This window comes from Vipera berus (assembly GCF_964194415.1).
Source record: "Vipera berus genome assembly, chromosome: 3".
Lineage (NCBI taxonomy): Eukaryota > Metazoa > Chordata > Lepidosauria > Squamata > Viperidae > Vipera > Vipera berus.
This window is the reverse complement of record NC_138204.1, coordinates 25,689,047-25,922,824: the sequence shown is the minus strand read 5'-3', so window position 1 is coordinate 25,922,824 and position 233,778 is coordinate 25,689,047. Positions and strand designations below refer to the sequence as shown.

At 39.5% G+C, this 233,778-nt stretch overlaps 3 protein-coding genes across 10 annotated transcripts; 2 read left to right on the top strand and 1 right to left on the bottom strand.

Annotated features, from left to right (window-relative positions):
• Nucleotides 1-8,438: 8,438 nt before the first annotated feature.
• PLCG1 (phospholipase C gamma 1) lies at nucleotides 8,439-102,639 on the top strand. Of its 5 annotated transcripts, none has more exons than XM_081322588.1 (33): nucleotides 8,439-9,304; nucleotides 48,819-48,971; nucleotides 50,264-50,357; nucleotides 50,588-50,635; nucleotides 51,188-51,211; nucleotides 57,506-57,590; nucleotides 58,548-58,631; nucleotides 58,988-59,010; nucleotides 59,764-59,833; nucleotides 60,300-60,401; nucleotides 61,721-61,839; nucleotides 62,654-62,739; nucleotides 63,342-63,462; nucleotides 64,761-64,929; nucleotides 66,189-66,311; nucleotides 67,951-68,052; nucleotides 69,664-69,851; nucleotides 71,576-71,776; nucleotides 72,556-72,675; nucleotides 72,818-72,998; nucleotides 73,647-73,724; nucleotides 76,050-76,153; nucleotides 76,771-76,867; nucleotides 77,692-77,764; nucleotides 78,619-78,776; nucleotides 79,987-80,083; nucleotides 81,722-81,946; nucleotides 83,070-83,218; nucleotides 90,401-90,515; nucleotides 97,134-97,295; nucleotides 97,543-97,631; nucleotides 99,134-99,318; nucleotides 100,723-102,639. In XM_081322588.1, exons 1-33 carry the CDS (start codon nucleotides 9,103-9,105, stop codon nucleotides 100,763-100,765), a joined length of 3,870 nt encoding a protein of 1,289 aa, XP_081178714.1. In that variant the 5' UTR covers nucleotides 8,439-9,102; the 3' UTR covers nucleotides 100,766-102,639. The 5 variants fall into 5 exon arrangements, 4 of the variants coding, with proteins under 4 accessions (XP_081178714.1, XP_081178713.1, XP_081178716.1 ...); XM_081322587.1 differs by having other exon boundaries at nucleotides 59,761-59,833; XM_081322590.1 differs by lacking the exon at nucleotides 51,188-51,211.
• Nucleotides 102,640-104,994: 2,355 nt separating this feature from the next.
• ZHX3 (zinc fingers and homeoboxes 3) lies at nucleotides 104,995-152,231 on the bottom strand. 4 transcript variants are annotated; one of them, XM_081322592.1, is made up of 5 exons: nucleotides 151,547-151,569; nucleotides 132,650-132,747; nucleotides 128,587-128,693; nucleotides 116,673-119,565; nucleotides 104,995-113,521 (listed from the first exon to the last, which is right to left on the bottom strand). In XM_081322592.1, the coding sequence occupies exons 4-5, from the start codon at nucleotides 119,419-119,421 to the stop codon at nucleotides 113,511-113,513; spliced, it is 2,760 nt and encodes a 919-aa protein (XP_081178718.1). In that variant the 5' UTR covers nucleotides 119,422-119,565; nucleotides 128,587-128,693; nucleotides 132,650-132,747; nucleotides 151,547-151,569; the 3' UTR covers nucleotides 104,995-113,510. The 4 variants fall into 4 exon arrangements, with proteins under 4 accessions (XP_081178718.1, XP_081178717.1, XP_081178720.1 ...); XM_081322591.1 differs by lacking the exon at nucleotides 132,650-132,747 and having other exon boundaries at nucleotides 151,547-152,231; XM_081322594.1 differs by lacking the exons at nucleotides 132,650-132,747; nucleotides 151,547-151,569 and adding an exon at nucleotides 150,105-150,328.
• A 29,731-nt stretch (nucleotides 152,232-181,962) lies between these two features.
• Nucleotides 181,963-231,270, top strand: LPIN3 (lipin 3). The gene is made up of 20 exons (XM_081323128.1): nucleotides 181,963-182,050; nucleotides 199,609-199,809; nucleotides 202,777-202,872; nucleotides 203,721-203,965; nucleotides 208,442-208,549; nucleotides 209,462-209,579; nucleotides 210,438-210,897; nucleotides 212,548-212,647; nucleotides 213,639-213,817; nucleotides 214,065-214,161; nucleotides 214,913-214,982; nucleotides 216,993-217,070; nucleotides 217,430-217,494; nucleotides 219,379-219,514; nucleotides 221,074-221,222; nucleotides 222,959-223,045; nucleotides 225,350-225,502; nucleotides 225,841-225,955; nucleotides 226,056-226,159; nucleotides 229,880-231,270. The coding sequence occupies exons 2-20, from the start codon at nucleotides 199,618-199,620 to the stop codon at nucleotides 230,022-230,024; spliced, it is 2,697 nt and encodes an 898-aa protein (XP_081179254.1). The 5' UTR covers nucleotides 181,963-182,050; nucleotides 199,609-199,617; the 3' UTR covers nucleotides 230,025-231,270.
• The last annotated feature ends 2,508 nt before the right edge of the window (nucleotides 231,271-233,778 follow it).

Below are 233,778 nucleotides of genomic sequence, written 5' to 3'. Positions count from 1 at the left end.
AACCATTGTGCCACCATGGCTCCTGTAAAAATAAATAGTAAAAAGAGTGTAAATTCTAGTTCTCTGTTAGGCATAAAAGCTAGTTAGTAACTTCACTAGTCATTCTCTCAGCCCTAGAATAAGGCGGAGGGGGGGCAAGCATCTACCTATTAACCCATCCTAGATAAGTGATGTAACTGTCTCTGGACCACAATGAACACGGGATTCGGAGGGGTGTTCCAAATGTTTTTCACTTAATAATCAAAATCACAGTTCCATTTTCTGAATTGGATTGGATTGTTTTTTGTTTCTTTCATAAGGTTGAGGAGTGGTTATTGTGGCTATTATTTTGCAACAGACAAGTTAACAATTGTACACGACTGATGTCCTGTATTTGGACACACACCCTTCAATTTTCATATTGAATAAAGATCTACTCTGGTGCAAATTGGGAGTGACCGAGCTTGGTGGGAATGATTTTGAGTCGGGTATTTTAAAAGGAATGGAGACACTCAGTCTCTGAAATGTTTATATTGTCCTTCCATACAGTGCCTTTTTTCTTACAAGTTTCTTTTTGTTCTATTTCAAATGCTGTTTTGCAATTGGCTGGGCATTTTCCAATGCTACAAGAAAGGTGATGTTTAATAAAATATTTCCTCCGTCCCAAAATGCATGCTGACTTTCACATGAGCCAGAGAGGAAACTCATTTATTTTTAAATGAGGTTGTTAAAAGTTTTAAAATACCGTAGAGATAAATGAATTTCTGCTTCTTGAATGTAGGATTCCTGTCTCATACCCTTTCTCTGCCACCTATTTATTTTCTAAATTTGAAATTTTATTTCTAGCTGACAAGCAGAAAGAACTTTAAAATATTAAAATTGTGTAGGGAAAGTGGAAGGCTTAATTTGTTAATGGCTACTAGTGTATCCATTACCAATAGCTACGAAACAGCACTATGAGACTAACCACTCCTGTCATCTCTGTATACTACTTGAATGCATCTGGCTGAACTGTGTAAAAATATACACTATTCTGAACTGAGTTTTTGGCATGATCCAGTAGGAATGTTTAACAGACTTCATTGCACAGTAGTAAATATTGATATTTCATGATGGACTCATTTTAAAATCATTTATACTTTAACATAATTTTGGTTTTGACCTAAGCAGAATCTGAAATCATTTGAGGTATTTAATACAGAGCTTATGTGGCTTTGATATATCTGTAATGTACAGACAATTGTAAACTGGAAGCAGAGTCTTGAGCCATTTTGATAATTGCCACCTTAGATCATCTGTACTATAAACTGTCTTCACTGAGCAGTTTCAGTGCACTTATTGTAAAAATCATTGCACTGTACAGAAATGGAAAATAATCCTATCTCTATTATAACAGTGTAATCCCTTGGAGAGGACAAGTAACAATTTAAAAACTAATAGTTAATATATAATCTCTATTGTTATTAATGGAAAGACATTTCCAAATTTGAACGTTCATTGGAAAGCTTATATAGCATGTATTTAATTCCAGTCAAATATATTTAAGATGATCTTCATTCAAGTTATATCTTTCTCCTTCTTAATTCCAAAGACACACATTTAATTTCATTAATTCATGCTCTTTGCCATTTACTTCTCTTACCTTCCAAGTTACGGTCTTCATGTATCAGGATCATAATCTGAAATTGACCTCTCATCGTGGCTTTCATCAATCAAGTTTTTTATATATTTGTGAAAGATGGATTAGATCTTGACTATATTTTCATCCTTAGGTTATTTAGGTTATTTCCGCACTAATTATGGTTAGATGGAGTCATCTAACTATAATTGTGCAAAATAATAGTAATAAGGATAGGACTTGCACTACTTCAGCAGCAGTTTGGTAACGTTAGGAAGTCTCTTTAAGTCACTAATATGGAAATGGCTTTAACTGAACTCATGACACAAGCAGTATTTCTTGCTAACGATAAGGACCATTAGTACCTGACATTTTTTGCACATTTTGACAAGTATATTCAGAAGCTTAATAAAACCCAAACAAGCATTTTAGAGTATTTCATCCAGCATTTAGAATATTTCATCCAGGATTTATCATGCAAGCCAACATACCATTGTTTGTATCCCAACTACCAAGATATATGCAATGTACGCAAGAATAAACCATCATTTCATGTGTTCACATAACCTTAGATGTTTTACAGCATGGAAAGACAAAATAAGCACAGCAATGAAGCAGTGTTTTCAAATGTTGTATAGTCTGGAATTCCATTTTTGGGGTTTGTAATAGATTTATAGTAAGTACATTATATTAATAGAAAAGCTAATCATGCTTATTTGACAGAATTTTACTAAAAACCCTAATTATTTCACATTTTGCTCATTAAATTCAGTGGCACAATCTTGAAGGGCTTTTAAAAGCTTCACAAAAAAGGCTTGCAAGAGCCCTGTGCAGTCTGCAGTTTACTTACCTTGATAATAGAGGTTCACAGCATATCTATCACTTACGAGTATGGGAAACCTGTGGCCTTCTCACTGTTGCAGAAGTGTAACTCTTAGCATTACCATTGGGCAGGATGTAAGGTTTCTGGGCACTATTGTTCACAAATATCACATAATGGAAATAGAAGACACAAACAGAATTGTCTTCACTGGATTCATCAGAAATATATTCATTATCTTTATTTAGTTTTCATATTTCTTAACTGCCCATATTCCAGGATCTGGATGGTGAATGCCTGTGACATTCTTCTAAAATGTATTGAAATCAGTTCCTGGAAAATTATTCCTTTGATTTTTTTATTTTGATGCTAAAGTAGCAAATTTGGAACATGCTTCAGCATACTTCCAGTAATAAGCAAGCACACAAGCTGTGAAGTAAAATCTTTTCCCCTCATTAGTCATTTTTAATGTTGGCCAGGCAGAAATGGGAAATGCAGATCAAATGATGTGTGCCCAAATCAACTTGAATGACACTGAATACTAATGCTTTCTTGGACATTATGATTATTATTATTATTTGCACTCTGGTGATAGAGTGAAATATTTGTTCATCTCAGATGAATTAATTAAATTAATTAATTTGAAGTCACTTAAGCTTGAAAAACAAAAGCCTTAAATAGGGAGTGTGAAACATAGGAACTCTTCTATGCTTAAAAGTTCCCATCTATGACCTTCCCAAGCCAGAGAACATTAAGGGGACAGTGGGATACACATAAAGGTGTCTTAAATAGGAACATGAAACATGAATCACCACTGCTTCCTCTTGTCTTTCTTCCAGCTCTTATGAGTGATGCTCTTGTGACAAACCACTTCATCTTGAGCTGTTTATTCAAAAAAATGCAAGGAAGATAACGAAGTTAAAACATCACCATCCTATCTTTTTTTGTCAATAGGACTGAAATGGAAGGAATGGCTGTATTTCTTGGAATAAACTTACTCCATTCAGTATGGTGGTTGTGCTCCAATAGGATTTTGTAACTACCTGTGTAGATGAACTCGATTTTCTTTATCAACAAATATTAGACCATGAGCATATTCTTGTTACTTTCCACACATTATTTTTATGAACATGTGAAAAATACTGAGACAGAGAGAGAGAGGAGGAAAAAGTAGTCGTCGTAGAAGTGAAGTAGTAGTAGTAGTAGTAGTGGTGGTAGTAGTGTGAAGAAGCAGCTATTTGGAGCAGGGAAAGGGGCCAATACAGAATTTTCTGAACACTAAAAGCCACGTAACCTCTTCGTGGGCCTGAGGTGCGGTATGAAAACTGCTGCCTCGTAGGAATGGCTGCTGTTTCTTTCCCCCTTGTGTTCTGCCTAATTCTTATTTGTGTGTGCCTAAAAGTTGACTAAAAGGGACGCGGTGGGTTAGGACGCTGAGCTTGTCGATCAGAAGGTCGGCAGTTTGGCGGGTCGAATCCCGAGTGCCGCGTAACAGAGTGAGCGCCTGTTACTCGTCCCAGCTTCTGCCCACCTAGCAGTTCGAAAGCACGTAAAAATGCAAGTAGAAAAATAGGGACCACTATGGTGGGAAGGTAACAGCATTCCGTGCGCCTTTGGCGTCTAGTCATGCCGGCCACATGACCACGGAGACGTCCTCGGACAAACGCTGGCTCTTCGGCTATGAAACGGAGATGAGCACTGACCCCTAGAGTCGGAAACGACTAGCACACATGTGCGGGGGAACCTTTACCTTTTTAAAAGTTGACTCCTGGGAACTGAGTGGACTCATCCTTGCAGTTTTCTTGGTGAGGTTTTCAAGAGGTATGCCATTGCCTCCAGCTCTTTTTTTATTTATATAGTCACCCATCTCACACACGACTCTGGGAAGCTTACCATAGAATGTTTTATATATGAACCAAGTTTGTTGCTGTTTATTCAAACCCAGATTTATTCTTGGAATTTCTTTCCAGTTAGAGAAATAGGAGGAGTTGAGCTTTTCCTAGAAAGTACAATTCAGATTTCACAGCACTGCCTATACTACTATCCCCCTCCCCTTGAATATAGTGATAACAAAAAGATATAAAAAGTCTTGATTCTTTGCTGCCATTTAGTGGTCACCTGGGTTTTTGCAAACCTGATATGGCAACCAAAGCCAACTATAATGTGGCTTATTTGGTTTTAGCCTAGCACAAAGTACGAACCAAATGACTGTGGTTTCTAAACTAACATTTTTAGCTTGGTATTATATGAAGACAGCTAAATGGGACCTCTGTAATAAATTAATGTTGCATCATGACTTAGTGTGAACAGTCAGTACCATTTTCTTTTCCATTAACACTGCCTCTTTGTTTGTAACAAATGGCCTCTGTTCTCAATATACATGCTGGGCCAATTGAAGCTTTGTCTTGTTGCAAACATTTAATTGTTCACTTTCTGCCTGTCGTACACCTGTTAGAAGCAGACATGTTTATCTAGAAAGGAGAAAAAGTTAAGCTACTTCCCTGAGTAGATGTCATCATTAGTAAAAGGCGTCTCGGTATGTGTGCATGAGGGGAAGGTTGGGGAAAATACATCACCAAAACATGCTTGAAAGAAATGTCTGTTGTTACAGCAGCTCTCTGTAATACACCGGATATTAATCAATATCCTATCTCTTAACTATCTATGCATGTTTAATCAGCATTAAGGCTATTCTCTTTTAGTGGGATTTACTCCTAATAGAAGGGACACGGTGGCTCAGTGGGTCAGGATGCTGAGCTTGTCGATCAGAAGGTCAGCAGTTTGGCGGGTCGAATCCCTAATGCCGCGTAACAGAGTGAGCGCCTGTTACTCATCCCAGCTTCTGCCAACCTAGCAGTTCGAAAGCACGTAAAAATGCAAGTAGAAAAATAGGGACCACTATGGTGGGAAGGTAACAGCGTTCCGTGCGCCTTTGGCGTCTAGTCATGCCGGCCACATGACCACGGAGACGTCCTCGGACAAGCGCTGGCTCTTCGGCTTTGAAACGGAGATGAGCACCAGCCCCTAGAGTCGGAAACGACTAGCATGCATGTGCGGGGCAACCTTTACCTTTACCTTACTCCTAATAGATATGCATGATTGCAGGCAGACAGCTAAATCCTTTGCTTATTAGGCTGGAAGTAAAATTTCTACATTAACAATTTATACCTAAACAATAGAATATAGGAGCAAAAAATCATACTAATAATCTGAGGAATGCTTTTCTTCTTTAAGCAGAAGTACTACCCATTTTAACCAGACTTTAAGACTCATTAATTTGGAACACCATTAGTATGGCTTGCGCTGTACCTTGACAGTACTTGTTTTCCTTACAAAGAGCTCAACTTGGTTTCTCTTAAACCCAATCAATGGTGATGAAGACAATAGTAACCTCTGTATTTTCCATGACCCGTTCCTTTGATAATGCTGGTAAGGAATTATGGAAACTGATGTCTAACAATTATGGGTAAGTGAGATCTCATGATACATAGCACTTATATTTCTTCAAGACATTCAAACCATAAATCACAGTTTATAGCTCAATTATTGGAAGACAAACTAAAGAAGACTTGCACAAACTGAGGTGCTACAATACATGCTCCCCACTCAAACATTCCATCAAAGGTGCCACCCCTTTTGTTTGATATAACCCAGGGGTGTCAAACTGCTGGCCGGCTGCATCATAAGGAGGCCGTGCCCACCCCAGCTCCAGCAATGCGAAAAAAGTCACAATACATTGCAACATGTCACGTGACACGGTGAGTTTCACACCCGTGATATAACTGAAGGGAAAATTATTTAATAGATGGAAATAATCATGCTACCCATATTGAATTCATTTGTTCTTATATTAAAATATAAATAAAATATCTGCCCCACCGCTTTTTCTGCTTTTAAGTATAGTCACTGGCCTGCCACTTAAAAACACAGTGCAATCAGTGCTAAACCAAATATATCACAGTGACTGACTATAAAATACATTAAGCCACAACCTGGGCAGTTTAGTGTATTATGCAAACTAGCCAATGTACATCCTCCATAGCTCATTGTGCTGCGGGAACTCAAAAAAGAAAAAAAAATCAAAAATAGACACCCAGTGGTGTTTATATGCCCAATAAGACTTGGAAGAGTGGGCCAATGCCCAATACCTCAGGACTGAGGGCATTACATTTGACAAAAGCAGCTTTCTGTCGCCATTTCCCTTCTCTGGAACAGTACCCACCCGCTCCAAAAGTCCCAAACTTTACTAGGATCCTTAAATGACTCATAGTTTGATAGCCTTCTGCAAACATCATTGGCTATGTTAGTTGGTGATAGTCTTCCAGAAAGAAGACTGTATGTATGTAAACTATGTATGTGTATGTTCTCCAATAAAAGATAACCTTTTGAGCTGCATCACCTGCAAATCCAGAATATAAATTACAAAGGGCAGTAATCAAATATATCAAAAATAGCAAAATATATAGCACCGAGATATTTGATTCCAATCATTCATTTGGATTGGTCCCTCCTGGTGACAAATGTCCAGAGTGATTGTTATCAAATATCTCAAGTGCTTTCGAGTCATTTCAGTATATTGTGCGAATGCCGCCAGAAAAACCTTAAGAAATTACAAGCTTTTCACAGTAGCTCAAATCAACAGCTGCTGCTACCGCCGGTCACATTTTGCCCAACAGCAAAGCCGCCGCAGTGTGTAAATGCCCAGAGACGGGTACAACTCAGCTAAGATGATTAGGGGGCTGGAGGCTAAAACATATAGGGAACGGTTGCTGGAATTGGGTATGTGTAGTTTAATGAAGAGAAGGGTGAGGGGTGACATGATAGCAGTGTTCCAATATCTCAGGGGCTGCCACAAAGAAGAGGGAGTCAAGCTATTCTCCAAAGCACCTGAAAGCAGGACAAGAAGCAACGGATGGAAACTAGTCAAGGAGAGAAGCAACCTAGAACTAAGGAGAAACTTCCTGACAGTTAGAACAATTAACCAGTGGAACAACCTGCCTCCAGAGGTGGTGAATGCTCCAACACTGGAGGTTTTTAAGAAGAGACTGGACAGCCATTTGCCTGAAATGGTATAGGGCAGGGGTAGGCAACCTCGGCTCTTTTATGACTCATGGACTTCGACTCCCAGAATTCCTGAGTCAGCATAGCTGACTCAGGAATTCTGGGAGTCGAAGTCCATGAGTCATAAAAGAGCCGAGGTTGCCTACCCCTGGTATAGGGTTTCCTGCCTGAGCAGGGGGTTGGACTAGATGACCTCCAAGGTCCCTTCCGACTTTATATTATTATTATTATTATTATTATTATTAACCTGTTGGCTACCTCTGATCGCCGGGCCACGGCCGCCTTCCCATCTTAAGTCTCCCAAGAAAACAAGAAAAACCACAAGGCCCGCGGCAGGAGGGGGCGGGGACGGAACCATATATGGGTGAACTCGTATCTTTTCAAGAAGCTAATCCCGCCTCCTAGTCGTCCCCCCCACCCCCGCTTTAATGTAGTTTAACTTTAGGAGAGCGAAGTGGCGGCGGGGGGGGGGGAAAGAGAGTTAGGTGACGTTTGCTAGCATATTCCTCTAATTTTAGTTGCGTGTGTGAAAAAAGCAGGCTCGAGGTCAATTTCCGGCCTTCCGCTTGGGCTCTTTTGTCTTCCTCCGTCAGGGTCCAGACTCCACCACGACGAGCAATGGTCGATGCGCGCCGAGCTCTGCCCCTCTGGCGAGGCGGAAAGCGCTAGCCCGAGAGCGAGCGAGAGAGCAAAGACGCTCGCTTGCTTGCTTTCGTTTCACGCCGAGGCCGTGGCGAGCGTGCCATTGGCTCCGTCGCGGGAGAGCTCGGCGGGGCTTCTCGCCTCCCGAGCCGTGAAAAAGTCGCCGCCTCCCTCTCTTAACTCCGGCCGTTACTGGCCCAGCTGTGGAGCGAGAGGAGTTAAATCCGCCCGGTTCGGACCAAGAGCTCTGTTTTTTTAGGGAAAGAGAGAGCGGGAGAAGCGGGGAGGCGGGGGGGGGGGGAGTTGGAAATCAAAACGCCGCAAGAGAAGGGGAAAGGCGCGCTCTGGGTTCCGGCCTCCGAGCCTTTCCTGAGCTGGGAAGCCGCCTTCGGCTCCTTCTTTCCCACTTCCCGGCTCCTTGTTCCTCGCTTCCTTTTGCTTGAAGCTCCTTTCAGGATTGGAGGGAAAAGAAAAGAAAACGGGAAGGAGGCAAGGACGGAAAATGGTGCATGGCTGCAAAAGAGGAGGAGGGCATTTTCAGCGTTCTGAGACTGAAAAATTGAGGGGGCCCAAGGACACTCCAACCGGCCGGGACTAAAACGACCCCCGTTCTCTCTCTCTCTCTCTCTTCCCCCCCCCCCCCGGTCTGCCTCCATCCCGCGCCGCCTTCTTTTTTCTCCTCCCCGCCCCCGCTCTTCTCTCTCCTGGGAAGAAGGGGACTAAACCTTAAAACGCTGCCGCTGAGCAGAGAAAGAAGTACCCTGGGAAGGATGTTGCTACGAAGTTAAAACGACGAGAAAATTGTCCTCCCCCGTTTTCTGTCTCTTCCTCCCCCCCCCCCTTTTTTTTTTCTTTCTCGCCACCAGTTTCTTTTGGCTTTGGCTCCGGTGCCAAAGAGACAATTCTCTTTTGTTTGCGAAGTCCCCCTCCTTTTTTTTTGTTTCGCCCAGCTGGAGAAAGAGGAAAAGGCTGGGGAGTCACCATGGCGTCTCTCTTCGCCAATGGACCCTGCATCCAAAGTGAAGCCGAAGTGGGTCACCTCTACCGGAGCCTGGAAGTGGGTACGGTCATGACTCTCTTTTACTCCAAGAAGTCCCAGAGACCCGAGAGAAAAACGTTCCAAGTGAAGCTGGAAACCAGGCAGATCATTTGGAGCAGGGGGTCGGACAAAATCGAAGGCGCAAGTAAGTGGCTTGGTTTAATCCTGGTAGTACCCGAAAGACGAGTGAAGAACATTTGAGGTAATCCCTGCATGCGGACTCCCGTGATTTTGGCCCGACCAGTCTCCAACGAAGCATGTTTATGGTTGGTTGTCCTGGCTCGTTTGAATGAACTTGGAACTACGTTGAAGGTCTTCACGAGTTAATAAACGCCTTCCCTTCAATAAAGTAAACAGAAATGATGCTGAAATTAGTCCCACATCTTAGGCTACTTATATCTGTGGCATTTGTGGTGCAACACTGGCCTAAAAAAAGAAAACTGGGAATTGTAGTCTAATTACCTGGTGTAGGCAACCTGCCAGCGGCTTCGTTCTTCACACAAAACATAATTTGTAGAATTTGGAGGTGTACATTGCCTGTGGTATTCATACATTAAGCTGGCCCTAAAAGGGATCAGCCCCATTGGTGGAGGTGAGGACTATTGCTGGCTGCTATGCCCTGATAGAATTTCTACTTTTTCCATTTGATGCTAAAATGGACTGTCTAGCCTCCCTAGGAGTTTCTAAGAAGTGCATGGTTGCCTACTGTAGAAGAGTAAACTATATGGACTATCAACCAGTTCTTTCTGGTAAAATTATTTCCCCACAGTTCATTTTAGAAAACAGTTTGGTGTTTTTTTTTAAAAAAAAATGGTGTTATTTTATGTGGAACTTTTTAGTTTCAAACCTTCACTATACTCGGAATTCAAAATATTTTATATATTATCTTATGCTCCATGCAGTAGATGATGGTTTAAATATCAGTTTAAATCATTTGAGAATTCTGTATATTCTGGTTCTCCCTCTTTCTTTTCAAAACATCAAACCTATAATATGAAAAGAGAATTCTGATGTTTCTGCATATACAGAGAACTGGATATATATGTAAATGCTCAAAATGGAGAAAGCATGTCCAAATATTTTAAAAATGGAAATGGTTTCTTTACATTTGACCTAAAGGCCACAACTCATGATTTCTACAGGTAGGAAATATGTTATCTGAGCACCTATGGTATGCAAAAGTTGCTTTGAGGTTACTAGATAAACATTATTTGTTTGAATAAGCAGTATGGAAGCATCAGAGCTTATGTGTAAATTAAATAAGTTTGTATGTTAATTATCCCTTAGTAAATTTGCTTGACTTTTATGGACTTATTTTGAAAGATGAATTTCTCCATCAGTTGTATTATCTGTATGTGTCCTGATTTATACTGCTGCACTAGCCATTTTTTATTACTATGAACAAAAAGGATGATCACTATATCATTCAAATCTGAAATTGTTTTATAACTGCACTTTTTGACAAACACCGCTGTATCTGCCTTGGAAAGTAAAGACAAGCAGAGTTGAAATTCTTTAATATAATTCTTCCTCCCTTTGTCCCTGCAGTGAGGTCATCCATACAAAAAGCTCAGAAAGCTGGGTTATTGGATTCCCATGCCAAATAAAAACTGAGAATTGAGCAGCCTTTTCTCCCTTTTTGTTTTCCAACAGTTAAAAACTCATTTACAAAGCAAATAGACTTGCAATACCTTGCGATAGGCTTTAGTCCTTTGGAGGAAAGAGGTGATATAAATCTAATGAAGGAATGACTGAATACTTTCAATTCTAATAGATACATTGTAGTATAGTCTTTGTGGATTAAATTCTGCTTACAAAATGTATGAAGTATTTGGGCAAGAAATATAAATATTGGGATTAAAAGGCCATGAAATTACTTCTAGAGGTCCCAAATGCCCATTTATACATTCCCTGGTTTCTGGATGGGCTGTTTCTTTGTGCATGTGCATGCCTCTGAATGTAATAAAATACATACATTCAGACATAATATCTGTTAACAGCATTTATTGTCAGCTCTGTTTCTTTCTATAGTGGACTGATAGTGATATCCTTTGAAATCTGAGCTAAGAAATGAGGATCTCTTAAGTAGTCTATTAGCAAACAATTTATCAGCCTTGCAAGCAGATGTTTTCACAGCTAGATGATGGATTGATTAATTGTACTGGAATCCTTTTTCTATATTACGTGAGATATGTTTTTAACAGTTATAAATAATATATGTATTAAGTTTGGAGAGACCAGGGAAACTTGGGTTCTCTGAAAAAGATGTTCAATTTGAGATGAGTAACTTTAGAACTACCAGGTTTACATTGAGAATGAGGACAGTGATTGTCTCTCTCTGCAGTCTAGTCTTTCTCCTCCTTTTAGCAGTAAATGTATAGATAAAATTGTGTGAGATTTTGTGATTAGTGAGAAAATGCTGTTTAGAAACATACATAATTGAATTTGTCACTGATAGATGTTTTTCTAAAGATACCTTGAGCACACAGCAAATTAAATTCAGCCCCTTTGAAGTCCATAAAAATATGTTTCCTAATTTATGAGTAGTTGAAAAGAGTTATAATGAATTAGTTGAGAGATACTTTAAGTAGCTCATAATTTCCAAAATACAAGATACTCTAGGGCCGTATTATTTGTTCTTACTGACTCATACATCACTTTAATATTTTTAATACTATTCGCTTTTTTGTAAGTATAATGCATAAACCTTGCAAAAAGAAAACCTGGTTTATAAATTGCACTGAATATTTTGCATATCATATTAACCAAATTGCATATTATAGCTTAGTATGGTGTGATCAGAAACCTTGTACTGCAGTCTTATAGGCAAATGGTCGGTCTCTCTAGCTACATTTAACTATATGACCCAGCGCATTCATTTTTAAATTGTTTGATGGCTTCTTTTTGAAAGGGATTCCTTCTTGTTCAAGATGAGGAAGATATACAATGATGTTTTTCAAATGTGGCAATATTTAAGATGCTGGCTGGGGGAATATTGGGAGTTCATACATCTTATGGTTGCCAGGTGTGAAAAACGCTGATCTAGAAAATGGCTTGTAGGGTGGGGTTTGTTTTGGAATAAGGATGGAAGAACTTAGGAAACTAGTTTTAAAGCTAAGCTAGTTCCTTTGTGAATATATAAATTGATTCTATTAGACAGTGATGGAAGCCATAGGAAAAGATATTCTTCCTTTGCTGCTGCCACAATGTGGTATTGTGATCTGTGATGCTGCTGATTAACAGTGTGCACATCAATACTTGATGGTATCTGTGAAAGAGGAAATAGTTTTACTAACTTTATCTGGATGAAGTGTTCAAGGTAGGCAGGTAATCCTGAGATACAGTGAGACTTAGCACTGCTTCTTGAGTTTTATTCAGTGTGAGGGTATTGCTTTCTAGATCTAAATGTGTTAAAGCTTTACATTATACTTTATAAAACAAGGTCTTACCCTCAATGTCTGTCTTTCTGTACTTTAAATCAAAATGTTGCTTTTCGAACAGGTACCTTCTCTTTCCATAATTTAGATCCTGAGTTGAATAGACTTGTGGTAATAGATGGAGATATGTACTATTACTTGCTTTATGGCTGCTTCATTTTCCTAATATGAAACACATAAACATACATATCCCCCAATAAAATTTGTCAATCTTGAAATTAAAAGAGAAGAGTGTGTGCAATCTACACCCAATTAAACTAATATAATCTTGATGGCATGAATAAAATAGGTTCTCCTAGAGTCCTAGAAATAAGTATAATTTTGGTGCAGAAAAAAAATAAATAGAATCCAACTATGGAAACCAAACTTTTGAATGTGATGTGATATAGAGAACTGTATAAGATTTCATGAATTTGGTATCACCATGTTGTTCCAGGCCTTAAATTCAGGTGTATTCAGATCCGCCATTAATTATGCTTTAGAGTGTCTAAAAGGTCTAGCCTTATCAGCGTCACTGATTTTATGTGTAAATGTCTGAAGCAGAATGCAGTGCAAAAAAAAACATCTAAATGGTTCTAGATCCCAAATGCCAAGAATCAAAATTTTCCACCTTTTTCTCCAATAGGCTGTTGAAGACTATAGCTTGAGTTCTAGGTGGCTGCTTAGTTAAATCAGCTGTAATTAAATGATTATTTTTGTCCTGTGGATCTCAGAAGGAGCGTTTTTGTGAGAACCGATCCTAATTTTCTGTTTTTAATCGTTTTTTGTTTTAATCTGACTGAAAACATAACATGGCCTCTTTCCAAGATAGTTTAGGTAGGCATGGATTTTGATATATTTTTTTTGTAGGAAGTAGCCTTTGGATGAAGGGTTTGGTTTAGTTGCATCATAAAAGACAGGAGTTTTTTTGTTTGTAAAATGCTAAGATTCTCTGGAAAGTTTGGTATCCTTACGTATCTGTTTTTGTCATTTATTTTTGAAGGATAAATGTACATTCATGTCATCAGTGATTTTGCAGATCCATGAAAGCAATATAATATTTATTCCAGTACTCTATTTCTGTTTAATTGAAACTTTCTAGGATTTAAATGTGCTCAAAGGTCAATCAGACTGATTTTCTAGAGCAGGGGTGTCAAACTGCCAGCCTACAAGCCAGTTGCATCATACGGAGGCTGCACCCATCCCAGCTCCGGCAATGCAAATAAAGTCACGATACGTGACACGTCACATGATGCGGAGAGTTTGACACCCGTGTTCTAGAGCATCCAAATATAAGTTTAACGTAAGTACAAACATGCTGCAATGTGCCACAATAAGAAAACAATAAAAGTACAGTTGTTTTGTGATCACATCCAGATGACTTTAGGAAAGTCGAGCCAAACACTGAACTATGCTTCCCTCTGTCCTCAAGGATTTCACTGATGTGTAAATATCAAATATGAAAATAAAACTCTTTTCAAATTTTAGTCAGTGTATTATAGCATATTAAAAGTGAGGAGAGTCAATATCTATCATAAAGCAAACATTACTTCCATAGTGAGTGCTGCCATTTCTCTCCACTATGCTTAGTTGTATTTTGTTGGGCAATTTAGCAGTATTGTTCCAGGAATCCAGAGGCCAGTGTAGTTGAATCTATTTGAATGCCTTGGCAGATGCTCCCAGTATAGTTAAGGAAAGAATATAGCTGAGTGTTTGCATTGTTTTATTAAATACATTATGGAAAACTTTTAAAAGTGTTGCTGTGACCTTTTGGGCTGAAGGACAGTTCTGCATTTATTATTCACATCCATTGTAAATATATACATGCCCAGTGATTGCTCTTAAGAAGAGATGATCTAAATGAAAGACTTAGTCCAAGCACTTAACTTAAAAAAATGTGTACAAGCAGAGACCTAATAAATGGAGCTCCTCATCAATAAATCAATCAAAGCTTTGGTATGGATCTAGCCTCAGAGCCCACCGGTCTTGTAAAGGTTATCATGCTTGAGTACAAGATTCTTTAAAGTCCTTCCTTCCTCTGGCAAGCTCTTCATCACTATAGCAACTGATGAAGAACATTGATGTTGCCATAACAGGAACGTTATTTTTACACAGCATTGAAACCTCAGACACTGTACCTCTCTTGATCATATAGACCAGAGGCCCCCAACCTTTTGGGCACCAGGGACCGTTTCTGTGGAGAAAGATGTTTTCACGGATCAGAGGGGGCGTGGTTTCATGTGCTGCCTGCATCCAGTGGATGGGGCTTCACTTGTTTGCATGGCCCCGTTGCTGGTATGCTGAGGCCCGGTGCCGTTCACGGACCTGGAGTTGCGGATCCCTGATATAGACTTGACTAACTTATTGCATTCATATTTAAACGTTAACCAGCTCAATTGCACCTGGAACCTGGTGGGACAACTTGATATGCCCCCTACAGAATCTACTTTCCCAATCAATAATTGGGAAAGCAAACTGTATGAAGAATTGTCAGCTTCTCTTTGAAATATTCATATCAATGTTTTTTCCCTTTATGTAGCTGAACAGAGATGGTGAGCTGAGAAATGTGCAGTTGTAAAAATTGGACAACACTACTTGTGTTTTCCTTTATTGTAGTTGGGTTGGGAGTGAAAAGAATAGACATGCTTCTAACTTACAATCAAACGTGGCTGTTGTTTTGAAACTAGATTTAAGCCACAAAGAAGAGGAGGAAGGAACAAAGCTGACAATTGTTTTGTTTTTGAACAGCAAGATTTGAGATAGCTTGAGATTGGCTAATACATGTAATTGTCCAAAGACTATAAATTAAATATTCAATAGTTTATTGCCACATTATGTTCATAGCACACTATGTTTTGAATTTATAGACAAGGTTCCCTGTATAGGATTTTTTAAATCTCTCAAAATATATGCCATAATTGGAGGCCTTTAGCTTTTGCCTAGCAACTGTAATAATTGCAGTTCTGCTTCTGAATCATATTTTTCTAAATAAAAAGGAGTTTGGAGGGGAATACATTAGATTGAATCCCATTGGAAAGCATCAGATTGGATACCATAAATGTTTGGAAGTGTTCCAAAGCATTTGACTTTTTTATGACCAAACCTCTACAAGATGTCTTGACCAAGCATCTTAATTATGCATTGGATTTATCACCCAACTATCTTTGGAAAGCTTAAGGGAGCAGTTCTTTCCCCAGTTCTTCCTCCAGCAGCCTCATCAGGTCAGGTAGCCTCCAGTGAAAGATTGTCTATGGCCTGAAATCACCTAATGAGCTGATAATGGACTTAAAAACCTGACTCTTCTCAATTTTTCAGTCAAGTACCTTAACCATTATATACCATTATAAACTTTCCTTTCCGTCTCTCTCTCTCTCTCTCTTTCTTTCTTTCTTTCTTTCTTTCTTTCTTTCTTTCTTTCTTTCTTTCTTTCTTTCTTTCTTTCTCTTTCTTTAAAACTTTCTATTTGTTTTATCCTTTTACAATTTTCTTTAATAAAAATTATAAATAAAAACAAGAAGTGATGAATATTTAAAGAGATCCCTTTGGGCTCTTGTATCTCAAGGCAAAATGTTTAAAATAGAAATATTGTAAAGTAAATATTTTTCTACCAGCTATTGCCTGACATCACCCTTCGTTTTACAAATGAGCTGCAGAATATTTTGGTTGCATGACATGAAGAGGCTTGACTAGCTTCCTCCCACTATTAAACAGCTTGATATAATATTTCAGTGATTTCTTGAAAGATTGGCTTTACAGGCTCCAGTGCAACTGTCAGGCTCATGATACTTTATGAAGTAGACATAGAAGCTATTCAGTTCTTAGAAAGAATAGTCATTTTTCAAACTAATTTTATTTATTTAATTTATATGCCAACCCATCTCATCGATAAAGCAATTCTTAAGCTTCATACTATTCTTAAGCTTCAGATTTATTCACCACTGCCAAACCATTGTTGAATCCAGTTGTTGAGGTTCCTAAATATAAAGCTTAAGAAATAGTGGGTTCTATACATATAGGTAAAAGGCAAATGAAAGGAGAGACTGGCAAGCAAGTTTTCTGTGGTAATAAGCCACATGCCCATTTGACAGTTATTGATTATCTTTATAAAGCTTTAGGTTAGACTTGTTCACTAATGAAAGCATCATACCCTCCAGTGTTAATGGTGGGAGTTCAACTCTTTTCCTGCTTCCTCTGAAAGGTAGATGCTTGTAGCAGTTGTATTTAAAACAGCTCTGGAAAGCTGGATCTCATTATTTAATATGTTCCTAGCCTACAGTAACTCTAGAGCATTATGGGAAATCACAGAAATTGTTAATTCAAGTCACTTTGGAGTATTGGACCAGAAACAAAAAGTAAAAGGGAGAACAATTGATACTCTTCCAATCCATAGCAATGTGAAGTGCTATTTTTACAATTCTGCTTTGAAACACCATTTTCCTTCTGCATTTACAAATAACTCATTTAGTGACTGCCTCGTTTAGTGATGTAGTTATGATGGTGATGAAAAAAAAAACTCCATGGCCTATCCTTTGCAGGTTTGTAAAGCAAGGAAGGCTGAAGTAAGATCATAAGGACAGTTGCAGCTTCCCTTGGCAACTGCTTCACTCAGCGACAGAGTTGCTGGTCTCAACTGTGGTCACTAAGTCACGATTACCTGTATTGCTAAACCTGTATTCTCTTTTCTCCAGTGAACTGCAGATATCTTTGTATGCCCATTTTATCCTTTACAAGTTGTATGAGGTACATTAAGAAATGCTTCATGGCCCCAAGTAACCTAGAGTCATGATTGTGCATCATGGCCAAGTGGAAATTTGTTCTCATTCCCAAGACCTAATGAAAGCTCACGTAAATACTGATTTTTTTTAAAATTGGGCAATCCTACTAGGATTTCAGCCATTTTTAATTGTTACATTTATACATTGGTTGTGGGGTACTTTTTGGGAGGTCTCACAGGTTTTACATTGCCAAGATTTCTCATGAGGGGTAAATGCTGGATAACAAAATACATGTGTGGAAAAATAAGGTTATGCCATTACTTCGTTATAAGTTGCCCTAGGAAAACCTGACTTTGATGGGCACCACACCATTTTTAAAAATTAATATGGAAAACAAGTGGGGTATAATTTCTCACAAATTGATTTCAAGCAGTCACAGTTATTCTTGAAAATCGGTTGTCTAAGGAGATTCTCAAACAGGTAATGGTGGTCCCAAAGATGCATTTTCAAAAGGCAACTGAACTTTTTGTTTTTCCTTGAAGACTTCTTGCTTCTCATCCAAGAAGCTTCTTAAGTTCTTGAAAATTGATTCTTGTACAACTTTCTTCAGCCATCATCGTGTTGGAATCTTTGGCTGTGAAATGTTGACCATAAGAAATGAAAATCCAAGGACAAATGGGAAAACTCCTAGAATAAAAATGTTCTTCATTCAAGAGTTTTGATTGCAAGGAATGAATAGATAAAGGAAGTCGTGTCAAAGTGTATTATGGAAAGTGAATTATATAACCTTCAGATTATTTTCTGTAAAATATAGTTGTAAAAGTTAATGAAGTATTAATTTAGGTGACCAAATAATCTCATGCACAAGTTGCTGCTGTAGGGAACAGTCCAACATGATTGCCAGCAGAAGACCTCAAGTTGTTGGGTGGAAATGGTGCAAGGAAGAAACAAATGTTCCTGATTATAGGCCTAGCTGAAATTAGCACATGTTCAGAAATCTACACTGAGAAAATCTAACAGCCACCAAATATTTATAAAGGGAAGAATTAAGGCAAAGGGTCAGAGTGGTGGATAGCATTAACAACATCCTTTTTTCCTAGATGCTGCTTATGAAAGTCCTGTAAGAATACAATGTACCCTGTAATGCAGGGGTCCCCAACCCCTGGTCCGTGGACCAGCACCTGTCCGTAGCATGCCAGCAAGCGGGCTGCACAAACAATCAAAGCTCCATCCTCGGGATGCAGTCAGTATTCAAAACCACACCCCCTCTGGTCCATGGGAAAACCTTTCTCCATGGCACCGGTCCCTGGTGCCCAAAAGGTTGGGGATCTCTTCTGTAATGGTACTAGCTAGTAAGGCAGTTGATCCTCTTGGCTTTTCTAGTCTACCGATCCTTCAGTTAATCCAGGGGTCTTCAAACTTGGCCCTTTGGTGACTCGTGGACTTCAACTCCCAGAATTCCTCAGCCAGGCACGCTGGCTGAAGAATCCTGGGAGTTGAAGTCCACGAGTCACCAAAGGGCCAAGTTTGAAGACTCCTGAGTTAATCCATTTTAAAAATGATTAGCTCTAGAGACCAGATACAGCAGACTAGTTTTGAAAAATGACATGTCACTCTTTTCCTTCTCATATCAAGTTTTTAAATATTTATCAGCATGTTAATAACCTTTTAATGCTGTAAAGATATAGCTTCTCCCTCTACAACAGAACTTGGATATCAGAGTAATAAATGGGGAAGGAAGGTGAAGTTGAGAGAAATGGGGAAAACAATTTTCAGTCTGTTAATTTATTTTTTGATGGATAAAATTCATAGCCTCTCTTTAAAGTGAAGTTTCATAATGTTCTCTATATGATGGCCCTGGGCTAGATAGTTTAAAGTTTAGATATTAAAGCTACTGCATCATATTAAAGTTTATTTTGTGGATTTTTTCCAGATTACATAGATTTGGCTTATTGTCTTTGTGAAGACAGATGCTATTTGGCATAGTAGTGCTTTATTATAAAATAATAATACTGATACTGATAATATTGATACTTTTGATTTTTCTGTGGCTTTGTTTGCAGTAACATTCTGGTTGTGTTAAACTACAGGTCTATGTTTGTAATTAGATATTTGATGCAAAATACCTGAAGAGCACATGTTGGTGAAGGATTTCACTTCTCACCAGCATGGTCAAGTTATTTCTGAAAAGTCTTCTATTTTAACTTTGCCTTCACAGTGATTATGTTGAAATGGGGGTGGTTCATTCAGGCATGATATCCTCTGTGGAACTGCTAGTGCAGTTTAACTGTTTGAAGAATGTAAATTCTTGGCTTTTCAATATGCTGTCTATATATTAAAATATTTTTACCATGTTACATCTACTTTGTGGGAAACTTTTTTAAATTATCATTGTATCATAACACTGAAAGAATAGAAAGAAACACACCTTTATTTATGGATGGGGAATAGACTTTTTTCCTTGAAACAAATAGCAGGGATGTGTGTCCTTGACAAGAATAGAATAAGCAGTTGAGAACAAAAGAATTACCATGTTTTGTTGTAAATATAAATGCCTTTGAAAGTTAGTCTGAAGCATAACTACTGCTTGGGGTGGTCTTTTGTCTAGTGAATGTTTAATCCTTTATGATATCAAAGAAGGGGCTTTCTCTTCTTCTCCATCCATTTTTCCTTTGTCTTATCTCAATCTAGTTTTGTTCTCCCTTTCCTCTTGTTTTCTCGGCTCCATACATTTTTTTTTCTTTTCTCTTGTTTCTATTAGTAGGAGGGTGTTTATGTATCTGTAGATTGTCCGTTAATATAAATTTACTTTTTTGTCCTAGCTGAATGAGTCTTTTGAAGTATGCCATCTAGTAGAAGCATTTGCAAGTGTGTATCGTATATATATAAGAATCTCTCTCTCCATTTCTCTTCCTCTCTCCCCCCCTCTCCTTATCTCCCTTTCTGTTTCTTACTCTTGATAGAGATGTAGAAATTTGTAGGGTTGGTTGCAACTAGAGTTGACAACGTAGTGTTGACAAGATAGAAATGTTGAATACTGTACAGATTTTTTTGGTATTTCGTTTCTGCCTGCTTTTGGGGACAATCCTTTTAAATGTCTGGGTCATCTTCCTTTAAGCAAATATGATAGTAGACATTAGAGAGTTGTCTATTTAAATTGTATTTCCTTATTTGTATAATGGGTGCAGTCTGCTCTTTTAAGGGTATTATTCTCTATTTCCGACCGGTAGGAAAAGAACTCAGTCTAAGTTGAAAATTAGTTAATATTTGCCAGAATACAGTGCTTTTTAGGAGTCTTGTCACCCCATTATATTTATGTATATTTAGAAATGCACCTCACTAATTTGCAGGAGACTTCCACCCAAGTCTTATTTGCACTGAATTTACTCTTGGAACTGATGTGCAAGATTTCTTCTAAGGATTTGGATTGTTAAAACCAGAACTTGTTAGGCAGAAAAATCCCATACTTCAGGAAATGCTAATTGAAAAGCTGTGCTAGCATATGTAGTATGCTGCACCACCAAAGTTCTTTTCTAATGTTTAAATCAATCCTGCCATGATCCCACACAAAAGCATCTTCATCCATCTTGATTAGAGGTTCTTGGAAGATCATGATTGGTGATTTCTGATGCTCTTTTTCCATATCCCATTTGTCACTAATTGCCACTTTGGGCACTTATCCATCAATCTCCTTCCATTTCCCTAATGTGAGTTTAATAGAGAATGCTTTCCATAGCTTGGTAAGAATATCCCTTCAATTCCATTCCTTTCGAAGATAATCTACCATGCTCCCATAGTATGGCAGCACAGCACTTTTCTGCTTCTACCCCACACAAGTCATTCTGTTGTGCTCACAGCAGACAAATAGATTATGTGGAGAGCCAGAATAAAGCACTAGCTTCTGTTTTCTTTCTTTGGGGGCTTCTGGCTGAGCCATCTCTTCACTTCTCAAATAGTGATCTGAGGGAAGGAAGATAAAGAGCAGTGTTGATTGGTTGATTTGGGATGAGTCACAGTCTGAGGTTTGCTGGCATCCACCCACTGGTTCTACCACGATTCTGTTTTGAAGGTCAATAACTGCACAGATATCATTCCCTTTTGTGAGCCAATAACCAGACTAAGTTGTACCTTTGAGCATTTGAAACACATTTGTGGGATGAAAAACTTAAAAAGTACATTGAAAGAAGAAGAGAAGATGCCTTCTCCTGCCCTGCCTCAATTTCTTGCTAACTCTTAGGAAGTAACAAGACCCTCAGTTTAGGATTGTTATTTATTGTTCAGTAAGAGAATATGCAAGTCATGAGTGCTCTGACAAATCACATGGTTTACCTACTACTCGTTATGCATTAGATTTTTTTGAAAGTATTTTGTATTAAATACGGACATATACAGTTAAAAACCAGAAGAGAGATTGATTGCCAGTGGCAGACTGATAGAAGCTGTTTAAATTATTTTTCCCTTGTTTATGTAGTGGGATTGGTACCAGGTGGTGAACAAAAGCCCAAACTCCTTTTTGCTATTGGCTCTGTATATATACACATACGGTATATGTTTATCAGTCTGTATATAGAGAGCATATGCCAAAGATAGAGTGCCAAGCTTTGATACGTTTTCATCAAACCTGGATTTTTATTTATTGTTATCATCTTTGGCCATTGATAAAGGTTTTTAAACCAGTTGTCTTTTTGCCAGTTTCAGATATACATATTGTGCTATCACTTAAATTGCTGGATTTGGTAATTGTGTCACTCTAATGCCAGAACTTCTTCCTCCTCCTTTCAAGCATGTTGTAGAATTTATTTCTGTGAAACATTGATGCAGCAATATCATGATCATCAGTGACTGAAAATCTTTTCCTTCTTAAGTGAATTTTCTTTTGGATAGGGAACTACAAGAAAATTCTGTGCTCAGCTGAAATGTTTGAATGCTGGTTTGTATTCCTTAAATTCTTGTTTGTTTAGATGATGTCTCATCAGCCATTGACTTGGAACATGCCCTGCTTATCTGCTGGGGCACCCTCTATCCATTGTATGGTTTCTGTGTCTTGTCTCATTGATTATGCCATTTATTAATTAATTTTAAAGGGCATTTCCTTAGTTTTTAGCCAGTCTTTTTATTCAGCCAGAAAAGGGACCAAAATGACTACCTTCATCTAAATTAAGAAAATAAAACGTGACAGTGTATTTTAGATTTTATTTTATTTTATTTATTTAGTTTTTAGTTTTAATTCTCTTTTCCCTGGCAGTAGAGTTCTTCTTGGGCTATGCAGATACAGCATTTTAATTCATATGTGTTGGCTGTAATACACTAAGAACAAGCGTGATTCTTCTTGTCAGAGTATTATTTAAGATTTAAATCTTCTGTTTTGTGTACACTTACAGGTAGTCCTCAGTTTACATCTGTTTAAGTGACTGTTCAAAGTTATAATGACACTGAAAAAGTGATTTATGACCAGTCCTTGCACTTTCAATCCTTGCAGCATCCCCATAATCGCATGAGCAAAATACAGACACTTGGCACCTGGCGTGTATTTATGATGGTTGTAGCATCCTGGGTCATATGATCACCATTTTCAACCTTACCAGCTAGTGTCTGACAAGCAAGTCAAAGGGGGAAGCTGGATTCATTAAATAACTGTGTGATTCACTTAGTGCTTTGTTTAACCATGGCAAAAAGCTGTAAAATCAGGCACAATTCACTTAACCATCTTGCTTAACAACCATCTTGCTTAACAACAGAAATTCTGGTCCCAATTGTGGTTTTAAGTCTAGGACTACCTGCATACTTTCCATCTTAGTTTAATAGCCTGCTGGAACCTATTATAAAAAAAACACACCCTAGAGAGGAATATTGAAGCATTTTAATGTGTATGGCTTGGTTTTTCTGAATCTAAGCTTTTACATTTTACAAGGGTTAATTCCTCATATGACTTTCATAAGATTTCTCCATGTGTAACTATGTGCCAGATTATGTCTTTTATTACCATTCCTTCTCTCTCTCTGTGTAAAATATGATACTTTCCATTTTCTTTCATCATTTCCTGTGTATTGATTTCATAGACTATCTTAGTGGAAATCGTAAGAACTTCATAAAAGCTCTCCTGGAACAGACTGAGGGTCCATTTAGTCCGGCCTCCTGCTTTCTACTGCGATTAGCAAGATGCCCTTGGGAAGCCCACAAACAGAACATTAAAGAAATAGAGGCCTTCTGCCCTTGTCTTCAACAAGGCATTCTCATGACTATGGATATACCAACTCCTTATAATCCTTACTGTATGAAAAGTACTTTGTTTTGATTCCATTGAATCTCTTTCGAATCATTTCAGTTGCATAGCCATGAAATTTAGTCTTTTGGGAGAAATGTTTCCATGCCACACTTCATTTTATGAACTCTTATCGTATACCTGCTCTCTGATTAGAGGTATTTCTTTCATGTGTATGTTTGTGTGTGCACGTGTGCACAAAACTTTAAACATTTTTCTCACCGAGACATTCCAAATTCTCCCGTGATTTTGGTTCCCTTTTCTGCATCTTTCCCAGAGGTTTTTATGATCGGAGGAGGAGAAACCTCACAGTATTCCAAATATAGCTAAGTTCTGTAAATTTATTCAAAAGCATTCTGATCTAAGCAGGGTTTTTTTTTATTTACCCCACTTTTCCAGTTTGCATAAGATTTCTAGAATGGCATAAAGAATGAGATATTCTTTATATATGGGCTAAAAGTTAGAGTGCAAAAAGAAGAGGAATTCAGAGGCTATGAAGGGGAATGATTACCAAAAACAGATACAAAATTCAGCAGATTACTCAGCAAGTCATATGATTGAGTTTCAGCAAAATGGAAGGGTGGCAGCTGCATTCGTTGATTTCAACAATAGTGATAGCAAGAGGAGTCACCAGAAGCTCTTAAAACTGGCTTTCCAAATCTCGGGACAAAGCTTCCCCATAATAGTTTCTTATCTTTATATTTCCAACTATATAAGCTTTAAGCTAGGCTTAACATGCTGTCCCAAACCTTCTACGTCCAGAAATCCTATGCTTACATACTTCAGTAATATCACAAATTAATGCTTTGCCTACCTGATACCAAATATCACCCTAGTTGCAAAAGGCTATTTTCCTCAATCTAAGCAGTTATGGACTAGGAACATCATTGCTGCTTTATTATCCAGTCAGATCTTAACATTTATCCTATTCTATATCAAAATCCATTTTGCTCACGATTTTATTTTACAGGTTTCATGGCCTGTATCCACACTTTCTGGGCAATGAATGATTAAGTAAATACCCTGCACAATTAATAAGCTCCCCTACCTCTCCCCCGCTTTCCTATATGTCCACTGTAAACCTTTTGGCTGAAGGCTGAAAAAAAATAAGTTATTTTAATGGCTTTATGGAAAGCCAAGAGGGAGGGGATTTCATGAACCTCTGACAGAAAGGACATTTAAAGCGTGGCAGTCAGAACAGAAAAGGGCTGATGCCTTGAACATGTCCTTCTTGACCTCAAGTGGACTGGCTCTCTCAGAAGATCTTTTTTCAGTGTTCTCATTGGATGGCATTGGGCCAAGGCATTATGTGGCCTTTTCTTTAGGGAACAAATAGACAGATGTATGACTGGCCTCAGATGTGATGTGTGTGAGTTTTTTAAAAAGATTTTGGTTTGATGTTCTGTTTCTGAACTGAGCTGAAGAAGTTTCTTAGATGAGAAACGAAAAGTCTTCAAAGAAAAACAAAGTCCAGTTGCCTCGTGAAAAAGGCATCTTTGGGTATTCTGTTTCTTGTTTTAATTTGAATTTAAACACCCAGAGTTGCTTTTACGAGTTGCGTGAATATAAACTGAATCAGTCAATAAATTGGAAACCTTGGGAAGACAATACCTGACATAGTCTGGTTCTGTGTAGTAAGAGGTTATGTAGATGATAACCAGCATTCTGATCATACTGGTCAAACTGGTAATTGATCACATTTATAAGGAGTAAAATGCCATATTTTCATAACTATTTCTGATTTGTTGTACCGGTAATTTGATATTTATATAATTAATACATTAAGGTTTATATTTTTATTTACAATAATTTTAATAATGCAGTACAGTCCCTTGTTAATTAGCAGTTCAATGAGGGCTTTCTCCATCTGCCAGGCAAATAGGCTGGCAATGACATTTGGTTCCATGTCTCAGATATGGATGAAGAATAACAACTGGTGCGGTTTCTGGCATCAGTAGGATAGCATAATACACTTTGATTTTCTGCAGTCCCATCACCACGTGCCATGCCACCACCACCACCACCCCATTACATGCTTTTCACTGTGCCCTTGTTGAAAGATCCTAGGGTCCCTGTGGGTCCATATGTCTCCCGCTTGAGAACCCCTGCTCTAAAGTATTGCTTAAATTGACTATAGGAGCACAATGGTTTGATTAATAGAATTATATACATTAGGCATAAGAAATCAGGAGCCAGAGCGGTTCAAATGACACTTTGTGACAGGTTTATTGCATGCTAACACTCTCTAGAAGAATCTGAACTACTAAACTACTTAACAGTCAAAGCAAATTGGCGGTAGATAAGGGTCAACGGACCTGAAGGAACTCAGGATTGATGACGTACTTGACCCTTCCCTCAAACTCATCCTGGACATCTCCTACAACATCATATCCATATTTGAAAAATAAATATTTTTATTTTAGACCTAGAAAAAACACTTGTGATTTTTTTACATTTAATTTAATGTAAAGATTTTTAAATATTTTCATCTTAACCATACAGACTAATACTATATAACATGTCCCCTATGGCTATGCATTTTTCATCACTCCCCTCTGCCTCAGTTATGTTGCTTGTGGAAGATTGGTGTTTTCTGTGGTTATCCAGTTGTTTATTGGTATCCCAAACTTGTTGACGAAAACAACAGTTTCTATTCTTTTTATTCTATATTTTTGTATATTTTAATCCTGCATTTAATGCAAGCTTTAGTGTGATTGTTAAACCTTCAGGGTGGTAAACTTGAAAAACTGAATTGTTTTCTCACTATTCAGTTGTGTTGCCTCTGCATATCTATTTAGGAAGGTTAAGGGGCTGTGTCACTTATGGGGCTTATGGGACTATTTATCGTGGGAGTCGTTGTGAGGCCCTATGTAACTTCTTTTTTGTCTTTTCAATTCTGAAATGTTCCTTCAGTTGCTTTGTGTCTTTGTCTGATCCTGGAGGTCACTATGGGTGGTCTTAACACAGTATCATAAGGCACTTCTCTTCCTGCGGAAACATTTAAGGGCAGGGAATAGGTGGGAACTCCTGTGCACAGAATAAAATGTAACACAAAGAGAAGGACAGGAATTTAGAAACGTCTACTTTTGAATGTATTCACTTCTGTCTTAAATTTGATAAAGTTTTTCTTTTCACAATTGTCTAAGCACTTTGTGCGCATTGTTATCTGACTTTTTTCAGAGTGGCATTTCCCTTCAAAAATATTCAATTCACAAATAAAAAACTTATTGTCAGATACAAACAAACATTATAGAATTGGCTTTTCACACTGGGTACCTGTGGAGCCATCTTGGAAGGCATCCACCATCCTGTTAATTGGCAAAGGAGGGGATGCTGGGCCACCCATTGGTGGTGGGATGGGGAGCAAGCCATTTCTGCAGCGGCCTCAACCTATGGAATACATTGTTCCCTGAAATGTGTGTATCTCCTACATACCAATCATTTTAGAAGGCCACAAACTCCTCGTTCTTTAGCCATGTATTTGACATGGTTTGATTTGTTACTGTTTTTTAAAGTAATGTTTTAATACAGGTAGTCCTTGACTTAAAATAGTTGGTTTGATGATTGAAGTTACAATGGTACTGGAAAAAAGTGACTTATAATATTTTTCACACTTATGACCATTGGTCATGTGATAAAAATTCAGCAACTGACTCATATTTATGACAGTTGCAGTGTCCTGGGATCCTGTAATCACCTTTTGTGACCTTCAGACAAGCAGAGTCAATGGGGAAGCCAGATTCACTTAACAATCATGTTTCTAACTTAACTGCAGTGATTCACATAATAACTGTGGCAAGAAAGGTTGTAAAATGGAACAAAATTCATTTAACAACTGTCTCGCTTAACAACAGAAATTTGGGCTCAGTTGTGGTTATAAATTGAGAACTACCACTATTGCTTCATAGCTAATGATGTTTTGCAATTGTGTGATGACTTCTATTACTTTTTTCTGATTTTTTTATTCTTTCAGCGTAAGCTGCCCCGGGTCTTGGGAGCAGGCAAGGCTATAGATTTTAGTAAAAAAAAGGCTATGAGTTTATTTTTTTTACAGTCTGTTTTGCAAAAACAAAATACGTAAAATAAAACACTAATTGATCTAGCTTTGTTTTCCAAAAATAGTTTTTTCCCCTCTATTTTGTTACTTTTTTGAAATTAGAGCATTGTAGCAAGGATTGGTGGGTGTAGTTTCCAGGTTTTTGAAGGATCACAGTATAATTAGCAGGAAATAGTTCATGTTTATTGATATAGCTCTAAAATTAATGGCATAAAGAGGAAGCATTATGAGACCATATATTTTGTTTAGCTGATCTGTGAATAAAATAATGTTCCTAAAGCAGTGCTACCGATATGATGACAAAGCAGAGATGGGTGGGATGAAGTTTCTTTTCAGCAAATTGTTTTGACTTCACAAGCTTTCAGTGGAAGTGATTTTTCCTTTAAAATAAATGTGTTTTATTAAGCAGTTTGTTTTTAATGTGCAAGGTACATGTACATTTTTCCTGATTTTTTAGGAACTGCAAGTCTACTCTGCATCTAAATTCTATAGAGGTACAATGATCAATAGGACATATGACTAAATAGAATCACCCTGCAAATTCATTGTAAAGAAGTAATACATATTCTTATGGATGCATACATGCACTATCCACATAATTTTAAAAGATGTTATTGTGGAAATCAGAAATGGAGAAAATGGAATATTATCAGTACTCATGATTGTTCTGACTGCTGAAGACAGAGCCCTGTCATCAAAACTTCATGGTCCCCATGGAACGATAGAAGCTGGATAGAAAATGCTTTCCTCTGTCAGATTCCATAAGTCCAGCTGGGAGATGTGAAGGAAAACAGTTGTGTGAGACCAGCCACTCTTGTTTGATTCAGTAAACTATGGTTAAGCAAACCATGGCTTACTGTACATGATTCGTGAACTCAAATACATTCTTTAGATCCTACTTGAGAAAAAAATAAACTTGGTAGCAGGAATCAAAAAGGTATTGATGTCGTAATCCAAGCATATAAACCATGGTCTCCATGTTTTTTTGCTTGTTTTGGTCTGTTGTTCTGATCCTACATTATGCAGAGTAGCTAGCAAGGGATATTGGGAACTATTCTGCAACACATCAGAAAGCTTCCAAAATTAAGTTGCAATAGCTGTTCACTCTTGTCTGCTGACATTCATGCCATTGGCTGTGGAATACTGTACTGACAGATAGGTTTTGGTAATTCTGAGGCTGGATTGAGCTACTAAAAAGTGATAAAAGGCTATATAATAGGCCGCTGAGGAAATCTAGTCAATTGATCTTTTTGATTTTATACTATGGACTGTCATTGCTGATTTTCTGTCTAAAAGTATTTGAAAACAGGAAACAAAATAGATTGTTCACAGTACAACAGGTAGAATCTGGATTGAGGAAGGCGTTTGTCACAAAACCTGTGCTTGTGTTATGGCTGAGCTAAAATGCTTGTTAAATCAAGAAGCCACCAAAATCTCTTGAAGCAAAAGCCACAAGGAGTTTTATGGCATTGACAGAATAGCAAATTATTTGGTACATACTCTGTTGTGGGTTAAAACCCGCTTCCTTGGATGCCTGATATAAAGTCAGTGAGTTAAATGTGTTAGAACAAGTTTTATGTAAAACTATGTCAAATGCTAGGGTGCAAAGCAAAGTAAGCTTTTGTTGGAAGAATAAAATCATTCTGTTTGAATGGCTGTCACTGATAATGGATTAGGGATCAAATTGGGACCAGGACATGTTTGGAGTGAACCACTTGTTTAGCTGGGCTTTATTTGCATAATCTTTATATGATTTATCCTTTTAGGTTCACTCCACACTGTACTGAAAATCATTATAACCTCAGGAGTCACATGGAGGTTTATTAAACATTTAAAAGATGTCTAAGAACTTTTTGTTTTTGCTGTAACAAGCACATTCAACCGATTTTATGGAATTGAGTAAGATTTCCTCTTTTTTCTCCTTAGGGCTCAGAGGAATAGCATCACCCCCGTTTTGTGTTTGTTACCTTGGCCTCTTGTCCCTTTATCACAGCTCAGTTATGCTTTCTTAGTGTGATGGTCTCAGAAATGGACAGAAATGAAATTAACGTATTAACCACAATTAATCTCCGTATTGATGCTCATAATTCTTAGCAGGGAATATTGTTTGTTTGCCAAATACAATTGTCCCATTCAATGCTATCATAGAGTGTTAGCTTTAAAATGGATGTTCAGGTATATCAGGTCCAGCAGCCCCTTTGCCTAGAACAGCAATCCTGACAGAAGGCCATCCAGGAAGGGAAAGTCCATTCCCCAAATAAATAGAATTCTGTTTTCAAGTCCTTGAGTCAAGCTTAACATATTACAAATATACAATTTCCTTGGCAGCAGTGCAAAAGTAAAATTCCACTGCTTTCTTCCTGGATATTTTAAGCTTCTTAGCTTAGCCTACAGCCCTGTATTTGCCTCCCATCCATGTACTAACCAGGCCCAAACCTGCTTTCCTTCTAATACTATCTCAACCAGGGGCTCTTACCTGATCTGACTTTTGCTGGGATTTTTTTTGGCGGAGAAGGGTGAAGGAAATTCTCTTCAAAGGCAGACGTTAGGCACCCTACCCTCTATTGTGATAACTGACTGGATGACTGTCTGTGTCCTTAAAGATAGGTTTTCTGTCACAGATACCTGCTATTATTGAAAATTTTAGAATTGTGAGTGGAAATAGAAAAAGGGATTAAATAATAATACTTTGGCTATGTAGCTCTCTGCCAACTAAACATGCATTATGTGATAACTGAGACAACAGAGATGCGGACTCAGGAGTATCACTTGAGAGGCATTATAATGTTTGTATAATATTACAATGTGCTTTCCAGCCTTGACTGTGTGCCATTCTCTTGCTCTGTATTTCTCAACATCTGCAGCAGTCTCCTATTATGACATCTGTCTGTTGCCCTTTGGGGCTGATTTCCAGTCTCCAGGAACAAATGAGCTCCTCAGGCTATAATTTAAATAATAATAATTCTTATGCCAGCCATCTTGTTCCAGCTGCTCAAGTTTCTTTCCACCCGGCTATGATTGCCTTGACAAGGGGGAATGAATATTTGTGTAACCAAACCCCAGTGCGTGGGATTGGTAACCTCTGACCCTGGCCAAAGTAATCATTGTTTCTGAAACAAGAGAGGAGCTGTACTTGAAACAAGTGGGTGTGCTGTCATGCCTGGAGCCTCAAGAGGAGCTCTACTGAAGAGGCTTCCTGTTTATCTTCGAGAGGGTGATTGCTATTGGCTGGGCTTTTGTGTTATTTGTGACTTGGAGAAACCTGAGAATGGGGGAGGAAGAGCTAGAAAATTTGTATTGTTTTATTGCAATCTCTGCTTTTGTGTCCAGGCCACAACTAGACAGATGAAAAGGTATTCTAAAAGGAGCTCGCAATGATTTAGAGCAAGAGAAAATATGTATTTTAAATTGTGACTTTCCCCCCCAAAAAAACAATAGTAGTAAATAGCAATTATATAATGCAAAAGGAGGAGGAGTGGCTACCACTTTGAAAGAGGAAAGAAAGATTCAGAATAATGAATCTTTGAAATAGACAAAATTAAGTTTAAATGGGAGAAATAGGGAGTTTTTTTCAGGGAACCAAATAATAATAATAATAAAATAAAAACAAAATAGAAATAGAAATAGAACAAGATTTCCCATTTTTAGTATTAGTATTATTATTTCTACTGTTGTGCAATAGAAGCTGTTGTACCGGGGAGATATTCCTTGTGTGTCTAACCACACTTGCCCAAAGAAAGTATTCTATTCTTTAAAAAAAAAGGGGGTGGGGGGGGAGAAATGCACTTGATGAAGAGTTGACAGTATATTCTAAATTCTTCTAATAGATCTGGATGTTCTAATAGAGTAGAAGCAAATAGTGTATAAAGAAGGCTCACAGTTCTGTCAGTAAGCAAGATAACACTCAGAAAACAGAACTGAATGGGACCAACATTGGTGTTGCAGGAGAAGCCGGCAAAAGGAAGATCAGAGGGGTATTGGATATGGCCAGGAGCAGCAAAAAACCTCCCAGGGCCTCCTATAGGAGAAGCAGTTTGAGCAATGATTTGAAACGTCCCTCCTATCGTAAATCCCCCCCTCCTTCTATCCTCTGAATATGTGATCCAAAGCTGTGTATTTGTTGCTTGCTTTGGCTTCCTGGTGCACACAGACACATGCTACTGAGGGAGAAGGGAGGGTGTCTGGAGGAGAGCAGAAAAAACTGACATAGCATCTTACTTTGTTACCCAGAAAATGCAGATGTATCCTGTGGCTGCTGGTAAATTGATTGGGAAAAATTCCAAAAGCCATGCTCTGTATGTTTCCCTACTTTGTTTAAAGTTGAAACTGAAATCTAAATCAAAGTTGAAATGTCTTCTTTGGTTCTCATCCGAGGAAGGAGCAGTGAAAAAGGCAAACTGACAGCACATTTACCGCTGGCTACTGTAGTCTCCTAACAGGCATGTGGGTGGCAGAGCCTTGAAGGCAGCTGGAATAAAGATAATCCTATCCTATCATGCAGACTGCTGGGAAGAAGAATTGCCATCTGGATTCCTGGGAATCCCACATCTTAAAAGGGAGTCCCCCAAACTAAAAAAAAGTAAGGGGGAGAAGACATGGTTTCGGGGGGGGGAAGGGTTACCCAATTTTATTCTGGGTGCCTTTAATTTTGCTTCTATTGCTACTGCTGCTCCTCTTCCTTCTTTTCTTCCTTCTCTCCCAAATGGCAACAATTCTTCTTTTATTTAGCATCCTTTGAATAGAATTGAGTTCTATTACTCCTTCCCCAAACCCAAAATGAACAAAACTTCAACAGTTCAGTAAAATGAAAATATCCCTCCCTCCAAATATTTTCCCACTGAGATTATTCAGACACAGAATTATAAGGTAAGTGCATAAATTCTTTCAACAGAATTTGTGCTCCTTTGCTATAGTGTTGGAATTTTTTTAAAAAAAATTATATAAATGTGTTACAGTATTTGGGGATAAATGTCTGTGTTATAGTAAGATACACGATACAGAGACCATATGTATTAAACTACTAGGAGATGATAAACTTCTTTTAGTATTGACCTTTAATAACTATTCCTACATTTACTTATATCCTGCCTTTATTATTTTTATAATAATAAAGTTGGAAGGGACCTTGGAGGTCATCTAGTCCAACTTCCTGCTCTGGCAGGAAACCCTATACCATTTCAGACAAACGCCTGTTCAGTCTCTTCTTAAAAACTTCCAATGTTGGAGCATTCACAGCTTCTGGAGGCAGGTTGTTCCACTGATTAATTGTTCTAACCGTCAGAAAATTTCTGGGTTGCTTCTCTCTTTATAAATAATTTATAAATAATTCAAGGTGGCAGGAATACCTAATACTCCTTCCTCGTCCTATTTCCCCCACAACTCAACCCCATGAAGTGAGTTGGGCTGAGAAAAGTGACTGACCCCAAACCCCTCAGCCTACTTTGATGTCTAAGGCACAACTTGAATATACAAACTCCTGGTTTCTTACCTAGTAAACCAAAGTGACTTTCTAATATAGTCTTCTCAAAACTCTGGTGTTCCAGTTATAATCCACCATAACTCAAGTTATCCTAAATCAATAATTTAGCCAAAGTAACTTAGCAATTGCCATAGAAAGATAGTACTCTCACAGCTATAAGAAAAAAGGAGTATCAGCTAATACAACTGAAAACTTGAGTTTCCTATTTCATTTTTAACTGCCATTTCTCACTCTAAACTAATTGAATTTCATCCTGAGCATTGATTCAGGTTTTCTCCTTCATTTTGCAGTACACTGTTTACAGTTTGCATCTTGTACATTGAAAGAGATTTTATGAGTGTGAAGTAAGGTAATAAAGATTCCTCTGCTGACTCTTTGTTTAGTGCCTATGGTACAAAGCAGTGTTATGTCCCATAATTGTGCAGCAAGGAAGAAAGGATTAGTAAGCATCTTCCTTATTTACTGTTCTGTGCCTTTACAAATGAATTTTAAACTAATTAGAAGACAAATGGTTTTTTAAAAATAATTAAAACACCATGATTTGCTGGATTGTGGCCTAAAAGTCCCAACTTTCCAAGGATCAGGGGCCAAAGGACAAAATCTTCAGAAACTAATTTTGAACCCCCAACCACATTATCTTATATAATGTTCAATTATGTCAACCCTCATTCCTCTAAAACCTGAACATTAAAAAAGCCTTGTGTAAATGCTGAATGTATAATGCAATTGTGGCGTGAGAAAAAAGACATTTATTGAAAAGTTTTAAAATACAGTTTTCCTTTAAAAAACCCCCCTTCCCCCTCCCTCCTCCCCTCCCTACCTCCCCCCTATCTCCCCCCTCCCCCTCTCCCTCCTCCCTCCCCTGCCTCCCCCCCCTACTTCCCCTCCTCCCCCCCTCCCCCCCCCCGACTTCCCAGAGCAAAATACAAGGTATATATCTAAAAAGCAATCATAAACAATCATATACTAACAATTATAAACTCTAAAATCCATCACTCTCTAGCTTATATAGAGTAGACCAATCCTTAATAATACTAAATATGTATAAAAAACTAAAATAAAAGAAAACTAGCGTCATTCCCATCTATGTTCTTCCACAATTCACTATTTCCTAAACATATTCTCATTTACACATCACAAACACCTATCCCTATTAACCTCTCTAGCCAAAATAGGCTATAATAGATAATTCTTACACAAATTAACCCACATTAACCCACAAAACTTTCTTCCTCTTCCTCTGTAGTAAATTGTCCATTAATTCCAAATTAAAGATTCTGTTACCATACATATCATCCCAAAACTCTTAAAAACACAACTACCCCTTGACTATCAGTATGTTGTGGAAGTTCCATAGATTTCTACTAGACCTATCTTCTTTTCTTTTTTGAGCGTTTTAAGGCAGCACGCGTCACCCTCTGTTCTCTAGGATCATCCAAAAGAGTTGCAGCTTGATCTCCTCCTGTACCATTCTCGTCTATCTGTCCATCTTCATCCTCTTGATGTTCTCCTTCTCCAGATCCCTCTGCAGCTTCCAAAAGTGTTGATGGGGTTGCTTTTAAGACATTGTTGTAAAAATCATGCGCTTGCTTCACAGTACCCAAACAGTACCTTTTGCCTTCATACATAAAGCTCAACCCAGCTGGGATCTCCCATCTGCTCCAATTTCTCCAATTTCTCCTCCATCTGTGCAAATTTAACACCCATTGACTCCAAAATTAACTGGGTATGTTTTTCAAGATCCTTCGATGTCACTACATCTGGAGAATGCAACGCCTGCAGTAATGATTGTTGTTGCACCGGAGAATTTCCAGCACTCCGAAAAGTTCTAGGGGGAGGTTTAGACGCCATCTTTTACTTACAATTGTGTCGCACTTTCACTTTAAGTTTTAAGCAAAGTCCATCAAGCTCGAGAGTAAAATAAAATAATCCTTTTCATCTCTTCATCTTTCCCTCTTGTACTGCTCTGCCTGCTCTTTTCCTTTCATAGTCTCTCCTTCAAGCAGGGATGGTCGCAGACGCCTGGCTCTGCTCCATGAAATCCGGAGCAGAGACGCAAGCCAGCTGGGAGCAGCCCAGGCTGCGGGGGAGTTCGATCCTTCAGCCGCCCAAGCTCCAAGCTCAGGCGGCCCCGGAGAACTCAACCCCTACCTGGGGGCTCACCCCCTCCTCTTCTCCCGAGGAGGGGGCTTCAAATTCGCCCGAACAGCTGATCGGCGCTGTTTCGGGCGAAAAATCACACAGCTGGGCGGCGGGCAGCCCGGGAAGGCTGTCTCCGGCGCCACGGAGCCACCGGAAGTCCGAGAAAAAAGACATTTAAAATAGTCTGCATTTTAGTGCTTCATTTGTTTTTGCTTTTGAGATTGTCTTTTCTATTGTTTTTGTATATATCACAGCTGCCAGTATTTTAACCTAGTGTTGAAGGATATTGTAGTGTATCAGCATAGTATGTGTGTGGATTCTAGTATTGTGATATTTTGTAACTGACAGGTGGAAATTTTATTAATGCACAGATTACCTAAGTATTGTCCAACACTCTTTGGTATGATACCCAGTGTGCCAATAATCATTGGGACCACCACTGATTGTTCATATCATAATCTTTCCATTTCTGTTTTCAGATCTTGATCCTTTATGATCTTTGTCTTCAATTCTACTATCCCTTGGCATTGCCACATCAATTATTTGCACTTCTTGTCAACCACAGTCAAATCTGATGTGTTACGCATCAAGACTTTATCAGTTTGTATTCAGAAATCTCACAATATTTTAAATATTTTTTACTACATTTTCAATTATATGTTCCCGCCAATTTTTTTATTATTGGCACATGATATTTTTACAAGGTGTTCTAGTGAATCATCTTGGAACTGTATTATGTTCTTGATATTTAGTTTGTGTGATCTTCTTGCATGAGCTAGATATATTATTACTGTTTTTTCTGCTTTTTGTTGCACAATTTGCACTTTAAATCAGTTCTGGCCTTTGATCTTATTGGTTCAAATAGCTTACTTTTGAGCAGTCAGTTTCTTTTTGTAATGTTCCAGTTGTAATACATTGCCTCATTTTATTTTTATCCATTTTCCATGGATCTTTTGTAGAAATTAAGCATATAATGTTTTTCCTTGCCAGCATTCTGTTTCAGTTTTTATTACATTATTTTGATATTCATGTTTTGTTTCCTGCACATTCCATAAGTTCCAATTTTTAATTTGCATCAGTGCTTGTTCTTGACGGTCTTTTATGTAATCAGCCAATGCACACTTATCTTTTCCAACAGTTTGTTTGACTTGAAATAAACTTCTGTCTCCATTTCTTTGGGGCAGATATAATCTATCAATAACACTAATGATATTGTAATTCGCAGTGAACAATCATGAGAGTTTTTTGTTTTTCAGTCTAAACCAGTGATGGCGAACCTTTTAGAGTGCCCAAAGTGCAACCCAAAACCCACTTATGTATCGGGTGCCAGTTGGGTGTGGCCCATTGGGTGGATGTGGCCCATTGGGTGGGCATGGCTGTGGTAGTAATGGCAGACTGGGTGGGACTAAAAAGTTCAATCAATCAATCCCAACGTTGCAAGATCTTTTTTTCCCTGCAAGAAGTTGAAATTGATTGAACTTTTTTTTTTTTTAGCACACGGTGGCGGAAAGCAAAAAGGTTTTATAAAACCCAGCTGAAGGCCTACTAGGACTGGGGCAATGACACGCGTGCCCACAGAGAGGGCTCTGCATGCCACCTGTGGCACACGTGCCATAGGTTCGCCACCACGGGTCTAAACTGTTCAGTTCAGGTCGTAATATTATAATTGTTTCACAGAATCATACTGTATATTATAAAGACTGGACTATCTAGACCAGCCCTCAACCTAGTACAGAAAACTATTACTACAGTATCCCTGAGACTGATTCAATTGTGATAGACCAAGAAGAGCCCCAAAGTACCAATTACAAAAACAATAATTACTTGAGTTGATTTTTATTCATTCTGTTGTTCATCTGGTCTCATTGCTTGTGTCCTCCAAGCAAAGTGAAAGAGAGGAATTTTTTTGTACCCAGAAGAATAACTGATTCTACTTTTGGGACACTGACTTTATTAATGCAACATGGTAAACCTTAAACCCTTCTTAACAAAACATACTTGCTAAGTTCACATATTACAGTTTAATTGATTCATTATACTAAGATAATGGCTTGGTTTCTATAACAACTTACCCAGCCTCATTTTAGCTCAGTGTAGATCATGTGCAAACCCAGTAATTAAATCTAATTGCTGATGCTCTACCCATTAACTTCTTCCTTGATTGTGATTGATTTAGCTAAAGCAAAATGATATGATCGCTCACATTGAGGTTTTTTTTGTATGATTTATCTCAGAGGCTCAAGCAAGTGCAGTTTGGAAGGAACAGAAAAAAAGTTGGCAGTAGTGCTTATGTATTATCATTTTGTTATGACTCCCTTTATATAAGCAATAGGTGTCCCCTTCACAAAAATATATCAAGGAGAGATGACATTCTTGATGGAGAAAGCCACAGTATTGTGGTTTTAGAAATAAACAGTCTTCCATTTCTCAGGCACATGGAGCTCAGTAAGTAGATCTTCTTGCACATAAGAGAGACATAACTGATTTTGTAATTGAAATCCAAAATACTTTATTTACAGTACAGATGCTCACTTTCTGCTATGAAATGTAGAGAGGAAGTTTGAACCACACATGTGTCAACATGCAGAGCACTACGCAGTTTAGTCTCCCACAGATACGCAGTTCAGAGAAGTGTCTGATTTTCTGCCACATCTGTGTGTAGAAGCTACTTTGAGAACCAGATGGGGAAAAGTAGCATTATTATCAGATAGGAATCCTTCCCCCACTTCCTTAGCCCATCTTTCTTTTCAGACAGTCTGACTTTGTTTTGTCACATTAACTTATCCATTTGAAGTATTGTTTTGGAACAAGTTTAATTACTTGTATTTACTTTCTAAATCTTAGTTAATCTCCACATATGTTGGGTGCAATTCCTAGAATTCCCAATTGGGTCTTCTGAGTTCAGAAGCTGACAATTGTAAACTCAACAAATCTTTGGTGAAAAAAAGGAACATCTCATCAAATTTCAAGCTAGTGACTTCATGAGCACACCTATACAGTTTTCTTAGTAATAATATGGAAGTGGTTTATCATTGTCTTCTTATATGAAATGTTTTCTGTTGGTTTACCATTCAAATGTTAACCACATCAACCCTGCTTAACTTTTCAAGTTTAGCCAGAGCTGGTTAGGTGCTGCCGCTTAGTTAGGTATACTGATGGAAAGGACTAGTGCATCTGGACTGGATCAAGTTTTTTTTTTTAAGAAACCAAACAAAACCCTCATACTCTAAAGTAGAAAATAAATACTATGGTACACTCTTCTCTTTCAGGAAAAGAAGTTATATTTAAACTCCTACTTTCTGTAACATGCTAAAAACAAACACTAAACAACATTTGCATTTCCAAAATGTTTTAGTGTACTCTTATTTATAAATGTTCAGGTTAGCATGAAATATTTCAACGGAAGGTACATGAGGAGCCTAGTTCAAAGGCTTCTGTAGAGTGCTTGGGAATCCTTTGAAGCTACGTACGCAGCACTCTTAAAAATATACATGAAATACCACCAACCAGGTATTTGACAAGTGAAAACAAAGCTGAAGGGCTGAGTTTACCTTCACTTAATTCTGATCAGTCTCTTGATAGGAATTCTACTTTATTTTGTTGATGGGTCAGTAAGGAGCTTCATATACTGAATGTTTTCTGGCTTTATTTTTATTTGTCATCTTTAATTTTGCAATATAACTAGTGCAATGATTTCTTATAGATCCTGACCTTCTGTCAAAGGTCTCAGATGGGACTAGTCAGGCTTGGAGTGCCTTAATAAGCCTACAAGGACCTAACCAAATATTGGGATGTAACTGACCTCTTGTAACTCACTGCAGATCCCTTTGGAGCTTCCAAAAAGATGTGGCATCTCCTACTTTGCCCCTCAACAACCACACCAAGCGGTTGGGCGGAAAAAAGTGATTAGCCTAAAGTCACCCAATAAGCTTCTATACCTCAGAATAGACTTGAACCTGTGTTTGCCTGGTGCCAGTCTAACACTTTCATCACTACATGATTCTGTCTGTATTCATGAAAGACTGCAACTCCGAGATAAATTATTCACTTGGAAAAGATAGCAAGGAATGAGAATTGTCTTCTCAGTCACCAGAAGCAAGCTAGATTGCTTCCTAATTATTTCCTCTTGGTTAGATGGAGCCCCTGAGATTGTGAGAAATTGATGCTGAAAATTTGAGTTCCAATGAAAAGTTATAATAAGGAAAAATATGGATTCTTGAAACCTAATGAACTGTAAGATTATTTGTAATCTAACTCAGTCTTGAACGCAAGATACAAAGCAGGAGTCACTGCATACTGAACATTTTTGAATGGTCATTGAAAACAAGCAAAAGAAAAATGTTAGCTCAAGGAGATAAGAAAAACCAATTTGGATTATGGAGTGTCTTGAGGGACGACAGGAGACAGTAGGCACAGTCCAAACAATTCGTTTATTGGGCAGAGGTCCCGGGCGAGGTACCGCCGGGAATCCCCCGTATTTATAGTAAACAGGAACATCAACAACTTTGTTTAGAACCAATAAACAGGCGGGGTTCTCCTGCCTAACAACAACATCCAATAAGGAGGAGACCGGCTAAGGTAGGCGCGGCTGACAGCGGCTTGTTGCCGGGGGCCAGCTGGCAGCTTTGACAGCTCCGGCTGGACTGCGCATGCGCGGTTAGCTTAGTTTGACAGCTGTCAGTGTACTGCGCATGCGCGGCAGTTTGTCAGTGTACTGCGCATGCGCGGCAGTTTGACAGCTGTCAGAATCGGCCACTTGCCACGTCTGTGTGGGGGGGAATGCCGCGGCAGCCTTTTGACGGCTGTCAACGGCTGCCGGGGATTCCTTATAGTTGTGAGGGGAGTGTGTGTGTCTTGCTGAGTATGTAACACCCCTTCCCCCCCTGCCCCTAGAAGTTCAGCTTGGGTCGGCTTCGCTGTTTCTGCTGCCGGCCCATTCATAGTCAGCCAAGTACGAAGGGGTTTTCCGCAGTCTGGTGGAGCGTCGAAGGCTTGAGCTGGGCTGGCTTGTGCTGGGCTGGTCCTCCCTTTCCTCGGCGGGGAAAGTTTCGGGGCTTGGAGGTTGGGGGCTGTCGGCGACGTCTGGGACGTGCGGTGCTGGGCTAGGTGGCAGTGGTGGCGCCGCTGGGGGGATTAGCGTGCCCGGGTGAGTTCGGGGAATGCGGTCCTGTGGCACCCGCGGTCTCGGTCGGCGTGTCGTCTGATGAGCCTTCCGTCTCCTAAGTTGATGAGGTAGGAGACTGGGCCAGTCTGGTTCGAGATCACGCCTTGTAGCCACTTGTCGCCGGCCCCGAAGTTCTTTGCCCAGATGGGCTGGCCGGGAGGGAAGATTTTGACAGTTGGTGCGTGGATTGGTTCGGCGGCTGCCCTGTCGGGGTGCAAACGGTCCAGTTTGGTGACCAGGCGGTGCCCCCAACGGAGCTCAGCCGGAGACTTGCCGGTGGTGGAGCAAGGCGTGGAGTGTTGGGCCAGGAGGTATTTTGCCAGTCTGCAGTGCCAGTCGCCGGAGATGATTTTCTTTAGGGCTTCTTTAGTCGCCTTCACCATGGCCTCTGCGAGACCGTTCGTGGAGGGGTGAAAGGGCGCGGAGGTGGCATGCCTAATCAAGTTGGCCCTGGTGAAAATCTGGAAGTCATGAGAGGTAAATTGGGGGCCGTTGTCGGATACAATGACATCAGGCAACCCGTGGGTGGCAAATACCCTCCTCAATCCCCTGATTGTGGCTGCTGAGGTTGTGCTAGCTACAGGGATGACCTCGAGCCATTTGGAGAAACTATCCACTATTATAAGAAAATTTTGCCCTTGGAAGGGGCCGGCGTAATCAATATGAACCCTGGACCAGGGGTTCTTAGTCACCTCCCACTTATGAACGGGGGCATGTGGGGGGGGGTGGCCTGGTCTGTTGGCACATGTTGCAGGTAGCTACAAAGTTTTCGATGTCTGCATCGAGCCCCGGCCACCATAGGTAGCTGCGGGCGAGGGATTTCATTTTGACCACACCGGGGTGGCTGTCGTGGAGGGAGGTTAGAGCTTGTTGTCTGTGCGGGGTGGGTATAATGACACGGCTGCCCCAGAGGATGCAGCCGAGGTGGGCTGAAAGTTCATGGCGCCTTAGGAAGTAAGGCTGAAATTCTGGACCCGGGGAGGTGGATTGCCAGCCGGTTAAGACCCAGGTTAGAACCCTTCCCAGGAGTTTGTCCTTGCTGGTTGCAGCAGCTATTTCTTTTGCAGATACGGGGCGGTCCGGCAGTTCCTGGATAGCCAGGATTTGGCCGGCTGGTGCGGGGTCTGGGTCGAAGTTGGGCAGGGGCAGTCTGCTAAGGCCATCTGCATGACCCATTTCCTTGCCTGGTTTGTGTTCGATTTTAAAGGAGTATGCTGCTAGGAATGTGGTCCAGCGAAGCATTCTGGGGGATAAAATTTGTGGGGTCAATTTGTCCCAGGTGAAGAGCCCTAGCAGGGGTTTGTGGTCGGTAAAAATTGTGAAGTGCCGACCGTATAAGTAATTGTGAAATTTCTTCACGCTCGCCACTAATGCTAGGGCCTCCTTGTCAATTTGCGCGTAATTGCGCTCGGCTTTGGATAAGGTCCTGGAGTAGTATGCGATGGGGGATTGAGTTCCATCGCTGTGGAGGTGGCTGAGGACAGCGCCTATGCCATAGGGTGAGGCGTCGCAAGCGACGCAGAGGGGCATTTTCTCTTTGTAATGGGTGACAGTAGATTTGCTTGAAAGGAGTTGTTTCAATTTGTTAAAACTGTCATCGTGGGTTTGGGTCCAGAGCCACTAGGCTCCTTTGTCTAATAGCCTGTGGAGCGGCTCTGCTATGGAAGCTTTGTGGGGGAGGAAGGCATGATAAAAGTTTATGAGACCCAGAAAGGCTTGTAGTTCTGCCTTATTTTTGGGGGGTGGGGCTGCCCTGATGGCTTTGACTTTAGAATCCGTGGGGTGGATTCCGTTAGCGTCAATTTTGTAACCCAAAAATTCAGTAGATGGGACCCCTATAGAGCACTTTTCTTTCTTTAATTTGAGGCCGGCGGTGCGGAATCTTTGAAGCACCTCTCGCAGCCTGTCAGCCAATATTTCCTCGGATTCCCCCGCGATGAGCACGTCATCGAAGTAAGGGCAGACCCCAGGGATTCCTTTAAGGGTTCGCTCCATGGTTTCCTGGAATATTCCAGGTGCCACTGCGATTCCGAACTGCAGGCGGTTCACCCTGAACGCTCCGCGGTGGGTGACTATGGTCTGGGCATTGGCCGTTTGCTCTGAGACTGGCAGCTGCAAAAATGCATGGGCTAAGTCTAGTTTGGCGAAAATAGTGCCTGCCTGAATGGAGGAGAGCACATCCCTGACGGCTAGGACTGGGTAGGCATGGGGGTTCAAAGCACGATTAAGGGTGGCTTTATAGTCCGCGCAGAGGCGGACTTCCCCATTAGGCTTGACAGGGGTGACTATGGGGGTTTCCCAAGTGCCCCCTTCCGTGGGTTCTATGACTCCCAGTCCAATTAGCCTGTTGAGCTCCGCTTCTATTTTAGATTTGAGAGCGAAAGGGACTCTTCTTGCCTTAATCCTGATAGGCAGGACCTCTGGGTTTAGTTTTAGGTCAATGGGGGGGCCATTGAATTTCCCCAGCGACCCGTCAAACACGTCTGCGTATTGTTGGCAGACGGCTTGTAATTGGTGAGGCTGAGAGTGGTTAACGCCCATAATTTTTATCCCCAGGGGTTCGAACCAGTCAAGGCCAATGAGGCTGGCTCGTTTACCTGCTGCGATTTGGGCTGTTAGTTCTCCCTGGAATTGCTGGTAGTTAATGGAGAGCCTAGTTTCCCCTTTTAATTTGATAGGGGCGCCCTGGAAATCGGCTAGAAGAATTTTCGAGGGGGTAATAGGAAACCGGCGTCTGCACTGACGCGCGATTCCTTGTAGTGTGTCCCAGGAAAGGATGGAGACTGAGGACCCAGAGTCCACCTCCATCTCGCAGGGGATTCCCTGTATCCGGACCTGAATTTTAATTTTGGGACGGAAATAGCTGGTGGTTAAGGGCCCCTGGTCCGTGCTAGTGGTCATGACAGATGACCATAGGGTCTTCCCTGGCAATTTGGGGGAGGGAATATTACCTTCCGGGGCGGCCTCCAGGTCGTGAAGGGTCTCGCGGCTGGTGCTGCGGCAGGCGGAGCGAATGTGGCCGGTTTTGCCGCAGCCATGGCACTTGGCATTGCGAAATTTGCATGATGCCCTGGCATGGTTGCCACCGCAGCTGGCGCACTTGGAGCGTTTGGTGGTCTCCTTTGAGCCTCCGGCCGGCCGATCTGGTCTTTTGTCACCCTCACGGCGAGCCTGGGGGTTGGCGGGTCTCGGACGGATGGCGTCCACTTCGGTCTTCTGCTCGGCTGTTCCCGGGTTGGAATTTCTAGGGCAGTCATGGTGGACTGACCCTGCGAAAGGATTTCCCGCCGGCAGCGCGTCTTCCCGATGGCTATCTTCGTACGCCATGATTTCAATCGTTAACTCGGCCAGGTCCATCGTCGGCTTAGTGACGAGTTTCTTCTGAAGCTTCAGGTTCCTCAGACTGACGATGACCTGGTCCCTTATGCGGTCCTCGAGGTCCGGGAAACGGCAGCGTCGGGCCGCTTGTCGGACCGTCGCTATGAACGATTTGGCCGGCTCGCCTGGTCGTTGGTACTGGCGGGCGAAATTCAGGCGCCAGTACAACTCGGACCGTCTCGGCGAGAAGTGTCGATTGAGGCGGTCGACTAACTCGGCGTATGGCACAGTGGCCACCGGATCGGGGTCGCAGAGCCCTACGGCGACATCATAGACCGCCGGGCCGCTGAGGCAGAGGAGCGCCGCGGCTTTGGGGCGATCCTCGACGATGTTATTGACGAGGAGGTACCCCTCCACTTGCCCGAGATGTGATTCCCAGCCCTCGGGCTGGGAGACATCGAATTCTCGGACATGCCCAAGATTGGCCATACTGTCTGGTCCGCAGGTCTGCTTAGGGTGGTGTACATGGAGTGCTCTCCCGAACCAGCAAGTGACTTCAGCGGTGTCAGCTGGTGGGACGGCTTCCCTCCTTCACTTGTGGCTTCAGCTTACAAGCAGACCCGGATCCCACCCTCGTCGCCAGGTGGAGTGTCTTGAGGGACGACAGGAGACAGTAGGCACAGTCCAAACAATTCGTTTATTGGGCAGAGGTCCCGGGCGAGGTACCGCCGGGAATCCCCCGAATTTATAGTAAACAGGAACATCAACAACTTTGTTTAGAACCAATAAACAGGCGGGGTTCTCCCGCCTAACAACAACATCCAATAAGGAGGAGACCAGCTAAGGTAGGCGTGGCTGACAGCGGCTTGTTGCCAGGGGCCAGCTGGCAGCTTTGACAGCTCCGGCTGGACTGCGCATGCGCGGTTAGCTTAGTTTGACAGCTGTCAGTGTACTGCGCATGCGCGGCAGTTTGACAGCTGTCAGAATCGGCCGGTTTGACAGCTGTCAGTGTACTGCGCATGCGCGGCAGTTTGACAGCTGTCAGAATCGGCCGCTTGTCGCGTCTGTGTGGGGGGGGAATGCCGCGGCAGCCTTTTGACGGCTGTCAATGGCTGCCGGGGATTCCTTATAGTTGTGAGGGGAGTGTGTGTGTCTTGCTGAGTATGTAACAGATTAGAATAGAAAAAAGTGGTGCTTCTTAATACAGGTGGTCCAAAACTTGCAACAGTTCATTTATTGACCATTCGAAGTTAACAATGGCACTGAAAAATGCCATGATCATTTTTCACACTTGTGACCATTGCAACATTCCCACAATCACGGGATCAAAACTTAGACACTTAACAATTGACTCACATTTATGACAGTTGCAGTGTCCTGGGGTCATGTGATCACCTTTTGCGACCTAAAGGTAAAGGTAAAGGTTCCCCCGCACATGCGTGCTAGTCGTTTCCAACTCTAGGGGCCGGTGCTCATCTCCGTTTCAAAGCCGAAGAGCCAGCGCTCATCCAAGGATGTCTCCGTGGTCATGTGGCCGGCATGACTAGACGCCAAAGGCGCACGGAACACTGTTACCTTCCCACCGTAGCGGTCCCTATTTTTCTACTTGCATTTTTACGTGCTTTCGAACTGCTAGGTTGGCAGAAGCTGGGACGAGTAACAGGCGCTCACTCTGTTACGCGGCACTCGGGATTCGACCCGCCAAACTGCCGACCTTCTGATCGACAAGCTCAGCGTCCTAACCCACTGCGACCTACTTACAAGCAAAGTCAATGGGGAAGGCAGATTCACTTAACAACCATGTTACTAACTTAACATCTGCACTGATTCACTTAACAACTATGGCAATAAAGGTCATAAAATGGGGCAAAACTCACTTAACAAATGTCTCGCTTAACAACAGAAATTTTGGGCTCAATTGCGGCTGTAAGTTGAGGACTACCTGTATTCAGTTCTTGCGTTTCACTTCCCAGAAAAGATCAGTTTTCTAAATTGTTCCAGAGACAAAATGGCCAAGGTGTAAAGGTTCATTACAGTCCAGGAGATGGAGAATCTATGGATAGGTAAACATCTGGAAGGGCTGAGAGAAGTGATTCCTCTTTAGGAAGCAAAAGGTGGTTGAGCTTCTTCTATAGCAGAAAAGGACACTATGTTGTGTGTTTCATCAGCTTTGGTTCCTCTTTCCTGCCTTTCACATTTTTCCCATACTATTCGTCAACTTTCATTAAGTTTTATCATGCTGGATTTAAGTAAATCTAGAATTCATTTTATTTAATCTTCTTGTTACTTTGCTGAACGTAAATGCATGGAGTTGCTTCATGTAGCAATAAACCAAATTTTCATATTGGAATTTGGGATAGGAGGCCAAGGAAGACTATCTCTGGGCTAGAAATTGTATAGCGTATGTATATGAGTTGCAGTTACTTAAATGTGTAGATATTTAGTCTAAATAAGCAGGCATATACATAGAATGAAGGCTATTGCTAAGCTTGTAAGCCGCCCTGAGTCTTCGGAGAAGGGCGGGATATAAATGGTATTAAAATAAATAAATAAATAAATAAATGCAAACATATAATCAACAATATCCACTGCGAGGTAAAAGTGCAAACTTGCATTTGTTCATTGAACTTGCATTTGTTCATATAGCAAACAAAGAAACCAAGGTTTGACTTCTCTGTTACTTTCATAAAACTAGTCCCCTCCTCCTCCCCCCCCAGTTTTGTTCCTAGGAGACTTTTAAAAATTATCTGCTACTGATGTTTCCTTTCTTTTTTTCTAGTGAAAATAGTTGTTGCTATCAGTTTGGGATTTGCCACAGTGACCTCTAGTGGTGCCAGGATTGTTCATGTACAGTTTTTTTTTCTTAGCATTTTCCTGCAAGTGCAGGGTGTCAGAATCCATTTATATCACATTCATAAATGTATGTTTAAAACATCATCCCCCCCCCATATGGATTCTGCCATCTCCCGAGGAAGGAGGAGCATATGTGGATTCACCCTGCCTTAGGTTATTTCAAAGGCCAAGGGAACCTTTTGAACTGGGGGGATCAAAAGGGAGCGTTAGAGAAGAAGGTATCTGGCTTGTGTTTTTAATTCTGGAGAGGAAGAAGGCAATAACTATAAAGATTCGAAGTTCCTTTTTTTTCCCCACGAAAGGGATGACACGAAGTAGAAGGATGGGGGCTGACCAAATGGGGTTGAGTGAAGGGGGGTTGAACCGGGTACCCTTTATAAAATTTCAATTTGTAAAACAATACCAAGTCCTGTCTTGTATTCCCACAACCAAGCATGTCCTAGTAAAGATTCCTTTTGGACTCGAACTGACTCCAAGAGTTTTTATCTTCCTAAGACGTGGTTTGGGGTGGATCCTGACACAGGGTCTGCTTTTTTGCCAAATCCACATGAAAGCTTGCTGGGTGACTTTGGGTCAGTCACTGTCTCTCAGCCAATGATGTTAATTGCTCACTGCAGTTTATAATTACAATTACTTGGAGTGAATTATAATTCAGATAGGAATTTCAGGATAGATTTTAGATTCAAGATAGGGACCTCAGTAGAGAAAATAGTTTTGAGTTATATGAATGAATTGAATTCATCAGCACTGTAACTTTAGCCTAGATAAATTTTTGTTGTTTTGGCCCAACATTATTTACAGTTCATTCTTCTTGAGTATCCTGCTTTTTCTTACTCAGTCATATTTATTGTATGACTTACATCTGCATACTTTGCCGTGCCAGAAATTAAATATATCTTAGAAATGTTTGTTTGCAAATCCTTCCTTGATTGGTTATGTACTTGTCTAGCCATTGACTCTTAGTTGTCACATAGATAGATTTTCTCCGTCATGAGCCGTCCCTAACTTGGTCTTTCAGGCCTTCCAGTGGTATACCCATCACCACTGTAGTTGAGTTCACCCACCTTGCTTTTGGTCATCCTCTCCTTCCCTTTCCTGTTACCTTTCCCAGATTAGAGCCTTCTCCAGAAATCTAGGTCTTTGCTTAATGTGTATGAAGTAGGATAATTTAAGCCTGGTTATTTCCGCCTTGAGTGACAACTCTTAAGTTGATTTGGTGAACAATCCATTTGATTGTTTTACTTGTCTGTCCGCAGAATTCTTAGGAGTTTTTTCCATCACCAAAGTTCAAAAGAGTCAGTAGTCTTCCTGTTGTGATTCAGGGTCAGCCTGTGGGTTCGGCAGTTGGGTCGGACGACTCAGAGGAGGAGGAGGAGGGGGGTGTTGAAGAGCTTGCTGAGGGGATTGGACAGCTTGATGAGAGCCCCCAGCCAGGCCCCTCTCATCTGGTCACGACGCAGACCCAGCGGTGTGAGCCTGACAGCGTGGATGAAGATGACCCACAGCTGGCCCTGTTCAAAGACGCCCGACGCAGGAGGCAGTCAATCAGGAGTAAACAGAGGAAGGCAATGGGGCTCCTCGGAAGGAGGCAGAGAGAAGCCACGCTCTGAACTGTATTTAAGGGGGAATGCGTGGGAGGGCTGGTTTGCTGAAGGCAACCGCTTGAAAAGCTCCTGTTTCTTGGTTTGTGTCTTGTTCTATTTGTTTTTGTAGCAATAAATTTGGCAGGCGTAATTCCAGCCTCTTGCCTTCTTGTAAAAGGGGTTGTCCCTGCCTTTTCTGCAGGGCCGGTAGCAGGCTGGTACAGAACACTTCCTATCCTGCTTCTTTAAAGTCCATAGAGTGTCATGCAAGTCCTTACTACCACCCCAAAGTTCATAAAGTAATGAAATGTCTTAAATGTTGATCATAGAACTCGAATAAATATGAATCTGGGATTATACTTGAAATGCTTTAATTGGAAAGCAGCATTTAATACACATATCTTACAAAGAGGAAGGGTAATTCAGGTGGAGATCTCTCCTCCAGCAAAGAAAAAGTCCCAGTATCTAATGTTTTAGAAGTTAAGCAACAGTAAACTTAATATTGCAAATAGAAGACCATGTTTTGTAACTGCATGATATTGTCAGATAATGTTGTTTATCAGTGTTTATCAAGCTGTGGCACTTCCCATTGTGCTTTCAGCTACAAAGTACTTTTGTTCTTAATTTTGTTCCAGTTCAACCCCCTTTCCTCTTATTATTCTTTTAACAGTTGATATTCGTGAAATCCAAGAAATTCGTCAGGGAAAGAACTCCAGAGATTTTGACCGATACCAGGAAGATTCTTGTTTCCGCCCAGAACAGTCTCACTGCTTTGTCATCCTTTATGGCATGGAATTCAGATTAAAAACACTCAGTTTGCAAGGTTAGATGTCTTTTACTTTGTCACTGTGGGTAGATCAAACCGATGAAATGACACTACAGTCCAATTTTTGTTGCAGCTTTTGAATGCCAGCAACACCATTGCTATTCATCTCCTTTTTAAAACAAGACTTGGCTTAGAACAGTAGAGAGGAACAAATGAGCAAAAATGATTCTAGAATTGCTAACAGCTGCTAGGACTGAGAGCTATTGCCAGTTCTTGAACCACAGTCTTCTGAGCACATGGACATTCTCCTTTAATTCTATGACTAGCTGTGGTGCAAGTATTACTCTCTTATGGTTTCAAAAGTTAAATAGAGTCTTAAATGTTGTTTTCCCCTCTCCAAATTCTAGAAAGTATACAGATCTTCCTGTATACCTTCTAATATTTGGAAATGGGGGGGTACTTTCTAAGGTAAAGATAAAGAGAAATCTCATTGTTCAATATGGATCGTGTTCTGCTCACTTCCCTTTGTTGAGGATAATTCTTCAAAAGGCATTAATCATAGGGCAGGATTCTGGATTTGTGCAGAATCTGGGGTGCCTAACCCTCAACTCATACTATGTGCCCTATGCAGGGCTTTTTTTCTCATAGAACGCTCAGAACAGAGTTCCGGCACCTTTTTTGGATGGAACCTTGTAGGGTAGGCAAGATAGGTTGTATGGCATGTGTGAGTTCTGGCACCTTTTTCTTTTACAAAAAAAGCACTGGCCCTATGGCTACACAAGCAGTGAATAGACTGACTGGAATAGTGAATGTGGCATGAAACAATTAAGCAAACATGTTACTATATGCCATATTCTGAATAAGAGCAATCAATCTGCATCCTTATTATGCTACTGTAGGATAGTTGTTTGAACTGGCTGATAGACATATCTTTAAATGATTGTTAGCTTTTATAGCATGGCACTAGCCTGTCTGTTGACATTCGGCTATGCTAAAGTAAGTTTTGGCATGCACATTTATGGCCTGAAAAGATGAAAAAAGAACTAACTTGATTACTGAAGTTCCCTGGAGATCCTTCTTGTTTGCCATATGGGATTTGCCTCAGAAGATAACAAACATGTTTCTTCCTTACTTAGCAAGCATAATGAATTGAATGTTAAACGTTGAAATAATGTGATTGTTCCTCCTTAAACACTGGTTTTATAGCTATTATAATTTGTAAATCTCAAAATTGATGGGGTTAGTTTCCGTCTATTGGAAACCAGCTGCAAAGTGACTTCCTTCTTGGATACAGGGGTCAGTGCCTGTGTCATGTCTTGACAGGCTTGGTTTGTTCTTTATTTTCACAGCCACTTCCGAAGATGAAGTCAACATGTGGATCAAAGGGTTGAAATGGCTTGTGGCAGATACTCTAAAAGCTGCTACTCCATTGCAAATTGAAAGGTAAGAAAACAATTTGGAACAGAAGGACCATTTCAAGCACAGGGCATACTATATATTGATTTCACTGCCTCTCCTTCATTTCCAGCATCTTTCTATGTGTATTAAAACCCATGCTTCCTTTCATAACTTTTCAAACATACATAATCTGCAAGATTTGGGGGATTCTTAAAGAGGAAGATTTTGTGATTCACTGACATATTTACAAATATTTCAAAACTGTTTACTTTTAGGTGGCTTCGAAAACAGTTCTACTTTGTCGACCGCAACAGAGAGGATAGGTAAATAGAAAGCTACTGTTATACGTTATGAGATGTGATGTATTTGAGTAAGAAAAGAGAGTATACAAGTCTAAAAATTAGTTTTCTGTTTAATTTAATTGAAAAATGAATTTGGATGATTAGAACACTAGTATAATTCAAGCAGGAATAGTGCCTATTCCTAGCAGAAAGTAACATTTTAATTAAGTAAAAATATGCCTCTTGATTAATAGAGAAGTAACATTTTCCACTGTATGTGAATGTAAATTGTGTGTGTGTGTGTGTGTGCGCGCGCGCATAAATATAAGTGCTTGGGGAAAAAATGCAGACAACAATCAATAATTGTTTTTGAAAAATGCAAGAGTGCTTCAACTAAAATGATTTCTGCTACAACAGAAAACTTAGAATACTATTCTGGGAATATTTTTGTCTGCATATAAATGTATGTAAGTTAATTGATAGATGAAGAGACTAATACTTGAATTAATAATTAATTATTTTTTTAACTGTAATTCTGATGTACTCCATAATTTAATGCAAAGGTGGTTTATCTTCTTGACATCCACATATTAGGATGAATGAGCTTGGACATCAAAGGTGAATGATGGAGACCCGAACTTTTTTCTCTCTCCAAGAAAATGAAGGCAATTTGAAATAATATGTTCATTCCAATTTAATTTTAAAAATGCATTTAACTAGAAGTAACAACAGAACAAAATATCTGCACACCATGAGAAACAAAATCCCTTATCTTCTTAATAACAACAAATCTCAATGGGAATCTTATTAAGGAAGTTCAGGAGCTCCATATGAACATATGCTTCGCCATAAGCTGTCTAGAGATGGGCTATTCTGTATTACCTTTCTTCCCTCAAAAAAAAATCAACATGTATAATGTGAAGTCTTTATTGTGGTCCCTCATATGTGTTCTTTCAACTTGATGTCACATGAGCCTCCCCACGTGACAGTAGCACTTTTCTACAAAGTATTTCTAATAATTGCACAATTGCTGTCTGAGATTCAGAAACGTAGGCTTGTGTGCTGGAATTTCACTTCGGGTTCTTCCACAATAAATCCTCATATTTCTGTTTAGGGTTTTCTAAATGTAATAAGTCTTTTGATGACTGGCAAAACTAGATCCTGGAGGGACATTCATTGTGGGGAATAACAATCTCTGATGTGTTTGTGTGATGTATTCACCTCCAAATGCATATTGACTGAATATATATTAATTTGACAATTCTTGAAAAAGTAAAAGAAAGGAACTTAAACTTGGATTATTTGATTGAGTTTAAAACAGAAATGTTGTTATCTCTTCCAACCCTTAATGGACTTCTGCTGACAAGCTTTTAAGGATTTATGTATAGGTAAGAGATGGGATAAGGGAAGAAGAGATCGTTTATTGTATTTTAACAGAGGTTTAACAGAAAGAGAAAGAAAGAATTGGTGTAGTGAAATGATGTAGGAATTAGAGTAGTAAGGTTCTAGATTTGCATCTTCTTCAAGAAGTGCATATAGTTTACTATACAGTAAGTAGCCCATAATGCAACACATCTCTTAAACAGCAAAGACTAGCAGATTGCTAGCAATAAATTTCAGTATTCACTTTTTTCATTCCTTTGGACTAAACCACAGTCATTGACCAACATGAGAAATCACATTCGGGAGTACTGAGGAGATTTTAAGATGGATGTTTAAAACCTCACAGGGCAGTAGTGAAATCCAGCAGCTGATAAGTATTTTCTATGTGTTCTACATCCAGAGTCTGTTGCAGAACACGTGGCTGTGTATCTGAAAGATTGATTCATAAAAATTTAAAAGGGAGGATTCTGGGAATTGCAACATATTTCTGCATGATATGCTGGGATTATGAGCCGTTAGGTCATAGTCTTAGTGCTTAGATAGCTTTTCCAGGATGATACATCCCCAGCTCTTCAGGCCTTTCTAAGGTATACCTGTGACTGCTACAATTCTCTTTTCCTTCCAAGATTCATAGTATGATAAATAAACGGAGAAGATTCTGAGACGGAGAAAGTTGCTTAAGGTACCTTAGGGGAAGGCCAGCCTCAAGAGCAGCCTAGCAATTATGCACCTGTGGCTGAAATAGCCAAGGAACATTCAAGAAACTTGAAAGCAGCAGAAAATGAGGGGCTGGATCTAGGGCCTCTTCCCAGCCCTAGAGTGCTTGGTTCCCCCTGTTCTATTTTGTGATTTTTATTTCTACTGATTTCCTGCCCTGACAAGAGACATTAGCATGTTTGTAGAGTGTCTGGAAATCAAGACGGAGGCAGTCACAACATTAATAGAACACGGAGCTGTAACACTGATCAGAGAGGTTTTCAACACATATACTAAGCCAGCCTGGTACCTAATGAACTTTTGTCATTTTTTCTAATTTCTATGTGTTGATAAAAAAGATTCCACTGTGTTTTCCTGTTCCCACTGTTCCCAGTTTGAGAGGAAAATAACCAAGATACAATGGACTTGCAAGTTTAACAATGACCCTTTTCCAAGAAAAATTAATGGGCTGCTTTTTGTATAAGGAGAACAATTAGATTATGAACAATTTAACAATCATAGATAATTTATTATAGGCTTTTAAATTCTGAATGGCACTTATCCTCTTTATGTGAATGTATCTGCTTTTTTGTTGAAAGTTTCAGCTACAAAATCATCACTGGCCATTGAGATATCTTAGTGGTCTCCAACCTTTTTCATTATATAGGCCACAGTATGTTCAGCAAAAGTGGATGCTATTGCCTAAGTAAGCTGTTTAATAAGAAAACTAACATAGCTCATGGCTTGTAAGCCACCCAGAGTCACCTGGTTGAGTTGGTTAGCTATAGAAATTGAATGAATCAATTAATTAATCAATCAAAATGACAGTCAAAACTGTGTCTCACAAGAGTAATTTTGCAACTATTTTCAATAACATAATATGCTCACAGAAAATCAAGAGTCTGGAAGCACCTTTTCTGATTAACAAATTTTATTAAAAGCCATAAGCTTTTGTGAGCTGCAATTTACTATGCACAATTTAAATTGTGGTGAGATAAGTGGAAAGGAAAAGGAAGATAGCTTGGTTATACGGATGCAAGTTACACAAGATATATTACAAGTAATTTATCTTTTGTTATATTTTATTAAAAGTTACAATTAATATGAAAAATAATACAAAGTAAAATACAAATAAAATGCAGAAAAGAAAAAATAGAAAAGGAAGAAAAGTATATAGTACAAAAAGAGAAATATATAAAGAAATGGTTTTTCCCTTTATCACAACAAGTATAAATAATTTTAGTAAGTTATGCCTCCTTTTAAAATGCAAAAAATTCTGCCATGATCATTGGCTCCACATTCAGCAAAGTTACCTTCATTTCTTCCCCAGAAGTCCTTGATAATCAGTTAACTTATTAATTCATTGAGATTTTTTGAGATAACTGAACCCTTTTGATGTGTGTGTGTGTGTGTGTGAGAGAGAGAGAGAGAGAGAGTTCAATAATTTCTCAGTCTTTGTGAAGAGGAAGATTTCTTAAAAAAATACTAATGTTTTATTTGACAATAGAATAGCTGCATCTAGTGTACATGTGTTTCCAAGGTCATCAAACTATTGAGGGAATTCTTCTTGAGAGGGCAGCTATAGTAAAATATACTGTCCAGTTAAAATCTATGAGAGTAATATGTAACAAATTTGGCAATGAAAATTCAAAGTATGCCTCAGAACAGATTAGAATGGCTCAATTTGTCAATGTGTTTTTGCTTACGTGCAGTGCTTTCTACTGCTACCTGTTGGCGTCAGTCTCTCTTTGCTTCCAGCCAAAGAGGGGAGGGAGAAATTGTGTCCTGGGAATCAAATTAACTATTCATACATATTTGACAGTGTGTTGCTAAAGCTTCCTTGCTATATTACACCTGCGCACCAGGCTTCTTTAAGAAATACTAAAGATATTTAGCACTTGCTAATTTGTGAAATGTTGGAAATCAAAACTGGTTCAGTGACATGTGCCAGCTTTGTGACCTTGAACCAGTCATTCTCTTTCCATTCGCCTCACAGGGTTGTTGTGGGGAAGACAGGAGGAAGGGGTCTTATATTCACTGCCTTGAATTGTTTATAATTGTTTATAAAATAATAAAAAATAATGATAGAAAATAAATAAAATATTGCAGAGGTATATTACTGCACTGAGCAGCCATGCTTGGCATTTAAGTGACATTGTGGACTACCCACACCTGTTTATGGGGCAGGACCAAAAAGCAGGCAGAGCATGATGGAAAGGATTTCCATTTGTTACTGGACTTATTAAATACTGGCCTGTGTGGGTGTGGGTGTGGAGATGTGTATAAATATGTATAAAACAGAGAAGATATTTTTTTCTCACCCACTGAGATCTGGAAGTCATAAATGGGTTGTAGCCAAATTCCATTTCCTGACCTAATGACTGAGCTAATTGTTGGACTGTAAGGTTATATGTCTACAACATGCATTTCTCAGGAGTTCAGCCAAATTTGGGGGGGAGGGGTTCCCCCTCCCTAAGTGGATTAATTCCAGCTATCTTGTTTTATTGTGGAAAGAGTTTTACAGTCTCTGTTCCTGGGTGGAGGAGACCGGCATTTCTTGGATGCCAGGAATACATGAGTTATTTGCCAACAGTTCATCATCTGCAATAGATTTGTTTTGGATTTCATCAGTCATTGGTGGACTGACAAATTGCAATATATTATAAGAACTCAGCAGCAGGCTTGCTCTGGGGCAGGAATTCTGGGAGTTGAAGTCCATGAGTCATAAAAGAGCCGAGGTTGCCTACCCCTGCTCTGGGGAAAAGAGGAACCCAGCAAGTGGTTCATTGCAGACTAGCACCTCATTCTGAAGCCTCCAGGCTCCCCTGCTTCCATGTTTCACGGTCACTACAATATTTGGTGTGGTTATGGGATGTGTACTCCAAGCAGACATGAAACTTGCAATTTTTCAGAAGAGTGGTTTTGATTATTGTATTCCAGTATAACATTTGGGGAATAAATTAAGTCAGTTGATGATCAGAACATAAAAAGTTGTAGTGCTATATCGTGTAGTATAGGAGTGATAAACCTACTACTGTTATTGGATCTCAGCCAAACAATTGTGCAATTTAATTTTCAAGAAGCCTCTTATGCATTGCTTCCATAAGAGTGGCTAGAGTCAGCAAGGTATGATTTCGATCTAACATTTCATTTTGTCCCTCCTTTTTCATCCTTTCTGTAATGATTCTGTTTCACCATTTCTTCAGTATTATGTAACTTTTGTCCGGCAAATTAGCCATAGCAAATTGTCCCGTGGCAAGTTGGCTGTGGTGAGCTGGCCACAATGAGTTGTCTGTGGCATGTTGGCCATGGCAAGCTGGCCTAGGTGAGTTGGCGGTGGTGAGTTGTCTTGGACCTGCCTAGGCCTGTTTGATGACCCCTCATGAATAATATTGCAATTTAAGAGTACTTCCTTAAGTGCTGCAAATTGCAAGGGAAGATCAATCATGGAAGATAATTGGTTTTCAGGGATGTCACTCCACTGTTAATGATTTTCACGTTGATAAGCATAGATTGAACCTCAGAAGCTATTGCTAAGCACATTGATTTCTGCTTTAGATTGTAAGTCGCCCTGAGTCTTCGGAGAAGGGCGGGATATAAATGGGATTAAAAAAAAAAGAAGCACAATTAAAATCAAGAAACACATTCTTTCTTGATAAAAGTCAAGAAGCAATTTATTACAGTATAGTGATGATAATATTATCTGTTCAGTCAAGTCAGACTCTTGGTGATTTTATGGGGCAGGTCTCCCCACATCTTCCAATCTGCACTATTGAGTTTTCCTATGCTCTGGCTGATGTGAAGCTTTGATAGTGTTCAGCCACTGTGTTTTTTGACAGCCAGGTTTTCTTTTACCACTGACTCTTCCAAACGTAATTGCTTTCTCCAGTGACATGGCCAAAGTAAATGAGATGCAGTTTTGTGATTTTGCCTTCTAGTGACATGTCTGGTGTTATGCACTACAGTATTTGCTTGTCACCTTTGCTTCCTAAGGAATATGCAGGCAGGAGACTTCTCCAGCCCCACAGCTCAAATGAGTTGATTTTCTTCCTCTCTTGCTTTTTTAAAGTCCATACAGTATAGTACATTTGTATTATTTGAAGGAGACCCATTTCTCAAGTAATTTATGAATTTGAAGAAAGCAAATCTCCTTTTCTACAGCTATTGAGGAAAAGGAAGAAAAAACAAATGTTTATTTTGAAATAATTTCAATTGTTTGGAAAAGAACCACAACAATTATAGTGACTATTTCCTTTCACGTACTACAGTCTGAGACTGATGGTTTTAATAACTACACCAGTATTTGTAATTTTGGAAGTACTTCGAGATAATCTCTTCTGTTTGGCCAAGTGTTGCTGATAGTTTTGACCTGTGATTTTCTTTCCATTCACTGATTAGCTTGAAGTGTTTTTTGTCCATTTTTAAGGGGAAAAAATCATAGGATTTTAGAAAACTGAAATATAATAAACTTAAATCTGACAGTTGTCACATCAGAACATCAGGAAAATGGAAGGAAGCTTGTTTTTTAAAAAATCTAGTTTCCACAATGATCCCACAAAGCCAGAATATATGGAAGACTAACAGGCAAGGCCTCACAAGAGGCCAACACTGACCTCTTAACAGCTATTCTGAACTATGTCAGGAGGCTGACAGGTGCAGCATCTGAGGGGTGGAGTGGAGGAAATGCTTTTATCCTTTCATAATAATGCTTACCTTGTTTTATTATGTTTTCCATCTTTTAATCAATTGTGAGAATTTTAAAAGTTGCAGTGCATAACTACAGAAATATGCTCTCATTCATTTATTCTCTTTTTTCCTACCCCACTAATGTAGAATTTCTGCAAAAGACTTAAAAAATATGCTATCTCAAGTCAACTACCGTGTGCCCAACATGAGATTTCTAAGAGAGAGGTTATCAGTAAGTATTTGGTATTTTCTCCTTGTTTATATGTGCAGAGTTTTGATCTCATTGATAAACGTTGCAGCTTGATATACTATTGTATGATTTAAAAACATTTTTTAATTAATTTGTTTTGTGTGCCATCAAGTTAGGGTTGATACCTGGTGACTGCCCTGGACTAGTCTGCAGTTTTCTTGGCAAATTCCAGAAATGGTTTGCCATTGCCTGCTTCCTAGGGCTGAGAAAGTGTGACTGGCCCAAGGCAGATTGATGCCTAAAGCAGGATTAGAACTTCTGGATGTCACATTTGGATTACAGATTGCTGCACCCTATGAATTTACCCATCTATTGAGACTGTTCTTGTTCTACTCAGATTAAGAACTTTATTGTTACTGATTATTTGAATCTAGAACCTTCTGCATTTATTTTTTGACTGTTAGATTTATAGCTTTCCTTCAAAAACTCATGGTGGGGTACAAAGAGCTGTCTCCTCTCATTTATCCCACAGTTAACAATATGAAGTAGGTATTGCTGGAGGACTAACTAGCTGTAAATCACCTGGTGAACTTCCTTTGCCAAGAGTGGGATTGAATCTGAATTTCCTTAGTTGTAATCCTAGTACCTTAAATACTGTTTCTTCTTTTTATTACTGAATAAACCAGTCTTTCCCAGTCTGGAATTCTTCATGTGTATGTTATCCTGAAATCTCAAATTGCTGAGCCTACATGGCCAAAGCAAGTTAAGGAAGATTGGGGAAAAGATGGTAAAAGACCCTGAAAATGCATCTCTGCTTTGTACATTTAAGATGCATTATTAAAACACAAAAGTTCTTCCCTCCCCGTCTTTTAGAAAATGGTACAAGAAAAAAGCAGTGAGTGCTTTATTTGTCACAAGTGAGATAATTAATCACTCATATGTGACAGAATAATAGCCTATTTTAAGATTGTTGTTTGCTTGTTTTCTCTTTGCTATCAGGATGTGGAGCAGAGAAATGGGGATATCACTTATGGACAATTTGTTCAACTGTACCAGAGCTTGATGTACAATGCACAGAAAGGAGTAAGATGCTTCTGATCTTAATTCTGATGACAATTGTTAAAGAACTAATAAAAGTATTATTCCACAGACTTTATTCTTGTCTTTCAGCAATATTTTCTTAGAGGTGGGTACTGTAGTGCACATTCACTCAACTTCATACACATTTTCACGTGCATATGCAAAAATCCGTATATGCAAATTAATGATTGCACATAAGGAATCCCTGAAGGGTCTGTTCAGGACGTTTGTAAACTATACACTGGAAAATGGCTTTATTATTTCTGTGAGAAGCAGCATTGCAGTTCCTCTATTGAGGTCCGAAGTAGGATGCTTAAATTTAATAAGCACAATGACTGACTTTTGTTTCTTCTGTGTAGATGGCTGTTCCATTCTTAGAAAGGTAAACTGCTTTATTTCCTATTGGGGCTGGGATGGAAATTAAAATGGCTTGCAACTATGAGAATGTGCTAATTACTTAATTAGTCAAAGCACAGATTATGCATTCATAGTGTTCTATTAGTTCTCTACTTCACTGCACAGTATGATATGGTTGTATATTGTTGTACTGATCTGTTTTGGAAATATTGTAAAATCTCAAATTCTGGGACAAGAGCTGCTTTTTCTAATAATTTGGTGCCAGCCATTACAGAATTATGTCTGATAGCAAAATGCAACATTTATGCAAATTATTTTGCTTTTTTACCAATTGCTGTGATAACAAAGTTCAGCTTTTCTTCAGTATTCTTGAAAGTTCTGTGCTCCTTTTAATCAAATTTGCATTTGAAGTCTGTTATTTATTGATAGCAAATGTATGTCTGATACTGTCTGGCCACAATCCTTTATACTGATATGTTCTTTGTCCCAATTTTCCCTGATAGAGTCAATGTAATGAGCTCTATCAATAGCCAAGCTTTATCTATTACTTTCACTGTCATATTAATTTTTTTCATTGGCATTGTTTAAATATGACACTAATCCATAGTGTGATTTATTTTTGGCATAACTTCACATGAGAATCCACCATTGCATCTTCGTGTTATGTATGAGAGTTATATGTAAACAGTATCTCTATATATTTAAGCTTGTTTGGTTTCAAGAAGTGGCAGCTGCCTTTTAACCCACCTGTCTTATCTTGCACTTTATCTTAAAGCAGTGGGGAGAGATCCGAATACAACAGAATTTCTCTGTCAGAGTTCCAGACATTTTTGCTAGAATACCAAATGGTAAGTTCATATCGTAGAAGGAAAACACACACACACACACACACACAGAGACAGAGAGAGAGGGGGGGGGGAGTAAGAACCAAAATTTGATGCAGATAAAAGATTTGCTTAAGCTGAACTTGATTTCTGGTAATTAATGTGAATATGCCTATATTGTTTTCTTAGCAATCACTAAGAAATGGTTTACCATTGCCTCTTTCAAGTGTTGCTCAATTACTCTGTGGAGTAGGACTGGTGTTTTCTGGTAGTCTGTCATGCAACTAGTTCAACACTGTTCAAGTTTTTTGAAATTACCCAAGGTCAGCTAGATGAAGTAACTTTCTATGGACTTAACTTAGATATCAGTCATAAAATTTAAAAATATGATTGTATATACAGTATATGTATGTATGTATGTATGTATGTATTTACTTACTTTAGAATATCTGGCTTCTAAAACTCCACCTTTCTCCATCCTCATATACAGGAGCTTTGGGCTGCAGACCTTTCCTTGGTGCAAGATTTTATGTTTACTTTCTTGTCAGATCCACTGAGAGTAATTGAAGAACCTTATTTTTCTTCAGATGAGGTAAGACTCAAGAATCTCACTGGAAAAAATAGAACAGGAATGATAGAGGCAGCTGGCTTTACAATTCCCAAGTCATTGATATCAGAGTTCTCTACACTACACTGTAGTGAGTAATGCTACAAGGTACCATAAAGGTCAGTTCCATACATGGCAGGAAAGGAACACTGTAGCAAGTTATCTTTCCTCTTTTCTGTAGATCTTTTCTTGCAGTTTAAAATATTAAATAAGTTGCAACTTTGCCTTTTCTAAGAAGGGAGCTAAGACTTCTCATTGGTAATTGCTGGAATTATATTTGATTGGTTGTAATAATACTGGGCAATTATGTAGTCCTAGAAATTATAAGTAAGGATAATTAGATTGAGTTGGAACATAGATAATTATATAGAAAGCATGCAGTTGATTGCGGGTTTGTTGTTTTCTAGACCTAATACAAAGTTCTAGTGTTAGCATGGAATGTTATTTCAGAAACAATCTTTATCATTTTTAGAGTATTCTCCAGTATAGGATCTGCCTAAATAAATCAAGGATTTCTTAAGCAATTGGCCTTTGGTCAGCATACTTTTAAGTTTGAAACAAAGTAGGATTTATTTGTTCCAGACAGTTTTTAAGGCACTGGTGAATTTGTTGTCATCCTGCATGCTTACTCTCTCGTACCTCCTCTTTCTGTGGGAGATGGACTGTTTAGAAATAGGAAATATAAATAAAATAAACAGATAAATATAAAACTGCTGGGTGAGGTCATCTGCTAGTTTGAGGTTTTATCTTTCGACTTGGAACCAGCAAATAATGCTGTCAAGGTTTTGCATGGACGTTATGAGTTTGGATGGGGAGAACCTCCAACTCATTACCACCAGCACCTAGTGACTATAGGTGTTTCAACCATCCAGATTTGAGTATATTTCCTCTGACCTTGAATGGGGTTACACTTCCCCTTTCAAGGTTGGTATGCAGTTGTGGCTATGAAGGCATTTGCATAACTTCGTCCAGTGAGCCAGTTGTGTCCTTTCCTAAATTGGGAGGGTCCTTCAAATAGTCACTCATGCCCTAGTCACTTCGCAACTTGATTACTGCAGTGCTGTCTACATGGAACTGATCTTGAAAACTACCCAGAAACTTCATCTCATCTATGTCAGACTTCCTCAATCACTCCCTCCCAGTATTGTAATTTAGCATGTTTTCCAAGTTATGAGAGCAGTAATCCAATACATCTGGGGAGAATCAAATTGAGAAGGTCTGAAAAAATATCTGAGATTTGGGGGTTTAATGTTCCATCTTTCACCTCCCATCCCCACCCCCCAATTTTTCCCCTTCTTATACAGTTTCTCACCTTCCTGTTTTCCAAAGAGAACAGCATCTGGAACTCTGAGTTTGATGTCATACGCCCAGAGGACTTGAACAACCCCTTGTCCCATTATTGGATCTCATCCTCTCATAACACGTAATGGAAAAATGGGTTTCTCTTGCTAATAATTTCTCCTATTTGTAATTTGCTTTGAGAAGAGAGCATTAAACTGTATGAAAAGCACCTTCTGGGATAACAATGCAGTTCTTGGAATACACTGTCTTACATCTCTTCAAATCATAGAATAGAATAATTTTATTGTCACTTTAAATGTACACTAATTGGCTTACATTAAAATGAAATTTCGTTGCATTCAGCTCTCAAAGGGTTACCTTTTCTAATATACACTACATAAATCAATAAATACAGAATTATGCATATACCTACATATATGACAGAGAGAAACAACAGTCTAGTTCGAGTTATGCATACATGTGCATGGCAAGAAAAACAAATCTTGCGAGTTTACCAGATGGATGGCATAGGGAACAAAGCTATTACATGAGTTGCCTGTTCGAGTTTTGCTTTCCATTAATAGCAGCAGTCAACACATGACTCAGTAATTTTTGGATTTCTAGATGAAGAGAATCCTGATATGCACAATGAAATAAATACACCTTATTATGTTATTTCAAACTTTTTGAAGGAAGAGGAATTTTTGGATTGGAGCAGTGTGGGGCTAGGATGACTGTAAACATCTAATGTTACCCCAGTATACCATGGAGAGGAATCTTTGAGCAGTTGAGAGAGAGAAATCTGGGTCAGAGACTAGTGCACTCTGATTGGATAGTGTACATGAAAAAGTTGCTGATCAATTCTTTGTTGTATTTGAGCTACTGCTTTATCTTTTTGATATTGTGATAATCCAACCCAACTTGCTTTTATGTTCATAACTGCCCCTTCATCATAGATACTTGACAGGAGATCAGTTCTCAAGTGAGTCTTCCTTGGAAGCCTATGCTCGTTGCCTGCGCATGGGATGCCGCTGTATTGAACGTGAGTGCTGGTCTCTTCTCATTTTCTTTCCTTATCTGCCTAAAAGATCAGGAAAAGTTCATCTCATACTAAGCATTAAAAAATTGCACATAGATGAAGCATGGAGTGGAATGTACACTCTACACACTGAATATTCCAGTTAAAAGGATCAGATTGCAAGAGATATGAAAGTGTCTACTTGGAATTTTGTGGCAGGTTAAAATAGATTATATTGAGCCAGATGGATAGTCAAAAATAAAGGCAGTTACAAATATACATATACACCTTGCCTAGAATTCTTTGATCAGAAACCTCTGAAGGGAAGGTTTGCTTGTGACCTTGAAATAAAAGGCAGTACTTTAGTGCCATGGAACTAGGGGTATTATCAACGCATTACAGGTTACTTTCCCACCCAAATCTGTTTTGAAATGCTTCCTTTGTGGTATCACTTTCACTCCAGAAAAATAAGGAAAACATTTTCATTGAAATGTGTTCTATCTGGATTGTTAGGTGACAAGCAACTATTTATACTTGTCTTTGGATGCAGCTTAATTTTATCTAAGATAATTAATTCCAGTATTAACTTAAGTTGTATTGATGATCTTTTAATTATACTTTAAAAGTTGATTGCTGGGATGGTCCTGATGGGATGCCTGTGATTTATCATGGACACACATTAACTACAAAAATTAAGTTTTCTGATGTCCTCACCACCATCAAGGAGCATGCTTTTGTAACTTCTGAGTAAGTAAAACATCAGTTGTGAAACCATATTCTTTGGATATTTTTGCCTTTCCCTAGCTCAGATGCTTGCCCCTAAAGACTTACTTTATGGCACCTCATACAAAGTCTACAAAGTATTGTTTCAGTGCTAGGCTGGAACATATGTATGTGAAGTAAGATGTTGCACTGGCATGATAGTGGATAGTATAGTAAATTTTTGCAAATGGTTATCATATACAGTGTGTGTGTGTGTGTGTGTGTGTGTGTGTGTCAGCATCAAGAATGGAGGATTCTATAAAATTTTCAATTTGAGACACTGAATTTATTTAAGCAATAATTTACATTTTAAAAAAAATATAGCATATATACATTTTTATAATCAAGAATATAATATTAGAGTTGTGTATACTATTGAAATTATGTCTCTAGCAAATAAGTCTTTCTTCTTTAACTTCTTTGGTTTGAAATCTAATCCAATAATTTCAGGTGGCATTTCAGTTATTTTTCTCACAATCCAGAAGATTAGAAACTTGTATTTTTGAAAAAAAACATTATACTGTTGAACTGAGGGGAAATGGGTATTTTATCTATTACCACATTAAATGTATTTTCTGTATTCAAAAAGAATCATATATTAGTGCCGATATTTGGTGCCCTTTCAATTGACACCTAGTAATGGAATTCTAAAATCTCAATTTCCTCAGTATTCCAGCTATTTGTTTTCAAAATAAAGTGTTCAGTCTTATGGACCTGATCTTAAAGGGAGGATGGAGTGATAGCTAAACAAATCCTATAGGAGTCAAATGTTAATTCTTCAGGGAGTTGATCCGAAAGCCCAGTTAGGCAAACTAATAACAGAATTAAGTTTAGCACCAGTATACAGTACTTATAATCCTATTTATATTTTTAAAAACATTATTTGGCCATCAAGGTCATTCATGGTGACTGCAGTGGCTTATAGAAATAAAATCCTAAATACAAAAAAAAAACAATCAAACCACTTGATGTGTTTCTGTGTCATCCTGGCCCTAGGCCCACTGGCAACATGTCTTCAGAGCCTTTCAAAAGAGTAGAAGGTGGGGCCCAATCTCTCTGAGGGATAATGTTCCCGGGAGGGAAGGGGAGTTGCATGGAGAAGACTTTTCTGTTGGTCCCACTCGGTGGGTCTCCTTAAGAGAAGAGATTTGTAACATACCCTGCCTCTCCGCTCTGGTGGGTCGGATAAACTGGGAAATAACCTGATCCCAGACCATCAAAGACTTTAGAGGTGACAACCAGCACCTGGAATTATTCTTAATGATTTTGTGTTTTTTTTTAAGTTATCCTGTTATCCTATCCATTGAAGACCATTGCAGCATTGCCCAACAGAGGAATATGGCTCAGAACTTTAAAAAGGTCTTTGGAGACATGCTGCTAACCAAACCGGTAGATATCTCTGCTGACGGTCTGCCATCTCCAAACCAGCTGAAGAGGAAGATTCTCATAAAGGCAAGCTCTTTTTGTAGCCTTTGTGAATGGGGTCTATGTAAACGGTATCATAGGCATTGATGTTTCTTAACCTCTGCTACCCGCCACTCCCACACATTTACTGCAACTTATTTCAGAATACCTGGTCTTTAGGATCCAAACAATTATTAACCTGCAAAAGCAGGGATATTATAAATTTTAGCTTTGCACATCTTGTGATATGAGGCCTACAAAACTGCTCTATACATCAATCAGTATTGCATTTTAGTGATTAAGTAGGTGAATATGACAAATTTATAACTCTTGTCTGCAAAAAAAACCGTATGCAAAAAAAGAAGCTTTCTACAATTATGCTTCCTACATTGCAAATGAAATTAAAAAATAATGGCTCCCTTAGTTTTTATTTCTTAAGCCAGCCTTCTTTAACTTTGGGCTTTCAAGTTATTGGGACTGCTACTTAACTGAATTCCTTAAATATATGGGAGAAATTCTGCCAAGTGCATCAGAAAATCAAAAAACAGAAATTAAGTTGTGTGACTCTCAGGAAGAGGTCTCTGAAGAACAGCATTTTTATAATTGTATATGCCTTGTTGTTATACTAAAATAAAATGTAGTACCCACTCTTCAACCTGAAAGCTTGTTGCTAATTTTAGATCTTCAGCATGCCCACAGATCTTTTACTTCATAAGCCTTCCAAAGGCACTACAACTGTTTTTGTTGGAGAAATTTCATATGTAGTTGCCATAAAAAAGCAGGAAGCTCTAAGGGCATTTCCATACTGCTATTATTTCCACTGATCAGTCTTTCAAGTGCAGTTAGAAATGTTCACCACCATCACTAGCTTCAAAATGCTGAGAATAGCACAAGTCAATGAGTTCTTCCTGGTAGCTGATAGGAGAGCTCAGAAGTAACAGGGCTGCCATCTCTTCTGCATTGTGAGCATTTGCCCAGTACCTTAAAAAGAAGTAATTTGTAAAAGGGAAATGTGAAGCTACCTTGCTATGAAGGGGTAAAATGCAAAGTTACCACAGTGGCTGAATGGAGAGATTGACTTTGAGACCAGAAAAAATAAAAGTCTTCTGTCTCTCCCTCTTGGTATTTCCAGAAGTGCTGCACCAAATCAGAAAGAGTTTGGCTCTTCTGGGAAATACAAATGACTGTGTAGGATCACAAAAGATAGTATAGTTAATTTTGCAGTGGATTACATGCCCTCTCCTAATTCCAGTCTAGATTTTTATTATTTTATGAAAATAACTTGACACGTATATTTCTTGCTGTAGCACAAGAAACTGGCTGAGGGTAGTGCTTATGAAGAAGTACCATCATCTGCAGTGTATTCGGAGAATGACATCAGCAATTCAATAAAGAATGGAATTCTCTATCTGGAAGACCCCATCAACCACGTAGGTTTCTTTGTATTGCTTTCATTTGTACAATCTTACATAAGCTGCCATTCTAGAGCCATATACACACCCCTCCTAGTCTGGGGCACAGTTCCCCAGAAATTTCCAAATCTGGCTTTATAATTTTAATACAGTCAATGACTTTGAAATATTATATCCTCTGAAATCCTTGAGTATAGTTCCCAGAGTCACCAGTGTTACAAAATTGTAATTGTAATTTTTTTTAATGGCAGACAGATCTGCATGTAACTTTTGGACAGTGGATCAGTAGCATGCTGTTCCATATCTCTGGCCTGGGGAAAATATATTCACTCTTGCTTTAATTTGACAGAAGGAGAAAAATATTAAATACATTGGATTTTTAAAATTATTTATAATATTATTGTGCCTTCAAATCAGTTTTGATTTCTTGACAGCCTTTCTCTGAAATGGGTTGCCAACTCCTTCCTCCTAGGCTGTGAGTCACTGGCCAAAGTCATCCAGTTGGCCTTATGCCTAAGGCAGGACTAAAACTCACACTCCTAGTTTCTACTCCAGTGCCTTTAACCACTACACTGAATCGATTCTCAGTAATCGTGTTAATATATTTAATTACATTAATATTCTTGTGGCCCTATTTCTTTGATTCAGCTCCACCCATTTTGATCCAGCTTGCAGTGCTTACTGTATTTGAAAGCCCAGAGTGGTTCTTGGCCTGATAAAGTTGTGTGCCCTGGTCAACTGACTCAACTTGACAGGGATGCTGAAAATGTCTGCTTCTTTCACGCAAAGCTTTTCCTGCCACTTTCAGTACAGCATCCAGATTGTGGCATTATAATATGTCTTGCCACACTGAAAAAACACAGAAGAGACAAGTTTACTTCTCTTTGTCAATACTCTTGAATGTTGCCATATGATGTGGGCAGGTTGCTTCAATAATAACACGTGTCTGGCATTAAAATGCGCATGAGTTGTGAGAATGATATAAAGCTATTACAAAAGGTAGTACTTGCCCCAGATGAAGCAATACTTCTTTACTTCAACAGTAAACAGTTGTGACTACTGCCTGTCGATGGCCTTCGGTTAGGCCGAAACAGGAAATAAAGATTTGTCCCATGTTTGGGGCCTAGCAAGGTAATCTAAATAGTTAACAAGCAAGGTAATCTAAATAGTTAACAAGTATTTGACACATATCTTCCATATATATATATATATATATATATTATATATATATATATATATATATATATATACACACACACACACACACACACACACACACACACACACACACAAACACTTGGCGGCACTTGGGATTCGACCCGCCAAACTGCCAACCTTCTGATCGACAAGCTCAGCGTCCTAACCCACTGAGCCACCGCGTCCCTAGTTAAACAATTAAACAGTAGCTGCAGACTTGAAAAATTTATTTGAGGAAAGCGTCAAGACAACTCTTGGTTTAATATCAGCAAATCATTCTTTGAATTGAACATTTCATTTTTAACAACCAGTGTTTAGAAGTTAATTCATGAGAGTCTCAGCTTAATGTTTTTTTCTCTACGGCGTTGTCTTTAGTCCAAATTAGTGAATTTTATAAGGCTGTTGGCCTTTAAGGAAACTATTCCAGGATCAACTTAATTACTGTTGTATGTTTCTACAGGACTGGAATCCTCATTATTTTGTCTTGACCAGCAGTAAAATCTATTACTCTGGAGAGACAACCAGTGATTTAGGAAATGAAGAGGAAGAGGAGCAAAGAGAGGTATGTGAAAGAACATATCCCGGAAGCTCCTAGGTGCTTCCGACATGAGAGTGAGCGAAGATGGCTAAATTGTAGAATTTTCTGATGGGAAGAACAGTTAAATAGTGAGTCATTCTGCCTAGGCCACGGGTAGGCAACCTTGGCTCTTTTATGACTCATGGACTTCAACTCCCAGAATTCCTGGCTCAGGAATTCTGGGAGTTGAAGTCCATGAGTCATAAAAGAGCCAAGGTTGCCTACCCCTGGCCTAGACCATTGGTAGATTCACCCTCTTTAAAGATTTTCAAGCAGAGGCAGGATGGTTTTGTGCATTTCTGCACTTAGCAAGGGGTTGGATTAAATTACCCATAAGGTCCCTTCCATTACGTGTGTTCTGCATTTGTACTATTTTATGACATATTGGGAAGGGGTTGGATATCTTCATCCTTCTTAGTCTTTGATGGGAAGAAATCTGGAAGAAACTACTTGTTCTTGAATTGGAAGGAGCTGTGTGTTCAGTTTTACCCATTTCCTGTGGGAAGAATGTAGCTTTGTAATTATATTCCTACTTAACACGGATGGAAATTGAAAGCTAGAAGTAAGGTCGGTCTGGAAAGGGTTAGAACAGGCATGTCAAACTGCCGGCCCGCAGGTCAGATGCGTCACACCAAAACCGCACCCACCCCATTGCCAGCAATGGGGGAAAAGTCCCGATACGGCGTGCGATGTCACGTGACATTGCGAGTTTCACATGCCTGGTTTAGAAGAAGGGCATATTAATACTTTCTGCTTGCAGTCATGAAAGGACTAGAAGAGGGCTGGAGAAGATTGGCATACATGTGCTTTGTAGAACACTATGAGACTTCAGATTTGATTTGATTTGATTTGATTTGAAGTAATTGTTCAGAACGTGTAGAACAAAGGCAGCACTTGTCTGAGACTCATTAAAGCAGCTTAGCCCTTGTCCCTAGCACGCAGAAGACTTTCCATGGCAGTTATGCAATCCTAGAAACAAATGAGACATTAAATGCTGCATTCTCAATTCTGAATGTGAACCAGTTCTTCCCAATTGAATCCAAACTTTTGCCCAGTCCCAATACTTTGGATTTTGCTGGCTGACACTCCTACCACTCAGGTTTGGAAATCTCATTCTCCTTTTTCTGGCAAGTTTATTAGAGGGGCTAAGAAAGGAGAGCTTCAGAGGAATGTCCTCTGTTTCTGCTTTTGAAGAATGAAAGGAAAGAACTCTGAGTACAGCATACAGCCAGAAACAATTATGAGTTATAAACATAAAAGGCTACTTTATACAACTTCCTAAAATGGTTTGTTGTTTGCTTTAAGTGGATTATTTTCAGAAATGTTAGCATCTCATGTTGCCTGGAGGCAAGAGATACATGACTTGAGCCCTATCTGTTTATGCTGTGGTGCAATAACAGAATGAAGAGATTTGGGGAAACTCGGGACATAATGGTTTCCTGTTGTGGTAAATGTTGGGTTTGGATGTCTAAAACTTGGAAAAGAGAAATTGCTCTCCTTCCAAACTAATATAATTGTGTCTTTCTACCTTCTCATTCAGCCACTCTTGGTCTGTAGGGTACTAAATCAAGTGCTTGCTTTTCATTTACATGGCAGACAAGCAACAGCACTGAACTCCATTCCACTGAAAAGTGGTTCCATGGCAAACTGGGAGCAGGGCGTGATGGCCGCCACATAGCAGAGAGGCTGTTAATGGAATATTGTGTAGACACTGGAGCCCCTGATGGCTCATTTCTGGTGCGAGAAAGTGAGACCTTTGTTGGTGATTACACTCTTTCCTTCTGGTAAGAACCCTTTGGGCATGGAATTGTTATCTAAAATGTTCACATTCAATAGGGGAATAATACAATCATTAGTTCTACATCTATGAGATCCAAAGAGTATGTCTGTTAAGAAAATAATACATTTGCATATTTGTCCAGGTTTAGGTAAGAATTCCAAATAGAAGGATATTTGCAAGCATATCCTGTTTTATTATTATTCTTTTACCGGTCTACTATAGAGAGCATCCTCTCATACTGTATTGTGGTCTGGTATGCTGGTCTGATAGCCGCGGATAGGAAAGCATTACAGAGGGTGGTGAGCACAGCACAAGACATTGTGGGCTGTCCCCTGACACCACTGGATGACATTGCCAGGGCTCGCTGCCTTGGAAGAGTGAGGAAAATTCTCAGGGATGACTCACACCCTGGACGGTATCTCTACTCTCCTACCATTGGGTAGGAGATATAGGAGTATAGCCAGCCGTACCAACAGGCTGAAGAACAGCTTTTATCCATGGGCTGTTAGGCTTTTGAATGGGAAATAATTTTATAAACTTTATCCATAATTGACTTGTGAGGCCGGTGTGTTGTGCAATTAGCTCACATGGTGTAATAAGATGGAGGGTTTGTATCACTGTGAGTTGGGGGTGGGGGCACGAAGGGAGGCTCAGCCAATCTCAATGTATACATGGTTGTACTTTGACAATAAAGGTTCATTCATTCTTTCTTGTCCATTATCTGTAGTTTATGCAGTAATCTAATCTTATACATTATCCAATAAATAATGGCAGAGTCAACTACAGTAGTAATTGTCAAACTTTTACATTACAACATTGTTACTGAAAGCTTTTGCAAACTACCATGAAATCAGCCATTTCAAACTAAAAGGTTTTATTCATAGAGAAAAGTAGAGGTGGTTGTTTTATTTTGCAAAAGAGTAAAGAATTTGGTCGTACAGTATCTGTTTTTGTAGGGTTTTTTAAAAAAAATCTTACTACACGCTCACTTATAGCAGGGCTAGAATAGGGAAAGCCCACTAAGATCCATGGGTGGAAGAAGGAGATTTAAGATTTAAGCCTTTGGACTAATATCCTATAATTCGCTGTTGTTGGTTTCCGGTATATTGGTTGTTTCTAATATTGGCAGTAAAACTAGCTTGTCAAGAATTGTGTTCTTGAATCTCTGCCTGCAAGTTTTCTGAGTCAACAATTGATCTGGGTAGAGCTTGACAAAACAATAGAAGCTACAGATTTATGTAAGGATGGGCAAGGTTTTCTGGTTTTCTCCTTTTTAATGATTAGGTTGGGCACTGCAGATTCGGCTGTAATGCATATGGCTACTGTATCCTCTTTGTTTGAGTTATATGAAATAGGTTTTCAGCATTGCACAAACACCTAAGGATGCCTTGAACAAGGAGAGAATTCATTGCAAGCAAGCAGAATAGTTCTGTTCCTCCCACCCCCTCCCCACTAAGTTAAAGAAAGTAAGGTATTGGATTACCAAATATGCAGCCCACAGTCATTACCTGACTCATTCTCTCATATTTATTTTCTGGCAGTATAATTAGTGTTGTTGGGCAAACATAATCCACAATGAGACACTAAAAAAAACAAAACCAAACTTAAGCTGCCACTCTAAATATATCCACTGGAAAGTAATGTGCACTGAATATGATGAGTTTATCTTTGGATAACCATGTCTAGGATAACACAATCAATCTTTGTTTTGTTGTTTCTCCTACACAGGCGCAATGGAAAAGTGCAGCACTGCCGGATCCATTCCCGGCAAGATGCTGGCAGCCCCAAATTCTTCCTCACTGATAACCTGGTATTCAATAGCCTCTATGATCTCATTACTCATTACCAGCAAGTGCCACTCAGATGCAATGAATTTGAAATGAGGTTGACAGAACCCGTGCCCCAGACAAATGCACATGAGAGCAAAGAGTAAGCCAACGAAGGAGTCACTTTCTAGTTCTCTCCTTGGTCTCCCTCCCTTCCTCCCTCGGTGACTTTATGGTTGGTGCCAGTCAGATTTCTCTAAGAAAGAGATGCTGTGAGAGGGGTCTCACAATTGAGAATGCCTTTTTTCTTGTCTTATTCCATTATTCTAGGACACAGACACATTTTCAAAGTTTTATCAATATAGAGACTGAAATAAATGTTTTAATCCTTCAATTCTGATAGAATTCTGTCTGCAAATGTCAGCTATCCTTGGCCTGGTGCAGATATAACTCTTGTTACTTATCTACAATTAAGAATAAGCCATAGAATCGTGTTTGTTTTCCTCCTTTTTGGTTTCTTAATTATTACCTCCTGACAGCCCACACAATCACCAAGTCTACACTTGTGGTAACTAGGCATGCCAAGTTGGAATACTGGTTAACATTTAGACTGTATTTAATGTTGGCACAAATGTAACATTTTAGGATGTCTTTGTTGAAGTGGAGTCATAACTGATAATCCAGAGCTTGCAGGAGAATCCATCTGTGACTTGTTTCTGACTTTTCTACCAGGGCTGAGAAAGAAAAAAAGCCTTGGCTTGTAATATTGAATCCAATAATTTTGGGGATAAATCATATCTCAAAACCTACAGGGAAACAGCCTAGTATCTACTTTTTTCTTTCTTTTTTTCCCTTCTTGAAGCAAAATTAATCTTAGCATCCAAGTACCTTTCAGGAATTGCTGCCAGGAAATAACCTAAATTATTTTATTTTTATTTCCAGATGGTACCATGCTAATCTCACTCGGAATTCAGCTGAGCGCATGCTGATGAGGGTGCCCCGGGATGGAGCCTTTTTGGTGCGCAAGAGGAGTGAGTCAAATTCCTATGCAATCTCTTTTCGGTGAGTACATTTGCCAAGTGCTGTGGATTAATTTTTATATCTGCACAAACTGAAATGTTCCCTGCCTATGTGCAGTATTCTTCAACCACTATCTCATGGTTATTTAGAAAATTAGTTGCTGGGCTGGTCTTTTATCTTCTAGAGCTGAAGGAAAGATTAAGCACTGCCGTGTGCAGCAAGATGGTCAGACAATCATCTTGGGCAATTCAGAATTTGACAGCCTGGTGGATTTAATCAGCTATTATGAGAAACACCCATTGTATCGCAAGATGAAGTTGAGATATCCTATTAATGAAGAAACACTGGAGAAGATTGGGACAGCAGTAAGTATGGCACTAGGTCTCCACTGTTTGGAAGCCAGGATCTTCCTTCTGTTTTATAGTTAGGACCATACTTGGTGTTTTTAAGAGTTTCACTTCCTGGAAAAGATCATCTTAATTGGAGATTTTGTGGTACGGCTGGGTACCTAAAAAACCTTATTTTTTTTCTCGTTGTCTGATAACTGACCTTGTTCTTCTTTCTTCAGAGAGATTTTTAAAAGGTATTTTATTTTATTTTATTTTATTTATTTTATTTTATTATTTTATTTTATTTTTATTTTATTATTTTATTTTATTATTTTATTATTTTATTTTATTTTATTTTATATTATTATTATTTTATTTTATTTTATTTTGGTATTTATTTATACCCCACTTTTGTTACTCTTACAAATAACTGAAACTGGAGAACACAGACAATATTCTTTCTTTCTCCTACAACTATTACTCTGAGGTGAATTGGCCTGAGAGAGAGTGACTGGCCCAAAGTTACCCAGCCAACTTTCATGCCATGGATTTATTCCTCCTGTATTTTGTTTTATCTCATTAAATGATTCTATTACATTTTAAAACAATTTTGGATGAAGCCTTACCTAAATAATTAGCAAATGAGAAGCATACAAAGGATTGTATTGCATTTGTGTTTGTTAGGAACCAGATTATGGTGCTCTATATGAAGGACGGAATCCGGGATTTTATGTGGAGGCCAATCCTATGCCAACGTTTAAGGTATTTTCCCTAACTTCTTGGTTTATATCTTGATTAGGCTAACAAAAATTTTCCTACCATGCTTGGAAGTCTTTTTGAGATCTTGTGCAGAAACTATAAAACAGTTTTGCTTTAGATACCTGTCAGAACTAATAATAGCAATAGATAGTTTGTTTTAAGAAGTTGCAGGGGGGTATATTAATCTCCCATTTTCAACACTATAGTTTTAATTTTCTATGAACATTGTTTTTTATAATTTTAAGAAACATGGTAGCCTAGTTCTAATCAGAATGATATGATATTCTAATTCTAATTAGCACAGGAAACTTACCAGCTGGCAGAAGCAAGAATGAATTTGAATTATGTGCTGTAATTTCCATATTCTTGCACATATTTTTGTAAGGAAGATTTTAAAAGGGATCAGCATGTTATTTTTCTAAATGTTTCCTTTCTGCAAATGTTAGTTTACTATATTATACATATGCACTCACACTTTTCTACTCCAGAGACACTAGCAAAACTATCTGGTTTGTGTATATAATGAGGGTGGAGGAACCTCAGTAGCAAACATTAAACCTGAGATGCAATCAGTTGCCAAAAATCAGTGAGGTAGGAAGTACATATATGAAAACTGTGGTAAAAGTTATTTTACAGGTAATAATTTTACCATAATCAACAAAAATACCTACCCCTCCCCCAAATACAAGAAAAAAAAGTAAGATAGGTAGCTTGTCCATATTTGTATATGTCGTAATCATGTAGCAGAGCACGTTGCATATAGTCTTCAATTCATGACTCTAATTAAGCTACCCATAATAATAATAATAAAGTTGGAAGGGACCTTGAAGGTCATCTAGTCCAACCCCCTGCTCAGGCAGGAAATCCTATAACATTTCAGACAAATGGCTGTCCAGTCTCTTCTTAAAAACTACCAGTGTTGGAGCATTCACCGCTTCTGGAGACAGGTTGTTCCATTGGTTAATTGTTCTAACTGTCAGGAAGTTTCTCCTTAGTTCTAGGTTGCTTCTCTCCTTGATTAAGTTTTCATCCGTTGCTTCTTGTCCTGCCTTCAGGTGCTTTGGAGAATAGCTTGACTCCCTCTTCTTTGTGGCAGCCCCTGAGATATTGGAATAATGCTATCATGTCACCCCTCGTCCTTCTCTTCATTAAACTAGACATACCCAATTCCAATAAGGGACGCAGTGGCTCAGGACGCTGAGCTTGTTGATCACAAGGTCGGCAGTTTGGCGGGTCGAATCCCGAGCGCCGCGTAACAGAGTGAGCACCTGTTACTCGTCCCAGCTTCTGCCAACCTAGCAGTTCGAAAGCACGTAAAAATGCAAGTAGAAAAATAGGGACCACTACGGTGGGAAGGTAACAGCGTTCCGTGCACCTCTGGCGTCTAGTCATGCCGGCCACATGACCACAGAGACATCCTCGGACAAGCGCTGGCTCTTCGGCTTTGAAACGGAGATGAGCACCGGCCCCTAGAGTCGGAAACGACTAGCACACATGTGCGGGGGAACCTTTTTACCCAATTCCAGCAACTGTTCCTTATATGTTTTAGCCTCCAGTCCCCTAACCATCTTTGTTGCTCTTCTCTGTACTCTTTCTAGAGTCTCAACATCTTCTTTACATCTTGGTGACCAAAACTGGATGCAGTATTCCAAGTGTGGCCTTACCAAGGCATTGTAAAGTGGTATTAACACTTCAAGTGGTCTTCATTCTATCCCTCTGTTAATGCAGCCTAGCATTGTGTTGGCTTTTTTTGGTCATAAGTAGTGATGATTGTAAAGTGAGTCATCACATAACCATCCTGATTTTACAACCTTTTTTGCACTCATGGTCGTGAATCACAGTTGTTAAGCTCGTGGGCATTTTTGCCGAAAATGGATAGCAAATGCCACTTTTCAGCAAAAACATTGTAAATCATGGTAATGTGAGTGCAGGAGGCTGCAAACACCTATAAAGGCAGGCTAATTGCCAAGCATCAAAATGTGGTCATGTAATAGGGAACAGTTGTTGGAACTTCAGGATTGGGTTGAACGCTACCTTCTGGTGGTCTATCATAAGTTTGTAAGTTGAGGACTGCCTACAATACAGCTTTGTTGGCTTATTACAGATCGTGACACATCCCTTTACAAATGTTCTCTCTCTTTCTCTCTCTCTCTCACACACGCACACACACACACACACTCATCCTGTCAAAAGTAGGTAGAAAAAGATATCTGGACAAACAGATTCTTCTATAACTCCTTAGCAGAATTGCTTCACCTTCACAGATATGTACAGCCATCCCAAGTATTGCCATAGTTACCTGGCCTAATTCTTGTGCGTTTCTTTTAGTGTGCTGTCAAAGCTCTGTTTGACTACAAAGCACAGCGAGAAGATGAGCTCACCTTCACAAAAAATGCAATCATCCAAAATGTAGAAAAACAAGAAGGAGGCTGGTGGGTATATCTATCATTCTGAAGATAATGAAATATTTCTTATGCTCCCCCAGGAAAGATTTGATGATTTCTCCATTTCTGATATTAGTTTAATGGCACTTTGTTTCATTATGTGATTGAAGCATGTAAAATGAGTTTATATAATTTGTATGCATAGAGTTAAAGAAATGTTTATCAACAGGTTCACATGTGTCCACCTGCTAGAGCTAGACTGTTGACATATTATTAAAAAGTAGCTAGGAAAGAGTTAAATTCAGGAGAAGAAATTGATGGACTTAGTTATTTCTTCTCCCCTATTATTTTCTCTGCTGTGCACTGCATATTCTTTCCTAATTATATCTTAATATTTATCCTGATTCTGTTTTGAATTAAGCCTCCCGTTCAGGGTTACTTTAACTTGAATTCAAACTATTTTGATAGATTAATGGTTTTTCCTACACACAATAGGGAGTTTCGGATTTCATTTCCTTTAGTTTGAGCAATATATTCTTCAGAGAGGATGCTGTCTCTCCTCTGCTCAATTAGTTTAGTAAGCTGCAATTAAGGTTAATTTGGTGTGTAATGTAACATTGCTGTAGAATGTGTACATGTTTGCGTGAGCTTTGAATTTTTCTCAGGTGGAGAGGAGATTATGGGGGTAAGAAGCAACTGTGGTTTCCCTCTAATTATGTAGAAGAAATAACTAGTCCAACTGGCCTGGAGCCTGAGAGAGAGGTGAGTCCTTGTTTTGGGGAAAGGGACAGAGAACTATAACATTTCAAAGTTTCTTCCAAAAAAATCCAGTCTCCAGTCTGAATATTACCTTGAAAAAAGGCTATCTGAAGACCCCATCCTTTTGTCTAAGGTTGCCCACCCAATCTTATATGAGCAAATGTACCATCAGTAACGGAGCAGTATCTAGCTCATCTCCTTGTCTGCTCTCAGTTGGTCTCCCCTCTCCTTTCCTTCCCTCCCTTCTCATTCTAAAGCATTTTATGTGCAACATTATGTGCTAGGTTATAACCCCTACTGCAGATGGATGCTTGCTGTGGCAAACAGTAAAGACGCCTTTAGGAATGAATAATGCATGTGTAGATCATCTGCATGAATCATGTGCACAAATCAGAGGAGGATTTAAGCTAGAAGTGTTTTGCCCCTGTTGTTTGTTTATCTTCATGTACCATCATTTAGAAACATAGTTTTGTTTTGTTTTTTGCAAATGAAGGGCAGCTGTAGCTAAATTGTTTTCCCTCCGAACATCATAAAGGCAATGCTCAAATTTATTTTACTGGCTTTCAGCATTTATTATCCACTTGATCCTTGCTACCCAGAAATTGCAGAGGTGTGGGAAGATGCAGAAGCAGAAAAGGGATAGAGTGTCAGGGAGTAAATACAGTGGTAGCTAAGGCAAAGCAAAGCATTTTGATAGTTTTGTAATATGTATGCTTTTTTAAAAACAAAATGCATTAATATGAATAATGGATTGTCTTGAAATTTATATGACAGAGCAAACTATGAAATGTAAAATCTTTACGGATATACTATGATTTTGCTTCCAGCAACAGCTAGATGAAAACAGTCCTCTGGGAGATCTACTCAGAGGGGTACTGGATGTACCATCATGTCAGATTGGTAAGCTATGGAGGGAAAAAAATCCATTTTATGCCATTTCTCTTGAACTTCCTTCGTTGTTAGTGAGCCCTGCAGATAGAAAACCAGTTTGGTTTTTAAATAAGCAATTGTAAATGCATCAGTGACACAGTTTAGCCTTCTCTGCATCCAGTTAAAATATTGTACAAAAATAGAGTGATAGATTTAGAGCTACAAGGTAGAGACAGTGAGAAAAAGATAACAGTATATAGAATTTTAAAAAGGGCATTTAAATTAAGGGCTAGATACTGAAAAATATAGAGCCTTGGTGGAGCAGTGGGCTAATGCCTCCTTAAGTAACACCAGCTGCCTGCAGTTAGTGCAGGTTCGAGTCCCACCAGGCTCAAGGTTGACTCAGCCTTCCATCCTTCTGAGGTAGGTAAAATGAGGACCCAGATTGTTGGGGGCAATAAGCTGACTTTGTAATAATGCCACTTGGGGGGGGGGGGCGAAAGCCCTAATAAGCAGGCATATACATAGAATGAAGGCTATTGCGAAGCACATTTGATTTGTGCTTCTTAGATTGTAAGCCACCCTGAGTCTTCGGAGAAGGGCGGGATATAAATGGGATTTTAAAAAAAAATAAAAAAAATTCAAGACTCATTTTGAAAATGGCCCATTGTGATATGGATAACAAGAAATTAGGACAAAATTTATATATCTAATTTTCTGTTTTTTGTTTCAACTTCTAAAATTTTTCTAATGGGTGATGCTATTGAGACATTTTTTTGGCCAAAACCCAGATTTTAGTCATTTGCTCATCCTGGACAGGTTGATGATTATGACGATCTAATGACAATCTCCCATGTTTTTGTTCCTTGCTCATCTTGACGTAGCTATCCGCCCTGAGGGGAAGAATAGCCGGATGTTTGTGTTCTCCATTAGTATGGCATCTGTCTCACGGTGGTCACTGGATGTTGCAGCTGACACCCATGAAGATCTGTTGGATTGGGTGAAGAAGATCCGAGAGGCAGCCCAAACTGCTGATGCCAGGGTAAAGGATGCTCGCTCTTAACACCTTTTCAGAGTCAAAAAAAAGTCCTCGTATATAGTTCATTCAGGCCACAGTATGATGAGTGTAAAACTCCTTAGATATTTTCCTTGAAAAAATTAACTGATTCCATGGGCTGGACATATCTTGGGAGAATTGCTTTATCAGTTAGAAGCTCCACTTTTTACACAGAAGACCATATGGCATATTTAGCAAATCAGGACTAAGAATCCTATGCTGAAATATCTATAGGAGCAGCTCAATCTCCATTTCTGCTCTTGGTTATGAATCTATTGTTATTCCAGCAGAAATTTCCAAATGGGGTTTGCAATGACAAATGGAAAGAAGATGGTTTGATGGGATGAGAAATGAAATGGTTTTGCTCCTCCCTGGCTGACATTTTCCCCTTGACCTGCACCTCTGCTTTGCAGCACAGAAATATCTGTTCAGGCTTATAATTCTCTGTTTTGGTCTAACTCCATACTTGTCAGACTGTTGGAAACTGACACTCTGGGTTGTGTGTTCAGGTGTCTATGTGGCTAGCTTTTTTTTCCTCGTGATGAGCTATATTCAGAACTAAGAAAAGGGGATAGTTATGATTCAGAATTGCCCCAAATATTGTGATTATTCTCTTTATTGCAATAATACATTAGAACGTCTTATTCTTGCAGGTGTCTTTCCTCAGTTTTGTAACCTGACAGGACATTGCTTCCCTCCTTTTTCTCAGTTAAAAATATACTGCTCAAAAAAAAATAAAGGGAACACTTAAACAACACAATGTACTGTATTTAATAGTAGGATGTCTTATCTTGTGTTCCCTTTACTTTTTTGAGCAGTATAGTTCAAAGATATACAGGACTCACACTAGATATTGTAGGAGTTGAAGTCCAAGACTTCTTCAGTGGACCAAGTTAAGGACTGTTGATTATGGGAGTAGAAACATGGATCAGAAAAGCAAAATTTCATTTTCATATTTACTGTCCTTGTCATTGACATTCTCTGTTGTTTCTGTCAAGGACTCTCTCAGTAAACTTCACAGGGAGACAATATAAAGAGAAAATAAATGGACAAAGAACTCGGGAAAACTAAAATATTGTATATAATTGATGAATGTTGCTGTTTCTCATTACTTATAATTGGACATTGTACTAGTTCCAAAGCTACTTATCTTTGTCATGAGCCCTGAAATCTGTTTTAACAATTATTTTGGAAGCTCTCTGAAGGAAAGATGATGGAACGGAGGAAAAAGATAGCTTTGGAGCTTTCAGAGCTTGTAATCTACTGTCGTCCTGTTCCCTTTGATGAAGATAGTAAGTATTCATGACTCTGGACATACTTATCTATTTATTAAATTTATATCGTACCCATTTTGCTATCCAGAGCATATAAATAAAAATAAATGTACTATATTTATTTATTTATAATGAGACTTGTATGCCGCCCTATCTCCCAAAGGACTCAGGGTGGCTAACAACAATAAAATACAAATGAATACAGATATTAAAAAAGAATTAAATTATGTCAAAGTCCCACTAAAACCAATAAAAGCATTTAAAATCATAATTAAAAACCCCAAGTGGCCTTGGTGGAGCAGTGGGCTAATGCCTCCTTAAGTAACACCAGCTGCCTGCAATTAGTGCAGGTTCGAGTCCCACCAGGCTCAAGGTTGACTCAGCCTTCCATCCTTCCAAGGTAGGTAAAATGAGGACCCAGATTGTTGGGGGAAATGAGCTGACTTTGTAATAATGCCGTTTGGGGGGGGGGGCGAAAGTCCTAATAAGCAGGCATATACATAGAATGAAGGCTATTGCTAAGCACATTGATTTGTGCTTAGATTGTAAGCCGCCCTGAGTCTTCGGAGAAGGGCGGGATATAAATGGGATTAATTTTTTTAAAAAAAATTCTTCTCATCAGTCCAGGTCAGCCTGTTGGAAAAGATATGTCTTAAGGTCACGGCGAAAGGACCAAAGGTCTGGGGCCATCCGGAGCTCCCAGGGGAATTGATTCCACCAAGCAGGTGCCCCAACAGAGAAGGCCCTCCCCCTGGGGGTCGCCAGCCGACATTGTCTGGCCGACTGCACCCTGAGGAGGCCCTCTCTGTGTGAGCACACAGGGCGATGGGAAAATGTTCCTGGCAACAGACGGTCCTTCAAATACCCCGGGCCTAAGCCATGTAGGACTTTATAGGTAAGAACCAGCACCTTGAATCTCAACCGGAGGGCAACCGGTAGCCAATGCAGCTCACGCAGGTGGGGTGTAATATGGGAGTATCGGGATGCTCCCATCACAACCCGCGTGGCCGCATTCTGCACCAGCTGAAGCCTCCGGGTGGTCTTCAAGGGCAGCCCCATGTAGAGAGCATTGCAGTAATCTACCCGGGAGGTGACGAGCGCATGAGTGACCGTACGTAAAGCATCTCGGTCCAGATAGGGGCGCAACTGGCGAACCTATATAAAAGCAATTATAAATATAGTTAAAATTACAAAAATTAAATAGATTAAAAATATACATTATCCCAAAATTAGATTTTTAGATTAGATTATTATCCCCAAATTAGGTTATCCCAAAAATCTAATGATTGGTGAACATTGTGATTTAAAAATTACTTGTATCAGCAGGTTGATATTTTTGTCCCAATATGACTTCCAAAACTCGTGTGTTTTACTGCTATTGTGGAAAAATACAAAAAAAAATTGTTCTGGAACTAAAATGAATGGGCTCTTTCAAGTTTATTTGTTTTGAGATATTGTATCAAAATCTTAGAAACATTATAAAATTGCATCATTTATTCAATATTTTATACTTGTTTTCATTACTCTAATTTTCCTGACTATCCTGACTTAAAAAAAATATACATCTCATTCAAACTTTTTTTTAAAAAAAATTCTCATTTATTTTGTGAGGAATTAAGATTATTGCAGATTGGCATCTCCCTGTTGTTTCTACAGAAATCGGCACCGAAAGAGCCTGCTATAGAGATATGTCATCTTTTCCTGAAACCAAAGCAGAAAAGTATGTCAACAAGATCAAAGGGAAGAAATTTCTACAGTACAACCGATTACAGCTTTCCCGCATATACCCCAAAGGACAGCGCCTTGACTCTTCCAATTATGATCCCCTCCCTATGTGGATCTGTGGTAGCCAGTTGGTGGCGCTCAACTTTCAGACACCAGGTGAGGCCAACTCTTTACTGAATATTTTATTGTGACTGGCTTATGGCAGGAATGAGCAATATGTGTCCCTCCAGATGTTGTTGAATTGGCATCCTGGTAGACTTCATGCTCATCGATGATGGATGCCAGGGGCTACAGTTTGGCCATATTTGGAAGGCCACACTTTGACCATCTTGGCAAATGTTATTGCATGAAGATGTTATTGCTGCTTGATACAACACAGATTTTTATGTTCTGAATCCCAATCCTTTAAGACTGTTACTATCACAGACCTTCTCCATTGGTGCCCACGTTTTCTGGAATTGCTTTTCCTCTTGAGTTCAAACAGTCCCCACTATGCTTTGTTTTGCTATAGCCATTATTATGGCATTTGAGAACAATTTTAATCTTTGTGCCACTTGCATATTGTTCGCTGTTAATTATGTACCTGTCTAAGTTTGTTGTGCATGATTGTATTGTATTTTTTCTGTCTCTTTAAAAACCTTTTATTGTATTTGGAGTTGTTAGCCACCCAGTCATTTTCAGTTGGGCCAACATATAAACTTCAGTAAGTACATCAAATAAACAATACTACTGCCAGCAACATGAGCCTTTCTTTCCTGGGACTAAGCTGAATCAATAAGAAAGTCAAAGTAAATAAGTTGTGCATCTTAAACTGCCAATAGCCTTAAAGAGTATAAATGTTGGCTTCTTAAAAGTATTTTTTCCAGTTAAGATGAACATATTTTGAATAAAATGACAACTGCAGAGAAATATTGTGGTTAGATATCTTTCACATGCTAAAAAATTAATACTTTAGTGCATGGAGAATTGCATTCAGGATTTATGAACTAAGCAGCAAACATTAAATTTTAGGAAGAGATTTATTCAAATATTATTATTATCTTATCTATTATCTTATCTATTCCAACAAGCCGGCCTGGCCTGATGGATTTGGGTTTTAAAATTTTCTCACTTTATTGCTTTGTATTCTTACTTTATTGCTCTGTACACCGCCCTGAGTCCTCCGGGAGAAGGGCGGTATATAAAACAAATAAATAAATAAATAAATTATTTTACCAAACTGCAATATTATTTTACTGATGTTGGGGTGTTTGTCATCGAAATGCCTATGTTTTTGCAGATAAGCCAATGCAGATGAATCAGGCTTTATTCATGTCTGGAGGCCAAAGTGGCTTTGTGTTGCAACCAGCCAACATGCGGGATGATATCTTTGATCCCTTTGACAAGAACAGTCTGCGTGGCATGATACCACTTTCCATCTCCATTGAGGTGTGTATTTTATGATTATCACTAGAATGAATTCTAGTATTGACTTTATTATGGTTGAATGTGTCTCTTTTCTCTGTTTTCCCTTCGTTGCTTGGAGCTTCAAAAGATTCTTACATTATACCATGAAAAGATAAGACATGTATGGTTCGTATATGTCTGCAGACATTTTTCTGTTGTAATTTATCCAGTGCTTTTTTTGTAAAAGAAAAAGGTGCCGGAACTCACACATGTCACACAACCCGCCTTGCCTACCCTACAAGGTTCAATCCAAAAAAGGTGCCGGAACTCCGTTCTGAGCGTTCAATTAGAAAAAAAAGCCCTGAATTTATCTAACTTTCACTTTTTAAAATCACATATTCAGGATGAAAAGATGTATATGCTGCTAAATTTGTAATATCATTTTGAAATAGTAAGCCAAATGTTATCATAAGGAAGAGATGGTGACATCCACTTCCTGGTTTAAACTACCAGGTGTTTCTTACTATGCATAGATTCTGAATTTGGTTTAAACTGATTTATTGAAACATGCTACAACACCTGAAGCCATGATTTGTTTTTTACTTGTTTTTATAAATAATACTAATTTCCATCTGCCCTTACCAAGGTGTAGCAATTTACCATAGTTTAAAAATAGATGCAAATGCTTTTGATCTCCACAATTATGCTGGAGGTGGAGATTTGCAAAATGAAGATGTTATTGACTAAGCTCAAGATTTACATAGATTCATTTTTGTTACCCTAAACATAGCATTACATCAGAAATAGCATCAGCTTCCAATTGTTTTCAGGCACATGTGTTTACAGGGTATTCATTGGCTTAAGCTAAACCTTATTTAAAACTACTTAAACGCTTAAGGACTTTAGAGTCACATGCCTATTGAAAAAGAAAACTCAAGTTTTTCTTCTAGGATTATTTCCTAAGAGTACTTGGAAGAGTCTAAAACAGTGTTTCTCAATTGTGGCAACTTTAAGATGTTTGCTCTTCAACTTCCAGAATTCTTGCTGGCTGGGAAATTCTGGGAGTTGAAGTCCACACATCTAGTTTCCATGGTTTAGAAACACTGGCCTAAAACCAGTCCTAGAACACATGGCATTGCTACTGTAACCTTAGTGGAGCAGTGGGCTGATGCCTCCTTAAGTAACACCAGCTGCCTGCAATTAGTGCAGGTTCGCATCCCACCAGGCTCAAGGTTGACTCAGCCTTCCATCCTTCCGAGGTAGGTAAAATGAGGACCCAGATTGTTGGGGGCAATTAAGCTGACTTTGTAATAATGCCGCTTAGGGGGGGTGTGAAAGCCCTAACAAGCAGGCATATACATAGAATGAAGGCTACTGCTAAGCTTGTAAGCCGCCCTGAGTCTTCGGAGAAGGGCGGGATATAAATGTAATAAAAATAAAATAAATAAAAATAACAAGCAAAAGTAAGTTCTGCTTACTAAATACCTTACTAACTGGAGCTGATTTTAATCAACAGCCAATGCTGATGGAGACATCACATGAACAAACCTAGGCAGGCCAATAACTAGATGCAGTAAGAGAAGATTTCTCTGTCACTTTTACCATCATGATATTGGCTGATGCCATGTTCAATATAAGCTCAGTGCTACCACCAACAGCTTGTAGTTCTAATTGAGTCAAGACCTTCTAGGCCAAATTTCTTGCCCAGAAAGCCTATCCTGATCTTCCTCTATCCCCCTCTCCTCTCTACCAGCCAACTCTGAATTCTCTCAGCTAAGACTGCTACTAAATTCTTTCCTTGCCCACATTTCCATCATCCAGGCAGTCACCAGCTCCCTTTGTTGTCTCTTTCTCTCTCAGTGTTCACCTTCCCCCCACCCACTTTTCTGTCTCCTCACTTCTTTAACATTCAATTACACAACTCTTTTCCTTAAAAATCAAACATTCCCAACTATAGGAACGTGGGGATCAACAAACAAACTCTATCAGTTCTTCCCCTGATTTCCTTCAGTTCACCTATACACAAACTAAGCTTCCCATTAGTTGAATGATGTTTTATTGTAGTTTATTGCTTTTAAAAAAGTTAGTCTAAAGGGACTCAGCTTTGTGATGTACAATGTTTTATGTTTAAGATTAAAAATATCCCAGGTTCAAGCATAAAATATCAGTCATTCAGCTGGAAGGGTTTACTTTTACTCCATAATAAAAAGGTAAAGGTTCCCCCGCACAGGAAATCAGACTTCTCAAAGACAGACTAAAAGTGAACATGTTGTACTACTTTCATGTTGTTGCTGTTATTGTTACCATTATTAATAATCATTTTATTTTTAGACTGCTCTTTATTTTAGATGAGCTATTTACAAGAGAACAAGTAATGCTTTGAAACAAATCAACAAATAAAATGAACAATCTTCTAAAGAATAAATGAAAATAAATTTCTTTTTGAAAGGCAAGCAGTTTCTTGTAGCTTAGGACCTGGGTGAACGAGTGCATCTAAAATTCGTTCCTGGCGAGAGATAGTCTGCTAGGCTAGCTGAACTTCATTTAAGAGGAAAAATCCATAGATGGCATTCTTTGGTTTTGTCAGCTTTGTTTACTTCATCTCAAATAGACATGTGTTTAACAATAAGTCATGCAAAAAAAACCCCTGAATATATGTTCTACTTTGAAACAAACTCTCACATTCTGGAAGTTCTGCTAAACTATTTCAGGACAAGTGTGCTCTAGCAGAAATCAAACTCATAACCTTTAAATGTTACATTGTTCTAGTCAAAATAAAGTCTTCTCTCCAACTCTTCCTTCAAATAGCTTTGAATTGGCCCATCTCCCATAATTTTCCTAGTGCCTTCACTCCCATGTCCCCCACAATTGCCATGGATATCTCATTTGACATGACTTACTAGGCAACATACATCACATATATCTCAATCTTATGCCCCACATGACTCATTCCAACTCCTTCCTTTTGTCTATTGCCTCCTCTTCACTACTGCATTATCCACATTCACAGTTGTCAAGGCTAATCTTGTTTTTTTCTGCTCTTATATCCACACCCATATTTCTATCAAGAACTAACTTATTTTGTTCTATGTGGATCAAAATCCCTGAAAATACATGTTTTGGATTAGGCCCACAACCATCTGTTCTCTGTATAGAGTATTGCGGCTCTTTGGTACAGGTATTGATCTTCGATCAGTGTATTGAGCAATCCTGTAGCCACAGAGAACCAAAATAGTAGTTGCTACTTGGCCAATGCTTCTCTAACAAAAAACTACTTGAGACAAATGTTAAATGAACCAAACCATCACTGGGCCTGCTAGTAAAAAAATCATTCTCTGAGGGAGACAGTTGACAGACATACAAATTTCCTACCCGTAGGTGGCTCCCTTTGTTTAGAAATCCATTTTGATTTTATGTAGGGACTTATTTAATTATGTGTATATGTGTGTTTCCCCTTTACTGCCTTGTCGCGGAAAAGGGGCTTGTGTAACTCAATGAAACTATGAGCTGTGCCATGCAGGGCACCCAAGACGGGCAGGTCATAGCAGAGAGTTCTGACAAAATGTGATCCACTGGAGAAGGAAATGACAACCCACTCCAGTATCTTTGCCATGAAAACCCATGGACAGTACCAAAAGACAAAAGATAAGACGCTGGAAGATGAGCCCCTCAGGTCAGAAGGTGTCCAATATGCTACTGGGGAAGAGCAGAGGGCTAGTACTAGTAGCACTAGAAAGAATGAAGCGACTGGGCCAAAGCTGAAAGGACGCTCAGCTGTGGATGCATCTGGTGGTGAAAGGAAAGTCTGATGCTGTAAAGATTTATTCTCCATAGGAACCTGGAATGTAAGATCCATGAATCAAGGCAAGCTGGACGTTGTCAAACAAGAGATGACAAGACTGAACATCGACATCTTAGGAATCAGTGAACTAAAATGGACAGGAATGGGTGAATTTAATTCAGATGACCATCAGGTATACTACTGCGGGCAAGAATCCCTCAGAAGAAATGGAGTAGTCTTCATAGTCAATAAAAGAGTAGGAAAAGCAATACTGGGATACAACCCCCAAAATGACAGAATGATCTCAGTGCAAATCCAAGGCAAACCGTTCAGTATCACAGTAGTCCAAGTCTATGCCCCAACCACCAGTGCTGAAGAGGATGAAATTGACTGGTTCTATGAAGCCCTACAGCACCTTATAGAACTAATACCAAAAAATGATGTCCTTATCACCATGCGCGATTGGAATGCTAAAGTAGGAAGCTGAAAGATAACGGAATAACAGGCAAGTTTGGCCTTGGAGTACAAAATGAAGCAGGGCAAAGGCTGATAGAATTTTGTCAAGAGAATACGATGGTCATAGCAAACACACTGTTCCAACATCCCAAGAGACAGCTCTACACATGGACATCACCAGACGGCCAACACAGAAATCAGATTGACTACGTGCTCTGCAGCCAAAGATGGAGAAGCTCTATACAGTCAGTAAAAACAAGACCAGGAGCTGACTGTGGCTGAGATCATGAGCTTCTCATTGCAAAATTTAGGCTTCAATTAAAGAAAGTAGGGAAAAGCACTAGGCCACTCAGAAATGAACTAAGTCATATCCCTGATGAATACACAGTAGAGGTGACAAATAGATTTAAGGAATTAGATCTAATAGACAGAGTGCCTGAAGAATTATGGACGGAGGTTTGCAACATTGTAGAACAGGTAGCAACCAAAACCATCCCAAAGAAAAAGAAATGGAAGAAAGCAAAATGGCTGTCTGAGGAAGCTTTGCAAATAGCTGAGGAAAGGAAGGAAGCAAAAGGCTTAACATCCCAGATAACCACGATTGGGTGGTCACTGACCCCGAGCCATACATCCTAGAATGTGAAGTGAAATGGGCCTTAGGAAATCTGAGCAATAACAAAGCTAGTGGAGGTGACAATATTCCAGCTGAGCTATTCAAAATCTTAAAAGACGATGCAGTAAAAGTGCTACACTCAATTTGCCAGCAAATTTGAAAACTAGTGGCCACAGGATTGGAAAAGGTCAGTTTACATTCCAATTCCAAAGAAAGGCAATGCCAAAGAATGTTCAAACTATCACACCATTGCTCTCATTTCACATGCTAGTAAAGTTATGCTTAAAATCCTACAAGCTAGACTCCAGCAGTATGTGGATTGAGAACTACCAGAAGTACAGGCATGATTTTGAAGAGGCAGAGGAACTAGAGATCAAATTACCAACATATGCTGGATCTTGGAGAAAGCTAGGGAGTTCCAGAAAAAATATCTACTTCTGTTTCATTGACTATGCTAAAGTCTTTGATTGTGTGGATCACAACAAATTGTGGCAAGTCATTAAAGAGATGGGAGTACCAGACCATCTTATTTGTCTCTTGAGAAACCTATATGCAGGTCAAGAAGCAACAGTGAGAACTGGACACGGAACCACTGATTGGTTCAAAATTGGGAAAGGAGTCCGGCAAGGCTGTATACTGTCGCCCTGCCTATTTAACTTATATGCAGAGCACATCATGAGAAAGGCAGGGCTAGATGAATCAAAAGGTGGAATTAAGATTGCCGGGAGAAATATCAACAACCTAAGATATGCAGATGATACCACTCTAATGGCAGAAAGTGACGAGGAACTAAAGAGCCTCTTGATGTGGGTGAAGAAGAAGAGTGCAAAAGTGGGGTTGAAACTTAACATTAAGAAAACCAAGATCATGGCATCCGGCCCTCTCAATTCCTGGCAAATAGATGGGGAAGAAATGGAGATAGTGGCAGATTTTATTTTCCTGGGCTCCAAGATTACTGCACATGGGTACTGCAGCCAAGAAAATAAAAGACGCTTGCTCCTGGGGAGGAAAGCTATGGCAAATCTAGACAGCACACTAAAAAGCAGAGACATCACCCTGCCAACAAAAGTGCATATAGTCAAGGCCATGGTATTCTCAGTTACAATGTATGGCTGTGAAAGTTGGACCATAAGAAAGGCTGAGTGCCAAAGAATTGAGGCCTTTGAACTATGGTGCTGGAGAAGACTTCTGTGAGTCCCTTGGACTGCAAGGCTATCAAACCGGTCAGTCCTAGAGGAGATCAACCCTGACTGCTCTTTAGAAGGCCAGATCCTGAAGTTGAAACTCAAATACTTTGGCCACCTAATGAGAAGGAAGGACTCACTGGAGAAGAGCCTAATGTTGGGAAAGATTGAGGGCAAGAGAAGAAAGGGACGACAGAGAATGATGTGGCTGGATGGAGTCACTGAAGCAGTAGGCATGAGCTTAAATGGACTCCAGAAGATGGTGGAGGACAGGAAGGCCTGGAGGAACATCGTCCATGGGGTCGCGATGAGTCGGATACGACTTCACAACTAACAACAACACATGTGTGTTTCACCTACACCATGGATTCTACCATCTTGGAATGTAGAAGATGCAATCACTAAACACCCCTCAGACTATGTTTTTGTTTTTGTTGGCAATTGCACCATTTATTGCAGCAGACAACAACGTATGGCTCTTGAGATGTTTCTTGCCCCTTGTATTGGCCCTGTTGGCTAAAGCTTGTAAGCCGCCCTGAGTCTTCGGAGAAGGGCGGGATATAAATGGAATTAAAATAAAAATAAAAATAAATAAGATGATGGGAAATGAAGACCAAACAGATGCCTGCAATTCTATGATTATTAAGGAAAAAAAATAGGAGTGGATATCAATATAGATAAAGGACTTATGAATCCTATCCAGTGTGACTGATACAGCACAGTAGGGAATGAGAGCTAATTGTAAGAGGGCCAGGTGTATTAAGGCTCATTTCCATTCTGGAACCTAAGTCAATAATAGCTAATTTGCTCCAGTTATTTCAGTCTGGCAGTGCAACCTTAATTATGTTTACTTAGAACTCTAACCATGATACTAGTTAATGTGTTTCCTGGATTCCTATGACACATTGAGCCATTAACTAACCACACTAGTTGGGCTTCCATTGGATCACTATCGCCATAGGATTTTTAAAACTTGTCCTTAAAAAGATTTTTAATTGTAGCATTTCAACATTTTTGAACACCACTAACTTAATCCCTGCACAGATTCTAATTGTTTTTTTTCTACTGGAATGTTATTGGTATTAAAGAGCCTTAGGAAGTAGATAACTGAAGTCTGTGTAACCATTTGGCTCAATATACCAGAAATATATCTAACAGTATGATTTTTCTCCCTTCTGTGTCTTGTCCAGATTTTGGGGGCACGACATCTTCCCAAAAACGGAAGGGGAATTGTTTGCCCATTTGTAGAGGTTGAGGTATCTGGAGCAGATTATGATAATGCAAAACAGAAGACCGAGATGGTGGGTGAGTACCTACCTGATCCTGCTATTTCAATTTCAGATTCCATTGCCAAAGATGTCAGTGTTATTTCTTATATCTCAGATTCCATTGCCAAAGATGTCAGTGTTATTTCTTCTCAGATTCCATTTCCAAAGGTGTCAGTGTTATTTCTTATCTCCTATATAAAGATAGCAATTGAAAACATCCCCTCTTCTCCTATCACTTTTAAAAACCAGCTTTTTCATCATCAGACAGGTGCAGAGTTTATCTCACACCTGTACATATGTCATACTGCTGCCCCTTGTCTGTTTTTTTCATATTTTCTGGTTGAAAAGCTTGCAAATGCTTGTGGAATCTGTGGGCAGTTAATTTCAAATTTACTATGGGGCCTTAATGTGGCAAGAAGTGTAGAAATGTTTCCTGTTCACTGAATATTTGCAAATTCTTCTGGGCGGATGATAGGGTGCTACTTTCTATTTTGATACTAACTCTGGAAGTGTAGGCCACCACAGTGATAAACCTGTACAACTATAGATTACCTAACATGCATTACATTAGAAAGAGAGAGAGTGGACGTAATATCTTTTTTTGTTTTGAATTGTGCACTGTACAATTGGAAAAAGCTATTTAAACTGGAGCAGATGTTTGAACTAAATTAAAATTTATATAAAAAGTTTTTAGAGCGTAAATTATTTGTATGCAGAAAAATGCCAACTTTGGATCGTATTCAAGCAAGTGTCAGCTTTTCTGTAGTCAACATTCTCTCCACTGCCAACCTTAGAACAATTTTTTTATGTGTAAATATTATTTAGTAACTGTAGTTACTGAAATTGCAACAAATGGAACTTGTTTGCATTTAGGTTTTACGAGTTTGGATTCTTTATCTCTTAGGCTAGTTTTTTTTTAAAAAAAAATATCAAATCCTGTTCTTCATTAATCCTGTCCTTCTTTGTCTAATCAACAATTGAACTTTTCAGATTTGTAAAAAAGTCCAATCATGAAGTGACTAAAAGTATATATGCTATTGTTGGTGTTATTGTTGTTGTTAAGTAGCACTTGTTCTGGTTATGTGTGTTCCTTTATAAAGATTCCGCCTTCAGGAATCATCTGTTGCCAGGATATTGGCTTGCAATTACTAATTAGACTATGTAATAAAGGAATCTAAAAATCTGCAGAGATTTTGCAATATAAGCAAAAGAAACTTAGTACGATGAGACACAAAAGTAAAGAAGACTAACAATTCATTTCAATAGTGGTCAACCACTCGTTATGGGAATTCCAGAAGCAGGATATTATGTATTATTTTATTTTATTTGTTTTTCATATTTCCAAACCACCCATCTCCTTCAAAGAGGTCTTACAGTATTACAACAGTGCTGTAGTTTTTTCCTGCTTCTTTATCATAGTGAATGACACTTGCGTGTATCCAGCCTTCAATAATAATGGTAATATGTATTGACTAGCAAGCTTTTACCCTTTGTTAATTTGTCTAAAACTTTTTAGACGTTTCTGTGTTTTGTAGCCACCACAACTTTTTGTGTTTCCAAATATAAAATGTAGTATTTTCATTTATGCAGTATGCAGTAAAAAGCTGAAATATTTTCTTAGAATGAATTAAATTTTAAGATATCTTTTTTTGGGGGAAAATAACCTAATACGTTAAAGATAATATATAACTTTTCTATTAGCTTATGTTTCTTGCCATTTTTAGAATTGTTGTTTTTAAATTTCTAATGCCATATAAATCTGATTTCCTTAAAAGTGTGAATGCTTACCTCCATTTAAATCAGTGTACATCAGGTATGAACCATTTTAACTGCAGCCTGGTTTTTTTATTCCAGAGGTGGATGTTTTTAAACAGTTATTTCCCTTTAGTTAACCAAGATGTTTATGCTAATTCAAATTTAGATTGTATATTGTGAAAGAAATCCACAAATTTAAGGAATAAGTTTATATAGCCCTAGCCAACAAATAAAGAAAGTAAATCTTTGTAACTGGTGTGTTTCTTTGTAATAAGACAGTGGAGTCTTTCATTCTATCCTCTGAGAATGAGAAATGAGAAAAGCAGCTGGTGAAGTATGTTGACAATAGCTGCAGTAAATGTATCAACTCCTGCCTTTTCTACTTAACTACATTTGAGAGACGGTGTGCCATAGTTGGGTCACATGGGATTTGGGCCTGAAAGATCAAAATTAGGGTTCCTGCTCAGCCATGAACACAACTGGTAATCTTAACTTCACTAATCTACATTTTGTGGTATATGAAGAAGATATGTTCAACCACCAGAACTTCTTAGTTCGTAACTTCTTAGGCAGTTACATTGCTTTCCCCCCAATAAAAAAAGCAGTTTTAGTGAGGGATAGAAACTTAACTTTAAAACTGTCTCAGTCTGAAACACATCCAGGGACAGGCTTGGAGTCTTCGCTCATCAGGAATTCTTATGCTCTAGAGCAGGGGTAGGCAACCACGGCTCTTTTATGACTCATGGACTTCAACTCCCAGAATTCCTGAGTCAGCATAGCTCAGCTTGGAAACCTCTCCCTTTAGACTCATAGTCCATGAATCATAAAAGAGCCGAGGTTGCCTACCCCTGCTCTAGACAATAAGACCCAGCTGCACGTTTTCAGTCATTGTAATCCTCTCACCTCTAATGGAAACTAGTGCAGTGATTTCTCCCATTGTCTTGAATAATATAAGATAAATAGAAAGATTGCCTAGGCTCATGGAAGAAGAACCAAACCAAAGGAAGGTCCTACTCAAAGTGGTTTTGTCCCTGTCCAGTTCTGCCTGTAGTAATTTCTCATGGTATCCTTTTGGAAAGATTATCATCATTTTAGAAGGGATGTCCATTTGTTTTTACCCTTTCACATAATCAACCTATTGCTTCAATTATACTTTGAATAATACTGACTGAATTCATCCAGATTTACTTCAAAATACTATTAATCTTTGTCTCTTAAATATAATATCAATAACTTATATACCGCTTCACAGTGCTTTACAGCCCTCTCTAAGCCTTTTACAGAGTCAGCATATTGCCCCCAATAATCTGGGTCCTCGTTTTTTAAAAAAGATTTTATTAGTTTTTCTCTTACATACATATATTCATATTAATCCTTTCTTCTAACATAGTTTTAAATGTCTCTGGAATTTTTGGAAGATTATTTTCTTCCGGATATTTAACAATTCTCTCTCTTGGAAGTTTCCTCTTTATTGTACAGTTCCTTGTAGTATTCCTTGATTATCTTTTTTATTTCTTCATTTTTAAATTGTAAATGGCCTTTCCCATCTAGTAAGTTATGTATCATTTTCTTCTCTCTCTGTTGTTTAAGTTTATAAGCTAACCATCTTCCTGGTTTATTGGCATTTTCAAAAAAATTCTGTTTTGCTCTCTTTATCTGTTCTGCCAGTTTTTCTGAGTCCAATAGATTTAATTTATGTTTTATTATGTCCATTTCTCTTCTCAAAGTCTTTTTTGTGGATTTTTTTGCAGTTCTGATTCTTACTTTCCAAATTTTTCTTTCAGTAGTACATATTGCTGTCTTCTCTGTTTATTTTTCTTTGCCATATATGTTATAGCTATGCCTCTAAAGTACACTTTAGCTGTATCCCATACATTTTTTAATGTTGTATCTTCTTTTTTATTTTCTTTGGGGAAAAAATCCATTTCTTTTTTTACTAGCTCTAAAAATTCTCTTTTTTTAATATAGATTGATTTAAAGTCCATCTTCATCTTTTTTGTATTCCTTTCCAAGTCACTTTCAGGGGATTATGGTCTGCCCACGTGCCTATTTCTATCTCAATATCCTGTATATTCATCCTCACATCAGCGGTGATCCAAATCATATCGATTCTTGACCAAGATTTTTGGCTGTTTGAATAAAAGGTGTATTGTAGTTTTTGTGGGTTGCTTTCCCTCCAGACATCTTGGATTCCAATTTCCTCTGCCATATCAAAAAATGTCCTGGGTAATTTTCCTCTTCCAGTTTTTCCTGTTTTATTGTTTTTATAGTCAATTTTTCCATCTACTATTGCATTAAAATCTCCTACTAAACAAATATTTTGGTACTCCATTTCTATTATTTTTCTGTGTAGGTTTTTATAAATTTTTTCTTGATTGTTGTTTGGTGCATAAATTGCCACAAGCAGTGTTTGCTTTTGATGCAGATATATTTCTATCATTAAGATTCTTCCTTCTTTATCCGAATATACCAATTTAGAATCTATTGTCTCTTTAATGTATACAGCGACCCTTCTTTTTTTCTGATGTGCTGAAGTGTGATAAAGTTTCCCAATTTTGGGATATTCCAATAATTTATGGTGCTATTCTTTTATATGTGTTTCTTGCAGACAAATTATATCTATATTCAATTTCTGTAATTTCCTGAAAACTTTGTTTCTTTTTGATGGGGAGTTTAGTCCATTTATATTCACTGAAAAAAATCCATTTTCTTTCTCCATTTCCATTTCCATTATTTATATTTAGGTCTAGTCGATCTAGTAATCCTCTGTTCTCAGGCAGGTCCTTCACTTTCGCCCTCTTGATCGTCTTTCTCTTTCTGTTCTCCTATTTGTTCAGTTGCTCCTTGAGTCATCTCTTCCATTTGCTTCTGCTCCTTACTGTCCCCTTGTCTTTGTTTCACTCCTTCATCTAGAATTGCTCTATTCCTTACTTCAAAATTTTCTGCTTTCCTGACTGAATCCAATCGATATCTTGTATTATTCCAATTTATTAAAATGCCTTCTGGCATCAGCCATCTGACGTTTATGCCTTTGACAATCAGCTTTGTAGTTAAGAAATGGTAGTGTCTTCGAGTATCTCTTACTCTCTTAGGTATATGCTTTAAAACCACGATTTCTTTATTTTTATATTGTATTGGCTCATCTCTGACTTTTCCTCAGTACTTCATTTCTTGTTGTTTCTTTTATGAACCTTACATTCTCTTGGCAGTTTGTTTCTTCTTGCATAGCTTGAGTTCAGGCAAAATATTTCATCAACCTCCATTTGAATTTCTCCTCTATCTGCCTTTAGAGCCTCTGCCAGGATGTCAATAATCACCACTGCTATGTTTTCTCCACTGTCCTCAGGGGTATTTTGAAATCTCAAATAGCGTTCCGCTTTTTCCATTTCTAGGATCTTAATTGTCCCCTCTAGGTCTTGATTTGCTTCTAATAATTTTTCATTTTCTTGTAATAACATTTCCATCTTTTTATCAATGTCCTCTGATTTATCTTCCACTTTCTGAATTCTTTGTTCATTTTTAATTATCATTTGATTTTGAGCTTCAAATTTTGCTTTTATATCCAGGATTTCTTGACTTACTGTCTTAAGTTTACTTTGTGTCTCTTCGTGGTTTTTTTGTGTCTCTTCATGATTTCTTTTCTCTTGATTTCTTTGCATCATCTCTTGAATCAATTTTAATGAGGTCTGTGTTTCGCTTTGGGCAGTGCTTATTTTCTCACGTTGCAACATTGCTTCAATAGATCCCTGTGTGGTTGGACTAGATTGTCCTACATAGGGTGCAGAAGAGTCTAGTAATGTTTGATGAACTCATTCTACAGGTCAAAGTCTAAAACCAAAATAGTATCTGTTTGGGTTTAGTCAAAGTCAACAGAAGTAACTATAAAAAGTCTTTTCCCTTGCAATCTCACAACACCTGTTATTTGCAGGTGTCTCTTCAAGGTCATTGTTACGAAAACATTTTTTTTCCATTTCCTTCTTTTTTTCTATTTATTAGTTCTGTCATTTCTTCTTTCACCACTAGATGTCCTCCTCAGCTTATTTATCAATGTCCGATACTCTTAAAAAACACTCTCCCCTTTTGTAATTGCCCGCCACTTTTAAATTACCGGTAATCCTTCTGAGGGTCTTTACTTTTCAGCTCTTTCCCATCAGGGGCTCAACGTTTTATAATCCACAAGAAGGAAAGAAAATTCTGGCTCACCCAGCCTCAGCACGCAGTTAACAGTCAGCTGTTTTGTGGTGCTTCCCTTCCAGCTGGAAACGACTTGGGCTGCCTCGGCTCACCCGGCAGCCTTTCTTCTGCCTTTTCAGAGGGGTTCTTCAGTCCGCTCTGATCGGCCACCGCCTGATCTGAGCTCCTGGAGTGTCCCTCCTTCTTCGTTGTCCCTCCAGGGCAACTTTCCAACCCTTTAAGGGCCGCTGGGCGAAGCGAAACCAGACTGGAAAGCCGGAGCGCTGGCTTCTTCCAGTTGTCTTGTCGGCGACCAAACCAGAAGTCCAATCTGGGCCCTCATTTTACTAACCTTGGAAGGATGGAAGGCTGAGTCAACCTTGAGCTGGTGAGAATTAAACTGCCGAACTGCTGGCAGTTGGCAGACAGCAGAATTAGCCTGCAATACTGCATTCTAACAACTGCACCACCATGGCTCTTGTTGCAGTGGTTAGAATGCAGTATTCCAGGCTAAGTATAAGGGAGAAGGACTATGATGTACTTATCAGGTTCAGAAATGGTGCTTTAGAAGTTAAATTCTGAAACACAATTTTGTGCTTAGCAGAGAAGATAAATAATCATAAAACATCTTGGTTATAATTTAAGTTCACTGCTGTTTAAAGTATTATATTTCTGTTTTTTCAAATAAAATCCATATATATCTGATGGTGTCTTTTGTTTACTATAGTGGACAATGGTCTGAATCCTGCTTGGACCCTAAAGACTTTTCAGTTCCATGTCAGTAATCCTGATTTTGCTTTTCTGCGTTTTGTGGTATATGAAGAAGATATGTTCAGTGACCAGAACTTCTTAGCTCAGGCCACTTTCTTGGTTAAAGGCCTAAAGACAGGTAAATGAGAAGAAAGTACTAGGTCTTCGGTCAAGGATAATTGTGTTGATACAGATAGAAATAGACTTTGGGGAAAAAAATTATAAATGGTCCTAAAACATACAGCTGTCATTGTGTATATGACCAGCTCAATAAGGGGGGGGGGAGCTCAACATAGCATTAGATTAAAAAAAGGCTTAATAAAGATTATAAATGTTCAACACTACTTACTTGCTCCCTGCTAATAATTCATTTTGTTATCTTTGAGGATATCGGGCTGTGCCTCTGAAGAACAACTACAGTGAGGATCTGGAATTGGCCTCCTTGCTTGTTAAGATAGATATAATTCCTCTCATGGTAAGTTGTTATTTTACAAAGGAATTTTGAATACCACTATTTTGTGGTAACTGGATAGAACAGGACAAAGGTTATTTTAGCTTTAAGAAGAAACTCATTAATCAATCTACACTTAACCAAGAATGGCTAAGATTTTTTTGGGGGGGAGGAACCTATGTGCCAACAATAGCCTTACAATATAGTGTCTCTTTGGAACATTGCATGTTTATACTTTCTGGTATACTTTAGACAATGTGCTTTCTGCTTCAGATCTGCTTTATCAAGGATATGCAATCTGATGTGTTAGGGCCACATATATCCTTCACAATTGCTGCTGAACTGTAATTATGATAAGAGCAGGAAGTTATTAAATATATATGAAATGTGTTTCATTAAATGTATTTAAAGTAAACTAGTCAAACTTAATTTTTGTCTTTGCCTGCTCTTTAGAGTTCAGCCCACTTGGGACAAAAGGATAGCAATAGCAATAGTTTATTATATACCACTTCACAGTGCTTTACAGCCCTCTCTAAGCAGTTTACAGAGTCAGCATATTGCCCCCAAAGATCTGGGTCCTCATTTTACCGAACTCAGAAGAATGGAAGGCTGAGTCAACCTTGAGTTGGTGAGAATCAAACTGCCGAACTGCTGGCAGTAGAATTAGACTGCAGTACTGCATTCTAACCATTGTGCCCCCATGGCTCTTGATGCAGTGGTTAGAATTGCAGTCCAAGTATAAAAGAGAAGGACTATGATGTACTTGTCAGGTTCTATAGGCTGATTTAGACCAAGATTTAATAAAACAGGAATTTAAGAACTTTTAGTTCTTTTGCCCCTAGGATCTCCAAGCTAATTTACCAGCAGAGACTATAGTGGAATGGCTTTTTCATGTAAGAGTAAACATGCAAGCCAAATAAATTTGCTTATGCATGGTAACAAACACTTATATTGATTTTTTTTAAAGAACTGTAGCTACTGCATTTCCTTCGGATAGGGGGAAATGGGTGTTTTCAGTGATCTTGTAATTTACTCGATGCTTTGGGTCTCATTTTTTAAAAAAAAAAGTTCTCGAAACTTCCTGTTAACTTGGCCACCAAAATGAAACTGGCTTTCAAACCTTAGTAAGAAGTTAACCTAGCTTGTTGATTGGTATTTTAATGAAATGATTGTGAATAACTGTGTTTCTTTTCATTTTAGGACTATGGGGATTAAAAAAAACCTTTAACTGTAATATCATTTCTTAGTATATTCATATTTAACTTTATTTTGTCCTATTACACAAAATTCCACAAATTTCTTCAATGATAATCTGTGTGTGTGTGTGTGTGTGTGTGTGTGTGTGTGTGTGTGTGTGTGTGTGTGTGTGTACACATGTAATATCAAATTCTTTAAGTATTTCCATGGCATTGAAAGGAGAGATCTCAGGAAAATCCAATGAATTCCTGGCTGAATGGAATTTTCTTTCTCTCTGTAGAAATGAGATCATAGGTTCCTTAATTGTTGTTCTTTCTATTCTGGAACAGGAAAATGGTGAAATTAATCCCTTTGCAACATCGCCTTTCCGAGAGAGGTCTGCTGATTCCCCAAATCAGCTCTTGACAGGCAGAGCCAGAGAAGTTTCCTTGGAAGCACGATATCAGCAACCATTTGAAGATTTCAGGACATCACAGGAGCAGCTATCAGAGCATTTTGACAATCGAGATAGAAGGCAAGTATGTAGAAATTAAATGTTCATATTTGGATGCTCTGCATAATACACAAATTCTAATAAAGTAAAGATAAAGGTTTCCCTGTCCAGTCACATCCAACTCTATGGCCGATGCTTATCTCCATTTTTGAGCCAAGAGAGCCAGCATTGTCCAAAGACATTTCCATGGTCATATGGAACATGGAATGCTGTTACTTTCCCACCAAAGTGGTATCTATTGTAATCTACTTGCATTTGCATCCTTTCAAAATGCTAGGGTGGGCAGGTAACGGAGCTCACCCCGTCGCATGGTGCTTGAGTCTCAAACTTGGGCTGTTCAGCTTTCCAACTGACAAGCTCAGCATCTTTACTGAGCCATCACACCCCCACAATGAAGTAATTAAGGTTTCCATATTTGTTTTCAAAGTTGGTTATTTTGACCTTATATGGTACCAGGTTTGTGTTGGCTGACTGACTGTGCTTGGCCCAAGATACCTTATTATATTTTCTATATTATTCCATGATTGTTGCCTTATATTTTTTCCAGCAAAGATTTGCAATGTGGTCACATAAGAGAAGGGAAAAAACTAAACTTTTATAAAGTTATCATTGCAAAGAATCCAAATAAACATTAATCCAGATGGCTGAGATGGAATTTTCCTTTTTTTTATTTTTTGAAGGAAGAACATTATGTTATGGAATCAGCCTTCCATGTACCTCCTACCCACTTGTCTTTTAATACTCCAAATGTCCCAAATGATGTTGCCTCTCTTTTCAGTAGAAAATGTTACATTTCAAAGCCCTCCATCACCTCTAGTGCCAAAGGCGGTCAGTTCTATCAGAATGGGAGAACAATGTAACGAACTATTAATATTGAATGCAAAAGCATCCTGCCTTTACGAGTATGAGGCCATAAAAGTTTATTGATTTTGGAAGAGGAACTTCTAAGCCAGGGGTAGGCAACCTTGGCTCTTTTACGACTCATGGACTTCAACTCCCAGAATTCCTGAGCCAGCATGGCTCAGCTTGGAAACCTCTCCCTTTCCCCTCAGCGTGGCTGGCTCAGGAAATCTGGGAGTTGAAGTCCATGAGTCATAAAAGAGCCAAGATTGCCTACCCCTGGTCTAAGCTATCATTCGGGACTTAGATGTTCCACTGAAACTGCTGGTTTCTTTTTTTTCTTCCTCCTAGCATATAATTATTTTTCATTTGATTTCACTTTTGTATTTAGCCCTCACCATTTTATCTTCACAACAACTTAGTTGGATAGGCAATGAGGAAGTTTCTACGTCTCGGGGTAAACTTACCCAATCAGCAGTTTCATTGCTGTTGCACGGATACCCCAACAGAATTCTAACCAATATTTGACTATTTTTAAAGTGGGCCATCTAGCTGAATTTGCAATTCCTGTTTCTTTCCCTGCAGGTTCCTGCGAAAGACGAGGGTGAATGGGGATAACCGCCTCTAGCTCGTTTCCCTGCTGGAAAGCACTCCTCCAGTGCTTGTGATTCTCACGGATTGCTGTGAACTGGTTTCTATGGAAACGTCACATCCTTTGGCCTACTTTCAGGCAGCTTTTCCAGTTTCTGTTCTGAAGGATGTACAAGTGGAGAACTTTTTTTAGGAAAAAAAAACATCAAACCACATGTCAATCACTTCATTGTTGAGGAGAAAAAAGACCTTCAGAACTAAAACAGAGGGGAAAAAGTACTGAATGTGTGTATCTTATCAGTAGCTAAGGCTCAACACAAAATCTAGTCAACAGTTTCCTTCTTCTGTGTCACTGTAGTTCCAGAGAGGATAATACCTCAGAGCTGCCAGCAAAGCAGCTTTCCTTTACTCAGCTGAGAGGAGCTGATTTTTAAAAATTATTATTAATAATTTTATTAAAGTTCTTAATCATTGATGATGCACAGAAAAAGATATTTCCATTTCAAGAGAAAGTACAATTATTCTCACGGTATTAGAGCACAAGCCCAATAGGGCATACCAGGCCCAGTCTTCGGGACCATGTCAAGCTATGCAAGGTTTTAAATCTGTCAGTATTGAATAGAGCTGCCAGGTTCCTTACTTTGGCAGATCTTGGGCTTCATTAGCTGGAGTTTAAGTGCAGAAGACCATCAGCAAAGCTGTCAAATAGCCTCCTTTTTACGTGACCTCTTTTAATGACTAGTCTGAAGCAGAAATGTGCAGCCCTGTATAGAACGGGTGACTTGAGATTTCAAGAGGCAACTTTGAAGAGGTAGGAGCAGATGGAATACGTGAGCTAAGCCTGCTCTGCAAGAGGTAGAGCTCTTGCCACTAACAAACCTCTTTCCTGTCACTGCTTCTATAATGCAGTTTCAGCCACTAGTGCTGGAGCAGAATAGTAACCTGGGGCCATGTGCCCTGCTGTAATAGTTCTCATGACCAGTATTGCTGAAGAGGGGCCCCACAGATCTTTGTAGAGTTAACAAGCTAAGGAAGCATGTTTAGCCTCTTTCAGTTTTCACCATTGTACCTCTTATTTTGGAGATGGGTTTTTTTGTATAGGATTAAGCCATCTCCTCTTTTTTAACGGAAGCTTTTCTCCATGTTCTTTAGGTCAGGCCATGCGAAGGCAGTTGTCATTGTCATGATGTGCCAGTTGCCTAGCGTGTCATACCATGTCTGTTGCTACAGAAACAGTGAAAATTACGTGCTGCTGTCTTTTGCCTACTAGAAAGGTGATAAAAATCCAAGAACAGTATTCAGTGTTTTTATTTAATTTGCTGGATAAAGGGAGAGCAGATATATCCCAGTGTCCAAAGGCAAGCTTTATCATACACGGTCTGTGAAGAATGCATTGTTTGACTTTCTGAAGAGATCTCCACCAGATGTAGAGATCTAATGTTTGTTGGGATGAATCAGGCTGCACAATAAAAGTTCTGAATTAATATACTGAGATCCAGCTGTGAATTTTGTAAGAAGAAAATAAATTGGGATTCAAATTAAGCCATGTATGTTGTAGCACTGCTTGAAACAACAAAGGATTTCTTCAAGGTGTAAAATTAATCACTGAAGGTATTCTAGGCCCTTATAAATTTCATCCTAAGACAGCATGCTTAAAAATATGCACCATCACAACAAATGTGCGTTGTTAGCTTTTGATACTAGGCATACACACCGGCAGAATAATGTCGTGAAACCAGGTTATCTCAAAAGCACAAATTGGCTGCCTTTAGATTGACAATTGGGTTTACAAAATCCAACTAATTTAAGCTAATGATGCTTTGTTGTTGTTGTTGTTAGCTGCGAAGTCGTGTCCGACCCATCGCGACCCTATAGACAATATTCCTCCAGGCCTTCCTGTCCTCTACCAAGCCAGGAAATTTATGTCATTTACTGAATGCACAGGTCTCTTCCATTCAGTGCTTTTTTTGAAAAAGAAACAGGTGCCGGAACTCACACATGCCATACAACCCGCCTTGCCTACCCTACAAGGTTCCATCCAAAAAGGTGCCGGAACTCCGTTCTGAGCGTTCTATGAGAAAAAAAGCCCTGCTTCCATTCATTGTGCTGACTATACAGTGTTTATTTCTACCAAATACAAGATGAATTAGTTGAAAAGCATGGGGGTGGAATACTAGATTTATTTGTTACTGAGTCTGAATTTAAAGTATGTGCACAAAGTGTCTTGCTAAGCAAAGCAGCAGCTAATAAGGACACAGGAATGCTATGTGCCCATATAATTTACTTGTGTACATTTTGTACAAGTCTTATCCATTCCGGAGGCCAGACTCTGTGCATCTCAAAGTCATTATCCCACCTGCTCTACTTCCCTACAACAAGCTGAGGCTTAAGACATTTTCAGCCTGGGCTACCATACCTGGCTGAAAGTTTGTCTTTCTTGTGTTTGGCACAGAATCCCAAATAAATAGATGATATAAAAACACGTTTTGGTTAATACATTTTTTAAATTTCTCTTGTTAAAAATTAAATGATACCCTTGAAATACTCTTTTAGAAAGTGTAACTTTCTAAGCGATTTAAGTGTAACAAAAAACCCAGGAAGCTGGAACATGTCTACTTTAAATAAGAGGAGATCCTGCAGATTGTATCTAAAGCATGTTCTAATTATTTTTGTCTAGCACTATAATGTTAAAACAGTTGATCGGATATTTGATGAGGATAATTGAAGTTCCCTTTTTGTTTTCTTTGTTTCTATCTAGATTATCTCTTCCACTTTGTTCTTAATTTTGTTGTTTCCTGTTTTCAATCATTTATAAACTGTCCAGAGTTGTTTGGCATTGGGTGGCATATAAACATAAATTATTATTGTTGGTCACATAGTCAGCCAGATGTTTACCCTAATTTAGCATTTTTATCTTACCTACTGAGTCCTTCACAAGGACTAGGATAGGCATTTGTGGTGGTGGTGATTATTTTCCAAAAGCACTTTCATGAATTACAATAAGTGTAGGCTAACACCATAATTGACAAGATGTTTTTGAAAAATTGTAAGAGAAGAAAGACCAATTTGAATGTAGTTTACACTGGTTACAAAAAGGCATTTGACTCCCTGCCACATAACTGGATAGCAAATTCCTAGAACTAAAAGACGTCAGTGGAAACATCGGAAGCTTTGTGCAAAAATTGATGGCACAATAGAAGACACCGTGGCTAGTCAGTGGTAATAAACTGGAGAAGTTAACATCAAGAGAGGGATCTTGGACTCCTAGTGAACAATCACTTAAATATGAGCCAGCAGTGTGCTGCAGCTGCCAAAAAGCCAACACAGGCTGCATTAACAGGGATAGAATCAAGATCACATGAAATGTTAATATCACTTTATAACACCCTGGTAAGGCCACACTTGGAATACTGCATCCAGCTTTGGTCACTATGATGTAAAAAAATATATTCAAAGAGTGCAGAAAAAAGCAACAAAGATAATCAGGGGACTGGAGGCTACAACATATAAAGAACAGTTGCTGGAATTGGGTATGACTAGTTTAATGAAAAGGACTAGGGGTGACATGATAGCAGTGTTCCAAGATCTCGGGCTGCCACAAAGAGGGAGTCAAGCTTTCTCCAAAGCACCTGAAGGCAGGACAAGAAGCAATGGATAGAGACTAATCAAGGAAAGAAGCAACTAGAACTTAGATTAGATTTAGATTTTAGATTTATTAAATTTATACGCTGCCCTCCAAGGTCCCTTCAAACTCTGTTATTCATTCCATTCCATTCTTTCAAGCACACTCACTAGAGTTGACAGACTCAATTTACCAAGGACCATAGGTGGATGTTGCAAGTACACCAAAAAGAAGAGCACTGGAAGAATATCTGAAGAACAGTAAAAAGATGTACTGAAGTTAATATACCATGAAGGTCCATTGAGTAGCAAACTGATCTATAAGAAAGATGCATTTAAATGCTATCAACCCTTTATTCCTTCAGTAAGAATACTAAAATCCCACGCCTACCAACTCTGCATTCAGTATGTTGCAATGAGAACTAGACAGACTCTGATTATATCAGTCTAATTTGGCTCTCTCCTAGAGTTTGGAAAGCTGTGTATAGCAGACAGAGGTCCCCATTTTTCAAATCCACTTGTAAATACACTGATGGTGATTTTGTGACAGGCAGCTCAAGGTAACCAACTGCCGTATTCAAAATGATTACTACTCAGACCTCCCCCCTCCAAAAATCCCATTTCATCAAGAAATTCAGAAAGCTGTTTATTTCTCAATTGTTTATTTAAGACAAAACCAGTAAGGTCTCATTTCATCAAAACGTATAAGCAAGCCGTTCCCACCCTCACAGCCACATATACAAAATGAAGGGAAACTTGCCGCAGTTCACTTCGCAGAAGTGGCATCGTTGCTGAAAAAGAGCCAGCGCCATATTTGCCAGGCGCCGGTTATTTCTTGCAGGAGAAATACATTAGCATTACTCACATTAACAGCTTCAGTCTTTTCTTCAAAAAAGTTTTACCAAAAGTACAAAAATTAGTTGATTTTTGTCATAAGTTTGTAAATTAATCCTAATCCTATATAAACAGAAGTTTGTACTAGCCCAGCCCTACTTACAATAGTTTTCCTATCATCAGCCTGGGAAGCTAAAGAGCTTAGCCAGTCTGCTTAGTGAGATAATTTTACAAAGGATGAAAAAAGCTTTATCCATCTTTCTTCAGAAAGCATCCTAAAAACAGATGGTATCTACAAAGCTCTCCAAAAGCACCTGTAAGTGATATTTATCCCAGTTTATCCTAAACAGATAACATTGTTGGGGAAAGCGAGGGGGATCTGTGTAAGATTGGGTGTAGGGGGATGGGGGTGGGGGAGAGAGATAATTCAGTATTCTGCAATTTTGCTTTGGGATACTTTTCACTTACAGTATTTGTAGCCTAAGAATAGAGCTTTCCTGATGATTAACAACATTAGGGCACCTGGTTTTAAAAAGGAAAATAAGTTTTGAAAAGTATTCAGTAAAACTGATCCTGGGCACATATCTAGAGTTTTGGGGATTTTTGTTTCGAAAAGGCATGTTGCAACTTTAGGGGAATCCAAGAGTACTTATGCAATATCTAAAGAACAAATGCAAATCTAGGCGGACATATTGCATATAGATCCAGTTCTTGGCACGTCTAAGCAATGATGGTTTGGTAGACCTGTCCAAGGTTTATAATTCCAGTTGACTAAACTTGTTCTATTTAAAGGCAGCACATACAGTATACCTAAACCAATCAGCTCTTATGAGATGGAGAACTACTGTAGAATAGGTTCGACCATGTCCATCTGGCCCAGATGTTCTGCTCAGACTGTCTTTTGTAGCACATACCTATACTATTTTGACCTTTTAATGGAGAGGCTGGGACCAAATGGTGACTAATTGAAAATTTGTGTGCTCCCTCATTCCTCCTCCTATATCTAAATCTTATCTAGTGTTGGGAAAACCACCTAGCACTTTCTGAGGCTAGATTCTTTGCAAACAAAATAAACAGATGCCCTTGTGGACAGAACTTAACTCTGTAAATCTCATGCACACCAGCTTGTGATTAACCATTTTACAATGTGCTATTTCTATCCCAAAAGGGTGGATGAACTGAGTCTAAATTTAAAGCAAAACAAAATAAAAACAGTCTCAGGAACAGATGAAATTAATGATAAAAGTATGACTATAATAAATACCACATGAAGAGACAATGTGTGCCGACTGAACAAATTCCAATCCCCTTCTAAAACATTTTGCATTCTGGTTCAGAATTTCCCCACAGCCTCACATTTCATCTATCCCTGTGCCTGTTTTATTTGGAAAAGAAAATCACAAGGAGTGAAAAGAAGCCCCTTCGAGGTTTCAAATGATGGCAAAGTCACATCTGGAACACTGCATATGTGTGTGATCAGCCTGATATCAGAAATGGCCCACAATGACTCTGGGTGTAACACGAGACTGTCATGTTTGAAACATTTAAAAAGAGAGACATATGGAATGTCACACTTGAGCCAATTTATATTGTGTATTGCCTCACCTCACAGCTTGAGAAAAAGGCTGGGCAGGCCAGAAAGCAAGTCCTATTTTATAGAAAACACTGAAGAAAATCCATCCAGTGATTTTAATGTAGTCTAAACTTTAAGCAACACCACCAGGTTTTGCTGTCTCTGTTGTATTCTCAAGTAGCAACCTAATAGAACTGTTCCAAATGTTGATGAAATAATTGCTTACTTCGGTCCTGGTGAAAACGACACTAGAATTCTTGGAGTTACTGAGGCAGGTTTGTTTGGTCCAAAGTATGTCCCTGACTACACTCGGCTGTGTTTTGTTCTGATACATGACTCTTAACCTGTATGTGCTCCCTAACAATTTGCACTGCATATTGTATGCAAAATATTGCCATCGCTCAACGAAGGTGGGGTTTTCTCCCCATTTAAAATTAAATAATCAAAATCATGATGTAAAAGTCTATATGAACCTGGCAGCTTCCATATAACTTTTTGGACCCACCTAAAATTAGGAGCAATAGGCCAACCACTGCCATATCTCTAAAATTCTAACTCTTCTAACCAAAACATTTTAATAGTCTTACAAAAATGAAAATGGAAAAAAAATAATTTAAAAATTTGGTTCTTGAAAAAGTATCTGACTTTTCCATTTACTGTATTTATTTGATTTATAGGCCGTTTGACTTCTCAGTGACTCTGGGTAGTTAATTTTTTTTAAAAAAAAATCTGACATATTAAAATACAACCAACTGGAGAAGCAAAAACTCCAGAACAAAACCCAAAACAGACGAGACCAAAAGAAAACGAAACCGAGATGCACCAGACCAAAAGACAACCACTCTGATCCCAAGTATTGGGAAAATAAGTAGATTTTTAGTGATTTTTTGAACAACAAAAAAGATAATAGTGACCAAATATCTGAAGGAAGCATCATTCCAAAAAATAGGAATTGCAACAGATGAGGTGTGCTTCCTTGTTTCCCAAGGTGATATTCTTTAAATGATGAAACACAGAACATCCCCATCTTGAGGGACCATAGTGGGTGGATGAGACAATTGTAGATAAGAGGCCTCAGCCAGGACTATCCCTTAAAGGCCTTTAAAGTTGATAACCAGCATCTTAAATTTAACCCAGAAGCCAAGTGTTAACCATGAAGCATCTGGATCACATGCATATAAGATAGCACCTCTGTCACTGTTTGGGCTGCTGCATTCTGGATCACCTGTAGCTTCCATATGGTCTTCAAAGGCAGTTCCATGTAAAGTGTGCTACATTAATCCAATCATGAGGTAAGTAGGGCATGAGTGAGTGACTGAAGAAATGTACCAGTGCAAAGGCCCTTTTGACCACAACTTCTATTTACTCTGATTTATTTATTCAATTTAATGAATCAAATGCAATACAAAAATTGTTATTAATTGGATGTTAATATTAATTAGCACCAAGGATTCAGGTTATTTCATAATTAACTTTTGTTTGATTGGGTAGATCTACCATGTCCATATTCCAGCCAAAATCATGTTTCCTTTAACCGGGATATAATTACTTACAGTAATTTAAATACACACCAATTTAGCTCATTATTCTCTAAAAATATTCCTGCAACATGTCGTCCAGTTCTGTTGGCTCAGGAACATAAGAATTGTACTCTAACCTGTAGGAAGGGCACAAGGCTGAGAGAGGCAGGCCAATGTCGCTAGCAGTACTGTTCCTATATTCTTTGAATTACAAGCACAATTTTGGTCGTAAGTCATTGTGGCTGTTAAACAAGATGCATGGGGCACTTGCAGCATGGGGCCCTTGGAGCCAACCTGGCTGCAAATGCCCCTTACTGCAAACACCCTGTGCCAAAATCCCACTTGGCTTTCAGCACAAACTTTTTCAGCTAGTATCTTTCAGAGCGACAGGGTTGCTTAGCAAACAGACTCCACCCTGCATGGGGTGAAATCAATCTGGCAGGCAGCCCTTCCACTTTCAAAGAGGCTGGCTAAAAAAAAGTCTGTCTCCAAAATGGTTCTCGATGGACCTTTTCTTCAGCCAATCCCCAGGATCCAGAGGAAGTGATATCAACAGCCGGCAGCAGCTTGCAACTTTCCCTGCTGGCTTTTACATTGACTTTTGGCAGGGAAGATTTTAAGTGCCAATCACAATTGTGGAGCTCTCGGAATAAGTTAAACCCAGATCACAATCATATGACTGCAGGGTGCTGCAATAGCTATACTTTTGGGCACTGGACATAAGTCCCTTTGTTCAGTGCTGTTGTAATTTTGAACAGTTGCTGAATGATTCTGAAGCAAGGGCTATCTATAGTTATCCAGTTTCTGGCTTGGGTCTTTCAACCCTTCTTAGAATGCAAGGGACTGACCTAGAATATTCAAAATGCGAGCAATGTAATCTACCACTGTACCAATTTCTTTATATACTTAAATCTAACTCAGTACTTGATCTTGTCATGTAAAGCCTTATGTATTGTTGTGTGGCTTCCTGTGACAAGAAATGCTGCTGCAAAACCACTGAGAAGAGATCAAAATCTACCCTTAAAATTCTGCTTCAAAACTGCACTTTTTGCTAGACAAAGAAACCAAGATAATGCATTTACCATAGATAATTTCCTATTAAGTAATACTGTCTTGCACATCCAAAGCCTGGATGTTAAATGAATTTGAGCTGCATAGATTCTGCCAGGTCATGGTTGTACAACCTCCCTGGATGTAAGACAGATAGATATATTGATTGATAGATAGATATGCAGTAAGGGCTCACTGGAATATACATGTAAGAAATAAGTTATTGGTTCAAGTAAATGTATCCTATCCATCATAATCTGTACATTTGTTTATTCAGTGAATCCAAGTTATCAGACTGCATTTCAACCTAGGTCAGTGCCACTGTTGGACTCTGCACTGTTTTAGGATCAAAACTAGTTGTTACATGTAAGCAAGTGTCTGTACTACTGATTTATTACTTCCATTGTGTAGCAACTTTATCACAAGCAAGCACATGACACACTTCCCTATGCCAGAAATACTTTGATACTTCTGTAAGACAGATGTCCATTTAATTATGTTTGCTATCTTCACTCTGATCTCTTCTGCCCAAAGTTAGGGCAGAAATTTATGTCCTGCAATTCATGCACATGGTTTTAAATTTGCCACAAAGCCTGGCCGCTTTGATCCAACCAACATGAGATATTGAGTTGCTCCAATATCAATGGCTCTTGTTTTCCAAATAAACCAGGTTGAGCACCATGCTGCCTTCCTTGAATAAAAATGCTGCCTTCCTTGAATAAAATCTGGAGATAGCTAATTTGAACATGCTTGCAATGCTTTAAATGCATCCCAAATGCATCCTCAAAGAGTTGAGTGGATTTCCCAATTACACAGTCATCTGTGTATGTATGATTTTTATATGGATGCTATGAATAAACTAACTGAACATATGTACTTTGTATATATTGAAAACAAACCAGCATGTTTGGAGAGAAAAGAGAGAACTGCTCCTCTATCAATTCCACTGAACTGACCAACATTGCTTTTTCATTTGGAAACTGCAGGTCTGTTGTCATTCCAGTGGAAATAGCTCATAAATGTCTGTAGTTGTTCTCTGATGGTTTTCCTGTAAAAACAAATTGGGTCCCACCTCCTACTATTCCAGCTCCTATCCATTAGCAAGGGTAACTTGCTCTGAGCAAAGTCGTTTTCAATTTCTACAAGTAACACATATTTTGAAAAAAGCCAATAGAAGTAACAGGTAGATAGATCTTGGCACTCCTGCAATACAAGAAATCTTCTGGAGACTTCCCACACTTAGAAGCCAAATTCTTTGTTCTCAAAGACGTGCATGCTAGTTTGGTTCCCTCAAGAATAAATATCAGATAACAAGTCGCCTTTGTAGAAAGACATCTGTGAGCCATGGATAGCTTTTAAACATGGTAAGGAGGAGAGCTACAATTATATTCTTCTTTCAGCATATGGATTTATCTGTGCAATTAAAGAAAGCCAAATTAAAATGCATTTGAACAAAACATTTTTTTTCCTTGAAGAAAGACAGATTAGGAGAAGTGACATCAAACATGAAAGAATATAAAGTTTTTATACCTGAAACAGTGTATGTGCATACATGTACACTTTCTGGTTTTGCAGCATCAATGGTGGCATTTTAAATTTTTTAAATAAGTTTTAGCATACTTATTTCCATCCTGACAGTCCCTTGCTAAACTGAACTCAGTGGCAAATAATATATTGTACACATGTAGGTTTGCATAACACATCCTAAGGCTTCTTGAGAAAAAAAACTAAAAAAGACAAATACAAGAACCTTTCCCCATCTGATGCCTCCCAAATAGGTTGCATTAGAACTCACCTCTTCTACAACCTATAGTACCAAACTGGGAAAAACTACCCTAGACTCAAATAAGTGGATTACAACTCCCAGAATTCTCAGCAATGGTCACGCTGGCCAGGGAAATCTGGAATTTGAACATATATTTAGAATGTTTCCAGGGTTTGTAGAAGCTGATTTAAGGCAAGTTAACCTTTTTGGGAAAAAAGACCATCAGGAGATGGATCTGACCGAAACCAGGCTCTACCCACCAGAACTCTGGGAAACTGTAACGCCACCAAATGAACCATCTAAAACATTTCTTATCAACAGTAATTAGCCCTATCATGTTATATTCTAACTTTCCACATTATTAAAATAATTTAGTAGTATTTTTTCCAAAATAATGAATAGTGAAGACAAAAATGCATGCCTATTACAAGTATATATGTTTAAGTGTATTATGAACTTAGCAAAGCTTGAAGCTTTTCAGGTTTTTTTCTAGCTTATGAATAGCCAGAGAAAGCAGTAAAGGTTAAAAATACAGACAGTGCACTTTCGTGATGCAAGTGCTGGAATCCAATACAATTCTGATCTATATGTAAAAAAAAGAAATTGTGTAAACTGCAAACTGAATGCTTTCCTGATCACAGCTATTTGAGAGGGTTATATTTTCCTGTTACAGTATTGATAAAATTAGCAAATGTATTTGCAATTAATAATAAAACAGGCAGAGTTTAGCATTTACAATCCTGAAAACTCAGCAAAGTTAATAACTAAATTTGGGGACTAAGGGGTACCTTTTCAAATCAGAAAATGTTACAGGGCTCATGCTTAATGAACATCTGCTAATAGATGACATCCACGAGGGTGTTTTTATTTTTATGATGTGTTGTTTTCTCTCTCACACACACAAAAGACCTAAATTTCAACCCTTTTGGTTTCTGGAATGCATTAAAAGAAACATTCATTTGCTTCTATGCACATGAAATTTGATTAAGATTGTTATAGTACCCAATTTCATTTTGTAATTTTATGCACGAAATTAGAAATACTATTCACCAGAGCCTTCCCTATCTGTACACTATTAAAATTCTCATTGCATTTATCTGTTTGTTTGTACACTCAAGTTAGCCCAAATCGTGCATTATGCAAGTTTTTAAATCAAGGTACACATTAAAGAATATGTAAAATAATGCAGAAGCCATTACTCCTGTGGAACTGAAATGTCCACGATTTCAGACCATTTTTTTCACAAAGTTGTGTTATTGCAGAATCCTTGCATCATGTGATCATGATTTCTGACTTTCTGCCAGCTTCCCACAAGCAAAGTCTATGAGGAAGATGGCAGGAAATCAAAAGTTGTTCCTGAGATCCCTGGTTTTTTTGCCTTCCTGTGGTCATTATGACTATCTGTTTAGGTAAATAAATATTGATCTATTGAAGTTCATTTGAAACTACAATTATTTTACCATCTTCTCCTTAAATGATCATGTAGACATCTAGCACTGGGGTAAAAAATATATGGTCAACCTAAAATTTAATGCTTATTCTGTCACACAAGGCTGTACCACCTTTCTTGTAAAGGATGACACAATAGGTCACAGATTGTCTAGTGACATAACACCACTGTATGTAAGGAAGCTGCATTGATTTTTTGGGATTTACTCTTGGAGAAGTGAACATAGACTGCAACCTCTATAGCAAATCCTCAGTTCAATGGCTCTCAGTTTGATAGATTTTACACACAACAGAAAATGGTTTCAATCCTTCAGAATGGTGATTTTGCTGCAAATGATTGCATTTACATCATTTCCAATATTGCAGATTACCTAAATGACAAATTAGGTACCAACCACCACCACGAATGACATCAATTCAGGTATCAACAGCCTCTGTTTATGCTCAAAAGGCCTGTTAGATCAAGGTTTTTACTGTATTTTTAAAATCTGCAAAATCTAGAGATTAAAATGTAAAGAGAATACAGTAAATGCAAAGATGGAGCATTCAGAGAACAAACACCGAAAATATTTAGAATATGTTGTACAAATGATAGCTCATTTCTATAAAAAAAAGAGAATGTTTAACACAATTTTTCAGATGCATGATTCAATGCAGTGAGGCTGGTTGCTGGCATTAACAAGCTGGTTCCATATGAATATGAAGTTCAAAAGACAGTGTCCACTAATTGAAGCCTGAAGGCAAATATCTGGTGAACACTCTCCTAAATTATAAAACAGAATACTAGACTTCCCACAACCCAAACCTTACAGTTTTCTTTATTGATGTCTTCCCTGCGACCTCCAAATTCAAATTGTGCTTCATGAAAAGAACATCTTGGCATTACAATCTTCAACAAAGATTCAGAGTGACCCACAGCTGCTAGGTTTTTACAATGTTGGCCGACTGTTCAAGCGAAGGCAGTGGTGGTTCAGTCCATTTCTGAAAGCAACATATACATGTGTCACAATGTGTTCTACAGTATTGGATGAATTAGCAAGCAAAGGGGCCAAGAGAGACAACTGGGGGGTGGGGGAAGTCACCATGACCTCAACTGCTCTGAGAAAAAGGAGAGAGTTTATGGAAAATTGTGCTTTAAAACCAAGGCCTCATATTATGGAGGGGGTGGTTATTTTTTTTTCCTCAGCTGCGTTTCCAAACTTGTAATCCCTGCTTGATTTTTGCTTCTTACTTTTCCATCTTCAAACCCTAAAAATTTGCAGTTCTCTTAACTAGTGGATCATTTCTACTTTATTTCAAATTCAGATCCTAAATCCTATACAATTCTAATTCCATAATTCAGTACTGAATTATATATGCATTCCTCTTTCTATCCAACAAGATTTACCTTAAAACCCATCTTTGTTATTATATCTCTAGCTGAATTCTCTAACGATTCAACCACTCATATTCATGTCACCCCAGATTCTCTCTTTTTCTTCTCTTTTTATTGTCTCCCTGTAGTTGAAACTTCAATTGTTGTTAGAATGTGCTATTACAAATTGTAATATACAAATTAAGGATTAAAGATCAAATGATTTACAGACAGTATTTATATAGTCTCTATTCAGACACTCCTGTCACATGAACAATCATATGGAAAGCAGCAACTAAACCCCAGATTCTTCCCGACCCTCCCAAATAACCATTCAAGGAGAGAGATACAGAAGAGGATTCTCCATGCTACTGGGGGCCAGTAGACACATTTCACACGTTGAAAGCATAACATGGACTCAAAGTGCTCGTCACTGTGGACCTGATCAGTTAAAGACATTTTTTCAGAAGACAAAGTGATAATTTTGTTGCCTGACATCCATTCTTCCCTTCCTGAAGATGCTCAAAGTTTGCTTTTGTCGTTTTGGAGGAGAAGTTGGCACATTTCCAGGTTCTGTGCTGTTCTCACCAAACTTTTTTTATTTTCCAAGAAAGTAATGGGCATTCTTGGAAATAAAAATCACTAGAGGCAGATGATTTGCTTTGCAGCATGCCAGTTTTCTCTTGTTTTCTTCAAAATAATAATAATAATAATAAAATAATGTTATTTTAGAGGGTCTAATGAGTGTTGAAAGGAAATGAGTATAACACAAAGGCACTAATGTAAAGCTCTTCTTTTCCCTGTGTTGAAGCCTCATTGTTCACATGTTCACATCACTGGGAGAATTTGGATATACATAACAGAAGCCTACAAATATTGCCTTACCAAACACACTTTTAGCAAGGATGAAGAGATGGCTGAACCAGTGCAATTGTTAAATATGAAAAGGGAATGCCCACACGGAACTTTAGCCTTGGTGGAGCAGTGGGCTAATGCCTCCTTAAGTAACACCAGCTGCCTGCAATTAGTGCAGGTTCGCATCCCACCAGGCTCAAGGTTGACTCAGCCTTCCATCCTTCTGAGGTAGGTAAAATGAGGACCCAGATTGTTGGGGGCAATAAGCTGACTTTGTAATAAATTGTTGGGGGCAATAAGCTGACTTTGTATATGCCTGCTTATTAGGGCGAAAGCCCTAATAAGCAGGCATATACATAGAATTATTATTATTATTATTTATTGCATTTATATACCGCCCTTTCCCTGAGGACTCAGGACGGTTTACAGGGAGTTAAAAATCAAACATACAAAAGTTAAAAAACCAATTTAAAAAAGATTAAACCAACCCTGTACAATTAAAAACCCCAATTAAAATAAATTTCTCCTCAGCCTGGGCCCGAGAGCTCAAAGAGCCAGGTCTTCAGGCCCCGGCGGAATGATCGGAGGTCGGGGGCAGTCCTCAGCTCCACTGGCAGCTGGTTCCAGAGGGCAGGCGCCCCCACTGAGAAGGCCCTATCCCTGGGTGTCACCCGCCGGCAATCTCTTACCGGCGGGACCCTGAGCAGACCCTCCCTGTGGGAGCGCACTGGGTGAAGGGCATTTGATGCCGGCAGCAGGTGTTCCCTCAAATACCCCGGACCCAGGCCATGTAGGGCTTTATAGGTGATAACCAGCACCTTGAATTTCACCCGGAGGGCAACCGGAAGCTAATGCAGCTCGCGGAGTAGAGGTGTTACATGGGAGTATCGGGAAACCCCCATTACAAAGCCGCTGGGCGAGATCATTCGTGGCTTCGGGGTGGGGTATCATCAGTACGCTGATGATACCCAACTTTTTCTTTCCACCCCGAACCAACCCAGTGATGCCCTCGCCGTGATGTCCCGGTGCCTGGAGGCGGTTCAGGTCTGGATGGGGAGAAACAGGCTTCGTCTCAATCCCGCCAAGACTGAGTGGCTGTGCATATCGCCATCTCGGGCTAACCAGGTTATTCCACCTCTAACGATGGGGGGTGAGGTGTTACCCCCCGTTGATAGGGCTCGCAACTTGGGCGTCCTCCTGGATTCACGACTCAATTTTGAAGACCACATAGGAGCCGTGATCAGGGGGGCTTTTGCACAGGTTCGCCTGGTGCGCCAGTTGCGTCCCTATCTGGACCGAGACGCCCTACGCCCTACGCACAGTTACTCATGCGCTTGTGACCTCCCGTTTGGACTACTGTAACGCTCTCTACATGGGGCTGCCCTTGAAGACCACTCGGAGGCTTCAACTGGTGCAGAATGCGGCCGCATTCAATGTGCTAAGCACATTGATTTGTGCTTTAAATTGTAAGCCGCCCTGAGTCTTCGGAGAAGGGCGGGATATAAATGGGATTAAATAAATAAATAAATCTATCAAGAAAACAAAGGTAAACAAACAAATTGCTGTTTAGATTTCCATCCAAACTACAATTATCCCAAAATTAGGACTTCAGACAACCTCAATGGAACACAAATGACTTTGTTACTCTTATAGGAATGGGGTAACTTTTATTGCCCTCCACTCAGCATAACAGAAAATAATCATAAAGCATATAAAGAAAGCAATGTCTTAAGATAGCTTAGGATCCTGTTTTCATTCCTCTTTCCTATTAATCCTTTTTTTAAAAAAAGAGCAGCAAATTATCTCATAATAGTTTTGTTCATTTCCCCACTGTTTTGTTTAAATGCATTTCTTATGTAGTAGTTTAACAAAAATAAGGCCAAGTTAACAAAAACATTAATGAAAAAATGCAAAACCACTCACCAGAATGTATTGCAGGCAGATGACTATCGGTATCTCCAAATTCTGAGCTTCCATCTTGACCTCCAGGTTCCCAAGATTCACTGTTCTCAGAAACTTCAGAAAAAGTATCGTAAGTTTCCTTTTGACTATGGGCTGGATCACCAAGACTTGGGGACCGACTATCACTTCCTGCATCAGATCCTGCTTTGCTTTCTTCCCCTAGCCTTTCAGCAAACCACAATTTAACCTGCGAGGTGGTCATCTGAGTCCTTTCACAGAGATCTTGGAGATCATCTTCATATAGAACCTTGTTCTTTTGAAAATAGTCTTGGAGGACTTCCTGGCTGACCTCGGTGGAAATTGATAGGCCTTTGGGGAAAATACCTTTTTTGTAGTTTTCATACCACCTCAGATTTCCATTTTTTAAACCATAGCGGCTGTCTCCAAACCAGCGAATTACTTCAACCCTGGGAAGTCCAGTCTGACAACATATTTGGTCATACTGTTCATTAGTAGGACGTTGTGTCTTTACAAACAATTGCTTAAGCAAATGCCTCTGCTGAGCAGTCTTTTTAAAGCTGAGCCTGGGTTTCTGTGCCCTGCTAGGAGAATTCTCTCTTGTTGCTTGGGCACCCGAAGCTGCCAACTCACTTTTCCCTTCTGATTCTGTCACCTTAAAGTTTCTAAGGTTGATTTTTATTGGGTTCACTTTACGTTCACCTGGTATTTGAGAACTCCCAGCTTCATCCAGGGAACCATTTTCACTTGATGCTCTGCAGTCATCCAAATCCTCCTCCTCTTCTATGGACTCTTCCTCAGCATCCTCATCTGCTGGTCGTTTTCTTTCTTTGTCTGCTTGTCTTTTTCTTTGCTCTGAGAACCAGCTGTCAATCTCTCTCCTTGTCATTTTAGTTTCGCTTCTCAGACGGTCTACTTCCTCCTCTAAAGGGAAGGGATTTTGTGCAAAGCTGCTTTCCAAAGCTCTGAGTTGTTCTGGGGCCCTTTCCTTATATTTTGCAGTGGTGAAATCAGGGGTCTGGTGCCAGGATTGCCGACGTGCTGGTGTGTGAACAGGTGTTGCTGCTGATGTGGAAGTTAACCCTGTGGTTGTTTTTGGTGAAGTGGTAAAGGTAATTTCAGGTACAGAGTCTATTATTATTGTGCTATCCCCACCAAGCACATATTTGTTGCCTCTTATATTTCTATAGTGATACCTCCTATCACTAAACCACTTTCGAACATCCCTGATGCTAAGTCCTGTGATTTTTGTTAGACGCTCAACTTCAGTTTGGCCAGGGAACTGATTCTTACAGAAACTCTCTTTCAGTGCAGACAACTGTTCATAAGACTTCTTATTTTTTAATAAGTTAGGATCTAAGAATGCTTGTGAAGAGATGTTTGGGCAAGCAGAAAATTTTGATTGAGCAGCACTACCTACCTTCACAGTTGACGCAATACTGGAAGCTGACACAGTGGTTGGAGGCTTAGCTATCTGGGTCTTTGGAATGGAGTTTACAGCTATTGCATGAGATGAAGTTGTTCCCTGAAGTCCATTAGTTATTATTGGTTCAGTGACTAGCATACCACTTGCTCCTTCAGGCTTTCCAACTGAATGACCAGGCAAACTGGCCTGAATGAGATGATGAACACTACTAGGACTTGCAACTAAAGGTGTATTCAACACTGTAATAGTGGATTGGGGAACAGACTGAATCACAGTGTTAAACATTTTTTTCCGTGCATCTTCTATCTCCTCAGGTGACCAGCTAATACCCTGTTTCAACCTCTGGGCTGTAAACCAGATTTTCAGCTGCTCCTCTGGATACTTGGTCACAACAGTCAAGTAGCAAAGTTCAGCTTTGGTAGGGTAAGGAAACTTATGAAAAGAGTTTTTAAGAAAACTGTTAGAATCCATTGCTGCATTGTAAGTTGGAATACTACTCAAGGGAATCATTACCTTAGGGAGGGATTTTGATGTTGGCAAATGCTGGTGAACTTGTGCTTGCTGTTGCAGTTGCACAAGTTGGGTTATGCCTGCTTGTAAAACAGGTATATTTCCAACTACTGACCCATTTACAACAGAGGTTGATTTGATAGATTGGCTAACCGGCATTGATCCATTGGTAAATGACAGCTCACCTTTTGTCTCTACATCCCTGATTGATTTACTAGATATATTTTCTTTCAGTGTGTGGATTTTTTTTTCTGGTTTTGTTTTCATTATCTTCATAATAGGCGTTTTGGTAATAATAATTTCAGCTTGACTATCCTGACTTTCCTCAGGAATCTCCCCCAAGTGGTCCTGACTAGCACTGATGATATTTCCAGTAGTCTGTTCCACAATCATGTGGTTAGCTTGTTTCACTACATTCCAGATTAAGTTTGTTTCTCCATTATGGTGCTCTGCATTGTGATGAGAAAGATCATCATGGCTCTTTACCAAGAAATTGCATTTCACACACAAAAAGGAAAGATCTTTACTAAAGTCTATGTGGTCAGAATCAAGGTGACTAAGGAACTGATTAATTTCTTGAGTAGCGAAATTGCAACCTGTACATCTATAAGAAGTGCTGTCTATAATTCCATTGTGTCCATTGGACAAGGTCCCACAACCGTGATTAATAACAGTGGTATCACAATTAGGTAGAGTACTGGGAATAAATGTTTGATGAGTTCCTTCATCATTTACTCCAACTGAAGTTGATTTCTGTGGTGCCAACATTTTTGCCGGTATCATGCAAGGTGTTGTAGATTTCCTTTTGCTGGCCATTATTGCAACCAGTGAATACAATCAAAGCTTAGTAGGCAAATATTATTTTGTGAATAAAGTTTGCAGAGTAAATTTAAGCAAATCCATGATCCCAGATATAGGTATGTCAAGAACTGGAACAACCACTTGGGTCTGCCATTGAATCTAAAAAACAAAGGAACAGTATGTTAATCAAAGACTATGAAATCCTTACACAAGTATAATCATACAGCTTTTATTTCTCAATCATATAAGCATACTGAATCAAGTTGCTTTTCTAGAATTCAAATCAGAACCAAATACAAAACAGATTGCCAAACTAAATGCAAACGATGATGCCTTAGGATTTTCCACGAGCAACACTCTAGTTTGTAGGCACTATTTCTACGTCAGCATTCAGTAACCTTTTAGACTGTGTTGACCTTCTGTCCTCAACAGCCCCAGCCAGCATTATCAGTGGTAATCTTAACATCTAAAGGGAAACTGATTTGTACCCCATGCCACACTTTAGTAAAAGAAGTATGGACCCAATATGTTATCTTTAGAACATTATACTGTTGGCTCTTCTATGTGGAGCCCTGTTGTGCAGAAGTAAGCCAGACCATCAGATGCATGTCCCATAGACCACAGACTTCCTCAAAGCACATTCCTCTGCCTCCAATAGGAACCTCTTTGTCAGATAGATCCCTATCGGGACCCTACCATTCTGGAGGGAAGGATGCTTACCTTGGCACACAGCAAAAAGAGATTCCTTCCCATCCCTTCTGTAGAGAAAAAACCTTTACCTTTAAAATCCAAGAAAGAAGCCATGTACCAGAGCTAGGAATGGAACTAAGAAATATTACACTAATTAAGTTTCAATCTACACGAATCTGAAAGATCCAGAAAAGCAAGCAAGAAATGTTTACTTCAAGAATCTGTTTATTTCCAAGGAATATGTATTACGATGGAGCTAGAAATATTGCATAAGATTAATTTTAATTGGGAACACATATGAGTAGGTTTTATGTCTCCATTATCCCTGATATATATTTCCCTGATGGATCCTTAGCAATCGTCTTAGGTAACTGTCCAATATCGTTTCATAGTCTACTTAGAATTAGAGTTTTTTTCCATTGGCAATTCTCTTGTCTATGACCTTGTCTATGCCCTGTTTTTATTTCCTCCATGCGATTGTTCTGCATGTGGCTAAAGTTTTTTTTTTTAAAAAAAAAGAACGTTTACTTTTCCGTTTCCCCCTTTTCCCCAGTTAATTTTGTCTATATTTTATGAGATTGTTCATAAAAGAAAGGAAGGCTGATTTCCTCGTGCCACAAGACGGCACTATGAAAATTATTTTATTTTTTGTTGTTTTTTTCTTCCTTTGCCAATAAGGCAAAGGTAAAGTATAATAGGCTGCTAGTGCCCAGTCTATTTCAGATACCAGGGGAATGGTGCCAGGTTAAAGCATCCCCACATAAGATATGTGGTTGCAACAATTAACTCTACTAAAAGGCACAAGTAGAACCAATGTGGGGGTTTCTGGCAGGGGAGGCTTAAAATAATTTAGTGATGCGCAATTAGGAAGGGGGAGATTGTAGACTGCATGAAACGAACCACACAGTGTATAAAAATGAGTGGGAGCAGGAGAAAGGAAAAAAGTCACAGAATAATGAAGTTGGAAGGGACGCTGGAGGTCTTCTAGTCCAACCCCTTGCTCGAGCAGCAAACCTTATTCTACTCTGGACAAACGGTTGTCCAATCTCTTCTTGAAAAACCCCAGTGATGGAGCATCCACAACTTCTGGTGGCCAGCTGTTCCACTGATTAATTATTCTGTCTGAAAATTTATACACTGGATCTCTCTTCGATAATCTTCTACCCATTGCTTTGGGTAGAGGTCAACCCCCTCCTCTTTGTGGCAGTTGCTATTGGAAGACTGCTATCATGTCACCTCTGGCCCTTCTCTTTGCTAGACTAGACATACCTAGTTCCATTCATCATGCTGTTTAGCCTCCAGACCCCTAATCATCTTTGTTGCTCTTCTTTGCACTGTTTCTAGAATCTCAATCTCTTTTTTTGCATTGGTGTGACCAGAACTGGATGTAGTATTCTAAGTTATTGGTGCAATACAGGTAGTAACTGTTCAAAGTGACAATGGCACTGGAAAAAGTGACTTATGACCATTTTTCACACTTACAACCATTACAGCATCCCCATGGTCATATGATAAGCTCCATTAACTTGAAATGAACCCAAAAATCAAATACCCTATGACTAAACTTATAGCTGGCAGACCATTTATTTATTTAATTTATTGGTCATCCACTTCCCAAACAACTTTGGAAAGCTTCCGACAAACAACCAATCCCTCCTTTCCCCCTCCCTCCTCTTCCTCCTACCTTCCCTATCCAATGCCTCTATTGATATAAAAGATATAATTTCTCAGTGGAACAGTGTAATGTCCCATTCTAAAAAGACCTCAAATGCAATCAGGGTGTTTTGTGTTTTTTTTTAAAAAAAGGAAGTTAAATTTAACTAGACAATGGCATGTTTAATCTGAAATTTTTCAACAGCCCAACCTTATTCCCTCAGAGTTAATATTTGCTAGGCCCTTGCATCTAAAGTTAGCTTGAACTAAAGCACAGTGACAACGCATTAAAGTGTAATCGAAAGGACTGTTTGTACATTTCTGTTTCCCCTGGAACAGTTATATAATCACAGTCAAAAACCTGGCGCAGCCTCACTTCTGCAACTTGAGTTGTGTCCTAATCAGACCAATCATCACTGAATGCTTTTGATTAATAGGCTAATGGAGCTTCTGAATTTGCATAGTTGTAAGAGAACTACACAACTGAAAACAATATTACAGTTTCACAGCACAACAGACTACAGTTACTAAAACGTAGGATTGATTCACTCTAACATGACAATATGAAGTTGCTCTACAACAGAGATGTCAAACACAAGGCCCGGGGGCCGGATCCGGCCCGCGAAGTGGTTTCATGTGGCCCGCGAAGCCATCCTGGAAACAGTGAGGGAACGGCCCCCACTGCCTTGGCCCCGGCCCAGAGACCCTCCTTCTGCCAGAGACCCTCAGATCTGTCCCACTCCTGCCCAGGCCCCCATAGGCACCCTTGATGCGAACGAGGTAGAGCTGGCCACACCCACCCAGTAGGCCATATGCACTCTAGCCACGCCCACCCAGTAGGCCACGCCCACCCTGGCCATACCCACCTGGCCCCTTGAGGGCAACCGCAATGCTGATGCGGCCCTCAGTGAAATTGAGTTTGACACCCCTGCTCTACAACAAAGGAGACTACTGGTTTATCTAACTTTAGTGCGATGAATCTGAGAAACACGGGACTGGAAGAGACCACAACATTGCCTATCCTCTTAGTATAGAGATTAGAGAGCTGGACAAGAATTGCTTAAATCCCACGTTCAAATCCAGCTCAGTTATGAAGCTCGGTAGGTGGCTTTGGTTGCATGTACACTGTTTCTTATTAAATTATTTTTATTTCCTTGCCTTGGCAGTTAAAAAAAGTTTTAAATGTTTTAAATAAAACCATTGACTGGGCTCTTTAATCTTTCAATATATACATCTGTGCCAGATACATACAACGATGGACAATGCCTCCTTACCCTATTTGTGCCATTTTGCAAGCCAGGCAATGTACCCATGTAAGACACACTATTGTTTAGCCTTATTTCAAGCAATGCAATATTGAAACTGAAAGTTACAGTAAAAGTTCCATTTAATGGTACTTCTTTTTAGCAAACATCAGGGATAGTATTCATGTTTTAGTATTCAAGTTTCAGTGCTTCTATTTCTATTTCTGTTATAGAGAGGCTTAAGCCCTTTCTCCAAGCACAGAGTAACCAAACCGATAAAAATAGGAATTAATATCAAATCAAATCAACAGATTTATTCAAGGGAATACCACATTCCATGTGTTACATTCATTAGGAGGTCAATAGTACAAAGATTAAGCTGTTGGTTTTGATTTCACTTAAAAAATTAATTAGCATGTCTTCTAAGCTCCAGAAAATATTTCACATAACTCTTATTGAGATTTGTGATTTATTAATTGCTCTTCATCTTCTTCCTTTGTCTTTCATATAGGGAACAAATTTAGAGAAGTATAGCTTTCTTGCACACCCACTCAAAAAAAAGAATTAGGAACTATATAATTATACTCTATATCAGGGGTCCCCAACCCAACCCCTGGTCTGTGGACTGGCACCGGTCTGAGGCACACCAGAAACTGGGCTGTGCAGGCAGCATAAGAAAGCACGCCCCCTCCGGTCCATGGAAAAACCTCTCTCCATGGAACTAGTCCCTGGTGCCCAATACTCTATATCATTATATATGACATTTCAGGAGAGAGACTGCATATTTTATTATGCTGATATCTTATTGCAGACATCATTGGCTGTGTTGACTGGCAAGTCCACATAGGGGAGGCTACAGCTTTGTTAGCCTCCGATTTTATTTGTAATATGTGGTGGTAATAGGACTATTTCTTAAAGTAGCCATCCTGAACTTCAATGAACTTGAATATTTGGAAATGGAATTGAATACTGTTACCTCTGGCCTCTAATCTAACAAATATGACTGATATCATAAAGACACTATAAACCAGAATGCCTTCTAAATATAATTAAAATGAGTGGAAATAGTTTATAGCAACAAAGAAAAATCCTATTAAATTTCTCTGAAATCTAACTTAAAATTAGGGCATCCATCCTAATGACCAAATGAACCATTAGAAAAGAAGAAAAATGTGTTTGCATGTGACGGCATTGTGCAAACTCTGGCTCTGAATTAATTTCAAATTAACATTGGTATCAGTAAATATCCAGTTGTGCTTTGTAGACGGCATCCAGTTTTAAAAATGTCTAATTGGCTTATACTAAAAGAGAAGCTTAATGAATACAGTATTCACATTTATTTTTCAAATCAATGTAGATTATTTTATTCTTTATTTATTCCTTCAAGTCAATGTTGACGTCCGGTGACTAACTGGACAAGCCCCTCAACAAGATGTCAGAAGTGGCTTACTTGTTTCTAGGACTGAAAGAGAAGAATTGGCCCAGGAACATCCAGTTGGCTTTGTGCCTAAGATGAAACTAGAACTCACAGTCTCCTGGTTTATAGTCTGGTGCACCTTAACAATACACCAAACTTGCTTTCAAATTATCATTTTGATTAAATCCATTTAACAGAATTCTTTAGCAGTGTATTTTTGTCTCTAAAACTTAGTGGTATCAGGCCTCAAGTCTCCCGACTATTCAAAAGTCGTTCCCCTGCAGTAACTTTTGCAAACATTTTTGGTTGAGCCAGTTCTAGATCTTTCTCTGCAATATAATCTGAGAGGTTATTTCAGCTTGGCTTATCCCATCCAAGAAGGCGTACATATCAAACTGTGGAAAACATCCAATTTGTAAGTTTAGTTGGTGACCTATTAATGTACTTTGAATTTGATTTTGAATATATGCACGATTTGCAGTTCCTCTATGCCATAGAGAGTTGTAAATGTATCAAACCCAACATAAGAAAAACATTGAGCTTTCAAATTTTCCTCTTTATTTTCCTTAGAGCCTTTTATCACGTTTCCCCACCCTCTTCACAACTTGCAGGTTTACAGCTATGTGTTCATTGAATCACTGAACTGGCTCATTCTTATAACAGAACAAACTGTACCACACTGAGAACGGAGCTGGCAGGGCTTTAACAAAAGATTCTCTTTCTACTTTTGGCAATATTTCTAGAGGCAAGATATAAAATGTCAAGGGAGGTCAAGTCAAGCAGCAGGTGTAAACTTCACAAAGGTAGTGAGCAGAGGTAAATGACAGTCCCCATTTTGTTTTTTTAAGAATAAAGCTGGAAGGAAATCTATCGTTTGTAGGCCTGATGCTTCCTGGTTTGTGAATGTAAGCTGGTTGTAGAAATCACAGTTTTCTTCAAATATTGGCAGGAATGGAGGAAAAAATTATTTCTGCCAAGAAAATAACATGAAAACATATTGAGGTAGTCACAAAGACTTCAAATTTTAACATTTTCTGACAGAATGATTCAGATCTTCAGCAGGATCAGAAAACTCTTTCCAATGCTGTTATAATGTTCCTAGAACTTATACACTGTGGCAGATGGGTAATTTCAAGTCTTCCTAACCCAGACTCTAGATATTACAAAATTACAGGTAGTCTTGACTTACAACAATTCATTTAGTGACTATTCAACATTACAATGGCACTGAAAAAAGTGACTTATGACCGTTTTTCACAGTTACAACCTTTGTAACATCCCCAAGATCATGTGATCAAAATTCAGATGCTTGGCAACTGATTCATATTTATGAATTCTGTGTCCCAAGGTCATGTGATCACCTTTTGAGACCTTCTGACAAGCAAAGTCAATGGGAAAGCCAGATTCACTTAACAACTGAGTAACTAACTAATCAGCTGTAGAGATACACTTAACAACTGTGGGGCAAAACTCATTTAATGAATGTCTCACTTAACAACAGAAATTTTGGGCTTAATTGTGGTCATAAGTTGAGGACTATCTGTGCATCTTTCAAGATCCTCAGGAAGCTTAGAAAGAACCAAATTAGGGAAAGCTGGGTTCTTCTGTGTTACTATCAGCAAGGAAAAGGCCATGCAGTGCCAATGTTTATAAGAAAGTTACTTAACTTTTATTTACTGAAATCTAAGAAAAAGAAAGTTGATCAGGACTAGGCTATTTTTCTCCAGCACGTAAAAGTCAGAAGAAACTCATTAGCTTCTTGATTTGTTCAAGATCTTAAAAATTAGTCTTTTATTAATTTGATTTTTCTAACTTCCTCCCACCGATCTCCTGTAATGTTAGAATGCATCTACATGAGGTTCTCAGAACGGTAAAAACACCCAGAAGGTATACCTAAACAAATGTGCAAGTGAGGAAGCTGGAAAAGAATCAGAACCTGCTCATCTAAAGTATTATTTCTCAAAGTGAAACTTACAGTTCAGCAATGAGTCCCTATGGAGACTGGCTGTATACAAATAAGAAAATAAATAGTTAAACAACAAACTTTACCAAATGCTTCATTTCTTGCTTTGCAGCTATCACTTTCCATGCTGTTTCACATATTGTGCTATGACATGGTTCATTGAATAAGCCAAAGCTGGCTGAGTTCAGATAACTTATTACACAAACAACAATAAAAGACAACATAATAGAAAACTAAAGTTGCCAATGAGGGACGGTTCATCAGGGGAAGGCAAATATATCCAAGCATGTGAATAATCTTAATCTAGGTGTCACTGTTTTAAAAGACAGGAAATCTAATTTTTGCTGAAAAATCTAAGGGAAATGGATGCTTACTAATTTTAAGCAAAAAGTTATTTCAATATCACATTTTATTGTAAAGGTTTAAGTCTCCCTAATGTTAAATTCATTGCTGATAATTAAGGACACGTAATTTTCTTGGGAATAACAGAGAAGTATTTTGCTTTTGGCAGGTCAGTGAAAGTCAAATTAAGTGCTACTAACATCTTTAACAAAGGTTTGCTGCATCTGCAAATATTTAAAAACAAATCCCTCCAAAACAGAAAAAAGGGCTAAAATTCTTCCACTTCCTTCCATCACATTATTGTTCCATCTTACTACAGCTAAATTACCCATCCCTATCTCAAATTGTAACAAGAGCAATGACAAAGCAAAGCATCTCTCAGAATCTTGAGTTCAGATCAATGCACAAGGAGTACTATACAGGCAATTAGCATTACAGGCTAATGAATGAATGGAGCACATTTTTTCTAGAACTGTGTTGCTCAATGCTCACAACTCACTGCTTAAAGTTGCCATGGTTGAGAAATATACTCTTCTAGAAGAAGCTCTCCCCTCTGTCATCCAATGCTTAAAGACATTTGAGTTCAACTGCTTAACTCACAGAGTTTTGAAACAGGTACTATTGCTATTTCTTAAGAATCATTTTCCCTAAATAGGAAGCTGCTTTACTAAGTCAAACCATTATATCAACATAACGCTCTGCACTGTGCACACTAATAATGACTTTCTAGAGATTTAGGCAAGGACTTAAGCAGGCCTGCCAATGATGGAACCTATGAACGTTTGTGTGCAAACATTCCATTGCGACTTAGTGATGGAGACTTTTCTTCTCTCAAAAAAGATATTGTGCTTATTCAACTAGCAAAATCTCAGTTTAGAGCAAAGTAGCAAGAAAACTAAAGTGAATAATTTCAGTCACAGTTATAGCAGTTTGTGGGCAAAGCACTAAACAATGCCAAGATTGGGATTTTTATGGAACATAAGAATAACAGGCATGAAGACAGAGGCATCATAGTGTTCAGCAATACACATGATGAGCAAGAGCGACACAGGCCTACCTGAATAGATATTAGGCTACTCAAGTGCCTACCCAGAGACAGTGGCCAGGTGCCCTATTATTTCAGTCCTATTTACTCTTAGCCTACAATAGGTCCCCTGAGTATCACTGCTGCTCACTGGTTTTAACTGCTGCTTTTGATTTTGTCATTATCTTTATTACATTTTGTGATTTAAGGCTTTTCACATATCATCTTGCTTTACTCTTAAAAATATGCTTTGGATAACTTAAAGTCAACTAGCAATGAAAAGTTTATAGGCTAAGAAGAATTGATTGTCCCTTCCAAAACAGAGAGCAGCAAGGATGCAGCATCTTGTGATCCAGAAATATTTTATTGAGTTCAAAGCAATATTCTCTCCAATGAATATGTGCGGAGATATAGCCTTATTGCTAAGACTCCTACTGATGTTGAAAGAAAAGTGTTTGTAGTTGCTATCTTAAGAAAAGAATAATGTTGGAGTTTATCAGAAAGATGAAGACTAAAACTGTGGTTGTACCACTGACAAAAGCCAGTTTGGCTTTAAAAGGAGAGAAAGTGCTAACTTTGCTAAGGAGAAAAAAACTGTTTAAATGTATCTTCCCCTTATAGTCATGATAGTGACTAAACTGACATCAAGAATATCAGTGTAATAATGTTTCTTAAATATATACATATAATGAAATATAACTACATTTTTAAAAATCCACAAATAAAAGCTAAAATGCATTGTATTAATTATATACTACATACATGTTTCTATCACAAAATTATGATGATCATTTTAAACAGAGAACAAAGCATCAAATAAAAAACAATAAAAAGAAAAATGTGATACCTGAAAAATAAATAACTTCTCAGTCTAACACTTTTCAAATTCTCTTTTTTTCCTTTTAGGCATCATAAGATCTTTTGTGTCTTGTCAGCTGCATTCCAAATTCAGTCCTGAAAACATTAAGAAACTTCATTTTAATATAAAAAGTATTATTACTATTTCAAAGACAAATAACAATTTCTTTATTTTTAAAGTTAAACACCAGAGATTATTGTAAATGTATATGTTATATACCAGAGTTTGTTGTATATGTATATGTAATTATCAATTTAAAATTAATTTAGTTTTCCTCCCATTTTGACAAATTTCACTGTATTTCTGTATCAGTTTTTTTTTAAAATGGCAAATCTGTGCAAAGAACCAAACATTTCTCCTCATACTCACATTTGTGTTAATCATTTTATATCATACATATTGATTCAAGCTTTCTTTGTACTTTTTCTACACACTTCCTTAATATACATTTTTCTGAAATATATATAGAATGTATATATATTCTTTGCTCTGTAAAAATCATCTTAAAATTCAGAAAGGTCAGAATATCACGTTATTTATATTTTGGTTCACAAATTGACTGAGGTGGTAATAGCTAGATAAATCTATGAAATGTGAACCAAATTATTTTCTTTTCCATTTCTATTTGAAATCGGCCCTTACCCTTGACACTAGCATTGTTATGTCTCCTTGATGAAGGATAATTTATCTGCAGGATAATTTAAAACAGGGGTCCCCAACCCCCGGTCTGTGGACTGGTACCGGGCCGCAGCATGCCAACAACTGATCCGCACAAACAAGCAAAGCCCCATCCATGGGATGCAGGCAGCACACAAAATCATGAACTCTGTGGAAAAACCTTTCTCCGTGGAACTGGTCCTTGGTGCCCAAAAGGTTGGGGACCTCTGATTTAAAACACACAAATAATTTTTCTAGAAATATTACAGAGCATTTCTTCTCAACTCAGAATTCATGAGGAGAGAGAAATGAACCATCAGAGGGGAAAAATACTTGATTCAAGCATAAACATAAGTTTTAAATAGTAATCCAGTCATGTGCTTATCTTTTACTTTTCTCTTTTTTGTATTGCTTACCTAGATGCCACTTTCCTTTTTATCTTTATCTACTTCCCTCCTTTTTTCTATTTTCTGCATCAGTTTGCTATCAGGCTTTTCCTCCCTACTCTATTCCCAAACTATGGGAATTGGAGATTAACCTCCAAAGCATATGAAGTATGGGGGGAAAAAACCTGCAAAGTGACAAGTAACAATAGATTAAACAGCAACTAATACAAAATCAATTGAATTCCTATCATTTTTGTACTTTGTACACTTTTTGTCATGCACATAAGCATCTTGCTCTTCTCCTGTGACTGCACAAATTTTACTCAATGGGTTAGGATGCTGAGCTTGTCGATCAGAAGGTTGGCAGTCTGGCGGGTCGAATCCCGAGTGCCACGTAAACAGAGTGAGCGCCTGTTACTCGCCCCAGCTTCTGCCAACCTAGCAGTTCAAAAGCACGTAAAAATGCAAGTAGAAAAATAGGGACCACTACAGTGGGAAGGTAACAGCGTTCCGTGCGCCTTTGGCGTCTAGTCATGACCACGGAGATGTCCTAGGACAAGCGCTGGCTCTTCGGCTCTGAAATGGAGATGAGCACCGGCCCCTAGAGTTGGAAACAACTAGCACGCATGTGCGGGGGAACCTTTACCTTTTTTAAACAGAGAGAAGACGAAATGTCTGAGCATTTTCTTCCAGCCTAATTGGATGGGTTTGGGTTTTTTTGGTGATCTATGGCTATCAGGTGAGTTAAAAATAAGCTGAAGCAGCTGTTATTTATTTAGCATATGGCATATCATACATGGATTAGCGATGTATATTAACATTTCACCTAGATTAGTAAAACACAATAAAATATAAATGCTAAAAAGATCTATGCTCAAATTCCAATGTCTATGCCATCCAACGATTGAAGCGCAGCATCATTTATATTTTTTCAAAAATCAGATACAGGACTGGTATATACCCTCAGCTTACAGCTGGTCACTATATGATCTACAGATTGATGTGGGACCTCACAGCCAGACTATTCTGTAGACTTTCCTGGCTCTCAAAATGCATGGCAACGAAGCAGCTCATTTTGACCATTCAGACCAAGATCAAATACATTCTAATTCCAACAGATGTAATTTCTCTTGGAGGGTTCCACTCAGGATACAAAAGTGTCAGTCTTTCTTTCTCACTCCACTGAAGTGTGAAAATCAGAAACAGTAGCAATGAATGCTTTTGCTTAATTTCAGTACGGTGACTAGATATTAGAGAGCACTGGGGTGAAGGGGGGACAGACTAAACTGGACAAGCATCAATTATTTAAATGCTACAAGCCAGCTGCTGCCCATGTCATTTGCTTACTGAAATTCCAAATCCAACAATTAAGAAGCCAAGAAATTGTTTAAACTCATACACCAAAAAATAAAATTAAAATTAAAAAAAATTATAAGCCTTTATCTATAAATCTGCAGCTTCATTTTTATTTTGTACTGTTTGCTTCTTTTCTCCTTTTAAAATAGCAAATTAATGCTTTTTGTGCTCTGAACAATATTTTGGTTTCTTTACATATCAGTTTCTTGAGGCTTCAGGCTAAATATTACAAGAGTAGCTATGAAAGAAAAACATTTTCTCATTATGAAAATGCAGAGGACTCAGATCACAATGATTTCATTCCTTGTAATATTCATACGTTGCATTTCACAATGTAGATCATTGAGCAATATGAATTCACGGAGAGTCCTTCCTAAAGATTACAACTACAATTTCTAACTGTAACAATTTTAAAACTAAAGTCCAGAGCACTAGGGGGAAAAATGCACAGAAAATAAGGGTGAAGATACCATACCAGTTCCTAAAATTAGGAATTAGAAAAACTGCAAGTAGCAAGACAAGTTATTACAGATGATCTGGGAACCCCAAGAGAAACTCTATGGGCTAATAACAGTTTTCGACTTAGACAAAGACTAGTCCACCATTTGTGAGCCATCCATTGACATACATTCTGGCAAACTCTCACAAGATAGAATACTGTTTTGAGATCATACCTAAGCCTGTTTTTGACTATGGCAAGGAGAGGCGAGGAGATATCTTCCACATCCTAACCCCTCAAACAGAGACTCACTTCATAGCCCTTGTCCTATCTATAATTTCCTAATTAAAGAGTAAGGAAGACATTATTGCTTCCTCCCAAATACAATTATTGCTCTCTCATCAATATTCAAAGCTATGCTGTTTCTGATCACGGATGCATGGTTAGCCTTCTCCATGAATGCAACTGAAACGTCTTTAAAACATCTAAGGAAGGTATTTGGTTAGGGCAGTGAACGCTTTATGATAATTACAGCCTGTGTAAGCACATGCTTTTCAAGGCTGTACTTTTCAAGGCTGTCTTACCAATCAGCTCACTGGAATATTTCAACTTCCATTAGTAGGAGATAACAGACAGCTGTGATTTTGGAGAGTATAAGAAAGGGAAGGGGAGGGGACAATGTTGCTGATGTTTTTTACCCTTTTATAAACTGCTACACATATTTATTCAGTTAGCTTTTTATATTTGCTGCTTTTCTATAGCAAGCTCTACACAAAGGCTTAGCATTAACTTGCTGGTTAGATGATACTTGAATTTGGGTTGAAAGGGGAAAGGGATTTTATTATAAAGCATGTGAACAAACAAAACAAGTGAACTAGCATGTATTGCAGTGTAATATAACAGGAATAATAAATCAGAAGATTGACCCAGCTTGATTCAATGCAATTCAAATGCCCTGTCCATTTCTTTGCAGAAAAGGATGGCAGCAGTAAAAGGAAAATGCAAACAACATGTGAAAGAGGAACAAAGATATTGAAACCTCTGTCACAATATTAATGTTCCAGCTCAGTGATTCTCAAGCTTGGCAGCTCTAAGATCTATGGACATGCTGGTAGAGGAATTCTGGGAGTTGAAGTCCACACAACTTCAATGGGGAAGTTTTAGCAAACTTTATGTTAATGGTAATTTTATTTTTCAGTCCCGTGGAATTTACCTTTCCCCATATCTTGGATATACAATGAAGTTTTCCATCTTGGCTCCATCAACCAAGAAAATAAAAGTTTTCTTGGTTGGTCACCAACAGCTCAGCTTCTAGGCAAAATTAGAAGAAAATATTCCAATGCTCATCTCTTTACATTTATTCATGTTAATTATACCTGGTATAATTATCATCCAGTGACTCAGTTCTTAAATACTTAAATATGTTAAGTCTATATAATTTGCTGTCATTTGAAAACTTGATTCTCTTTAATCTTACTCTCAAATCCAGAGCAATTATAAACATATTTAAAGAAACAAGAATACCAATATAGAGCCTTACAAATTGTCATCCTGCACAGTTTGTAAACTATACATTTATTTCTATTCTAGGTTAATTGCAAGCAATTAGGAAAGCTATGGGAAATCAAGTATTAGCAGGATCAATGACATCCACTGCAACCTAAAGTTTGCTTCCATCATGATTTTTTTAAACAGAGGTATGGTGAGATTTTAAAGTTCTCAACTAAATGTTGCAACATATGGCCACATAGCCTCTCAGTGAGATTAATAAAACTTGTGCAATATTTGGAAACTACTTGAAATTGAAGTCACTTTTAAAATAATTGGTAGACAATGCCCAAAGGCTAAACATTTTGTCAGTTCCTTATTCCAGATTCTGTTGTCTTGAGTCACAACTATGTTTACAGATGCTTTTAATGAAGAAGTTTGTCAAATATTTTTCACCAATTCAAAATAAAACTGCTACATATTAAAGGACAATTTCCAAGAAAATTAACCCAAGGTGTACTGCAGAATAAGTCTATTACTTAAATGTACAATAGTCCATGAGTTAGTGCCTATCATTTGGGTAATCTATTGGAAGTAAGCAACACAAGTTAAAAGAAAAATATGCCACTTTTGGAAGGAGAAAATATCTAACACTAGGAAAGGCTTTATACATTACTGACTCTTGCCCACAGAAATAAAACAGTGAAAAAGATAAGGTAAGATTTATAACAAACTCTCTTTTGTTTATTCTAATGCTGATAACACACTGTTTACACATCAGATAAGAGTTTGTTCTCATTTCTCTATATTTCCTTGCAATATTGCAACAACCAAGTAGGGAAAAATTCAAGGAAATGGAAAGTAACAGATCCCTCATTAGGTGAGTGGTCTATAGTGTTATATCCTGAAATAAAACTTGATCTTCAATACAAATTGCATGTCTACCATGAAAGATACCTCAATTATGCTATGGCTGTATACTTGGAAAAATAGGGCAAAAAATGAAATGGTCTATAGAAAACAATTAAAACTTTTAGTTTACATTGTGTACGTTTATAGAAATATATGTACAAAGTTTGAACATTCAGAAAAGTCTTACATAAATGCAAGATGATCACAGTAAAATGATATTGTAATTTAAGCAGTATTTCAACAGCTTTTGATGCTTCAATATCATTAAACCTGATTTGGCCTAAATATATTTCTGACCAAATCCACCAGCTTACTAGATATCTAGTACATTATATCTACAAACACAGCGTTATGTACTGTATATAAAATGTGTTTTCAGCTTTGAGTCTCCCGGGGTGTTCATGGCATCAACTCGGGCTATATTGTAAATGTGTCTGAAGTCTTTGACATAATCACACACCAACATTGACATTTTTCCAGCCAACTGGTAAACCAACTGGTACATCATGTTGTGGGGAACAATCCAGAAATCCATGACTTCAGATTATGAACAAAAGCAATCAGCCAAATGCTCAACTGATTCCTCTCCAGAGATAATTATCATTCACCTTGCCCCAGTCTTCCAATTTAATTTAACCAAACTTACTTTCCCCAAATCAAGCCTAAATAACTATTTGTGAGTGACAGCTCAGTACTTGATTTGGAGCTGCCATCAACCCCAATTTTCAGTTCTGTTCTGTTAAAATTCTGTCCTAGAGCCTGTAAAGTTTCTTTCAAACACTCGACAATCTCAAAGAGTGAATTTAATACATTTTGTGCAAATAATGAAGAAAAGTTTTTCACAAATATAAAATGTCTAACCAAAAAGGTAGAGTACAAAATTCAAATTAAATTGTATTATTTAGAAAATGAACCTCTAATTACAATAATGATTAGAAGGCAAATTTAATCATATAGTATCTTATGTGCATGCTTTTGCTATTATATATATACAGGATACACACAGATCAGAATTTTATCTATAAACTGGTAAGGATACATTGATTTCAAGAAGAAAAGAAGCAAAATTTTAACGTAGCATTTTACTCCATCATACTTGAGAATCACCTGAGGCACGGACTTTTAGAAAACTAATCCAAGCATCTTATGATTTTTTATCAGTTTTTTCAAAGAATGCGTATAAGCATATATATGTGTATAAGCATACATGTACACAGAGAGGGTGTATGTATCTATTGCAAATATTTCACAATTAAATCTATGTTTGAGAATACACATACTAAATTCAGTATTTATAGTTGAAAGAACTATTCAGTAACTCATGAAAATTTTTTCACCTGGGGAATCTTTTAATTCAATGCTTTAAGATCCAGCAGCAAGATAAAAGAAGAGGAGGGAAGTGAGACAGGGTTAAAAGAATCCTGAATATTTTGAACAAATGTAAATGTTAACAGCAAATTTCACAGATAACAATATATAAATTAATGGCCAATTTGTAAAGTTTGCATTACTAATCTATTGTATTTTGTACTCTACATACAGGTAGTCCGAAACGTATGATCAGTCATTTAATGACTATTGCAAGTCACAGTGCTTAACATCTGAGCAACCATATGATTCACTTAATGACCATGGTGATTTGCTTTATGGCTGACATTAAAATGATCATAAAATCGAGTGTAGCCATGTAGTGCCTCTACTTACAACCACAATGACTTTCAGTTTCAGCTTAATTTCCAGGTTCCATTGTTATCGTACGTCAAGGACTATCTGTATTTCCTATTGTTATACTCCAGCCACAAAATTTTCTTCTTCAAAATCTGTCTCTTTTTAAAGGTTTTTTTTTTACTCTTTTCTGTGTGGTAAGTTAGTAGAAAAATAAAGCAGCAGAATAATATATTCCATACAGGTCTTGCATTTAGAAATGACAGATTTGCTGCTTTTTAGATCCTAAAAAGCTTGCAAGTATGTATCCGAACTATCAACCTAAATGCTGGAGATGTGGTGGCGAAGATGCAACGCATTTTCATATATGGTGGACCTGTAAAAAGGTTAAAGCTTTTTGGATTAAAATATGGTGGAATATGCAGAAGATATTTAAACAAAGGATAAAGTTTTGTCCGCAATTGTTTTTATTGGGCATAATTACGGATACTACTGTTGTGGACACTAAGTTGATGTTGAACTTAATTACGGAAGCAAGACTTTTAGTAGGTCAATATTGGAAGAAGGAGGAACTGCCGACTATAGAAGAATAGACTTTAAAAGTTTCTGACCTGGTGGAAATGGCAAAGATTTCTGCTTATTTGAAAGACCATTCGCAACAACGTTATATTATGGAGTGGAAAAAGTGGATTGATTATATCCAGAACAAATATGGGACTAAAAAGTTTCATTTAGCATTTGTATAAGTTTTTTATGTGATATTAGTACTGCTTGTAGTCATTTTATATGAGCTAGAGTGCGATAGACTTAATAGTTTATTGTTGTTAACATATGGTTGTTTATGATTGTTTTTACCTTTATACCTTGTATTTAGCTCTGGGAAGTCGGGGAGGGGGGAGGGGGGAAGGGGTGGGGGGAGGGTTAGGGAGGGTTAGGAGGGGTTGGGTGGAGGGAGGGGGGGAGGGATTGTTAAAGATAAAATGTATTGTAAAACTTTTCAATAAAAAAAAAGAAATGACAGATTTGAGAGGAAAGGCTATCTTCCTTTGGTGTGGCTTTTTGAGAATTAAATGATTTAGGAATTAAGTGAAAAAATGAATTAATATGAACAGAAATAGATGTATACATGCGTTTCGGTATGTGTATTTTGATTTTCCTTGGTTGGCAGAGATCAGGCTCATGTATTACATTCATCATTCTTTCTTTAGTCATGAATTACATATTCACAGCTTTCCTAGTGCTTCAGTTTTATTATTAGGCTTATATTTTGACTTCAATTTCTTTGAAGAATTTAAGTAATGACATTTATTATGGCTAAACATGGTACAACCAGGAGATGTTAATTTTTTGTCTTATTATATCCCATCTTGGATGACTCTATGAAATAAAAGAAATAAGCCCTAAACATTAGTGCTGTTTCTTTTCTCAAGCTCCCTTTATGTATCAGTAGAACCCCCATGAAGCTTTGATAACATTCAGTAATGAAAGTATGTGAAGTCTCAGAAAATCTGAAAGGGGTCAATACTTTTTCATGGGACTCCCTTCCAGTGATCAAGCACAAACTGTAGTCATCTTAAAACACCCTGCTCTCAAGACTTCCTTTTTGCATAGACTGTGAAATTCAAGAAAACTTAAATCACACTGAACAACACATACAAAAAAACTTTGCAATAGTTATTTAGTGATCTCATTAACAGCACACATCCAGACAATGCTGCTGACTAACTACTGAAGTGCATAATTGTAGGATTAATTCTTAGAAAGAGCAGTGTGTGCAAAACAGTCATTGTACATATGTTCTTTTTCTTGGAAAAATCCATACAGTTAAGCTTAAGAATTAAACCTAGGGCACTAGGCAGGTTCTTAGTATATCTTGCCCTACATGGAAGAGCATTAACTAGTCTAACATCAACTGCAGATAGCAAGAGGTAACCAAAAAAATAAATCTCCTGTTTGGACCTGCTCTCTAGTCAATGTTCATTCTGATCCCTCTACAAACAAAGCCCTCAACTTACAACTATTTATTTAGTACTTGTGCGAAATTAAAACAGATTGAAAAGAGTTACTTACAACCAGTCCTTGCACTTATGACCATTGCAGCACCCTCATGATAACATGATCAAAGTTAGGGCACTTGGAAACCAGCATGTATTTACAATGGTTTCAAGTATCCCAGGTTTATCATCATTTGCAACCTTCCCAGCTGGCTTCAACAAGCAAAGTCAACAGAGGAAAGCCAGATTTACTAAGGATTGCACGACTCCTTTAACAACTGCAGTGAATTGCTGAACAACCATGGAAAACTCATTGAACACCCATTTTGCCTAATAATATCTAGGGAGATTCTCAATCATCCAGGTCATGGTTGTTCCAAAGGTACTTTTCCAAAAGGAAAATTTTCCAACATTTTTTTGGATTTTGGATCCAGGTCATCCAAAAATCAATGAACTGGATCAGCATTCTCCAACCTTTCCAATTTGGTGGCCTGGCGCGTGCACCAGCCTACCACTCATGCAGCCCAGTTGCGAGTAGGCGGCCCGGTAATGGGCTGCAGCCCACAGGTTGAGGACTCCAACCTGGATGATTGAGAATCTCCTGAGTGACCTTGGGTCAGTCACTCTCAGCCCAACTCAACTCACAGATTGCTGTTGTGGGGAAAATAGGAGGAGGAGGAACATGCATTGGATATGTTCAACCCTTAGTTATTTATAAAAATAATATAGGGCGGGATATAAATAATCAAATAAATAAATGACTATTCTACTTAAAGATGTGTATACTTGCAATATCCCCTCATGCACACAATGCATTCACATCAAACGGCTGTCCAGCTACTGTAAAATTTGGTGCAATTCTCATAAAGTTTAGATTTCCCAGTTATTCAAAAATAATCACACAAATTTTTGTTATTATTCTGAACATGTAAATATTAAAATAGTGCTTTGTGTTTATATTCTAATATGTTACATTAAAGAAATAATAAGAGGCAGGGAATGTGAGCAGAAAAGCTAAAAAACAAGAATATGCAGGGGTTTTTTTTGCAAATAATGAATAAAAATACTGTAAAACACCAGTGAAATATTTCAGGGAAAAAAAGTGGATTCTGTATCACACCACAGACAGCTTAAATGTTTGTTAGAATATTTATAACACACACATTATTTGTTCCATAATATAAATTGTAGGAAAAAGAAAGTTTTTCTCTCTTCCTCACTTTTATATGCACACAAAGAATAAGCTCAATTCCGAATTTCACTGTTTTACTTCCTCTGCAGACTTACTGTGAAACCCAATAAAATGGAGATAACAGAAAGATCAAAAGTTAAATCCCAGTTCAATAATCGCAACATGTAGGGACTGTCTAAACAGTTATTCAGAATTTCTTTGGACCTAAATCTAGCAAATATTGCAGTTACAAAAAATACTATATAACAATTAATATAGCATGGAGAACGTAGATCTTTCAGTTCTGCAAAGTATATTACAATATGTTACTCAGTCAGTTTCACCTGATCAGTGTTATCTTCTCTAGTACTTTAAAAGCAAAAATGCTCCCTTACTTTAGACCTCTGTAAAAACAGCAATAGCATTATTCCCGTATCTTCTAACTAAACTCAGACTTCTATAGTCACTTCTACAATATTTATGCAGGGTTCCAATGTTATTTGGTAACTATAACAGCAGAATCAGGTTTGTGATGTCACAGCAAACCCTACATACTGTAGGTCAGGGGTGCTGGCCTGTGAGCCGGTTGCATCATGAGAAGGCCATGCCCACCCCAACTCCGGCAATGCGAAAAAAGTCACGATACATCGCAAAACATCACGTGACGTGGTGAGTTTGACACCCATGTTGTAGGTAGTCCCAGAAGTGCTTTTTCAAGAGGCAACTGGACTTCCTTGTTTTTCTTTGAAGACGTTTCACTTCTCATCCAAGAAGCTTCTTCAGTTCTGATTGGATGGTGGGGAATGGAAGGATTTATATTCTTTGCAGACAAATGACAAGGAATATAAATCTTTCCATTCCCCACCATCCAGTCAGAGCTGAATAAGCTTTTTGGATGAGAAACAAAACGTCTTCAAAGAAAAACAAGAGAGTCCAGTTGCCTCTTGACAAGGCACCTTTGGGCCAACCATGACCTGGGTGACTGAGAATCTCTATAGACATACTGTAGGTAGGTTTTCTGGACTCACTCAGACACTCCTAGTCAGATTGTTGGTCAATCTAGATGGAGATTCTGGAAGATGAAATTCAGCACATCTGAAAGCCATAATGATGGACGGGAGATTATAAGTGGTGACTTATTCAGAAAGTACTCATACTTTCCATACTAAGTGAAAAATAAAGATAGGAAACAAGAAGGCAGCCAAACTATTTTAAACTTCCAACTAAAGTTCAATTTTACAAAATACCCCAAAAGGATTTTACTCTTTGGTGATTAAGATTTCAACAAACTTTGGAAGGAACCCAGCTTTGAACAACAAAGACCTTGACCTACAAAGTTACCAAGAAGTTGCCAGGAAAAAAAAAGCGTAATAAAAGAGTAAGCTATGAAAAATGCTGAGCAGGTGAGTCTTACTGTAAAAGCCTCTATAAAAATTCTTCCACAGCATATAATGTTCTAAACATTCTTCGAATCTAGGTGCTTATTATTATATCTCACTCTGCAAATGGAATAGAACAGTTAGAGCAGACAACAGGCCTGAGGTCAAAGATCTTGCTGATTTTCAAATCAACATAAATTCTGCATTTCTTCTTTCATGTCCATTTCCTCTGCCTATTATCCTTTTTGAACATTTCTCTCTCTCAGTTTCCACCTTTGTTCTCTTGCACCTCATAATGAGAAGTTACCCTTGGCTACTGCTGCCCAAGTTTCATACACACCGTTCTATTCCTCTCCTAGATGAAGAGGATTCTCAATTCCTCTCTATTCTCTGTTGGATAGATCACACTTAGTAGATAGGCCACACTCAGTATTGCATCCAGTTCTGAGCCCAATGTTTTAAGAAGGCTATTGAGAAAAAGGAACATGTCAAATGACATCAACGAAGAAGATAAGGGGTGTAGAAAGAAAAAAAAGTGAGGAATGGTTGAAGGCTCTGCATTTTTTAATCTGAAGAAAAGGAAGGTGTCGACAAGCATCTGAAGAGCTGTCATGTTGGGTAGAAACGTTTTGCATTGTTAGAGAAGATGGCACCAGAAACAATATGCATAAATTCATAAAAGAAGATTTTGGTTGAGAATCAGGATTTTTTTTCCAAATAGAACGTATAGTCAGACCACTATGGGAGGGTCATAGAATCTCATTTTTCAGATGTCTAAACAGAGGAACAATGGCCATCTGGCAGGGATACCATAATGGTGGATTTCTGCAGTTAACAGGAGGTTAAATTCTATGATTTTACAATCCTGCTTGTTTGGCCTCTCTTGGATTGAAGTACACAGAACTTAAGCTTCAAGTACCATTTCAAAATTTTTGTCCAATTTTTTTGTCCAAATTCCTTCCAGTATTACACCCTAACAGATTTCTACAAGAATAAGGATCTGCTACCTGAAACTCCCTTAGAAAAGAAGCTCACAGGATTTAGAAGTTATAAGACACCAGGTGATAAAGGGAAAATTTAGGGGAAATTGGAGAATTCTGAATATTTCCATTTTCCCAGTCTTCCACATCCCCAACTGGGGCTCTTCTCTTTAAATAATTGTCAAATGTTTAAATAATATACTTGATAGCTTACTGCTGCTTCAAGAACTAGAAGTCGCTATGCTTGCCTATGTTATTTTTTTAGTTGTTATTCCTTCATTTTGCAAGTCACATCGTAAGTCTGGCACCCACATTAAAACACAACAGACTAATTGGTTCAGCTGGGAAACGGCAATTTCCAAATATAAATCAGTTTGGGTAGAAGGTACCCCTGAAAGGTTTTAAGTACATCTGGACAATAAGCATTGCTTTTTAGTTTCCCTACTTTTTATTTTATTTTATTTTAATTCCATTTATATCCCGCCCTTCTCCGAAGACTCAGGGCGGCTTACAAGCTTAGCAGTAGCCTTCATTCTATGTATATGCCTGCTTATTAGGGCTTTCATACACCCCCCAAGCGGCATTATTACAAAGTCAGCTTAATTGCCCCCAACAATCTGGGTCCTCATTTTACCTACCTCGGAAGGATGGAAGGCTGAGTCAACCTTGAGCCTGGTGGGATGCGAACCTGCACTAATTGCAGGCAGCTGGTGTTACTTAAGGAGGCATTAGCCCACTGCTCCACCAAGGCTCCTGATACTTCTTGATACATCTTGGAGTCTTCTTCTAACCCTGACCCTAGCCTGAATTTTCATCAACCATCTAGCTTCAGATCAGGTTTCTTAAAATTAATATCATATATTTTGGCTACGCATAGAGGTGTTTTATTACATTTGGAACCCTAGGCAACTGTAGATAATTACAGCCTTACTAAAGGTGTTTGGATTACACGCAAGAGTAGGTTTATAGAAAAAAGCAATTCATAACAAGCTCTTAAACAGCTGACTTTTTATTTTCTTAATAAGACATAGACACCCTGTTTACTCTCTTCAGTTGATCGTCCTTGGCATTAGTACAGAAGTGTTTTTTATCACTCCTTCTCTTGACTTTTACTCATCTCAAAGAGAATAGATTTAGTCACCTGCTGTTTTGATATTGGAGTCAATCAACCTTCCTTATGCATGACCAGACAGGCATAGCAGAACACTGTCCATATTATTCGACTGGGCATATACAGTATCCATAGCTATTACTGCTTATTCACATCTCTTATTTATCCCTCTTTGTGACCAAATCTATTACCTGAATTTCACAGCCATACCAGGCTACCAAAATCTTAAGTGTAATTTGCAGAAACTTTTGCAACGAAACGAAAAATTATGAAATACATGAGGAGCTATTATATCCAATGTATTTAATAAATTAATAAATACATTGAAATTTATTTTTTTTCTTGGTCCCATCCACTTCTTTATACTGCCCTAATTTACTTTCTGGAGTACCATACAGTCCAAAGTTATTGCACCTCTTGCCTAAGAATAAAATGTAGATTGAACCTTTATTCAGGTTCAATAAGTTTCTTATACTACATTATGCTCTTTTACTGTTTTCAAAGCCCCCCATACAGACAGTAAGGTTGTTATTTGTGGCTATTTGTTTGAATGGGTGGTGGTTAACTTTAAGGGGCATACAAGAAATTGGGCCAGTTTTCTCATCTTATTTATTTATTTATTTATTTATTTATTTATTTATTTATTTATTTATTTATTTATTGAACTTATATACCGCCCTTCTCCCGTAGGACCCAGGGCGGTTCACAAGGCAATTAAAACATTACAATACAAAAAGTTAATAACAATTAAAATAGATTAAATTATCCTTGATTAAAAAATCTAAAACCCCTATAACTCTGATTTAAAAAACCCAATTACAATAAGTTAAAAATTAAAAATTCTCAGTCCTGGCTGGAAAGCTCAAAGAGCCAGGTCTTCAGGTCCCGGTGGAACGAACAAAAATCAGGGGCAGTCCTGAGCTCTACGGGTAACTGTAACTGTTCCAAAGGGCAGGCGCGCCCACAGAGAAGGCCCTCCCCCTGGGTGTTGCCCACCGGCAATCCTTTGCCGGCGGCACCCTGAGAAGGCCCTCCCTGTGGGAGCGCACAGGACGAAGGGAACTTGATGCCGGCAGCAGGTGTTCCCTCAGATATCCCGGACCCAAGCCATTTAGGGCTTTATAGGTCATCACCAGCACCTTGAATCTCACCCAGAGGGCAACCGGAAGCCAATGCAGCTCACGGAGCAGAGGTGTTACATGGGAGTATCGGGAAGCCCCCATCACAACTCGCGCAGCTGCATTCTGCACCAGCTGAAGCCTCCAAGTGGTCCTCAAGGGCAGCCCCATGTAGAGAGCATTGCAGTAGTCTAACCAGGAGGTCACGAGCGCATGAGTGACTGTGCGCAAGGCATCTCGGTCCAGATAGGTGCACCAGGCGGACCTGGGCAAAAGCCCTCCTGGTCACGACACCTATATGATCTTCAAGACTGAGCCGCGAGTCCAGGAGGACACCCAAGTTGCGAGCCCTATCGACGGGGGGTAACACCTCACCCCCCATCATTAAAGATGGAATAGAATGATTCTTGATAAGAGTTTAATATCAACCTGATTTTCCGAAGTCCAACTCCAAAAATGGATCTTGTTATAGCTATAACCTTGAAGCATTCAAGCCTTTCTTTGGGCCATAAATATAAATATATAAATATACCATGTATTTATAACTAATATTTAATGGCCATAGGTTTCACCATGTTCATTCTGAGCATATGGTTTTACACGTGCATAGCAGAAGCTCCCCATCAAACTAACTTAATATTTATTTTAAAATCTAACACTGGTAATAGATATCCAAATATCTATTTGAAATCCTGTAAATATTCATACTTTCTGAACACCAGAATGCCTGCAAGATGAGGATCCTAAAACTACGAAAACGGAAAAAAATGAAAGCAACAAGGAATTAAATAACTTTACTACTGACAAGTCTATTATCATAAAAGAATGAAAAAAAATCTGTAAGTGGTTAATATCTTAGTTATGAATTTAAGAACCAGATGGTTCAATATTAGCAGACCAAGGCTGCAGCACACACAGCTAGAACATCTGACTCATTACTGATTCAGAAGATAATAAACCACTCCATGTAGTCTCTATGTTTTCTGGTGATGATTTGCTTTTCTTGAGAATTCTTCAGTCCTAATGCTCAACTCACACCTCCTTACTCTTAGGAGACAAGCTACAAGTTATTGGTGGTTTTTTTCATAACAAATCAAAACTGTGCTCAGAACAATTCATGAGCAGTGTTATTGTTAATGCGTAAAGATTTTGATGCTTGATTTTGAATACTGAAATATGTTCAAAATGTATATCAAACTAGCATGTAGAAAGATAAAATATTACATCACTATAGAAACAGTTAATTTAATGATCAAAGAGGAAAAATAAATCAGAATCTCTAAATTTAAGATTAATAGTATCTGTTCCGCTATAAATGCCCCAAACACTGAGATTAAAAGTGAATATTAATATGCTACTATATGTTCAGGAACAAAGGAAAAAAATAAAGAGGGCACTGCTTAATAAACTATTCAAACACTTCAAATCTGCACAAGGGTTCATGACTTCATTCAAAACATCAAAAACAATGTACACTTTGATTTTTACAACTGTCTCTAAACTAGGGTTATCTTCTCTCCAAAAACTTCACAACTCTTCAGATTTTCAGGCCTGATCTTTTTCAGTCCTGCCTGAAGATCATCTTTGCTCAAAACACCTGTGCCATCAATAACAATCCTCCAAAAATGGCTTGGCTACCTTGTTAACCATGTTGCAAGAATGCTACAAAACTCTATGAAACAGAAGGGGCTAAATTAACACTTTAAATATTAGTTTATATTTTTGAAAGATGACTCTCATGAAGTAGCCACAATCCACCAATAACTATGTTAGTGTTAAAGGTCAGAAGTAATTTTTGGTGGTAAGACTAGAATTTTTAATACCAAAAGCAAGAGACAAATGTCCAATTTAACGCTGCAGGGGAAAAAATAGCCAAAAAAGTATTTCTTCAACATGAAATATTTTAAAAATATTTCTATAAAAATATGCATCTGCCTCCATGCAACATGTTTTAAATTAGTATGAATTATAAGAACACATAGATACCATATATTATGCATCAAGGTTCAATATTGTGGTTTTTTTTACTTCAGAGTAAGATACTGGCCACAGAAGCATCATTTCTCTTGTTTATAAAAGAGAAGTGTTATTTTTAAAATAGTACAATATCTAGGTTACAATATCAAAATATCATTTTCCAGCCAAATTAACAGTCAAACTAAACAGAGATTAAGTGAAATAAAGATGTTTTTAATGCATTAAAAGCTCTGTTAAATACAATTTCTTTTGCCCCTCACTGCCTTAGAATATTTTTGCTGTTTGTTCATCTCTCTCTGATATTGAAAAGAACTTGTATTTATATATATATATTCATTCTAAGAAGTTCCAATTCATGAGGAAACCGTTGGCTTCTCTATACCCATGGAGAATTCAATTTTCTTAGGACACCATGATCCTAAGTTAGGGACTAACAAAATACAAATGATGACATGGAAAGAACACTGAATAAATCAATTTGAAATTAAAACTGCAGATGGAAAAGAATCAAGTCTCAAAAAATAAAGAGTCACCCATATTTATTCCCAACATCTGTAATTAGAAATTTGGGAGTAGATAAAGAAGACTTTTAGAGGAAAAATGGACAAGATCAGGAAGAACCCAAGGCATTCAATTCTTAAATAAAAATCTTTTCCCTTCCTAAAACCTGGAGTGTTTAAAGAACATGATAATCCCAGACCAGTCATTTCCCAGAAATGTTAACCTTCCAAGTGAAAGTGACGCAAGATCCCAACACATGTTCCTTCCATCTGGCTTTGGCATCCCACTCAAACATTTCCAATTCCCAAAGCCCTCTGAAGCTAACTACACACAAATCCAACAGAATCTTGACTAACTTATGTTATAAATGCAAGGCTTTACAAAACTTGATTACAGCACTTTTATATGTAAAATATTAACCCCAGATTTAAGATTAGAATGAAAATCCTAGGGACTGTTTGTGATTCCTGCTGATGATGATTGTTGGATGACTGCACCAATCTATTTCTCATCATTCTTGTCATGGGGATAAAAGTAAGAAAAGAACTCATGTAGGATCTAAATACAATAAATAAATAAATAAATACAGTAAATTAGCAAATAAAACTACACCAGGCTTGTGCAATATATGGCCGGAGGGTTGGAAGCTAGTAATACGGCCCCACAAGATTGTAAACTTTTAACATTATTATGTGATTTATATACACTAAGTATATTATATATTTTATATGAGGCCCAAGACAATTCCCCTTCATTCAATGCAAGCCAAAAGGCTGGACACTCATGAGCTACATTGCTGACATTTTAAAGTGAGAGCGTGACAATTAAGAAGATTAAAAGGGCAGATCCAAATTTTATCTTATCCACACCAACTATTTTCCCAACTCAAAATTATTTCCAGTTGCTTTTAACTGCTGTAGGGGAAAACATACCTCATTTTTCAAGTATGCTACCTATGATTGAGGAAATAACACACAACCATCAAAACTAGAAGCCAATCCTCTTTTAAATAAGCTAAATTAATGATCATCACATCACAATGCAACTGAATCAATAAAATGCCTTTACCTATCACTCTGTGTTTTTCAATCTTGGCAACTTTAAGATCCATGGACATCAACTCCCAGAATTCAGCATGCTAGCTGGAAAATGCTGGGAGTTGAAATCCTCGCATCTTAAAGTTGTTACAGTTGAGAAAGATTGCCCTTAAGTTAAAAAGACACAACTGTATAGTCTCCCTCGTGAGAGCGGAAGAATAATCATCCCGATTGCTCTTCTTTCTCTATTTCTCTATTTCTCTATTTCTATATTTTTGAGGTAAACCTTTTTATGAAGAAAACTGTATCTGGTATTCCAAGTGTGATCTTAATATATATTTTAAAGATATTAGAGAAATCTACATGTAAGAGTATGCACTGTGTTTGTGGCCTGAAGTCATAGGAAGTCAGTCATATTGGCTGGAATGTGAACCCTAATATTTCAGTCTGCAAGGTTACTCTGAAAAAACAAACAGTCACGTTAGTAAAATCTTTAATACTCATCCGAGGTAGGTAAAATGAGGACCCAGATTGTTGGGGGCAATAAGCTGACTTTGTAAAATTGCCGCTTGGGGCCCCCCGAAAGCACTAATAAGCAGGCATATACATAGAATGAAGGCTATTGCTAAGCACATTGATTTGTGCTTTAGATTGTAAGCCGCCATGAGTCTTCAGAGAAGGGCGGGATATAAATGGGATTAAAAAATAAAATAAAAAAAATAAATTCAGTATGCAAGGCTACTCTGAAAAAACAATCACGTTAGTAAAATCTTTAATACTCATCACAGCTTAAAAAAAGCTTCTACTAGTTGAATTTTAAAACAACAAAAACAAAAGGTATTGAGGCATGAATTATTCCAATCTAACAGTACTGAGAGAAAACAAATCATGTTATTTTTATGCATCTAGATTAAACAAAGTGAGATAAACCACTAGTGTTTACTTTAATATACCCAACACAGTTGTCATGCTAGAACTCAGTGGAATGACACATACAGATTAGATTGTGTTCTCAGCTTTTGATCAAGACATAGAATTGTAAGTGGCACAATTCAGATGGTTCACTATAAGACGGCACCCACGTGCCAGTTCGACCATTTGAAACACACTGTCCTCTACATGAGGCTGCCTCTGAAGACTATTCGGGAAGTTCAGCTGATGTAAAATGCAGCAGTATGAACAGTTACAAGGGTTTCTGTATCCGTTACCCCTTTCCTACGCAAGCTGCATTGATTATCAGTTTGTTTCCTGGTCCTATTTAAGGTGCCGTTTTTGACCTTTAAAGCGGTACATGGCATGGGACCAGGTTAACTGAGAGATTATTTCTTCCTGATTTCATCTGCCTGCCCCACAAGATCCAACAGAATAGGCACGTTATGGGTTCAATTGTGTAGCAAGCTACATTTGATGAGTCCTGGGAGATGGGCCTTTTCTGCTGTGGCCCCTGTATTTTGGAATCTCCACACCAGAGATGAGATTGGCCTCATCACTCCTGAGTTTTTGAAGGTCCCTCAAGGCCACGTTATGCCTGCAGACCCTGGGCACCCCAAGAGACTTTTTCTTTTTTCTACATAGTGTTCAGGACACTCTTTGATCTGTGACTGTACAGTACTTTTTAATGTATCCTATATGCTAGTTACAAGTTTAGTCATTCCACTTGTTTTTTTTCTGCCAGAATGTAAGGAAACAATATTGAAAAGTATCAACATGCTTCAGGCACTCAGACAATTCTAACTGCTGTTTGTTCATGAAATATGTACATCAACTCTAGGCAGCCTGTTCAAGCTTCCAATATTTTAACCCCAAAAAGTCAAATAAAAGAACACAAGTTTCTGGTCTTTGTGGCAAAAAAGGAGAGTAGTATAGGGGAAGTAGCATGGTGTTTTACAGGAGGTAGACCCACACTTTATATAAAAACTGAAACTCAAATAATTCGTAAAATGTGTTTCAAACAAACTACTAGCCATGCTTTGTACAACAAAATAAATATTTTTTAGAAAATTGATGCAGCCCTGCCAATGCAGATTGATATGAAAACAGCCCAAAAGTTTTCCTGCCTACAGTTTCTTCTCAGTGGGATTTCAAAATGTACAACCTTAATTTAGCAATAGTTCAAAGTTACAAGGGCCTTGGAAAAAGTGACTTGCAGACCATTGTCAAAGTTAAATCTATTGTACTACCCCCGCAATCACGATTGCAATTTTGGCTCTTGGCAATTGCCCACATTTATGACAGTTGCAGTGTCTTGCAGCTTTACAATTGTGATTTACGACCTTCCCAGCCAGTTTCTGACAAAGTCAATTAGCCACAGCAATAGCACTTAGACGTATATACCACTCCATAGTGCTTTACAACACTCTGAGCAATTTACAATGTCAGTACGTTGCCCCCAACAATCTGGGTTCTCATTTTATCTTGGAAAGATGGAAGGCTGAGTCATTCTCAAGCCCCATCAGGATCGAAATCCTGGCAGTGGGCAGAGTTAGCCTGCAATACTGCATTCTAACCACTACGATACCATGGATCTTCCTTCCTCCTTGGAGAAGCTGGATTCGCTTAACATTGTGTGATACAGTTAACAACCACATGATTAGCTTAATGATTGTAGCAAAATTTGTAATAAAATCAAGTCCAATCATGTGATGACTCATTTAGTGACTAAAATTCTGGTCTCAATTATGTTGTAAGTTATATATAAACCAAGTGAACCTTGTGACAAGTTAAGATAAAAACAGATTATGGCATATATTTCATGGATTGTAATCCATTTCATCAGACGAACAATATTTATTCTACATTATATGCATGCATTATGTATAGAGTATAAATTAAAATTTGTTGTATTCTTTGTTTCACATTTCATAACCACTTCATTTCATGCTTAACCATTTCTACATCACTCTTACCTGCCTGTCATTTCATGCCTTTGATCTTATGAATTCTACACCACTTAAATTTATTTACCTGTTACAGATGTTTCACTGGTTTCACTACTACATTTTAATACAGTTCCCCCTATAGAAAAGATTCTCTTTTACCACAACAGGCAAATTGAATTGCTTGCAAAGCTTTCTAATAATTTGCTAGGCAAAACTATGGACAAGAGTTAAATTCTGATTTGAATCATCAAGTCAATTCAATTTAAGCACTTCAGTGTAACTGTTAAAAAGTTTCAATTCAGATTTCCAAATCAACAGCTGTTTCTGTATATATAAAAAGGTCCAAATGAATTCAGAGGCATTAAATAAAATGTTCTAGTTCAAGTAGAAAAGTCAATTTAATTCAATAATTCATTCAAGTATATTTCAAATCAAATTTGTAAATTGAATATTTACACTATCTTACAAAATACTATAGAAAAGCTGCCAGATGTAGGGGATAAAAGATGGAGACAGCAACCAAACAAGTTGAAAATCAGGAGGCAGGAAGAGAAAAGTAAGATGACACTTTCAATGCTTTTGGCAGTTCCAACTGCTTTCCATGTACTGATCAGCTGAAATCTTTACAACAACCTGGTATGACCACTCCGTATTATTTTTCCCCACATAACATATATCCGGGCATTAAAAACAACGAGAGTAAAGATAAGGAGACCAGGGCTAAAATAAGAAATGTAGGTCTGTATGTGAATGAATCAAAAGTGAAAAAAGAAACATAGAATAGTAATGTTGGGATCTGAAGAACTTTCCTAAGGGCCATTCAAGTATAAAAACTTATGCCAATTCTTTCAGTTAAAGAGGCTGGAGAACCTGTGGCTTTCAGAGACTGCTGAAGGACAATACAACTTCGAGCAGACCCAGCCAGCCAGCCAAATCCTGTGATGTAGGATAGGGGACAGGCTATACTGATGTCAAAACCATTTCCAGGGAATTGAGGCGGAAAAAGAAAGCCTTTGGGATTAGAAGTTGTGGAGTGGTGGTGGTGGTGGTGGTGAATTAAGAAAAAAAATAATAAGAAAAGTTATGAAAAGTCAAGGGATAAGGAACGTATCCAAAGCCGGAAAAGGAGGGATGGCTTGGAAGGGGAGAGGTCATAGATAGAAAGAGGGGGCAGTCACAAACCGCCAGAGAAACAAGAGTTGTGGGAAACACAAGAGCAGCAGTGGAGGGAATTGCAAGTCAGTTGAACAGTGGGAGGGAGGCAGGGAGGAAGAGGAAAACCAGAGAGGAATTATGATCGCGGTGTGGCTGAGAAAGAAGCCTTCTGGTGCTGGGGAGGACAGTGTGGCCGGAAGACAAAGGGAGATGGATGCGATGGGGGGAGTCAGCCTGGAATAAAGGGGTGGGGAGAAAAGATGGGAAACCCATAGGGTGGGGGGAGGGGGGAGGGGGGGAAAAGAATGGAACTGGGTCAAGAGAAAGAGCACAACTCACGGGAGTGGGAAAGAGGTTCAAGCCGGGGTGGCCTCCGGGGGAAACCACAACCAGACCAGAAAGGGGGCGCTTCCCAGGAAGACCATACGTTGGAGGGGAGCTGGAAAGCAAGGAGGGGGCATGGAAGGAATGACAGGGGGTCTAGGGCAGCGTTTCCCAACCTTAGGAACTTGAAGATGCGTGGATTTCAACTCCCAGAATTCCCCAGCCAGCTATGCTGGCTGGGGAATTCTGGGAGTTGAAGTCCACGCATCTTCAAGTTCCTAAGGTTGGGAAACGCTGGTCTAGGGGAGGGGCTGCCGGGTGGGAGTCACGCCGCGGGACCCACCTGGAGCAGGTCCAAGTACGAGATCCGGAACTGGGACACCTCCAGCCCACTAAACTCTCAAATTCCCACTACTCACCTCCTCCAGCGAGACTTCCCAGGCAGCTCCCGGTCGCAGAATCAGAGACACACGTCCGGCCACTCAGCTGCCCAGGCCCGGACTGTGTGGCTCGGTTCTTCGTGGAGGCGGCCGGGGAAGAGAAGGCGGCGGGGTGGGGGGGGCTGCCGAACCGACGCCACAGCACCGACGTAAGCCGAGGGGTGGGCTCAGTCACTAAGGCTCGCCGTGCCGGGAAGGGGGGGAGAGAAAAATCCCGCACGGGCAAGCGCAGCAAACAAGGAAATCAACACCGGCTTGCAACCCGGAATGACGAAGTGACGGGAGAATCGAAGCCTAAGTGGGAGTGACGTAATCAGACCCGCACGCATGCGCTCGGGTATCGGTACGGACTTGGGAAGAGTTGTTTCTTTCGGCTGACGCTGACGGGGGATTTTTTTTTTTAATGTTCCCCTTTTGATAAGTTTTTGTTTGTTTGTTTCTCTTTCTTTTCTAGGGCTGGTTTTTTCTTTTATTGGCTCACCCGGCTTTCCTCATCAGTTTTTTTGGCGTTTATTCTCGCCACCTCTTTGTTCAGCTCTCAATTCCTTATCATTAACAGAGCACAAATATTAAACGGAGGGGTCCTCTTAAGACAGGGGTCTTCAAACTTGGCCCTTTTATGACTTGTGGACTTCAACTCCCAGAATTCCTCAGCCAGCAAAGCTGGCTGAGGAATTCTGGGAGTTGAAGTCCACAAGTCATAAAAGGGCCAAGTTTGAAGACCCCTGTCTTAAGACTTAAGGGATCCACTCCCAGGCGTGACCGGAAGGGACAGAAATCATAGAAGCAGCCCGGCAAGTATCGTACAAGTCGCCGTGGAGAAGGGCAGCGCTATCCAGGCAGGATTTTGGAGCTCCCTTGGCAAAATAATTCCGATTAAATGACCCCGGACACTCACGACCCCAAGATTTTCAAAGCAAAGCCTGTTTGCGCCGCTTAGATTAATAACCATTTACTGAATGAGTTGAACAGCCGGGTTTGTACAAGGCATAAGGCCATAACCAGCCAAATTCTACTTTCGTTCTGTGTTGCGCAAACCCTTTTTTCTTAGCTGATGTAACCAGTAAGGCATATCGGTTCAATACTTTATAACAGCGGCTCCCAACCTTTTCCATACCCCGCACCCCTAGAGCGCTTCTGGTTTTTCCTTGCACCCCTTAACAAAAGTTCGAAATAATTTTTATTTTTTATTTTATTTATTTGATTTGATTTGATTTATATACCGCCCTTCTCCCGAAGGACTCAGGGCGGTGTACAGGGCAATAAATATTAAAAATACAATATACAAAAGTTAAAAAAAAATTAAATATTGTGCCCGTTACAATAAAATTAATTAAAACCAATATTAAAAACCCCAAACCCATCAGACCAGGCCAGCTTGTTCAAATAAATAAGTTTTTAGATCACGGCGGAAGGAGTGAAGGTCAGGAGCCATCCGGAGCTCAACCAGTAAGCGGTTCCAAAGGTCTGGCGCGCCCACAGAGAACGCCCTCCCCCTGGGGGTCGCCAGTCGACACTCTTTGACCGACGGCACCCTGAGGAGGCCCTCTCTGTGGGAGCACACTGGACGAAGGGAAGTTGACGCCGGCAGCAGGTGCTCCCGTAGGTAATCCGGACCCATGCCATGTAGGGCTTTATAGGTCATCACCAGCACCTTGAATCTCACCCGGAGGGCAACTGGAAGCCAATGCAGCTCACGGAGCAGAGGTGTAACATGGGAGTATCAGGAGACCCCCCAACACAACTCGCGCGGCTGCATTCTGCACCAGCTGAAGCCAGTGGTCTTCAAGGGCAACCCCATGTAGAGAGCAATAATGGCAACGAATTATGCATATACACTATAATTTCGAAAAGCCAAGTTTTCGCACACCCTGGAATATCATCTCCCCCCCCCCCATTTGGGAACCCCTGCTTTATAAAATACCCATTTCGGACCTGAGGTACCAAACGTGGACGACCACGAGATGACAGCAAAGAGACTTTTGTATAGCTCTTCACCGCCACCCAGAGGTCATCTGCATTCTTGCCAACCCAAATTGATGACATCCAGATACTAAATTCTCCCGTTTCTTTTTTATATGGGATTGCTCATAATGATTGGTTTTTAAGCACAGATGTCCATGAACATTCTGAATCAAAACTACTACATAAGTAATGTAAAGTGAGAGAAGGTATAACATAGTGCTCAACTTACGACCACAATGAAGCCCAAAATTTCTGTTGCTAATTGAGACATTTGTCAAGTGAGTTTTGCCCCATTTTACGACCTTTCTTGACACAGTGGTCACATGACCCCAGGACACTGCAAATGTCATAAATACGAGTCAATTGCCAAGTCTCTGAATTTTGATCATGTGACCGTGGGATGCTGCAATGGCCACGTGTGAAAAACAGTCATAAGTCATTTCATAAGTCACTTTTTTCAATGCTGCTGTAACTTCAAATGGTCACAAAGCAAACTGTTGTACGTTGAGGACTACCTGTTCCCTCCACCAACTGTTCTAGAAGATGTTCACTGTGGATTTCCTAAGTGCCATCATAAAAAGCCTTGGTGGAGCAGTGGGCTAATGCCTCCTTAAGTAACACCAGCTGCCTGCAATTAGTGCAGGTTCGCATCCCACCAGGCTCAAGGTTGACTCAGCCTTCCATCCTTCTGAGGTAGGTAAAATGAGGACCCAGATTGTTGGGGGCAATTAAGCTGACTTTGTAATAATGCCGCTTTGGGGGGGGGGAAATTCCTAATAAGCAGGCATATACATAGAATGAAAGCTATTGCTAAGCACATTGGTTTGTGCTTAAATTGTAAGCCGCCCTGAGTCTTCGGAGAAGGGCGGGATATAAATGGGATTAAAATAAAATAAAAAAAAATATTTTAGAATTCCAACTCCCAGAATTTCTACCGAGCAAGAAAAAGCTTTTGTCAGTGTATCCAGAGGTTCCTTGTTAGAGAAAGATGTGCTATTGATCAAAAGATACTGTACAACATAAGATCTTAAGTAATTCCCTGCTGGATTGGAACCCTGGCCTTTCAAATCCAACAGTCTTTTCTCACAGTGGCCAGCCAACAGTACAAGGAAGCCCACTAGTCTGCCAGGAGACATTCACATTTCCATTAAAGTTAGCAGCCATTGTTTCCCATGATTTCCACAAATTGGTCCATGCTGACTGGGTTGGAAATTGAAATCCATATATCTCACCAAGAATCGCCTTGGTGAGGTAAACAGCATAGAAGTTTAACAATGGAAAAATAAATATCTTAAAGTTGTCAAGGTTAGAAAACACTGCCCCAGAAAAACAAATATTGAAAGGTGTGTTGGGAGGGAAGAGAGATGGAGAAGGGTTAAAATCTGCTACATCATCTGCAAGAGATTGCCGGCGGACAACACCCAGGGATAGGGCCTTCTCAGTGGGTGCGCCCGCCCTTTGGAACCAGCTGCCAGTGGAGCTTAGGACTGCCCCCGACCTCCGTTCATTCTGCCGGGACCTGAAGACCTGGCTCTTCGAGCTCTCTGGCCCAGGCTGAGAATTTTAATTTTAACTGGGGTGCCCTGAGTCCTTCGGGAAAGGGCGGTATATAAATATAATAAAAATAAATAAATAAATCTCTTCATAATGTTTAGGAAACAGGGCAGTTGCCTTGCTTGCAAGTCCTTCCATCAAAAATAGAGAGGAATGATTTGACTCTGGGTAAATTCTGCAGTGTGTAATGATGCTTACTCTCCGATACATATGCATAAATCTGCAAACTACATTGGTATTTGTCATTGTGTTATGCTACATTAAGTAAATGAATTGCCAGCAATACAAAGAAACTACCCATCCTGTTATTTATCTTGGGAACACTTTGGGGAAAAAATCAATACATGTAGTCCTTTGAATACAATTTGGACTGGCAACTTCTTCGTTAACAATGCAGTCAGATAGTGAAATGTTACATGACTGTGCTGGACTTATGACAGCAGCTCCACTGTAATCATTAAGGAAATCACCTGTAGTTAAGCAAAACATCACATGACCATGACTTGCAGCTTCCTCCTGGCTTCCCCATTGTCTTTGCTTGTTGGAAGCTGTCAAGAGCACAAATTGTGATCATATGACTGTGAGGCACTTCCACCATCACAATGCATCACGCCAAGTGGTAATCACATAACTGTGGGGATGCTGCAATGGTCTTTAATTTGAAGACTGGTTGTAAAGCTAGTTTTCAGTTCCATCATAACTTTGAATAATCACTAAACAGGGCAATCATTAACTGAGGACTACCTGTAGTTTCAGAAAACAGACAAATGATTAAAACTAGTAACATTGCCAGTTAACGATGAAAGAAACCTATGCATTTATATGTATTTCTGAAGAGGATTCATTGTAAGAGGTTTTCAGAATACCATCACTCCTATAGTCCTTCAGAGTTTAGACCAAAACAACCTAAAGTTGCTTTATGCACGAGGGTGGAACTTTGTAAATAAATGCATGTGGGCCAATATGCTTCCTATATCCCTGCTATTTCATTTCAGGGTAACTTCCAAGTGCAACCTGTTTAGTTAATGATATGTTTCTGCACACCCAGCTTTGGTCTTCTTCACCTTGCCTGACTCATTGGAAAGGGTGTCACTGATAGAATGACAGTGTTTTACTGCTCCATCCTGAAGATCTGCTTTAGATGATGGTGCATACAGTGGCACACGGTGCCGTACCCAAGTGGCAGCCACCTCCTGATAAACAGAGCAAAGGTGTCTATTTACTCCCTGTATTTAGGAAGACCTTTTCTTTGCCTTTTTAACATAAATTGGTCTAATTTACACTTGTCAAAATTATATGTATAGAAAGCTTTTTCTTTGGGTTTTGCAATACATTTCACGCGTTTAAAAGAAAAGTAACCATTAGGGGGAATGCCTTTCAAATGGTATTTGTTACAGAGCACTTTTACACAGGAAAGCCTGTAGAAAAATATTTATTAAAATAAAATGGCATGAAAGGTTTAATTTAATTTAATTTAATTTAATTTAATTTAATTTAATTTAATTTAATTTAATTTAATTTAATTTAATTTAATTTAAACAAATGAAGACTGATACTGAAGGAGAATATTGAAAGTTAAATAAACAAGATTTGGTCTTTTCTATTAGAAATCTCCCTGACTTCTTAATGATTGCTATGTTGAATGGTAGTCAGGTGATATGATGTACACATTTAATCTTGGGTTTTACACCAGGAAGCCAATACTCTTGTAAAGTACACCAAACACCTAGACACCACACAGTAAGTCATGCTTGATCACTGTTTATATGTCCATGAAGCATCAGATAAAATACAAATGTCTGGGTTTAGGCAAAACTGAATGTCAAAACTACACAAAGAGTATGATAGCCTACCATTTAATTTTAAGCTGTAATAATGGCAAGTGGAAATATAATAAGAAATATAAATGAGTGAGATACATTACACAGATTATTATAATTTAAAAATAGTGTCTAATCTGGAGTAGCCCTTTGAGTCTGAGGCCCAGAGAAAATAGCCCTTCCTTTGATCCTACATACAGATGGATCATATAAGTAGGAATCCCACATGTAGCCAATGCACAGGTTCGGTTAGGTGCATGTCAAGCCTACACAAGTACAAACAATGCATAGAGCTGTAATGTATCAAAGTACATACTAATATAAATTAGCGAAGGCTACATTTGTTGTTGCTATCTAGTGGTGGTGTTATCTCAGTTTTGTTGCCCAGATGGGATAACTTTTTAATATGGGAATTAATTTCTTCTAGATCTTCTCAACTTTACCTCTCCAGATGTGCTTGAATTATATATCCAAGAGTTTTTTCTCTGTGTCCATGTCATCTGGAGTTGATATGTTTAGAACAACATCATCTAGAGATCCAAAGACCACTTTGATACAATTCTTAACTTACTTTATTTTCCCCTGGGATGGGAAAATATTGGCTCAATGTTGCCTGTGGCAGTTCCTCACCTGGGCTTAAAGCACTTTGCTTAGCCTTACCCAGGCTTTATCAAGACCCTCATCTTTCTCTGGTAGGGAAAGTTCTTATTTCTAATCAAATTCCCTCCCCAAAACTTCGTAGAAAGCTATCAACAAAAAGTAATTTTTCAGACAATCTTCAGAGAAGATTCTATGAGAAAACTGTATGCAACCAAGAACAAGCATGCATGCAAGCAAAGATCTTTAGCTTTCTGAAATTAATCTCACTTGTATGAAAAAGTAATAAATAAATAAACACACCCAGTTTGATTTGGGCTTTGTTTTCCTACATGAGAATTTACCTTCTTGGGAAAAAATGACTTGGTGCTTCCGTTTTGTTTTCTCTTTTGCCAGATCACCTCTTTAAAAAAAAAACCTCTTTGTTGATTTCCTAAAAATATGAGAGCCCTTTTCAAAGAGCCAGCTGAGCACCCAAGATATGAAAGAGTCCAGTTTGTTTAGCTCCTTACTCTGGCTTTTCTCCTGAGTTTAAAACAGTTCTTAATTACACCTCCTAAAAGAAGGGACTTTCAAGGATCTTTCCCTTTTTTGCATGGGGCTTTGCTAAACCTGGGAAGAGGGGTGGGGTATTGGCGAATCTGGAACAGTTGCTGTAAGGTTATCCTTGCTTAATTATCATTAGTTCGGTGGCTGTTAAAATTTATGACGGTGTTGAACAAGTGGGACTTATGACTGATTCCCATAGTTCTGGCTGTCACCGGCCTCTGTGGTCATGTGATTATGACTTGGATGCTTAATGACTTGTCCACATTTCCAAGAGTTGCAGTGTCCCATAGTCACAATTTGCAAACGTCCCTTCTGGTTTCCCACAAGGAAAGTCAGTAGGGAAGCAGGAAGGAAGTTTTAAGTGATGGTTATGAAAGGTCTTTGCAAAACAATTGCATGTGATTTGCTTAATGACAGAAATTGGGAGTATTGGAACTGCTGTTGCTAAGTGGCATGGTCACAGGATGTTTTGCTACTATTTTTCCTTCATTTTTTTTCTTTTTTGCATTTTTTTCTTTTCTGCAACTTTCTACTTTTTAATTTTTTTCTTCTTTTTTAGATTGTATTTTTTTATCTTTTTAATTGTAACTTTTAATAAAATTGCTATAAAATGTTGGTCATCAAAACTAATTGAACTGAAGTATTTGTTGGTGAAATAAAGGAAGAAAATAAAGATCAACCTTCAGCATTGAAATGACACTAAAATAGTGGGTCTGCCTGCCTGCCTGCTAATGTAATCGTTTTGGAGTAAAAGTCAAAATGTAGTTCTTTCATATGTTTCTGGGTGCACATATACATGCAAGACAGGTGTATTTATATTCTACACGTGTGCTTGTGTACCATCTGCCTGTGGAAAATTTATGAACATTTTATATTTTGCACATGCACATTTCTGCCTCTGTATAACATCTCTTTTTTCGTAAGAAGTAAGAATTATCTGAAGGTTTTCCCTCTGTGGCTTTTTGTCCCTTTTTGTTGTAAGCAGGCTATATTAGTATTAATATTAGCTGTATGACTACCCAGCTGAACAGCCATTCCTTAAAAAGAACTAAGATTTTAAATCATATTAAGTGCAGTATTTCTTAACTTGGAGCTTCACAGATACATGTGACTATAACTATCATGTTGATTGTGTGAGTGTAAAAAGTATATTCTGGTATATAACATAGGATAGGATATGGTGGGACTCTACTGGGCAGACACAGATGTGAAAAGGAGTCTTGGTGGAATACAACCTAACAGTATGATGGAGCTACAAAAAAAATGCAATTCTATTCTGTAACAACAAAAATGCACTTATCAAAGCTCAGTGTTCCTGTCTGTTCTCTACTCTAGAATAGTGCATCTATTCTGAGCATTGTATTTTAGAAAATGCATTGGGAAAATGGGGCATGTCCAAAACACTTGGAGTCTCTGGGTATGATTAGCCCAGAGAAGAGTAAACCATGTTGTAGTTTCAGAAGAGTATCAAGTAGAAGACATGTTCAGAATTATTCCAGAAAACAGCACAAGAAAGAATAGGTTTAGACTTCAAGAATATCAATTGTTATTAAATGCCAGGAGAAATTTTCTAATGATAAAAGCTGTTCAAATTTGAAACAGTCTTCTGTACAATGAAACAGTCATTGTTTCACTATAGTGGAAAAAGGAATGGCCTTGAGAGAAAGGAGGAAGAGTTGCTGCCAAAACAACAGACAGATAAAAGAGGGCTGAGTCCAGGGCAGAAGTGAAACCTGAGAAAATGCTTCAGGTCCTCCGTTCTCACAAAGATAAAAAAAGAAAGGGGAGGTGTGCATTTATTATTATTATTAATAATAATTTTATTTGTATACCGCCCTTCTCCCGAAGGACTCAGGGTGGTGAACAGGGCAATACATATTAAAAAAAACAAGATACAAAAATTAAAAACGATTAAACAAAATGCCCACGAATAAGTTAAAACACATTAAAAAGTAGGTTAAAACAGATTAATAAAAGCCAACCCCATCCCATCAGGCCAGGCCAGCTTGTTCGAAAAGGTAGGTTTTGAGATCGCGCCGGAAGGAGCGGAGGTCAGGCGCCATCCGGAGCTCGACCGGAAGATGGTTCCATAAATCCGGCACGCCCACAGAGAACGCCCTCCCCCTGGGGGCCACCAGTCGACATTCTTTGACCGGTGGCACCCTGAGGAGGCCCTCTCTGTGGGAGCATACTGGGCGGAGGGAAGTTGACGCCGGCCGCAGGTGCTCCCCAAGGTATTCCGGACCCATGCCATGTAGGGCTTTGTAGGTCATTACCAACACTTTAGACTTCTAGATTTTTAAATATATGTTTATAATAAGCATACTGCTATTCTACATGATTTTGGTTTCCTACCAGTGACAACCACTGAAGGATTTTTCACTTTTGACTGAGTTTACTAATGAATACCTGAAACCTTATATTAACAAGATGTTTCTCTTCCCAGAATATTCTGTAATCTGGTTTAAAAGGGCATTAGGGAGATCATTTCCTGGCCTGGTGATCTATAGGATATCCCCGCAACAATATTTTGTTCTTCCATCTTCCATGCATTCATAGTCAAATACTTTGGACTGGTCTTTTGAGCTTATATTTCAGGATCTCAATATATGTGTACATTTCATTCACATATGTCATTTATAATATCACTCTCCTCTCCTTTTATCTGATTTATTTCTTTTCAATGCATTATACTTTCAACATTCACACTCCACCCTTGAATTTCATCCCACTAGGTTTCAGTAATATCTACTAAATCATATTGGCCTTCATGTTTTAAGACTTCCAGTTCTTCCTGTTGTTCCCCATAATCTTTGTACTTATATACAGTTGCTGAAATCCCTGGGTCATGCAATCTGACCTGTTTCTTCTGGCAATTACATGGTAATTGTTGGGTCACTCTTCCTCATCCTACCTAGTACAATATTTGATTTTCCATTATCATTTGGATTGTCTTCTTTCTCCCTACCAGATTTAGTTGAAAGCTCAACATATCAGATTTGCAAGGTGCCTTCCAAACATATTCTTACATTCTTGCTAATTCTTGTGAGACACAGCCCATCTCTTGCCACAAGTCTTTCACTGTGAAAATGCATCCATTATCAAAAAATTCAAATAATTCTTGTGGGTATCTACATAGTTACTCATTTCCAATTTTCTTTTCTCTGTTCCTGCGTGGTGTTCTTTGACAGGAGGAGGGAATAAAACAATAACTGGATCTATAGCCTCTTCACCCTCCTATTCTGGGCTTCATAACTGAAATGTCTTCAAGTCTCTGTCTGGCTGTATCATTTTTTTCTCAATGGGTTCTCATATATCCATGAAAGTGATATTTGTCAGCAACTTTAAAGAGTCTCAGGATCTTTCCAGCACATCCTGAATGTGTACTCTGAAAAGGCCACAGACCACTATACTGTATGGTGGCAGTCCACCAACAGATTGGTCTTTCAACCCATCTCATTGGAAGTTTCCAATCATCACAACTTCCACAACTACCACAAATCTTCTTATGTTTGATCCAAGAAATTCCCAACTTTCCTGATGAGCTAGGAAGTTGACACTTTCCCCTTAGTTCCTTCACTTTCTCTTCCAATAAGGCAGTCACCTTACACTTGAAACATGTCTAGTCTGGAATCCTCAAGGAGAAAAACAAACATGGCATGTCCTCTGCAAGTCAAGAGATCAATTCCCTCTACCACAATAGAGGGAATTTGTCTTTTGATGAACAAACAATTGCCTCCCCACTGAAGACTTGTTTGTTTTTCCTGTTAGTCCATTTTCTGGGAAACAAATTTATGTCTCCTGAAGTTGATTCAACTAGGTCAGCAATCACACACAATGGGTAATCAGCATCTTTCAGGAAGCAACCAGCAGCAAGCAGTCAGCAATTTTTATCCTCTTTCTTTTTCCTTCTTTCTCTTATGCATCTTCCCTGTCCTTAGTTGAACTCCGTCAAATTCCTGTTCACTCTAGTTTTTAATGTTGGAAGCAGAACTGCATGATGACATTGTATCTCTCCCTCCATAAAAATAATAGCATTAAAAATTACACTTCACATGATGTTCAATTTTTTTGTATTTACACAGAGTAGTTGGGAAAAATTAGTAAGATATTTATTATTTTGTCATGTATCATGTATCATCAATGTTACTAAGTTTTAGTTTACATGCTTTGCCTATAGGTTACAAATAAGATCACTGGTTTAATGTTCAACGTTTGTACCTTTCTTGTCTGTTTTTGTTGTTGATAAAAGGAATGAAAATATATATTTAATTAAAAAGCATGGAATTGAAAAAAATTAATTTCATTTTTATTCTTTGTGAGATTTAAAAAAAACATTTGCATGGGTCTTAGGCATTGTTTCTATAATAGTGGATAGATTGATCTAGGCTTAAAGCAGAAAAATATTATATAGTTTGGGAATTAATATCTGAGAGTTGAGCATAATTCTTGATGTTTACATAGACACAACAATATTGCTTTCTTGGCAACAGTACAGAATGATGTGCTATTAATAGGATATCCGTAGCTCAGAGTTGAATTGTGGAGATAGTGGTGGTCTCTGAGCTTCATTGTTTTCTTGTAGATGTTTCATTACCCAAGTAGATAACAACTTCAGTTCACCAAAGTTCAACAACGAAGCTCAGAGAGCACCAAGGACTTCTCAGATGTACTATTGCTCCCCCCATTCTCTTTTGTTTACTTCCCAGACTGTAAATGTTCTTTTCCTAGTAGCTGTACAGTATTTGATTCATGTTATTTCTGCCCATTTTTAAAATTCCGTCACCATTTCCATTTTGGCATGTGCTCCTAGCAGATCACTCAAAAGCATATTTTTATGCATATGCTGTGTTACAAACGTGTATATTTTTGGTTTAACTGGGATCCAATGTTGTGGGTAGTTAATGCATTGGACTAAGATTGTGAAGACCGAGGTTTAAGCCCAATGTTAGCCATAAAACTCAGTGGTAGACTTTAGACGAATCACTGTCTCAGTCCAACTTTCTCACAAGGAGAATGTAGTTAAAAAAAGGTAGAAGGTATAGTAACAGCTACCTTAAGTTTCTGGCAGAAAGGTGCAATATAAATCTAACAAATGATAAATCACCTTTCTCTAATCTGTCTTGATGGTCTGAAATTATGGGAATTCAAGTTCAGACTTGAGGAAGGCTAGTACAGTATTCATTGTTTGTTCTGAAAATGTGAGGATAACTCAGATGATTAATCGTTAAGACATACCTCATCAGTCATTTTAAATCCATCACCACCAAATATGGTATTGCACTTGTTCAGAAACAAGGAGTGGATGTACGGAATGAGTTGCTTTATGCATCTACCTTGTTGTGTGACATTTTTTTGTATTACATTTATATCCCGCCCTTCTCCGAAGACTCAGGGCAGCTTACAAGCTTATGGTTGGCTCATATAGTACGGTAATTCACTTTGAATGTTCTCTTTAAGATACCAGTAATAGGCATTATTCCATGGTCATCCAGTTCCAATCCTTTATTTATACATATACATTTAATTTTGGGGATTTGCAAATAGACGGGGGAATGTTGTAAAACAGGAACCTGAAAACTAAGAACAGATTTGTCAATTAACACTAGAGAAGGCCTCTGTCCTTTTAGGGCACAGGTGTCAAACTCACCGTTTCACGTGACGTGTCGTGACAAATTATGACTTTTTTTGCATTGCCAGAGCTGGGATGGGTGCAGCCTCCGTATTATGCAACCGGCCCATGGGCCGGAAGTTTGACACCCCTGTTTTAGGGCAATGTACTAGAGATGACATGGAGTGATTACTCAGACAGATGCACTTCCATCCTCATATTATATTTAGGAAAAAGTGGAGTAAATTTAAAGGGATCAAAGATATTGGGGAAAAATTATGGATCTTTGAATTCTGAAAATATTCATAAGCAGAAAATCAGTAATATGTATTTTGAAATCTTATCACAATAAGATATTAACTAGGATTGGCTATAAATGCTATTTGAAAGAACAAAGTCCATGGTAAGCTTTCTGTTCAGCTAGAAATTCATCATTGATTACATTTACATCAGACAAACTACAATCCTCTGCTCCTTTCCTTGAGAGTAAATAGAACTGAACTCACTTGGATCTCTGAGCAATATTGTAATAAATTAGGATAGGTATAGAAAAAATGTTTACTTTTGTCTAATTTTATACTTGGATTGAGCTCCGGATGGCACCCGACCTTTGCTCCTTCCGGCGGGATCTAAAGACCTACTTGTTTGAACAAGCCGGCCTGGCCTGATGGGTTTGGGTTTTATTATTGTTTTAACGTATTTTAACTTATTGTTGTAATGTTTTGGGCACGTTGTTTAATCTTTTCTTAATTTTTGTATCTTTGTATTTTAGTATTTATTGCCCTGTTCACCGCCCTGAGTCCTTCGGAAGAAGGGCGGTATACAAATAAAACAACAACAACAACAACAATAATAATAATAATAATAATAATAATAATAATGATAATGATAATAATAATAATAATAATAATAATAATAATAATAATAATAATAATAATTATTCTTCATTTGATGATTACTTCCCATTTAAGTAATGGAACAGGGACATCCTTATGAGGGAGAAATTTGAAAACTAATTCAGTGTATAAATATGTTGCTTTGGGGAATTCCTCATATTATTAGCCCCATAACTAAAAAAAGCGTAAGAAATCTACATTTTGTCTATTTTACCTATTGCTGTTTAAATGCAGTATGGTTTGTAAAACATAGTTTGCAGTTTAGAATCAGTTAATCACATTTTATTCAATAAACTATGGTTAAGCAGTTACAATTTTAATTTATTCTATGAATATACTCTTAATATTTTTCTGTTTGATTTATCATGTGGTAAACATGTAAAAAATATAATCATAGTTAAGTTCACACAAATGCTAAGCCACACACAATTCATATTATGGCATAGCAAGAACTCACCTATGTCTGCCTGTAGCATATTTGTTTTATATTGAATCCATTTATCTGAGCATGGAGAAAGAAAACTTGGAACAAATGTGATTAACAAATGGAGCCAACGAGCTAAATACAGATGAGTGATTGCCATCTTGTGGTGAAATTCTTTCTTTGGGGGGGGGGGGTTAAAATATTTAGTAGCAACAGCAGTTGCTTTTTACTGCTGCAACTTAAACCTTAAACTATCCTTGGCTCCATTTGTTGTAAAAAGTATAGTTTTTTTAGATGTCAAGTGCATTGCAGTAGTGCATAGTAAAAACTGAGAATCGTGTGCCCAAATCCCTAAATTCAACTTTTCCCTCTCTTAGCTGCCTCCCATCGGTGCCCCCCCCCCCACAACCAGGTTCAAGCAAGATGTTTTGAGAATGGACACTTCAAGCATAAGCAGCTGTGTTCTTCTCCCAGCCTGGTGACCTTGAGACAGCGTTCTTGGGAGATACAGCAAGTGAGGGGGGGGAGGGTAATAAAGCAGTTCCTCTTGCTTTCCCCAAGCAGCAGTCACTTTCGCTTTCCCCCAAACAATCCCCCTTCCATCTATCCTCCCCATAGTTTATGGCAGACTGTCACTGCATGGTAGAACAGATCCCAGCAAGATACAACGGTAGTCAAGCTGCATTTTGCTTCTGCTAAACCCAGATATATATTTTTCTCCTTGCAGCAAGAATTTTTTTTTGGAAGAAACAGATTTTTCAGCATATAAAGGCACAAAATACAACTGAGTAGGGATAGGAAGTCTGACTAGAAAAGATCAATAAATACCCAGAGATGCTTCTTGTTGTGTAGTGGGTTTTGGAGAGCAGGAAGGACGCTGAGACGCTGAGTACAGCATAGCAGCTTTTTTATTAGGTGAAGGAACTGTACTGGGGAATAGGGGCTACCTGCACTCTTATATATACCTGGCCAGTACCTGGCCAGGTACTCAACCAACCAATCGGTTTGAACCTCTGTTTCCCACCGAAATGCTTCCCGCCAAAACAGTTACAGTTCAGCGCCTCCTGGTGGTGACTCTTATATACAGCTTTAGGTGTTGCAATAAAGCTTAATACATAACACCCCTTCCCCCTTAAGGATGGAACTGTATACACAAACAATGAACGTACATTCATGACAACCAACTTCCCAATGGACCCAGCCACCCGGCGTCCCTTATTTGTGCACATAGTCCATGAGGTACGCGGGTGGCCTATGGGACCGAGAGGAATGTCTTAGGGTTTCTTCCCCCTTGTGGTCTGGCGCCTTACTCAACGTATCCTGGATGTCCAAGTTCTCCTGAACTAGAGGGTCAGCAGGTAAGCTCTGGCTGGTTGTTTCTGATGGACCCACCCCATAGTCAGACCCTGTGGCAGGGTTAGGCCCGCAGTCCTGGGAGGGTTGCTGCCCAGGTTTATAGTTTAGTTTATAGTTTATTATATTTGTATACCGCCCTTCTCCCGAAGGACTTAGGGCGGTGAACAGGGCACATATAAAATACAAGGTACAAAAGTTAAAAAGAGAATTAAATACAAAGCCCAAGCTAAAACAATAAATAATAATGTAAAAAACCACAATAAAAACCCCCAACACATCCCCCATCAGGCCAGGCCGGCTTGTTCAAATAAATAGGTCTTCAGATCGCGTCGGAAGGAGCGAAGGTCGGGCACCGTCCGGAGCTCAACCGGCAACCGATTCCATAAGTCTGGGGCACCCACAGAGAAGGCCCTCCCCCTGGGGGCCACCAGATGACATTCTCTGACCGGTGGCACCCTGAGGAGGCCCTCTCTGTGGGAACGCACAGGGCGGAGGGACATTGACGCCGGCAGCAGGTGATCCCCGAGGTACTCCGGACCCATGCCATGTAGGGCCTTGAAAACCATTACCAAGACCTTGAATCTCACTCGGAAGACAACTGGCAGCCAATGCAGCTCGCGGAGCAGAGGTGTAACATGGGAGTATCGGGAGACTCCCAACACAACTCTCGTGGCTGCATTCTGTACCAGTTGGAGCCTCCGAGTGGTCCTCAAGGGAAGCCCCATGTAGAGAGCGTTGCAGTAGTCCAAACGAGAGGTCACGAGCGCATGAGTGACCATACACAGGGCATCCCGGTCTAGATAGGGCCGCAACTGGCGCACCAGGCGAACCTGGGCGAAGGCCCCCCTAGTCACAGCCACTATATGGTCTTCCAAAGTAAGCCGCGAATCTAGGAGGACTCCCAAGTTGCGAGCCCTATCTACGGGGGGTAATAGCTCACCCCCCATGGAAAGAGATGGAATATTCTGAATATCCCGGTATGCCGGTATGCACAGCCACTCAGTCTTGTCAGGGTTGAGTTGAAGTCTGTTCCTCCCCATCCAGACCCGAACCGCTTCCAGGCAACGATACATCACATCAAGGGCATCACTGGGGTGGTTTGGAGTCGAAATGAAAAGCTGGGTATCATCAGCATACTGATGATACCCAACTCCAAAACCACTAATGATCTCACCCAGCGGTTTCATGTAGCTGTTGAACAGGAGAGGCGAGAGGACCGACCCCTGAGGAACTCCACAAACGAGAGACCTCGAGGTCGACCTCTGCCCCCCTGCCAACACCGACTGCGAACGTCCCAGGAGATAGGAGGAGAACCACTGAAAAACTGTGCCTCCCACTCCCAATCCCCTGAGACGCCGCAGCAGGATACCATGGTCAATGGTATCGAAAGCCGCTGAGAGGTCTAATAGGACTAGGACAGAGTAATATCCCCTGTCCCGGGCCCTCCAGAGATCATTCACCAGAGCGACCAATGCCGTCTCCGTGCTGTACGGGTCTAGATAATCCGCTTCATCCAGGGCCACCACACTCTCAACAACCTTCGCAAGGAAGCGAAGGTTGGAGACCGGACGAAAGTTATTTAACACAGCTGGGTCCAAGGCAGGCTTCTTGAGGAGAGGTCTCACCACCGCCTCCTTCAAGACGGCGGGGAAACTACCCTCACTCAAAGAGGCAGATATAACCACCTGGAACCAGCCTCGTGTCCCCTCCCGAGCCGCATAAACCAGCCAGGAGGGGCACGGGTCCAATAAACATGTGGTGGAGCTCAATCTCCCCATAATCCTGTCCACTTCCTCCAGAGTCACAGAATCAAACTCCTCCCAGATAATATCGACAAGACCGCCCGCGTCCTGATCGTCAGACTCTGCCCAGTCAGAGTCCAGACCGGTCCGAATCCGAGCGATTTTGTCCGACAGATGTTGACTAAACTCCTCGGCACGACCCTGCAAGGGTTCCTCCCTCACCTCCTGATTAAGGAGGGAGCGGGTCACCCTAAACAGGGCGGCCGGGCGGTTATCTGCAGACGTGATAAGTGCGGAGAAGTGATTAGACCTCACCGCCCTTATCGCTGCGAGATAAGACCTAATACAGGTTCTTAGTCGCAATCGGTCGGATTCAGATCGGCTGGACCTCCAACAGCTCTCTAGGCCCCGTCTCCGACGCTTCATCTCCCGAAGCTCCGCGGAAAACCATGGAGCTCGCTGAGATCTGCACCGGGTCAGGGGCCGCAAGGGTACAACTCGGTCAAGTGCCTCCGTGGCTGCCCAGGTTGGTCGGGGTTCTCCAGGTCCTCCTTGGGCTTGGGCGTGGTTGTTTGTTGGTAGTGCTGGTAGGAGGAATGTGAGCTAGCTTGTGTGCCAGCTTGGAAAGTCAATGAGGGGTAATTTTCCCCGTGGTCACTTGTTGACCTTTCTGGAACTCTTTTCCTTACTTGGTTTATGTGACGTCTGACCTGATGACCCCCTCCACCCCTACTACGTAAGATAGGGGCCCAGTTTTGTCAACCACCACCCCCAAAATCCACGAGTGTCCATAGTTTCTGGCCCAAACCAAGTCACCCGGGTGTAGTTCTCTTGGGATTTTGGGTTGTGCGGCCTCAGACACCACTCTGTCGGGGTGAAGCCTGTCCAGTTTGGTGATGAGGCGCCTGCCCCAATGGAGCTCCGCAGGACTCTTACCCATAGCTGTGCAAGGTGTGGTGTGTTGTGATAATAGGAATTCCACCAACCTGTGGTGCCAATCACCGACGATAATGCTCCTGGGTGCGTCCTTGGTTGTTCACACCATCCTTTCTGCTTGTCCATTGGTCGACAGGTGGAAGGGCACGGATGTGGCGTGTCTAATCAAGTTTGCTCTCATGAAGGCCTGAAATTCAGCAGCGGTAAATTGAGCCCCATTATCTGATACCACAACGTCAGGCAGGCCATGTGTGGCAAAAAGTCTCCTGAGCACTTGGATTGTTCTGGCCGTGGTCATATTTGGGACTAGCACTACCTCCAGCCATTTTGAGTGGCTGTCTACCACTATTAGGAAAAGCTGTCCTTGAAATGGACCAGCGTAATCTACGTGGACCCTGGATCAGGGTGTATGTATTGCCTCCCATTTGTGGACAGTCACTTGGGGCATCTCAGGTCTGGACCTTTGACAAGTGTAACATCCATGAACCTGTTCTTCCACTGCCTTGTCTAGCCCTGGCCACCACAGGTAGCTCCTAGCTAGTGCCTTCATGCGAACTATGCCTGGGTGCCCTTCATGTAAAGACTGTAGAACCCTATCCCTTAAGGTTGATGGTATGATGACCCTGCTACCCCACAATAGGCATCCCTTATGGGAGGACAATTCATGTCTCCTTATGAAGTATGCTTGGAATTCTGGGCTGGGTTTTTTTTTATCCTGCCACCCTGTGAATACCCAAGACTGAACTCTGCTCAGGATCTTGTCTGAGGCTGTCTCAGCTGCTATGTCCCCTGCATGGAGGGGTAGCTCCTGGATTGCTAGTATCTGGGCAGCTGGCGCCGGATCTGGCTCTATGTTTGCTAGGGGTAGCCTACTTAGGCCATCTGCATGACCCATCTCTTTCCCGGGCTTATGAACCAATTTGAAGTTATAAGCTAATAAGAATATGGACCATCTGAGCATCCTTGGGGACAGTATTTGGGGGGTTTGTTTGTCAGTGGTGAATAAGCCTAATAGAGGCTTATGGTCCATGAACACTGTGAATTCCCTACTATACAGGTAGTTATGGAATTTTTTGACCCCAGCCACTATTGCCAGGGCTTCCTTGTCTATTTGTGCATAGTTCCTCTCTGCCCCTGACAAGGTTCTCGAGTAATATGCAATGGGGACCTGTTTGCCATTTTCCTCCAGATGGCTTAGCACTGCTCCCACTCCATATGGTGAAGCATCGCAAGCCATGCAGATGGGCTTTGTTTCTATGAAATGTGTGACTGTTGAATTGCTAAACAGTAAGCCTTTTAGGTCCTGGAAGCTTTTTTCATGGACATTGGTCCATTTCCATGCAGCTTTTTTATCCAGAAGCCTATGCAGTGGTTCCGCTATTGCTGCTTTGTGGGGTAGGAAAGAGTGATAAAAATTTAATAATCCCAAAAAGGCTTGCAGTTCAGCCTTTGCAGTTTTTGGGAGTTGGGGCCATCTTGATTGCCTTCACTTTGGATTCTGCGGGATGAATCCCACTGGCATCTATCCTGAACCCCAAAAGTTCTGTGGATGCAACCCCTATGCTGCATTTGTCTCTTTTTAGCTTGAGACCTGCAGAACAAAGCCTATTTAAGACTGCCCTAAGTCTGTCTGCCAGCACTTCTTCAGTGTCCCCTGCAATGAGGACATCATCAAAATAAGGGCAAACACCTTGGATTCCTTTAAGTGTTTGCTCCATTACCTCCTGAAAAATCCCAGGTGCCACACTTACACCGAATTGCAGGCGGTTGACTCTGAAGGGTCCCCTGTGTGTTACAATTGTTTGAGCTTCAGCAGTTTCCATGGTGACCGGCAGCTGCTGATACGCCTGCGTGAGATCTAGTTTAGCAAAGATGGCGCTGCCTTGCAGGGAAGCGAAAATGTGGCTGACCGTGGGGACCAGGTAAGCGTGCTGGTTAAGGGTCTTGTTTACTATACATTTATAATCGGCGCAGATACAGATCTCCCCATTACTTTTGAGGGGGGTGACAATTGGGGTCTTCCACTCCCCCCATCTACCAGCTGCAGGACCCCCTGTTCCACTAGCTTATCTAGCTCCTTTTCTATTTTGTGTTTGAGTGCGAAGGGGACTTTCCTGGGTTTGATTCTGATGGGTAAGACATTGGGGTTTAATTTAAATGAGATGGGGGACCCTGTGTACCTTCCCAGCTTGTTATCGAATACGTCTGCAAACTCTTTGCAGACAGATTTGATGTTGTATCCCTGCGTCCTATCGATGTCGGATATTACTATGCCTAATGCCTCAAACCAGTCCAACCCAACTAAGCTGGTTCTACGGCCTTCGACTACGATAACATCCAAGTGCCCCTGAAACCTATTAAACTGCACGAAAAGGGTAGCCTCCCCCTTTATTTTTACTGGGGCATTTTGGAAGTCAGTCAACAGGATACTAGAGGGTCTCAATTTAACCCACTGCTTGCTCCGGCCGCAAACAATTTTAAATGTTTCGTAGGAAATAATCGAGACTGCAGAGCTGGAGTCTAGCTCCAATTTACAAGGGATGCCCTGTAGGAGGACTTCCAGTTTTAGCTTGGGCCTAAGCGGGCGGCAGGCTCCGGTTTGGCAGAGGGCCCTCCGGCTCTCGCAAAACCCCACGTGGGTCGGGTTCGGGGCCCTGGTACCTTTCCATGACGAGGCCTCCGGCTGTTGCTTATGTCGGCCCTCTGGGGGACAGCTACGGCAGACCACTGCGATGTGGCCCGATTTTCTGCAGGCTCGACATGTGGCTGACCGGACTTGCAGCTCATCCGTGCGTGGTTGCCACCACAGCCTCTGCATTTCGGGAAAAGAGCTGCCTTCGGTGGGCTCTCACTTTGCTCGCATTGCTGCTCCCATCGCTCAAGCCGTCTCTGGACCAGATCAATCTCGGTCTCCTCTTCCCCAGTGTTGTTGCTGTATGCCGCGCCCTCGTAGTTTACTGATTCATCGGCCTTGTGCAGGGGTGTCTGGACCACTTGTACCGCGCCTCCGGCTGCCTCGTCGGCCAAGATCTCATCTTGGGCATCTTGGAGGGTGATATCAGGCCTTGCAAAGAGCCTCTGTTGCAGCCGCTTGTCTCTTAGGCCGCACACAAGCCTGTCCCGAAGTCTCTCATCCAGGTTGGAGAACTGGCAGAGGTGGGCGACCTGTCGCAAGGCTGCAATGAACTCCGATGCAGATTTGCCCAGCTGTTGTACCCTCTGGTCAAACCAGAACCACCAGGCCAGCACGGACATTCGGGGCTTGAAATGCCCGTTCAGCTTTGTCATGAGGTCTCTGTATGAGACGGTTTCAATCGGAGTCGGTGCAAATAGGCTTTTGGCCAAGTCGAATGTGGCCGGCCCACTTATGCAAAGCAGGGCTGCTGCAGTGTTGTTGCTGTATGCCGCGCCCTCGTAGTTTACTGATTCATCGGCCTTGTGCAGGGGTGTCTGGACCACTTGTACCGCGCCTCCGGCTGCCTCGTCGGCCAAGATCTCATCTTGGGCATCTTGGAGGGTGATATCAGGCCTTGCAAAGAGCCTCTGTTGCAGCCGCTTGTCTCTTAGGCCGCACACAAGCCTGTCCCGAAGTCTCTCATCCAGGTTGGAGAACTGGTAGAGGTGGGCGACCTGTCGCAAGGCTGCAATGAACTCCGATGCAGATTTGCCCAGCTGTTGTACCCTCTGGTCAAACCAGAACCACCAGGCCAGCACGGACATTCGGGGCTTGAAATGCCCGTTCAGCTTTGTCATGAGGTCTCTGTATGAGACGGTTTCAATCGGAGTCGGTGCAAATAGGCTTTTGGCCAAGTCGAATGTGGCCGGCCCACTTATGCAAAGCAGGGCTGCCGCTTTCAGGCCATCCTCAGCAATTTGGTTCGCCCGGAGATAGTGCTCTACTTGCCCGAGGTGTGATGGCCATCGTTCTGGATGGCGGATGTCGAATTCTCTGGGCTGGCCGACCTTCAGCATCTTCCTCTCGTTCTCGGATCCTGCTCCACTGACTCAGACGGTTGGTTCTGAATATGTGAGGCCACTAGTGTGGTGACTAGCCGGCCGTAGAAGGGGGGGGAAAGATGCCTTTCTCCTCCAGCACGTGAAGCCGTCCCCTCGTGAATTCAGCTCTTTAATGCGAAGTAGGATCCCATCCTCATTGCCACTGTTGTGTAGTGGGTTCTGGAGAGCAGGAAGGACGCCAAGACGATGAGTACAGCATAGCAGCTCTTTTATTAGGTGAAGGAACTGTACTGGGGAATAGGGGCTACCTGCACTCTTATATATACCTGGCCAGTACCTGGCCAGGTACTCTACCAACCAATCAGTTTGAACCTCTGTTTCCCACCGAAATGCTTCCCACAAAAACAGTTACAGTTCAGCGCCTCCTGGTGGTGACTCTTATATACAGCTTTAGGTGTTGCAATAAAGCTTAATACATAACACCCCTTCCCCCTTAAGGATGGAACTGTATACACAAACAATGAACGTACATTCATGACAACCAACTTCCCAATGGACCCAGCCACCCGGCGTCCCTTATTTGTGCACATAGTCCATGAGGTACGCGGGTGGCCTATGGGACCGAGAGGAATGTCTTAGGGTTTCTTCCCCCTTGTGGTCTGGCGCCTTACTCAACGTATCCTGGATGTCCAAGTTCTCCTGAACTAGAGGGTCAGCAGGTAAGCTCTGGCTGGTTGTTTCTGATGGACCCACCCCATAGTCAGACCCTGTGGCAGGGTTAGGCCCGCAGTCCTGGGAGGGTTGCTGCCCAGGTTTATAGTTTAGTTTATAGTTTATTATATTTGTATACCGCCCTTCTCCCGAAGGACTTAGGGCGGTGAACAGGGCACATATAAAATACAAGGTACAAAAGTTAAAAAGAGAATTAAATACAAAGCCCAAGCTAAAACAATAAATAATAATGTAAAAAACCACAATAAAAACCCCCAACACATCCCCCATCAGGCCAGGCCGGCTTGTTCAAATAAATAGGTCTTCAGATCGCGTCGGAAGGAGCGAAGGTCGGGCACCGTCCGGAGCTCAACCGGCAACCGATTCCATAAGTCTGGGGCGCCCACAGAGAAGGCCCTCCCCCTGGGGGCCACCAGATGACATTCTCTGACCGGTGGCACCCTGAGGAGGCCCTCTCTGTGGGAACGCACAGGGCGGAGGGACGTTGACGCCGGCAGCAGGTGATCCCCGAGGTACTCCGGACCCATGCCATGTAGGGCCTTGAAAACCATTACCAAGACCTTGAATCTCACTCGGAAGACAACTGGCAGCCAATGCAGCTCGCGGAGCAGAGGTGTAACATGGGAGTATCGGGAGACTCCCAACACAACTCTCGTGGCTGCATTCTGTACCAGTTGGAGCCTCCGAGTGGTCCTCAAGGGAAGCCCCATGTAGAGAGCGTTGCAGTAGTCCAAACGAGAGGTCACGAGCGCATGAGTGACCATACACAGGGCATCCCGGTCTAGATAGGGCCGCAACTGGCGCACCAGGCGAACCTGGGCGAAGGCCCCCCTAGTCACAGCCACTATATGGTCTTCCAAAGTAAGCCGCGAATCTAGGAGGACTCCCAAGTTGCGAGCCCTATCTACGGGGGGTAATAGCTCACCCCCCATGGAAAGAGATGGAATATTCTGAATATCCCGGTATGCCGGTATGCACAGCCACTCAGTCTTGTCAGGGTTGAGTTGAAGTCTGTTCCTCCCCATCCAGACCCGAACCGCTTCCAGGCAACGATACATCACATCAAGGGCATCACTGGGGTGGTTTGGAGTCGAAATGAAAAGCTGGGTATCATCAGCATACTGATGATACCCAACTCCAAAACCACTAATGATCTCACCCAGCGGTTTCATGTAGCTGTTGAACAGGAGAGGCGAGAGGACCGACCCCTGAGGAACTCCACAAACGAGAGACCTCGAGGTCGACCTCTGCCCCCCTGCCAACACCGACTGCGAACGTCCCAGGAGATAGGAGGAGAACCACTGAAAAACTGTGCCTCCCACTCCCAATCCCCTGAGACGCCGCAGCAGGATACCATGGTCAATGGTATCGAAAGCCGCTGAGAGGTCTAATAGGACTAGGACAGAGTAATATCCCCTGTCCCGGGCCCTCCAGAGATCATTCACCAGAGCGACCAATGCCGTCTCCGTGCTGTACGGGTCTAGATAATCCGCTTCATCCAGGGCCACCACACTCTCAACAACCTTCGCAAGGAAGCGAAGGTTGGAGACCGGACGAAAGTTATTTAACACAGCTGGGTCCAAGGCAGGCTTCTTGAGGAGAGGTCTCACCACCGCCTCCTTCAAGACGGCGGGGAAACTACCCTCACTCAAAGAGGCAGATATAACCACCTGGAACCAGCCTCGTGTCCCCTCCCGAGCCGCATAAACCAGCCAGGAGGGGCACGGGTCCAATAAACATGTGGTGGAGCTCAATCTCCCCATAATCCTGTCCACTTCCTCCAGAGTCACAGAATCAAACTCCTCCCAGATAATATCGACAAGACCGCCCGCGTCCTGATCGTCAGACTCTGCCCAGTCAGAGTCCAGACCGGTCCGAATCCGAGCGATTTTGTCCGACAGATGTTGACTAAACTCCTCGGCACGACCCTGCAAGGGTTCCTCCCTCACCTCCTGATTAAGGAGGGAGCGGGTCACCCTAAACAGGGCGGCCGGGCGGTTATCTGCAGACGTGATAAGTGCGGAGAAGTGATTAGACCTCACCGCCCTTATCGCTGCGAGATAAGACCTAATACAGGTTCTTAGTCGCAATCGGTCGGATTCAGATCGGCTGGACCTCCAACAGCTCTCTAGGCCCCGTCTCCGACGCTTCATCTCCCGAAGCTCCGCGGAAAACCATGGAGCTCGCTGAGATCTGCACCGGGTCAGGGGCCGCAAGGGTACAACTCGGTCAAGTGCCTCCGTGGCTGCCCAGGTTGGTCGGGGTTCTCCAGGTCCTCCTTGGGCTTGGGCGTGGTTGTTTGTTGGTAGTGCTGGTAGGAGGAATGTGAGCTAGCTTGTGTGCCAGCTTGGAAAGTCAATGAGGGGTAATTTTCCCCGTGGTCACTTGTTGACCTTTCTGGAACTCTTTTCCTTACTTGGTTTATGTGACGTCTGACCTGATGACCCCCTCCACCCCTACTACGTAAGATAGGGGCCCAGTTTTGTCAACCACCACCCCCAAAATCCACGAGTGTCCATAGTTTCTGGCCCAAACCAAGTCACCCGGGTGTAGTTCTCTTGGGATTTTGGGTTGTGCGGCCTCAGACACCACTCTGTCGGGGTGAAGCCTGTCCAGTTTGGTGATGAGGCGCCTGCCCCAATGGAGCTCCGCAGGACTCTTACCCATAGCTGTGCAAGGTGTGGTGTGTTGTGATAATAGGAATTCCACCAACCTGTGGTGCCAATCACCGACGATAATGCTCCTGGGTGCGTCCTTGGTTGTTCACACCATCCTTTCTGCTTGTCCATTGGTCGACAGGTGGAAGGGCACGGATGTGGCGTGTCTAATCAAGTTTGCTCTCATGAAGGCCTGAAATTCAGCAGCGGTAAATTGAGCCCCATTATCTGATACCACAACGTCAGGCAGGCCATGTGTGGCAAAAAGTCTCCTGAGCACTTGGATTGTTCTGGCCGTGGTCATATTTGGGACTAGCACTACCTCCAGCCATTTTGAGTGGCTGTCTACCACTATTAGGAAAAGCTGTCCTTGAAATGGACCAGCGTAATCTACGTGGACCCTGGATCAGGGTGTATGTATTGCCTCCCATTTGTGGACAGTCACTTGGGGCATCTCAGGTCTGGACCTTTGACAAGTGTAACATCCATGAACCTGTTCTTCCACTGCCTTGTCTAGCCCTGGCCACCACAGGTAGCTCCTAGCTAGTGCCTTCATGCGAACTATGCCTGGGTGCCCTTCATGTAAAGACTGTAGAACCCTATCCCTTAAGGTTGATGGTATGATGACCCTGCTACCCCACAATAGGCATCCCTTATGGGAGGACAATTCATGTCTCCTTATGAAGTATGCTTGGAATTCTGGGCTGGGTTTTTTTTTATCCTGCCACCCTGTGAATACCCAAGACTGAACTCTGCTCAGGATCTTGTCTGAGGCTGTCTCAGCTGCTATGTCCCCTGCATGGAGGGGTAGCTCCTGGATTGCTAGTATCTGGGCAGCTGGCGCCGGATCTGGCTCTATGTTTGCTAGGGGTAGCCTACTTAGGCCATCTGCATGACCCATCTCTTTCCCGGGCTTATGAACCAATTTGAAGTTATAAGCTAATAAGAATATGGACCATCTGAGCATCCTTGGGGACAGTATTTGGGGGGTTTGTTTGTCAGTGGTGAATAAGCCTAATAGAGGCTTATGGTCCATGAACACTGTGAATTCCCTACTATACAGGTAGTTATGGAATTTTTTGACCCCAGCCACTATTGCCAGGGCTTCCTTGTCTATTTGTGCATAGTTCCTCTCTGCCCCTGACAAGGTTCTCGAGTAATATGCAATGGGGACCTGTTTGCCATTTTCCTCCAGATGGCTTAGCACTGCTCCCACTCCATATGGTGAAGCATCGCAAGCCATGCAGATGGGCTTTGTTTCTATGAAATGTGTGACTGTTGAATTGCTAAACAGTAAGCCTTTTAGGTCCTGGAAGCTTTTTTCATGGACATTGGTCCATTTCCATGCAGCTTTTTTATCCAGAAGCCTATGCAGTGGTTCCGCTATTGCTGCTTTGTGGGGTAGGAAAGAGTGATAAAAATTTAATAATCCCAAAAAGGCTTGCAGTTCAGCCTTTGCAGTTTTTGGGAGTTGGGGCCATCTTGATTGCCTTCACTTTGGATTCTGCGGGATGAATCCCACTGGCATCTATCCTGAACCCCAAAAGTTCTGTGGATGCAACCCCTATGCTGCATTTGTCTCTTTTTAGCTTGAGACCTGCAGAACAAAGCCTATTTAAGACTGCCCTAAGTCTGTCTGCCAGCACTTCTTCAGTGTCCCCTGCAATGAGGACATCATCAAAATAAGGGCAAACACCTTGGATTCCTTTAAGTGTTTGCTCCATTACCTCCTGAAAAATCCCAGGTGCCACACTTACACCGAATTGCAGGCGGTTGACTCTGAAGGGTCCCCTGTGTGTTACAATTGTTTGAGCTTCAGCAGTTTCCATGGTGACCGGCAGCTGCTGATACGCCTGCGTGAGATCTAGTTTAGCAAAGATGGCGCTGCCTTGCAGGGAAGCGAAAATGTGGCTGACCGTGGGGACCAGGTAAGCGTGCTGGTTAAGGGTCTTGTTTACTATACATTTATAATCGGCGCAGATACAGATCTCCCCATTACTTTTGAGGGGGGTGACAATTGGGGTCTTCCACTCCCCCCATCTACCAGCTGCAGGACCCCCTGTTCCACTAGCTTATCTAGCTCCTTTTCTATTTTGTGTTTGAGTGCGAAGGGGACTTTCCTGGGTTTGATTCTGATGGGTAAGACATTGGGGTTTAATTTAAATGAGATGGGGGACCCTGTGTACCTTCCCAGCTTGTTATCGAATACGTCTGCAAACTCTTTGCAGACAGATTTGATGTTGTATCCCTGCGTCCTATCGATGTCGGATATTACTATGCCTAATGCCTCAAACCAGTCCAACCCAACTAAGCTGGTTCTACGGCCTTCGACTACGATAACATCCAAGTGCCCCTGAAACCTATTAAACTGCACGAAAAGGGTAGCCTCCCCCTTTATTTTTACTGGGGCATTTTGGAAGTCAGTCAACAGGATACTAGAGGGTCTCAATTTAACCCACTGCTTGCTCCGGCCGCAAACAATTTTAAATGTTTCGTAGGAAATAATCGAGACTGCAGAGCTGGAGTCTAGCTCCAATTTACAAGGGATGCCCTGTAGGAGGACTTCCAGTTTTAGCTTGGGCCTAAGCGGGCGGCAGGCTCCGGTTTGGCAGAGGGCCCTCCGGCTCTCGCAAAACCCCACGTGGGTCGGGTTCGGGGCCCTGGTACCTTTCCATGACGAGGCCTCCGGCTGTTGCTTATGTCGGCCCTCTGGGGGACAGCTACGGCAGACCACTGCGATGTGGCCCGATTTTCTGCAGGCTCGACATGTGGCTGACCGGACTTGCAGCTCATCCGTGCGTGGTTGCCACCACAGCCTCTGCATTTCGGGAAAAGAGCTGCCTTCGGTGGGCTCTCACTTTGCTCGCATTGCTGCTCCCATCGCTCAAGCCGTCTCTGGACCAGATCAATCTCGGTCTCCTCTTCCCCAGTGTTGTTGCTGTATGCCGCGCCCTCGTAGTTTACTGATTCATCGGCCTTGTGCAGGGGTGTCTGGACCACTTGTACCGCGCCTCCGGCTGCCTCGTCGGCCAAGATCTCATCTTGGGCATCTTGGAGGGTGATATCAGGCCTTGCAAAGAGCCTCTGTTGCAGCCGCTTGTCTCTTAGGCCGCACACAAGCCTGTCCCGAAGTCTCTCATCCAGGTTGGAGAACTGGCAGAGGTGGGCGACCTGTCGCAAGGCTGCAATGAACTCCGATGCAGATTTGCCCAGCTGTTGTACCCTCTGGTCAAACCAGAACCACCAGGCCAGCACGGACATTCGGGGCTTGAAATGCCCGTTCAGCTTTGTCATGAGGTCTCTGTATGAGACGGTTTCAATCGGAGTCGGTGCAAATAGGCTTTTGGCCAAGTCGAATGTGGCCGGCCCACTTATGCAAAGCAGGGCTGCCGCTTTCAGGCCATCCTCAGCAATTTGGTTCGCCCGGAGATAGTGCTCTACTTGCCCGAGGTGTGATGGCCATCGTTCTGGATGGCGGATGTCGAATTCTCTGGGCTGGCCGACCTTCAGCATCTTCCTCTCGTTCTCGGATCCTGCTCCACTGACTCAGACGGTTGGTTCTGAATATGTGAGGCCACTAGTGTGGTGACTAGCCGGCCGTAGAAGGGGGGGGGAAGATGCCTTTCTCCTCCAGCACGTGAAGCCGTCCCCTCGTGAATTCAGCTCTTTAATGCGAAGTAGGATCCCATCCTCGTTGCCACTGTTGTGTAGTGGGTTCTGGAGAGCAGGAAGGACGCCAAGACGATGAGTACAGCATAGCAGCTCTTTTATTAGGTGAAGGAACTGTACTGGGGAATAGGGGCTACCTGCACTCTTATATATACCTGGCCAGTACCTGGCCAGGTACTCTACCAACCAATCAGTTTGAACCTCTGTTTCCCACCGAAATGCTTCCCACCAAAACAGTTACAGTTCAGTGCCTCCTGGTGGTGACTCTTATACACAGCTTTAGGTGTTGCAATAAAGCTTAATACATAACACTTCTTTTCTTTATAATAATGTTTCTCATCTTCAGCAACTTTAAATTGCATGGATTTCAATTCCCAGAATGCAATGTTGGCTAGGGAATTCTGGGAGTTGAAGTTCACACATCTTAAAGTTGCCATGGTTGAGAAACACTGCTCTATAGCTTGCAAGTCATTCTAGCTGCAGAGCCATTTTATGTGAATGAAAATGTTTAAAGGAGGGCAACATTTCATTTAATAAACCATGCTTGCTTTTGAATAAACATGACCATTTATTTTAAAATTTATTTTAAAATTCAAGTATTTATTATTTATAATGTTTCACAGGAGGTAGTCAAAGAAGTCAAGATCGCAGTCATGATGAAGCTCTGTCTTTTATATACAATGTGGTACATAGTATATTGGGGGGGGGGGGGAAGCCAAATTATATAGTATGTTATACTGAAAAATAAATAAAACTTTAAATCCCAGATGACTGGGATTGCCTGTCACTGCCCAAATAATACCGAACACATACTGGATTGGGAATTCTGGAAGTTGAAGTCCACAAAGTCTTAAAGCTGCCAAGTTTGAAGAGCCCTGCAAAATAATATGAAAAATGTTCACCCACAGATGAACCAACTCACATTTTGGTTTGCTTCTCAGTAGTTGGGCTGATCCAACCTTAAAGTTCTCAAGGTTGAGAAACAATAATCTAGAATCTAGACTAAACAGGAGATGTGGTGAAGGCCATATCCCAATGCTATCCCAGCCATTTCTGCTTTTAAGCCAAGATTTCTGGCTCAGCACAATGCTATTTATAGCTGTAAAAATTCAAAAGATAAAAACTGTAACTTTCATCTTTAATACAACACAAACATGATTCTTTAATTTTCCCACATACAAACTGTTATCATACAGAATAATTATTTATTTATTTTTATTTTAATCCCATTTATATCCCGCCCTTCTCCGAAGACTCAGGGCGGCTTACAATTTAAGCACAAACCAATGTGCTTAGCAATAGCCTTCATTCTATGTATATGCCTGCTTATTAGGGCTTTTGCCCCCCCCCAAAGCGGCATTATTACAAAGTCAGCTTATTGCCCCCAACAATCTGGGTCCTCATTTTACCTACCTCGGAAGGATGGAAGGCTGAGTCAACCTTGAATTATGATTCCCAAAGGTTTAAACAGTTTTTTGCCTCAATACTTTGGCAACAATCTGGTCTATTTATAAGGGAGCTAGTCCCACTGAGACCTGTTTTTAAAAGTAAATCTGAACAAACTTCACTTTTCTTTTCTTTTTGCTAAAAGCAATTTTTAAGGCCACCTAAGCTGCTTACTTTTTATTTATTTAGAAAAACCTTGCTTCTTGAAACTGATCGAAACTTATTTGAACAATCCAGAACCCTTTCCTACCAGTTCAGATCTGATCATTACCTTATGCATGAAAAGAGCATAACAAAGTGAATTAAAGTGACAACAAGCTGAAACATATGCAGTCAGATAGGCTTATGATGAAAGAAAACCTGGGTAGATTTCTGACTATTCCAGAAGCTCTGATTGCAACACACTAATGATGCTTGCAGTGTAGGCTCCTCCCATCCCCTCAAGTATTAGGAAAACAGGAAGTATCAGGCTGAAGTGGGTGGAGCAGTATCTGTACTTAGTTACCTGCTGAATTCAATCTCATGCTTCTTTCAAAGTCCACAAATTGCTGAGATCGGGTGAACCACTTCAGGTAAGATGAGCTGAATGGCAAATACTGGGAGCGAGTTACTAAAGTGTAACTATTTTAATACCTGTATCATTTGGTAGCAATTGGGGAGTGTTACTGCCTTTTTTATTATTTACATTGCTAGTGATTGCTTTGGAAACAGAACAACTTTTTAGTGAGGTGCATTAGCTGAGCAGCTAGGTGTGTTTTAAAGAGAAAACATTTCACTGTATTGTCTAGTTGTGTTGTAAAAATAGTGTAGCTTGTGCATTCTTTTATTTGTTGTATTCTATCTATGTGAGCAGGCTTTGTTAGCCTTATCTTACAAAATTTATGGTAAGATACAATTCAGTGAAGCATGAGCTTGTAAGCATGAGCTTGTAAGCCACCCTGAGTCTTCGGAGAAGGGCGGGATATAAATGGAATTAAAATAAATAAATAAATAAATGAGGTATTTTACAATTTATTATGGAAGACAGAATGCTGCACTGTATAAGAAACTGATGTAACTAATGAACTTCCCTAATAATTCAATTACTGCTTATTTGTATACATCAAGCTGGTAAAACCTGAGTCTCTCCAGGTGTCCTAATGTTTGTTTTAATGTAATAAAAGGGGAAATTATTAAATCCACGTAGAAGTGTTCTATTATATTTAATATGTCATGCTATTTAAATCTATATGAAATCAGTTTTAATTTATAGCTTACACTCAAACAAAATTTTCCCACACGGGTGTTGTTTTTTTCTTGCCTGCCTCTCTTCCTCATGCTACTTAAAAGTCATTTATAACTCTTGGCCTGACCAAGCCTCTGCTAACCATGCCTTACAAGAAGCAACAGCTGGATACCCTTCTTCCATCTTTCACTGTAAGGTCTGCAAATTAGTGACTGATGCAGCAATTTGGGACCTTGTTGCCCTCTTTTTCAACTTTATCCAGTGGTTGAGAGGATGAAGTGAGATGGTGAGATTATAGCTATGTTGTTGCTCCTCACAGGATAGGTTTTAGTAAAATAACATTCTGTCCTTTCACTTTTTGCATCTCTCTTTACACAAAGGGAAAAAAACAGTCCAACCTACCAAAACCAGTGCCATAAAAAACAGAATAGAAACGCAAGTTAAGATAGGCAAGAAAATGGTAAGTGAGTAGCTGTCCAGCCTAGATGAGTTCAAATCACCAGAACCAGATGGATTGTACCCCAAGGTTGTCAAGGAACTGGCAGACGTGATCTCAGAACCACTGAACTATATTTTTCATAGATCCTGGAGCACTGGGGAATTACCAGAGGACTGGAAGAGAGCTGATGTAGTTCCCATCTTCAAAAAAGGGAAAAAAATAGATGCAGGAAACTACAGACCTATCAGCCTGACCTCAATACCTGGGAAGATTCTGGAAAAGATAATCAAACAACAAATCAGCGAACACCTTGATGCAAACAAAGTTATCACTAAAAGCCAACATGGGTTTGTCAAAAACAGATCATGCCAGACAAATCTTATTGCATTCTTTGACCAAGTGACAAAATTAGTGGACCAGAGGAATGCTGTAGATATAATTTACTTGGACTTCAGTAAGGCATTTGACAAAGTAGATCACAACCTACTACTTGATAAGATAGAAAAATGTGGGTTAGACAGCATCACCACCAGATGGATTCATAGCTGGCTGACAGGCCATACTCAGCGTGTGGTCCTCAAAAGGAACTGCATCTACATGGAAGGAAGTGCCCCAGGGCTCTGTTCTGGGCCCAGTGCTATTCAACATCTTCAACAACGATTTGGATGAGGGGATAGATAGGGAACTCATCAAATTTGCAGACGATGCCAAGCTGGCAGGAATAGCCAATATTCCAGAAGATAGGCTTAAAATACAGGAGGATCTGGACAGACTCGAACACTGGGCACTATCTAACAAAATGAAATTCAATGGTGAAAAAGTAAGGTTCTACATTTAGGCAGGAAAAATCAAATGCACAGGTATAATATAGGTGGTACCTTGCTCAATAGTAGTAACTGTGAGAGGGATCTTGGAGTCCTAGTGGACAATCACTTAAATATGAGCCAGCAGTGTGCTGCAGCTGCCAAAAAAGCCAACACAGTGCTAGGCTGCATTAATAGAGGGATAGAATCAAGATCACGTGAAGCCCTAATAAGCAGGCATATACATAGAATGAAGGCTACTGCTAAGCTTGTAAGCCGCCCTGAGTCTTCGGAGAAGGGCGGGATATAAATGGAATTAAAATAAAAAATAAAAAAATAAAGTACTAATACCACTTTACAATGCCTTGGTAAGGCCACACCTGGAATACTGCATCCAATTTTGGTCACCACGATGTAAAAAAGATGTCAAGACTCTAGAAAGAGTACAGAGAAGAGCAACAAAGATGATTGGGGGACTGGAGGCTAAAACATATAGGGAACGGTTGCTGGAATTGGGTATGTAGTTTAACAAAGAGAAGGGTGAGGGGTGACATGATAGCAGTGTTCCAATATCTCGGGGCTGCCACAAAGAAGAGGGAGTCAAGCTATTCTCCAAAGCACCTGAAAGCAGGACAAGAAGCAATGGATGGAAACTAGTCAAGGAGAGAAGCAACCTAGAACTAAGGAGAAACTTCCTGACAGTTAGAGCAATTAACCAGTGGAACAACCTGCCTCCAGAAGTGGTGAATGCTCCAACACTGGAGGTTTTTAAGAAGAGACTGGCCAACCATTTGTCTGAAATGGTATAGGGTTTCCTGCCTGAGCAGGGGGTTGGACTAGATGACCTCCAAGGTCCCTTTAATCTTTAAAAATAGACAGGAGAGAGAACCTAGCCTTCTAGAAAACATTTCTCCTTTCAAATGTATACGTATTCTGCTATTTTTCACAGTTCAAATATTGGACTTCTTTTGATATTTTCACAGTTGAACTTTGATATCTGGCAAAGATTCTAAAGTCCAGTTAAGCTCCATAACTCTGAAACTGATAATGTATTAATATGATATGATCTCATAGCTTGGGCAAATTGATCTAAAAGTTTGATAGGGGAAGGATTGCTACGGTACCATGACATATAAACCATAAAATAGATTAAGATAGCTTTTTCTACTCCTTCCAATGGAATCTGTTATTGTCACCACCTTTCACCTCCTATTCAGTATAGCAACAAAAGCTAAACATTTCATTTGCTTATATGTTCTCGTCATGCTTTACTTTTCAGTTAATCACTTTGGAGAGTAATCTACTCTTTTTATGAGGAATCCTGAAATCTGATCATCTTCTTAAATTTTTTCAGGTCTGGGAAATCTATTAACCATCTGCACGTTTTATCTTTTCTACAGTAGTTTTATCTTTTAAAGCAGCTTAATTTACCAATAGGTGGGTGGATACCTTCAAACAGAAAAGCATGTCCTTTTTGCTGCATTTTGCTGCAGATGGATAGCTAGAGTCTCCCCTTTGTTCAACCTGGAGTAAAGATGGTGGAAAAACTTAGAACTGCTGCTTTTATGTACACTATTTCTAGGTCTCTTTTAAAGCTATTAAACACCATGGCTGCTTAGTAATGCAGAAAGGAGAATTACAGTCTCTGATAACTTCTGGGCTATGAGTTTGGCTGCAGAACTACCAATTAAATAGAGAAGAATGCTCAGCTCAGCAGGTTACTATGAAGAAAAGGCTCTGTCTCATGACCTCATGTCTCTGTGCATGGAGAAGATGAAGAAACTCTTGGTTATAGACCCAGCAGCATGGGCTTTTTTTAAATTGACATTTGTCATCATCAGCCATTCAGTTGTGTCCGACCCTTGGCCACTTTATGGATCAGGACTCTCCATGCCCCTCTGCTCACATTGCCTCTTCAGATCCACCATGGTCATCCTGGTGTCATTCTTTATAGTGTCCAGCCAGCTGGTACTAAGGTGACCGCTTCTCCTTTTTCTGCTGATCACTCCCAGCTTGATTGACTTTTTGAGTGAGTCACTCTCATGACATGACCTAAGTATAACAGCGTCTCTTTGATGATCTTGGCTTCAAGTGATATTTTTGGTGAGGTTTGGTCTATCTAGGAAAGGGGTGTCAAACTGCCGGCCCACAGGCCGGATGTGTCATGGTGAAACTGCACCCACCCAATTGCCGGCAATGGGAAAAAAGTCACGATATGTTGTGACACGTCACATGACATTGCAAGTTTGACAGCCCTGGTCTAGGACTTCTTTGTTATTTTTGAAGTCCATGGGATGTGTAATAGTTGCCTTCAGAACCACAGTTCAAAGGTGTCCACCCTTATATCTGCCTTTTTCAGAGTCCACATCTTGCAGCCATAAGTAGCAATTGGAAAACTTATTGTGTTAACTAATCTGCACTTGTTTGTGAGGCTGATATCTTTACTCTTCCAGATGTCATTCATGCTAGACATTGCTGTTCTTCCAAGTGCTATATGTCTTGTGATCTCAGGGCTTCAGTCACCACTTTGGCCTATTTTAGAGCTCAGGAAGATGAATTCCTTTACTGTTTTGATGGTTTCATCTGCACTCTGACCTGTGTGTTGTCTGAGGTTGTCATTATCCAAATTTTCTCTTTTTTTCACTTTCATCTTTCACTCATGGGATATAAAAACCAAAGATTTGGAGCTTCTTTATCCATTGAATTCTGGAGGGGGAATCATGGTCTTCCTGGAATATTAAGACTCATTGCATATCAGTCCCCAGGCTCTGAGGAATAAAATCTGTCAATAATTGCATGATGAAGATGGGTTTCTTTCTATGGAGGAAGGCAAGACACCCTGGTCATACTGTACGAGAATAAATGTTCAATTTTTGACTATGATCCACAACAGCCAAAGCTTTGTGTTGCTGTACAATGTATGCCTATACTCGTCACTATAAGCCTTCAAGCATTTCTTAATCTTTCCAGTATGTATATGTATTGCATTTTAAGTATTATGTATTCTCTAATTTTTTGAGTGTCTAGCTCCATTATAAATGAGAAGTGTCTTTAAAAAAATAAATATCTTGATGCTGTAATACATCTGTCTTTATATAGCTGTCCAAGTTAGTCTACATGTCACTGTAGCTAAAGGTCTCCTTCAAGTTGAGTCCTAGTAGCTATATAGATGCATCCTTGTCACTTTCTTGGCAGCAATCATACAAAAGATTGGCCATTGCTGTCTTCTGGGATGCTTTTCCAACTTCCCTAGAAGTTATGAATTTCCTGGGGAATCTCCTATTCAAGAACTAATAAATGTAATCCTGCTTAATTTTTCTAGTTACAATATTTAATGAAATTGGGGAAATTTCCATCATGGAATTTCTTGTAAATGGAGGCTAAATTGGTTTTGTCTGTGTGCTTGTGTGTTGAGCATTATTTGGCAATAGCTACTGAACATGATGAAAGGTTGATCAATTTAATGCAGCTTGATTTTTGAATTTGCAACATTCCTTGTTTGGGCTACACTCTTTTATATATGACATACTAGTGATATTTTAAAATATTATGGGATAATTTTGGAATGTCTTTAGATCACATCCTGTATTTCATAATCAATGTGCAACTGACAAACTATCTAACACAAAAGATGTTGCAAAATATCTGTGGTTATTTTGCATAATAAAAACGGTACAAGGTTGAGTCCTATATCAATCAAATCTTGAGTTACTGCTTCCTTATTAATGCAGTTTTGTTAACAGTTATGTGAAGGCCAAATTATGTGGCTACCCATTTTGTATGCAAACTCTGAGCAGCTAACATCAATCAATTAAAACAATAAAAATGCTGTCAATAAAGCAAAAAATAGAATTCAAATACACACTGACCAAGGACTCGTAAAACAAGTTGAGACTCCTTTAAAGTTGGAATCTTGTAAAATGCCATTTAACTACCAAATTGTTAAATAGTGAATGGGTTGATACAAATTAGAGATGCTTTAAATGATTTTACTGAGCATTAATTCTTGACAAATACCATTGATTTGGACTGTCTTTATTTTGTATGTAACTAGGTTGAGTGTTTTTCTTTTGTTAAGGCAAATAAGAGCCTTATACAACAAACTGAGTTTTAATGTAAGAAAAGCAAAGTTTTACATTTAGGCAGGAAAAATCAAAGATATAAGTACAGATTAGGTGAGACTTGGCTCAAATACAGTAACTGTGAGAGGGACCTTGGAGTCCTAGTGGACAATCACTTGACTCTGAGCCAGCAGTGTGCAGCAGCAAACAAAAAAGCTAATACAGTCCTGGGTTGTATAAACAGAGGCATAGAATCAAGATCATGTGAAGTATTAGTACCACTTTATAAAATCCTAGTGAGACCACATCTGGAATACTGCAACCAATTTTGGTAACCATACTACAAAAAAGATGTGGAGACCTTGGAAAAAGTTCAGAGAAGAGCAACTAAGATGATGAAAGGCCTGTAGACTAAAACATATGAAGAACTGCTGCAGGACTTGGGTTTGGCTAGTCTAAAGAAGAGAAGAAATAGGGGTGACATCATAGCAGCATTCCAGTATCTGAGGGGTTGCCACAAAGAAGAGGTCAAATTATTCTTCAAAGCACCAGAGGGCAGGACAAGAAATAATGGTTGGAAACTGATCAAAGAGAGAAGCAATCTGGAATTAAGGAAAAAGTTCCTAACAGTGAGGACAATTAACCAGTGGAAAAGCTTGCCTTCAGAAATCATGGGCACTTGTCTGAGATGGTATAGGTTCTCCTGCTTGAGCAGGGGTCCCGACTGGAAGACCTCCAAGGTCCCTTCCAGCTCTATTCCTATTCTATTCTATTCTATTCTATTCTATTCTATTCTATTCTATTCTATTCTATTCTATTCTATTCTATTCTATTCTATTCTATTCTATTCCTATTCTATTCTATTCTATTCTATTCTATTCTATTCTATTCTATTCTATTCTATTCTATTCTATTCTATTCTATTCTATTCTATTCTATTCTATTCTATTCTCAGATTTGTTTGCTTTGCTGGGAGACGAAGATCCAGATTTGAATGAAGATTGTTGTTCATCAAAATATTAATAATATTTTTAAACTGACTCTTCCACTTCCTTTAAAACAGCCTCTCCCAGTCTGGTGTGATCTAGCTGTACTTCTCTTTCTCCCAACCCATCAGAGTCATTTATACTGAGGCTGTTAAGACTATAGATGGAGACAGCAGAGTGACACAATCCCACACCATTATTCACCACCTCTTGGCAAAGCAAATAAACAGATGAATGGAATGGAATGAGCATAAAGCCACATTTTATTCTCATTGATAGTTTTTATAATTATGAATGGTGATTAGATGGTGCTCTGTTACTCATCAGAATCATCAACCTCCATGATTCCCTGCATCTCTATTAAGTTGCTATTATGGACCATTAATTAGAAGTTGTTGTTTATCAAGTTCTTTTCCTATTAATTGGCAGTGATTTTGTTTTGCATCAGTTTTTGTCTGTAATGGTTATCTTCGTATTGACTTCTATTCCTGCCATTGCTTGGTTATCTTCTCAGACTAAAGGTACTTAACTAACTAACTGCTCACAATAGAAAAATATTTATACTGTATATTAGATTTGCATTAGTTTCCTCTAGAAGCTGGAATGTCTCAACTGCATTCCTGCTTCCAGTTTTATCTCTTCAATAGCCCTGTGTAGTAGATTCATGGATGAAGAGCTACAAAATTCCAGTCCAGCAGCTTAACTCTTGCTACACTTAGATACACACACACACACACACACACACACACACACACTTGTTATTTTGGAAGTAGAAAACTACTTGCCTGGCCTTGAAGGTGGAATAGGAGTAGAAATGAGCTGGACAAGTCACATCGTTACATTGAGAGGTACAGGAGGTATGCTGATATCCTAGATCAGCTATGGACAATCAGCTTCAGAGGCTCCAGTTCATCACTTCCCAGAATTACCTGTGGCCAGAAGAATTCTGTATTTTCTCTCACTACTAGTTGCTGAAGATAGGTTGTCTGATGGACTGTTGCATCAAGTTTTAATCACATAGACAGAGCTTCTCCAGGATGAGCTTCCTTCCAAAGTGGTACTTCACATCTTCAGTGGTGTACTTCTAGCTGCAATAATTGAGTCCATCCACCTTTCTGCTAGCCATCCTTTTCTTGTCCTCCCATCTCCCTTTCCCAGCATTATGAACAAGAATATTGGTCTTCTCAATATATTTCCAAAATATGGTAAATTGATCCTGGTCATTTGTGCCTTGAGTGAGACCTCTGGATCGATTTGTACTTTGATCAATTTGTTTGCTTTCTTAGGTATCCATATTATCCAATCCTAAAAGGCAACAGCTATTCACTACCTCAGTGTCTTAATTGTCATTTCTTAGGCTGGTTGCTGAATGTGTTGTCATTATATCAGTTTTGTCACTGTGCTCCTTGACAGTACTAGAGCTTGCAGATTATTTGCATTATCACCTTTTACCTTTGCTTGTTTGTTTGTTAAATTTATTGGCCACCCATCTTACCCTGGGGGATCTCTGGTTAATATTAAAATATTAAAAAGCTAAAACCATATAAATGAAATATTACAAAAATACAGAAATACAAAATCCTAATGCACAGCCCTAGCTAAAAGAATAGGAGGGAAGTGAGATATGTTATGAATTTATCAACCACCTCCCAATGGGAAGCCCCTGCTTTGGAGCCCAAACCAACTGGAAGAGCCATGTCTTTAAGCTCTTTGCAGAAGATCAGGAGGGTTGGAGCCAACTTCACTCCGGAGATGTTCCATCTTGATGGCAGACAAGCTCTTCTCCTGAACTCTGCCAGCCAGAATATCCTAGGCAATGTAGCCTGCCTCCTTCTATGCCAGGACAGGTGGGGTGGGTCATTCCCAGTGGAATGAGATGGTCCCTCAAGTAGCCTGGACATATGCTATGAAGGGCTTTAAAGGTGATTACCAATACCTTGAATTGCACCCAGAAGCAAACCAACAGCCACTGTAACTTGTAGAGCAGTGATGGGCCACCCTTTGGGCCTCAAGAACTGCTGGTGCTGCTCTTTTGTACTCTGCAATGTTATCAGTATAACATTTCAAAGCCATACTATTTTTTTCCAAACTAGCTGCCCTCAAAATATATTTAGCACATATTCCACATGCTGGCTGGAGAATTCTGAAAGTTAAAGTCTGTACATCTTAAAGTTTCCAAGTTTGAAAAATGCTGATGTACAGCCTTGTCTTGGTCAGCAAGGGTTCAAAGCTTTTCTCATTTGGATTTCCTTAGAGTCACAGATAATAAAAGTGAAAGAAGTTTCTTCCTACATTGTTACCTATTTAATGGAATATAAGCCTGGGACAGCTTTGCATTTCATTGTAAGAACAATGAGTAAGTGTTCATTTGAAAGTTTGCCTAATATGCTGCTGGCCAAGAAATCTCAGTACATTCTTGTAAAGAAGCTTCAAATGCCTTGTCATTTCCAAAGTTTTTGTTACAAAATTAAAAATTTATCCCATAAGCTAATTGAAATGAAAGCTAAGGCGATTCATGTGAATTTAATATATATTCCTAAATATATGTTTCCTAAAAATATGTTCCCTAAAGCAAAGATGTAAACTTGTTTTGCCAACAGTACAAATTTGTCTACCTCTCCTTTGTTTGTCTTGTATTTGTTTATGTCAAATTTTATTTATCATCTCTAATGAAAATTTCTCTGTAATAATTAGGATTGTTCAGTGTAAAACACAAGTCCAGAAGAGTATTGGCAAAATAACCTGGCCAGACATTTAGGATTAACTGTGGAGCCCTTCGTACTCTCTGACTTGGTTGTTTGCTTGCAGATGTTTCATTACCAACTAAATAACATCTTCAGTGCTAGAAGGGAATGGGATTTGCTCTCTGTTTATGTACAGTAGCTTGCCCTGTCAGTGTTGGTGTCCTTGATTAGGCTGTTGTATACTGTTGGATTGTTTGTCTGGTGTTGATCCTGGTGTTTAATCTCTGTTTTCTGGGTATTGGTTGCAAGCAAGGAGGTATTTTGGTCTTTTTCTTTTCTATTAAGCTTTTTAATTGTCTTATAAACATTTACATAGCATTCAAAACTTTGTATCTATGTGTGCCTGCGGGTGGTTGAGCACATCCATGAACACCAACTTATAGTCAGAAGGTAAACATTTTTAATTACCGTATATACTTGAGTATAAGCCGACTCGAATATAAGCCGAGACCCCTAATTTTACCCCCCCAAAATGGAAAAAGTTAGTGACTCGAGTATAAGCCGAGGCTGGGAAATGCAGCAGCTCACCTTATGCTCCTCTCCAGAGATCTTCCCTCAGCAGCGGCCGGCAAAGTAGCTTGCACGCGAAACAAGCCTGGCAGAGGAGCCGGAGCGGCGAGCAGAGGCGCCCGGCCCAGATCCTGCAAGGCCCGGCCGAGATGCGCCCCCAGCAGCGGAGCTGCTCCGGCTCCTCTGCCGGGCTTGTTTTGCATGTGAGCTACTTTGCCTGACGCTGCTGGGGTCGCGTCTCGGCCGGGGCCTTGCAGGATCTGGCCCGGGCGCCTCTGCTCACCCTCAGCAGCACCTGGCCCGGAATCACATGTGAAACAAGCCCGGCAGAGGAGCTGGAGCGGCGAGCAGAGGCGCCCGGCCCAGATCCTGCAAGGCCCGGCCGAGACGCGCCCCCAGCAGCGGAGCTGCTCCGGCTCCTCTGCCGGGCTTGTTTTGCATGTGAGCTACTTTGACTGATGCTGAGAAGACCCGCTTGGGCACTCGGGTTGGTGTCAGTCTCCGCAGACCCTTCTCGTTTCCAGGAACGTCAAGCGTGCTTGGCTCCCCACCCCCACGGCAGGGCAGGGCAGGGCAGGGCAGGGCAGAGACTTGCTCGCCCTTCTGACGGCCCTGAAGAGAAATGAAGGGCTTGCAAACTCCCCGCGAGAAGCTGGGCGAAGTGCGCGGCTGGGCGAGTGTGTGCCTGCACGCGTATTTACGAAAGAAACGCTCCGAGAGTTCTTCTTTCTCCGCCCCCTTGGGGGGAACTCTAGCTCGGGCTCTTCTTGGCAGAGGAGCCGGAGCGGCGAGCTCCTCTGCCGGGCTTCTTTGCATGTGAGCTACTTTGCCTGACGCATCTCTAATGACTTCAACTTCGGGTGCTAGTTAGAATTTATATCCAGATTGCCTCTCAATTTACACACCCAGAGCCAGAAATGGCATTTTATCCCAGCAAAGTGACCAAGAAGAGAGTAGAAATCCCTATTTTCGGAGCCGAGAAGAGAAGTGCGGCTACAGCAGTTGCTGAAAAATCCAGCAGCAGAGTTCCGCAGAGGAATAAAAAGCACGAAGAAAAGCAAAGGAAACGGTGAGGAGGAGGAAGAGAGACGCCTTGGCTTCGTGCAACTCTCTCTGGAGTAACCGTCACAGCGGCTCCATCGTGTCTCCAAGGTGCAAAGCTCCTCCTCCCCAATGCCTTCCTCGGGAGCCCTCGGGGCTTTTGAGAAACTCTTTCCCGCTGCCTCGGCATCAGATTCTGCCGCCGCCACTGCCGCCTCAGCTGCGGACGGCCGAAGGCCCAGCCTAATCAGCCGCCAGTCCCCAGAGACCCGAGAGCTGGCACATACGGGTCTGCCACACGGAAATCAGGGAACAGGGTAGTTAAATATGGCTCTTCCCTGCCGCGTTCTCAGGTTACCTTGGCACCCCACCATCGCCACGGCGGAGAGAGAGAGAGAGAGAGAATTGCGCGCGAGCGAGCCCGAGCTAGAGTTCCCCCCGAGGGGGCGGAGAAAGAAGAACTCTCGGAGCGTTTCTTTCGTAAATACGCGCGCAGGCACACACTCGCCCAGCCGCGCACTTCGCCCAGCTTCTCGCGGGGAGTTTGCAAGCCCTTCGTTTCCCTTCAGGGCCGTCAGAAGGGCGAGCAAGTCTCTGCCCTGCCCTGCCCTGCCCTGCCGTGGGGGTGGGGAGCCAAGCGCACTTGACGTTCCTGGAAACGAGAAGGGCCTGCGGAGACTGACACCAACCCGAGTGCCCAAGCGGGTCTTCTCAGCGTCAGGCAAAGTAGCTCATATGCAAAACAAGCCCGGCAGAGGAGCCGGAGCGGCTCCGTTGCTGGGGGCGCGTCTCGGCCGGGGCCTTGCAGGATCCGGGCGGGTGTCTTTGCTCGCCGCTCTGGCTCCTCTGCTGGGCTTGTTTCGCATGTGATTCCGGGCCAGGTGCTGCTGAGGGCGAGAAGAGGCGCCCGGGCCGGATCCTGCAAGGCCTCGGCCGAGACGCGACCCCAGCAGCATCAGGCAAAGTAGCTCACATGCAAAACAAGCCCGGCAGAGGAGCCGGAGCAGCTCCGCTGCTGGGGGCGCGTCTCGGCTGGGCCTTGCAGGATCTGGGCCGGGCGCCTCTGCTCGCCGCTCCGGCTCCTCTGCCGGGCTTGTTTCGCATGTGATTCTGGGCCAGGTGCTGCTGAGGGCGAGCAGAGGCGCCCGGGCTGGATCCTGCAAGGCCCCGGCCGAGACGCGACCCCAGCAGCGTCAGGCAAAGTAGCTCACATGCAAAACAAGCCCGGCAGAGGAGCCGGAGCAGCTCCGCTGCTGGGGGCGCGTCTCGGCCGGGCCTTGCAGGATCTGGGCCGGGTGCCTCTGCTCGCCACTCCGGCTCTTCTGCCGGGCTTGTTTCGCATGTGATTCTGGGCCAGGTGCTGCTGAGGGCGAGCAGAGGCGCCCGGGCCGGATCCTGCAAGGCCCCGGCCGAGACGCGACCCCAGCAGCGTCAGGCAAAGTAGCTCACATGCAAAACAAGCCCGGCAGAGGACCCGGAGCAGCTCCGCTGCTGGGGGCGCGTCTCGGCCGGGCCTTGCAGGATCTGGGCCGGGCGCCTCTGCTCGCCGCTCCGGCTCCTCTGCCGGACTTGTTTCGCATGTGATTCCGGGCCAGGTGCTGCTGAGGGCGAGCAGAGGCGCCCGGGCCGGATCCTGCAAGGCCCCGGCCGAGACGCGACCCCAGCAGCGTCAGGCAAAGTAGCTCGGCCGCGCGCAAGTCCTCGGTAAGTTCTTTTTTTTGTTCACTGGAGTATAAGCCAAAGTGGATTTTTCAGCCCAAAAAGTGGGCTGAAAAATTCGGCTTATACTCAAGTATATACGGTACACAAAACATGGACATATTTAACCATGGTTTCAATTGTGCAAATATGAGCATCCAAAACCAAGCTAAATTCCCAAATTCCAGGAAGTTCCTGGCCAGCAATCAATCAATACTTAGATAAGTGGGGATTGACATCATCACACAAACAATCAAGCAGTATGCAATACTCAAAGAATAAGGGTACCAACTCAGACAAACAAATAGTAAATAAAGCCTGATCAAGGAACTATGAAGAAGCAACACCCCGTACCAACATTAATAGGCCAAGCTGTTGTTGTTGTTAGATGCGAAGTCATGTCCAACCCATCGTGACCCCATGGACAATGTTCCTCCAGGCCTTTCTGTCCTCTACCATCTTCTGGAGTCCATTAAAGCTCACGCCTACTGCTTCAGTGACTCCATCCAGCCACCTCATTCTCTGTCATCCCCTTCTTCTATTGCCCTCAATCTTTCCCAGCATTAGGCTCTTCTCCAGTGAGTCCTTCCTTCCCATTAGATGGCTAAAGTATTTGAGTTTCAACTTCAGGATCTGGCCTTCTAAAGAGCAGTCAGGGTTGATTTCCTCTAGGACTGACTGGTTTGATTGCTTTGCAGTCCAAGGGACTCGCAGGAGTCTTCTCCAGCACCATAATTCAAAGGCCTCAATTTTTTGGCACTCAGCCTTTCTTATGGTCCAACTTTCACAGCCATACATTGCAGTTGGGAAAACCATGGCCTTGACTATACGCACTTTTGTTGGCAGGGTGATGTCTCTGCTTTTTAGTGTGCTGTCTAGATTTGCCATGGCTTTCCTCCCCAGGAGCAAGCGTCTTTTAATTTCTTGGCTACAGTCCCCATCTGCAGTGATCTTGGAGCCCAGGAAAATAAAATCTGTCACTACCTCTATTTCTTCCCTATCTACTTGCCAGGAATTGAGAGGGCTGGATGCCATGATCTTGGTTTTCTTAATGTTCAGTTTCAACCCAACTTTTGCACTCTCTTTCTTCACCCACAACAAGAGGCTCTTTAGTTCTTCTTCACTTTCTGCCATTAGAGTGGTATCATCTGCATATCTTAGGTTGTTGATATTTCTCCCGGCAATCTTAATTCCAACTTTTGATTCATCTAGCCCTACCTTTCTCATGATGTGCTCTGCATATAAGTTAAATAGGCAGGGCAACAGTATACAGCCTTGCTGGACTCCTTTCCCAATTTTGGACCAATCAGTGGTTCCGTGTCCAGTTCTCACTGTTGCTTCTTGACCTGCATATAGGTCTCTCAAGAGACAGATAAGATGGTCTGGTACGCCCATCTCTTTAAGAACTTGCCACAGTTTGTTGTGATCCACACAATCAAAGGCTTTAGCATAGCCAATGAAGCAGAAGTAGATGTTTTTCTGGAACTCCCTAGCTTTCTCCATGATCCAGCGTATGTTGGCAATTTGATCTCTAGTTCCTCTGCCTCTTCGAAATCCTGCCTGTACTTTTGGTAATTCTCAATCCACATACTGCTGGAGTCTAGCTTGTAGGATTTTAAGCATAACTTTACTAGCATGTGAAATGAGTGCAATGGTGCAATAGTTTGAACATTCTTTGGCACGGCCTTTCTTTGGAATTGGAATGTAAACTGATCTTTTCCAATCCTGTGGTCACTATTGAGTTTTTCAAATTTGCTGGCAAATTGAGTGTAGCACTTTTACTGCATCATCTTTTAAGATTTTGAATAGCTCAGCTGGAATACTGTCACCTCCACTAGCTTTGTTGTTGCTCAGTTTTTCTAAGGCCCACTTTACTTCACATTCTAGGATGTCTAGCTCGAGGTCAGTGACCACCTCATCGTGGTTATCAGGGACATTAAGCTCATTCTTGTATAGTTCTTCTGTGTAATTTTGCCACCTCTTCTTAATCTCTTCTGCCTCTGTTAGGTCCCTGCCATTTTGGTCCTTTATCATGCCGATCTTTGCATGAAACGTTCCCTTCATCTCTCCAATTTCTTGAAGAGATCTCTGGTCCTACCTATTCTATTGTTTTCTTCTATTTCTTTGCACTGTTCATTTAAGAAGGCATTCTTATCTCTTCTAGCTGTTCTCTGGAATTCTGCATTCAATTGGGTGTATCTTTTTTTTCTCCCTTGCCTTTCGCTTCCCTCCTTTCCTCAGCTATTTGCAAAGCTTTCTCAGACAGCCATTTTGCTTTCTTGCATTTCTTTTTCTTTGGGATGGTTTTGGCTGCTACCTGTTCTACAATGTTGCAAACCTCTGTCCATAGTACTTCAGGCACTCTGTCTATCAGATCTAATTCCTTAAATCTATTTGTCACTTCTACTGTATATTCAACAGGGATATGATTTAATTCATACCTGAGTGGCCTAGTGCTTTTCCCTACTTTCTTCAGTTTAAGCCTAAACTTTGCAAGGAGAAGCTCATGGTCTGAGCCACAGTCAGCTCCTGGTTTTGTTTTTACTGACTGTATAGAGCTTCTCCATCTTTGGCTGCAGAGCATAGAGTCAATCTGATTTCTGTGTTGACCGTCTGGTGATGTCCATGTGTAGAGCCGTCTCTAGGGTTGTTGGAAAAGAGTGTTTGCTATGACCATCATATTCTCTTGACAAAATTCTATCAGCCTGTACCCTGCTTCATTTTGTACTCCAAGGCCAAACTTGCCTGTTATTCCAGTTATCTTTTGGCTTCCTACTTTAGCATTCCAATCCCCCATGATGATAAGAACATCATTTTTTGGTGTTAGTTCTGTAAGGTGCTGTAGGGCTTCATAGAACCGGTCAATTTCATCCTCTTCAGCACTGGTGGTTGGGGCATAGACTTGGACTACTGTGATATTGGATGGTTTGCCTTGGATTCGAACTGAGATCATTCTGTCATTTTGGGGATTGTATCCCACTATTGCTTTTCTTACTCTTTTATTGACTATGAGGGCTACTCCATTTCTTCTGAGGGATTCTGGCCCACAGTAGTATACCTGATGATCATCTGAATAAACTTCACCCATTCCTGTCCATTTTAGTTCGCTGATACCTAAGATGTCAATGTTCAGTCTTGTCATCTCTTGTTTGACCATGTCCAGCTTTCCTTGATTCATGGATCTTACATTCCAGGTTCCTATGGAGAAAAAATCTTCATCACCAGATACATCCACAGCTGTGCATCCTTTCGGCTTTGGCCCAGTCACTTCATTCTTTCTGGTGCTACTAGTACTAGCCCTCTACTCTTCCCCAGTAGCATATTGGACACCTTCTGACCTGAGGGGCTCATCTTCCAGTGTCTTATCTTTTGTCTTTTGGTACTGTCCATGGAGTTTTCATGTCAAAGATACTGGAGTGGGTTGCCAATTCCTTCTCCAGTGGATCATGTTTTGTCAGAACTCTCTGCTATGACCTGTCCGTCTTGGGTGGCTCTGCATGGCATAGCTCATAGTTTCATTGAATTATGCAAGCCCCTTCACTACAACAAGGCAGTAATCCATGAAGGGGGAGGCCAAGCTATTGTATTTAAACAGAGGGCAAATCCCTCTCCCTTCTAGCATGGAGATGTTTTCAGATCTGGTAACAAAAACTGCAAGCAAGCTCAGAGGACACCAAGGACTTCACAATTGAATTCTGAACTACGGATACTCTCTTCTATTGTTTAGGATCTTAAGAGTATAGAATAATAGGGTTGGAAGGGATGTTGGAGGTTTCTAGTTCAACCAATCTTGTTCCAACAAGGCTTTTTCTCAGATGCCTAGTGCTTAAAAACAGCCAAAAAAGCAGAGCTGTTCCAATAAATTGATTTTAATTAGTTAATTTAATTTTAGTGAAACAACAACAAAATGACTTCGATGAGACTAGAGTTTTTAAAAAAATATTTTTAAAGGATACATCTATTTATACAGACCAAGGATGACAAAACCAACATTTTAAGAGGCAACTCATATACAGTTATAGCTAAAAAATGAACTGAACAAAATGTTCATATTTTCTCCTGATAAACCATCAGGAATCAGGATATTTATAATTTTGTGTCTCAGATTTGCACATGTCAAAACTTTGCTAAAGATAAGTGGTTTCTGTTCTCCAATCTTTGCATTTGCTGAAACAGTGATTCCTTTTCCCTGGATGAATGGAAGCAGCCAAGGTAAAATGCAGATGTGGATGGGGAGGGTAACTGGCTAAGACTGTTTATTTACCATTTTAATTATTGTTTCCTATAATAGGCTAGAGGATAAGGTAAAAGGAGTAGGCCCAGAAGAACCTTGTGGGCGGGTGTGGGCAATGGGACAGGGAAATAAGAAGGAAACCAAGCATGGGAGATGCAACCTGAAGTTGACTTTGGTATTTGACATCTGGAGAAGGTTTTTGCTATGGAATAATGTTGAAAACTTGCAAAAATTTGTGAGAGATGGAAGCATTTAGCATTTCATTAATATCTGAAAGGATACAGTTTCTTAACCTCAGAAACTGCTGTTGGGAGACACAATCTAACTCTGTGACTACAGTTAATGTTTTATTTAAGTAGGTTTTTGTTTGTTATTCTTTCTCCTCCTAGACTCAGACAATGAACTATGTGGGCCAGTTTGCTGAAACTGTGTTTGGCACAGTGAAGGAGCTGTACAGGGGTCTGAATCCAGCCACCCTCACGGGCTGCATTGATGTCATTGTGGTAAGGCAACCAGATGGTTCCTTATGTTGCTCACCTTTCCACGTGCGCTTTGGGAAGCTGCAAGTTTTGCATTCCAGTGAAAAAGTGGTAAGTGGTTCCAGATATGTAGCAGTTAATGCTGTAACTTTCTACAACTTAAATAGAACTCCATCAGGTTCTCTCTCTCTCTCTCTCTCTCTCTCTCCCTCTCTCTCTCTCTCTCTCTCTCTCTCTCTCTCTCTCTCTCTCTCTTATACAATATATATATTGTATATGTATGTGTGGATGGATGGATGGACGGAAGAATAGATGGATGTACACACACGCATACTTCTTAGATTGTGTATTAAGGATCACAGTCTTAATTTGGCAGGATGCACATTAATAAGTAAAATAATGTTTTTCAGGCCATTAAACTGGGACAAAGCAAGCTTACATAGGGTAGGTTGGCACTTTCATGGCCTTTTAGAAAATGTTCTTTCAAAAATTGCTCCAGCTTTGGTTGCTCAATGGAGCCAAGATGTATAGTAAGCCTCATTACACTATGCATCTGATGCCCATCCACTCATTATCAAGAATGAAACATTGGCAGCTACATGCCTCTTTGTTTCAACTTGCCATTAGAGTAAAGGGGGGGAAAGTATTGTTTTAGAATTGGTTAGATGGAGAAACAAAACCTCTACAATTCCACTGAAGACTGTGAAAGTGTGAAACCCTTCCAAGAACACTGCAGCAGGTGTGGAGAGGAAGCAAACAGTTCCCATAACAAAGTGAAATTGTTTACATGACATACGTGAAAGGGTGGGGGTTTGGCCAGAGAAATATTGTTTAATTATATGAACTGGTGTCTGGGAACCTCCGAGTTAGTTTTGCTTTGAAATTACCATGCTGTGTATTCAATAAATAGTAAGATTTTTGGAAATGGAATGAACCAGGAGTTTTATTTTGATTCTTGAGCTGTATGCTGATACTCACTCTCTTAAGAATAGAAAGCAGAAGCCTATAGCCACTGGGCATATTCACAAATCATTGTACTATCCATGATACAAACATTTTGTGAAATAATCTAATAATCGTCCCAATTTTTGTGTTTCAGCCTTTAACCAGAATTCCTTTGGCTGGCAAGGATTGTTTATTAAATTTATATACTGCCCATCTCACTATCCAAACTGAAAAGAATGATTACTATCACTATCCAAAGTGATTATGGCAGCTATATGCCAAAATATCTGGAAGGCAAAAATATTTCATATCCTGGATTGTCAATTCATTTTTTTTCAGTAGTCTCTGAAAATGTTCAATACATATTAAAAAAAATTTGAATAGTCTCCATTACTGTTTACTTTTTAGCAGTGAAAAATTCAACATGCCTCATATTTTTGTCAACTATGCCACAATAATCATGGTATATATAGCAAAATGATAAGATTGTATTTACATAGCCTAAACTACTAAAGCCACATTTATTTATTGAATGTGTATGCCACTCAATCCCAATAGTTCTTGGCAGATTATTGAATTATCATACAAACAACAACATCCCATTTACCAGCTATGCAGGGATGTCAAACTGCTGGCCTGCAGGCCGGATGCGTCATCCGGAAGCCGCACCCACCCCATTGCCGGCAATGGCAAAACTGTCCCGATACGTTGCGTGATGTCATGTGACGTCACAAGTTTGACATGTCTGGGCTACAGCATCAAAATCAACAACCATGAACAATGAAATTCTAAAGGGTTGGCTAAAAAATACATTTCAAACTCTTTCCTCAACTGAATAAGGAGGGGCCAGCTACAGCTCCATAACATAAGCCCCGTAATACTTAGAACAATTATTATTTCTATAATTAGAACTAATTGTTTATGCTAAATAAATCTGTAGAAAAGGGATGGTAAGTAATTCAAATCAGAAAGTAAGTATATTGCCTTCTGATATTTTTGGATTAGAGGTGAAGTCCTTTGTGTATCTGTTGAATGACGTACATTGCACAAAGCTGTCTGTCTCTGGAACCATTTACAGCGCCAGGTATTTTTAAACTGGTCTGTGTACTTTTAATCTTCTAACCCATTTCCTGTTATGTTGAAATCTGTCATCCCTACTGCTAAAAGGGAGAATGAAGAAAGGGAGAACATCCACAGCAGAAAATGGATCTGGAAAGTGGCATTAATTAAACTGGAGGTGGCAGGTTGAAGGACCCTGCCAAATCCATGGTGAAGCAAGGAATAGTATTTATGCAAGGAACATCAGGTGGAAGACTCCCGCCTGTAGCAGCACTGCCTTTATTCTTTTTTTTTCTCTAAAGGTGACAATTCAGATCCAACCTGGATACTAGTAGTAACTGACAAAAGGTTCTTTTCTACACCATAACATTTTCATCTGCGCATCTCCATGGCTTTTCCCCCCTGCAATAATCTATTTGTTTTGTAAAGAAATCTGTAATAAAATTTGTCTGAAATCCATAGATTTTTGTGGATTTCTTTAAAAAGTAAGCATGCTCTTATTTATTTAGACATTTTATATATCCTGGCTATTTTATATTTCCTCTTTAAAGACACAAAATTAACATTGATATCTTAGTTCTGACTTTCATAGCAACGTGAGAAGAATTTTTTTTTAAATCCCATTTATATCCCGCCCTTTTCCGAAGACTCAGGGCGGCTTACAATTTAAGCACAAACCAATGTGCTTAGCAATAGCCTTCATTCTATGTATATGCCTGCTTATTAGGGCTTTCGCGCCCCCCCCAAGCGGCATTATTACAAAGTCAGCTTATTGCCCCCAACAATCTGGGTCCTCATTTTACCTACCTCGGAAGGATGGAAGGCTGAGTCAACCTTGAGCCTGGTGGGATGCGAACCTGCACTAATTGCAGGCAGCTGGTATTACTTAAGGAGGCATTAGCCCACTGCTCCACCAAGGCTCCTATTATGTTGCTGAATAAACTTAACTTTTGATCTCTCTATTTGTATGTGGACTAGATCCCTTTTTTCGCTCTCAATTTCTGATACAGGAAATGGTTGCAATTTTTTAGAAATGGTTTCCTAGGCTTAAAATAATTTGACCTTTTTTTTTAGGTTGACATAGAAATCAATGGAGAGCCAGTCAATCTTCATATGAAGCTGGGTGATAATGGAGAAGCCTTTTTTGTCCAGGAGTCAGAAGAACAAAAGGTGGGCTACTTACAGGGCATCAATATGCATCTGGGCATTTCTTTCAGACATACTTCTTAGTAGGCTAGAGCAGGGGTAAGGCAACCTCGGCTCTTTTATGACTCATGGACTTCAACTCCCAGAATTCCTGAGTCAGCTATGCTGACTCAGGAATTCTGGGAGTTGAAGTCCATGAGTCATAAAAGAGCCGAGGTTGCCTACTCCTAGGCTAGAGCACTGATTCTCAACCTTGACAACTTCAAGATCTATGGAGTTCAGCTGTGGGACACCCACCAACCCCTTTTACCAAAATCCCAGATTTCTCATTGATTTTTCAGGTTCTGCTAGGGATTGCTCTTCACTGGGAAAACATGAGAACATCACTGCAACTTTCCCTTCTGAAATATCCACCAAGTAAATCCTCAAAGAAATATGCTCATCGTTGAACTGAGGACTTGGCAGTTCATCTTTTATTTTTTTTAAAAGGATGAAATTTTAAAATAATTGTTGATGAGATGTAGTATGTTCTGCATTTTTTATTTAATCCCAAGAAACAAATATTTTAAAATCTTTTCCAAGTGTTTGTTAATAATGTAAAAAAAATATGGTTGAGGGAGAAAGTCCAGCTCCTGCAGCTGCTTTTTCTCTGACTAATTGAGCTGATTTTTGCCTGGTAGGCATGGGGTGATACCTATCTGTAGCTCTTAGTTTCCTGGACTTGTAACATCAGAACATGTAGGTCTTCTAGTCTGCAATCCTTGGTTTATGTTTGGTGCCAAGTTTGCAGTTTGAGTTGCCTAGTGTTGTGGCTTAAGCCTGACTCAATCCTGGCTGAGAAACTGATCAGATTTGTGCCATCTGTCTCCCAGGAGAGAATCCCAAGCTTCTTGTGCACATCTCCCATCCCCTCTGAGAAAAACATAGATGCTGTGGCCAAATCTGCCAAGTTATATGGCAACTCTGATGGCTTGGGCTCAGATACAGCTGCTCGTAAGAAAAGATGGCGCAAGAAGAAGCCAAAGAAAAGAGGATCATCTGCAGATTCAACATCGGAAGAAGAAGGGACTGAGAGTGAGAAATCTCTGGAGGAGAAGCGAAAATTGTTGATTTCCAAGTAAGAGTGCTATACCAAACGGGCAGTGGTACTGCCGTGTCTTCAAAAGTTTACTGTTGCTGAGTTTCTTTTTAATTGCAGATGGCAGGTACTGAACGTGGAATCTTTTTAATCCAAATTTATCCTCCTTCTTACTTATCTGCTGATCTGCAGGACCCAGTAACCTTGTTTTACTTATACAGGCAGTCCTCTAGGTACAACCATAACGAAGCCTGCACGTCATAAGTTGGGATGGTCATAAAGCAGGTTACCCCTGTGATTGACTCAATTTTACTACCTTTTTTGTTGCAAAGTGATCCAATGGTTTTCTATGGTCTAATTTTGCCCAAAACTAGAGGTAAATACTGATTTTAGGCAAAAATGTAAAAAAAAAGTTATGGGACCATAGGATGTTGCAAATGGTCATAAATGCAGACCAGTTGCCAAGTGCCCAACATGTGGTCACATAACTGCAGGGTGGGGCAGTCATCAGAACTTCAGAACTGGGTCATAAGTATCAAAGTCTATTGTAAGTTAGAACAATTGCTAAGTAACGAGTTGTAAGTCGAGGACTATCTCTATTCAATATTTCAGTTGACATATTGAAAAAGCAAGTTAGGAGGGAAGTATGAAGCAGCTGTTAGTTCTGTGAAAGTAAATGCATAAATAAACTGGCCAGCTAACTTCCAAGAGTTTTTTTCTTATCTGAAATCAATAAATGAATGAAAGATGTAAAGATAAACCTACCAAAGTAAATAGTTCTTCTAAAATTAGAGTGGCTTCAACGGCAGTAAGATTTTTAGTTCAGTTGCTTGCCCTAATTGCAGATAGAAATGTCTTCCCTGATTTTAATTATGAAATTTGCATAGCTTTATTGGAAAGGAAATCCATGGAAAACCACTGCACATTTGGTCATCTTTATAAGATGCAGAGTCAATATTGGCACTCAAAGACTATTTCAACCAAATTGAATGTAATATGATTGCTCACAGGTTTATGAAAATCTTTCATTTTCTATCTATTCTGATGGGAGAACAGGAAGATGGATAAAACTCTGACAACTCTATTTAATTTGGTGGATCAAATTTTCTCGAAATATTGAATTGTAAGGGACTTTTGCAGATGTTCGAGTTTCAGATTACTTGGTCTTGTCTAATGAGAATTTGTGTCATGGTTAATTATCTTTTCTATATTTCAGAATAATGAGGCACACAGGGAGAAAGGGTGCTGAACTTAAGATATTTAAGCATATAGCACTTAAAAATCTTAATTTCTCCCACACTGTTTCTGCATTTCTAATTTAATATATTCTGTTGCAATGGAATGGAATGTGCTTTGTGTCTCTGGGTGACCGAGTGGCATTTCTTTAACCTTCTGCTTTTCAAGTAGGTCGAAGCAAAATAATGCCTCAGATTTTGCGTTTTCTTTCTGAATGCAAATAAGAAGGCACACCCTCCCTATTTGTGTCATTTTCCCAATCTAAATGAATTTGTGCTGATGAAATTTTAAAAGTTACTCATGCATATCTTCTCAGGTGTGATCTCTGAATTTGCTGAGTGATCTTCTGAGACAAAAGACAAGAAGTGAGAACTGGCTCTGTGGCTATTAAAAACAAGTCTGTTCAAATGTTCATATAATAAGGATCCAGAGATATATATTATTGTTTACGAGTAACGTGGAAAAAAGATATAAGTCAGATAACACTTGATATGTGCTAAGAATTTGCCTTGCCCAATGAAAGCAATGCTAAGCTAATGAAATATTAGCCTTGCAAATAAGGTTTCAGTAGACGGCTGGGGTTTGGCTTTGGCTTTTTGCATTTCAAATGCAAAAGGAGGTGATGGGGAACATGGCCTTTGGCTGTAGAATTCTTTCCCAGGAAAGCTTACTTAGCATCTACTTTGAAGCTATTATAATGGCAAGAGAAACCCTTTTTAATTTTCCAGGATTTTTTTCCCCTTTTAACATAATATATGTAGTGAGCTTTTTGTTTGTTTTGGGGCTGCCTTTATATGCTATATATTTATAATTTGAAATTAAAGTCTTGTGGAAACTTGTCAAAATATGGAGCATAACTGCTTAAAGTGAACAAATGAACAAGGTTGCAGTCATGAACCGGAATTCGATCAGCTGGCAAGCTTGCCTGCCACGTCAGTCAACAAACCTTCAAGCTTGGAGCCCAGTTAGACTTTTGTATTCTGACAGTCAACTGACTGAAGATATCACAGTAGTGTAGTTGTTTAATTAAAGCTGAATATATTTGTACATAAGTAGCATGTTCCATTCCCAAAACACTCTGAGACATTTTGAGTGCTTGTGACAAAACTCCTCATTTAGAGCATAAGAGTCACCTGAAAAGTCTAGGTCAAAATCATTTGGGAGCAATACAAACATGAATACATTATTTTGCCTGGCCTTTCAGACATGCATCTTCTCTCCACTCCACCCCTCCATGATTATAAAACATCAGAAGCAAGCTGGTATATGAATAACAGAGTTGTTTAAACTATTCCTATGTATACAAGAATATAGAAGCAATAGCAACAGAATTACTGTAATTCAGCCTCTTATGAATTACATGTGTAGTCCTATCCTTCTGCTTAGAAAAGCAAGATCTGTTGTATATATGTATGATCCTGTTTCTCATTTTTCTGACTAGTTTCTCAGTTTTCCCTTTGAAAATTGTTTTCATCCTGTTTTTGCATTCGTTTAAATTTCTCAGGAAAGATTCATATACATTTTTGAACCTTTTACTTTCAGGATATGAACTTCTGAATATATTCTTCTAATAAGCACATTTTGCAAGCAAGTTCTTGAAACATAATGCATTTTATCTGTATATATTTTTGGGGTATTATCATTGTTTGTTCAGAAAGTTGCACTGAAAAATCCAGATGCAGAAAAATAATTATAGCTTGGTTTACATATAGATTTCAGAAGAATAGAGTAGGTAAGCTTACATTTCTCTTTAGCAATTTTGCAAAGAATTGCAATTCACAGGATAGTCATCAACTTACAACCACAACTGAGACTGGAATTTTGGTTTTTAGTGGTTGTGTTAAGCGACCTTAACTGTGGCTGCTCAATGACCACAATCCCAGCTCTCCCAAATGTTTCATTAGGGACAGAGTGATGTGCAGAGGGGAATTCCTGTTCTGGGCTGAAGACACAAAGCTCAGATTCCCAAATATCCGAACTTCCCTCCATTGGTCCAATGTGTCAATTCCCCTCCCCTCTCTGTGTTGAAGGGAACCAAGAAAGGAAGCTCAGATCTTCAGGATCTGAACTTCCTTTTCCAGTCTGCTGCAGGAGCTTCCCTCCCCTCCCCTCCCTGTGTAAACTAGATACCCTTCAGAAACATTGCATTTGCCAGTTTTCTGACTAGAAAGCTAGTGAACACAATGTTACTGAAGGTTAGAAAGTCTGGAATGTGGCTTTCTAGTCTTCAGAAACATCTTGTTCACTAGCTGCCTGGCTATATCTCGCATAAGTTTGGTGCTATCAGCAGCTGCACAAAAAGGGAAAGCTAAGAGGACTTAGGCATGGTAGGGGGGAGATGTAGGCAGGGAGCAAGAGGAGGCTTCCATGTTTGGAACAGCTTTGCCCAATAGTAGGCTGGTGGACAGGGAGGGGGGATTCAACTGCCCCTGCAATTATAAGGGCCTGCATCCTGCCAAGTGCCCAAATTTTGACCATATGACTGCAGCTGTAACTTCAGGCAGAGGCTTAGGTCCCTTCGTTCAGTGTCGTCATGATTTTGACAGTCATTGAACAAACAGTCATAAGTGAAGGACTACCTTTGCTATTTTATTTCTGTCTCCTGTGTAGTCTTCAGATGGCCATTCTTCAACCATCATTTGGTTATTTAAAAGTCTCATGTAACCCACAGAGCTCCCCAGCACTAAAGCTAACTCTGATGTCACAAATATTTCTACACAGTGCTCACAAGAGCAGTGGTGATGCAGTGGTTAGAATGGAGTATTGCAGCCTAATTCTGCTGACTGCCAGGAATTTGATTCTGACCAGCTCAAGGTTGATTCAGCCTTCCATCCTTCTGAAGTTGGTAAAATGAGAACCCAGATTGCTGGGGGCAAGAGGCTGAGTCTGCAAACTGCTTAGAGAGGGCTGTAAAGCACTGTGAAGTGGTATATAAGTCTAAGTGCTATCGCTATTAAGTCAGCACAAGGCTCTGTCCTGTCAAGAACATAAAAGTGCCCTGCTGAATCAGATCCCTGGGCCATCTAGCCCAGCAGTCTGTTCTCACACTAGCCAATCAATGCACCAGGAAACCCACTAGTCTCCTGGAAGTTGGCTTTCAGAAGCAGTTACACTGACGTCAAGGTTAATGGTTGTTGATTTCTGTGAATTGGTCCAACCCCTTTTTTATGACAGCCATGCTGGTAGCCAGCCCTGTATTTTTTGGTCTCTGCAGGAGAATGTCACCTATCACTATACAGGTGTCTTTGTACCTAACTTCATTCTATCTTTCCTCATCAGTAACACACTGTACTACTCCTTTGGAGATGTCCAAAAAGAAGAAGATGGGACTCTACAACTTCAAGAAGCACATCCGTACTCCGATGGAGAGCTAGCTCCCCTGCAAAGGTAAATATAGTGGAGATCAAAGGAGCCAAACAATTCTACTTGTTTGAATGTAAGGTATGGCTCAGGAAATGCAATGGTTGTACTTATGGATGCAGGGCCATCCCCTCTGTATGCCATTTCTGATATGATGTATCTGCTTTTTTTTAAGATAGAAAGAAAAATGCCAGTTTCTGGCATCCAAACTTTTGACATATTTGAAGAACTCTGGATCTTGGCTAGTAAAGAATTTGGAGTCATCATGGTAGTATTAGAAAAGTTGAAATATAGCAGGTTTCTCAAACTTGGCACTCTCTGAAGAGGTTCATGACATCTAAGGGGTCTAACTGGACATTATGTTTGACATTTAACTGATGTCTAGCATATCTGGAGAGTAAATAGTAGAAGGCTATCATACTGAGCCTCCAGGGAATAGATGGGTCAAAGAAGAAAAGTGATCTTGGATAACTCTCTTCCAGTTTCTTGTTTCCAATTGTATGTCTATAGAAAAAGACATGTGACCTCTTCTAGTGTTCCATAAGCTAATAGAGAAGTGGTGATGATATTATATGTTTGAAGATAGTAGGACTGGGTCACTTTTGGCTATAATATCGATTGGGAGTGAGGAGATTCAAGTTAAAGGAAATGGTGGAACTAGACTTGAACAAAAAGAAAGAAAAGGATATGTACTCTTCCTTAGGACAGTCTAGATAACAGGAATAAAATAGCCAGATTCTCTTTTTAATCCTTCAGTTGATTTTGCTCTGTGAAGTTACTGATATTCCTAAACTTCTCTTTCCTGATCTATTACATCAACTCTTATGATGTTTTCTCGATTGTGCTGATTTCTATCATGCATTTATCTGCAATAGGTTTGATCACCAGTATTCTCTGCTGTGAGTACTAAAAGTGTTCTGATTTATCTCCCTTCCCCAGCCTTTCTCCTAGTTGTTCATCTGCTCCAAAAAGTGACTCTGAATTGGAGATCAGAAATCCTGAAGTACCTTTTGGTTCTGAATCCCAACTACAATGGTCCTGGGGAAGACTGCCAGAGGTGTGTATAGATAAAAGAAGGATCTCTGGGATGCATAGCTTCATGTCTTATATATGAATAGATGCAAAAATGTTTTCCATTATTATCATAATCATAAAAAAGAATAGCCACATTTTTATATGTGTGCTTGGTATCCCTTTTATGGTCCTTATAACAGGATAGTCTAAAATATATCTAATATTTCAGAGGGTTGAAGACAGGAACTGAAATACACAAATAAATGATACAAGGTAGGTAGGGATTTATCCCACAGATGGGCCAGGGCAGGGTTTTTAGTATTTTACTGGGGAGGGGGAATAGATGGATGGATGGATTTAATAGACTTTTATGTGATCCCAATCTGTAATTGGTTTACAGACCTACCTGAAGGGGTGGTAGCAATAGCACCTAGGCTTATATACTGCTTCATAGTGCTTTACAGCACTCTCTAAGCGGTTTACAGAGTCATCATATTGCCCCCAACAATCTGGGCCCTCATTTTACTGACCTCAGAAGGATGGAAGGCGGAGTCAACTTTGAGCCCAGTGAGACTCAAACTGCTAAACGTCTGTCAGCCAGCAGTCAGCAAAAGTAGCCTGCAGTGCTGCATTCTAACCACTGTGCCACCAGGGCTCTATAGAAATCTATGGTAGCTATAGAAAGTCCAGTTTTCCAGTTCTTAGTGGTTGGGCAGAAACCACTAGAAAAAAGTGGTCTTTCAGTCAATCAATACTATGGTTATTTAAGGTTTATAATACAATTTTGGAATTGTACCTGCTTCAGAATTGCAAAATTTTTCAGCAAAAAAAAATATGTCCCCAAAATCGTTTTGTTTTGTCTCTTTTGTGACCTGTTTCACAAGACTTTTTCCTTTTCAAGATGACCAAATCAGACCGGGTAGAAGCAATCAAACCTGTCTCAAATGTCTCTGAAACAGCAGCCAATGAACCAATTACTGTTACCCCTATGGACAAGACAACTCACTTTGTGGCTATTACAGCTGGCTCAGAAAGTGACCTGGGAACAGCTGATTCTGATGATACAGCATCTTCTCCCATAATTAAGCCAACCCCAGTTTTTCCTTCTGGAAATGGACTTCTGGGAGATGAAGACCTCTGTCCTTCCATTTGCATGGCTGGAAATCAAATGGATACTGATCATGGACTTCCAGGAGATATACAAGTAACAGCAGCAATTGTAGAAGATGACAGATCATATTCTATCAAGGAGACAGATGTGCAGACTACACATCCAGATTTGGAAGTGCCTTCTTTGAAGAAACCTTTGTCAAACATAGAACCCTGCAGTGATCCAGAGGTGAACCTGGAGAAGAGAAGGAGTAAGTAGAGATGGAAAGCTATTACAGTATATTTGAGGAGTCTGTCAACAAAGTGCAAACTGCATCCTCAAACTCTAACAAGAATGTTTCTTTTTGCTACGTTAATCAACCTGGAATGGAGCCTTCCAAATGTATGTGGAACTCAGTGGGGAATCTTTTCCCATTCTCCTGAAGAATCTTCAACATTATTTATACTTTGAGGATAGGGAAGATGTTCTGTTTTTAATCTTCTTCATTACTGTATATTCTATCCTTCCCAATCCTTTTCCATACCCACCTATAGAAACCATAGAGACTCCTAAATCAAGTGCAGATAGTCCTTTACTTACAATAATTTATTTAGCAATTATTCAAGAATAGAATAGAATAGAATAGAATAGAATAGAATAGAATAGAATAGAATAGAATAGAATAGAATAGAATAGAATAGAACAGAACAGAATAGAATACGAAGGTGCCTTGGAGGTCTTCAGTCCCCTGCTCAAGGGGTGATTGTCTAGTCTCTTCTTAAAAATCTCCAGTGATGGAGCGCCCACGATTTCTGGGGGCAAGCTGTTCCACTGGTTGATTGTCCTCACTGTCAGGAAGTTTCTCCTTAATTCCAGGTTGCTTCTCTCTTTGATCAGTTATTTGAATGACCCTGAAAAAAATGTCTTATAACCATCGCAATATCCCCATGGTCACATGAGCAAAATTCAGCCATTTGGCAACCAGCAAATATTTATGACAGTTAACAGCATCCTGCAGGTCATGTGATCACCATTTGTGACCTTCCCAGCTAGTTTGTAACAAGGAAAGTCAATTGGAGAAGCCAGATTTGCTTAATGATCATATGATGGGCTTAACAGTTGCAGCAATTTGCTTAAGTGGCAAAAAAATAAAATGGGGCACAACTCCCTTAACAATTGCCTTGTTTAGCAATAAAAATTCTAATCCCAGTTGTGGTTGTAAGTTGAGAACTATCTGTACTTGCAAAAGTTCCTCTTGTATAGTTACAAAAGGATACATTTTGTATCCATAAAAAAAAAGAGCCCCCAAATGGGAATGCCACTTTAGAATATTCAGTCTGAATTCAGAAGTCTATTTTGCAGACAATGAAACAGGTGATTCTATAATGTCCACATCCCCGGTTATTAAAGGAGAAAAGGAGATTGATTACAATAATTTTATGCGGCTTTCTTGTCAGACGCAATGCAACTTACAGTATTGAAAGCAATAAACATATAACAAATACCAAAGAAAACAAAATCAGTTGCTGACTTCGAGTTAAAATTATTTGTTCCTAAGTAGAAGAGGACTGCTTTTACCTATTTTACAAAGGATAAAAGAGTGGAGGATAACCTGACCTTGGGCAATGTGTCATCACATAAAATACTAACCATTTTGTGTTAACCCAGTCATCAAAAATTGAAGCCACCTTGATAGCACCTTACTAACTAAATTCTTGATATTCTATGAAATTGTCCTATGGTTTTTTTTTTAAAAAAAAATAATTTACTAATCTCTACAGTATATAGGTATTCACTGAGGGTTTTTTTTGGGGGGTGGACTTTTCATTATTAGGGTGAATGATTACAGAAATGTCTATAGAAAAACAGTTTCTTCATTAAATTATCAGGGCCATTGTAATCATTTTTTAATCTCTTTGAGGTTCCATAAAGAAAAACCCTCATCTGGGACCTAGTGATATTTATTTAGACGATCTTTCAAACTTGGATGCGGAGCAATTAGCACTTTATTTTCCCAAGAGGTATGACTATTGTTTCTGATTTCTTTGGAGAAGCTATAGATGAGAAATTAGAATTATTGAATTCAAGTTACAGTAGGAAAGGGCCTTGAATGTCTTCACTAAAGCAAAATGCAGGAATTTAATCATGACCAAAGGTCGCTTAACCTCTGTTTAAAATTATTCATCAAAAGGAAGTCCATAATATACCAGAGTAGCAAGTTTCATTGTGGAAGAGTTTATGACAAAGTTTCTTCTAATCTTCAATTTAAGCCATAGTCTAAAGAATTTAATTGTATTCACTAGAGATGTTGTTGAAGCTTCTGAATATTAGCAGAATTTATCAAAGTCCTTAAAAGACTTTGAACAGCATAGTTTGTCCTGATTCAAAAATAATTACAATCTGCCAATAGTTATCATGTACAATGGGCAACTTCAGAAGCCTTGCAACTAGTTTGGGTTCTTAGTATCTTACTACCACATTAGAGAAGAGGAAATATGAATTCCATAAGTCCATAACACATGTATAAGGCATAAAAATATGATTTATGGGCAGACCGTTTCAGTAAATGTGAGATAAGATGTCTATATTCAGGCTGATTAGCATTAATCTGGTACAAGTAAGGTGACATTTTAGATGTGTGTGTTTATAAATAAATAAAGCAAAAATAAAGAAATTTGTGATTTTTTTCAAAAATTGCAGGACTCAAATTTCTACCAATCCAAGGGCTGAGAATAATGATTAGAGATAAATTGGAGTCCAAGGGCCATAGATTCCTTACCAGAATTTAAAAGATAATGCCATAATTTAAAAGATAGAGTCATAATTTAACCACTCTGAAGAACTTTCTGTAGTATGCAAATTGCTTCTCCCAAATCTTACTGTAACAGATAATCCAGGCATGAGAATAACAGGGAACTTTCCTGTTATAATAGGGATTCATGTGGTATGTTGTTGTTGTTGTTCAACAACAACACCTATACCATACTATTGTTGTTATTATTTGGTTTTCAGTGATGCCGAACTGAATTGGCCACGAACACAGTCTGACCCTGGAATCTGCTCTCATTCCCATGTGCTGGGCCATGCAACTGGTGACAGCAATGCAGACATTCTGCTGGAACCCATAGAACATAGTCCCATTCTTTTGTCTCTCTGTGGAGGTCTTGGGGATGATGGAGAATTAACTCATGGTATGTTTAGAGGCAAAAGATAGAATGCGATTTGGTACTGTAAGAGTTTTTATAAAGATCTGATTTTGAGTTGGCATTCTACAGTACTATTTAATAAAGTTGTTCTAAAGGAGATATTTGTTGGGTGGGAAAAATAATATCCAGTTACAGAATGAATTAGGAGACAATTATTTACCGAAGAGCTCCTCTTTGAGGGAGATGGGCAGTTTAGAAATATGAAATATAAATATATTGCCTTCCATTTTAGCAGAGAAGTTTATGAAGCATGTAGTGTCCTATCAGGAGTTTGCAGAGAACCCAGCAATTCTTGAAGACCCAAACTTGGTAATAAAGATCCAAAAGAAGTGAGTAGGAATGCCATTTTCACTTGTGGTATGTGTGTTCCCCGAAGGAGCTTTGTGTAGCCATGTACATGTATGCATGAGTGCATTCTAGTTGTATTTTGCGAGAATAATGATATTCTTGGCACTCCTTAAAGCCTGCTTTGCTGAGTTAGTGAATTTTGTATGAAGGTGGAATTTGCATTCCCCTCTTATGTGTTTTGGTTCCCAATTATCCCCCCCAAAAAGACTTATATGTGAGAATAGAAGCTCATACACTTTCATAAACTGAATTCAGCAACCATGACAGCAGAAAATATATTGTAGCTGGAATTGGCTTGTCATGTACTGGACGGCAAATTTTATTATAACCTTCCTTCTAGAGGTTAGCTAAGAAACCAGATTTAGATTTTTATGAAAACATATAATGAAACCTATTTCAGTCATATGTTTATGAAACAGACACACACTTATCTGCATATTTATAGTACGCTTCAGCTGCCTGTCACAAATATCTCAGATACTTCATGAAACAATGAGATTTAGTTGAGTCTGGCTGGGTTGAAACATTGAGCTTTGCCATTGGTTTGTGCTGTTGTTATGGTGTAGTGTGCTTAAGCAAATAATTTGGTGCAGTGCTTACACATCTACATATATTCATCCATTTGTACCGCAACATCTTTCAGTTCTGTAGTCTTGATGATCCTTTTCTATTACTTTGCTATCAGGCTCATACCTCTATATACATTTTTTTTGTTCCCCTCTCTAATTGTAGATACTACAATTGGGCAGTTGCAGCTCCTATGGTTCTCTCACTACAGGCATTCCAAAAGAATCTCCCCAGAGTAAGTTAATATGAATTTGTGTTTAGTAATAAAGTATAATTTCTTATTTAGGTTTTTATGTTTCAACATTTAAAGAGTGCTGTAATTTAGATTCTTAACCTCTAGGAAGATAAACAATTTTTACCCTAATAAACTAATTGGTATTATCTCTCCAAATGACCAGACTAATTAATCAGGCCTACTGAGAAGAAAACCTTTTATCCAAAGTTTCAGGTTGTCTTAATGCTATCACAGCAATCATTTATCAAGATCATCTTCTTTCTGTATGGGTTTTATGAATCCTAGTTCTCACATTTCCAGAGAATGATAATCACACATGTAAGATGAATTTTAAAAAATGACAATTTACTTGGCCAGTTAGGTGCTTATATTTTATGGACATGGTGTCACTTTTCTGTTCATTAGATACTAGGATTGGAAGTTATATTCCATTTTCCATATTCCATTTACCAATCCAAATTTAACCACATGTTAAAGTGGTTAAGTAAAAAAGTACTTAAGTACTCCCATAAGTACTTAAATTTAATATGGCATTTTAGCTTACTATGAGATTATGATAGTTATATATTTTGGAAATAAAATTAGCTCAGTTGTGAAATGCAGTCTGTTATCTCAATATTGTCACTTTAATTTTCAAATTAGATGGCTAAACTATTTAACAGAAGAAAAACATATATAAAACTGTATTAATGGTATATCTTCAAAATTAATAATCATGTAAATAATAGAAAGTGAGGAAAAAATTGATGGAGGGAAACCTAATAATATTATGTGATAAGTAGACCATCTTCCCAGAATTTGATGATAATGCTCAAAGTATTCTTTCATGTTCCTTGTTAACAAGAAAAATGAAAGAATACTTTGAGCATTATCATCAAATTCTGGGAAGCTGGTCTACTTATCACATAATATTATTAGGTTTCCCTCCATCAACCTTTTCCTCACTTTCTACTATTATTGTCATATATAAAAAGTATGACAGAATTGCATACAATATAAGTATTTATATAATGAGGTAGCAAACAAGTTAAACTTGATATTGTAAATTACAAAAAACATATTTCCACCTACATTAGTATTCATTGTATGTAATAAATGTAATAAAAAGAGATGATTAGACTTAAGTCCAGCATAGGAAGTTCTGATTGGCAACACAACACAGATTGCACCGGCATATAAAGATTTATAATCTGTGTTTACCTTCGGGAACACTTCTGAGGAAAATTGCTCTACGGTCAGATTCTTGGCAATTAATATTTAAGAATACTTCCTCTTCCAGTTAGGAGACACCCTAGTATAATATCTACACTGTAGAGTCTGTTGCCTCTTAGCAAGTTGTCAGTTTGGAAAACTTTGGCTTTTAAATTAGTGCCTAACATATCCCATTTTTTTAAAAAACCTTGCTATGACTTCAATGAGGGAAAATATCTAGCTTCTTAGCTCTCCACATGCAACTTAAACAAGCCTTACTACTTTACTTCAAAATATATGCCTCCTTCTTAGGTAAATGACTTATTTTCACCACAGAATAGGATCTTAAGCTACTGCATGTAAACAAGGAACAGATCTCATACTTACTAGCATTGATATTACCTAGTCTGTTAATAAAACATCTGCAAGCAAGCAACCAACCAAGCTGAGAGAGCACCAAGGACTCCACAGAATAGACTTTGTACTGTAGTTCAGTGCCAGCCTTCACTGGCCTACTGTTCTTCCTTGAAGCTGGAAAGCCTCTTCTGACTTCCCTTTTGGTGTCCTGAATTTTTTAACACTGTTGAATCAATTGCACTAAGACTCATATCCTTCTATTACATCTTATTCTTGGGAACATTGACAGTTGTGGGTTGGTTGATTCATTTTTGAATTAGATATTTGGTATTGACATGTTTGGAGGTTAGAGCTTATCCAATAATTGTGGACTATTACTATTCTTAATTAAGATTATAAGAGCTGCTTTTTGGATTCAGCCCAAGTCACCACAGCATTTCTTCATCTTTGTTGTGGTTTCAGAATACTGTTGATAGATTAATGAAAGAGAAGATGCCCAAGAAAGTTGGAAGATGGTGGTTTTCTTGGAGGCGAAAAGAGGTACACATATTGCAGTATGGAAAGGAAACATCCCTCTATGATATCCAGAACAAAATGTTGCAGTTGAAATGGACTTTTGTCAGGTGTACACAGCCCTAATCAAATTAGGTACTAGCACACATCTCTCCTTTGATAGACATGGCCAAATCTAGTATCTTTGTATCCAATACTTTGTAGCAGAGATGAGTTCCTTAATTTAATGAAGCTTTCTGTAACACGGTATGTTTCCCATTCAGACTGGGAAATCTGGGATGTGTTATTCCAACTTATCTAGGTGACATCAAATGGGAGAAAGATGATTTAATGCTTGAATGGATATTTAAGGAACATTAACTAAGGATATTTTTATGTATCTGTAGCATGAAATCAGTGCCAGGAAGTCCAACAAAGTAGGCAATAATCAGGAGGACACTTCTGTTCAGATGTAAGTTGTGATTTATTGATATTGTATGGAATTTGGCATATCTAAGGGCATGGCTGTATTTTCAATAAATAATTTTAGTGGAGATTTAATAGTTTTGATTAAAATGTCTTAACATGACAAATAATATTTACTAGTACAAATCCACATTTAAAACTTACCTTAACAATTTGGAAGAAATAATTAGCCCTCTTTCCCCACTCATCCCATTCCTTGACCAGAATTTTATTTTAAATTTCAGAATTAATTTGTTGATTATAAGAAATAGAGAGAAGAATTTACTGGAGTAGAGTTTTAATTATGGACCCGGAATCTATAGCTGAATATATTTTGTAAAAATAAAATAACACAAATGAAGCAAGTTCAAATCTTTCCACTTAGGTTTACCAGATGCTGACTAATAGATATTATTATTAACAATAATGAAAAATGCTGTGCATCTAATTCACTTATAATCAGAGCTCTAGGTAGAAGCTAAGGGAATAGCCATCTTGCTCAAACTGCAGTTGGTGCCTTTAAAAGAACACTGCATTTGCATACTTCATTTTCTAATAATTTTTTTGAAATTGCTTGTTAAGTGTTTTTCAGGTATTAGGAACCTTTGGATCAACAGGTTTTATGACATCATATGAGTTTCCTCCTATCCTTAGCAAAAAAAAAAGCTAGTTTAAGGACTTAAAAAAATCTTTTGGAATAAACACCAAAAGGATGATTACAGCTTTGATTTTGGAAAGTTATAAATAGACTAAACCTCCAGATAGATTTGAAATAAGATTTTTGAATTAATTATAAGAATCCTTCCCGTAAGAAAATGCTTTTGTTTTAAATTCTCCTAAAAAAATGATAGTATGAGACTTTGAAGATTGGACACCAGAGGGAACTAGAAGGAACTAAAGACTGCAATTAAAGAAGAAAAAGTGACTTCCTAATACATAATAAGCAAAACCTCTTAACGATGGACATGCTGAAGGATATTTTTGAACAATGGACCAAGAAGTTAATTTCAAGAGTGTCAGCCTCTATATATTTCAAAGATGTTATGGAAGAAAAAAATTAACCAGACAAGACTGAGACTGATATGAAGATGGATTTAAAAATGACAGGCTACAAGAATGATATGGAAAAACATGCTACACTGGACACACAAAAGAAACCAGCAGATATCTGAATCTGGCATAAATGAATAACCAACAGAGTGACTGGATAATTTTTCTATACTGGATTTACCGTATGTTAAAACTTAGAATAATCTTGTGAGAAGGGGAAAAATGAGAATAAATCAAGTTCTACAACATTATTTAAAAGGACTAAAGATCAAGATTATTAGAAGTAAAAGGAAGAAATACAAAGTTGGTTTATTTAATCAAGGTTAAGATAGATATGTTGCTGTCTCTAGTCTAATCATTAGGTTTGGCCATAATGGAGTTTTGCTGATATCTGGACTGAAATGACAATGTTTTATGGATTTCTTTATAGTTAAACAGGAAATGGGAAGAAGTAGACCTTTGTTGTATGTTAAGAGAATGTTTACCTTGGTGTGCAGAGTTGGGAGTCATTCTATTGATTTCTGTTACTCCCTCCTAGACCTGCTAGTCTTTGGTCTTTGGAGGATTGGAGTTGCCATGGAACTATGTCATATTATTTTGCATTGAATGATCCAAAGACGTTTGGATGAGGCAGTTTATAAGTGGTGAAATAAACACATTTGGCAAGATATCAGTTGTGATAACAATTTAGGTGATAACCCTTATTCCTTTAAAAATCATAAGTATTGTATAGGATTTATTTCCTGAATGAGTATTATTTCACATCATGGGACTTGACCCGTATTTCTTGGTCCTTACCGTCTTTTATGTTGACAATTTATTTTGATCTTGTGAACCATAGGAGACAAAATGATTCCTCCAGTGATGATGATGATGCTGAATCATCCCATCAAGGAGACAGATCCATGCCAGATGCTATTACCCAGAAATTTCTTCCAACCTACAAGAAGTCCTTAAGACTCTCCTCTGATCAAATTGTATGTAGCTTTGAATATTCTTTTCTATATATTCCTGTTTGACTCAGAAGAGAACTTTCTGTTCAGGAAGGGGCTGCCAAAACACACTACCTAATTGGCACTCCTCTTAAGTGGACTTCACAGTTACTGTTCAAACTTCTCAGTTACGAGTTTGCATGTTGAAAAAAAAAAGCCCAGACTTGGCACTTAAAGTTAAGAAAAGTTGGGGCAAATTTGGAAGTGTAGTTGAAAATATGAGTAGGTGATAAAGTTTTACTCTGTTAACTGATCATCAATAATTATTTTCCAAGATGGTATAAAGTAGTGTTATTTATTTATTCATAAAATGTACATTCTTTTTTTGTTCCAAGAGCTTAAATGAATGTTTGTAACTTTTTCTTCCAATTTTTCTCTATTCCTGGAAGTTGCTTGGCTGGAGAGAAAGTGACTGGGCAAAAGTCAAGTCATTAGTGAGCTACCAGGAATGCATCTCCCTAGTTCTGCCCTAACTACTATCTCACACCAGTTCACCAGTAGATAAAACATTGAACTGAGATCACTGAAATCCAGGTGCAAGTCCTCAATCAATTATGGAGCTCATTAGGGACCTCTTAGCCAGACATTTTCTCTTAACCTAATGCACCACACCATTGCATCATGCAGATAAAATAAATGATGGCTCCAGGTAAATCACCTTGAGATCTTAAAGGATGGGGAGAATATCAGTGAAGTAAAGAATAAAATAATTTAGGCATCCACAATTTGGGGCCATAGCTGAATGGCACGTTTTACCAAAACCAAAACAAGCAAGAGCAAATTTGAATTTGATTTAAATGGAATTAAAAATAATAGTTAAAAATTAACATTCAATATTTATTTTGTAATGTTCTGAAGGCTTTGGAAATAGGACATGAGAACTACAATGTTAGATTTGGAAGTGGTTATACATCTCTACTTTTTTAAAAGTCAGACTAAAAGAAATGTCTATTTCTATTTTGAAATTCACAGTTCATTAAGAAGAGATAATATATACCAAAATCTTTCTCAAGATGAACCATTTTGTTTAATCGGTTTTCAGTGAAAAGTAGATAGTCACTAGGGGCATAAAACTATTTGTCCAAATATGAGCATCAATTTCTTTTTTTTCCTTTTTATATGAGCATCAATTTCAATTGGGAATGATTTTAATATAAAAATCTAGATAGTTTAAAATCCTAATTTCAATTGAATTGTGACTTTGCAAATTACTGACAAATTTTTGAGCAACAAAGAAGACTCTCTGATGTAATAGCCTCAATTTTGCAAATAGTTTAAAGGATTTGCAAACATCTGAGAGAATCAAAATTGGGATGGACATATGAGGTGCTATATTTTGTCTGATTGCTTGGAGAGCACAGAAAGAAGAGTGACGTTATCCTTGTGTTCACATTTATTTGAAAACAAACAGTACTGAATTCTGTGGCCTTTCCTTAATGGAAACTGATTAGGATGTATAACTAACAAAACAGTTCTGAGAAATGTCATGTTCTAAATAAGTGTGTTGTAATTGTCTGCCTCTTTTTCCTTTTCTTTTGTTGTAGAAAAAGCTGAACCTGAGAGATGGCCCCAATGAGGTTGTGTTTAGTGTGACCACTCAGTACCAGGGCACATGTCGTTGTGAAGCTATCATTTATTTATGGAATTGGTATGACAAGGTGGTGATCTCTGACATTGATGGCACCATCACCAGGTAGATTCCCACTGCTAATGCTTCCTATAATACTTGACCGTGGATTCTTCCGTGCCACCATTATTTCCTCTTACCCATCTCCCCAAAGGAGTTTAAAATTGATCTGTAGTTGTCTACACTTTTGCCAGCCTTGCCAAGCTTGTAGAGAATGTGCAGAAATCACTCTGAGTCAACCAGTTACTTAATCTATGATCTAACTCAGGGATGTCAAACTCGTAATGTCACATGACGTGTCATGATGTATTGCAACTTTTTCCCAGTGTGTGGGGGGGGAATGCAGTTTTGGCATGATGCATTAAGCCTGTGGGCAGGCAGTTTGACACCCTTGATCTAACTGAACTGCAGATGGTGATGAAATTAAAAAAATAAAATCCCTTGTTCCCCCAACTTCACAGTTTACAAAAGACATGTGAATGGTTGCTATCAGGGGAAGCTTTCCAACTATAATGCATGTTTTCCTCGGGCATTTAACAATTGGTTTATGATGGTGAAAGGATAGCATGCTAGAAGTTTTGCAACTGAACATTTTTTCCAATAACTGTAAATGTGGTTGCCAGTGATGGCAATTACTAGAGTGGGAGAAAGGAGTAGATACATCTCACCCATGCCTGCAGAAAAACAACAGGAAGAGGATGCTGAAAATCTCAGCCAGTGTTGCTCATCCTTGACAACTTTAAGATGTAGACATGCTAGCTGGAGTATTCTGGAAGTTGAAATACATTCATCTTAAAGTTGCCAAGACTGAGAAATGTTGCTCTAGGCAGTGGAATGAGAAAGATAGCAATAGATGTCATGAATCCTCCTGGGGCATGGCAAATATTGCAGAGAATATTCGACTGGCATAGGGATTTATGCAAGTTAAACAAAAATAAAAAAAAATCAAAGGTCCAACCTATCTCTACTCCAAATTCAGGACTTGGGTTTGACTAGTCTAAAGAAAAGAAGAAACAGGGGTGACATGATAGCAGTATTCCAGTATTTGAGGGGCTGCCACAAAGAAGAGGGCATCAAACTATTCTCCAACACCAGAGGGCAGGACAAGAAACAATGGCTGGAAACTGACCAAAGAGAGAAGCAACCTGGAAATTAAGGAAAAACATCCTAACAGTGAGGAAAATTAACCAGTGGAACAGCTTGCCTCTAGAAATCGTGGGCGCTCCATCACTGGAAGTTTTTAAGAAGAAAGAGACTAGACAGTCACTTCCAGCTTCTATTCTATTCTATTCTATTCTATTCTATTCTATTCTGTTCTGTTCTGTTCTGTTCTGTTCTGTTCTGTTCTGTTCTGTTCTGTTCTATTCTATTCTATTCTATTCTATTCTATTCTATTCTATTCTATTCTATTCTATTCTATTCTATTCTATTCTATTCTATTCTATGCCATGCCATGCCATGCCATGCCATGCCATTCCATTCTATATTCTACTCTACTCTACTCTACTCTACTCTACTCTGCTCTGCTCTACTCTGCTCTGCTCTACTCGGCTTATACGGACTAAGCAGGTTCTGCAGCTACTGTGGTCATTTTGGGGAAAAACAGAAATGAGCTGGCTTGCTTACGCTCTTAGAGGGCTGAAACCAAAAACAAAACCACTCCTGTTAGAACAGGATATCTTGCAACATGTCACTGCATGTCCAGTTATGAATAATCTGATATCACTCTTGCTTTCCTTATAGGACAACTTGCAGCTACATTGTGCAGAATTCATCATATACATGTTTTTCTTCCTCATCAGGTCTGATGCCCTAGGGCATATCTTGCCACATCTTGGGAAAGATTGGACTCATCAAGGCATCGCTAAGCTGTTCCATAAAATCCATCTGTATGTATTAGTAGTCCAGAGATATGAACATAATGCTATAGTAGTTCATATACAACAATAGCACTATTAACTTGGTGATTCTTTTAAAATATTAGATCCCAATTCCTTCTTCCAAGACAGGTCACGCTAGCTCTCTTTTTGTTACTCATGTTCCAGCAAGCAAAATTTTTTTTAGATAGGCTGTTATATAAGCTGACTGCTGATGATTTGTGATGCATATTTCATGAAGACTGAAATATTGTTTTCTTTTGTTGTTTTTGCAAGTTTATTATTTCAAGTTAAAATAATCTTCTTGAATACTAGCCATTGAAAATCCTGCATCTGCCTACCTTAATTAATTATGTACTCTAAAGTCAGAGTTTCCCAACCTTTCTGGTTTTGCACACTGGAGGGGATTCTTCGGTGCAAGCACCTGGCAAGTAACACATGCCCGCCCTTCACCCAAATGCAGCCTGAGTGCACATGCTCGCCCACTGCTTGTGGGCGTGTGTGTGCTCACTCGCACGCTGTTCCCATGGCCCGGTTGCAAATAGCTTACAGTCCACTAGCGGACCGCTGCCCAGCATTTGGGGAACCCTGCTCTAAGTCTAAGCTTGTAAGCCGCCCTGAGTCTTCGGAGAAGGGCGGGATATAAATGGAATTAAAATAAATAAATAAATAAATAAATAAATAAATAAATAAATAAATAAATAAATAAATAAATAAAATAAGTCACTGGAAGGCATATATTCCTTTCTTAAGGATGCAAAGTACTAAAATTGTTACCATGTTAATTTTTGATATCAGCAAATACTGAGAAATGGCTATTTTTGCCAATAGCTCAGGGTTGCCCTTGATGCTCTCTGAGCTTGGTTGTTTGCTTGCAGATACTTTATCACACAATTTGGTAACATCATCAGTGCCAACATCATCAATTATCATCAGCTCTGATAATGTTAACTGGTCAGGTAATCAAAATTTTGCAAGCAAACAACCAAGCTCAGAGAGCACCAAGGACTCCATGGTTGTTTCTTATTTAAGATTCTCAAAGAATTGAAATCCTTGAGATTCTCTGCTAATACAACTGCCTAGGAACATGTCAAGTGTAAAATGATATCTATTTTAGACAATGCTTCTCGCTCATAGGAAATTATTTCTATCTCATTCTGGCTTTCTAAGATATGCTTTGATATTTTTGATGTTCTTCTCCCCTATCCTAATCTCCTTTTTGAACTTAATAATAAGCATCTCTATGTTAATTTTTGTATTAGTGTTTTCAAACAAAGGCTAGTCTACCTCTTATTGGAAATTTTACATGAGCTAGGTTACCTATTCTATACTATGTCATTGGTAGATCCAGATTCTCAGTACTGATGTTTTCTTGGGTGAATGGCAGTTGGTCATGGGAAGTACATTTTTGCCTTTATGCAGAATTAAAATATGTGCAAAGCAAATTAACAAGGAAAGATGTAATGAACTGACATTCAACTAAAATATAAAATTGCTATATAGAAAAAAGAATAAGCATCATAAGAAACGTATAGTACGAATAAAGATAGGATAGTCAATATTTGGGCCAAGCTATTAAAACTGCTTTCAATAACAATATTTGTTGCTAGTCAATTATTTAGGAAGCATTGTCCTGAAGATATTGCTTTTGGTATCAACTACCTGATTAACCTAGCCAGACTGCAACATTTTGCTGATTTGAGCAAATCCCCCACAAAGTAAAATACAGTTGGACCTGGTTAGTACTTGGCTGGGAGGCCACCAGGAAATCCTAACCCTAGCTTTGACTGTGACCTTGGAAAAAAAGGAAAATAATTATGGCAAACCATTTCTATGTAGCCCCAAACTATATGTCCAAAGATTCTCCAGGAGTTGACTTTAACCTGAAGGAGTCTTTGCCTGTATAACCAATGTGACATAGAATATTGTCTTCATTGTAATTCCTTCACTTTATTAACCTATACTGACACTGTGGTGTGAAACCATATTTGATTGGCAACACTGTATCTATTATATGATCCCAGGTTTGTTGGGATTTTGCAGGGGAGAAGTGACAGTGGCCTAATGCTGAACAGAAAAGAACACGGATTAGGGAAATAATCATTTGAAAGAGCAAATGGTGTGGAGAGGTCTTTGAGAAATACTCTAAAAATATTACTTTGTTCTTTTACTTTCCAATGTGTGTCCCTTTGACCCGGTTTGTAAGAGCTGATCGGGAACAAAAGCAATTGTGCCATTCCTGCTGGAGGGGGAGATCAGATGAGGGGGATGTTAAGCAAAATGGTTTCATTCCATTTGGTATCGTCTCCATTCTAGCAACGGATACAAGTTTCTCTATTGTTCAGCCAGAGCTATTGGCATGGCACACATCACCAAAGGATATTTAGAATGTGTCAATGATAAAGGTTGGATGCTCCCCAAAGGACCTATCCTGCTGGCACCTAGCAGCCTTTTCTCAGCATTTCATAGGTAAGTATTTATATGTAATGGTAGAGGGTGGTGTCTTAATTTGTGTGAACATTGCTTTATTGCTTCCTTCAGAGATCATAGAAATGCACAAGGATGTGATATTTGAGTAAGTATGACCTGGAATTCATTGATTATGGTCCCATGTAAGGAGAAAGATGAAAGCTCTAAATTAAAATGTGGCTTTGCATCTGGAATTACAACCTCCCCTGACAAACAGGTGTCAGAAATTAACACTTCATAATTACTCCCCCCTCTTTAAAAATCTTTAAGTACTTGATCAAGAAGAATGAGGGAAAAGCAAGTTCACCTTTCTAAACTATTTATTCACTGTGTTATAGGGAAGTGATTGAGAAGAAGCCAGAAGTGTTCAAAATTGCCTGTCTGACTGATATCCGAAATTTATTTGGTTCCAATAGCTGGCCTTTCCATGCTGCTTTTGGGAACAGACTAACTGTGAGTATCAGTAGAATGAGGAATATGTATAAAGAAATGAAACCCTTGCTGATTATTATTATTATTTTGACATATATGCTGCTTGTGGTTTCTTCAACAGGATGTCTATGCCTACAAGGAAGTGGCATTGCCAGAATCCCGGATATTCACTGTAAACCCCAAAGGGGAATTGACCCAGGAACTCATAAAAATTACCAAGTCCACGTAAGCCTGCAGATTAGCCTTTTCTTTTGCAATCTGTAAATGTAACAAACCATTTGCTTAAACAAAACATCTAAGTGGCTAATATAGGGAAAACTATGCAGTGACAAGTTTCTTTCCTTCCATATTGGATTTAATTCTCACTAACAGAGATGAAATGATAGAAAGTGTCAAAGCCACAGGAACCTTGGGGGGAAGTGATCATGCAATATTGGAATTCAACATTCTGGAAGCACAAGCAATAGAACACAGCCAAACTAGAGTCTTAGACTTTAAAAGAGCTAATTTCAATAAACTTAGAGAGACCTTGGGAAGAATTCCATGGATGAGAATCCTAAAGGGGAAAACCACTCAAGAAGCTTGGGAAATTTTGAAAAGTGAGATAATAAAGGCCCAGTCTAGCACAATACCAACAAAGAAGAAAAATAACAGCTTTCAAAGGAAACCAGCATGGCTGCATAAAGAACTCTGATAAACTGAAAGATAAAAGGGACAAGTATAGGAAGTGGAAAGAGGGGCACATAACTAAGGCAGAATATCAGCAAACAGCCCGTGCCTGCAAAGATGAAGTGAGGGAAGCTAAGGCTCAAAATGAACTAAGGCTTGCGACCAAAGTCAAAAATAACAAAAAAAGCTTCTTTCAACATATAAGAAACAAGAAAAAAGTTAAGGAAATGATTGGTCTATTAGGGGGGAAAGTGGCAAGAAGGTGACAAGCAACAGGGAGAAAGCTCATTTTTTGCATCTGTCTTTACACAAAGGGAAAAAACAGTCCAACCCACCAAAACCAGTGCCATAAAAAACAGAATAGAAACGCAAGTTAAGATAGGCAAGAAAATGGTAAGTGAGCACCTGTCCAGCCTAGACGAGTTCAAATCACCAGGACCAGATGGATTACACCCCAAGGTTCTCAAGGAACTGGCAGACGTGATCTCAGAACCACTGAACTATATTTTTCAAAGATCCTGGAGCACTGGGGAACTACCAGAGGACTGGAAGAGAGCTGATGTAGTTCCCATCTTCAAAAAAGGGAAAAAAACTGATCCAGGAAACTACAGAACTATCAGCCTGACCTCAATACCTGGGAAGATTCTGGAAAAGATAATCAAACAACAAATCAGCGAACACCTTGATGAGAACAAAGTTATCACTAAAAGCCAACATGGGTTTGTCAAACAGACAAACCTTATTGCATTCTTTGACCAAGTGACAAAACTAGTGGACCAGAGGAATGCTGTAGATTTAATTTACTTGGATTTCAGTAAGGCATTTGATAAAGTAGATCACAACCTACTACTTGATAAGATAGAAAAATGTGGGTTAGATAGCATCACCACCAGATGGATTCGTAGCTGACTGACAGGCCGTACTCAGCGTGTGGTCCTCAATGGAACCGCATCTACATGGAAGGAAGTGTGTAGTGGGGTGCCCCAGGGCTCTGTTCTGGGCCCAGTGCTCTTCAACATCTTCATCAATGATTTGGATGAGGGGATAGATGGGGAACTCATCAAATTTGCAGATGACACCAAGCTGGCAGGAATAGCCAATACTCCAGAAGATAGGCTTAAGATACAGGCGGATCTGGACAGACTCGAACACTGGGCACTATCTAACAAAATGAAATTCAATTGTGAAAAAGTAAGGTTCTGCATTTAGGCAGGAAAAATCAAATGCACAGGTATAGTATAGGTGGTACCTTGCTCGATAGTAGTAACTGTGAGAGGGATCTCGGAGTCCTAGTGGACAATCACTTAAATATGAGCCAGCAGTGTGCTGCAGCTGCCAAAAAAGCCAACACAGTGCTAGGCTGCATTAACAGAGGAATAGAATCAAGATCACATGAAGTACTAATACCACTTTACAATGCCTTGGTAAGGCCACACCCGGAATACTGCATCCAGTTTTGGTCACCACGATGTAAAAAAGATGTCGAGACTCTAGAAAGAGTACAGAGAAGAGCAACAAAGATGATTGGGGGACTGGAGGCTAAAACATATAGGGAACGGTTGCTGGAATTGGGTATGTGTAGTTTAATGAAGAGAAGGGTGAGGGGTGACATGATAGCAGTGTTCCAATATCTCAGGGGCTGCCACAAAGAAGAGGGAGCCAAGCTATTCTCCAAAGCACCTGAAAGCAGGACAAGAAGCAATAGATGGAAACTAGTCAAGGAGAGAAGCAACCTAGAACTAAGGAGAAACTTCCTGATGGTTAGAACAACTAACCAGTGGAACAACCTGCCTCCAGAAGTGGTGAATGCTCCAACACTGGAAGTTTTTAAGAAGAGACTGGACAGCCATTTGTCTGAAATGGTATAGGGTTTCCTGCCTTAGCAGGGGGTTGGACTAGATGACCTCCAAGGTCCCTTCCAACTTATTATTATTATTATTATTATTATTATTATTATTATTATTATTATTATTATTATTATTATTATTATTATTATTATTATTATTATTATTCCTTCATCATGTGATTCAGCTGAAACATTCTTCCACCTCTACCAGCATCATTCAATTATATACAGCTCAGACATAAAGCTTTCCCCCAATTGTGCTGGATTTGAATGGAATCCTGTTGGATACATTCCAAAAAGGAGAATGTATTTGACAGCACTCCATCCAAATCCAGCACAATTGGGAGAAAACTTGAATAAAACCTGAACCTATAAAATCTAATATATATTTAAATTACATAAATTTTACGTTTGCCCTGGCTCTAAAAAGTAGAAATAGCTTAAAGTACTATTTCCCCATTTGGTTGCATTTATAAGTTTTACAACTTTTGAAGTTGGATGTAATTTCAAAGGCCACATCTAGCCTGGTCCCTCAGACTGTGCACCTGCATGTATAGAGGAAATTATGAAAGCTTTAATGGGGATGTCACCGCATTATATGGCAAGTGTTCTCAGGAACGGGTGCAAGCAAGAAAACATACTATAGATTACCATTATCTCTGTAATAAGTTTAATGTGAGATCCATAGTTCAGGAGCAGGTATATGGGGTAGACATAAGGGTATAAGTAAATCAGTGGTGGGATTCAGCCAGTTTGCACCACTTTGGCAGAACCGGTAGCTAATTTTTTGTGGCCCAGGCCCAGAATGGACTTCCAGAAGCAGCATCCTCAGAGACTACAGGTTGTTCACATATTTGAATCCCACCACTGAATTAAATGCATTTATTAACATAATAAATAACATAAGTAAAAACAGGTAGCCCTCGAGAGTAACTGAATCCAACTTTATAGTCATATGTCATGCTGGTCATTAAGTGGGCCATGTGATTGATCCATTATTATTATTATTATTATTATTATTATTATTATTATTATTATTATTATTATTATTAATAATAATAATAATAATAATAATAATACTTTTGCAGTAGTTGTTAAGGAATGAATGGGGTTTTTTGCCAGAAACAGGAAGAAAATGCCAGTTTCTGGCAAAAAATATAAATCACAGTCATGTCACTGTGGGAATGATGCAAACAGCTATAAATGCAAGCCAGTTGCTATGTGCCCAAAATGTGATCACTGCATAAGGGAGGCAGCCATCCTATCTTCAAATAAGTGTTTTGGAGGTCCAGCATAATTTTGAACATTTGCTAAGTGACCAGTTATGCCAGGACTACCTGTATTTGCTTCTTTAATAAAATTTAGGAAACTATAAATGTGCAAGAAAACATGCTTGTTGTTTTTAATTGTTCATGTCTTCTTTCTTCTAGGTATGAGCGCCTGGGTGAGGTGGTAGAATTTCTCTTTCCACCTATTGGCAAAGATGTGGTTGTTTCTTTGGCTTGCCCAGAGTTCAGCCAATTCTCTTACTGGAAACCATCCCTGCCTAGCGTAGACTTTGAAGACTTTGTCTGATTGTTCAGAGCCAACATTATTTCTCAAGGAATCCTTACTTTTGGGTCCTCCAATATGGTGGATAAAATAAAGCTTGCTATTTCTCCTTCATTATGCAAACTACTTGGCCTTTAGAAAGGATGTGTGTCTGTAGTGAGTAAGGAGCATCCTGTGTGGAAATATGCTCTTTCAACCCAAGATTTGACTGATATGCTGTATGATTAAGTATTTGTGATGTCTTTAAGTGATTGTACTCTAGTCTTTATTCTTAGACTGAAAATAGACTTCATGATGTTAATAAGGGCGGAAAGTCTCCACTCCTCCCATCCCCCAGTGTTTGGGGTCAACAGAACTCATGGCCTAGAAGATAAGCAGCTTATATAGAATTTTTCTTCCACTCACAAGCACAGTGCTTTAAAACCTACCAAGACATGTTGCACCTAGATGTTAGTATTCTAAAAGAAATGATACCCCTTTCATAATCCTTTCAGTTCTCTGCTTCTTTTGTTGATTACAGTATTATGGATAGGACATTCTTTAAACATTACTTCTGAATACTGTGACTTTTTAAAAATATTCACTAATGCTGCTCTGAACTAGACCCCTGGTTTTACAGAGCCTCTTCTGAATCCTGAACTCTGTCTCTCGAATGTAGCAATAGGCATGAACATTGTGACTTGCTGCAATGGGATATTTTAAATCATGACGATAAAGAAAATGTAGGCCTTGGCCTTATGGTAATTAATAGCTGCCAAATTCTTTATTAGCTATGATATTTTTTATAATGGTTAGAGATACAGTCAAACACCAAAGGTCCATTAGCACGGGTAATTCTGAAAATCCAAAATTATATTTTCTTTATCACAAGGGCACCAATAATAAAGATGGGGAAAGTGCAATACTCATTTTGTAAGATTTGTGCAGATTTCTTTTCTCTAGTGGATATTTATAGATTTGCTGTGAATTTATGAAAATTAGATTTGGGGAGCCAGTTCTTGTTCTACTTCACATGTTTTCCTCCTGCGTAAACGTAGGTCGGGGTACAGTGAACAAAAGGATATTTCACTCAAGTCCTATGAGCCATCTATTTGCAACATTCTATGAATTTCCTATGGTCTTCATTATACAGACCTTGTTTTCTGTCAAGAGGAGGTGATTTCTAGTTATGAAATATATGCTAGATATGTAGGAATTCCCAACTTCAAACTTTGGCATCAGTTTAAAAGATCAGGTGACATAAAGAGTGTCAGCCCCAAACCATGAAAAACTGCAGAAAGTATTTTCAATAAACTTATGAAAAAGTGTTCTCTTTGTCATCACTGTTGCTATGTGGTATCCTAAGCAATAATGACTTCCAGTTCATAACCCCAAGACTCTGTAAACATAATTCTGCTGTGAATAGGAGATACATCACATTGTGATATGAATAGGAGATACAGTACATACTTAACTTGAAGGATCTTGTACATTTGAAAACTTAGCTACAGCATCTTATTTGATAACTTAGTCTTTAACATGCTAAATTAGTGTGAATTAAAATTCAGAATCTTATGATCACCTGTTGAATTTGTACTTTAACATTATTGAGTTTATCAATCTGATTTGCTCAATAGCTTATAATTAGCCAGTTGTCTAGCATATTAAGCCATAAAGTGATTTGTTTTTGGCCTTGCATTAGACATTAAATGATTAATATATCATTGGGCTGAACACAACTCTTGGAGACTACAGGGGTGCACCATTTAGGTTTGGTTGTTGTTGTTGTTTTGCAAAAGCAATTATATAATTGAGATTTTGAAAAGATCTTTTGAAAAGATTTTTGAAAAAAAGTTTTGAAAAAAAAGTTTTGAAAAAAAAAGTCTCCTTTTGAAAGCTTTGTCCAATCTAATCCTTAGTTTAAAGATAACAGAGCCAAAGAATCTGGAGGGGCTTTGATTTTCCACAGAAAAAAGAATGAAGAGATGTTCTTCTATTTAAATTATATTGATTGATTCCAAATGTGCACATATGAGCATTTTATACAAACCTAGACCTCCTTTCAGTGGCATAGTTCCCTCTTGGTTTGGTACCGCGTGAGTGGATTTTGCAAATCAAAGTGGTGTTACTGTCATAAAGTATAAACTATATATCTGTAGCTACATCTCTCTTCTTCCAGTTTTTACCAGTGATCCAGAAAATAACATTGCTGGTCAGTTTTGTTCCATTTTCTCAATATCTTAAATGCCTATATAGTTTTTTGGAAATTTATCTTTAGAAGATGTTTCAGTAATACAATTCTGGAATATTTGGTGAGAGTTTCCTCTCTTCCCACAGCCCCAATAGAAACAATAATTCAGCTTTAACCACCAACAAATTTTTCTTTCTTTTTTTTTTTAAAACCCCCAGCTAGACTAAACAGGGTTATCATTATTGTTACAATTATAGCCACAACCTACCAGAAACAACAAATAAACTTGAAACCTCCTTCACATTTAACATAATATCCTGTTTCTTGAAAATCTCCGCAAAAGACTTAGTTTGTAAATTGGCAGTCTGAAAACGGATTAACTACAAGTTTGTTCAAAACTTCAAATCCAAGCCTTAGAAATAAATCAAAATGGTAGCATCACAGTTGAAAAATGGATTAATAACTATTTTGTTTCTACCTCATTTTCCACTATTCTGATCTGTCGGAAATTGGCTGTTGCCACTTGCTGTCATATCATTTTAAATAAGGACCTTGGCTAAGGTATGTTTAAAGATTACTGAGAGCTATCTTTATCCCTTAGATAAACTCTTATTTGCCTTACATTTGAACTACAGTAGTCCTTGACTTAAAACTATTCATTTAGTGACTATTGGACATTACAAAGCACTGACCAGTCTTAGCACTTACAAGTATTGCAGCATTCCCAAAAACCTGCGATTAAAATTCAGCCACTTGGCAATCAGCAAGTGTTTACAATTGACTGTATTGTCCTGGGGAGACACGATCACTGTTGTCAACTTTCCTGGCTGGTGTCTGAGAAGCAAAGTTAATGGGGAAAGCTGTATTTGCTTAACAATCACATGACTTACATAATAACTATGGTGATTTGCTTAATCATCCCCCAAACAGTTGTAAAATTGGGCGTAACTCACTTATCAACTTAGCAATGGAAATTCTGATCCTAACTCTGGTCATATGTAGAGGACTAGGTGTATTGGTAAATCGATTGGGCAGTCATTCAAAGCAGGTAGTCTCATTTAACTGATGCTACCATGTTAGTGACAACCTCAAATGAAAAGGAAAATTGCTGCAACCATGCTCATCTGTAAAGTTGGAACCCTGTAGCAATGTTTTTTTTAGTCTGATACCCTTCAAATGAGTTTAACTGCAATGCCCATAGAGCTCAGGACTGCCGCAGACCTTCGTTCATTCCGCCGGGACCTGAAGACCTGGCTCTTTGAGCTTTCCGGCCAGGACTGAGAATTTTAATTGTAATTTTATTTTAATTGGGTTTTAATTGGAGTTTAATAGGGGTTTTATTTTATTCAAGGACTAAATGTAATTATTTTAATTGCTCTTAACTTTTGTAATTTGTATTGTTATTTTAAATTCCTTGTGAACCACCCTGAGTCCTACGGAAGAAGGGCGGTATATAAGTCCAATAAACATAAACATAATCAAATGCATTTGAAAGGAGCTAAAATAAGACGGTTCCTTCCATACAATCCAGTTCCTGATTGAAATGAGCCAGTGCATATAGAACTAGAATTTGAGATAATAGAATGTATGTAGATTATTTGCATATGG

Bases quoted from the DNA above. Each gene is read 5' to 3' on its own strand.
- LPIN3 (XM_081323128.1), top strand. From the start codon at position 199,618: ATGAACTATGTGGGCCAGTTTGCTGAAACTGTGTTTGGCACAGTGAAG. The intron at 210,898-212,547 runs GTAAGTAGAGAT...AATCTCTTTGAG, and splicing joins GAACCTGGAGAAGAGAAGGA to GTTCCATAAAGAAAAACCCT. The intron at 217,071-217,429 runs GTACACATATTG...ATGTATCTGTAG, and splicing joins TTTCTTGGAGGCGAAAAGAG to CATGAAATCAGTGCCAGGAA.
- PLCG1 (XM_081322587.1), top strand. From the start codon at position 9,103: ATGGCGTCTCTCTTCGCCAATGGACCCTGCATCCAAAGTGAAGCCGAA. The intron at 50,358-50,587 runs GTAAGAAAACAA...GTTTACTTTTAG, and splicing joins ACTCCATTGCAAATTGAAAG to GTGGCTTCGAAAACAGTTCT. The intron at 77,765-78,618 runs GTAAGCTATGGA...ATCTTGACGTAG, and splicing joins TGTACCATCATGTCAGATTG to CTATCCGCCCTGAGGGGAAG.
- ZHX3 (XM_081322591.1), bottom strand. From the start codon at position 119,421: ATGGCCAGCAAAAGGAAATCTACAACACCTTGCATGATACCGGCAAAA.